This window comes from Dromiciops gliroides, chromosome 5 (assembly GCF_019393635.1).
Source record: "Dromiciops gliroides isolate mDroGli1 chromosome 5, mDroGli1.pri, whole genome shotgun sequence".
Lineage (NCBI taxonomy): Eukaryota > Metazoa > Chordata > Mammalia > Microbiotheria > Microbiotheriidae > Dromiciops > Dromiciops gliroides.
This window is the reverse complement of record NC_057865.1, coordinates 207474074-207717866: the sequence shown is the minus strand read 5'-3', so window position 1 is coordinate 207717866 and position 243793 is coordinate 207474074. Positions and strand designations below refer to the sequence as shown.

The following is a 243793-nucleotide window of genomic DNA, read 5'->3' as shown; positions in this document are numbered from 1 at the left end:
CATGTGTTTTCTCTTTACTAATATTTAATATACTTTAATAAATGCATATTGTCCCAAAACTGGTGCAGTAGCCTCTAATTTCTAAGTAACAAATATATTAGAAACCCCAGCTAATTTTCCTTACACTAGGGACAGTAATAAGCCACTACATTTAGTTTTACTCATCACAAAATACAAAATTCTCTGTTTGATATTCAATAGCTTCCATAACCTAGATCCCTCCTACCTTTCCAGGATTCTTATAACTTACTCCCTTGTCAGGCATTCTTTAATCTAGTGACAATGGTCTCCTTCCTGCCCCATGAACAAGATACCCCGTGTCTTGTTTCTGGGAATTTTTTTCTGGCTATTCCTCATCCCTTGAATGCTCTCCCTCCTCAACTCTGCTTACTGGCTTTCATGGTTTCCTTTAAGTCTCAATTAAAATCACATCTTCTACAGGAACCCAACCCCTTTCATAGTACCTCCCCCTCTTATTTGCTTCATGTTTGTTTTATATTTAGCTTATTTGTATATATTTGTTTATTGTCTCCCCTATTATACTGTTAATTCATTGAGGACAGAGATTGGTTTTTTGTCACTTCTTGTATTCCTAATGCGTGGCACATAGTAGGTCCCTAATAAATGTTTATTGACTGCCTGACTATTGATCCATAAGACAGTTCACCTTTTGGTCAAGATACTCCAAAATAATCAACTTTACATGTTTAATTCCTTTTCTTGGGAGCTTCATCCTTGTCCAGGGATTATTTGACTTTTTTTTCTATTGTCTCTAATTGAATCTACTTGTTCTGTTATTTGGTGAGTTTGGAATTCCAGAAATCAGAGTGTGTGATTTTCTAGTCCACTGATGAGAAAGAACCACTTAGGGATTCCTTATCTTTTACCTGGTCTCCTCCCACTGCCTCCCATGTCTTTTATTATTAAAGGACTTACCATTTTCAAAGGGTCTGGCTGTGGGGCCTTCTATCTTCCTATTGCTGTTCCAGCATCATCTTCATGAGATAGCAGTCTTCCTGTCAGTGTGGCACATTGAATAAAACACTGGGCCTAGAATCAGGAAGACCTCCATGTAAATCTAGCCTCAGGCATGTATTAGCTGTGTGACCTTGGGTCACTTTGTCTCATTTTCTCCAACTGTAAAATGGGGTGAAAAATGCATGTGCCTCCCATGGTTGCTATGAGAATCAAATGAGATCACATTTATAAAGTGCTTAGCACAGCACCTGGCATAGAGAAGGTGCTATTACCTCCCCAAAACAGAATCCCCAGCTTGGGGCAATATTTGCATTAACAGGAGTCAAGGAAATGTTGGACTCATTCTATAAGAAGCCTAGCTAAGAGAATATACCATGACAAAGGGGAACTACTTGAGCACTGCAGAAATGGAAGAAAAATGGAAGAAACCAGGTTTCTATCCAGAGAACACGTTCTCTGAGTTCTCTTTGCCACATGTACTCTAAACATGAACCCTCTTTCCTCTGGACTCTGCATGTATTTGAGGGAAAGTGTATCTCAGACTTTTAGGGGGATTTTGTATGCCAACTGTTCTTTATCATCTTAGTAAATACCCCTTTATAAAGCTACATAAGGCCTTCAGAGCAAATTGATTCTAATTTATAATCTTGTCAAGAAGCATACTGATTCAGCTAAAGCCAATGGCACTAGCAAATTACCCCTGACTCCTTAGGGTTACTCTTGTTTGTTTTGTTTTTTGTTGTTGTTGGGTGTGGTGTTTTTTGTTTTTTTGTTTTTTGCAGGGCAATGAGGGTTAAGTGACTTGCCCAGGGTCACACAGCTAGTTAAGTGTCAAGTGTCTGAGGCCGGATTTGAACTCAGGCCCTCCTGAATCCAAGGCCAGTGCTTTATCCACTGTGCCACCTAGCTGCCCCCAGGGTTACTCTTAAAACCATGAAGGAGAGATATAGCCAAGCTAACTTTGAGAACACAGCTATGAGAGGAAATGGGAGTTGGACTAAGTATGTCTCAGAGCTTTCATGGGCTACTAATGCTTCAGATGTTCTGTTAGTAGATTAGTTTGTCTTTGTATGCAGTCCTCAGTATTAGAAAGTGAAGTGCTAGAGATTATTTATAAAAGAAAGTAAATTCCTCCCCCTCATTGTAAAACTCTCAGTTCTTCAGTCTTCAAGTGGGGCTGTTAGAAGAAAGATTTATTCTGCAGAGGGCAGATATGAGAACAATGGGTATGAATCGCAAAGAGATGAATTTAAGCTTGTTAGACTTTCTAACAATTAGTGTTACCTAAAAATGGAATAAGTGCTGACATGATGAAAATACATATGTCATTGAGATGAAAAGGATCTCAGAAGTGAAAGGGTCATAAATTAAGGGCTAGAAAAGACCTTTAAAGATGACATAATTTACCTCCTTCATTTTATAGTTGAGAATAGGTACAAAGAGGTTAATTAAGAAAATGTGTAATCTCTGACCCAAATTAATCTCAAATACTTTTTTATAATAAATGTTAATGAAACATAAGTTTCAAGAAGTTTATAAATCAACATGAAAACATACTGGCAGATTTCTTCCAATGAATTTTCCTTAACATAAATTTATACTTAAGATAAATCTCCAATTTGCCCTGTATATATTTTGTTTGCACATAGTTGTTTGTGTGCTGTCTCCTCCAGTGACTTTCAATTGCCTTTCTTTGTATCCCCAGTGCTTAGCATAGTGCCTGGAATATTTATTGACTTGACTTGTTTCTCTAGGCCCAATTATTTTATTTCTTTTCTTCCACTTTCTTCTTCCTGTTACTTAGTAGGTTTAAATACCTATAGATAGCCTTATAGGTTTAATGGTCAGACAGGGCAAGGTAAGGGAGGGAATAAGCATTTATATAGCTCTTACTATGTGCCAGACACTGTGCCATGTGCTTTGTAAGTATTATCTCATTTGAGCCCCACTACAACTCTACAAGGTAAGTGCTATTATTATCTCTATTTTGCCATTGATAAAACTGAGGCAGAGATTAATTGATTGCCCTAATACAGCTAGTCAATATCTGATGCTGGATTTGAACACAGTTCTTCCTGTCTACATGCTAGCTGTCTTCATTGATGGATACTCGCCAAGTAGTTACACACACACACATACACACACACGAGAGATTTGGGCATGTCTCCTTGGGGGAAAAGTACTGACTAAATGGCATGCTTTCTATACTTACCAGAGAAGCTGGGGTCTTCTCTCCATCAGTTCTGGCTTTCATTATGGAGTAGTGCTATTCCTTGTATAGAGATGTATAATTTTATGGATCTACAAATGAAAACTTAGTTCTAAAACTCACAATCTCATACTCCCTTCCCAATAGCTAACCCCATTTCCTTTTCAATGTACTTTTTTCTATTGAGCATTAGTTATGTGACCCTAGCAAAATGGAATTGACTTCTTTCAGAATCTCAGAATGAAGCCTGTATATGCTGCATACAGTATTTGAACTCAGCCTAGAGAAAAAATTTAAATAAACAATACTTTAAAACAATTGGATAATGCATAGTAAAAAATTTATTGCAAGCTGCAAACACCCTGTTTTCCTAAGTTTCAGAAGTCTCTCATATGAAGGCTTGATCTGTACCCAAGAACATTAGTCTTCCTTTAACCAGGCAAAGGGATGCAATAACACTGTTACCACAAGATGTTAAACACATTTCATATAGAAATGGACATCATCTGAGCAGGATGCTCTCAGAAAAGTCTGAAAAGACTTATGTGAGCTGATGTAAAATGAAATGTACTGTGCACAATGTAACACCAATATTGTAAGATGATCAGCTGTGAATGAGTTGGCTATTCTCAGGGACACAATGATCCAAGACAACTCTGAAGAACTTAGGCTGAAAAATACTATCCATCCCCAGAGAAAAAACTGATGGTGTCTGAATACAGATTGAAGCATAATTTTTAGTTTATTTTTCTTGAGGTTTTTTTGTCTGTTTTCTTTCACAACCTTACTAATATGGAAGTGTTTTGCATGACTACAAACGTATAACTTATATTGAATTGCTTGCCTTCCTTTTTTTTTTGGCGGGGCAGTGAGGGTTAAGTGACTTTAGTTTGAGGCTGGATTTGAATCCTGAATCCAGGGCTGGTGCTTTATCCACTGTGCTACCTAGCTGCCCCACTTGCCTTCTTTTTTAAAGGGAAGGGGGAGGAAGGAAGAGGATTTGGAACACAAAGTTTTTTAAATGGATGTTAAAAATTGTTTTTAAATGTAATTGGGGAAAAATAAAATTATAAATAAGAACTGAACATCATCAATCAGCAACTCTGGAATTGGGATCTTAGCTTACTCATGGCACGAGAGCATAGAAAGTATTATCTGGTATAATCTGGTAGTCCCAGTGTTGGACTAGTCACAAGCATGGTCCTCTGACCTTATCTGACCACAGATGCATCATGGAGAAGGGTAACTGGATTCAGCAACAAGCCCAAGCAAGGAGCTATGCTCTACATATTCCTACACCCCATTCAATCTGATTGTGACTGCCATTCTTCACTTGCTGCATTATATCATTTCCCTTTTGACTCCCCAAATTCAAAGGCACGATTGCTTCTTGCAGCAGAGAGTAGGAGTAGCAGCAGAATAAAGGGCATCAAGGAAAACCTAGCTTCTCTCCTATACCCCAAATCCTCTTTGTGGTCATTTTAAAGTAAAGTTTTTTTTCTTTGTGAAATATATGTGTGTGTGTGTGTGTGTATATACATATATATTAGAAAAGGAAAAACATTCTTACCTTGCACAACCCAAAGAATTCTATTAGATAATGACAAAAATAATATAAGATAATATTACCTATTACTTGCCACTCTTCTTTATAATCCTAATAATGTCAGGATTCAAGTAATATCCCTCCATTCCTACTCTTATGATATTTACTCTAGTTTTGAGTTGAACCACGCTAAATCCCCACCCTGGGATCTTGCCTTGTAAAAGAACCTAGCTTGAGCCCTGTTCCTAACTCATGTCCTTGTCCTTTTTGTTGAAATTTATAGCAAGTTAGATCATGAAGGGTAAATTAACCAGGTTATTCTTGCCTGGCTTGCCAAGGGGTGAATGGGGTCTCTTGACTAGGCCTTGCTACCTCATACTACCTCCTTCCCCTTTTCTCCTAAAAGTATAAAAACCTTTCCTGTGAGTCTCTTGGTGGGATATCCCCCAGTGTGGTAGGTTTGATACCCTGTTATCTTGATTAAAGATGCTTTATTCCTCCACTTATGAGTTTGATTTATTTCAGGACTTGACACTAAATGATAATGGATTTCTCTCACCTCTTTACAAAGTGTTTGTTGCCCTGTCTTGAAGTCTAGTGCCTTTTTTTTTCTTTTTTAGTGAGGCAATTGGGGTTAAGTGACTTGCCCAGGGTCACACAGCTAGTAAGTGTTAAGTGTCTGAGGCCGGATTTGAACTCAGGTACTCCTGACTTCAGGGCCGGTGCTCTATCCACTGCGCCATCTAGCTGCCCCTCTAGTGCCTTTTTATTCCTGCTATTGTCAAGATTCCTTCCCTTTGCTTCTTTAAGTTCTTTTGACAAAACACATTGCTGAGTCCTTCCAAGAACCTCCATTTTGGTGAAAGGCCCAGATCAATCATTCTTTATTCTCTACACTTTCTCCATCCTCAAAAGTGTTTTGCTTGTGACTACTATCTTCCTCAAATACTCCGTCTCACCTATCAGCACCCCTCCTTTTATCCCCTTCCCCTCCTACTTTCCTGTAGGATAAGATAGATTTCTATACCAAACTGAGGGTGTTTCTTATTTCCTCTTTGAGCCAGTTCAGATGATAGTACAGTTCAAGCTCATTTCCCCACCTCTCCCATCTTCCCCTCCACTGTAAAAGCTCTTTCATAACTTTTATGTGGAATAATTTACCCCATTCTACCTCTCCCTTCCCCCTTCTCCCAGTGCTTTTTCTTTATCACCCCTTAATTTTATTGTTTTAGATATCATTCCATCATGTTCAACTTACTCCCATACCGTCTATCTATGTATACTACTTCTAACTACCCAAATAATAAGAAAGTTCTTAGAAGTTACACTTATATTCCCAGGGAGGGATGCAAACAGTTTAACAATACTGAATTCCTTATGATTCCTCTTTCTTGTTTACCTTTTAATGCTTCTCTTTAGTCTTGTATTTGAAAGTCAATTTTTTTTTCATTCAGCTCTTGTCTTTTCATCAAGAATGCTTGAAAGTCCACTATTTCATTAAATATCCATTTTTCCCCTGAAGGATTATACTTAGTTTTGCATGGTAGGCGAGTCCTAGTTGTAACCCTAGCTCCTTTGCCCTGCAGAATATCATATTCCAAGTCCTCAGATCCTTTAATGTGCAAGTGCTAAATCTTGTGTAATCCTGACTGGGGCTCCATGATATTTGATTTGTTTCTTCCTGACTGCTTGCAACATTTTCTCCTTGATCTAAGAGCTCTGTAATTTGACTATAAAACTTCTGAGAGTTTTTATTTTGGCATTTTTTTCAGGAGATGATCAGTGGATTCTTACAATTTCTATTTTAGCTCCTGATTCTAGAATATCAGGGTAGTTTTCCTTGATAATTTCTCAAAAGATGATGTCTAGGTTCTTTTTTGGATCATAGCTTTCAGGTATTCCAATAATTCTTAAATTATCTCTCCTTGATCTATTTTCCAGGTCAGTTGTTTTTCCAAAGAGATCATTTGCATTTTCTTCAATTTTTTTCATTTTGTAAATTTTGTTTTATTGTTTTTTGATGTCTCAAAATCATTAGCTTGCCCAATTCCAATTTTTAAGACATTATTTTCTTCAGTGAGCTTTTATGTCTCCTTTTCCATTTAGCCAGTTGTACTTTTTAAGGAGTTCTTTTCTTCAGTCAAAACTGATACATCCAAAGCCTTAAAGAAAAGTGTGAATTGCTCTCAGATCCTCTGGATCTGAGTTTGTGTTTTGATCTTTCCTGTTACCATAATTTTCTATGGTCAGTGTCTTTTAGTGTTGTTTGTCCATTTTCCAGCCTATTTCTTGACTTTTAACTTTATATTAAAGTTGGGCTTTGCTCTGAAAATGGAAAGGGCACTATTACAGGCTTCAGGGTTTTGTTTTGTTTTGTTTTGGTGCAGGTGTTTCAGAGCTAGTTCTGGGGACCTATAAGTTTTCAGTTCCTTTTAGGTGGAGAGGTGTGTCTACTACTCTCCTGGTCTGTGCTCTGGTCTGTGAGCAAATTCTAGCACTCTTCCTCCATGGAATTATGACCAAGGTTTCTTCTCCCCTGTGGCCATAAGTTCTGGTGAGCTACAGCTACTCCTTGTCCTGGGACCATAACCAGGACTGCAACCCAGATCTATGTATAGGCAATGCAACAGATTCCTGCACATATTGTCAGCAAAGGGACCCCTGTAATTTCCTCATGAATAGTTGTCCAACTCCCTTACCATTTGTGGACTGAGAGCTCCTGAAACTCTTGCCACAGATAGTTTTCCCTAAGGCAGACTGCTGACTTGCTGAGCTATTGCCTGTGCTGGTCTGTGTTCCATTCTCATCCCAGGGCAACAGACCTTTCCTAAGGACCTGTTGTTTTGGTCTGGATTATTGTCTCACCCTGTCATCTTGTTGGTTTTGCCTCTCCTGAATTAATTTTGAGGCACTATTTTAAAGCTGTTTGGAGGGGAATCTGGGAAAGTTCAGGTGAGTCCCTGCCTTTTTTCTGCCATCTTGGCTCTGGTCCCCTTTTTAAGGAGGGATTTTTTTTTCCTTCAGTGAATTTTTGTGCCTCTTTAACCAGGCTTTTATTTTTTTTCATAATTTTCTTCTATCACTCTCATTTCTTTTCCTAATTTTTCCTCTACCACTATCATCTGCTTCTTTAACTGTTCCAGGAATCCTCATTGAGCTTGTGTCCAAATAACATTTTTCTTTGAGGCATTTCTTGTAGCTATTTTCACTCCAGTCTTCTTCTGAGTTTGTCTTGGTCTTCCTTGCCACCTTCATTTTTATGCCACCAGCTTTTTATGGTCAAGTTCTGTTTTTGTTGTTTGCTCATTTTTTCCAGCCTATTTCTTTCTCTCTTTTTTTGGACTTTAAAAAAAATACATAGACAGCAGGAACATCCAGGACATATCAAGAGTCCTGTGGGGAGACCAGCGGTGGTTAGAGGGGGCTAGAGGCAGTCTTGAGTGTCAGCAACGCCCTGAGCTGGTACTGGTGGAACCTAGATGGGTAGATGTCCCCCTCATGCCCACCCCACCTCCCAGGGGAGAATTTCTATTGCCTTGAAGCCCAAGGGTAGAATTGGGGGAGCTACAGCTGGGAGAGGTCAGCTGCTTAGACGTGGGCCAGAACTGGGGCCATGGTCCCTGATGCTAAGGGGGTTGAGAGGGGGGTGTCCAGTCATTTGAAGCTTCTGGCTCACTTGTTCTCTTCACTTATTCTTCTGTAGGTGAGTCATGCCTGCCTTGGTTACTTCCTGGGTCAAACCAGCTGCCTTGGGCAGTGCTCATTCACTCAGGTCAGTCACCAGACTGTCCATGGAAACCTGGTGCCTCAGGAAGATGGGCAGATCAGGTGGTGATAAAGGATCTTCGAGCTGTTACAGGTCACTAGAAGCATGAACCACAGCAAGAAAGCACACTTCCCTGCATAGTAGAAGAGGAACCAGAAAAGAAAGATGTCAGAGAAAAACTCAGCCAGACCAAAAATGCTATCTACCATACAGTAGGTTAGCCAGATGGTATCATCTTTGTTGTGACTCTCAATAGCCTTGATAGAGGCATATGTTGGGTAGACGAATCCAATGAGATTGCAGATCAGGGAGGCACCATAGCCAAATATGAGATAAAGAGCCAGGAAGGCAATGGTACCTGTAGCCAGGTAGTACTTTTTGATACCAGAGATTTCTTCCAGCTTCCCCAGGACATCGGTAACAATGCTCCAGGAACCTCTGGAAATGTTGCCTCAAGCTACCCATGGCTCCCAGGACCGGGGGGAGGGGAGGGAATGGAGGAAGACTGGACCTGGGTTGAGGGGCAACCTCCAGGGCTCCTCCACTGCTCTTCAGCAGTGCTGGTGGTGTCTCTCCAGACTATTTTTTGATGTTAAACTTTATGTTAAAGTAGGGCTCTACTCATGTGGAGGCACTGTCCAAAACTTCAGGCTCTTTCATGCTGCTGTTTTCTTTTCTTTTTATTCATTTATTATTTTATCTATCCCCAATTACATGTAAAAATGATATTTAACACCTTTTTTTAAAACTTTGAGTTCCAAATTCTCTTTCTTCCTTCCTCCCCAACCTTTTCGAGAAGTAGTCAAGCAAAAAAAACATGCTAGAACTAGGGGTCTGAAGCTTTTCAGAGCTTCCAACATGGTGCAATCTAGGCAGAGTGGTTATTGCTTTCCTGGTCAATGATCTGGTCTTTTAGATAAAGGGAGGGCCCCTCTTTATAGATACACTGGCACTGCTTTTATTCCTGGAATTGCGACCAGGTCCCCTGCTCTCTTGCAGACAGACTTGCTGATGCTCCTGTCTGCCTTGGAACTGAGACCAGGAACCTTGATCCCTTGTAACTAACTGACTGCAAGTCCTCTATGCCCTGTAACTAACACAGAGTTGTATATGGGCAATAGAGTTGCAAATCAGCACCAGCTGCACCCAGTACCCTCAAAGGATCTGTTCTGACCACTTGTCTGACACTGCCCTCCCCCCTTACTGTCTCTGGGCTGAGAGCTCTTGAAGCTGTTGTTACTTCTGTCATGGCCTCCTCTAAGGCCTGCTGTGGCATGCATCCTATGTGAGGCTCCCACCCCAGTTTCAGAGAGCTCTCCTGCCAATCTCCTAAGTTGTCATAGGCTAGAAAATGTCTTAGCATAACTTTTTCTTGGTTTTGCTGCTCCAAAATTTGATTTGAGGAATCATTTTAAAGTAGTTTGGAGGGCGATATTGGAAGAAATCAGCTGTATTGCTTCTTTTCCTTCACCAGACATTCTTTCATTCTTATCCATCTTATCCTGGCTGAGCCTGAAAATGAGCTAGATCCAATGAATGACCTGCTTGGCTCTCCAGCAGTGGATCAGATTGGCAGTCCATAAACCATTTTATGAAAGCAAGGGAGCAACTCATTCATCTGTGGTGAAAAGAATGATTGTAGTTTGAATTCACTCTCCTCAGAGACCAAAGTAGTAGAGAGAAAATTGCACTCCAGTATAGAGGGGATGTTATTGTACTTTTATTCTTGTTATATTTTCTCAGTAAATATACTTTTATAAAAGCTAATTGATGTTAATGGCTTTTCAACAATATCAAGAAGCTGCCAAATGATTAATACTGAGGAGATACTAACTAGCACTGGCAAATGATATTGGGACAGAAGTCACTGGTGGTTGATATTGAAAATACACCAGAATAGGTGCTTGAGATGATAGTATTAGAAACACTCCACTGGGGGGCATCTAGGTAGCACAGTGGATAAAGCACCGGCCCTGGATTCAGGAGGACCTGAGTTCAAATCCGGCCTCAGACACTTGACACTTACTAGCTGTGTGACCCTGGGCAAGTCACTTAACTCATTGCCCTGCAAAAAAAAAAGAAAGAAAGAAAGAAAAAAGAAACACCCCACTGCCCCTCAGGAGTTCCCCTAGAAAGCTGAGAAGGAGATGTAGTTATCCACAGTCAGGGGAATTGATTTGCCAGTGTATGTGCAGGTTGATTAAGTCCAGAGTCTCATTATGTGCAAAGAAAAAACAATGTATACATAGTGAAAAGTAAACAAATCATTCGTAATAAAAGTTTACAATTTCAGGCACAATCCTCTGCTTGGTGATCTTTATAAACTGAAAAGTTCATAAATGGGAGACCACCCAGATGGTAAAGTTGAAAGAAACAATACAGCCTTGCTCTCTAAGTGTTTAGCACAGAGCCTGGTATATAGTAGGTATGTCACAAATACTTGTTGACACTCCAAGGGCAATCTCAAATGAATCTCAGAACAAGTAGTCATCAGCATGTGAAGAAAAAATCAAAATGAGAGGTTCTCTATGGTCTAGAAGGAACTTATCAAGAGTTCTCTAAAAACATCTAATAGAACTTACCAATCAGAAAAAGGGGCCTGTAGGGGACAAATGTTCTTTCAGGGTGAGAAGTCCACAGGGTCAGGGTGAAGTTTCAAAGTGACAAGTCTATGGAATTGCAGAGAGAGAAGTCTGAAAAATCAGAAGGTGCCCAGAAAGATATGAAGGAGTAAAAGGAAATATTCACAAAACATCTGTGCATGCTCTGAAACAAGACGGGGTCCTACCATTATGCTTCATCATGTATTTCCAAAAGCATGTTCACCAATTTCCTCCCCTGCAAAATAAGTTGGCAAGAAACAGAGGTACAAGCATATGCTTCCAGGACTGCACCTTCACTGGCCACTTTTCCCCACTCCACCATGTAAAATTCACAATTAAAAGGGTAGTCCTGATATTACCCAGCTAATTTAGGGGTTTTTGTTTTTTGTTTTTTTAAAGGATATTAACACTTAGCTGAGCAAAAATAAAAACAAAACCCATCTACAGTGCCATGCCAAGACAATGTTCTTCAGACCCTTTCCACCCCAGGACACCTGGCCAGGAAGGTATAGGGAGATTTGAGGTTTTCTTCCACCAGACTATGAACAAAGTAACCAGATTTTCTTAAACCTGCTCCATTGAATTACAGATGGGGCCCTAGATGGCACCAAAAACAATTCACAATCCCAAATCAAAAGTCGGGTTGTCCCAAAAAGGTTTGGTTTAGCATGCTTGAAAGGAGCTGAGCACAGAGAAGTTTCTTTTTATTCACCAGCCCAACAGGCTATTGCTAGTCTCCCAGAGGGGTCAGTCTAATGTAGATCTAAATTTATATCATCTGTTCCTTGGGCAATCTCGAAGGGAAATCCCAGCAGCCCTACGACTTACCATAGTAAGATTTGGGGGCTCCCACCAGGAAGGCAGCTATTTAGCAGAGGCAGAACAGCTCAAATATTCCCAACTCTTGCCACTGCCACATGTGACCAGTGGGGCTCCGCCTCCCGTTTCAGCCCAGCTGCGCCAGATCCCTAGCTTGGGGCGGGAGGGAGTCTCTTTTAGAGTGTGAGACCAGCTCAGATTCCAACTCCTCTTGTACTGTAGCTCCTTGGCTGACATCAATTTCCCTCCCTAAGTGTCAGCTGCAGTAGGGAAATCGAAGAAGAAGGAAGGCGGGAACAGCATCGAGTACCACAAGTTCCTCCTGAGCTCCTGGAAGAAAAAGGAAAAAGAGGGAAGGAGGCAGCCGCAGAGGCGGCAGCAGAATCAGCTGAGGTGGCGGCGGCAGCAGCTGAGGCTCCACATTGCTCAAGGCTCCTATACCTGCTGTGCGTACCCGGCTCTGGAGGTTCCTTTTTTCTCTCACGGGGGAAGGCAAAGACTCCCCTATGAACCGCAAGGCAAGCGAGAATGTGGAGTACACCCTGCGGAGCCTGAGCAGCCTCATGGGCGAGAGGCGGAGGAAGCAACAGGATCCAGACTTGGCCAGCGCCTCTGGGGAGCAGAGCCTTATTGCTGCCACCGAGTCATTCTGCAGCCTGCAGGGGAGTGGTGGTCCTGGCCCGGGCTCGAGCACCTACCTTGGCAATACCGGGGATTTGGAGCGAGCGGCACGGCGACAATTCCAGCAAGACGAGACCCCATCCTTCGTCTACGTAGTGTCGGTCTTCTCAGCCCTGGGCGGCTTCCTGTTTGGCTATGACACGGGAGTGGTGTCAGGGGCTATGCTGCTGCTGAAGCGGCAGCTCAGCCTGGATACGCTATGGCAGGAATTGCTGGTGTCTGGAACAGTGGGGGCGGCTGCCGTCTCTGCGCTGGCCGGAGGGGCCCTCAACGGCGTCTTTGGCCGCCGCGCCGCCATCCTGCTGGCCAGTGCCCTCTTCACTGCTGGCTCCGTGGTGCTGTCAGTGGCGCAGAATAAGGAAACGCTGTTGTCCGGCCGAGTTGTCGTGGGATTCGGGATCGGTAAGTTTAGTAATGGAGAAACTCCTTGGAACAAGCACTATTTAAGGTTCTCTGTTAAACATTTTGTCCCTTGTATTTCTCCTGTCTCTCCATCTTAGCTCATCCCATGGACACTGGGCTGCCTTTATCTCATTCGGATCTTCTCCACAACGTCATGACTATTAACCAAGTGAGGGCGCAGCCTGGATCTTCCTTCCAGGCCTGTCTCTTGTATCCCCTTTAGTAAGCTTGCCTGATTTCCTGGCTTCTCCTTATAATCAAGCCCATTTTGACGTTTCTGTCGCTCCCTCCCTTTCCTCTCATTACCAACCCACTTTGGCCCTTATGCTTTTCTTGAACCATTTCCCGAAGTCTCTGGCCTGGGGCCTATTTCCACTTTACCATCTTGCCCTGATCTTCTAAATGGCTTTTCTGGTTCTAAATTATTTTCCCTATCTTACCTTTTTTCACTCATCCCCACCTTCATTTTTAGTTGCCTTTCCTATTTTCTGTATTTTCACCCTTCAACTTTACCCCAGAAACTTAGAACTATGTTTAGTTGTTTCTAACATTCTCTATGCACATGGATACTTTCTTTTTTCCATTCTTTCTTTTTTCTTTTCCATAAAGGACATGTTTTCTCCTTAATTTATGTAAGGCAGACTTTCCAAACCAATAAGTGAATATTTTCACATTCATCTACTATAGTTCAGTCATTACTAAGTTAATGGACATCCTCTGAGCTATCAATTCTTTGCCATGTCAAAAACCCCCAAAAAACTGGGGCAGCTAGGTGATGCAGTGGATAGAGCACTGGCCCTAGAGTCTGGAGGACCTGAGTTCAAATGTGGCCTCACACACTTAACACTTACTAGCTGTGTAACCCTGGGCAAGTCACTTAACCCCAATTGCCTCACCAAAAAAAAAAAAAACTATGAAAATTTTTGTACATTTTTAGAGTTTTGCCTGGGCCCAGTTCCTCCCTTAATCTATCATCCCTTTCATTTCCCTTTCTCCCTTCTCTTCTTATTTCCCTGTTGAGTGAAATGTCTTCATATACTCAACTACATGTAGAGTGTATGTATGTGTATGTGTATTTTTTCTTCCTTTGACCAACCAGTTCAGATGAGAGTGAGATTAAAATGTCAGTTCCTACCCCCACTTCCTCCTTGTTTATGTAGACTTTTACTTGTGCACCCTGATTATGTGAGATAATTTCTCCTAACCTTTATTTCCTTTTCCCTAGGTAAGGCCTAACAGAACCAGTCTTAGATCCTCTGTCTAATTAGACTCCTTCTGTGACCCCTGATGATGATAGAGTTAAGAGGGAACACATGTATCATATCCCTTTATTAGAGTGTATTGAGTTGATCCTTGTTTAAAAGTTCCTTATGATTGTTCACTCATGTCTACCTTTTTGTTTCTCTTGATTCCTGTGTTGGCATTTCAGAGTTTCTATGCAGCTCTTGTCTTTTTATCAGAAATGCTTCAAAATTCTCTATTGCATTAAAGGTCTATTTTTTCCTAATGTAGGACTATATTCAGTTTTGTTGGGTAAATTATTCTTGGTTGCATTCTTTTGCCTTTAAAATATCATTTTCCAAGCTCTCCTCGATTTTATAATAGTGGAGGCTGACTCCATCATGAATTACAACACAGCAATATTGCATTACATTCATGTACCACAATTTATTTAGTTCTCCAATCATAGGGTATGTATTTTGTTTCCAATTTTTGATCACAGAAAGTGCTGCTATAAATATTTTGGTGTATATTAAGACTCTCTTCTTATGAGTAGACTCCTTGGAGTATAAGCCCAGTAATGGAATTCCTGAGTCAAAGGGCAAAGACCTTTTAGTCACTTCATTGGCAATATGATTTTAATCAATTCACACCTCCACCAATGTGCCTATTTTTCTACAACTATTCCAACACAGACTACTCCTGTCTTCTTTCATCTTTGGCAATTTGTATGGTGTAAAGTAAAATGTTAGGGTTTATTTGAGTTGCATTTCTCTAATATTATTGGTGATTCAGAGTATTTTTTCCATGTGGTTGTTAATAGTTTTCAACTCTTCTTTTGAGAATTGTTTATTCCTATCCTTTGACCACTTATCTATTTAGGAAATAGCTGTTGGTTATATATGTACATATATATGTACTATGCATATATATACACATAGCTGTTCATTTTTATGTGTTTTGGATATCAAGCCCTTAGAGAATTTCATACAGATTCTTTTTCTAATTTGATGGTTTCTGTTCTGTGTACATTAATTTTTTTCTGTGCAGAAGTTTTTTAGTTTCATGTATTTCTTCTTTTGTAATAGTGTTTATTCCTTGTTTGTTTAAGAATGTTTCCTGTGTAAAGCTATGAGAGTTATTTGATCTCTTTTATTTTATTTTATTTTATTGTGGGGTAAGGAGGGTTAAGTGACTTACCCAGGGTCACACAGCTAGTAAGTGTCAAGTGTTTGAGGCCGGCTTTGAACTCAGGTCCTCCTGATCCAGGGCCAGTGCTTTATCCATTGCACCATCTAGCTGCCCCCTCTTTTAATGTTTTTATTGTATTCTCTCTAATATTAAGGTCATTTATCTATTTAGAACATTTTCTGGAAGAATTTTTTGCCTTCTTTTTCTAAGAGTTCTAGGCAGTTTTCTTATGATTTGAAATGTTTAAGCTTTTTTTTTGTCTGGCTTTTAGGTAATTCTTTTAGTCTTTGGTCCTTTTTCTAGGTCATATGTTTTTGCCATAAGATGTTTTATTTTCTTCTAGTTTTTTTGGACTTTTGGCTTTATTTTAATATTTTTTTATGTCTCAGAGAATCATTAAGTTCTTCTTCCTTTTCCTCTTCCTTCTCCTTCTTCCCTCCTCCTCCTTTTCCTGCTGCTACTCATTTTATTTTGCATCAGTTCAGGTAAGTCATTCCAGATCATCTAGCTCATCATTTCTTACAGCACCATAATATTCCATCACGACAACTTATTCAGCCATTCCCCAATTGATGGATGTCCCCTCAGTTTCCCATTCTTTACCATGAGAAAAGAGCTGCTATAAATGTTTGGACATAGTTCCAAATTGCCCTACATAATGGTTGAATCATTTTACAACTCACCAACAGAGCATTTGTGTCTGAATTTTCCCACGTCCCCTCCAACATTTGTCATTTTTCTTTTCTGTCCTGTTAGCCTAATAGGTGTGAGGTAGTGTGTCAGAATTTGTTTAATTTGAATTTCTCCAATCAATAGTGATTTAGAGCATTTTTTCATATGGCTACAGGTAGTTTTGGTTACCTTCATCCAAAACCTGACTGCTCATATTTTTTAATCATTTGTCAATTGGGGAATGGCTCTTATTTTTATAAATTTTATCCATTTCTCTATGTATTTGAGACATGAAGCCTTTATTAAAGAAATTTGCTTTAAAAATATTTTCCTAGTTATGATTGATAACTGTATTTCCCTCCATCCTGTTCACCCATTTATTCTATACTCTCTCTCTCTCCTTTCACCATATCCCTCCTGAAAAGTGTTTTGCTTCTGATTATTGCTTCCCCCAATCCCCTCTCCCTTCTATGACTACTCTCCCCTTCTCTTATCCCCTTCTCCTCCTAATTTCCTGTAGAGTAAGATAGTTTTTTATACCCAATTGAGCGTGTATGTTATTCCCTCTTAGAGCAAATTCCTATGAGAGTAAAATTCAAGCATTCCCCACCAATCTCCCATCTTCCCTTCCACTGTAAAAGATTTGTTTCCTTTTTTATGTGAGATAATTTATCCCATTCTACCTCTCTTCTTTCTCCCAGTACATTTCTCTTTCTCACCACTTAATTTTATTTTTTTAGATATCATCTAAATCATATTCAACTCACATCTGTGACCTCTGTCTACATATACTCCTACCTGCCCTAATAATGAGAAAGTTCTTATGAGTTACAAATATCAGCTTCTATGTAGGAATGTAAACAGTTTAAACATACTGAATCTCTTATGATTTCCCTTACCTTGTTTGCCTTTTTATGCTTCTCTTAAGTCTTGTATTTGGGATTCAGATTTTCTATTCAACTCTGGTCTTTTCAACAGGAATGCTTGAAAGTGCTCTAGTTCATTAAAAGTCCATTTTTTTGGTAATAAAGTATTTTATTTTTTTCCTGTTACATATAAAGATAGTTCTCAACTTTTGTTTATACAAGCTTTCCAATTTCAGATTTTTCTCCCTCCCTCCTCTCCCTCCCCCCTCCCCTAGACAACAGGTAATCTGATATAGGTTATACACACACACACACACACACACACACACACACACACACACAATAACATTAAACATATTTCTGCATTAGTCATGTTATAAGAGAAAAATCAGAGCAATGAGAAAAAACCTCAAAATAGAAAAACAACAGCACCAAAGACAAAAGAAATAGTATGGTTAATTCAGCATCTATACTCCACAGTTCTTTTTTTTTTTCCTTGGATTTGGAGATCCTCTTCTATCATGAGTTCCCTGGAACTCTTCTGTATCATTGCATTGGTGAGAAGAATATAGTCCATCACAGTAGATCAGCACACAATGTTGATACTGTGTACAATGTTATTCTGGTTCTGGTCATCTCACTCATCATCAGCTCACACAAGACCCTCCAGGTTTCTCTGAACTCCTCCTGCTCATCGTTTCTTACAGCACAATAGTATTCCATTACATTCATATACCACAACTTGTCCAGCCATTCCCCAATTGATGGGCATCCCCTCAACTTCCAATTCCTTGCCACCTAAAAGTCAATTTTTACCCTTGAAAAACTCATTTTTGCTAGGTAGGTGATTCTTGGTTATAATCCTAGCTCTTTTGCCCTCCACCATATCATATCCCATGCCCTTAGATCCTTTTATGTAGAAGCTGGTAAATCTTATGTTATCCTAACTGTGGCTCCACAGTACTTGAATTGTTTCTTTCTGGATGCTTGCAGTATTTTCTCCTTGACCTGGGAGCTCTGGAATTTGGCTGTAATATTCCTAGGAGTTTTCATTTTGGAATCTCTTTGAGGAGGTGAGTGGTGAATTTTGTCAATTTCTATTTTACCCTCTAGTTCTAGAATATCAGGGAAGTTTTCCTTGATAATTTCTTGAAAGATGAAGTCTAGGTTCTTTTTTTGATCATTGTATTCAGGAATTTCAATAATTTTTAAATTATATCTCCTGGGTCCATTTTCCAGGTCATTAATTTTTCTAATGAGATATTTCCACTTGTTTTCTATTTTTTTCATGCTTTTGATTTTGTTTTATTGTTTCTTGGTGTCCTATATAGTCATTAGCTTCCACTTGCTTGGTTCTAATTTTTAAGGAATTGTTTTCTTCAGTGAGGATTTGTACCTCTTTTTCCATTCAGCCAATTCTGCTTTTAAAGGAGTTATAATTTTGAATTGTATCTCATTTTTTCAAATTACATGAAAAGATATTTTAAGACAATAAGAAATTTGGTATAGGTTATATGTATATATACATGTAAAACATATTTCTATATTAGTCATGTTATAAAAGAAGAAATAGAGCAAATGGAAAAAAGAAAAAAATAATAAAGTGAAAATAGTATGCTTTGATCTGCATTCAGACTCCATCAGTTCTTTCTCTGTATGTGGATAGAATTTTCCATCTTGAGTCTTTTGGATTGTCTTCATTCATTGTATTGCTCAGAAGAACTAAATCAATCGTAGTTGATCTCATACAATGTTGTTGTTGTGGCCAGTATTCTCCTGGTTTTGCTCACTTCACTTTAGATCAGTTTGTGTCAGTCTTTCCAGGTCTTCTGAAATCTATCTGCTCATTATTTAGTATTATTACATTCATATAACATAAATAATTCAGCCATTCCCCAATTGATGGGCATTCCCTCAATTTCCAATTCTTCATGATCACAAAAAGAACTGCTTAAATTTTTCTTATGAAAAGGATTCTGAGATTCATTAGTGGAATCCCCAGATGGGAGATGGAATAATGCCAAGTATAAAAATTGGGTTCTCATTTTCTGCTTGTATCTGAGTTTCCTGTATATATCAACATAACAACTGCTATATACAAGCAACTGAGTTTCCTGTATATATTAACGTAACAAAAAATTGTAAAAGCCTGTAGTCTAAAAGGTTCCAAATTCCATTTTCTAATAATAAATAAGAATTGAGTTAACTTTCATTATCTGACCTGGTTATTGGCAAAGTAATTTAAAATCATGCTAAGATCGATTTTATAGATTTTTAACTGAGGAAGAGGAGCTTTACAAGTGACCTGAATCTAAGAAGATAGTCAGCTGAGAAGAACTGCTCTGAGATCACACCTGAAATAGAGAGCTGCATCAGATGGCATCCTGAAAATTAGAGAGCTGTATGACATGAGACTTCTGAGACTTTAATGGACAGTTTTTCAATGTTTACTTTTCACCTTCGTGTACATTATTTGTACAGTCTGCTTACTAAAGTGGACTGCCCCCTTTGGTTTTGTTAATGTCACTCAATTTCTCCCCTTTTTTTCCTTCACATTGTTACCTATCATAAGCCCCATAGTTTAAGAACTCTTGATAGTATTTTTAATATCATTGAGGAGACTTTATCTCTCAATAGAATAAAATGAGGGATTTTGAGAAATAATTATTAATGATCAATATCTTGGGGAACCTAGTGATCTCCCCTTCTTTCTTAGTCCTTATTCCCCCTTTCTATTCCAAAGGCCAGTTCTCCTTGAAACAAAGATTCATCCAGGTCAAAGGAATCTTGGGTAGAGACAGATTCCTTTGTCTAGATAGCTAAAGCTTGGATGGGCTCTACATTCTTTCTCTGATGTCATTCTTACCAAGATTTGAGTGACCTAAGCCATGTAGACTTCACCCAAACTTCATTATAATAGAACATACCTCCAAATTATATCAACCAATTAGATTTTATTGCTATGTGATGGACCTCCTACAGTTAGAAGGGTATATAAACTGTGACCCAACTGCCACTGGGGATCTTTGGTCTGAGAGACAGCCAAGAACCATCATTTTATTAATAACCTGCTTGTCTATTAATAAAATGATTAAATTACTCAGTAACTATATCTCTCATATCTTTAATTATCACAAAATATTTGTTAGAATTCACTTTGGGGGGGGGCAGGGCAATGAGCATTAAGTGACTTGCCCTGGGTCACACAGCTAGTAAGCGTCAAGTGTCTGAGGCCATATTTGAACTCAGGTCCTCCTGAATCCAGGGCCAGTGCTTTATCCACTGTGCCACCTAGCTGCCCCAAGAATTAACTTTTAATTTCATGTGGCCCTGGAGATTTTTTCTTAGGGAGTTTATTGATGACTTGTCCAGTTTCTTTTTCTAAAATGAGGTTAAGTATTCTATTTCCTTTTCTGTTAATCTGGGCAATTTATATTTTTGTAAATATTATTCCATTTCACTTAGATTGTCTGATTTATTGGCATACAATTGAGCAAAATAGCTCCTAATTATTGCTTTAATATCTTTTTCATTGGTGATGAATAACCCTTTTCATTTTTGATACTGGTAGTTTGATTTTTTTAAATCAAATTTTATCTGTCTTACTTGGTTTATATAGTTTATTGGTTTTTCATCAAACCAGTTCAGTTTTATTTATTAGCTCAATAGTTTCCTCACTTTTAATTTTATTGATCTCTTCTTTGATTTTCAGGATTTCTAATTTGGCAGTTAATTAGGGACTTTCAATTTGGTCTTTTTATAGCTTTTTTAGTTGCATGACCAATTCATTGATCTTTTCTTTCTCCATTTTATTGATTGTCATTGTTATAAAATTGATATAAAATTTTCCCTAAGTACTGCTTTGACTACATCCCATAAATTTTGGTATGTTGTCTCTTTATTTTCATTCTCTTTGATGAAAATTTTTTATTGTTTCTAAGACTTGTTTGAGCTACTCTTTCTTTAGGATTAGATGATATAGTTTCCAATTAATTTTTAATCTATCTTTCCGTGGCCCTTTGTTGAATGTAATATTTCTTGCATTATGGTCTGAAATGCATGCATTTAATATTTTAGCTTTTTTTGCATTTGATTTTTTTATGCCCTGATACATCATCAGCTTTTTTTCATAGGTGCCATGTACAGTGGAGAAAAACACATACTCCCTTCTGTTTCCATTAAATTTTCTCCAAAGTTGTATCATATTTAACTTTTCTAAAATTCTGTTCACCTCCTTACCTTCTTTCAAAGTCAGATTATAGCCACACCTTCTACTTATGTATATCCCTTCTATGAGCTTTGGTAGAGATACACTTCTTAAGAGCATGTAGGAATTATAAACGTTTTATTCATATTAAATCCCTTATGATTTCTTTTTCTTGTTTACCTTGTAGGCTTTCTTGAGTCTTGTCTTTGAAAGTCACATTTTCCATTCAGCTCTGGTCCTTTCATTAGGAATGCTTGAAAGTCCTACATTTCATTAACTATCCTTTTTTTTTTTTTTAACCTGAAGGGTTATACTCAGTTTTGCTGGGTAGATGATTCCTAGTGGTAATCCTAGCTCCTTTGCCCTTCAGAATATCGTATTCTAAAGCCTTGGATCCTTGAATGTGGAAGCTACTAACTCTTGTGTGATCCTGACCAGGGCTCTGTGATATTTGAATTGTTTCTTTCTGGCTGCTTATAGTATTTTCTCCTTATCTTGGGAGCTCTGAAATTTTGCCATAATATTCCTGGGAATTTTCATTCTGGGATCTCTTTTAGGAGATGACTGGTAGATTTTTACAATATCTATTTTATTCTCTGATTCTAGGATATCAGGGCAACTTTCCTTGATAATTTCTTGAAAGATGCTGTCCAGGCTCTTTTTTTTTTTTATCATGGCTTTAAGGTAGTCCAATAACTCATCTCTCATCAATCTATTTTTCAGGTCAGTTGTTTTTCCAATGAGGTATTTTATATTTTCTACTATTTTTTTTTCATTCTTTTGCTTGGTTGATTTTTGACTTCTTATAGTCAATGGTTTCTACTTTCCCAATTTTAATTATTAAGGAATTATTTTCTTCATTTAGCTTTTGTATCCCCTTTTCCATTTAGCTAGTTCTACTTTTTAAAGAGTTGGGCAGCTAGGTGACACATTGGATGAAGCACCGGCCCTGGATTCAGGAGGACCTGAGTTCAATTCGGTCCTCAGACACTTGATGCTTACTAGGTGTGTGACCCTAGCCAAGTCACTTAACCCTCATTGCCCCATCAAAAAAAAAAAACCCAAAACCAAACCCAAAACCCCGAAAATAAACAAACAAACAAACAAAACCTCTTTTTAAAGAGTTGTTTTCTTCAGTGAAGTTTTATACCCTTTTTTCCCCAATTTTTTGCTGCCTTTTATTAAGTTGTCATCTCTTTTTTCATGAATCTTTTATGTTACTCATTTTTTTTTCCAATTTTTCTCCTACCTCTCATATTTGATTTTCAAAATCCTTTTTGAGTTCTTCCAGGCAGAGATTTTGGGCCTGAGATGAATTCATATTTCTCTTTGAGTCTTCAACGTATAAGTATTTTGACATTGTTGTCCTTTTCTGAGTTTGTGTTTTAATCTTCCCTGTGGCAAGAGTACCTGTTTCTGGTCAGGGCTTGTTGTTGTTATTTTTCCTTTTTTTCCAACCAATTTCATGACTATTAAAGTTGAGCTCTGCTTCCTGCTCTAGGGAACAGGAGCCTGGTCACTGGCTCCTGGGGCTTCTGGAACTGTTTGGCTTGCCTGTTGCACAGGGAGTTGCGGAGCTGGTGGCTTGCCTATTGAATGGAAGAATCTGGGGCTGGCTGCTCACCTGTTTTGGAGCTGTGGGGCTGTTTGTTCACTTGCTGTACTGGGGCAGAAGACCTCAAAGATGGCTTGCTATGTTGCTGCCCTGCTGAGCCAAGAGTGAGGAGCCTCATTTGCTGATTTGTTCTGGGCCTAGGGGCCTCCCTCTGGTTTTCCTGGACTATACTGTGCTCCCCTTTTACCCCACTGAGACTGCAGTCCTTCAAAGTTTGGTTTATCCCAGTCCTTTTGTGGGTTCTGTTGCTCTAGAATTGGTTTTGAGGGTTGATTTAAATTTGTTTTGAGGGAAATTGTGGAGAGCTCAGGCAACTTCCTGCCTTTTCTCTTCCATCTTGGCTCTGCCTCACCATAATAAATTTTCTGTTGTCAGGGTTTGTTGTTGTTGTTGTTGCTGTTGTTGTTGTTTGCTCATTTTTTTCATCCTATTTATTGACTTTGAACTTTATGGGGTTTTTTGTTGTTTTGTTTTTGTTTGTTTTTGATGGGCATTGAGAGTTAAGTGACTTCCCCAGAGTCACACAGCTAATAACTGTCAAGTGTCTGAGGCTGGATTTGAACTCAGGTCCTCCTGAATTCAGGGCCTTTGCTTTATCCACTGTGCCACCAGCTACCTCCCTGAACTTTATGTTAAAGTTGGGTTCTGCTTCCAGGTGGAGTGTTCCAAACTTTAGGTTTTTCATGTTGCTGTTTTCCTAGCTAGTTTTGGGGGTTCTGTAAGTTTTCTGTTATCCCAAGGTATGATCTCAGGAGAAGTGTGTTCACTGTTCTTCTAGCCTATGCTCTGGTCTTTGAGTGACTCCAAGCACTGTGGCCAGGGTTCTTGCTCTTGCTAGTGGTCTTCCTTGTCCTGGAACTGGGGCTCTAAATTCCATATGAATAATGCAACAGAGTCTTGCTCCCAAAACAAGCAAAGGGTCCCCTGTAATCTCCTTCTGTCCAATTGTCTGAGCTATTTGCCATCTGTGGGCTGAGGACTCTGGAATATGCCTCAACTGTTGTAAATTCAGTTGCTTCCAAGGATTGCTGCTGGCTTGCCCAGCTTGGCTTCCGCTGGCTTAGCCTGTGCTAGACTGTGCTGTACTCTCACTCCAGTGAGATGGGCCTTTCCTGCTGATGTTTTAAGTTGTCTTGGGCTAGAAAATTGTTTCACTCCATCCTTTTTTTTGGTTCAGCCATTCCAGAATTCATTTTGAGGTGTTATTTTAACATTGTTTGGAGGGATATTTAGGAGAATTCAGGTGAGCCCATGCCTTTACTCTGCCATCTTATTTCTACCATCTGAAATCAAAATTTTATAGCATTATTGTATACTAGAAGAAAGTAAACCCAAAATCATCATTAGACTATTTTGAAAATTTGAATTTGTTCCACAATGTTTGATATAATAGGGAACAAATCAAGCATAATGTGAATTTTGTGTTTGCCTATGTGCAATTTCATCCATCTCTAGAATGTAGAATAACTGACAAGCTTCAACCTTTCTAATACCTATTTTCACAAGCAAACTTCAGATCTTTTTCAAGATAAAGTGTCACATTTATTATATAGCTTTTGCAGCAGTAGGAGCTCTGGTTGAAGGAGAATTGGTCTATACTTATAAAATCCAACCCTACTTTCATCTTCTGCTATGATCAAAACCCATGATTCACTTGAGTTCTGAAGTTGCAACCTTCTTGCCTATACCTATTAATTTTGCAGGCCAAGGACCTTTGGGACCAAGGCAGCTGGCTGAAAAGCAGACCAAGTCTGGAGTCACCACTACTGTTTACTGTAGTACAGTCAATCCTCAATTTTCATGGGGGTAATCCTTCTAGAAAACCACACAAAAGTAGAAAATGTGAATGTTGATTCACTGAACATATAGGAAATAGGTGGTGAGATTCCCATGACCACTGTAAGGATTGAAATGACACCACCTGCTTGAGACTTATTGTAGGAAAGCTCCACCATGCTTAAAAGTCTAACTCTTGCTAAAGCTTATAATTTATTGGCGACCACTCATTAGATATTTTAGACAGAGTAGCTAGAATTTTAGCCCCTTACACTACCAAAACCTGTAATATTTTTTGAGGGTGGGGATATATGTCAGTTTATTTTCTTTCAGTCTCTAGTCTAGGAATTCTTAACCTAGAGTCTGTGAACTGGTTTTTGTTTTTTATTTTTTAAATATTTTGATAATTCTATTACAATATAATTGGTTTTCTTTGCAAATCCTGTGATACCTCGCATATATAAGAACATTTTTTTCTTAAAAGGGGTTAATAGGAAACCTGTAATATTTTGCTAGAGATTGCTAAAATACACTTTTTGCATATAATTCTTTATAACAAAATATTAATTCTGATAATGTATACTTTTCCTAACACATTAACCATGAAATATCCCATAAAATGTAGAGGAGGGGTAGGGACAGCAATAGAGATCTCCCCAGTTTCCTCTGAAACTGTCCATTTCATCATTTCTTATGACATAATAATATTCTATTATATTCATATACCACATGTTTTCAGAAAATACTTTAATATAAAGTACTTTAATAAATATTTAATTAAAAATAATATAAAATATTTGTAAACTATTAACAACATCTTGCTTGGAGAATTGTTCACACAATTCCACTGGACACTACATAATGTCTGTTGCTGATGTGGCAAGAAAAACCTTGTCAAGTCTTTGGATCCTCTTCTCTTATTAAAAATGAGTTTCATGTTATTCTTTAATGAAAAGTTCACTGGAGACTAAAGGTATTCTCTTCTCTACAGAAGTTTCCTGACTCTGAGTTTTCCTGCTTCCCAAATAGAAAAATTATATTCAGAAGTAACATAATGCATATCCCTCTCAGTCTTGTGCTGGCTCTTAAAGATGCAATGGGGAATAGCAGTATTTCCAATCATCAGACAATTCACTAGTCTCAAAGGGACAGAATGGTCAGAATGTAGTAGATTTTTTATCACCATGTTGATCCCTCAGATAATTCTAAACCCAAAATAATCACAGATTGGATTGTCTGTAAGAAAAACTGGTCCATCAGCTTTCTGTCTGAGATTATCCACTATTGTACAAATACCGATCCAGTTGGCATTTACCGTGAGTGCTAGCAACATAAGTGTGAATACCCTGGAGATCAACAGAACTGAAAGGGATATGAGAAGAGACTAGACATGGTAGAGGAAGAAATGTTTTTTTGACTGTGCTTGCTGTAGCAGGGGAGGGTAAACTAACAGTGCCATATCATGAAGTCTAAGCCATTTTGCTAGTTGGGCAGTTCCAGCATCTGCAAACTCAGATTGCATAAGCAGCAGTTTGTGTCCTGCTGAGTGGATCTGGCTCCCTTTCTCATCATCTAGATCCCCTGAACTATAATTCATCATAGTCCAAGTGCCTATTTTTTACTTCGGTATTGCCTTTTGTCAGTAGACCTGCCATCCTCGTTTACTCTGGGGTGAGCAGGGGCATATTTTAACACTGTTAAGAACTGAGCTGAACAGCTTGAGTAGGAACAAGCATTCAAATATGGTCAATGAGGAACAAAAGTCCATCACCTTTCACCAAGGTCATCACGTTAATGAGGTGTTTCTCTGATAGGCACTGAATACATACTTTAATATCACAACGTATATCTTTCAGAATCACCACCTTATGGTGATTAAATTATTAAAATACTTTTTAAAGGCTTTCTTTAAAGGGTAAATAGTGGGGGGCAGAGCTAAGATAGTGGAGGAAAAGCTGCGACTCCCCCAAGCTTTCAATAAACCCATTCACACACTCCCAAAATAATACCATAAGACAATTCCCAGAGAAACCTAACCCACATAAGAACAGAACGAGACTATATTCCAGTCAAAGACAGCAACTGGGATCACCTTCTGTTCAGGCTGTTAGAGGAGCTCAGCTTGTGGCCCGGACCCAGCCCAGAACAGACCATGCCTCCAGGGCCTTGGAGTCTTCAGCACTAGCAGGTTCTTCTGAGGCTCAGCTCATGGACCAGTGAGGGGTTTTGGTGGTTGGCCAGGGTGAAGTGGCTACAGTCTCTGCTGAAGTTGGGGTGAAAGTGCCCTGGTTCTGAACCAGTAGGCTCACTCAAGTGGTGGGGACCTAGTGGGGGAGGGGCACAGGCACACCAAGCTTCTGACCATAGAGAATCAGATTTCAATCAAACATCTGCTTCTGGGTTGAGATGAGTAGGCAAAGAAAACAGCAGACCATAGAAAACTTCTTAGGGGGAAAGATAGACCAGAATACACCCCCAGAAGAAGATAGTAACAAAGTAAAAATTCCAACATCCAAACCATCAACAGAGGAAGAACTCATGGTATCTAAATATAGATTGAAGTATAATTTTGTTTGTTAGCTACTCTTTCTACTCTTTCTAAAGTTATTTTGTCTGTTTTCTTTTACAACCTGACTAATGAGATGATGTTTTGCATAACTACACATGTATGACTTTTATTGAATTGCTTGATTTCATAGGGAGGGATGAGGAAGGAGGGAGGAAGAAAAATTTAGAATACAGAATTAGCTCAGGGACCTTGATCTCATCAGAGTGGGCTCATGGAGGGAATAGCATTCATACCCAATTGGGAGGAGTAATCTATTTAACCCTGTAGGAAAGTAAGAGGGGAGGAGGATAAGGAAGGAAGGGTGAAAAGGGGGAGTGCTGAGTGGGGGAGAGGATAGTCAGAAGTAAAACACTTTTGAGGAGGAATAGGTAAAAAGAAGATAGAGTAAATGTCATGGGAAGGGAGTGGGATGGAGGGAAATAGTTATGATGATTGATTATAATGGCAAAACATATGGTACCTACTTTGCTGGGCTATTTATTATGAATAAAATTCTCTATCAAGCTTAAGGTACTCTATACAGGTTATGATGAGCAGGATACTATCAGAAAAACCTGGAAAGACCTACATGAACTGAAGCAGAGTGAAATGTACTGTATACAAAATAACAGTAATAGTGGGAGATGATCTGCTGGGAAGCATGTGGTTATTTTCAGCAAGGTAATGATCCAATATAACCCTGAAGGATTTATGAAGATTGCAGCCCATCTGCAGAGAAAGAACTGATTGTATCTGAAAACAGATGGAAACACATTGTTTTAAATTCTTTTTTTCTTTTCCGCTTTGACAATTCCTTAATCTGAAGTTTTGGGGTTTTTTGACTGTTTTCTCTCACAACTAGCTAATATGGGAATTTTCCCATGACTACTTATTTTGAATTGCTTGAGTTCTTGTGGGTGGGGGGTGAGAATGGAGGGAGGAAGAGAAGTTGGAACACAAAGTTTTTAAAAATTGATGTTAAAATTTGTTTTTACATATATTTTGGAAAATAAAATTCTATTCAAAGCAAAAAGAAAAAAGTGAGGCAGGCCCTCCTCTCAAGGACTCACACTAACTGAGAGAGACAACACAGAAAATAAAGCAATTGAATAAAAGTATTAGGAGTGTAAGCTCATCTTCTGCAGGAAGTCTTCCCCAAGCCCTTTTCATTTCAGTGCTTTCCCTCTGTGAATTGTTTCCTATTGATCCTGTATATGGCTTCTTTTGTATCTATTTCTTTGTGTGTTGTCTCCTTAGGATCCTGTTAGATTGTAAGCTCCTTGAGGGCAGGAATTGTCTTTTGCCTCTTTTTGTGTCCTGAGCACATAGTAGGTGCTTAATAAAGTTGATTGATTGAAAAAACAAAACAAAATTAATTTCTATTGTACCCATTTAGGTAGTAAGCATTTATTAAATCATATTAATGTTAGGAGAGCATTGACCGCATTTAACACAAGCTGAAAAACCCTCAGTACCATATTGTCTCTGAGAGAGAGCACGTGGCTCCAAACAGAGTTAAGAAATCCTACATTACCTAGAAAGAGAGCTACTGGACAGCCTTCCTCCCTTATTGTGCCACCCAGAATAGTGTTCACCTTGAGATATCAGTTTTACACAGTCTTAAGCACTGCTCAAAGCTAATTGGCGAGAATTGTTTAGTTCCATTGGTTGATGTGACCTGAGGGTGGTCCATATTAAAATGAGCTCTACCTGATGAGGTCAGGGTCTAGTGAAAGACAGACCCCCACCCCGAGGGCAAAGGTACTTTCAGATTGGTGTGGGGTTTTTTGTTTTTGTTTATTTAGAACGTTATGTTTCCAAATTACATGTAAAAACAAATTTTGACATCAGTTTTTTAAAACTTTGTATTCCAACTTCTCTTCCTCACTCCTTCCCCCCTTTCCCCTTCCCCCTAAGAACTCAAGTATTTCAATATAAGTAATACATGAGTAGTCATACAAAACATCTCCAGATTAGCAAGGTTGTGAAAGAAAACAGACAAAAACAAAACTTCAGATTAAGGAACTATCAAAAAAAAATTATGCTTCAATCTGTTTTCAGATACTTTCTCTGTAGATGGATTGCATTTTTCATAAGACCTTCAGAGTTGTCTTGGATCATTGCATTGCTGAAAATAACCAAGTCATTCACAGCAGATCATCTCACAATACTACTGTTATTTTGTACATATTATATTTCACTCTGCATCAGTTCATGTAGGTCTTTCCAGGTTTTTCTGATAGCATCCTGCTCATGATTTTTTTTTGTTTCCAATAAAGTAACTAAAAAAAAATTATGTTTCAATCTGTATTCAAATACCATCAGATGGTATTTGGATTGCATTTTTCATAAGACCTTCGGAGTTGTCTTGGATCATTGGATTGCTGAAAATTACCAAGTCATTTACATCAGATAATCTCACAATATTACTGTTATTTTGTATACAGTAGATTTCACTTTGTATCAGCTCATGCAGCTCCCCCCAGGTCTTTCTGATAGCATCTTGCTCATTATTATTTTTGTAGTAAACTGCATTTATATAGTACTTTAAAGAGAGATTTCCTTACAATGAACCCATGAGGTTGATTATTGCAACAACAGTAATAGATAACTTTTATGTAGTACCTTAGACTTGACAAAGAATTTTCTTCACAATAACCCAGCAAAGTAAGTACCATATGTTTTGCCATCATCATCCATCAATCCTCATCCTCATCCTCAGTCAATCCTCATCATTGTCAATCAATCCCCATCTTCTTCATTCAATCCTCCTCATTATCAGTCCTCACCATCAGTCAGTCCTCATAAATCAATCCTCATCTTCCTTCAATCATCAGTCTACCAATCAATCAATCAATCCATCATCATCATCATCCATTACTCTTTTGTCCCTGCTTCAAAAGTTTTTTCATAATTACTGTTGTTAACAGTTTCCCTCCATCCTATTCCCTTCCCATAATATTTACTGTTTTCTATCTTCTTTTACCCTATACCTCCTCAAAAGTGATTTGCTTCTGACTTCCCTCTTCCCCTAATCTGCTCTCCCTTCTCTCACCCCTCCTTCTTTATCCCCTTCCCCTCCTACTTGCCTGCAGGGTTTGATAGATTAGTCCACCCAATTGAGTGTATGTTATCCCCTCCTTGAGCCAACTCTGATGAGATTGAGGTCTTTGAGCTAATTCTGATAAATGTAAGGCTCATTCACTTCCCCTCTCCTCTCTCATGTCTCCCCCCACTCCATAAGCCCTTTCCTGCTTCTTTCACGTGAGATTTCATCCCATTATACTCTCCCCTTTCCCTCTCTTCCAGTGCATTCTTCTACCCCATCACTTTTACCCTAAAGAAGTCATCATGGAGCAGCTTGGGTGTCACAGTGGACAAAGCACCCACCCTGGACCAAAAGTCAAAATTTCAAAAAGCCCAAATCCAGCCTCAGACATAAGACACTTACCAGTCCTAAAAAAAGAAGATGAAGAAAAAATAAATTATTTTACAGATATCATCCTTTCATAATCAATTCCCACTTGTGCCCTCTGTCTAAATGTATTCCTTTCAGCTGCCCTAATACTAAGAAAGTTCTTATGAGTCAGAAGTATTATCTTCCCATGTAGAAATGTAAACAGTTTAATCTTTTAATATCCCTTATGATTTCTCTTTCCTGTTTACCTTTTATGCTTCTCTGGGGTCTTATATTTGAAAGTCAAGTTTGCTATTCAGTTCAGTTCTTTTCATTACAAATGCCTAAAAGCCCTCTTTTTCATTGAAGTCCCATTTTTTTCTCTGAAAGATTATACTCAGTTTTGCTGGGCAAATGATTCTTCTCTGTAGTCCCATTCCTTTGCCTTCTGGAATATCATATTCCATTCTCTCCAGTCCTTTAATGTAGAAGCTACTAGATCCTGTGCTATCCTTACCACGGCTCCACAGTATTTGAATTGTTTATTTCTGGCTGCTTTCAGTATTTTCTCCTTGACCTGGGAGCTCTGGAATTTGGCTATAATATTCCTGGGAGTTTTCATTTTGGGATCTCTTTCAGGAGTTGATTGGTGGATTCTTTCCATTTCTATTTTACCTTCTGCTTCTAGAATATCAGGGCAATTTTCCCTGACAATGTCTTGGAAGATGATGTCCAAGCTCTTATTTTGATCATTGTTTTCAGGTAGTCCATCCAATAATTTTCAAATGATCTCTCCTGGATCTATTTTCCAGGTCAGCTGTTTTTCCAAGGAGGTATTTCATATTGCCCTCTATTTTTTTATTCATTTGGATTTTCTTTATTGTGTCCTGGTTTCTCATAAATTCACTATCTTCCATTTGTTCAATCCTAATTCTTAGGCAATTATTGTCTTCAGAGAGCTTTTGTATCTCCTTTTCCATTTGGCTTTGCAAGCTGTTGACGTTTTTCTCATGACTTTCCTGCATCACTCTCATTTCTCTTTCCATTTTTTCCTCTACCTCTCTTAATTTATCTTCAAAGTCCTTTTTGGGTGCCTCTATGGCCTGAGACCAATTCATATTTTACTTGGAAGCCTTTGACGTAGGAACCCTGACATTGCTATCCTCCCCTGAGTGTGCACTTCAATCCTACCTGTTGCCAAAGAAACTTTCTCTGGTTTGCAACTTTCTCTGTTGGCTCATCTTGCCAATCTTTTACTTGACTCCCAACTCCTTCCTAACATGGGGCCCCGCTTCCAGGATATACTGTCCCAAGCCTCAAGGGGTCCCAGGTGATAGAACTCAAGGAGGGGCAGGTTCTTTAATTGCCTGGCCTGTTCTCTGGTCCATAGATAACCCCAGGCCAACTTGCTAATTAACCAGCAGCAAAATTGTGTGCTGTGGTTGTTAGCTCTGATGAACCTGTGCCCTTCCCCAACCTGGGCCTCCACCATTCAAGATTTCTTCCTGGCTTCTGCTGGGTTAGGACAACTAAAATTCTTCCTCAGCTCCCACAGATACCCCTGAATCCTCCCCCAGACATTCAGCCCTCTCACCAGACCGTGAGCTTAGTTCCAGAAGATGCTGATGCTGCATCTGATTCAGAGGCTTTGGGGGTAAGTTTCTCTGGTGTAGCCTGCCTGGGGCTGGATCTGTGTCACACAACCAGTGGGGTAGGACTCCACTCCCAGCCCAGTACAGGAGGCCCCTCCTGCCGAACTTCTAAAATAATCTCAGCATGTCTTTTTGTGGGTTCTGCTGAAAAAAGGAATTGTCTTATCACTGTGTTTCATTTTTAGGAGTAATTGTGTCAGGAGCTCTGAGCATTTAATCAAATAGGTGTGGTTTTAATCTCTACTTTACTGAGTTAGTCTGATTTCTATTGTACCTTTGGTCTGACTCTGGAAGAGATCAGCTAAGGTTCTGTGGGGGTTTGGGGGGTCTCCCCAAAAACATTATTAATAATTATTTTCTCACAACAATTTTAAAGAACTGACAGGCTGAGAAAAGAAAGTATAGAAACAATAGAAAATTTTATGAAAATGAAAAAAGCAAGACAACATACTAAAATTTATGTTATGCAGTAAAAGTTCTCCTTAGGGGGGAAATGTATATCTTTTATAAATTTATAAATTTATTTTATAAATTCAGTTGGAAATCTATATAGTCCTGGAGTTATTTTCTTTTAGAGTTATGGGGGCAGCCAAGGTGGTGCAGTGGATAAAGCACCGGCCCAGTATTCAGGAGTACCTGAGTTCAAATCTGGCCTCAGACACTTGACACTTAATAACTGTGTGACCCTGGGCAAGTCAGTTAACCCCCATTGCCCCGCAAAAAAAAAAAAAAAAGGAAAAGAAAAAAGAAAAAAATAGAGTTCATTTATGGATTGTTCCATTATTTTTTTCTGATGTTGAGTGATTTCAACAATTTATTTCTTCCTTGCTTAATTTGAGTATTTTAATATTTTTGTTTGCATTCATCCATTTCCTCTAAATTATCATAATTGGACAAAATAATTTCTGGAAATTTCTTTTATTTCTTTAATTATTGTGAATTTTCATTTTATATGAACAACTTGATTTTCCTTTAAAAGTAATTAGAGGGATGGTACGGAAGAGTTCCAGGAAACTCATGATAGAAGAGGATCTCCAAATCCAAGAAAAAAAAAAAAGAACTGTGGAGTATAGATGCTGATTGAACCATACTATTTCTTTTGTTTTGGGTGCTGTTGTTTTTTTTTTTTCTATTTTGAGGTTTTGCATTACTGCCCTGATTTTTTCTCTTATAACAGGATTAATGCAGAAATAAGATTAATGTTATTATGTATATATATATATATGTGTGTGTGTGTGTGTGTATATATATATATATATATGTATATGTATATAGATATATAGATATAACCTATATCAGATTACCTGCTGTCTAGGGGAGGGGGGGAGGGAGGGGAGGGAGGGAGAAAAATCTGAAATTGTAAAGCTCATATAAACAAAAGTTGAGAACTATCTTTACATATAACGGAAAAAATAAAATACCTTATATGTAAAAAAAAAAATGTAATTAGAGGGGGCAGCTAGGTGGTGCAGTGGATAGAGCATCGGCCCTGGAGTCAGGAGGACCTGAGTTCAGATCCGGCCTCAGACACTTGACACTTACTGGCTGTGTGACCTTAGGCAAGTCACTTGACCCCAATTGCCTCACTAAAAAATAAATAAATAAATAGATTACCTAACTTTTTATTTATTTAAAGTTTGTAACTTTATTGATTGACCTTTTCTTTCATATTTCTTTCTTTGATTTTCACAATTTCTACTTAATTGTTCAGTTGGGGATTTTCATTTATTCTAGATGTTTTTAGTTGTTTTTTGGGGCATTTACTTGATTTTTTCCTTTCTTTTGTTAATGAAGCCATTTAAAGATAAACATTTTCTCCCAAACACTACTTTCACCTCCTCAAATAAGTTTTGGTATATTGTCTCACTATTTTCATTTTTTGGAAAAATTTTTCTATTGTTTCTATACTTTGTTCTTTGACCTATTCGTTTTTTAGAATTGTTATTTGAACTTCAATTAATTTCTTCTTTTCTTTCTTAAAAGAAAGTGAAAAATAGCAAGCTTCAGTCTATGTTAAACCAATATCAGTTCTTTCTTTGGATTTGGAGAGTATGCTTTATCATTGGTCCTTTGGGATTGTCTTGATTCATTGTATTGTTGAGTATAGTTAAATCATTCACAGTTCTTCATCAAACAATATTGCTGTCTCTGTGCACAATGTTCTTTTGGTTCTGCTCACTTCACTATACTTCCAGGCCTTTCTGAAATCATCCTGCATGTTATTTCTTTCTTTTTTTTTTTTTTTTTTTTGCTGGGCAATGAGGGTTAAGTGACTTGCCCAGGGTCATGCAGCTAGTAAGTGTCAAGTGTCTGAGGCCGGATTTGAACTCAGGTACTCCTGAATCCAGGGTCGGTGCTTTATCCACTGCGCCACCTAGTTGCCCCCATGTTATTTCTTAAAGCATAATAATATTCCATAACCATCATATACCACAGCTTGTTTAGCCATTCCCCAATGGATGGATAATCCTTTGATTTCAAATTCTTAACCACCACAAAAAGAGCTGCTATAAATATTTTTGTATAAATAGGTCTTTTTCTCTTTTGGGGGATTTCTTTGGAATATAAACCTAGCAATGATATTTCTGGATCAAAATGTATGCACAGTTCTGTAGTCCTTTGGGCACAGTTCCAAATTGTCTTAGCTTCTTTCTGCTTATCCTTTGGTTAGATTCATTTAGATACCCCACTCTTTTGGTTTTATTATTTATTTTGCCATCCAATTTCATTAATTTTTCTTTAAAGTATTTAGGTGCTACACTATTTCTTGCATAAATATTAAGTATTCATATTGATTTGTTACCTTTGGTGCATTTAGACATGCTACAATTTTGTTGCTTATCTCTTGATCATGTCTGTATTTACTATAGCTTTATCTGAAATCACGATTGCCATCCTTTTTATAAAGTTCAGCTGAAGTGTAATAATTTTGCTTCAGTTCCTCATTTAAATTTTATAGAAATCTTTATGTTTCAAGTGTGTCTCATGATCATCATATTATTGGATTCTGTTTTCTAAATCAGTTTGTTGTCTTCTGTTTTATGCATGAATTCATCCTATTAATATTAATGGTATTTTTGTTAATCGCATATTTCTGTCCATCCTGACTTATACTTTTTTCCCCTTTCTTTACTCTCACATCCTTTACAAATAAGCAGGTGATGCTTATTAGTGAATTTCCCAAACATATATGATCTATATATGAAATGGCCTATTTTTATTCTGTTGCAGCTCTTCTCTTTTCCTTTCTTCATTCCCAACTCCAGGTTTTTACTCCTATTCCTTTACTTTCTTTTACTTCCCTTTACTTTCTCTTCTGCACTATGGTAGTTTGTTTTGCTCATGACTCTTTCTTTACCTGTAATGCCCTCTTTTTTAAACTCCCCCTTCCACTCTCTTTTTTCTGCCCCATCCTATTTCCCTTTTGGGGTCAATTTACCATGATGTGTGTGAGTGTGTGTGTGTGTGTGTGCACGCACATGTGTGCAAGCATGTGTGTATGTGTAATTGTACTCAATCTTCCTTTGTCTGGTTCAGGTACAAGTGAGGTTCATAGGATGCCCTATCCCCCCATCTCTTCACCCAAGTTTAAATATTCTTCATCTTATTTATCTCTAATATGTTTCTAAGCCTTTCTTAAATCATCCTGCTTGTCATTTCTCTTTCCCTATAATCCCCTATCCATTCTGTTTTCTTCTTGTTGTAAGAACATCAAAACAAAACAATTCAGATTCTCTTTCATATTTACCTCTCTCTATGATCCCAAAGATATTCGAGTTCTGAGAATACCATTTTTTTTCATATTCCCACATTAACATGTAAACAACTCATCCCCACAAAGTTTCTTCCAGTTAAACAAATGTGTACACCGTTTTTCCCCTTGGCTCCTGCATTTCTATTTCTGAATGTTTACTCAATTTTGATCACTTCATCAGGAATATTTGGAAATCTGTTTCATTAAAGGTCTATTTCCCCCAAGTAGGATTATCTTTAGTTTTCCAGAATTTATTTTTGGGTGAAAGCCTTTATCATCATTTTTGTCCAGATAAAATATAATAACAATTGTCAAGTCTTATGTGATCTGATCTATGGCTCCTTAGTACTTAAATGCTTTCTTTCTGGCTTCATAAAGTATTTTTTCTTTGACCTGAATGCTCTGGATTTTGGCTATGATATTTCTTAGAGTGTTTCTTTCAAGAGATGACCAATGGGTTCTTTCTGTTTTATTTAGCTATGGTTCCAAGATATCTCGCAATTTTCACCTAAGATTTATTTTTTTGAAACATGGTATCCTTGGCTATTTTTTATCACGATTTTCAGATAATTTGATAATTCTTAGATTATGTTTTGTTTACTTGTTTTTCCAGGTAATTTGCTTTTGATATTGTATTTCTTTGTATTGTATTCTGTTTTCTTCTGTCCTTAAATGTTTTGATTAAAAATATTTCTTTTTGCCTCTGAGTCATTTTCCCAATGGCCCATTTTAATTTTCAGGATATTCAGTGCTTGGGCAAAGGTTTGTATTATTTTTTCCAACGTTTCAATTTTCCTTGCCTTTCCTTACTCCCTACCCATTTCATTTTGTACCTCTTATTTCTTTTCTTTCAGGTACTCTTATAATCCTTATAGCCAGAACACTTTTCTCTGAGTTTCTACTTGGACTTGTGGTGTAGCTATTTGGGATTTGCCCTTTGTACTTTTTTTCATTCCAAGATATTTTTTCATTATATTATTTTCTTTGACTTGCACATATCAGCAATCTCAGCATCTGGCTTGTGGTGGTGGTGGTTGGTTCTGCTCTTTATTCCAACTTTGCTTTTATGTACCTGTTTGTTATGGACCGAGTTGGTCCAGAGTATGGTGGCTAAGACTATGCTTCATCGCAAAGAATTATTTAGTTTTGTCTTCTGTTGTGGTTCAAGTCCAAACTATCTGGATGCTGGTTATGACAGGCCTTCTTGGGTGCAGCTCTGGAACTTTTCTTCTGATGTGGGCAAAAGTCTTGGTAGCCCTGCTACTGAGGCCTTTTTATTCTACTGCTTCAGAGACTCCTTGCCCCCCAGTCTCCACCCCAAGTCTAAGTTCTTCCTAGGGCCTTCCTCTTGAAAGTTCTTTTCAGTTTCTGTGGGGCTTAATTGTCTGTTTTAAGGTTTCCACCAGATTTTGTCTATCATTTATGTTGCTACAGATTAGGTAGAGGTGTCTATAGTTGATTCCCTTTCTTTTTATACAACTCCATTTAAAAATTTTACTGATGTTATGTTTGAAAATTAAGGTAAACTGATAGTGGTCTGAGCATGATCAATTTATTAGTTAGGCTAGCAGTAACCAATAAATTGGGTCAGTGACCTCTCTCAATGACCAAAAAACTACAAAGTAGGACTTACTAGCCTTCATATAGTTTTGGGAAGTACAAGAAAACAAAGAACAGAGTTGAACAGATAGGGAAAACAATGCAGGTCTGGTAGCTTCATGGGAGTGAGGACAGCATGATTGGTTACAAGTAGAGTAGGCTAGTATTCATATGGGAGTTAGCAATCACCCCTTTTTGTCTTAGAGGAATGCTTGATTGATTTATGGGACCCATCTGCCTGCTGAGGCTATTGATGGTGCACCAGGAATAGCAGACTCTCTGGCTCCTAAGAGGAAACTCCTGTGTCTAAGAAATGTTCATTGTTTGAGTCCACCTACAATGTTAGAGATAGTGGACCAGACTCCCTGGTGTCTCCCTGCATCCTTCAAGGATAACAGATTTCCTTGAGGTAAGAGTACAACAGTGATTAGTGGGAGAACTGGATGTCTAAAATTATAGGCAAAGAGCCAAAGAAATGTGGCTTGAGCAACCATATAAAATGGGACAGTAATATAGAATAGAATCAATTACAGAATAAAATAAAGTATAAAATGATACAGAATCAATTTAATTTTTTCACTGGGTTATTTGTGGGGGAATCTGGGTTCTTCTTGTTCCTTACAGATTGCTATCTCCCCTCAGTCCCCTGTTTTAATATTTCTTAAAGAAGGAACCAGAAGTGCAGGGATAGAGGAGTTAGTATGTTTCAAAAAAAAAAAAAAGGCAACAATGAAGAAAACACAACCTATATTTCCATGGTCTTTAGTTTCTTTTCAAAGCTTCACAAACTTGGTAATACTGTTTAACTTCTTTTTGGCATTGCTATTCATGCCTATGTTATTCATCAGGAATAAGTGACCTACTTAGGGTCATACAAGCTGAATCTGAATTTAGATTTCCTGACTCAAGGATTGACACTTTATCCACTATGCCACCTAGCTACTTATAAAAATAAATCCACCCACTACCACCTAGCTACTCATAAAAATAAAATATAATGAATATAGTGAAAAATTTAAAAATAGTGAAATTGACTTCTAATTATAATGACCAAGTTTATCCCTTCAGAAAAAAAAAGAAAATAATTACTCCCTTCTTTACACTTGTAGACCCTAAAATGCAGTCAAAACTACTTTGCTAGTGACAGAGGGGGAAAAAAGGAGACAATTCATATGGTTTAAAAAACACACCTAATAATTCGGATAAAATGGCTACTTCCCCCACCTCCACATTCACCATGGCAACAGAGCATGCATTCCTTCAGGGAATTGTAAACTAATACAAATGGTTTTCCTGTTTCCTAAAGTATCAGACTAGTATACAGGTGAGGTGTATTCCAACCACATTTTTCTTCAATACCTTTTATTTGCTAGCATAGTTAATTTCCAATATTGTATAGCTTGCAAATTCTAATCTGGCACCTTGCTTTATGCACAGTTTGTTTTGATGAAGGCCTTGAAGTGGTTTTGAATTTCTTGCAAAAATTTAAGTATGTGGATTTTAGCTCAGAGAAGTTTTTCATTAACTTTCTAGATTAAGACTATGTTTGGCTTGCAAGGCAATTAAGATATCCATTTATTGATGTTATTTTTATTATTTCAGATAGGTTAGAACAAATCAATATTGAAAAATTCTAAAACTGTTCAGATATTTTATGTAATTACCAAATAAAATTCTAGAAGTAGTAATATGGCAACTTACAGCCATGGAAGCAATAGTGTAGGAATGGAAACAATGGATTTTTACCCCTCTGTCAGTCTATAATGATATAATTTTTGGAAAACTCCTAAAATCACAAGACTATTTTCATCTTTCATAATAATAGGTTACATAGTTTTATTGAGTTCCTAATTTAGAAATTAGGAGGAATGCAATCTGACATTGACTGACACTATCAGTCTTTTACCTGCATATAAGCAATGAACAATTCTGTAAGCATTATAAAAAGAAATTATTTTGCATTGTCACCACTGTGACTGTATTTCCACATGGATTTAATAAAGTTAGTTACTATATTGTCAGTAAATTTTCATATGTTTAGACTTGTTAAAGTAAAACATTTATATGTGAATGGTAAATTTTGGGGAGGCATTTTCTGTTGTCTGCTTTTAATTATGCACATGGTAAATTTGATTAATAATTTTGTGTGTTGCATGGATTTTGCAGGGCCAAAATTCACATACCTTTCTCCTCTCTTTATATACCCCTAAATTATTATTTTAAAAGATTTTAAATGTGGAAAATCAGTTCTAGTATCATATTGCACACACAAATATTAACAAAAGCTTAGAACAGATTGTGCATTTATACAAACATATGTAGTCATCTAATTTTAATATTTTTAACAAAAGATAATATAAGGTGAATGTCATGTTTATTTTTCATCACTTCCTTTGTAGGTATTGCTTCCATGACAGTACCAGTGTATATTGCAGAGGTTTCTCCACCCAATTTAAGAGGCAGATTAGTTACAGTTAACACATTATTCATCACAGGAGGGCAGTTCTTTGCAAGTGTTGTTGATGGTGCCTTCAGTTATCTTCCAAAAGATGGATGGAGGTATGTACACTATTCTTTTATTTAAATTATCAAATATTCAAATATGTATATTATCAAGTTTTTAGTACATCTAGAAGAAGCTTCAGTGGTTTAAAAAGTATATAAGCAGCTTACGGTTGCTTATGATTAGTCACTTCCTAATTTATGTGATGATACCTGACTGCAGGGTTTGTGTACTCTTCAACAAAAAATATAGTCTGAAAGTGGACAAGTGCTAATATTTGATTTAATAATAAAAAGATTATCAATGGGATGGTATTTTAATAGCATTTCAATAACAGCTAACTGTATGCAGCCTTTTAGAAAATTATTTTTATAAAATAAGTGTGGTAATACTTATTCTTGAATAATATTGACATGCTTTTGATGAATTATAAATAAGTAATTTTGGATTTAGTCAGGTAAATATTAACCCAAGGAACTTTGGATTTCAAATAAATATGTAATACTACAAAGAAAAATGTAGAGTACATTTATACTTAATTTGTCCATCTTTTGGCTCATCCAAAGTTAGATTGGACAAAAAGAAATAATGCGAAGCTTTGTATTCAAGTGAGTTTTTAGTAATCATATATAGGCAATACGAATTAATTAAAATTAAAAGATATGGAACTATGGTTGGCTGTATATGCCCAAGACTTTGTGACTTTACTCATGACAGCTATGCTTTTGCATTCCTCTGCCTAGGTTCAATGTCTATCAGTTAATCAATAAGCATATATTAAGCACCTACTATTTGCTAGGCCCTTGGGATACAAACAAACAAACAAAAGGAAGTGAGTCCCTACTCTCAACAAGTTTATATATTTTTTATTAACAAGTTTATATTTTAATGGGAAACAGTACACACACACAAACACACCTACATAGGTATACGTCTGCATATACATGGAAAGATGATGAAAGCTAACATCAAGGTGGGGAAGAGGTAGCACTAATACCTGAGGTGACCCATATCATAAGGGTTTATGTGTGAATTCTAAAGTAAACAGGGATTCCAAGTGGCACATGAGAGGTGAGAGCATTCTCAGCACTCAGTTCAGTAAGTTAAAAAATCAGAGGCAGGAGTTGAGTGTCATATATGAAGAGCCTCAAGAAAGCCAGCATAAGGATAGGCAGAGCTAATATAGTAAAAATGACAATACTGCCTAAATTAATTTACTTATTCAGTGCCATACCAATCAGACTACCTAAAAATTATTTTATACAGCTAGAAAAAATAATAACAAAATTCATCTGGAAAAACAAAAAATCAAGAATGTCCAGGGAAATGATGAAAAAAAATTCACAGGCAGGTGGGAGAGCGGTACCAAACCTGGAGCTTTACTATAAAGCGGCAGGCATCAAAACCATCTGGTACTGGCTAAAAAATAGAGGGGTGGATCAATGGAATAGGCTAGGCTCAGGAAATGCAGTAGTAAATGACACTAGTAATGTAGTGTTTGATAAACCCAAAGACTCCAGCTTCTGGAATAGGAACTCAGTATTTGACAAAAACTGCTGGGAAAACTGGAAGATAGTATGGCAGAAATTAGGCATAGACCAACATCTTACACCTTATACTAAAATAAGGTCAAAATGGATACACGATTTAGACATAAGAGGTGATACCATAGGTAGATTAGGAGAGAAAGGGATAGTCTACCTATCAGATCTTTGGAAAGGAAAACAGTCTTTGACCAAACAAGAGATAGAGTATATTATAAAATGCAAAATGGATGATTTTGATTATATTAAATTAAAAATTTTTTGTACAAACAGAAGCAATGCATCCAAAATTATAAGGGAGGCAGAAAGCTGGGAAACAATTTTTGAGGCCAGTACTTCTGATAAAGGCCTCATCTCTAAAATATATAGGGAACTAAATCAAATTTATAAGAACCCAAGTCATTCCCCAATTGAGAAATGGTCAAAGGATATGAACAGGCAGTTTTCTGATGAAGAAACCAAAGCTATCTATTCCCATATGAAAAAATGCTCTAAATCTCTAATGATTAGAGAGATGCAAATTAAAACAACTCTGAGGTGCCACCTGACACCTATCAGAATGGCTAAAATGACAAAAAAAGAAGATAATAAATGTTGGAGAAGCTGTGGGAAAATTGGAACACTAATTCATTGTTGGTGGAGCTGTGAACTGATCCAACCATTCTGGAGAGCAATTTGGAATTATGCCCAAAGGGCGATAAAGCTGTGCATACCCTTTGACCCAGCAATACCACTTTTGGGTCTTTTTCCCAAAGAAATCATGGAAGGGGGAAAGGGACCCACATGTACAAAAATATTTATAGCTGCTCTTTACGTGGTGGCAAGGAATTGGAAGTTGAGGGGGTGCCCATCAATTGGGGAATGGCTGGACAAGTTGTGGTATATGAATACAATGGAATACTATTGTGCTGTAAGAAATGATGAGCAGGAGGAGTTCAGAGAAACCTGGAGGGTCTTACGTGAGCTGATGATGAGTGAGATGAGCAGAACCAGAAGAACATTGTACACAGTATCATCAACATTGAGTGTTGACCTACTGTGATGGACTATATTCTTCTCACCAATGCAATGGTACAGAAGAGTTCCAGGGAACTCATGATAGAAGAGGATCTCCAAATCCAAGGAAAAAAAAAAGAACTGTGGAGTATAGATGCTGATTGAACCATACTATTTCTTTTGTTTTGGGTGCTGTTGGTTTTTTTTTTCTATTTTGAGGTTTTGCATTACTGCTCTGATTTTTTCTCTTATAACAGGATTAATGCAGAAATAGGATTAATGTTATTATGGGTATATATATATGTGTGTGTATATATATATATATCTATATGTATATGTATATAGATATATAGATATAACCTATATCAGATTACGTGCTGTCTAGGGGAGGGGGGAGGGAGGGGAGGGAGGGAGAAAAATCTGACATTGTAAAGCTTGTATAAACAAAAGTTGAGAACTATCTTAAAAAAATACCTTATATGTAAAAATTAATTAATTAATTAATTAATTAAATTTTTAAAAAAGTCAGCATAAGCAAAGAAAAATAATATAACATAGGACTGGAAAGGGAGAATGGTGTCATACCGTGAAGCTCTTTAACTGCCAGAGGAATTTATATTTGGCCTTAAGCAACTAGGGAGCCATTGGAATATATTGAATAAGAGATGACATGGTCAAACATGTACTTTAGGAAAAATCATTTTGGCATCTGTGTAAGTGGGATGGAATAGAGTCAAGAGAGACTTGAGGCAAGAAGATCAATTTGGAGGCTATTGTTATAGTTTAGGCAGGGGATGATGAGAGTCTATATGTGGTACCTAAGAGATTGGTGAGATAATAAGGGAAAGGGACATATGCAAGGAACTCCTTTAAAAAACAGAATGGACTAAATGGAAAAAGAGGTACAAAAGTTATATATCAATTGAAATATTGAAATATGAATTGGTCTCAGGCCCAAAAACTCTGCCTGGAAGAGCTCAAAAAGAATTTTAAAAACCAAATAAAAGAGGTAGAAGAAAAATTGGAAAAAGAAATGAGACTTATACAAGAAATTAATGAAAAAAGATTGACAGCTCGATAAAGGAAACATTATAATGGAAATATACATATGTATATATTTCACTGAATTTACTGAAGGGAACAACTCTCTAAAAAGTCAAGTGGGCAAAATGGAAAGGAAGTACAACATCTAACTGAAGTAAATAATTCCTTAAAAATTAAAATTGGGCAAGTGGAAACTAATGACTTTGAGACATCAAGAAAACAATATCAAATGAAACAAAATCAAGAGAATGTAAAATACTTCATTGGAAAAATATTGACCTGGAAAATAAATTGAGGAGAGATAAGTTAAGAATTACTGGAATACCTGAAAGCTACAATCAAAAAAAGAGCTTAGATTTCATCTTTCAAGAAATCATCAAGGAAAACTGCCCCAATATTCTAGAGCAAGAGGCTAAAATAGAAATTAAAAGAATCCACCAATCACCTCCTGAAAGAGATCAGTCAAGATTTGGCGATTTCTACAATAATGGATTAGAGGGCTTGGAATATGATATTCCAGAGGTTAAAAAAGCTAGGATTACAAGCAATAATCACCTACCCAGAAAAACTGAGTCATCCTTCAGGGGGAAAAATGGGCACAAATAAAGTCAGTTCTAAACAATTGCTTATGGATAGGCCAAGCCAATATAATAAAAATGATAATTTTGCATAAATAAATTTACTTTTTCAGTGCCGGTAGTAATCAAACTACCAAAAATTATTTAATAGAACTAGAAAAATAATAGCAAAGTTCATCTCAAAGAACAAAAGGTCAAGAATATGAAGTGAATTAACAGGAAAAAAATACAAAGGTAGGTGGCCTAGCAGTGCCAAATATCACATGATGTTATAAAGCAGTAATCATCACAACTATCTGGTACTGGGTAAGAAATAGAATGGTGTATCAATGGAATAGATTAGGTACACTAGACAATAATAAGCTAGTGTTTGATAAACCCAAAGACCGCAGCCTTTGGGATAAGAATTCACTTTGACAAAAAATGCTGGGAAAACTGGAATACAATGAGGCATAAATTAGGTATAGACCAACATCTCATACCATATACCAAGATAAGGTTAAAATGAATATACAATTTAGACATAAAGAGTGATACCATAAGCAAATTAAAACAGCATGGAATAGTCAACCTGTCAGATCTATGGAGAAGAGAAGAATACATGACCAAAAAAGTGATAGAGAGAGAGCATCACAAGATATAAAATAGATAATTTTGGTTCTATTAAATTATAAAAGGAATTTTACAACCAAATTTAAAGTTTCAAATGCAACTAAAATAGAAGGAAAGCAAAAAGCTGGGAAGCAATTTTTATATATTGTCTCTGATAAAGGCCTCATTTTTCAAATATATAGAGAATTGAGTCAAATTTATAAGAATACAAGCCATTTCCCAATTGATAAATGGTTAAAGGATATGAACAGGCTGTTTTCAGACAAAGAAATCAAAGCTATCTACAGGTATATGAAAAACAGCTCCAAATAATGTTTTATTAAAATATTCAAAATATGACATTTAAAATCTAATGTATGGTCGCCCTTTTTTTGCCCCCAGTGTTCGGGGGGGGGGGGAAACTAGCTAGGGTTTACTTATAAGTTAGAAATGTCAGCACCAGTTTTTGGCATTAAGCATTTATTAAAGAGTAAAGAGAGAATGTGTGGAGTGCAGAAAGTTAAGAAAGAAACCTGTCTACCCTAGAGTTGAGACTGGCCTCCTTCGTCTCCTTCTCTTTCTGCCACCAACATGAGGTTCTGGGAATGCAAGAGTGAGAGAGAGAAAGAGAGAGAGAGAGAGAGAGAGAAAGCCTGCTGCACTTCTTACTTCCTGCCTCCCTGTGGGACAGGAAGAGGAACGGTCTCCACACAAAGCTCCAAGGGAATTGGCTGATAGCATTCAAGTCCATTGATTTGACATGACTTAAAGGCGGTTCATGAATTGTGATGTGACTTCCAGACACTGATTTGACCTCAGAAAGGTCATTTCATGCTTTTGCGGCAGGTGGCCCTGGTAATAATAGTCTCACACTCCCCCCTGTGCTTCATGAAGAAACATGGTTTCCTTACATGAAGCAATAACATTACAGATACTTATGTAATAAGTAATAAGTAAAGGGAATGAAAAGAGAGAAAAGAAATTGAGCGACACATTGACAGAAGCTAAAGGGGGCACTCCCCTTTAGCAAGTGGACATTACAAACAAAGAAAAACTAAAGGGGGCACTCCCCTTTAGCAAGTGGACATTATCAATAGTGTATGCAATGGGGAAAAGAAAAACAGGAAAATGTCCATTTAAGTCTTTGAAAGTATTATCTCAGATGGTTCCTGGGATGTCATCTGTGTATAGCTCTAGATTCTGGGCACATGGTCTTGGGTATGGTTGTAGAGTTTAAGTCCTTCAGATGTAGATGCTGATGATCAGCTAGAAAATCCCCTCAGCTGGAAAGTTTCTTACAAAATTTATCTTAAAACAATTTTAAATAGCTTTGCCAATAACCAAATCAAACAATGAGAGTTCTCAAAAACATACGTCTAAGGAAATTTAGAATCTTTTAGAGATTTTATAATTATTGTCCAGTTGTTACACATGAAACATATGATAAAAACAAAAATTGAAACAGTCTCTAAAACTTAATATTACTACACTCCCCCTGTGTAGAATAAATTGAGAAGACAATTGTGATATTAATTTAGAAAATAATTTTTATCTTTGTTTCATCATTTTTTGTATCATCTGACTAATTATCCTTATGCCATTACGAGAAATTAAAGAATTTAATATAACTGGTAAAAGATGTCAAGGCCAAATCCAACATTGTATTTATCATGACACCTGAGATAATTATGGGGTTAACATTAAAGAACAGAGGGGAAACTAAGTGAAGCTTAATCAGATGCATAGGATTGAGATGTCCATGACATCAGGCATATAGGAGGGGGAATCGAAGTCAGGCTTAGAATCAACCTAGACGTCCAGTGCTATGTGGGGGGAAAATTAAACCAAGAGAATGCAACTTCAGCTCTGGACAATGGCTGTTCTCTCAGACTTTCCCAAGGCAGTGCACTGCCTGGACTTTGTGTCTCCCCTTCTGTGACAGTTCAGTGCCTGCTCTTGTATGTATCCCTCTCATGGATGGCTGGCATTATGGCTGCTGAGTATCTGATAACTCAGAATAAAGGCAATTAATGTCTCATATGGTAAGTTCCCATAATCCAAGTCTCATATGGATTTAACAACTGAGGATAATGATGACAGCAAAAAAGTGTAATTTTGCTTTGACTCAGAATATAATATACACTGTGCAATAATTCCAAATAATATCTTTTTTTAGCTTGGTAAAAATAATACTTGTAGAATTAATTTACATATGTCATGGCAATCAATTTACCAAGGAAATACTTTATATAATTTGATCAAATAATCAGTTGGAAAAACAAACAATTTAGAATATGGGAGAATAATACTCCCAGACTTAATATTGTATTATGAAATCAAGACCATCTTGCATTGGTTCAAAAATAGAGAGACAGATGAATAGAACAAAATACATATGGAAGAATAAAAGACAATAAAATTCAAACTGGCTTAAAGCATAATCTTAAAATAATGAAAATCTCTATGAAAATAAACTCATACTATTAATTTCAAAATGTAGATGCAATAGCATAAAAAAAACCCTATGTAACATTTGCACTGACATTATTATTCATTATTATGTAGCAATTGGAATGATGCCACATGCTGGAAAGTTACTGTAGGAAAGCTCCCCCATGAGGAGAAGGTGTCTGAGGGCAAGCCATGCAGCTTTCTTTGGTGTCAGGAAGTGACATTTGCTCATGGGTGCTATCAATCAAGGCTACCAGACAATTAGCTTGGAGATGTGTGTGCAAGTGGATGGCATGTTGCCAGTTTCACAGTAGGCTTGTGGGATGAAGGAGGTGTGGCTCACACTCTTTCGTGAGGACTCTCACGAAGAGTGGAGCTAAAATGTGTTCTCCCTTTGATAGATAGATGAATCTAGGCTTTTCTCTCTCTCTCTCTCTCTCTCTCTCTCTCTCTCTCTCTCTCTCTCTCTCTCTCCACCAAATTCTTAAAAGTCTAACTCTTGCTAAAGCTTATAATTTATTGGCGACCACTCATTAGATATATTAGACAGTATAGTTAGAATTTTAGCCCTTACAATTACATAATTTCCATGAATTCATTATTCATGGTACTGATTATATGTGGGAGCAAATAATCAGAGTCCTTCTCTCTGATTTTGATGGCAGTTAGAGTTGGCAGCAATACCTGGAAAGGACCTGCCCAAGCTAGCAGAGTCCCCCTAGTCTGCTGAAAATTTTTGATATATACAGTCTCCTGGTCTCAAATCATGTAAGGAGAAGTCCAAGGGGCCAACTTGTATGTACTGCTGCTCCTGCCTCATGGAGTTCACATAATCTGGCTTCTAATTCCTGTATATAGGAAGTAACAGAGGTATCTCCCCCCCCCCCAACCAATGATGTATATACTGGGGAAAAAGGTATTGCTTGGATAGGAGGATGGCCAAAAAGCATCTCAAAAGGTCTTGGCCTGCTGCACAGACAGAACAGTGCCAAGAGTAGAACATCAGGCCAATACAAATGAGTTTCTGTGCACAATTTGCCAATCATGCTCTTAAACTCTTTATTCATACATTCCACCTGGCCTGAGCTTTGTGGGTGGTAGGGTGTATGGAACTTTGGAGTTACTCCTAGGAAAGAGTAAATTTGGGATAGAACAGAGTCAGTAAAATGTTTGCCTTTGTCATCATCAATGTGGGCTGGTGGGCCAAAGCAAGGAACTATTTCTTTGAGAAGAATGTTGGCAGCAAATGTAGACGCGGCTCGGGGACATGGAAAAGCTTCTACCCACTGAGTGAGTTGATCAACTATAATAAGACAAAAGTTATAACATCCTGCCTTAGGCATTGTGATATAATCAATTTGTAGATGCTCAAAAGGTGTATATGCTATAGGATGTCCTCCATAAGCTTTAGCCCGGAAGGCATGTTGATTATAAGTCTGACAGACAGGACAAGAGGCACACACCATAGAGGCCACATTAGTAATTCCAGGGGCAATCCAAGCTCTTTTTACTAAGCTTACAATTCCTTGTGTTCCAAAATGGCCTTTTCTTTGAATAGATAGGCATACTTAGTGGTAGAAACTCCGGAGGAGAAGCGGCTATCCCTCTAAAGTCACCCAGACCCCATTGATCTCTTTAGCCTTGAATTTATTTTTCTACTTCTCTACTTCAGAATTATCATAAGTCAGAGAAATGGAAACATTATCAGAAGATGAGAGGTTAAATACATGTTCAGGAGCTTCCAAAGCAGCAAGCTTAGCAGCAAGCAACAGCAGCTCATTCATTCCATTCCATTTTGAGATAGGGTCGCTTTTTTCCCCATATGAGCAGGACAATGAACAATAATAGATAAGGCAGATAGGAGATCTTCATAAATTCTCCGTTAGCAATGACTTTGCCAGCAGAGGTTTAAAATCCTCTCTGCAGCCACAGCATCCTACAACATGGCAACTAAATCCGTATCTGGAATCAGTGTAAACAGCAGCACTTTTTACTCTGGCTAGAGAACAGGCTTGTGTGAGAGCCACAAGTTCAGCAGCCTGTGCACTAAGATAGGAAGGCAGAGAACCTGCCCAGATAGTATTATGATCAGAAACTACAGCAGAACCTGTATGGTGTATTCCCTCACATATAAATGAGGATCCATCAGTATAAAAAATTAAATCCGGGTTCTCTAAGGGTGTGGCAAAAAGATCATCATGAGGTTTCTCAGCTATGTCAACTAGGGAGGTGCAGTCATGCAAAGGCTCTCTTGAGAATGACAGGTCAGGAAGTAGTGTTGCTGGGTTAAAGACTGTACAACACTTTAAAGTGATTCTCTCATTTCCTAGCAGGGTTACTTCATATCTGGTGAGCCTTTGATCTGAAAAAACTTGTGTCCTGTGATGCAGTAAGAGAGCCTCAACTTCATGAGGGCACTATCCAATTAGAGAGTTACCTAAGACCAGATCAGAAGCTTTTTCTACAAAAAGTGCAGTGGCTACCATGGCCCGAAGGCAAGGTGTTGTTCCAGCAGCTACAGAGTCAAGTTGAGTAGAATAATAAGCTATTGGGTGCTGGACAGGTCCTAATTTTTGAGTCAGGACTCCAGAAGCTACTCCTCTCTGGTAATGTACAAAAAGAATAAAAGAATTACTGTAGTCTGGGAGTCCTAGTGCAGGTGCTGGTAACAAGGCCCATTTTAATTCTGTTATAGCTGAAAAATGCTGGGAAATCTGGCTGTAAATGTTCTGGGACAGAATTTTTGGTTAGAGTTGTAGGAGGCTTAGTAATTTCACCAAAAGAGGGTGTCCATTGTCTGCAATACCTAGCTGCTCCCAGAATAGCCCTTAGCTGCTTCTTAGTAGAGGGGCAGAGAGTTGTTGAATAGTCTGGACATGCTTAGGAGAGATGGCTCGAGTGCCAGTAGCCAAAACAAAACCCAAGTATTCCACCTAAGGTAAACACCATTGTACCTTCAACTTAGAGACCTTATAGCCTCTTTTGTGCAACTCTAGTAACAAATGGTGACTGTCTTCCTGGCAAATCTCAGCATTAGGTATAACCAGGAGTAAGTCATCTACATATTGGACTAAAGTGGAAACTTTAAAGGTAAAGGAGACTAAATCTTGTTGTGAAATTTGAGAGAATAGTGTGGGACTGTCAATAAACCCCTGGGGGAGTCTGGTCCAAGTCTACTATGTATTTTTCCAGGTGAAGGCAAACAGGTATTGGGAATCATGATGTACTGGTATTGAAAAGAAGGCAGAACAGAGATCTACCACTGAAACATGTTGCTTCACATGGGATTGAGGAAATTATAGTAGCAATATTGGGCACTATTGGATGTCTAGGTATAACATAGGAGTTAATTGATTGCAGATCTTGTACAAAACAGGAAACAGGTTTGCCATTTCGCTCAGGATTGGGCTTCTCAGTGGGCAAAATAGGAGTATTACATGGGGAATGATGGCATGGGACAATGAGGCTTGTCAAAGCCTCAATTATAGGAGCAATTTCCTCAATGGCTTTCCTAGATAAGGGATATTGTGGTGGTGGGCCATCTTTGGTCTTAATGGTAACAAGCACAGCAGATTTAAGGAGACCTACATCAAAAGAGGAAGAAGCCCAGAGGGACTCAGGAATAGCAGAAGGGGTTTCAAATGTATCCCTCACTGTTTCTTGAGTGTCGAGATCAAAGTTGGCAGCAAATGGACAGTATCCTCTGGCAATTCCAGGGAGATGCCACCATTTGGAGAACAAGATATGGTTGCTCTAAGTTTACAAAGGAGGTCATGACCTAATAGATTTGCAGGAGAGTCAGGCATAAGTAGAAATGAATGTTCTACTGTTAATGGGCCCATAGATACCATGTGAGGGATTAATTTTGCAACTGTTAGAGTTTTCCCTGAAACTCCAATTACATTTAGAGATCCAATAGATGTACATTCAGGGCCAGGTTTGCTCACTGGGACTGATCTTGAGGCTCCTGTATCTAATAAACAATCATAATAAGTGTCCCCAACCCTAAGGGTTACATGGGGTTCATTACTTTGGGGAGGTGAATGGACTGGCACAAGGGGACTAAAAATCTCGGGGTCTGGAAAGGTAAAGTCTTCAGATTCCACTGTCCTTTCCCCTCTCCTACACCATCAATCCTCTGTATCTCTCTGAGATGATCTATTACTGTTTTGATTCTGCCTTTCTGTACCTCTCTGAGAGGGTCTATAATGGTTTGATTCTGCCACTCCATGCCTCTCTATAGGATCTATAATTGTTGTGATTCTTCCCCCTGAAGGGATTTCTAAATTCACCAGTCATCATCTGTTGGAGTTCTCTTTACATAATCCTACAGTACTGCATTGTGTGTCCCTGTCTACTGCAGTAATAACAAAATCTAGGGTGTTGATAGCAATTCTCAACTCCCTGACCTTGCTGCCTCATGGTTTCCTGTATTAGAGCTAAAATGCCCTGTCTGTTCCTTTCTTCCCTCTCATTTCCTTTATAAATATATGTTGCTATTTCCTTGATTCAGGGTATTCCAGCCTGGACATTGCCTTTCAAAATATTTCTGTATTTCTGTCAGGGATCAGTGCATAAAATAGCTAATGATAAAGTGTGCATCTCTAGAATCTAATGGGTTTAATTTAGTATATTGTTTGGCACACTTACACAGTCTCCATGTGTATTAGATCTTTCATTAGATTCTTGAACTGTATCTATAAATTTTTGCCAATAATCAGTCTTGCTAGGACAGGATTGCCTTTAACTATGTTTCCCTTGCTTCCTGCATCTTATTAAAATGTTTAGGGATATTGGTGTCCCAGTTAGGGTTTTCTAAAGGCCATCGAATAGCAACTTTTCCTGGTGTTTCTAAGGAGTTTGCTGCAGCTATTATATCATCTCTTTCCCCTGGAGATAATATTGTTTCCATGAGATCAGTAACATCATTCCAGGTGGGCTGATATCCTCTGAAAATTGGCCTACAGTGGCTGATAACTGCTATGGGATCCTCATCAAATTTAGCAATATCTCGTTTCCACGAACTCAAATCTTTGGGCCCAAAAGGCATGTATTGTCTGAGTCTTAGTACAGCACCATTCTTACTACAGCACCATTTTGACCATGGGTGAGGATCTCTTGAAGGGGAAGAATTTTGATCTCTGTCTCCTCTACATGTGAATCTTCTCCTTTTTTCTTTTTTCTTTTTTTTTTGGTTGGCATAGAGGATATAGAGGGAGAGGGAATAGGAATTGGGTCCTTTAAAGGTGAATTTTTTCTTCTTTTCTTTTTTTTCTTTTTCTGTGTATGTGTTGGGTCATTTGGCATTTCAGCCTGAGAAACAGGCTTACATTCAAACTCAGGCTTAGATTCCCCTTCTCTTGCATCCCCTTGGGTCAGTTCCTTGCTCACTATATTCTGGAGATCCCAATAAGTAAAATCTATGGGGGAATTAAAATGCAGGAGTAATTGCAAATTTTTCAATGTTAGGGAATCAAAAGATCTGTTTTCTGACCATTGGTTCTCTAATAAGCTAAAATATTTTTCATGCTACTTAAAACACAGTTTGATAAACTTTGCTTTTTTCCTGCCTGGCTGAATTGGTAGCTTATAAGAATCCCATGCTGTGAGTATCATTTCTAGGTGAGACCCCTGTATTATATGGTAGGTTTCAATATTTTTAGTCCTCTCATTGTAATTAAAAAATTTCCTCACTATAACACAAAGAAAAGTAAAAATAAAAATAAAAATAGGAATAGAATATTCAAATTCAAACAGACCGATTGTAAACATGATCTTAACCTCCATTTATGTGAATAGCCAGACTAAGGTACTTAGGAGATTGAGGAGACCCATTTGAAAATTTAAAGGGATAGACATATGGAAATAGGAGAAAATTTCTTACCCAATATGAAGATCAGAAGATTGAGGGGTTCAGCACTCCACTTTATGGCTCACCAACTATGACGTTTAAATTCTAATGTGTGGTCATCTTTTTTCTGCCCCCAGTGTGACCGAAAACTAGCGAGGGTTTACTTATAAGTTAGAAGCATCAGCACCAGTTTTTGGCATTAAGCATTTATTAAAGAGTCAAGAGACAATGCGTGGAGTACAGAAAGTTAAGAAAGAAACCTATCTACCCTAGGTTCAGACTGGCCTCCTTCTTCTTCTCTTTCTGCCACCAACACGAGGTTCGGGAACAAAAGAGTGAGAGAGAGAGAGAGCTCGCCTCACTTCTTAACTTCCTGACACCCTGTGGGACAGGAAGAGGGGCAGTCCCCACACACAGCTCCAAGCTAATGGGCTGGTAGCATTCAAATCCATTGATTGACATGACTTAAAAGTGGTCCATAAATCCATAAATTTTGAGGTAACTTCTGGATATTGACTTGACCTCATGCTTTCTTGGCAGGGGGCTCTTGTTATAATATTCTCACAAAAATCAAACAACTCTGAGGTACCACCTCACACCTATCAGATTGGCTAATATGACAAAAAGGGAAAATGAAAAATGTTGGAGAAGATGTGGGGAAATAGGGACACTAATACACTGATCCATCCATTCTGGAGAGTAATTTGAAACTATGCCCAGAGGGCAACCAAACTATGCATACCCTTTGATCCAGCAATACCACTATGAGCCAGACTACTACTAGATCTGTATACCAAAGTGATCACAAAAAAGTGAAAAGGACCTATGTGTACAAAAATATTTATAGCAATCCAATTTTGTGGTGGTAAAATATAGAAATTGAAGGGATATCCATTAATTAGGGAATGAGTGAATAAGTTGTGGTATGTGAATGTAATGGGATACTATTGTGCAATAAGAAATAATAAGCAGGGCAACTAGGTGGCGCAGTGGATAGAGCACTGACCCTGGAGTCAGGAGGACCTGAGTTCAAAGCCAGACTCAGACACTTAACACTTAGTAGCTGTGTGACCCTGGGCAAGTCACTTAACCCCAATTGCCTCACCAAAAAAAAAAAAAGAAGAAGAAATAATTTCAGAATTTCAGAAAAACCTGGAAAGACTTATATGAACTGAAGCAAAATGAAATGAACAGAACTAAGAAAACGTTGCATACAATTGCAGCAACATTGTATGATGGTCAGCTATGAATGACTTAACTCTTCTAAGCGGCACAATGATCCAAGAGAAGTACAAAGAACTCATGAAGGAAAATGCTACCCACATCCCGATAAAGACGTGATGGACTCTTAATGTAGATCAAAGCATACTTTTTTCATTTACTTTATTTTGTTTTTTTTCTTTTGATCTCTTTCTTCTTTCATAACTGTGACTAAAATGGAAATGTTTCACAAGATATTACATATGTGACATATCAAATTACCCATATAATTGGGAAAATAAAATACTATTAAAATATTATTCTGAGAATGGTTCCATAGCCTTCCCCAGATTGCCCAAGAGGTTCATGACATGCAAAAAAAGTTTTAAAACCCTGGTTTAAAGAGTGGTTTGTCTCTACTCACTGCCTCAAACAGCGTCATTCACCAAACTGCTAAATCCATTGTTGCCTCTTGAGCAAGTACCTTAAGTTGCAAAGTGCTGTGGTGGATTAAGTTCTCATAGGAAGTAGATGATTTCCTTTGAGGGTTTGAGCTCTTCTTCAACTCCTGTCCCTTGTCTGGACTGACTGCAAAGCTATCAATCTAGATTTTTAGTGACCACTAGATATGAGCTGTCATCAGTCAGTCAATAAAAGTTGCCTCTTTTCTCAATCTTGTAATAATTTCATACATTTAAAATAACTACCCTGGGGGCAGCTAGGTGGCACAGTGGATAGAGCACCAGCCCTGGAGTCAGGAGTACCTGAGTTCAAATCCAGCCTCAGACACTTAACACTTACTAGTTATGTGACCCTTGGCAAGTCACTTAACCCCAATTGCCTCACTAAAAAAAAACCAAACAAAAAAAAAAACCCCACACTACCCTGGACAGTGTGTCAGGATAATGGAATGTGGTAGATAAGGGGATTTAGCAGATACTCAAAGGCCTACCTGGAGATTAAACTGATTGAATTAAGTGAGTGTGATTGACTGCTGATTAGCCTACTTCAGTTAACTAGATTGTAAGCACATCTGGCTAGCCCTTAAGAAGGTATTGTTCTCAGAAGCTAAAAACTTTGAACTTAACTCTAGACCACCTTCAAGTCCAGTGAACCAATGGATTTGAATGACGCTATCCAATCCACTTGAAGAAGCTCCCATTTCTGGGAGGAGAACATGAAGTAGGAAGTGGAAGCTGGCTGAGGGTTGATTCTTTCTTTTGGTTTGAGACATTGGTTTGGTGGCAGGACTTCAAGTGGAAGGTTTGGGAAGGCTAGGAATTCCATGCTATAAGAAATCTGTTCTCAATCTTTCTCTCTCTTTACTATCTTAAATCTTTTAATAAACCCTTAAAAAAAAACTAAACTCATTTATCAGTGATTTTAGCCAGTTTCTCCCCAAAGCTGGGGGGACAGATTAGAACCCACATTTAGAATTTTAACACAACAGAAAGGTCTTTACACTTGTTTTATCTCTTATTATTGGGCTAAGAGGAAAGAGATTGGATCAATTCTTCTAACCTGCTTCCTTACACATGCCATAAAACATGTGGAAAGGGAGGGAGAAAGAGAATTTGGAACACAAAGTTTTAAAAATCGATGTGAAAATTTCTTTACACATGTAACTTGGGGAAAATTCTAAATAAAAATTAAATTGAACTCATAGTGAGAACAAAAACAAAATTTATAAAAAAACAAAACGTGGAGAAGCAATGTATTACCTTGGGGAAATTATCAGATTTAGAATTAATTATACCTGGGTTCAATCTTGGCTCTCCTACTTATTGCCCTAAAACAAGTCATTTAAATTCTCTAAGCCTCAGTTCCTCTACATAAAGTGTATATGATAGTTGTACTAATCATTTTATACCATATTGTATCATATGAGATAATATAAATAACATAAAATGCTTTATAAATCATAAAGCCCTGTATAAATGTATACTTGAAGATAGTGGAGTATAGGCAATAATTCAGGGGAATGCTTCCAACCTCCCTCTCCAACCAACTTTAAAATATCTACTCAAATTGAATCTAGAGGGGCAGAGCCAACAAAAGGTCAGAGTGAAACATTTTTCCAGGAAAACACAAGCTAAGAGGTCAACAGGAGAAGTCTATGACACCAGAATGGGGGTCAGCCTGGAGAGAAGTACAAACCATGGCAGGCCTTTAAAGCAGCTGCAACAGTAGTAGCAGCAGGTGAGGGGGTTAGACAACTGGTCAGAAAGAGATTAAAGGGGAAACCTTTGGTGGCACTGGGCCTAGGACCCTAATAAAATTGCCTATGTGTAGTTCCAGGTCATAGTTCCAGGATGAAAAGGAGCACTAGCTCTTGTGACCATAGGGGAGGAGGGGTCCTGGTCACACTTCCAAGGCAGAAAAGAACACTAGCAATTAAGGCCACAAGAAATCAGAGTACCATGTTGGCACTTGTGCCTTCCAGGGGAAAAGGTCCCTTCCTAGGTAAAGACCAGAGCACAGGCCAAGAGAACAGTGACCACTCCTTTCCTTGTATCATCTACTTTGGAAGCACCCACAACTCACAGATCTTTAGGACTACTTCTGAGAATAGCAACCCTCTAACCTGGTAGCACAGTATAGCTTTAACATGAAGTTAAAAGTCAAGAAATAGGCTGGAAAAATGAGCACACAACAACAAATAAAGAACTTCACCATGAAACTCTACTATGGTGACCAGGAAGATCAGAATGCAAACTCAATTTTTTAAAATGATGTCCAGGGGCAGCTAGGTGGCGCAGTGGATAGAGCACCAGCCCTGGAGTCAGGAGTACCTGAGTTCAAATCCGGCCTCAGACCCTTAACACTTACTAGCTGTGTGACCCTGGTGTGACCCAAGTCACTTAACCCCAATTGCCTCACTTAAAAAAAAAAATGATGTCCAAAAAACTAAAAGCAAAGCCTCAAAGAAAAACATGAATTATTATCAGGCCCAAAAAGAATTTCTGGGAGCACTTAAAAAAGATTTTAAAAAATCAAATAGGAGAGAAGGAAAAAAAATTAGAAAAGAAATGAAAGTGCTGTAAGAAAATTATGAAAAGAGTTAACAGTATGGTAATAGAGGTACAAAAATACCAAAGAAAATGACTTAAAAACCAAAATTGGTCAGGAAAAAGAGGCACAAAAATCCACTTACAGGAAGAATGCTTTAAACAGAATTGGCCAAATGTGTGTGTGTGTGTGTGTGTGTGTGTGTGTGGTGGGGGGAATGGTAGAAAAGCTCACTGGAGAAAGTAATTGCTTAAAAATTAGATTTGGGCAAATAACAGCTCCATGGGACATTAAAAGAAAACAACAAAAAAAGTCAAAAGAATGAAAAAATAAAATATAAAACATTGGAAAAAACAAGACATGGAAAATACATCAAGGAAATATAATTTCATAATTATTGGGCTACCTAAAAACCTTGATGAAAAAAAGAGCCTAGACAACATCTTTCAAGAGGTGACGCAATTGGGGTTAAGTGACTTGCCCAAGGTCACACAGCTAGTAAGTGTCAAGTGTCTTATGCTGGATTTGAACTCAGATCCTCCTGACTCCAGGGCTGGTGCTCTATCCACTGTGCCACCTAGCTGCCCCCTTTCAAGAAATTATCAAGGAAAACTACCCCCAGACCTTAGAAATTGAAGGAATTCCTCAATTACCTCCTGAAAGAGATCCCAAAATGAAAACTCCCAGTGATATTATAACCAAATTCCAGAGCTCCAAGGTCAAGGAGAAAATATTGCAAGCAGCCAGAAAGAAATCATTCAGATATTGTGGAGCCGCAGTCAGGATCATACAAAATTTAGAGGTTTCCAAGTTAAAGGAGTGGAGGGTTTAGAATATGATGTTGTGGAAAGCAGAGTAACCAGAATTACAACTGTGAGATTTAAAATTGGATATTAGATCATAAATCTCCCCTCTTTAACCTTTCCCTTAATTTATCTCCCAGACTAGTAAATGGAAGAAGCTTCTGGTTTTCTAGTTAGAGCTTTTATTGTATGGTAGTTACCAGGTGATGTTGATTAGAGGGATAGGAAAGTAGAAATACAAAACAAATAGTCTTAAGTCTAAGCTTAGTCTATATTCCATATAAAACTCACCAAAAGCCCAAGGCCACCTTTGGGGAGAGAGAGAGACCGAGTCAAGCGCATGCTGCTGCTAACCGTGAGCTGGGCCGAGTCGAACTCCAGTCAGCGTCTGTCTGTGCAGTGCAGTCAGGAGACCAGCAGAGCAGGAAAAAGCTCCCACTTCCATTCTCTCCTTGCCTTTTAAGCTCGCACCCCGGAAGTCGAGTGCTTAGCAGGCAATCTGGCGTGCATAGCAGGCGGACTGGCATTCGTAGCTCATGCCGTTGGTCTCCTCCCTGAAAGGGTGGTCCTTAAAAAAACTGGCGTCTCTCCATTATTGCTAGCTGACTGTTAAAACTTTTTACCACACAACCAAGGATCATTTGCCCAGCAAAAGTGAATATAATCCTTTGAGAGAACAGGGGAATGGATATTCAATAAAAAGAGGACTTCCAAGCAGTCTTTTTTCATTGTGAGGCATTTGGGGTTAAGTGACTTGCCCAGGGTCACACAGCTAGTAAGTGTCAAGTGTCTCAGGGCAGATTTGAACTCAGGTCCTCCTGAATCCAGGGCCTATGCTTTATTCACTGTGCCACCTAGCTGCCCCTCCAAGCCGTCTTGATGAAAAGATCAGAATCAAATAGAAAATTTTATATTTAAAAACAGAAGATTCAAAAAAAGCATAAAAAAGTAAACATGAAAGATTATAATTATAAAGATTATGATTATAAGGGACTCAATAAGATGGTTATATTCATACATGAGAAGATAATACATGTTACTCCTAAGAACTTTATCATTAATAGAGCAGTTAAAAAGGGATGGAGCACATGGGGGTGAGGCTATTATGTTGGGATGTTCTAAAAAAAATTACGGGGTTTGAAAGAAGGATACACTGGGAGAAAGAGGAAGGTAGAGGAAGAATGGGAGAAAATATCTCACATATTAGAGGCACACAAGGAAGAACTTTTACAGTGGAAAAGTAAATGGGGGGCAGTGGTGGGCAATACTTGAACCTCACTCTCATTGGAACTGAATCAAGGAGGGAAAAATACATAAACACACACATACACAGTTGAATATAGAAATCTATCTTAGCCAACAGGGAAATAAGATGGAAAGGAAATAAGAGGAGGGAGGGGAAAGGAATGACAAAAGAGATGGCAGATTAAGGGAGACAGTGGACAGAAGCGAACCAGACTTTTGAGGAGGAGCAGGGTAAGAAGAAAGAAGGATAAATAGGAGAAAATAGGTTGGAGATGAGTTCATATTCCACAAGCAATGAATTAGTGTCCCACCTTCCCCCATTCCCTCCAACATTTGTTGCTTTCCACTTCAATCATTTTAGCCAACCATGGTCGCTGTAAATTATATTTCAAGGTCATTTTAATTTGCATTTCTCTAAGCAGTAATGATTTAGAGCATCTTTATATAGCTAAATTGTTTTGATTTCTTCATCAGAAAATTGCCTGTTCATATCCTTTGATTATCAATTGGAGAATGACTCATTCTTATAGATCTGACAAAGTTCTTTATGTATTTGAGATATGAGACCTTCACCTGAGAAACTGTCTATAAAATCCCCCCAAATTTTCTGCTTTCCTTTAGATTTTTGCCTAATTTATTTTATTTGTACAAAAACTTTTAATGTAATCAAAATTATCCATTTTACACCTAACTTACTTCTTGTTTATTCATTAGTTGTTTGAATATCCTCTTTGATAAGTAATATATTCCATGTTCTAATTTTTTTTGTAATATCTTTTTTTTTATATCTAGGTCATGTATCCATTTTTACCTTCTGTGTAATAGATTGGTTTATGCTCAATTTCTGTCATACTGCTTTTTAGTTTTCCCAATAATTTTTTACCAAATAATGAATTCTTATCCCAAAAACTTAAGTCTTTACACTTGTCAAATATAAGGTTATTATGTGTCTTTGCTGCTGTAAATTGTATGTCTACTCTGTTCGATCTATCTATATATCTATTTCTTAGCCAGTACCAGATGATTTTGATAATTACTGCCTTATAATATAGTTTACAATATAGTACTGCTAACCCTCTTTCCTTTACATTTTTTCATTAGTTCCTTTGATATTCTTGACTTTTTGTCTTCCAAATGAATTTTATTGTTATTTTTTTCTAATTGAGTAAAATATTTTGGTAATTTAATTGGGATTGCATTGAATATATAAATTAGTTAGGTAAAATTTTCCTTTTATTATATTGGCCCTTTCTACCCATGAACATTAATATTTCTCCAATTATTTTTACCACTATTAGATCTATCTCCAAAGACCATTAGGGAAAAAGGAAAAGAACCTATATGTTCTAAAATGTTTATAGCAGTTCTCTTTGTGGTGGCAAAGAACTAGAAATTTCATAAATGCTCATCAGCTGGGGAATAGCTAAGTTGTGGCATATGATTGTGTCCACATACTACATGGAAAGACTTGCACAAAATAATGAAAAGGGAAATGAGCAGAACCAAGAGAACATTGTATTTATACAGTAATAACAGTGTTGTTTTTAGAATGATTTTGAGCAAATAGGTAATTTTGACTATTATAAATAGCTCTAATTAACTATAAAGGACATATATATAGAAAGGTGCTATCTACATCCAGAGAAAAAACTGGTAGAGAAATATCTATTGAATAATTTTATATACATGCATATATACATACATACACACACATATATACACATCTATTTGTGTCTAATGGTATCCATCTCTAGGGTGGGGGAAAGGGAAAGGAAAAAAAGAAATTTACATGATAACTTTATTATATATTCAAGAGGAATAGCAAATTGTACATAATAGATTTGCAGTTTTATGTGCAATCACTTTTTATTATAATATGTGTTAGAACTGCTTGTTTTATTCCACATATTAAAAACAAAATAAATTTTAAAAAAGAAAATGGGGTGGAGAGACATATAGTAATCATAACTGTGAATGTGAATGAGATGAGCTTAACAATAAAATGGAAATGGATAGAAGAATAGATTAGAAACTAGAATCCAACAATATGTTGTATCATTATCACCATACCATCATGCTTGTTATCAAGTTAAAAAATATTGAGACTGTGATTTTATTACTGTATGATCGAGACAAATTCTCTTTTCATATGTAGATATGAATAAAGGTTACATATTTGTATATATCAATATGTTTTTATATGTATATGTATGTATGTATGTATGTATGTGTATGTATGCATTTATATCCATAAAGTCAGAATGACTTGGATTCAAGTTCTGCCTTTGACTCATACCAATTCTACCACCAGGGACAAACCACTACATTTCTTTGTGCCCTAATCAATACTCTGTATCTACAATTTGGAAGACACTTGAGGATATGTATTGCTAGATGAAGTTCCTCACCTGCAGTTCTTTATGCCAGTGAAATTATGGGTTTTATAGCCAAAAAACCCCAAACAAACCAGTAATCTGAAGCATGCTTTTTAAAAGAGAAGAATTTAAAATGAGGAAGTTATTTCCCCAGTTGCTTTTAGTGTGTTGTGGTTAGAGAAAGAGGAGAATGGGTTTTTTTCTCATATTTTTCTTTTTTTAATTTTTATTTTTTCAATTAATAAAAATACATTTTCTCTCCCTGCCATCATTTCCTACCCCTCATTGAAAAAGAAAGGAACACAAAACCCTTGTAATAAATATTCAGAGTCAAGTAAATCAAATTTCCTTATTGGCATTATTTTTTAAAAATATCTCAACCTGTAGCCTGAGTCTGTCACTTCTCTATCAAAGTATGTTTCACTACAAATCTTTTGGGAATAATGGTTGGTAGGTGCATTGAACAAAGTTCTTAAATCTTTAACAGTTGTTTGTCTTTGTGATGTTGTTGTTGTTGTTAATATTATTATTGTATAAAATATTCTCCTTTTTCTTTTCACTTCACTCTGTCAATTCATATAGTTCTTACAAAGCTTCTTCCAAACTGTCCCCTTCATTATTTCTCATAGCACAATAGTATTCCATCACATTCATATTCCATAATTTTTATAGTTGTTCCCCAATTGGTGGGTTCCCCTTGCTTTCCAATTCTTTGTCACCACAAAAAGTGCTGCTATAAACATTTGTGTACATATTGACCCTTAAAACCTTCCTTTTGATCTCACTGGAATATAAATTTAATAGTCTAGATTACTTTGGGGACATAGTTTCAAATTGTTAGCCAGAACAACTAGAACAGTTCACAGTTCAACCAACAGTATATTAACGCACCTGTTTTCACACAGCCCCTCCACCATTTTTCATTTTCCTTTCTGGTCTACTTTGCCATATGTATTAGGAGGAGTTTCTTTAATTTGCATTTCTCTATTAATAATCTGGAGCATTTTTTTCATACCTTTTTATGTCCTTTGGTGATTTATCAATTGGAGAATGCTACTAGTTCTTATAAATTTGAATCAGTACCCTATATTGCTTAGAAATGAGACCTTTATCAGAGAAACTTGCTGCAAAGACTTTTTTTATGGTAGTTAACCTGCTTCTGGTTTTGGACCTTGAAGCATGTGGATAGGCCCCAGTAAGATAAAAGTTCTTCCAGACTTCATTCCAGTTTTCCTAGCAGTTTTGACTGAATAGTCAGTTCTTGGGATCTTTGGTTTTATCAAATACTAGGATACTATGCCTAATTACTTTTATTATGTACTTAATCTGTTCCATTGATTGATTGTATTTTTAATTAATCTGTGGAAAATTGTTTTGGTGAGTACTCTTTTGTAGTATTGTTAAAGATCTGGTATTGCTAGGCCTCCTTCCTTTCCATTCCCCTGCACCCTTGCCCATTATTTTTCTTTATATTCTTGACCTTTTTTTCCTTTTAGATACATTTCTTTTTTTTCTCTCTCGAAGTAATCCTATGATAGTTTGATTGATATAGCATTTAGTAAATTATTAAATTTAAATAATTTTGTCATTTTATTACATTGGTATTGTAAGGGGCTAAAATTCTAGCTATACTAATGAGTGGTTGCCAGTAATTATAAGCTTTAGTAAGAGTTAGACTTTTAAGCATTTATTAAGGAGAATAAGACTTTGGTAAGAGAGAGAGAAAGGCCTAGATTCATGTATCTATTAAAGGGAGAGAGCATTTCTCTCTCCACTCTCAACCAGAGTCCTGATGAAAGAGAGCGAGAGTGCCAGCCTCGCCCCCTCTTCCTCCCACAAGCAAACGTCATTTCCTGACACCAAAGAGCTGCATGTCTTGCCCTCAGATTGCTTCTCCTCATGGTGGAGCTTTGCTACAGTAAGTCTCCAGCAGGTGGTGTCATTCCAATCATTATAGTATTGCATATCCATAATTAATATTTCTCTGATTATTTATATCTGTCTTTATTTGCATAAAGAGTGTTTTGTAATTGTGTTCATATGCCTCCCGTGTGTGACATGGCAAGTAGACTCCCTAGTATTAACTTTAGATTCTATACAGTTATTTTAAATGGAATTTCTCTTTTCTTTCTCTTCCTACTGAGCTTTGTTGGTAATTTTTGAAATGTTGATGAAATTGTTAATTTGTGGGGGGTTTTTTGGTTGACTCTGGGCCAATTTAAATATACTAGCATATCATCTGCAAAAAACTTATAATTTTATTTCCTCTTTGCTTATGCTTATTCCTTCAGTTTTTCTTGTCTTTTTGCTGTAGACTTTCTAGTATGATATTGAATAGTAATGGTGGTAATAGACACACCTGTGCTTTACTCCTGATATTGAAAAGGCTTGTTTGTTCAAATTATAGATAATGTTGGCTTTTGATTTTAGATAGATACACTTTATCATATTAATAAAAGATTTGTTTATTCCTATGCTTTCTAGTTTGTTCTTTTTAATAGTAATGGGTGTTATATTTTGTTAAAAACCTTTCCTGAATCTCTTGGTAGTTATGATTTTTTTATTTTGTTATTAATATGGCCACTTATGTTGATAGTTTTCCTGATATTCAACCAGCTCTTCATTCTTGGTATAATTTTGAGCTGGTTATAGTGTATACTTTTTGTGATATATTGCTAATATTTTATTTAAAATTTTTACATCAATGTTCATTATGGATATTGGTCCATAATTTTCCCTTTCTTTTCTAACTCTTGCTAGTTTAGGTATTAAGTCTAAATTTATATCATAGAAGCAATTTGGTAGAGCCACTCCTTTTCCCATTATTTTAAATAGTTTAAGTAATATTGGAATGAATTATTCTTTAAACATTTTGAATGGATTTTTTTCTTTGGAGTAGATTTATAGCTTGTTTACTTTCTTTTTCTGAGATTGGGTTAAATATACTATATTTCTTTTCCATTAAATAAACATTTATATTTTGTCAACATTTATCCATTTAATTTATATTATTGTTTTTATTGCCATATAATTGTGCAAAATAATATTTGATAACTTTTAAAATTCTTCATGGGTTGTATATTCACTTATTTCATTTTGATGTTGGTAATTTAGCTTTCTTTTTGTTAAACCAAGCTAATGGTTTATCTATTTTATTGCTTTTTCTTCAAAATGACATTTTCTTCATTTTTTGAGCATTTGCCTTTTTCATTTTTGATACTAGTAATTTAACAGTGCATAGAGTGCCTGGAGTCAGGTACAACTGAGTTTAAATTTGGCCTCAGATATTTACTGGCTATGTGACCTTGGGCAATCACTTAACCTCCATTTGCCTGTTTCCTCATCTGTAAAATAGTGATAATAATAACACCTACATTACATAGTTATTTGAGCATCGATTGACATAATTTTTCTAAAGTGCTCAGCAGAGTGTCTGGCACATAGTAGATACTATATAAGTGTTAGCTATTATTATTAGGGTGTGGTTTTTTTGGCAGGGCAATGAGGGTTAAGTGACTTGCCCAGGGTCACACAGCTAGTAAGTGTCATATGTCTGTGATCAGATTTGAACTCAGGTCCTCCTCAATCCAGGGCCGGTTCTCTATCCCACTGTGCCACCTAGCTGCCCCTATTATTAGATTTTAAAAATCAAATTGGGTAATTATTTTGTTTTTAAAAATGATTCCTAGTTTTACTAATTTAGTGGGGGGAGGGGTTTCTGTTTCAATTGTGTTCATCTCTTTTATTTTCAAGATTCTATTTTGGTGTCTAATTGAATTGTTAAAATTTGTTTTCTCATTGTTTTAGCTTGGATTCCAAATTTATTGATCTATTCTTTCTTCCTTTATGTGTTTAATATTTCTCCTTTTTTGCTATTGTACATGATGTTTTTATGCTCTAACAGCTGGTCAGTTTTGCAAAGGATATAACATGTATGGTGTGTTGACACACACACATGTATCTATAGCTAAGCTCCTCATTCAGGCTGCATGATTCAAAGTGGGAAGCAATCCTAGCTAGGCCCCATCACCAGTGCCCAGACCTCTTTGGCTAGAATAAATGAGCCACTGCGATTTGTTTTCTGGATTAACTGATTTGAAATTGGACTGGTACTTCTTCTAGATCTTTCTTTGTACAGTAGTTGTAGAGGAGAGCTAGGCTATACTACTTAATCTTATTCTGCCATCTTTACTAGTCCACTTACTTTTCAGAACGATATAACAGCATTAATATATTATTGGTTTCAGTCATACCTTTCTATATTTGAACTCTTTGTGACTTTGTCTGGTACAAGATCACACCACTGTGTCATTCGAATTATGAGCCTTTCTGAAACGAGGCTGGCACTCAAATGGTAGACACATTTTTATACCTCTCCTTGATGCTCATTTATATTTTAGCACCTGCCAGTACTTGTGCTGTATAAATACAATCTTGAAGAACCCAGTAACACCTCTAATACAGGACAGACTATTGTAGTAGACCCATAGTAGAAAGAGGTTCAAGTACATATAATATACAGAAAATAAATCTATTTAGATTCATTTGAAGTTATCTTTAATGTGACCAACATGATTATTTTATGCTTTATTGCTAATAACATTAGATGTCATAAAGCTCTATTTTTTTGATAGGTATATGCTGGGTCTTTCAGCTATCCCAGCAACAATACAGTTCCTTGGATTTCTCTTTCTACCGGAAAGCCCAAGATGGCTCATTCAGAAAGGACAGACTCAGAAAGCTCGGAGAATTTTGTCACAGATACGAGGCAACCAGACAATTGATGAGGAATATGATAGTATCAAAAAACAATATTGAAGAGGAGGAAAAAGAAGTTGGTTCAGGTATGTTGGTTTTACAGTTATATTTTTTGTATAAAAAGTACATAGAGGGGTTTCATTCTTTTTTAAAATTTTTTGTTTTATTTTATTTTCTGTTTAGAATTTTATTTTCCAAATTACATATAAAAACAAATTTTGACATCAATTTTTAAAACTTGTGTGTTCCAACTTCTCTTATTTTCTCCCTTCCCACCCCCCAACCCAAGGAATCAAGCAATTCAATATAAGTTATACATGAGTAGTCATGGAAAACATCTCTACATTAGCTAGTTTGTGAAAGAAAACAGATAGAAACAAAACTTCAGATTAAGGAACTATCAAAAAAATTAAGCTTCAATCTGTTTTCAGATACCATCAGTTCTTTTTCTGTAGATAAATTGCAATTTTCATAAGTCTTTCAGAGTTATATTGAATCATTGCATTGCTGAAGATAACCATGTCCTTCCCAGCAGATCATCTTACACTATTGCTGTTATTTTGTAAACAGTACATTTCACTCTGCTTCAGTTCATGTAGGTCTTTCCAGGTTTTTATGATAGCATCCTGTTCATCATAACTTTATATAGTACCTTAAACTCAACAAAGAATTTTCTTTACAATAGCCCAGCAAAGTAGGTACCATACATTTTGCCATTATAATCAATCACATAACTGTTTCCTTCCATCCTATTCTCTTCCCATGATATTTACTCTATTTTATATCTTCTGTTACCCTATTCCTCCTCAAAAGTGTTTGAAGTCCATCTACTCTAACCTTCTCAATTTATAGATATAGGGTGGGGAGATCAAGGGGAAGGAATAGAAAGTGAGAGAGAAGAGCATATACAGGAGGAAAATGAAGACTTGGCTGGCCTGGATGCTCTCCTTAAAGTGGATGTTCTGGGTGGAATCAGCCAATCAGAGGTGGAGGCCACTTAGTGGCTGGTACTTCCAATGTATAAAGTCCAGGGTGGAGTGAACTTCCAGGATGCAAAGGTTTCTGGGGACTCTGTAGAAAAAGTCTGGAAAATCAAGAATGCAGCCTGGAGAATGTCTCTAAAAAGACACTGGTGTACAAGAGGGTTTTCTCCTTAGTCTACCTCCCAATCCAACTAAAGCTTCAACTATAATGGTGGTAAGAAACAGACAACAAAAGTGGGCCGTGTTCTGGGCTGAACTCAGGACGGTCTCCTGATAGTTTAGGTTTGATTCTGGAACAAAATGAAAAATGTGTAGGTCCATCCAATAGTTAATAAAAGGAGACTGGCTTAGAAATAGCAGAAGGAAACAAAAAATCATAATATCCTGGGAAATAATGAAAAAAAATTTACAGGATGTTTAGCAGTACCAAACCTGGAGCTTTACTATAAAGCGGCAGTCATCAAAACTATCTGGTACTGGCTAAGAAATAGAGTGGAGGATCAATGGAATAGGCTAGGCACAGGAGACGCAGTAGAAAATGACATTAGTAATGTAGTGTTTGATAAACCCAAAGACTCCAGCTTCTAGGATAGGAGCTCAATATTTGACAAAAACTGCTGGGAAAACTGGAAGATAGTATGGCAGAAATTAGGCATAGACCAACATCTTACACCTTATACTAAAATAAGGTCAAAATGGATACACGATTTAGACATAAGAAGTGATACCATAGGTAAATTAGGAGAGATCTACCTATCAGATCTTTGGAAAGGAAAACAGTTTATAACCAAACAAGAGATAGAGTATATTATAAAATGCAAAATGGATGATTTTGATTACATTAAATTTAAAAATCTTTGTACAAACAGAAGCAATGCATCCAAAATTAGAAGGGAGGCAGAAAGCTGGGAAACCATTTTTGTGGCCAGTACTTCTGATAAGGCCTCATCTCTAAAATATATAGGGAACTAAATCAAATGTATAAGAATCCAAGTCATTCCCCAATTGAGAAATGGTCGAAGGATATAAACAGCAGTTTTCTGATGAAGAAACCAAAGCTATCTTTTCCCATATGAAAAAATGCTCTAAATCACTATTGATTAGAGAAATGCAAATTAAAACAACTCGAGGTACCACCTGACACCTATCAGATTGGCTAAAATAACAAAAAAGGAAAATAATCAATGTTGGAGAAGCTGTGGGAAAATTGGAACACTAATGCATTGTTGGTGGAGCTGGAACTGATCCAACCATTCTGGAGAGCAATTTGGAATTATGCCCAAAGAGCTGTGAAGCTGGTGACCCAGCAATTACACAGCTTAAATTACACAGCTGTAAGAAACGATGAGCAGGGAGGAGTTCAGAGAAACCTGGAGGGTCTTGCGCGAGCTGATGATGAGTGAGATGACCAGAACCAGAAGAACATTGTACACAGTATCATCAACATTGAGTGTTGATCTACTGTGATGGACTTCTTCTCACCAAGGCAATGGTACAGAAGAGTTCCAGGCAACTCATGATAGAAGAAGATCTCCAAATCCAAGAAAAAAAAAAAAAGAACTGTGGAGTATAGATGCTGAATGAACCATACTATTTCTTTTGGTTTTGGTGCTGTTGTTTTTCTATTTTGAGGTTTTTTATCATTGCTCTGATTCTTCTCTTAATAACATGACTAATGCAGAAATAGGATTAATGTTATTATGTGTGTATGTGTATATATATATATATAAACTATATCAGATTACCTGCTGTCTAGGGAGGGGGGGAGGGAGGGGAGGGAGGGAGAAAAATCCTGAAATTGGAAAGCCTGTATAAACAAAAGTTGAGAACAATCTTTACATGTAATGGGAAAAAATACTTTATTAATTTAAAAAAAAGAAAGAAATAGAAGGATACACAAAAAGGATAGGCACTGAGAACCCCTTGAGATGATTCAGCAATAGGAACATATTGGCAATATTTTTTTAATGCATTTCCATTAACAGAATTGTTTGCTACTTATATCAAACCACTTGACAGTGTCAAGGACTTTGGTGTCAAGAACTTCTTCTTCCTCAGTAGCTGTGTCTTCTCCAGAAGATGCACTTGCAGAAGCAGTTATAAAGTTGAACCTCAATAAGGGTTGTTTTTCCTCTATAATGTTTTGATGCCTGGGATGGAAAGAGCACTGGTGGTCTGGGAGGCATGGCTATTCCTAGGACTCTGGCCTGGGAGCATTAAGATGTCTCCGCCTGGCAGGGCAGCCAGCCCTGGATTCAGAAGGACCTGAGTTCAAATCCGACCTCAGATACTTGACACTTAATAGCTGTGTGACCCTGAGCAAGTCACTGAACCCTCATTGCCCCACAAAAAAAAAAAAAAAAAGATGTCTCCACCTGGGCCCCAGCAGATGTTGTAATAAAAGACATGGTGGTGTTTTGACCCATTTGTCACATGCTACCTCCTGTTCAGCCTCAGACACTTACTAGCTGGGTGACCCTCATTTCTTCACCTTTAAAATGGGGTATTAATAGCAACTACATTAGGTTGTTGTGAAGATCAAGTAAAATAAATGTAAAACACTTAACACAGTACCCAGCACATAGTAAGTGCTATATAAGTGTGATGATGATGATGGTGGATGTCCACATGGGTTCTTTAAATGTAGCATGTAAGAGACAAGAATAGATATGATCTAAGGGCTGGCCAGCCTCTGAGAAGAAGAGGAAAGCCTGAGACAGTACCTGCAACCTGAGGGAGGGGGAAATAGATTCGGGGAGAGCCTTGAGACTTGAGACTATTTTATCCATTTTTTAAGAGGGATAGAGCCAACTCCCTCCTTAATATTGTTGGTATATATCTGGTTCCCAATAAAAGTCATTTCCCTGATCATTCTTTTTTTTCTTTCAACAAACATTTATTTTATTTTCTATTACACGTAAGGGTAGTTTTCAACATTCATTTTCATAAGATTTAGAGTCCTAAATTTTTCTCCCTCCCTTTCCTCCCCCCTCCACAAGATCGCAATCAGGTTATATATGTACAATCCACAAGTGGTTTTTTTTTTTATCAGTTCTTTCTATAGGGGGTACATAGTAAGCTTCCTCATTAGTTCCTTGGGATTGTCTTGGAGAATAGTTAAGTCATTCACAATTACTCATTGAACAATACTGCTGTCACTATGCACAATGTCCTCTCAGCTCTGCTCACTTCACTATACATCAATGTTCATTAGTCTTTCAAAGGTTTTCGGGGATTATCCTGTTGGTCATTTCCTGTAGCACAAGTCCATTCCACTACAATCATATAGCACAGCTTTTTCCATCATTCCTCAATTGATGGACATTCCCTTGATTCTCATTCTTAGCCCTCCACCAAGAGATGCTATTAAATATATTTTGTACAATTTTCCCCCCTTTTCTCTTTTTCATGATTACTATTGTTAACTGTTTCCCTTCCATCCTATTCCCTTCCCCATGATATTTATTCTATTATTCATCTTCTTCTATCCTATCACTCTTCAAAAGGGATTTGCTTCTGTCTGTCCCCTCCCCCACTCTGCCCTTCCTTCTTTTGCCCTCCTCTCTTTATCCCTTTCCCCTCTATTTTCCTGCAGGGTTAGAGAGATTACTCCACCAATTGAGTGTGTACAGCATTCCCTCCTTGATCCATTCTAATGAGATCGAGGTCTTTGAGCCAATTTTGATGAGTGTTAGGCTCATTTACTGCCCAGATTAAATAGATTACTCCACCCATTTGGGTGTGTCTATTAGTCCTTCCTTGAGGCAGCTCTGATGAGTTTAAGATCTTTGAGCCTTTTCTGATGAGTGTAAAATTTATTACTGCCCTGCTCCTCTCCCATCTCTCCCCCCACTCTATAAGCTTTTCCTGTTACTTTCATGTAGGATTTTGCTTCTGCCTTCCCCCTTCCCCAATGAATTCCTTTCACCCCTCAGTTTAACCCTAAAGATGTTATCATCTAGCTAAGTGACACAGTGGACAAATCATCACCCCTGGACCCAGGGGGATCCCAGCCAAAACCCAGCCTCAGACACAAGACAGTCACCCACTGTATGACCCAGGTATGTCCCCCAGCTTCAATTTTTTTTTTTTATGGTTCTCTAGGGTCTGTATTTGGAAGTCAAATTTGCCATTCAGTTCAGGTGCTTTTCATCACAAATACCTGAAAGTCTTCTTTTTCATTAAAGTCCCATTTTTTGCGCTGAAAGATAATGCTGAGTTTTTCTGGGTAGGTGATTCTTGGTTGTAATCCCATTTCCTTTGCCCTTTGGAATATCATATTCCATGCCCTCCAGTCCTTTAATGTAGAAGCTGCTAGATCTTGTGCTATCCTGACTGGGGGCTCCACAGTACTTGAATTCTTTCTTTTTGGCAGCTTGCAATATTTCTCCTTGACCTGAGAGCTCTGAATTTGGCAATAATATTCCTAGGAGTTTTCTTTTTGGAATCTCTTTCTGGAGGTGATTGGTGCATTCTTTCAATTTCTATTTTACCTTCTGCTTCTAGAATTTCAGGGCAATTTTCCCTGAGAATATCTTGAAAGATGGTGTCTAAGCTCTTTCCCTTGATCATGGTTTTCAGGTAGACCAATAATTTTCAAAATATCTCTCCTGGACCTATTTCCAGGTCAGCAGTTTTTCCCAGAAGATATTCACATTGCCCTCTATTTTTTTATTCATTTGGATTTGCTTTATTGTGTCTTGGTTTCTCATAAAGTCACTGGCTTCCATTGTTCAATCCTAATTCTTAGGCAATTATTTTCATCAGATAGCTTTTGTACCTCCTTTTCCACTTGACTTTTCAAGCTGTTGAATTTTTTCTCATGTCTTTCCTGCATCGCCCTCATTTCTCTTTCCATTTTTTTCCGTCTACCTCTCTAATTTTATCTTCAAAGTCCTTTTTGAGCACCTTATGTCCTGAGACCAATTCGTATTTTTCTTGGAAGCTTAGATATAGGGGCCCAAATGTTGACATCTTCCTCTGAGGGTTCCCCTTGGGTCTTTCTTGTTACTGAAGAAACTTTCTATGGTCCTCACCTTTCTCTGTCTTGTTCATCTTGCCTTTCTTTTACTAGACTTTTTAGCTCATTAAAGTGGGGGCACTGTTCCAGGCTGCAGTATCCCAAGCTTAAGAAGTCCCAGGTGGTATGATTTAAGGAGGATCAGGTTCTTCACTCACCTGGCCTGTTCCCTGGTCTGTAGATGACCCCAGACCAACTTGCTAATCAACCAGCTTTATGTGTTGTAGTTGTCAGCTCAGACTAGCCTGTGCCCCTCCCCCACCTGGGCCACTGCTACTCAAGCCTACCTCCTGGTTCTTAGCAGGGGTGAAAAATCCAAGTTCTGCCTTAGTACCAGCATAGACCCCTGTAGTCTCGCCCTGCCCAGGCTCAGCCCTCTCACTAGACTGTGAGCTTAGTTCCAGATGACACTGGTGCTTCAGCTGATTCAGAGGCTCTGGGGGTCTCCTTCTCTGGTGAGGCCTTCCTGGGACTGGATCTATGTCAGGGTGACTGTGGGGTTGGGCTCAACTCCTGTATCAGCACAGCAGCTCCCTCCTTCTGATTTTCCAAGCTGTTCTTGTTTAGAAGATGATTTCAGCACATTCTTCTGTGAGTTTTGGCTGCTCTGGGCATTTTCCTATGACCTTATTTGGATGTTTTTTGGAGCAATCGTGTCATGAGTTTGGGAGCTCACTGCCTTTCCTCTGCCATCTTGGCTCTGCCCCCTCCCTGATCATTCTTAAGGAGATGGGTAGCACCTAGCTTTTACCTCCTTGGCTGGCTCTTTCCCCACCAATCCTTGGGGGTTTGGGGGGTCTTTTGATTACTTTGTTATTTTTAATATTTAATTTTTTCCAATTACATGTAAAAAATTTTAATTTATTTTTTCTAAAAATTGAGTTCCAAATTTTCTCCTCCCTCCAATGTCCCCTCAATGCCATATCCATTGACAAGCAATTTGGTATAGATTACATATGGGCAATCATTCAGAATATATTTCCATATTAGTCATGTTTCGAAAGAAAACACAAACAAAAAAAAGAAAGAAGAAAAAGAAAGTAAGTTTTAAAAAATATGCTTTGATCTGCATTTATATCCATCAGTTCTTTCCTCTGGAGGGGGATAGCATTTTCCATGATGACTTCTTGGATCATTGTTGTGCTGAGAATAGCTAAGTCATTCCGATTGATCACCATACAGTATTGCTGTTAACTAAGTATAATGTTCTCCTGGTTCTGCTTCCTTCTCTTTGCATTAGGTCATGTAGGTATCTCCAGGTTTTTTTCTGAAAGCATCCTGCTCATCATTTCTTATAGCACAATAGTATTCCATCACAATCATATACCATAACTTGTTCAGTGATTCCCCGATTGATGGGCATCCCCTCAGTTTACAATTTTTTGCCACCACAAAAAGAGTTGTTATAAATATTTTTATACATATAAGTCCTTTTCTTTTTTATTTAATCTCTTTCAGATACAGATCTAATAGTGGTATTTCTGGATCAAAGGGCATGTATAGTTTCATAGCTCTTTGGGCATAGTTCCAAATTGTTCTCTAGAATGATTGGATAGTGAGTTGGATGGGAAATACACCCACTGACCCGATAATCGAGACTCGAAGAGAAAGGAGGTCAAAGCACATGTTTTATTTCTTTCGAAAGAAAGGTGCACCACACTCACTGGGGCAGCCAGGAGGTGTGACACACAGAGATAAAGAACCAATCAGTTTTTATACCCTTTACAGACATCTATTTTAAGCAGGATGAGGTAATTAGGTTGAAACTATATGTTCAGGCGATAAATCTTTATCCTAGGTCAGAGTGCTCTGACCTTAGGGTTCCAGCCATAGATCATTTTGCAACTTATCCTAAATTTCTGTTCAGCAAACATTCTGTCATGTCTGCATAATGTCTTTGTGAAGACCCTAGTAAGAGGCAACTTTCAAGCTGATATGCCTATATTTAGCAGGGAGATAGTAGCTTCCTGCTTTTTTTTTTTTGAGCTCTAGAGAGAGAGAGACAGAGAGGGGCCTCTAAGACCTTGAGATCTGATCATTAGGCCAAGAGGGGGCATATCCCTATATCCTCTCAATAGGTTCACAACTCTAACACCAGTACATTAGTGTTCCAGTTTTTCCATATCCCCTCTAATATGTATCCTTTTTCCTTTGATATTTTTCTTGTAGCTATTTTTATATCATCGTCTTCTAAGTTTGTGTGTTGGTCTTCCCTGCCACCATAGTAGTTTTTTAATGGTCAAGTCTTTTTTTTGTTGTTTGCTCATTTTTCCAGCTTTATTTTTAACATTGAACTTTTTAGGGGGATGGGGTGAGGCAATTGGGGTTAAGTGACTTGCCCAAGTGGTCTGAGGCCAGATTTGAACTCAGGTCCTCCTGACTCAGGGCCGGTGCTCTATCCACTGTGTCACCTAGCTTCCCCTAACACTGAACTTGATGTTAAAATTGGGCTCTGCTCATCTGAGGTTGGGGAGGCAGTGATGAATGAAATTTTTTGAGAGACAGAGTTTCTGGGGAATTAATCATTTATTAATTATTGCTAGCAAATAATTAATAATTTGTTGTGTTTAATTGTTCCTCTTATCCACAAAAAAGACCCTCCCAGGAGGATATTGAATGCTTAAAAGCCTTTAGAAAAGGGTGTTTCCCTGAGGGTGGAAATCAACTCTGCTTAGCAATCAATGAGGGGGTGAACATATTAATGAGGAGGTGGGGCAAGAAAATGTTCAGCTGCTCCTCCGGAGAATGTGAACTAACCATGAGACTCAGCCACTTCCAGCAATCTGGACAAAAGAATCCTTCTCTACCCAGATCACTCTGGTTTGGTTTTCTCCTTCATAAGCTGGGTCACTCTAATGGAAGGTTCCAGAGGCTTATTTCCCAAGGGCAAGTTATCACCTAGATAGGATTGTTTTTGTAAGGTCTTCTAGTTGGGTTCCACCCAAGATCAAAAAGCATTACCTTGAGGATTTGGATAATCTCATCTATCATCATGTTCTTCAGAGACTGGTTGAATGACCTATAGGGGCTTGTTTCTGAATGAGGAAATATGAATAGGGAAACCTTAATCTTAGTTTAATAATTGATTATTAATATAAGAGAAAATTAAGCATTTCTCTCAGTCATTGTCCAAAGCTTCAGGCTTTTTCATGTGGCTGTTTTCAGAGCTAGTTTCTGGCAGGTCCACAAGTTTTCAGTGCTTCCTGGGTGGTATTATTCTGGTTAAGTTATGGTCACTGCTCTCTTGGTCTATTCTGGTCTTTACCCAGGAGGGGTTCCTCCTCTCCTATAGCCACAAATGCTAGCATTTGACCCTGAAACTTTGACCAAGGTCCCTGTTCCCCTATGACTTACTACAAGCACTCCTCTCTACCCTGGAACTATGACTCAGAGCATTATATGAAGGATAGAATTGCCAAATAGTGCAGGGTCCTGCACTCAGTACCAATAAAGGGTCCCCCATATTCTCTTTCTGATCACTTCTCTGACCCCCTTGCCATTTCTGAAGCCGAGAGCTCCTGAAGCCACTGCTGCCTTCATTGTGCAGTTGCTTTCAAGGCCAACTCCTGGTGCTGCTGCTCTGGCTCCTAGCCTATGTCGCAGAGCTCTCCAAAGGACCTCCTAAGTTGTCTTAGGCTGGAAAAATGTTTCACCCTGACCTTTTGTTGGCTCTTATGCTCCAGAATTTATCTGATTTGTTTTTGTTTTGGTTTTTTTTGGTTTTTGCGGGGCAATGAGGGTTAATGCGACTTGCCCAGGGCCACACAGCTATGAAGTGTCAAGTACCTGAGGCCAGATTGTTTGGAGGGGAATACTGGGAGAGTTCATTTGGTTGCTGCCTCTACCATATTGGCTTATTGGCTTGTGATGTTTAAAATCTAAATGTGGGTTCTAATCGGTTTCCCCCAGTTTTGAGGGGGGAAGCTGGCTAAAAATTACAACCGATTTATTCAGCAAGAGTTTAGGCTTTTAGGTATTTATTAAAGTGTATTAGAAATTAGTAAAGAGAGAGATTGAGAACAGATTCCTTATACCATTGAACATCCTAGTTTAGATCTGTTTAGTATAGCCAGAGAGAAAAAAACTTCCTTTCCTAGTGATATGGTGGGAAAATGGGGTACGGGTTGGTGGGAGTTGGGGTTTCTTGGGAATTCCTCTTTAAAGAATTACACTCTCTTGCACACAAAACTTAGTTAGAATAAGGTGATAGTTTATTTAGGAGGCAAGGGAGGGAAGGGTGGGGGGGGGGGGGAAACCATGAAAGAAATCCTTGGACTTTTCATGGGGAGATTTGGCATAAAGCACATGGCTCAGAGGTACCAAATCTCCTGGAACATGGAGACTGGAAGGTACTTTTATAGAGGACTGATGGGGTGAGGACCATCTGCCTGTGAAAAGTTCCTTTAGTGAGAGAGGACCATCCCCCACTGGTGGTAGCTGGGGGAATTGGGTGAGGAGTGGAGGACCATCCCCCACTGGTAGTGACTAGAGGAATTGGGTGAGGGGTGGCTACGGATCCCTCTTCAGGACACAAAGGCCGCAGGCCACACCCAAACTTATCTCCCCAGGGTAAGGGAGACCAGAATGAAGGGTAGGAATCCCAAGCTAGCTCAGTCTGATTTGTTCAGCTTATCTCTCTAGGCAGGCGTTATCTGTCCTCTGGTTTAGTTTCTCAAGGAGAAGATTCCTCGGTGTGCCCCTATTGGTTGAGAGTGGTCTCCTGTTGATGGCTAGTCCACAGCCTCTGAGAACAACACCCTACTCAGGGTTGGCCACATGTGGTCTCTATTTAATCATTCTTAAGTAGGTACTCTGAAGTTTCTCAGTCTCACCCAATTCAATCAATTCTAAACCAATCTACAGGTGGGGCCCTGGGTGTCTGCCAAATCGCATTATTGTATCACAGGCTCAGCTCCCTAACATGCATTTTTCAAATGTGGGAAAATGATGTTAAGGACAATTCATAAAATCTCCTGTGAGGAAAATAATCAAGAGGGCCCCAAGTACTACCGGGAACATCAAATCCATCAAATCATGATAAATCTAATGTAGTCACCTGTGTCTATCCTGAGACTGGACTATCTGAATTAAAATAAGTAAAGAGGTCACAAGCCTCTTTCATTCAAAATATCTTGGTACTAAAATTTATAGTAGAACTCATCTCATACTGTTACCCATCCTATATTCCTAGGCCTGCCAACCAAAATCTCCCTTCCTTAGGAACCCCATGAAGAGGATATTACCAAATTTTGGCTGCTTTTAAACATATATATTTTATGAAGGAACTTGATTCCTTTTCCTCAAACTCCTTGTCACCATGATGAAAAAAAAGATAAATTTATCTTCCTTCTGTATCTTTAAAAAAGCAAAACCCCTCCCAATTATTCTACCCCTTGGTCCCCCAAATCTTTTCTAGTCAGAGGAAATTTACCAAAAAAAAGGGACCTAAAAAATTTCTTTGGGTTGGTTGGATCATTTTGATCAGAAAAAGAGTCCTGAGTGATCCTGCATAGAAGATAGAATAAGGAAAGCCAGAAAACGATCAAGGGGAACTTGGTGAAGCAAGTCCCCTTGGAAGACAGCTCCAAGAAATTGCTGAAGTAGGGAACCCTCCCCCTTCTTGTGGGGTAGTGCTGGTTTATCATATATATATTCTGGATGATAGGACAACCAACAAGGGTAATCAGGGGTGTGATAAAGAAGTGTTTGCTTTGAAAAGAAAATTCAGTGAATATTGTGATAAGTTCAATACCAAACCTCATTTGCAGTAAAATGGGCACCCTATCAGAAGTGGACCAGAAGTGACAAGGGGGTGTACAGGGAAGAAGAATGGGTTCTGTAAGTTTATAGCATTTGCAAATTTAACTAACATTACAAACCTATATTCTGAAAAGGTATTAACTGGAGTAAGGGGAAACCTTTTGTCCTTGCATGGAGGAAGAGGGTTGATGTAATAAAATTTCTAGTGAGAGGCAGGGTAAAAAAATATGTGAGATCATGAAATCATAGTATACTGATTTTTCAAAGGGGGATGCTGGCTCAAAGAGTATTTGTTGTACAGAAGAGGGACCAAGTAGTCCCATGCAATGTAGCATCCTGGTCCCCACTTCCAGATTGATGATGAATACAATCCCTAATCTCTTCTCTTCTTATGAGAGCATCATCTTTGTTATTCAATTAGGCAGAGTAAACATGATGTTTCTGATAGGCAACCCAAGTAGGGGCAGGTTCAAATAATGAAACCAGGCAGAGTGATGGAATAGAATGACATCTGTCACTTTCTCTGGTTGGCAAGCTCAGGTAGGATATCCCTGGAGGGAAAAAAATGGCATTTGTTTCTTTCCCCATCAGGCACGATCAGGTAGCTAGCCCTTGTAGGAAGTGCAATGGAGTGGTATCTCTCCTACTCCAATAGGCAATTCAGGTTAGTCCAGAAGACTGGGCAGAGAGAAAGGAATGGAATTTTTTTTTTCCCCCAGGCAGGCAGGCAGGAAAACAGGCTGGTCAGGTCAAGAATCCACAGAGGGATAAGAATTTTTGTGGAAAAAAGAAATGAAAACAAAATAGATGCCCATCTTTTAGGGAATGAATAAACAAATTGTAGCATCTAACTATATTGGATACTAACTATTTCACCACAAAGAAATGATAAAAATGAATTCATAGAAACCTGGTAAGACTCATATAAATTGATACAGATCAAGGAAATTATATATACATTAACTATAGCAATACAAATGAAAATAATAATAAAGCCAAACTAAAGTCTTTCTAATTAAGGTGATCAAGCTTGAGAAAATTTAACTTCTTTGCTCCATTGTAGTTGTTGAATATCATATAACTTCTCATATATGTAGAGTGTGCTGGTTAGTTTTGCTACACTGATTTTTTTAAGATGATATTACATTAGGTACTGAATGTGGAATGGATATATTCAAAATACAAAAGTAAAAGTCATCTTTAAAAAAAAACATGTTAAATTGAATTAATGATCGTCCAGCCTCCATTAAAGACTTCCAGTGACTGAGAGTTCATTACACACAAATAACCCATTCCATTTTTAGAAACTTTTAATCATTTGTATTTTAGAGCCAAAATTCCTAAAAGTTTGTAAATTATATTGCAGTCATTTTTGCATTTTTATGAACTAGCATAGATACTGTTGTTCACATGGCATATTTAAAGTTTTACCCGTGACTTTGTATTTAGGAATGGAAGTTCTAGTTCCTACACAAAGTGTAGATTTTTAAACATTAAGAAGTAGCAAACTTTAAAGTGAATGTTTGATAAGTGTGCCTCACTAAGAAATTAAAGAGATAAAATTTAGGTCTGTCAAATGGTCTTGACTATGTAATTCTTCAAGGTTTCCATGAAATCCTTTTTCCTAAGTTCTCTCATGTTGATCTCATGTTTATCCCTAAGGATGTTCAATATCAACGATCCTGGAAAAGTACATTTAGATGTTTTGTTCTATTTAGAAGTACCTAAACAAAATTGAGTCATCTGAATTTTATTGAAATTTAGGGGAAATTCTTTCAATGTAGACCATTAATATAAGAATTAATGAATATACTTCTCTTTCTGTTTGTTTCTTTGTTAAGCTGGACCTGTGATCTACAGAATATTGACTTATCCTCCAACTCGCCGAGCTTTAATTGTGGGTTGTGGCCTACAAATGTTCCAACAGTTATCAGGCATTAACACCATCATGTATGTATTCATTTCTGGCTTTATAATGGAATCATTGTTGATTTGGAGTTTTTTCAACATTAAAAATCATTTGAAGGAGTTTTTATGAGTAAATTTTATTGACTACTATGAAATTACTGTTATATGCTAACTGCATTGGTTTATTCAGTTAAACTTTATATTAGATATTATTAGATAAGTGTAGTTTAGAGTAAGGTGATTTATTTTGGCTAAAATAATTATTAATTTAATTTACCTTTATCATTTGCTATATTATGTTTTACCCATTACTGTTTTTGACAGGGTATCCCAAAAGTCTTAATTCAATTTTAAGTTTAATTGCTATTAAATGAGATCATATTATTATCAAGCTATAATAAATATCATTGCTTAAAACTAAAGTAAGACTTTGGAGATATCCTGTATTATTGGGCATAACATTGATTGTTACAGAGTAAAAATTGCAGCCCAGAACTTACAGAGGGAATGGGTATACATAGTTAGTCTACTTCTTGGTGTAGTATTTGTGATCTAGCAAAAAGAGAGAGAGAGAAAGAGAGAGAGAGAGTGAGCAGCGTGTGTGTGTGTATGCATGTGTGTGTGTGTCATCTTACCACATGATGGCTTTGTGACCATACCTTATAAATAGATTCAATTTGTGGTGCAGAGAAAATAATAGAGGCCACAAACCTGGGTTCTAATTCTGACTGCCACTTTATACTAACTTTATAGCTCTAACTAGACAACTTCTCTGAGTCTTTTTAAAATTCAATGTTATTTCATTTTCAGCTCCAAATTCTTTCCCTTTCATCTCTCCTTCCTACCCTTTGAGAAAGTATGCAAAACAAAACTTCTTACAAATAAAGTCAAGCAAAACATATTCTTCTGTCAGTCATGTCCAGGAGAAAAAAAAAAAACTTCATTCTGTACTCTGAATCCCATACTTCTCTATCTAAAGGTAGATAGCATTTCTAAGAAAAAATATGTTTCCAATTATTAAATAATTTTAATAAACAAATAATAAATGGCTTTATTTATGCAAAGAATGTTTTATAATTGTGTTCATAAAATTCATGTGTGGATCTTCTCCAATAAACTCCCAAGTATTTTATACTGTCCATAGTTATTTTATGACATGGAATTTCTCTTTCTTCCTGCTTGATTTTGTTGGTAATATATATAAGCTCTGATGATTTATTTAGATTTATTTTATACCCTGAAACTTTGGCTGAAGTTGTTAATTATTTAAATTAGTTTTTTAGTTTATTTTTAGGTTTCTCAGTGTAAACTATCCCTCTGCAAAAAGTGATAATTAATTTTCTTTTGTCTTTGCATATTCCTTCAATTTCCCTTTAATGTCTTATTGCTATCACTAGCATTTCTAGCACTCTGTTGAATAATAATGGCAGTAATGGCTATTCTTGCTTTATCCCTGATCTTACTGAAAGACTTCTAGCTTATACCTGTTATAGGTTTGTTTAAAGAGATTATCAATTTTTAAAAAGCTAATTTATTCTTATACTTCCAGTTTTGCTTTGTTTTGTTTTATTTTTTTTTTAACAGGAATTCCTGTATCTTGTCAACAGGTTTTTCTACATATGTTGGTATAGTCTTAGGTCATTGTATTGCTGATTCATGCACAACAATAGTGCTGTTACTGTATACAATGTTCTCCTTATTCTGCTCACTGAACTTTGCATCAATTCATGTAAGTTTTTCCTGTTTTTTTAAATTCTTCATCTCATCATTCTTACAACACAATATTATTCCATTACAATCATACCTAATGTACTTGTTTTCCACAACTCTTCCAAAACTTATACTTTTTTTGGTTTACTTTGTCTATTTGATGGTGTACAATAGGACCTCATAGTTGCTTTGGTCTGTATTTATCGAATTATTAATGATTTGGAGCATTTTTCATGTAGTTATTGGTAATTTGTATTTCTTCCTTTGAAAATTGTTTATATCCTTTGACCATTTATCTATTTGAATTGCTTTCTTTTAGCCATTCCCCAATTGAGGGGCATCCTTTTAATTTCCAATTCTTATGTACCACAAAAAGATATGCTATAAATATTTTGTGCAAATAGGTCTTTTTCTCCTTTTTTGGATATTAACCTAGCAGTGGTATTGATGGATCAAAGGGTTTGCACAGTTTTATACCCCTTTGGGCATAATTCCAAATTGCTCTCCAGAATGGTTGTATCAGTTCACAATTCCACCAACAGTGGATTAGCATCCCAGTTTTCCCACATTCCCTCCAAAATTCAACATTTTCCTTTTTTGTTTTATTAGCCACTTTGATAGGTGTGAAGTGGCGCCTCAGAGTTGTTTAACTTGCATTTCTGTAATCAATAGCGATTTAGAGCATTTTTTCACATGAGTATAAATAGCTTTGATTCTTTGTCTGAAAACTGCCTGTTCATATCCTTTGACCATTTAGTGATTAGGGAATGACTTGTATTTTATAAACTTGACATATTTCTCTATATATTTGAGAAATGAGGACTTTATCAGAGATACTTGTTTAAAAAATTCCGGTTTCTCTGATTTTTTTATAATTGGGTTGCATTGGTTTTGTTTGTGCAAAAGCTTTTTAATTTTATATAATCAAAATTATCTATTTAACATTTTGTAATGTTCTATATCTTCTTTGGTCCTAAATTCTTCCCTTATCTTTCCATCTCACAGGTAAACTATTCCATGCTCTCCTAATTTGCTTATGTTATCACCCTTTATGTATGAATTATGTACTCATTTTGACCTTATTTTATTATATTGTGCAAGATGTTGGTCTTTAACCTAGTTTCTGCCATACAATTTTTTCAGTTTCCCCAGGGGTTTTTGTCAAATAGTGAGTTTTTTTTCCAAAAGCTTGATCTTTGGGTTTATCATATGCTAGATTACTATTACCATCATCATTTACTATAGTGTAATTTGTACCTATTCTATACCACTGATCTAGTACTATATTGTTTTTATAATTACCCCTTAATAATACAGTTTGAGATCTGGTATGGCTAGATCACCTGTCTTTCACATTTTTTTTTTCATTGATTCCCTTGATACCCTTGAGCCTTTGTTCTTCCAGAGGAATTTTGTTATAATTTTTTTTCTATATAAAATAATTTTTGATAGTTGATTGTTATGGCACTAAATAAATAGATTAATTTAGGTAATATTGTCATTTTTATTATATTGACTCAGCCTACCCCTGAGCAATTAATATTTTCCAGTTGTTTAGATCTGATTTTATGTGTGTAAGAAGTGTTTTATAGTTGTGGTTCATTTAGTTACTGGGTTTGGTCTTGGCAGGCAGCTATTTTAATGGAATTTCTCTTTCTATCTGTTGCTGGTGGACTTTGTCGGTCATATGTAGAAATGCTGATGATTTGTGTAGGTTTACTTTGTATCCTGCAACTTGATAAAGTTGTTATTAATTTTAAGTAATTTTTTTAGTTTATTCTCTAGGATTTTCTAAGTATAACATCGGTATCATCTGCAAAGAGTGTTAGGTTTCCAGAATTTTATTCACTTCCTTACTTTTTTCTTGTTTATTTTTTGGTTAGATTTATCCAGTTCTGAGAGGGGAAGGTTAAGGTCCTCCACTAGTATTGTTTTATTATCTATTTCCTCCTGTAACTCATTCAACTTCTTCAAAATTTAGATGTTATATCATTCAGTGCATATATGTTGAAGTATGACTTCATTGTCTAGTGTACCTTTCAGCTAGATATAGTTTCCTTCTTTATCTCTTCTAATTAAATCTATTTTTACTTTTACTCTGCTTGAAATCATGATTCCTACCCCTCCTTCCTTTACTTCAGCTGCAACATAATAGATTCTACTCCAGCCCCTTACCTTTACCTTGTGTGTATCTCTCTACTTCGGATGTGTCTCTTGTAAACAACAAATTGTAGGATTTTGGTTTTTAATCCATTCTGCTTCTGCCTCTGTTAATAGGTGAGTTCATCCCATTCACATTTATAGTTATTATGACTATGAATTCCCTCCATGCTATTTTTTGCTTTGTTATCTCTCCCTTACCTCCCATCCTTTCCCTTCTCACAAGTCTTTTACTTTTGATCACCACCTTCCCCAATATACCCTGCCTTTTATCAGTTCCCCCTTCCTCTTCTATTATCCCCATCTCTTTTTTACTTTCTTATAGGTAAGATAGATTTCTGTATCCACTTGAATGTGTATGTTATTCCCTCTTTGAGCCAATTTTGATGAGAGTAAAGTTTAAACTTTGCCTGCCACCCTCCCCATATTTCCCTCCATTATAATAGCTTTTTTTCTCTTTTTTGTGGGATAATTTGATCTCTTCCCCATCTTATACCAGTGCAGTTTCTTTCTCAGCCCTTTATTTTCTTTTTTGGGGAATATCATCCCATCATTGTCACTATATATCCATACCCTCTGTCTACATATACTGTAAGGGCCAATTTAGTATGGCAGAGCTAATTGGGTAGCTTGCCTTAATATTGAAGAAAAGAAACAGCCTCTTTCAAAAATAACACAGGTTTATTAATGGGAATAAGTTTAAAACAGATCTGAAATCACACAAGTGAGATTAATGGGACTGTAAACAATGTCTAAACCTCTGGGGTAAAAAGAAAACCCCAGGGAACCCGAATCTGCCTCCAGCCCCGCTAGCTCAAAAACAAAAACTAAAAACTAGCCTAAAAAACAAAAACTCTCTTAACCACATTCCACAATCTGTAGCTCTAGTCTCTTCTGTTTTGGTCCCAAAGGTCAAACACCTGCAGCTCCTCTAAAATGTCGTTCTTCTTCCCCGTTTACCTCAGAATCCTCCCTAACTCACTTTTTCTTCTAACCCCTCTACCACCAACCCTTAACTGAATCTTAAACTGTATCTTAACCATCCTCCCCTGCCGAAAGGGGGAGGACCAATCTTAGCCCTGCTGTGTCTCCATTCACTCAGCACACTCACATGGTCTGTCCCCAATATAATCTTGCCAGACCCACATGGGCATGGGAAAGCTATTCAAGGAAGGCTTTAGAAACAATGTTTCAATAAATGTTCCCTGTGGTCAGAGCTCCTCTTGTTTTGTTCAATTATCTCTCAAAAACAAAACATCTATCTTTTCTTTTCGTTCTTTTTTTTTTTTTGTGAGGCAATTGGTGTTACAGGGTCACACAGCTAGTAAAGTGTTAAGTGTCTGAGGCCGGATTTGAACTCAGTACTCCTGACTCCAGGGCCCGGTGCTCTATCCACTGTGCCATCTAGCGGTCCCTAACATCTATCTTTTCTTAGGATTTTCTTTTAGTCTGACCATAATAAAGCAAAGATACTATTATGAAAACCCCAAATCACAATTAATTCCTTACAATACTCTCTTTTTTTTTTTTTTTTTTTTTGTCGGGGCAATGGGGGTTAAGTGACTTGCCCAGAGTCACACAGCTAGTAAGTGTTAAGTGTCTGAGGCTGGATTTGAACTCCGGTACTCCTGAATCCAGGGCCAGCGCTTTAACCACTGCGCCATCTAGCTGCCCCCACAATACTCTCTTAAATATATGCTCTTAAAAATAATAAAGTTGTTTAGAGTTACATATATTATCTTGCCATATAGAAATATAAACAGTTTAACCTTACTGAATTTCTTACAGTTTTTCTTTCTTGTTTCTTTTTTACCTTTTTATGTTTCCCTTGAGTTCTGTATTTGGAAGTCATATTTTTATTCAGCTCTGTTCTTTTAGTCAGAAATGCTTGAAAATGCTCTATTTTGTTTAAATGTCCAATTTTTCCCCTGAAAGATTATACTCAGTTTTGCTGGGTAGGTGATTCTTGGTTGTAAACCTAACTCCTTTGCCTTCCAGTATATTATATTCCAAGCCCTCCAGTTCTTTAATATGGAAGCTGCCAAATCTTGTGTAAGATTTGTGGATTGTAACTCCGTAATATTTTAATTGTTTCTTTTGGACTGCTTGCAATACTTCCTGATCTATGAGATCTGGAATTTGGCCATGATGTTCCTGGGGAGTTTTCATTTTGGGAACTCTTTCAGATGTGAATTCTTTTCCAGTTCTATTTTGCCCTCTGGTTCTATATATCAGGGCAGTTTTCTTTGATAATTTCTTGAAAGACATTGTCCAGACTTTTTATTTTAATCATGATTTCAGGTAGTCCAGTAATTCTGATATTATCTCTTCTGCATCTATTTCTAGTCTGTTTTTTCAAATAAGATATTTTCACATTTTCTTATATTTTTTTAGTTTTTTATTTTTGTTTTTATCATATCTTGATGTCTATAGATCGTTAGTTTCCTTTTATTCAATTCTAATTTCTAAAGAATTCTTTTCTTCAGTGATTTTTTTTGTACTACTTTTTCCATTTGGCTAATTCTGTGTTTTAGGAAATTATTCTTCCTCAGTAAATTTTTGTATTTCTTGTCCCATGCTTTTGATTCTTTTTTTTTTTCATGATTCTCGTGCATTACTTTTATTTATTTTCCAAATTTTCGTCATTTCTAGTTTGCTTTTTTGAATCCTTTTTAAGCTCTTGCAGGAATTCTTTTTTTTTTTAACTTTTTTTTTTTTTTATGGCAGGGCAGTGGGGGTTAAGTGACTTGTCCAGGGTCACACAACTACTAAGTGTCAAGTGTCTGAGGCCGGATTTGAACTCAGGTACTCCTGAATCCAGGGGTGGTGCTTTATCCACTGCACCACCTAGCTCCCCCCAGGATTTTCTTTTTGTCCTGAGAACAAATTATATTTTTCTTTGAAGCTTTACCTATAGCTATTGTCCTCCTCTAAGTTTACACCTGATCCTCCCTATCACCATAGTAACTTTCTATCGTCAAGCTTTTTTCATTATTTTTTGCTCATTATATGCATTTTTGGGGTAACTTGGTGTTTTTATGTGACAGCTGGGGCTCTAGTATTGTACTATCCCCAAATTTTGTGCTGGCTTCTGGGTCTTACTTCTGGCTTTCACTGAGCTTCAGGGCTTAGCTTCTTGCTTTCTCTGTAGAGTAATTTTCAATTCTGGCTTATACTAGGGGGGTGGATCCTATCTGTTGGCCTCCCCTAGGTATGAGGTTTAGCTTCTGCCTGCTCCAGGGGTGTAGCCTTGAGTCTTTTTGGTTCTGCCCTGGTCTTGGGATCTTGTTGCTGGTCTGCCCCAGGAGTGGTGCTCTGCTACTGGGTTTGTTATATTAACAATACCTCTCAGCTAGCAGGCCCTGGAGGAATAATTTTTGTTGCAAATCTCCCCAAAGTTGGGGCCCTTTGTTGTTCAGTTGCTATGGAAATAGAGGTCTGTCAGCTGGTAGGCCCAAGGGGCAAGATCTCACTGTTGGGCCAGCTTCCAGGACAGGGGCCTCACTACTGGTCAGCAGTGGGGTCAAGGCTGCCTTAATGGTCTGTGTTGGAAGTGCGTTCTTAGGGGTGGGGCCTTGATATGATGCCCAAATTGCTCACTTGCCTAAGGAGGCTTAGGTTGCAAGAGGGTAGGGCCTCACTGGTGGATTGCCCCATGGCTTAGAGCCCTATTGTAGACCCACTGTTGTGAAGCTGGATGCTGTTGCTGCTCTTGAGCTTTGGTCCCCTCCTACCCAAGTAAGATAGAACTTTCTTGCTGGGCTGGTAAGCTGCTTCCCTGCTCCTGCACAATTCCAAGACAGTTTCTAGTTGTTTGGGGGGGTTCTTTCCCTCATTCCACCATCTTGAAACCAGAAGACTGAGTATGAATATTTTTTTTTTTGGCAGGACAACAGGGGTTAAGTGACTTTGCCCAGGGGCACACAGCTAGTACGTGTCAAATGTCTGAGGCCAGATTTGAACTCAGGTATTTCTGAATCCAGGGCCAATGCTTTATCCACTGTGTCACCTAGCTGCCCCTGAGTATGAATATTTCTAATGAAAGTTTTCTTTCCCTTTTTTATCATTGTTCAGTTGAAGTGAGCAAGAGGTTGATAACAATGTCTCACAAATAAATTTTTGTATTCCTTTATCCTTATGCTTTCTAAGTCTCTTAACAAAAATGTGGTGTCTTGTCAAAATATTTTTCCTTGTCTATTGAGTTTGAAGAAATGTGAAATACCTCATTGGAAAGACAACTGACCTGAAAAACAGATCCAGGAGAGACAATTTGAGAATTATTGGACTACCTGAAAGCCATGATCAGAAAAAGAGTCTAGACAAACCATATTCCAGGAAATTATTAGGGATAACTGCCCTGATATTATGAATCAGAGGATAAAAATCTCATTGAAAGAATCCACCAGCACCTCCTGAAAGAGAAGCCCAAAAGGGAAAACTCCAAGGAATATTTGTAGCAAAATTCCAGAATTATCAGGTGAAGGAGAAAATTCTCCAAGCAATCAGAAAGAAACAACTTAAATATCATGGAGCCACAGTCAGCATTGCTCAGGACCTGGCAGCTTCGCCAGGCTTGGAATATGATATCCGGAAGGCAAAGGAGCTTGGGATTGCCACCAAGAATCTATTACCCAGCAAAAACTAAAACTAAAACTTTCAGAGGAAGATGGACATTCATTGAAATAGGGGATTTTCAAGGTTTCCTGATGAAAAGACCAGAACTGAATAGAAAATCGATCTTAACATATAAGACTCAAAGGAAGTTTAAAAAGGTAAACAGGGGGCAGCTATGTGGCACAGTGGATAAAGCACTGGCCCTGGATTCAGGAGGACCTGAGTTCAAATCCGACCTGAGACACTTGACACTTACTAGCTGTGTGACCCTGGGTAAGTCACTTAACCCTAATTGCCCCACCAAAAACAAAAATAAAACAAAAAAGGTAAATGGGGGGGGGTGGGAAGTTACTCAATAAGGTTAAACTGTTTACATCCCTACTCAGGAAAATAATACGATGTAAGATAAATTGGAGAGAACAGAGAGAAGGCACTAATATAAAGGGAGGATGGTAAAGCCTTATAGGAAGTTAGATTTAACCTGGGAGGGCTAAGGAAGGAAGGAAGCCAAGAGATGGAGATGAAGAGGGGAGACCTGCAGGCATGGGAGACAGAAAGTGAAAGGGCTCAGAATCAAGACATGATCATCATGTGCAAGAACCAGCAAGGAGGGCAGCATCCCTGGGCCACAGAGTATATGAAGGGGCAACCAACCACCAGGCATAACGTGATGAGGGCCTGTCAGAAGAGAGAAGGAAGGGAGTATTGGGAAGGTAGAAATGACAGGACTTGACCACTGATTAGAGTTTAAGTTTTAAACATGTTGAGTTTAAGAAATCTGTAATGATAAGGTTATAATAACTTTAATTTGTTAATGAATTTCATACTAATATATTTTATCACACTTGATCTTAATAATAAACCTATAAGTATAATTACTATATCGAGTTTTACGATGAGGTTAACTGAGATCTTAACAGGGTAATAATAATAATAAAAGCTAAGATTTATATAGTGCTTACTATATGCTCCGGCTAAGTGCTTTACAATTATTATATCATGTGATTCTCACAACAACCCTATTATTATCCCCATTTTACAGATGAAGAAATTGAGGTAAACAGAGCCTATAAGTGACTTACCTAGAGTCACACAGCTAAAAAATGTCTGAGGCTGAATTTGAACTCAGGACTTCCTGACTGTGGGCCCAACACTCTATCTACTATGCCACCCACCCGCCCCAAGATTCTATAGCTAGTAAGTGTCAGAGGTGGGATTTAGATCCTATTTTTTCTAGTTCTAAAACCTGACATATTTTTCCATGAGCTCATGACATTGATTTCATCATTGTGTATTAAATCAGATCAAAGCCATTAGTGCTAAAGGAGAGGTAGGAGGAAGGATAGAATCCATCACCTCTTCAAATTTAGATTTCTTCTTTTTTAGACACAAAGGCCACACTCAAACCCTTTTAAATTTGGTAATATATTTGCTAGAATGTGTGCTTCATTTTCATAGAGGCTGTTTAAGAAGCTAGAATCAGCAAGACTTGCAACTGATTGGATACAAGAGTGAGAAAGTGAAGAGTCCAGGATAACACCTAGGTTGCAAGCCTGGGTGACTGGAAGAACGAGGGTTCCCTTATAAAAATTAGGAAGAGGGAAGATATTGAGGGAAAAGATAAAAAGTTAGTTTGAGGCATGTTGAATTTTAGATGTTTGTGAAACTGCCAGTTTTGAAATGTATAATAGGCAGTTAGAGATGTGAAGACTGGAGGTTGGAAGAGAGATTAGGCATGGATAAGCAGATCTGAGAGTATCTGAGAGTATAGAGACAATCATTAAAACCATCTTACCTTTAACTAAGGCTGAAGAGCCGTTTAATGAATTGTATACTAAATGTCATTTTTTAAAAGTAAGGCTGGGTTTTTTCTGTTTCTGTTTTTTGTTTTTTTTGCAGGGCAGTGGGGGGTTAAGTAACTTGTCCAGGGTCATACAGCTAGTAAGTGTCAAGTTTTCTGAGTCCAGATTTGAACTCAGGTCCTTCTCAATCCAGGTCTGGTGCTCTATCCACTGCACCACCTAGCTGCCCCCAAGTAAGGCTGTCTTTTGCAGGGAGTATTTTCCTTGTCAAAAAGCAGACACCCTGAAATATATTTATGGTAATATAGTATTAATAAATTGTAATGTAAAGTTTAATATAAACTGTAATATAAATATAGTGACAGAAATTTTTGACAATGAATAGGAATGTAAGAAGAAGAGAATTAGAAGTTAAGAATCATCAGTATTTATAAGACAATGTCCAGTAGATACTGAATCTGGGGATATAAATACTCTGTCCATTAGGAAGTTGCCAGGATAATTCAATAAGTTCTATCATAGCATTGGTTTAAATATCCCCAATTGTACATACTATATAATTTTCGTAGGTAGGCTGTTTAAAAAAATCTCCTTAGGACTATGCCCAAATGGCTATGGGACTGTTCATACCCTTTGACCCAGTGGTACCACTGCTAGGTCTGTATCCCAGAGACCACAGAAAAGGGAAAAGGACCCACATTTGTAGTGGCAAAGAATTAGAAATCAAGGCAATGCCCATCAATAGGGAATGGCTAAACAAGTTGTGGTATATGAATGTAATGGAATACTATTGTGCTGTAAGAAACGATGAGCAGGAGTTCAGAGAACCTGGAGGGACTTACATGAACTGATGCTAACTGAGAGGAGCAGAACCAGGAGAACATTGTACACAGTGACAGCAACATTGTGTGATGAACAATGAGGATAGACTTGGCTCTTCTCAGCAGTGCAACAATCCTAAACAATTTCAAAGAACTTGTGATAGAAAGTGTTCTCAACATCCAGAAAAAAGAACTGTGAATTATGAATGCAGATTGAATCATACTGTTTCTACTTTGGACTGTTTTTTTTTTCCTTCTTGTTTGAGGTTTATCCTTTGTGCTCTGATTCTTCTTTCACAAGATGACTAATGTAGAAATATGTTTGATGTGATTGTACATATACAACCTATATCAGACAGCTTTTCTGTCGTGGGGAGGAGGGAGGGAAGGGAGGGGGGAAGAAAAGAAAAATTTGGAACTAAAAATCCAGTGAAAACAAATGTTGAAAACTATCCTTATATGTAATATGTAACTGGAAAATAATAACATTAAATTAAAAAAAAATTTTACTCTTATGGGGTATTTACAATTAATACTTTCCATTTTTATGGAATGTAATTTATTTCTAGATTATGCCTAGATGGTCCTTAGATTAATATATATCTCACTTTGGGGGTTCTATAGCCTCTATCAATTTTTTCTCTGATAGAAATAGTAGATACTGTCCCTCTTCCCCAAACCCCACATTGACAGTGCCAGACTCAGGTTGGTACCCTGTTACTGTAGGTTTGCGTTGGAACAATATGATACACCCATAGATCATTCAATAGTTAACAAAAGGACATTTACTTAACTATAGCACTTGAGAGAAATAAAAACAGAATGCAATTATCTCAACTAAAACAGAATGCTGTTGTCTCAACCAGAGACAAAAGGATGTAATCTCCAGGGCAAGAAGGGCATGGGGGGCCTCAAGGCCAATAGTCTGGTTGTCAAAGGTTATGTGCCCATTCTTCCCCATCTCCATTTGGCAATGCATCTGGTTAGCTGATCTTTTGTACTGTGTGGTCTTTTTACCTAATTTACAATCTCCCTCAGGAAGAGGAAAAGGTGCCATTCCACTGTACTCCTGCTGCTTTGGTCACGGAAATCATCATTAGGCTGGTCTCCTGCCTTGGGGGGAAAAGAGTGACACCATTGCTTCTGATACAAGTCTTCACTACTTCACCTGAAACTATCTGGGCTCTGAAATGACTCCAGCCTAAGGCCAAAATCGATGGGCATTGAAAATATATCTAAATACTTTCCTTAACAGCTAAAAAACTCCCACTGGTCATACCCTCTGAATCCCTGGCTGTTATCATTCAACCTCATTCATTCCTGTCCCCCACAGCCTCCCTAGTATATTATGGGGAAATTGTTAGGAATTCCTCTTTAAATGAATTACACTCTTTTGCACACATATCCAATTAGAATAAAATAATAGTTTATTTAAGTGCTAAGGAAAGGAAACCAAGAGAAGAAGTCCTTGGACTTCTTGTGACGAAAAGGCATGGCACAGAGGCGTGGCTCTCTGAGATACCTTTCTCCTCAAGCAGGAGACAGGCAGATACTTTTATAGAGAACTGATGCTTGCTCTGATGGATGGGGGTGATCATCTGACTGGGGAAAGTTCCCTTACTGGGGGAGGACTATCCCCCAGTGGTGGGGAAGTCTGGGTGAGGGGGCAGCTCCAGATCTCTCAAACCATCTCTCTCCCCATCACACCACAAAGGCAGCAGGCCACATCTAATCTTATCTCCTCAAGAAGTGGGGGAAATTAGAATGAAGGATGGTGGTCCTGGAGCTAGCTCAGTCCAGATCAGGTGCCACTTATCTCTTTAGATGTGTCTGTCCTTTGGATTAGTTTCTCAAGGAGAAGATTTCTTTGATTTACCCCAGAAAACTTCTGAGGTACCCAGGACCAATAACACTCCCATTCCTCTAAATCTCACCCCTTCACCTCATCCCACCCCAAAGATACCCACAATGTATTTTTCAGAATGCCTGCTCCATAGGCATCTAACTTACTTTCATCTTAAATATTTTCCTCTCCTTTTCTTTTCATCTTTTGGCTCCCATTGAGACCTGGCTCCCTCTTGATAACATAGCCTCCCTGGCTGTTCTTTGCACTTACATTCATTCTTTCCTCCTGACTCACTGGTCAAAGTAGAGGAGCTGAAATACTCCTTGCTCCCTACTGCTACATCTAGTTTTCTCCCTCTATCACCATCACTTAGTACCCTCTCTTTTTTTTTTGGACTCACTCAGTCTTATAGCTACCATTCAATCAAAATTCTGGTAGCTGTTGTCTACATATTTGCAGATACTTCCCTTTTTTCCTTAATGAATTCAGTTTCTGGCTCACAGTCCAGTGCCTGGCTTAATCTTCTCTTTGACTCCTGTCCTCCTACTAGGGGACATCAACATCAACAAACATATTAGTACTCCCTCGAACTCACTAATTTCCCAGTTCCTTTATCTTACTCATATCACATGTTCTACTCCTCCACCCCCATCACACATGAACAAGATGTAATTTGATGGCCTGTTCCCTAGATTATGTCCTTGATCTAACCATCACCCACTAATGTACAACTTCTGTGTTCATGAACTCTGAAGTTCACTCATCTGATCACAATCTATTGTCATTCCACCTCTCCCTTTGCCTTTCAGCCCCAAACCTGTTCTTTGTCAATACCACATCTTTCAATTCTTTGCTCCCACAGTTCTCTCCCAAGCTATCACCCTTGAAAGAGTCACCGTCTTCTCTTTTCTTCATCTTGACTTCTTGGGGAATCAGTTCAACTCTATACTGTCCTTATTTTTTGAGTCCCTTGCCCCTTTTATATATCAATCATCAAACCCTGACAAATTGCCTCAGCCTTAGATCCCTCCTACCATTTACTACTTCACTCCTATATATGTGCTGCTGAATAAAGATGGAGAAAATCATGAAAATGTCCTGATTGGGTCCACTACAAATTTGTTTATTCAACTGGAACCTCACTGCTGCCAGGCAATTCTTTTATACCACCACAATTAACTCACCAGTTAAGGTGGTATACTGGGCTTGGAATCAGGAAAACTCATGTTTTTTAGCTTTAAATCCAGTCTTAGACCAACTGTGTGACCCTGGGCAAGTCACTTAACCCTTTTTGCCTCAGTTCCTTCATCTGTAAAATGAGCTGGAGAAGGAAATGGCAAACCACTTTAGTATCTTTGCCAACCAAAGTTGGTTAAGTTCAATCAAAACTGCTCTCTCCAAAGTTAATAACACTCTTTTGATAGATAAATCTAATGACCTGTTGTCAGTCTTGCATGCTTGTTGACCTTTCCTGAAACCTTTGTTGCCTGTCACAAGTTTCTCCCCATTCCAATCTATCCTTCACTCAGCTGGGAAAGCAATCTGTCTAAAAGATAGGTTTGACCATGTCACCATCCATACTCAGTAAACTCTAGTTGCTCCCTGCCACCTCCAGAATAAATGATGAAATCCTCTATTTGGCATTCAAATCCCCTCATACCTCTGCATTCATCTTGGAAAATAATAGTTAACATTTATATAGCACTACTGTGTCCCAGACACTGCCCTTTAAGCACTTTCCAATTATTATTTTATTTGATCCTCACAACAATCCTGGGCAGATAGGTGCTATTATTATCTCCATTTTACAGATGAGGAAACTGAGGTGGAGCAGAGATTAAGTGAGTTGTCCAAGAGTCACAAAACTAGTAAGTGCCTGAGGCTAGATTTGAACTGTCTTCCTAACTCTAGTTTTAGCAATCCATCCATTGTGCCACCTGCCAGGCCTAGGTGATGAATTTCCCTGCACAATTTCACTAATACCTCTATGGGCTAGCCATATATTACTTTCTTTTCATTCAGGTTTCAGGAGTCACACCCAAATCTCCCTTGTTGACTAAACCAATTGTTGAAGATAGGGCCTGAAGGCTCTCTTGGTTCAGGCTCCATTTTGGGATGAAGTTGAGGCACTCACAAGTCATTAAATGCTTTACTTGACTCTACCCACAGCAAAGATGCTTTAGCAATTAGCAATCTCTCAATGGGGATTCTTATTTCCATAATGCATCTGGTCAGTAGAGCAGGGGAGTTACTTGCATGGGAGTAATGTGAATCCACCAACTTCAAGAAGCCTAGATTCTTGTGCCTGGGACTATTTTTGTCCTTTTTGATTACCAGGAAGCTGCATTGATGAAGCCTAGGCCAATTAAACTCCAGGGAAAGCTATATCCTTGGCTTACCCCAAATTGGCTAGCGGGTGGAGGGGAATAGTAGAAAATGAAGTTATATCTGGAAAGCTGGGGCCAATCACATAAGTCAACTCAATCCTGAGGACAGTTGTTTGTCTTCTATTTAGGTAAAGCTTCCGCATGTTGGTGGGTAGGAAGAAAGAAGTATCATCAAGGAAACGCTGATGCAATCACACCAACTGGCAGGGAGAACCCCTGCTTGATCATGATCCTTTTTATACCATGCAAATATAAACACTCAACTTATAAAAAATGTATCCTTATGAAATGTTTCATTTAAGTCTTATAACAAAATTTCCAAGCATATAATATTTTTCACAGTTCAGTGGCAAGATAAATAGACCTTTTAAAATGACATTTTCTGGAACACTAATCCATTGTTGGTGGAGCTGTGAACTGATCCAACCATTCTGGAGAGCAATTTGGAATTATGCCCAAAGGGCGATAAAGCTGTGCATACCCTTTGACCCAGCAATACCACTTTTGGGTCTTTTTCCCAAAGAAATCATGGAAGGGGGAAAGGGACCCACATGTACAAAAATATTTATAGCTGCTCTTTACGTGGTGGCAAGGAATTGGAAGTTTGAGGGGGTGCCCATTAGTTGGGGAATGGCTGGACAAGTTGTGGTATATGAATACAATGGAATACTATTGTGCTGTAAGAAATGATGAGCAGGAGGAGTTCAGAGAAACCTGGAGGGTCTTGTGTGGGCTGATGATGAGTGAGATGAGCAGAACCAGAAGAACATTGTACACAGTATCATCAACATTGAGTGTTGATCTACTGTGATGGACTATATTCTTCTCACCAATGCAATGGTACAGAAGAGTTCCAGGGAACTCATGATGGAAGAGGATCTCCAAATCCAAGAAAAAAAAAGAACTGTGGAGTATAGATGCTGAATGAACCATATTATTTCTTTTGTTTTTGGTGCTGTTGTTTTTTTCTATTTTGAGGTTTTCATCAGTGCTCTGACTAATGCAGAAATAGGATTCATGTTATTATGTGTATGTATGTATATAGTATATATATATATATGTGTGTGTGTATATGTATGTGTATATATATATATATAACCTATATCAGATTATCTGCTGTCTAGGGGAGGGGGAAAGGGAAGGAGGGAGGGGAGAAAAATCTGAAAATTGTAAAGCTTGTATAAAACAAAAGATGAGAACTATCTTTACATGTAATGGGGAAAAAAATAAAATACTTTATTTTATTAAAAAATGTTGAAAACTATCTTTACATATAACTGGAAAATAATAAAATATTTTTATGATAAAAAAATTAAATGACATTTTCTTTTTATTATGAGCTTAACAATCAACAAATATTTTATCATATAAAGAAAATTAAAAAGCATACAAACTGTCAACCAGGTATATCTAGTTTGTTTTATGGTTAACTTCTCATTATAACTACAGATCTTCATAGGGTTTATGAGGTGAGTTTATATTAAGTTTCATATCTTAATGACTTTGTCTCTTACTAGCATAACTACAAGGCAAAATCCTTGTTTCTGTTCTTACCTTGTAGGTATTACAGTGCAACCATTTTGCAGATGTCAGGAGTTGAAGATGACAGACTTGCAATATGGCTAGCCTCAGTAACAGCTTTCACAAATTTCATCTTCACACTAGTTGGAGTCTGGCTTGTTGAGAAAGTGGGCCGAAGAAAACTTACACTTGGCAGTTTAGCAGGTAAGTTTCTGGTCTGGAAATTCAAATGTAAATTTTCTAATGAATGGGGAGGAATATGAAAAGGAAATATTCCAAGTCTATTAATACTTGACCCTTGTTAGTCTCTTAAATTGGATGTCCTTCTTCACCCCATACATAAAGTATAGTCATTTTTAAAATTATATTGATTTGCACTAGGATAAGTGGAAATAGTTTGTGCCTGGAAACTAACATTGTGAAAACAATTTTGATATCATGAAAGTATTTTTCCCTTTATTACTTTTATTTTATGCTCAAGAGTACTGTTAAATGAGAAGTGTCAATTTTATGTACATTTCATACTTGTTTAAAAGACAGTGCTCATAAAGTAATTTAATTTTAAAATATGTTATGTGTTCATATTTGAAGATTCTGTGGAAGCAAATGTAGGATCATATTACTCCAAATATTCAAGAAAGGAAATTTGAGAAACATTTTCTATACTAAAAAAATACAAATTTTCGTTTTTGAAGTTCTAAATTCTAGTGTAATTTACAACTAGATTACATTTGCTTTCCATGATTAAAATATTGGTTTTGAATTTCTTTCCAGTATACCTTCTGCCTAATCATTTGTGATTTCTGCATAATGTAATAATTTCTTTATTTGCCACAATGTGAACTCATCATCGTTTGTCCATGGATAAAACCTCTTCCTTTTAAATTTCTTTGAGGAGTCCAGAACCATTTATTTTTAAATTTATAGCTAGTCTTCAACTTAAAAACAGATTTCTAGGGGGTGCAGTAGATTGAGCAATGGCCCTGGATTCAGGAGGACCTGAGTTCAAATCTGACCTCAGACACTTGACACTTACTAGCTATGTGACTCTGGTCAAATCACTTAACCCTCATTGCCCCACCAAAAACAACAACAACAACAACAGATTTTGTTACAAAAGTTTATTCTAGAGAAAGTAGTTTGGAATTTAGAACTTATTTTCTGATAGACACAATGTTATGAATGGTCACTAAATTCCTCAGGCAGCCCACAAAAATTATTCAAATGTACTAAAAATATCATATTAAAGGTATACATCATAATTAAAGGTAATTTGACTATACCATACCACCACTTACAAATTTCTTTCTGTGGGCAATGATTTCTTAGTTAGAATTTGGATCAGTAGGAACACAAGTTCAACTACCTCAACAACTTCCCTAGGTTTTCCTTCCAGTCCTGCCTAGGGAGTGGGAACTCCCTCAGCTAAAAGGAGGTTATGTATTAATAGTAGTACCTGATGCTCTAGCAAGAGGATAAAAGGGGGGGCACAGCTAGGTGGTACAGTGGATAGAGCACTGGCCCTGGATTCAGGAGGATCTGAGTTCAAATCTGGCCTCAGACACTTAACACTTACTAGCTGTGTGCCCCTGGGCAAGTCACTTAACCCCAATTGCCTAACCCCCCCCAAAAAAAGAGGATAAAAGGGTCAGTACTCCTAGATACAAAGAACTTGCTGAATTTCAATATTTCCATGTAATGAGTATGATCACTGGTGATTTGATAAAGTAGAGGAATACTCCAGTTAAATTTATGAGATTACAGGGTTTGTAGAAGAGGGGCCAGCCCTCTCTCATAGTGCCCTAGACCTTTGCTAAGAAAACAATATCGAACTTTTTTCAGTTTGCCATGATTCTTTAGAAATTATAATGTAGAAAACAGAAATATTATAGACTTTCAATAGTTTGCTTTTCAAAAATTGCTCTACTACCAGCACCAAAATCTTTAAAAAGTTGGCAGTGGGACCTGAAAATCTCATGGAGATAAGGTGATTTTATTTAGAAAAAATTTTTTAAAAATCATTTTAAGTTTGAAACAGGAAATGTAGGGGATAGGCAGAGTCAGGATGAAGTATTAGACTTGGAATTAGGAAGAAATTAGTCAGGGGTTTCTTAACTGGAGTTTATGAACTTTTAAAAAACATTTGATACTTGTATTTCTTTTTTTTTTTTTTTTTTTTTGGAGGCAGTTGGGGTTAAGTAACTTGCCCAGGGTCACACAGCTAGTTAAGTGTTAAGTGTTTGAGGCCGGATTTGAACTCAGGTCCTCCTGACTCCAGGGCTGGTGCTCTATCCACTTGCGCCACCTAGCTGCCCCGATACCTGTATTTCAATCAATCAATCGATATTTATTAAGTACCTACTATGTATTTGGCACTGTTTTAAGAGCTTTGCCACAAGAAGTGGCAAAAGACAGGCCATATTCCTTTTTGTTGTTGTTTATTTAGAATTTTTATTTTCCCAAAACACATGTAAAACAAATTTTGACATCAGTTTTTAAAAACTTTTTGTTCCAAATTCTCTTCCTTCCTCCATCCCTACCCCCTGCCCCAAGAACCTAAGCAATTCAATATAGGTTATACACAAGTAGTCATGCAAAACATTCCCACATTAGCCAGGTTGTGAAGGAAAATAGACAAAAACAAAACTTCAGATAAAGGAACTAACAAAAAAATATTCTTCAATCTGTATTCAAATACCTTCAGTTCTTTCTCTGTAGATGGATTGCATTTTTTAGAAGTCCTTCAGAGTTGTCTTGGATCATTGCATTGCCGAAAATAACCAAGTCATTCACAGCAGATCATCTTACAATATTGCTGTTATTTTGTATACTGTACATTTCACTTTGTATCAGCTCATGTAGGTCTTTCCAGGTTTTTATGATAGCATCCTGTTCATTTTTTAATAGTAAACTACATTTATATAGTACTTTAAAGAGAGATTTCCTTACAAGAAACCCATAAGGTTGATTATTGCAACAATAGTAATAGATAACACTTATATAGTACCTTATACCTGACAAAGAATTTTCTTCATAATAGCCCAGCAAAGTAAGCACCACAACATTTTATCATCATCATCAATCAGTCCCTCGTCAATCAATCCTCATCTTCATCCAATTATCCATCAATCATCATCATCTTACATTGCTCTTGCCTTTGCTTCAAATCTTTTTCAGTTACTATTGCTAATTGTATTTCCCTCCATCCTATTCCCTCCCCATGATATTTACTCTATTTTCTATCTTCTTTCATCCTATCCTTCCTCAAAAGTATTTTGTTTCTGACTGCCCCGTCCCTCATCTGCTCTCCCTTTCACTCCTCCCCCCTTTTCCCCTTCCCCTTCTGCTTTCCTGCAGGGTTAAATAGATTACTCTACTCAACTGAGTGTGTATGTTATTCCCTCTTTGAGCCAATTCTGATGAGAGTAAGTCTCACTCACTCCTCCACACCTCCCCCATCTTCCCCTCCACTCCATAAGCTTTTTCTTGCTTCTTCTATGTGAGATATTTTACCCTATTCCACCTCTCCCTTTTCTTTTCTCCCAGTGCATTCCTCTCTCACCCCTTAATTTTAATTTTTAAAGATATCATTCCTTTATATTTAACTCACACCTGTGCCCTCTGTCTATATATACTCCATCTACATACCCTAATAATGAGAAAGTTCTTATGAGTTACAAGTATCATCTTCTCATGTAGAGATTCTCATGTGCATGAGAATGTTTAACCTTTTAACATTATGATTTCTTTTTCCTGTTTATATTTTTATGCTTCTTTAGGGTCTTGTACTTCAAAGTCGAATTTTCTTTTCAGCTCAGGTCTTTTTAATCACAAATGCCTAAAAGTACTCTCTTTCATTGAATTCCCATTTTTCCCCCTGAAAGATCGGCGGTAGGTGATTCTTGGTTGTAATCCCAGTTTCTTTGCCCTCTGGAATATCATTTTCCAAGTCCTCTGATCCTTTAATGTAGAAGCTGCTAGATCTTGGGTTATCCTGACTGTGACCCCACCATACTTGAATTGTTTCTTTCTGTCTGCTTGCGATATTTACTCCTTGACCTGGGAGTTCTAGAATTTGGCTATAATATTCCTGGAGGTTTTCATTATGGAATCTCTTTCAGGAGGTGATTGGTGGATTCTTTCAATTTCTATTTTACCTTCTGTTTCTAGAATTGTCAGGGCAATTTTCCCTGACATTTTTTTTTCTTAATAAAATATTTTATTTTTTTTCCCCATTACATGTAAAGATAGTTCTCAACTTTTGTTTATACAAACTTTCCAATTTCAGATTTCTCCCTCCCTCCCTTCCCTCCCTCCCCCCTCTCCTAGACAGCAGGTAATCTGATATAGATTATATATATATATATAATAAAATTAAACATATTTCTGCATTAGTCATATTATAAGAGAAAAATCAGAGCAATGAGGAAAAACCTCAAAATAGAAAAACAGCACCAAAAACAAAAGAAATAGTATGGTCCATTCAGCATCTATACTCTGCAGTTCTTTTTTTTTTTTTCATGGATTTGTATATCCTCCTCCATCATGAGTTCCCTGGAACACTTCTGTACTATTGCATTGGTGAGAAGAATATAGTCCATCACAGTAGATCAACACACAATGTTGATGATACTGTATACAATGTTCTTCTCGTTCTGCTCATCTCACTCATCATCAGCCCACCCAAGACCCTCCAGGTTTCTCTGAACTTCTCCTGTTCATCGTTTCTTACAGCACAATAGTATTCCATTACATTCATATACCACAACTTGTCCAGCCATTCCCCAGTTGATGGGCATCCCCTCAACTTCCAATTCCTTGCCACCACATAAACAGCAGCTATAAATATTTTTGTACATGGGGTTCCTTTTCCCCTTTCCATGATCTCTTTGGGGAAAAGACCCCAAAGTGGTATTGCTGGGTCAAAGGGTATGCACAGCTTTATCGCCCTTTGGGCATAATTCCAAATTGCTCTCCAGAATGGTTGGATCAGTCACAGCTCCACCAACAATGCATTAGTGTTCCAATTTTTCCACAGCTTCTCCAACATTTATTATTTTCCTTTTTTGTCATTTTAGCCAATCTGATAGGTGTCAGGTGGTACCTCAGAGTTGTTTTAATTTGCATCTCTCTAATCATTAGTGATTTAGAGCATTTTTTCATATAGGAATAGATAGCTTTGATTTCTTCCCTGACATTTTTTTTGAAGATGATGTCTATGTTCTTTTTTTGATCATGGCTTTCAGGTAGTCCAATCATTTCCAAATTATCTCTCCTGGATCTATTTTTCCAGGTCAGCTGTTTTTCCAAGGAGATATTTCACATTGCCTTCTTTTTCATTCTTTTGGTTTTGCTTTATTGTGTCTTGATTTCTCATAAAGTTATTAGCTTCCATTTGCTCAAACCGAATTCTTTTCTTTTCTTTTTTTTTTTTTTGGTGAGGCAATTGGGGTTAAGTGACTTGCCCATGGTCACACAGCTAGTAATTGTTAAGTGTCTGAGGCCGGATTTGAACTCAGGTCCTCCTGAATCCAAGGCTGGTGCTCTATCCACTGTGCCACCTAGCTGCCCCTCAATCCTAATTCTTAAGCAATTATTTTCTTCAGAGGGCTTTTGCATCACCTTATCCATTTGGCTTTTCAAGCTGGGACCTGGATTCTCCTTGTCCTATATCTTCAGTATGATAATCCCTGCTTACTCTGGCCCAGATTTTCCAATAAAATGAATGTTCAGGTGGGCATTGGCATAGGGTTCTTTGCAAATGCCTCAATGTTTGGGGGTTAAATGACCCATGTTTGGGCCATTCTTCCTGTAATACCTCATGCCACATAAAACACAGTTCAATAAGCTTTCCCCTGGTCATGGTTGTATTTGCTATAAGTTTTCCCTTATTCTAATCCATGAGTAGCTTTCCTAATGGGGAATCCTGGGGAATAATCCTCATTCTAATATCCTCCATGACATGCCAAACTTTCCATACCACATAACAAAGCCCGACAAAACTAAGAATAGGAATAAAAAAAAATATTCATTAAATTCAAACTGTCCAAGTATCAACTTGATCTTTTCCACTTCTCTGATTAGCAAAGCTAAAGTTAGAAAAGGAGTACTTAGGAAGTTTAAAAAATCCATTTGAAAATTTAAGGGGAAAACAGCTGATACTTAGCAGTACTTTTGAATTTAAAGGGACAGGGGAGGGGAAATCTTACCCAACCGCAAGATCAGAAGATGGAGGTTCAGCTTTCCTATTCACAGTCACCAAACTGTGTTGTTTAAAAATCTAAATTTGGGAGAGGCAGCTAGGTGGCTCAGTGGATAAAGCACTGGCCTTGGATTCAGGAGGACCTGAGTTCAAATTCAGCCTCATACACTTGACACTGACCTGGGGCAAGTCACTTAGCCCTCATTGCCCCACAAAAATTTTTTTAAAAATCTAAATATGGGTTCTAATCTCCCCCCCCCCAGTGTTGGGGAAAAACTGGCTAAAATCACTGATAAATTCACTAAGAGTTTAGGCTTTTAAGGGTTTATTAAAAGATATAAGATAGTAAAGAGAGAGAAAGATTGAGGACAGATTCCTGATAGCATGGAAATCCTAGCCTTCCTAACAGCCCACGTGAAGTTCTGCCACAAAGCCAATGTCTTGAACCAAAAGAGAAAGTTCCCATCTGCCAGCCTCCACTTCCTACTTCCTGTCTTCCTTCTAGAAATTGAAGGTCCTTCAAGCTGACTGGCTGAGAGTGGTCTCCTGTTGATGTCACAGTCCATAGCCTCTGAGAATACTCCTTCTCAGGGTTGGCTAAATTTAAATTCAAGATCTAATCACCTTTAAGTGGGTGCTTAGTAGTTCCTCATTCACAACCAATTCAAACACAACTAAGTCAATCAAGTCGGACCCCCGGATGTCTACCAAATTCCATATTTTACCACACTAGTAAGTGTCAAGTATCTGAGACCAGATTTGAACTCAGGTCCTCCTGAATCCAGGGCCAGTGCTTTATTTGCTGCAACACCTAGCTGCTCCACCTTTAACCTTCCTCACATGATGAAGTGGTCTTACCCCTGACCAAGGCAAACTTGTGTAAGTGATCCCATTACATCCTGTCTCTTCCAAAAGATTGCCCCCATTCTCTGTTATTATCACCACTCTCACTTATTTTCTTTTTTTTTTTAAAGAATGGTTTTATTTTGTTTTTCCAAATTACACAAAGAAATGATTTTTAATATTCATTTTTTGTAATTTTTAAATTCTAAATTCTCTCCCTTGTTTACTACCCTCCCATCCTCTTGAGCAGGCAAGCACTTTATACGTGAGCAGTCATGCAAAACATTTCCATATTGGTCATGTTGCAAGATAAGACTTTTTTCCTTTAAAATAAATCTCTTTGAGATACAAACCTAGCTTTGGTATTCCTTTTTTTTGGAGACCATCCCAACATAATCGACTCACTCCCATTCCCTCTCTGCCTTAATAATGAAAAAGATCTTGAGGTATGTGTATTATCGTGCCATATAGGAATGTAAAAACTTTAACTTTATTAGTTCCTTATGATCATTCTTTCATGTTTACCTTTTTATGCTTCTCTTGAATCTTCTGTTTTAATGCCAAGTTTTTTATTCAACTGTGGTCTTCTCATCAGGAATGCTTGAAAGTCCTCTATTTCATTTAATATCTATTTTCCCCTAATTGGTTACACTCAGTTTTGCTAAGTAGGTGATTTTTGGTTATAATACTCCTTTGTTTTCCTGGATATCCTATTTCAGGATTTTCACTCATTTAATGTGGAAGTTGCTAAATTTTTTTGTGATCCTGAATGTGGCCCCATAATATTTGAACAGTTTCTTATTGGCTCCTTGAAGTATTTTATCTTTGAGCTGTGATCTCTGGAACTTGACTTTTATATTCCTGGGAGTTTTCATTTTGGAATCTCTTTCATCAAGTGATTGGTGAATTCCTTCGATTTTTATTTTACCCTTTTGATCTAAAATACTAGGGAAGTTTTTTGTTGATAATTTCTTGAAATATGATGTCCAGACTCTTCTTTCCTTGATCATGACTTTCATGTAGTATAATAATTCTTAAAATATCTCTTCTTTATCTGTTTTCCAGGTCAGTTTTTTCCATGAGATAGTTTACATTTTCTTCTATTTTTCACTTTATTTTTACTATGTTTTACTGTTTCCTGATATCTCTTGGAGTCATTAGCTTCTATTTGTCCAATTCTAATTTTTAAGGAATTATTTTCTTCAGTGAATTTTTATATCTCTTTTCACATTTGGATAATTCTTCTTTCCTTTAGTAAATTTTACATATCTTTTACCATTAAGCCAATTCAGTTTTAAGGTATTATTTTTCTTTAGGTTTCTGTTTTTTATGTGTGTGCCTATTTTACCAAGCTGTTAATTCTCTTTTCATAATTTTCTTGCATCATTAATTTTTCTCCCAATTTTTCTTCTGTAACTCTCATCTCTTTCCATTAGGCTTAGTGGAGTGGTGCACAATTCCCCATTCCAGCTGTTGCACTGATGCTACAGGGTTGATTTCTGTACTTTGGATCTCTGAAGCTCTGAGAATAGGGGTTGTGGTATGGTGTTGATCTCTTTTTCAATCCCAGGAATTTGTCCTTTCCCTTTCCCTCTTTTCCTAGCTTTCCTGAAGAGATATTTTGCAGTAAAAAACCTCTGCCCTCTGCATACGACTTTCAGAATCCAAGCAAGCTTCTGCCCCTGGAGTGCCATTCATTGGCTACCTGTGGCAACCTGACAACCTTCTGTACCTTGGAGTGGGGATCTTCACAGTACTGGAGAGTAGGATAAAATAAGAGTGTAGGGTTGGATTTTTGTCATGAACCTGTGTGGCTTCACCAGTATAGCCTTCCTGTTTGTAGTGGGAGATGTGGGGAATGGATACTAGAGAAGTCAGACTAGGCATCATTTCATTTTTTTAAAACCTTGTGGTACCTAGTTTTCCAAAATCACGAACACAGTTGGAGTTGCTTTATCTTTGGCATATAATTTCTGTTCTGGAGAGAATTGAGAAGCTAAAGTGATTTTAAAAAGGTCTAGTTCTCCAATTTGTTTATTACATGACCCGTGCTCATTCTTTTCTATCAGAAAAGAGGAGATTTAGGCTATTAGATAGATTGTAAACTACTTGAATGGCAGCAGCTTAAGAGTAGCCTTTTTCATTTTTATTTAAACTTCAGGGGAGTATGTTGGCCCAGGAAACTGTTCTCAGCGTACTGAATAAGTCCCTTGTTAAGTGTTTTTAAAAGAAATGGATAAGATTTTTTCAGGATGTGAAAGTATATGATCTTCACTGTTGGATTTATAAGATCACAAATCCATCAGAATATTAACTATGCAACTAGAAGTTTGAGGGAATTTAGTATACTTAAAACTCAGCCTGTCAGCTGTGTGAAATAGACACACAATGAGAAGTTAAAATCTTAGGTTTCATGGAGAGGCACAGAGACCACAACTAGTGAAGAGCACAACTATTGTGCTCTGTACTGCTTTCTTAAACCATACCTATTGTAATATTTTTTTTTGTCCTGGGAACCACATTTTAGGAAGCCATCTTGTAGCATTTAGATAATGGTAACAAGGAGAATAAAGGTGAGACAGGGCTTGATGTAGTTCCTTTTCCCCACCTACAACATGGGGAGGCTTTACCTAATAGAAGACAAAGCTTCCTCTGAGACCTGATTAACTCAACATTCCTTCATAGGACTTAAGCAGTCCCAGACATGTTGAGTCTGGTCCTTTCAGACTTGGGGATATCTAAGATCATCTCATGATCCCCTATGATATACTTATTAGAAGCATTTCCACACATCTCTGTATGAGATAGACCATATCAGAGAATAAGTGCCATTGTATTCTTGCTGCATATACTTGTATTAGGGCAAAGTATTTTTCTTCAATATTCTTCATTTTATTCCCAGACTGAACCAGAACCAAGAGAGTCATGGCATTAGAGCTGTACCTGTAACAAAAGGGACAATGCCATAAATGGATCTATTAAAGAACCTGGGGATATTTTAGCCTACAGAAGCATGGTAACTGTCTTCAGCTATTTGAAAGGTTGTTGTGTGGAAGAGGGATTTGATTTTTTTTTTTCAGCTTAGAACCCGAGGGAAAAACTAGGAGCAGTGAGTAGAAATTGTGTGAGGGGATTTTGTTGTCCCCCCCTACTCACCTCCACCCTCTACCTCAGCTGACATGTTTATAGATGTAATCACAAATGAAGAGGTGCTGAAATGTTATGTATTTATAAAATATAAAGACCTATTCTTTGATTATATAAGAAGGGGAAATGTTGGGAAAACAGTGACTAACATATGCACCAGCTAACTCTTTTTGTTTTGTTTTGTTTTTGTTTGCTTGTTTGTTTTTTTTTGCGGGGCTACGAGGGTTAAGTGACTTGCCCAGGGTCACACAGCTAGTGTCAAGTGTCTGAGGCTGGATTTGAACTCAGGTCCTCCTGAATCTTAGGCCAGTGCTTTATCCACTGTGCCACCTAGCTGCCCCTCACCAGCTAACTCTTAAAAGATTCAATTCAAGAGTTCAAGGTAGTGCAGAGTAGGAGCCAGCACCAATGGAAGATCCTGACCCCTGTAAAGAAATCACTTTTATGGAAGAAGATAGAGATTTCTCTTTCATCTCTCTTCCCACATTGGCCATGGTATCTAGCAATTATTCCCAGAAGGAGATATCTCATCCAATAGTTGGAAAGTCAGTTCGAGAGAGTTCAAAGCCCAGTTTAAGGAGCCTAAGACAGATAGACACAGGGGCAGTCATTTGAAGGAGAAAATATCTTCTCATGAACTCATGGAAGCAGAGATGCCTACCAAATATAGATTCAAGAGAGAGTTGGCACTACCAACTGAGAGGTAAGCTGGGAACTCAGGAAAGCAACCTGCCCAATAGATATACTACATTAATGAACAAGTAGTGTGAGGACTCCAAAAGGGAGAAAGAAGTTTGGGGTTGAAGCATTAGAACTCTAAGCTGCCATGGCCACATACATGTTCTCTACGTGTCCACTTCACTACTACTATTAAGTTTGAGCCCATTCTTCCTACAAACGTTGTGTATTTTATGGAGAGTATACCCCAGGTTAATGATGGCAATGTATTTTAGCTGGGTAGGTGATTCTTGGTTGTAATCCTAGCTCTTTGGCCCTCCAGAATATTATATTCCAAACTCTCAGATCCTTTAATGTAGAAGCTAGTAAATCCTGTGTTATCCTGACATTGGGTGCTTGCAGTATTTTCTCCTTGATCTGGGAGCTCTGGAATTTGGTTATAATATTCCTGTGAGTTTTCATTTTGGGATCTCTTTCAGGAGGTGAATGGTAAATTCTGTCAATTTCTATTTTACCCTCTGGTTCCAGAATATCAGGGTGGTTTTCCTTAATAATTTCTTGAAAGATGATATCTAGGCTCTTTTGCTTATTATGGCTTTCAAGTAGCTTGGTAATTCTTAAATTTTCTCTCCTGGATCTACTTACCAGGTCTGTTTTTCCAATGAGATGTTTCACATTTTTTTCTATTCTTTTCATTATTTTTATTTGATTTTATTATTTCTTGATGTCTCATAAAGTCATTAGCTTTCACTTGCTCATTTTTAAGGAATTATTTTCGGGGCAGCTAGGTGGTGCAGTGGATAGAGCACTGGCCCTGGAGTTAGGAGTACCTGAGTTCAAATCCAGCCTCAGACACTTAACACTTACTAGCTGTGTGACCCTGGGCAAGTCACTTAACCCCAATTGCCTCACTAAAAAAAAAAAAGGAATTATTTTCTTCGGTGAGCTTTTGTACCTCCTTTTCCATTTGGCCCATTCTGCTTAAGGAATTCTCTTCAGTGAATTTTTGTATATTTTTGTTTCCATTTGGCCAATTCTGCTTTTCAAGGTATTCTTCTCACTGGATTTTTGTACCTTTTTTTACTGTCCTCTAGAGCCTTCCCATGTGGGTACAAGTATGAACTGAGGACTAGAAGGGGATTATAAAATGTAAAGAGGGGCAGCTAGGTGGCACAGTGGATAAAGCACCAGCCCTGGATTCAGGAGTACCTGAGTTCAAATCCGGCCTCAGACACTTGACACTTACTAGCTGTGTGACCCTAGGCAAGTCACTTAACCCCCATTGCCCCATTCAAAAAAATTTTTTTTAAATAAAATGTAAAGAGGCAAATTCTAGGCTTGATGTAAGTAAAAAGTTACCAAAAATTTACAACTATCAAAACGTAATAAGCTGCCTTGAGATGTAGCAGGATGTTTTCCCTTGCTAGAAGATTTAAGCAAAGGTTAGAAGACCACTTGTTGGTGATATTTTAGAGAGCACTGTTGTTTAGGTTGCCTCTGAAGTCTCTTGCAAATCTAAGATCATGTAGCATTATCATTTTCTCTATAAGACTTAGGACAAGAAAAATATATAGATATAGGTATGAAGATATTTCAAGTGCTTTCATGTGGAAAGAGGGCTTATACTTGTTCTGCTTGGGCCCAGAAAATAGATATAGAAATAGTAGGCAGAAGTTGTAGGGTTGAAGATTTAGGAAAAACTTCCTAACAAAACTTTCTTAAATAGGAATGGACTACATAGGGCAAGAATGAACCATTCCTTGTGTCAGATCTTTAAATGAATGCTGTATGACCACTTGTTGAATATGCTGTGGATGGAAATGATGGTTAGTTAAAAGTTAGACTAGATAACTTTTTATATGTCTTTCAACTCTTAAATTCTGTGACTCTGTGAATAGGCAAAGGGAGAAGGGAGGGAGCACATTTTAGGCACAGAAAATAGCCTGAGCAAGGACAGAAAAGTATTAAGACTACAATGATCATTCATCAATAAAGGGTGATCCAATTTTCTGGTCAGAGAATTCTTGGAGGGGAGTAATATAAGCACACAAATGAAAGATGGGGTATCATCAGATTTTAGAGGATCTTGAATGAGAAGCAAATATGTTTTAAAATATCTCAACACATGTTGCATATCTTCAACCTATTAAAGATATCCATAAAAAACATTTCATATGTATTGAAGAAATCTGTGGGTAAAAGAAACCCAAGAAGTAAACCCAGAAGAAAACAGTACAAGTAGAGTCTATGAAGAATAAAGATAAGTAAAAGGAGGAAGAGGAGAAGGAAAAAGAGGAGGAGTTCCAAAGGAAATCACAGATTTTTTGTAATAGTTTCTACTATATTTCATGAAATTCAGTAAATGAAAAATAGATGAGAGGAGTGGTGGTCAATGCTTGAACCTCACTCTCATCAGAACTGGTTCAAAAAAAGAATATATACATACACACTCAGTTGTGTATAGAAATATGTCTTACCAATAGGGAAATAGAAAGGGAAGAAGATAAGAGAAAAAGTGAGGGATGATAAAAGAGAGAATTAAATTAAAATTCATTAAAAGAGAAAGTGATTAGAAGCAAAACAGGCTTTTGATGAGGGACAGGATAGAAAAAAGGAGAATAAACTGAAGAAAATGGGATGGAGAGAAGTACACAGTAATTATAACTGTGAATGTGAATGGGATGAGCTTGTTCATAAAATGGAAGCAGATAGCAGAATGGATTAGAAACAAGAATCCAACAATATGTTGTTTACAAGAGATATACTTGAAATGGAAAGATTCACATGCCGAATTAAAATAAAGGGTTGGTAATGTGCTTCAGCTGAAGTACAAAAGGCAGCGGTAGCAATCATGATCTTACACAAAGCAAAAGCAAAAATGAACCTAAATAAAAGATAAACTACATTTTACTATAAGGTATCATAGACAATGAAGTAAATATCAGAAACATTTTCAGCAGGTTTCTCTGATAAAGGCCTCATTTCTCAAATACATATTGATTATAGAAATGAGTCAAATTTATAAGATCCATTCCCCAGTTGATAAATGGTCAAAGGATTAAATGAGCAGTTTCCAGAAGATGAATTTAAAGCTATCTATAGTCAATATGAGAAGTGCTCTAAATCACTATTGATTAGAACAGGGCTTCTTAAACTTTTCCCACTTGTGACCCTTTTTCACCCAAGAAATTTTGCAACCCCCGTATTCAGTTACATGACCCTTTATGGGGTTGTGACTCATAGTTTAAAATGCTAGGAATTGGAGAAATGCAAATTAAAATAACTCTGAGGTGCCACCTCACATCTATCAGAAATGACAAATGCTGGAGGGGAGGAGAGCAAGGTAGATTCACTAATAAATTGTTAGTGGAGTAGTGAGCTGGTCCAACCATTCTGGAGAACAATTTAAAATTATACCCAAAGAACTATAAACTTTAGATACTCTTAGGTCTGTATCCCAAAGAAATCAAAGGAAAAGGAAAAGGACCTATATGTACAAAAATACTTATAGCAGCTCTTTTTGTGGTGGCAAAGAGTTGAAAATCAAAGGGATATTCATCAGTTAGGGAATGGCTGAACGAGTTTTGGCATATGATGTGTGGGAACACGTGCTGTAAGAAACAAGGTGGGTAGCTTCAGAAAAATATAGCAAAACCTATATAAAGTGATGCAAAGTGAAGCAAGAAGAACTAAGAGATCATTGTGCACAATAATAGCAGTTATAATAATGATCAAGACTTGGCTAATCTGATCAACAACAGTGATCCAAGACAATTCCAAAGGACTTGTGATCAAGAAATGGTATCCATATCTAGAGAGAGAACTGATTAATTCTGAGTGCAAATTGAAATATAATTTTCTCACTTTTTTTGCTTTTTTTGAAATATGGCTAATATATTTTGATGATTTCACACATGTAATGGATATATTTCTTGACTTCTGAATGGATGGGAAAGGATGTGGGAGGGAGAGAGAGTATTTGGAACTCAAAATTTAAAAAGAAAAGAATGTTTAAATAATGAGTTTAAAATAAAATCATGAAAAATATTGAGGGGGAAAAGGAGGCTTTTGCAGTGGTCTAGGTGAGATGAGATAGAAATCATAAATTAGCATGACATATTCAAGCCAGATTCAAGAGATGTCAGAGATAGGCTAGGATTTGGTTTTTCATTGGATGTAGAATGGGTGGCAAGAGTGAGGAATTATCTCTTGGATACTGAGTTGTGAATTTGGATGCCTGGAAAGATGATATACCCTCAACAGACATAGAGAGGTTCACAAGAGAATGGATTTGGGAGAAAAATTATGTAATGAGATCTCATTGCAACCCATTCATTCATGCCTGCTTATACTGTGTGAATCATTCTTTCCCACTGAAATATTCACCTGCCACTGACCCTGAGCAGAGAGTCTACCATACTGAGGGGATCTACCACATCCATGAAGTGAATTAAGGGATATGGCTTGTTAGCTGTGGGGTGAGTAATTTTTCCTGTACAAAATTGCTGACCAGCTTGGGGTTTGTTTATAACCACCCTGAGAGGCCAGTGGAGGTGTAGGATGAATAGTAATGAGTGGTGTGGAGTGGGTTTGTTGGAAACAAGCCCCATTATTGGTGCTTACATTGAGGGTGGAATGGGACCTATCTTCCTTCCCTCTGATTGGATGATCATTCACCCTTTTAGGGCTTATCATATGGGGCCACTACATTGGAAAACATGGGTCTCTAGTTGCAAGTCCAACAAAATAAAAATTCAAATTAAATCAAATGAGAAACAGAGTGCTTTCACATTTTTAACATAATGAATGATAAAGCACTTACATCAAGGGTTGAAACTGAAACTCTAGCCTCTTTGGAAACTTGGAAAATGGTTTAGATAAGATTAGATAAGATCCATGATTCTTCACTCAAATTGTTTATATTGATTTATGAATTACTAGCAAGACACATTATCAGCATTTTTTTCAAACATGAACCTAATTCCTTAATAGACATTACATATCTATTATCAAATCATCAGAACACCAATGATCCTTCCAAATATAGGTCAATTGTGTGTTTTTGCATTTTTTAAAAAAATCATTCACAGCTTATATCATTAAAAATACTTTAAAAGTTCCAAGAAAAAAATAACAACCAGCATTCTTCAGTAATAACTGAACAAACTACCAGAAAGTATCATAACATAAATACAACATTGGTTTATTATCACATAATTTCTGACATCCATATACTAGAAATGTACAAAATATACCTAGGTACATGATGAGAACATCTTTGATTCTCCATTGGAAATGATTATTCAATGACAAGCAAAAGACAGAGTCTATCCTGTATTAGACTCCTGAAGCCAATAACAGATAAGCATTTAAGGAACTCCAACCCCTTCCCTGGGACATAATAAACTGCTCCACTGGCTGATGGCATGTACACTCAGTATAACTTTGTTTTCTGTGTACTATAAATACCTAGGAGAAATGTGTATTCAGAAACCCAGTGGAAACTTCCCTTCTCAATAGGCAACCAATACTTCTCCTTGGCTTAGCTCATATCTATAGACCCAACCAAAAACTGAAAAAAAAAAACAAAAAAACCCAACCCTTTTCTTATAGACTTATACCCTAAATTGTAAGCAGTCAGTTTTCTTTACAATGGTTTTAGTGGCCCAGATGGGGATTGTTCTGCTTCTCCTAGTGTCAGAAATGAAGTAAGATTCCTTCTAAAATGGGTCTTGAGAAGGTTGGACTTCCCATATTTGTTATTTTGGGTCAGTAAAAAGTTATATTCTTGTTATTCTATTTCTGATCTAAGTCTGGCTGAGTTGAGTAATTTTCTGTTTGGTTTGTGCTGGCATGAATTTGAAATACTATAAGAGGGGATCTTGTATTTATCTCCATTAACTGCTATGAGAAGGTTGATATGTTTAAGAATTTATCTCTACAGTCAATCAATCAATCAGTAAACATTTATTAAGCACCAATTCTGTGCCAGGTGCTAAGCACTCATGATACAAAAAGAGGCAAAGGACAGTCTATGCCCTCAAAGAGTTTATAATCTAATGGGGAAGATAATGTGCAAACAAATATATAGAAAGCAAGCTCTCTACACACACACACACACACACACACACACATATACATATATACATACATATACATATACATATACATATGATAAATGGGAAATAATTAACAGAAAGAAGACACTGGAATTAGGAGGGGCTGGGGAAGGCTTCCTGAAGAAGATAGGATTTTAGCTGGGACTTAAAGAAAGCCAGGGAGGTCAGTAGTTAGAGCAGAGAAGGGAGAGCATTCCGCATATGACAACAGCCAGAGAAAGTGTGGGGAGCCTGGAGATAGAGTGCCTTGTTTGTGGAATAGCCAGGAGACCATTCTCCAGAGAGAACACATGTTTATTTTAGGTTTGAGAGCTTTCCAGTGAGAATGTATTGATTTTCTTATTCATATTGCTCTTCCCCCCTCACCCTCTATGTGACTTTGGCTTTTCAGTCTTCTGAAAGTAGGTTGTTCCTCCTCAACCCCTGCCCAGCTCAGCTGAGTCTTTTTGACTCCAGGAGGGAGGAGGGAGTAAGAGGGAGAGAGAAAGGAAAGGCTGAACACCCTTCTCCTCCTGTTCCCTGTCTCCCCTAACACCTGTCTGCATAACTTATATTCTCATAATTTACCTCAAATTTTACCTTAAAATTTACCACTTTAGGAAAAAAAGAACATCTAGATTTGAATATTGTTTTTCCCCCATAATATGTATGTCAGAAGCTGGGAAAGTGTTTTTATATTATTTTACCTGTCTACATATGATGATGACCCTTTATTGCATTAAAACCATATCTGAACAGAAACCTTTCTTATGGCCTGATAAACTTAAATGGCAATGTTTTTCTTCTCTCTGGCTAAGTGTAATATATGTACTTGCTCATTTCTAAATATCATTTTTTGCTGTAGCAAAGGAGTTTTTGTTGTTGTTATTTGTTTAAAAGTAAGATGTCTAATAACACCAAGCAAATTAAAATAGTTCAAGTTAGGTTTACAAAATACATGATATTTAATAAATGCACATATGTATATATTTAACAAATCAGTCAAGTCCCTACCCAACTTTGGCAGAGAAGGGAGATATGGAGGAATATCTACATGAACCTCAGAGCAGAATATGGTGCTTTGAGGCAGCCAGGTGGTTCAGTGGATACAGTGCTAAGTTCAAAGTCCTGAGTTCAAATCTAGCCTCCCATACTGATTAGGTATGTGACCCTGGGCAAGTTACTTCATCTCTGCCTCAGTTTCCTCAGCTGTAAAATGGGAATAGATTTTTAAAAACTCTTCAAAGAATTTTTGTTGGGTTTATGTCCAATCTACATTTCTTTTTAAGGTTTGACTTGGTATATTTTCATATCATTGTTTTCTTCTGAGTTTGTGTCTTAACCTGCCTTTTGTCACCATGGTAGTTTTTTATGGTCACAGATTCTTTTGTTGTTGTTGTTGTTTTCTTTTTTCCAGCCTATTTCTTGACTTTGAACTTTATGTTAGAGTTGGAATCTGCTCACTTGGTTGAGTCCTTAGTGTCACTGTCCCATGCTTCAGGTTTTTTCACTATGCTGTTTTCACACTGAGTTTTGTGAGTACATAAGCGTTCAATGCTTACAAGGTAGTGTGATACAAGAAGAGGTGGACCACTGCTCTCCTGATTTGTGCTCTGGTTCTTGCCCAAGTAACCTGTTCTCTAGCAACTCCTCTACTCTGTAAATGTGACTCATACCCCAGAAGGGTCCTTGCTCCTTTGCAACCAACTTCATTTGCTCCTCTCTGTCGTGGAATTATGACTCAGATCTTGCTAATGGGCAGTGGAGTTTCCAAATGCCACCTGGTCCTGTGCCCACTGCTAGCATAGGAGTCCCCTGTAATCTCTTTCTGACCAGATGTTCAGTCTACTTACAACTTCTAATCAGTGAATACTCCTCCTAAAGATGCTGCTGTTGCTGCTTTCACTGTCTCCAAGACCCACAGCTAATGTCACCACTGATCTCTTCTCCTGGTTGGTCCCTACACCAATGCCACAGACTTCTTTTGACCTCCTAAGTTGTCCTTGGCTAGGAAAAATGTCTCATCTTTTAAATAACGAATCTCTTTTTAGTTATGCTGCTTTAGAATATTATTTGATGGATTATTTCAGCAATCCCCTTTACTCTGCAATGTTGGCTCCACCTCCTATAGATATTTTTATGATAGGAACAATGAATGCTTTGCATAAAGTACAGAAATATATAAATTGGCTCATATTTGGAAGTATCACTAATGTTGTCATCTTTTGGTGATAAAGATAGATAGACATGTTTTTTCTATTAAGAAGGGTGAGATGCTTGTGTCTGCAAGGAAACCAGTAAGGTACTTTGTCAGTAATTCATGTGACACAGTGAAACATTTAAACCAATAATTATGCATTATCTGTGCCCCTTCCACTTTTCAGTTGTACAAGGAAATATTTCTACACTTTATTATATTAATGGTACATTAATTATATTAATGGTTGACTTTTTCCTCATCTGATTTCAACTTTCATTTTTGTCATGTTGGATTTTTTGAGTCAACCAAAAATTTTCCACATCTTTCTTCAAGGGGTCTCTTGTCATTTCTGATTTCTTTGCTTCTCAAACCTCTGTAGTAAAGTTTTGGTTTATTTTAATTGTTTATTTTCTTCTTAATTTTTCATATTTTATTTTGATTTTTAAGGGAATATAGAATTTCTATATTGGGGAAACAAATATAAGCAAAAAGAAAGACATCCCCTATGCTCAAGGAGCTTACATTCTAATCGGGCAAACTGAAAGCAATGCTGGGGGGAGGTGGGATGTGATAAGTACTAAAGGTCCCGTGCATAGGCATGGTTTTAAAGCTCAGAAAATCAAAAGCACAGGAGGAGAATGAGGAATCGGCATCTAAGGAACTCTGAGAAAGCTGTAGGGACAGATGGATATTCTAAGGTCAGAAGGCCCCAGATTCTAAGAGAGGTTTCAGGGTGAAAAGTACAAATGAGGCATGGTATTGAAATCCATAGAAGCACAACTACTAGAGAAATTCTGACAAAAATAGGGACATCAAAGGAGGGACAAGTTTGAGGTAAAAGATAAGTTCAGTTTGAGGTACCAGTAGAGGTCATAAGCATAGAGATGTTAGTGATATGGGAGTGAATGAAGTAACTAATTGGGATAGTATAAAGAAAGGAGGGGACAGTGGTACAGCGGATACCATGTCAGGCTTGAAGTCATGAAGACTCATCTTCATGAATTCAAATCTAGCCTCTAACACTAGCAGTGTGATCCTGGTCAAGCCACCTAATCCTATTTGTCTCACTTCTTCATCTATAAAATAAGCTGGAGAAGGAAATAGCAAGCCATTCCAGTATCTTTGCCAAGAAAACCCTGAATGGGGTCACAGAGTCAGATCTGACTGAAATGACTGAAAAGCAATAAAGAGAGAAGAATGCTATGGACCAGCATTAAGCAATCAGAGGAAAGAGCCATTGAAGAAGACAGAAAAGGAATGGTTAGTGAGAGGAGAATCAAGAGACAATCTGAAATCGAGGGAATAAAGTGTATCTAGAAAGAGAACTTGTTTCAAAATCAGCAGAGTGATTAAAGAAGAAAATATATTATTGTTACCATTTTGGAAATCAGGAAATTGAGACTCAAAGAAATGTGTTGACTTTATTATGGTCACATAGCTAATAAATGGTAGAACTGGTATAAATAAATCAGATCTCCAACATTCTTCCACTACAGCCTGCTACAATTTATGCCAAGGTATTTGATTTTAAAATATACTGAACTGAAAATAGTTTAAGTATGTATGTTTGGTAAAATTACTTTTAATGTATTTTAAAAGGAAATAGAATTGGAGAGATAGTCAGTTTACCAGCCATATAGGAATCAAGGTGAGAGCAACCATGTGAGGCACAAAAAGGACTATGAGAATTTTCCTGAGAGACTGAGTAACTTAACTGTTTTGAGGAAGTCTAAAGAAAATTTTGAGAGAACTGAGTTTACATCAGCCTGTGAAGATATCCTGAGGAGAATTTTTGAGACACTGACATCTGGAGACAGTTGACTGGTGGATAATTTTTGAGAGACTTTTGATAACTGGAGAGCATTGTTTCCATGATTTTGAAAAAAACAACTCAACAGCTTCCATTAATGACTAGGGGTGAATTTATCCAGAATCTTTACCATCGCAGATAACTTATTGAAATACTTCTTTGTCTAATTTATTATACTCTTAATAAAATGTGTGGTCATTAGAAAAAAATGTATGTTTGGGGCAGCTATGTGGCATAGTGGAGAAAGCACTGGCCCTGGAGTCAGGAGAACCTGAGTTCAAATCCAGCCTCAGACACTTACTAGCTGTGTAACCTGATCTGGTCACTTAACCCTGATTGCCCTGCCACTCCCCACCCAAAAAAAAAAAAAAGTAGGTGAGAATACTTTGTTGATAGATTTAATCATGTGAAAAGGACAAGAAGTTAAGAAAGAAAGACTGTAGTAGCTGAACTGTTTACTTCTCTTTGTGAATTTTTTCAAATTTCTTTTTGTTCATTACTTTTGGGTGCTTCAGATTGTTTTGAGAACACCCCAAATACTTTAAATTATGGTTTGAATTCAAGGGGGAAATAACCCATAGCTTCAGGATCAAGGCTTTTGTAATATCAACTGATTTAATGCAAAGAGGGCTTAGTTTAGAGGAGAAGATGTAGTTTCAGATTGTGGCTCTGCCATCTTCCTGCTGGTGTGACTTTAAGCAAGTCACTTAACTTCTCCAGGCCTCAGTTTTCCAGTGGAATATAATCCCCGTGGATAATAGCTAAGATCCCTTACAGCTCTAAAGTCCATGGTCTTCTGACACAGAGTATCAACCTATTGTCTCATTTTGGAGACCAGCATCGACCTGTTCTTACAAACACTTTCTCTAAGGATCATTTTAGTCTCTCATTCTTCTTATTTAAAAAATTGTTTCCTCCAAATATTGCTTCAGCAAAAATTTATGCAAGTATACTCATTATCTGATTAAAAAATACCTTCTTCTTTACTCATATATTTTTCACAGGATCCAAGTGATTAGTCCTGACATATACAAATAATCTCTATAAGCCCTTTCTATTCTTTCTGGGGTTTTCTCACTGACTCTCCATTCATTTAAAAAGAAAACATAATTATAAACAATATTCTTCATTTACTTTTCCTATTTCCTATCTTTTTCTATCCTCCACACAATTTCTATATTTGCAACTACCATGCAATTGTTATGTAACAAACCACTTACTTCATTTAGGACTTTTGTTCACAGAAACTGATAGGAACACCTTAGTTGGAGTGAATAGCTGCCATTGCTCATATTCCCAAATACAAGATATACCCAAAATATAGACGTGAAAGATAAATATATGTTCATCTAAATGTGTTTATTTTGTCATTTTGATGTGTTCCCCTATTTAAAATTATGATAATAGCTAACATTTATACAGCACCTTAAAACTTGCAATGTTTTTCTCATTTGATCTCATTTTATTTGCTATAGACCTTTTTATAGAACCACTATCATGGCTCACAGGTTAATTCTTTAATAGAGTCTACTGGTAAAAAAAATTTAGCATTTTGTGGGTTGTATTTTTGTTTTTTATATTTGCTGTTTCACATTTCAAGTGTTCAAATACTTCTGATGCCCTAGATCACAGGTCCTGTGAATCTCTACCTGTGTAAATCTTTATCTTCTTTTAAGGCTCTACTCTGGTGCAATTGTCAGTTGTAATGGTGTCTCCCTTCCCAAACTTGTGCACGTTGCCTGAATATTTCCTTTCTTCTGTCACATTTCTATATAATATCATACTGTTTTGTGTTCTTGCGTTAGATTTTAAGTCCTGTACTGTCAAACTGCCATTTTTATTTCTGCATCTGTAATGCCTAGCATATTGCCTAGTACAAGCAAATTCACTTGCTTCAGTGTTTGTTGAAATTAATTATCTTTGAAACAAACCCCTTTTGTTCATCTGTACTATATGTCTGTCTTCAGTCTATGGTTTTAAGTTTTCACTTGCAATTTACTATTTAGAATAATGAATATGGTTGAATGTAGTACTTGCCATAGTTCAAAGTATGATACCAGGTTATTGTCTGATTATCATACTATGGACATCTTTAGGGATCATACTTTTTGTTGTATTGTCAGTTTGCTATATTTTCTAATAGTTACATTATAGCAAATTGGATATAGTATTGTAGGGCATTATTTACCCTTCTCTAAAGTATAACTTATTTTTATCATTGTTTTAGGTACTTCTGTAGCACTCATTATCCTTGCTTTGGGATTTTTGCTGTCAGCTCAGGTCTCACCACAAATCTCTCTTAAGCCAACAGTTCCTTCAGATCAGAACTCTTCTTGCACAAAATACAGGTGAGACTTTTTTTTCACCTTCTGAAATATTTTGCTTCATTTCTCAGTTTTTAAAATGCCTTTAAAATTACCATTTTAGATGTAGATTTTATGCAAAACAGTCTATGTCATGGGACACTTATAGATAGTATAGTATATTTTATTTACATGTTATGTTACTTATTGAATCATGGAATTTTACTTTAAGGTAGTGTTTATCATGTTTACCATGGAGCATTCAAAGTGAGACTAAATGGCCAATTATTGGGAATGTTATTTTTTCTAAAATAATTAGAAATAATAAAATAATTCTTTGGTACTTTAGTATGGCACTGAGTAAGTAAATTAATTTAGGTAGTATTGTCATTTTGAATATATTGACTTGGCTTCCCACGAGAAATTCCAGGTGTTTATCTCTCTCCTTATTTGTATGAAAAGTATTTTGTAATTGGGTTGATAGAGTTCCTGGATGTGTCTTCACAAGTAGACTCCCAAGTATTTTATACTGTTTGCAGTTATTTAAAATGGAATCTTTCTATCTCATCCTGCTGGGTTTGTTAGTAATATACACAAATCCTGATGATTTATGTGGATTTAATTTATATCCTACAACTTTAGATAAAGCACCGGCCCTGGATTCAGGAGTACCTGAGTTCAAGTCTGGCCTCAGACATTTGACACTTACTAGCTGTGTGACCCTGGGCAAGTCACTTAACCCCCATAGCCCCACCAAAAAAAAATAAAATAAATAAAAAATAATATATCCTACAACTTTGCTAAAGTTGTTGTTTCAACTACTTTTTTTAGTTGATTCTTTATTCTCTAAGCATACCATCATGTCATCTACAAAAAGTGATCCTATTTTTCCTCATTTCCTATCCTTAGTCCTTTAATTTCCTTTTCTTGTCTTACTGATATAGCAGTATTGAATGATAATGGTGGACATCCCTGCTTTACCCTGATCTTATTGGGACGCTTCTAGTTTATCCCCATTACTGATAATGCTTGCTCTTGGTTTTAGATACATGCTACTAATTTTAAGAAAAGTGCCATTTATTCTTATACTTCCTAGTGTTTTCTTGTGTCAAAAGCTTTTTCTTAATCAACTGATATAATCTTGTTATTTTTATTGTTTTTTTATTGATATGGTCATTTATGATAATGGTTTTCCTAATATGGAACCAGCCCTGCAATCCTGGTATAAATTCCACCTGGTCATTGTGAATGATCTTTGTGGTATATTACTATAATCTCCTAGCTAGAATTTTATTTAAAAATTTTTCATCTGTATTTATTAGGGAAGTTGGTATATGGTTATCTTTTTCTTGTGTCATAGAAGGAATTTGGTTGGACTCCTTTAACCTTGTTTCAAATATAGTATTGATGTTAATTGTTCTTTAAATGGTAGAATTTGCTTGTAAATCTATTTGTTCTTGGGTTTTGTTTTTTTTCCAACAGATAAGGAGATTGAGGTCCATCACAGTTAATAGGCTTGTCCAAATTACATGACAAGTTAAAAAGTTAGGACTAAGATATAGATCTCTTGACTCCAATCTTGATCCCTTTTAACTACATAGCTTCACCTATATATCTTATGTTCACCAAATCTCTGTCACTTTGCAGTAACTCACTTAGGGTCTTAAACTTATTGAATGCTAGATTCTAATGATCTGATGATGGAGATATTAGTGGAGAGGAAATGGAAAAAGGTTGTGACCCAGGACGGGGAAGTATATCTCTCCTTATACTTAAGTGGTAGTAGCTAGCTAACCCTAAATCTGCCAGGAACAGGAAAGATTGCTACATCTTATTTTATCATGCTATCTTACTCTAGTGCTAATATTTAAATAAGAGTAAACTATAATATAAATAAGTAAAGGAATAGAGCTAGAATTTCTTTGGTATAGTGAATTTCTAGGTGAAGAAACTCCTTACCAATACAGGCCAGCACTTTTCTTGTAATTTATAGTCTTTAAAGAGTTACCTAGAGCATTAAGAAGTTAAGTGATTTAATAATGGTTACATATCTGGTATATATTAGAGTCAGGACTTGAATTCCTGGTTTTAAAGCTTTAAATGATTTGCCTTATAATCAGAGAAGGCCTGTATGTCTTAGGAATTTAAACTTTAATTTAAGTTATCAAACTTCCCTGGAACAAGTGAAGGGAAGGGAATGGAAGAAAGGAAGGAAACAAGTATTTCAACTTAATTCAATTCAATAAACATATGTTAAATGCCTACCATGTGCCTGTGCTAAGCACTGGGGATACAAAAAAAGAAAAAAGGCAAAAGGCTGTCCCTACCTTCAAAGGCTTACAATCTAATGGGGATGGGAGACACATTATAAAGCATTCAAACAAAGGAACAAGGAAATAACAACTGATTAACCAGCATAGAGATACATGGGTTGCTTGAGACATATAGTGGGGAGAAAAATCCTTACATTAATCTTCAGAGCTGGTTTTCCTAAAAGGTTTTTTTTTTAAGTCAGCATAACCTGTATGTACTGAGTTAACATTAAACAAATCTGGTTTCTAAGCAACATGTCAGGTCATGGCTACTAGTTTCAAACAATGAAATAAAATTTTCCCACAATCCCCGCCACCCTTTCTGGGCTTTAAAGCCCAATTTCAGAAGCAGATAGCTAGCTTAAGGCTCAAAAAAAAATTCATTAAAATAACCAAAGTCAGAGGGAGGCATTCTCTTTACTGCCCATCTTGTCTAGAACATCTTGAAATTCCTTCAGTGAGGAATAGGGGCTAGACTTGTGGCAACTCATAAGGGATCAAAATGAGTGAGCATTAGGGTCTGTAAATTAGGGGGACTTTGACTTGCACCAGGAAACAAGTAAACTACATAAGACAAGGAAAGTCTTCAGTCATTGAAAGAACACATATTGTCATGAGTATTACAAAAAGGTTGGTTTTTTTTTTTAATAATACTTATTCTGACTTTTTTTTTTGCTCACAACAAAGTCTGTATTTTAATTTTACTAGGATTTGGTATTGTTTCCTATTTGTTGAGTCATTTTAGCCATATGCAAATCTTCATGACCCTTTTTGGGGATTTTCTTGGTAAAGATACTGGAGTATCATTTATGCATATTTTTCCAAGAATTTTTTTTCTTTTCTCTCTTTTTTTTCCCAATGAGGTGGAGGATGAGAGAGATGTAAAAGAGTTTTCTCTTTTCACATAATGGAAAGGGAATACTACAGATACAAGATATATGCAGCATAAATAGGGAATAACAGTCAAGACACTGGAATTAAGAGGGAGTAAGGATGGCACTTTCAGGTTGTCACTGTATTGTTAGTTTTATGTAACTTTTACTTTTTTACAAGCAAAACATCAATGAAACTTTCAAAAAGAAGTGAATTAAGCCAATAAATTTCTATCTTCTCTGATGTCAGCCAGTTGTTTTTACAAATTAATTGGAATTTTTTGCATTTTTATTTCATTAACAAATGTGTTCTAAAGCCATAGGAAGTCTTTCGCTGGATAATGTTGCCTCCAAGTTCCCTGAATAAAACTAGTAAAGCTTGAATAAATAGACAAGTAGAACAACAGAATAGCAAGTGACAAAATACAGCTAAATTCGCTGATCCTTTTTATCTGTGGTTTTCTTTGCACAGGTTTCCTAAATGCAGAGAAACATTTAGGGCCATTGTAACCATTAGTCTTTTTGTCTTTTACTTCAGCTGAACAATACAAATGTATTAGTACTCCCAAATATAAACACATCAATGCTAAAGAGGATGACAGAGTAAAAAGTGCTGTATTTTTAAGTCAGAGGACATGGCTTCAAATCCTTGTAGGATCGTGGGCAAATCACTTATGCTCTAAGGATGTCACTTTCCTCATATGTAAAATGATAAAGTTGGACTAGATTACTGGTAAAGTGCCTTCCAATTCCAAATCTTTGAACAATTTAGGGGAATTAGCTCCAGCATTATATCTAATAGCTAGCATTTTATATAGCACTTTTTTTATTGCAAAAGGCTATAAATGTTAACTCTTTTGACCCCCATAACTACCAGCTGCCCCAAAATAATGAAATAAATTTGTACTTCTGGCAAAAACTGTACCTCTTCTAATAGTATGACTTCAAAGATGTATATTACATACTTACCTGCATCCCTTAGTTTTGTGCAACTGAGACAAATGTAACAGATTAATTTTAATTCTATCTTCCCCTATTTTTCTAATTTACCTAAAACAAGTTCTTAGTGCCTTAAATTAAAGTTCAAATGCAAGTAAGTAACATGTGTGTCATAGGAGGTGATGTAAAAAAGATTTCCTTAGAAGAGGAGGAAGGAAAGGTAAGGTTTCAGACTGACACTCAGTATATGCACATTTAGGTGATTGTTTCCTGTTATTTACCTATAGGCAGGAACACCTGACCTATGCTCTCCTTTTCTTCTACAGTTCCTGTGATGGATGCATGCTTGATCCAGGCTGTGGATTCTGCTATAAAATGAACAAATCAGATGTGGTCGATTCCTCGTGTGTTCCAGTCAGTAAAGCATCATCAAATGAAGCTGCCTGGGGAAGGTATGTAAGTCAGAATTTTGTTTATGGTTATATTCACTTTGGTTCTTGAATATGCATTAAGTTGACATTTGATAAAATACAACACTAAATTTAGTTTTTCTATAGTACTTTCTATCCATAAGTACTCAGGAGACACAGTCAGGATCATACAAGATTTCACAGACTCCTTTATAGATGAGCAGAGAGCACTTTAAAAAGTTGACAACCAAGAATAACAGGTAGCAAAGCTGAATAACCTTATATAAGGGGCTTGGGGTAGAAGAGGGCTCTTTATAAAACTAAAGAACTTCTAGGCATTCCTGATGAAAAGGCCAGATCTGAGTAAAAACTTTGAAACACAAACCCTGAAGTCAAGAGGAACATTAAAAGTTTACTATGATTGAGTAATGAGTACCATACCATTTTAATACATTTTAATATGGAGAGGAGCAAATGAGGAACTATAGTTTCATTAAGGGCCATAGAGGGAGTTAAGTAAGACAGAGTGGTGTTTTTATGTTTTGATGCTTTTTTAAAGAGAAAGAAAAGGGAAGAGAGGAAAGAATACAGTAGAAAAGAAAGAGGAAGAATGGTGGAGGGTTTTTAACAACCTCACATAATGGGGGGGTGGACAAGTACAAGGCTATACAAAAATGGATAAAGGTAAAGAACTGAGTATCACTTGAACCTCACATCTCAACGTCTCAGAGATGGGCAGAACACTTATACTAACATTTGATATAGAAATATATTGAACTGAATCAGGAGAGATGAGGGAATGGGAAGAGAGGGGGATAAGAGGGATGGTAGATAAGGAAGTACAGTCATAATCAAAACATACAAAACTTGAAGGGTGATTTGTCAAGTAGAGTTTAAAGTGAAAAAAGAATGGGTAAGAATCCATGACTAGGTTTTTTGAAAGCAGAAGAAAAAAAGGGCAGAGGAGTGAAGCACATTGCAGCAAGCATAGAGTATTCTTGGGGCAGGGCGGGGCAGGGAATGAAGGTTGACTGGCTTGTCCAGGTTCACACAGCTAGATTTTTTTTTCTTTTTTGGTGAGGCAATTGGGGTTAAGTCACTTTCCCAGGGTCACACAGCTAGTAAGTATGACGTGTCTGAGGCCAGATTAGAACTCAGGTCCTCCTGAATCCAGGGCCACTGTTCTATCCACTGTGCCACCTAGCTGCCCTAGCAAGCATAGAGGACTCATACTGAGCATCCTCTTTTTCTCACCACTTCTTCATGAATGGGGACACAGGGGGAGAAGAGATGAAAATTATAAACAGGATACACAATTAATGATCATAACTTTGGGTGTGAATAGGATTAACATATCTATAAAATGAACAAGAATGACAATGGATTAGAAATCAAAATCCTGTTTTACCATAAAAGTATTTTGTTATTTTCTAGTTACATGTAGAAATATTTTTTAACATTTTTAATAAGATTTCTAATTCCACATTTTTCTCCCTCCCTCCTTTCCCTCCCCCTTCCCCAAGAGAGCAAGCAATCTGATATGGGTTATATATGTACAATCACATTAAATATATTTCTGGATTAGTTATGTTGTGAAAGAAGAATCAGAACAAAAGGGAAAAATCTCAAAAACAAAAAGAAAAAAGAAACAGTATGGTTCAATCTGCATTTTTCTAGATGTGGAGAGCCTTTTCCATCATGAGTCCTTTGGAATTATCTTTGACCATTGTATTGCTGAAAAGAGTTCAGTCTATCACAGTTGATCATCACACAATGTTGTTGATACTGTGTACATTGTTCTCCTGGTTCTGCTCATCTTACTCAGCATCAATTCATGTAAATCCTTCCAGGTTTCCCTGAAATCCGCCTGTTCATTGTTTCTTACAGCACAATAGTATTTCATTACATTCATATACCACAGCTTATTTAGCCTTTCCCCAATTGATGGACATCCCCTCAATTTCCAATTCTTTGCCACCATAAAAAGAGCAGCTATAAATATTTTTGTACACGTGTGTCCTTTTCCCTTTTTTATGATCTCTTTGGGATAAAGACCTAATAGTGGTGTTGCTGGGTCAAAGGGTATGCACAGCTTTATAACCCTTTGGGCATCATTCCAAATTGCTCTCCAGAATGGTTAGATCAGTTCACATCTCCACCAGCAATGCATTCCACTAATATACTGTTTACACAGAACACACTAAAAACATGTAGTCACAACATGAAGCAAAGGTCTGGAGCTATCATGCTTCAGTTGAACTAAAAAAAAAAGCAGGAATCACAATCATGATCTCAAATAAGTCAATATCAGAAACAGAACTGAATCAAAGAAACAAACCAGGAAAATGCATTATACAGTCTAAGGAATTAATTGTGATTTGGGGTTTCCATGACCACATCTTTGCTTCATTATGGTCAGACTGAAAAGATGTAATCTTGAAAAGCCTAAGAGAAGATGGGTGTGTACTTGAAGAGATTATAGAAAAGAACATTTATTGAGTCAAAGTATCAAACTAAGTATCTAAAAAGATTGAAACACATTTTTTTTGACAATTCTTTAATCTGAAGTTTTGTTTTTATCTGTTTTCTCTCACAACCTAGCTAATGTGGGAATGTTTTCCATGACTATTCATGTATAACTTATATTGAATTGCTTGAGTTCTTGGTGGGAAGGGAGTAAGGAAGAGAGGTTGGAACACAAAGTTTTAAAAAATTGATGTCGGGGCAGCTAGGTGGCACAGTGGATAAAGCACCAGCCCTGGATTCAGAAGGACCTGAGTTCAAATCTGGCCTCAGATACTTAACAATTACTAGCTGTGTGACCCTGGGTCACTTAACCCCAATTGCCTCACAAAAAAAAAAAAAGGTTAAAAAAAATTGATGTCAAAATTCATTTTTACATGTAATTTGGAAAATAAAATTCTAAACAGAGAAAAAAGAGTAAATAAAAAAGAAAACTTAAAGACAGTTTGGCAGAAACTCGGTACAGAAAACATAAACAAATCATAGGAGCAAGGAATAAATTACCTTTCATATCTTTAAGATAGGATAAGAGTTCATGAGCAAACAATGGAGAAGAGGAGGGAAATGAAGGACAACTTTCAATATGTAAACATAAAAGTTTTTGCCCAAACAAAACCATCATTGCTTTCAAAAATCTAAAACTAGGAACTGGGAAACAATCTTTACATCAAATTCCTCACATGAAAGTCTCATTTTCATTTGCTCAGAATCAAAATTTGATAGAAATTCATTATCTATGGTGTCTGTGGTAAATTTTAGCTTCTTTGTTTCTCTCTTTTAATTACCTATTTTTCTTTTGCTTTATCTGAAATCATGATGCCTTTTTTTTTTTACTTCAGCTGAAGAATTCTGCTTAGGCCCATTATTTTAATTCTATGTCACTGCCAGCTCCCATTTGGTCTGGGTCTCCTGCCCTGGTTATTCCTTTGCTGGTATGCATACTGGGCTAAATTCCAGAATTACTACTCTCTTCCTGAGTTCAAAGCCACATTGCTATATTTCTGGAACTTGTCCTTTGTTCAGTATTCCAGTAGGGACCACCTAACAACAGTTCCTCTTCATCCTGGATCTGTTAGCCAGAAATGGGGAATAAGTGACTTCCTATAGTTCTTAATTTTTCCTTTAAGTATTGGGATATACTATTCAGTGCATTTATGTTAAGTACATGTTATTCATTGTGCAAGGTATATTTGCTTTCTTTTGTATTATAATATTTGTTAAGAAATTGTATTCTTTCTGAGGGTTTAGTACTTATGATTTCTTTTGGTTTAGGGTTTTGTTGATGTATCTACCTTTTCTCTGGACTCATGTTAAAGCTTTTTTTTCCTTGAAATCTTTTGGTGTTTCCACCTATTTTCTGTATTCCTCTGTCACTCAATTTCTGGCCCATTCATTTTGCTAGTGACTATACCCCCCAAGACTAAAAGGCTGCCTCTTTCTTCTCAAGTTGGGGGATTTAGGATTTTTTGGCTTGGGTTCCTACCCTGAGAGACCTGCTGGAACCTTCTGTCCCCTAAACTCCTTGGGGAAAGAATTGGCACAGAATTAGCTTCTCTCTTTGTTTTCCTCTTTTCTTTATTGGTCATGTTTAAATCACCATCTGGCTTTTTGTGGAATGAGTAGGTATGTTATGGATAGAATCCCTTACCTAGGGTTTAGCAACATATTTTCATCCCCTTTCAGCTTCACATGGATGGGCAGAATGACTGTCACTCGGATTGGCAAAAAATGTTTTGGCAGAGCCTAAGGGACACCCCAAAATAATTTTCAGGCATGAGCCTGCAAAGTTTCTTGTGCTTCTGCTACAGATATGTGCAGATTGTTGGGGTAGTAGTCCTGAGTGAATACTTTAAAGACTAGATTTCTACAGTGTTAATTCATAAGGATTTTACCTTATCAGAGTTTGTCTTCTTTCTCCTATGTATTTAGTTACCTCTAGTGCTTAATTTATTTTGAAGTAGTTTTAAGAAACTGGCCATTCCTCTATTTTGCTGGTCAGGCCATCCAGAAGTTCTGTTTAACATGTTTATAAATGACTTAGATAAAGTTTTAGTGGATTGTAAATTCAATGTGATTCAGCAATGTAATTAAGTAGTAAAAAAATCATTAACATTAAGAGAGGAATAGCTTCCAGGAATAAGGAGGTCCCTCTATATTCTTCCATTGTCAGAAGTTATCTAGAGTATTGTGTTCCATTCTGACCACCATAGTTTAAGAAGAATATTGATAAACTAGAGAGGGTCTAGAGGAGACCATCAGTGTGGACTAAATTGAATCTATTTTACATGAGGATAAATTGAAGAATCTGGCTAGATTTAGGCTAAATAAAAATTGCTTCATGGGGACTAAGATAGCTGCCATGTATTTGAAGGGCTATTATGTGGGAAAGGTATTAAACTTTCTCTATTTGGCCCCAGAGAATAGAACTAGGAAAATAGGTAGATGTTGCAAAGAAAAATTTAGGCTCAATGTGAGAAAAATCTTTATGACAATCAAATATGTCCCAAAGTGGAATGGTGTGCCTTGTGAAGTAGATTATCCTTTCTTATAGATCTTCAAGAAAAGGCTTGAAGCTTTTTGAAGAGCACTTTATTGAGCATGTTATAGTGGAATTTCTTTTAGGTATAATTTGGACCTATTGGGAAGTCAAATCTCTTCCAACTTTCGATTTATTCTGATTCAAATCACAAAGTAGGAGCTGTCCTTGGGTCCTCAGTCTCCTTCATCCCACAATCATTTTCAAAGTCTTCTGCCTCCACAAAATCAGGTCTTTATCATCTCTCTTACCTGAACTACAATAATAGTCTCCTAATTGGTGCCCTTGCTTCAATTTGCTCCTTTCGCCAATTCGTTACAACCACCTATGTGACATTCTTAAAGCACAGGCCTGACCATGCCATTACCCTTCTCAAAATCCTCTGATGGCTCCCTGTTACTTCTAGGTTACAATATATTAAAAGCCCTTCACAGTCTAACTCCAAACTCTCTTTTTAGACCTTTTCATGTACTCTACATTTTAGCCAAACTGGCCTACTTAGTATTCCTTCCACAAAGTGTTTCATTTCCCATGGATTCAGAATAGGTCACCCCCTCTCCCCTCCAGCCCTCCGGCCCAGAATGCAGTTCTTTTTCATCTCTCATCTTAGCTTCTCCAGCATCCTTCGAAGATCAGCTCAAATACTACATTCTACATGGAGTCTTTAATTCTCCCATTTTCTAATACCTTCTTCCTTTGTATTTATTTGTCTATTTTATTTCATTTTATCCCAATAGAATGTAAGCTGCTTTAGGGAAGGGTCTGTCTTGTTTTCCATTTTTGTATACTCAAAGTTGTTATTGTTGTTCACTCATTCAATCACATCCAACTCTTTGTTACCCCATGGACACCAGTGGGTCCATGCATATTAGGCCCTTCTATTCTTCACTATCTCTCTTTTTTTTTTTTTCTAGTGAGGCAACTGGGGTTAAGTGACTTGCCCAGGGTCACACAGCTAGTAAGTGTTAAGTGTCTGAGGCCGGATTTGAACTCAGGTACTCCTGACTCCAGGGCCGGTGCTCTATCCACTGCACCATCTAGCTGCCCCTATTCTTCACTATCTCTTAAAGTCTGTCAAAGTTCATGTTCTTTGGGGCAGCTAGGTGGCCCAGTGGATAGAGCACCGGCCCTGGAGTCAGGAGGACCTGAGTTCAAATCCAGCCTCAGACACTTAACACTTACTAGCTGTGTGGCCCTGGGCAAGTCTCTTAACCCCAGTTGCCTCACTAAAAAAAAAAAAAAGTTCATGTTCTTTGTTTCCATGACACTATCTACCTATCTCATCCTCTGCTTCAGTATCCAACCTTCCAGTGAATAGTCTGAATTAATTTATTGAAGTATTGACCAGTTTTGACCTCCTGCCTATCCTTAGAATTCTCCAATGTCTTCTGTACCACAATTCAAAAGTGGCAATTCTGTGGTGCTTAGCTTTCCTTATAGTTCAACTCACAGTCATACATTATTATAGATGCTTAATTAATAGATTGATTTATCTACACTGAAATTCTTCAGTCATGACCTAAAATACTGAATTAACATGTATTTTGCATTTTTTTCAGGTGTACTAATGAAACCAAATTCAAAGTAGAAGAGTTATTTTGGGCTTATAATTTTTGCCCAACTCCATATTCCTGGACTGCACTTTTGGGCCTAATTTTATATCTGGTTTTCTTCGCCCCTGGTAAATAAATGCTTAATTTTTACAAGTGTTTAACTGAAGAAAAGAAAAACAATTTTGAATAGACAAGCTATTACTTTTCAAGGTTTTTTTTTTAACTTCAAATTTATTAAAGTTTCTATTTTGTTTTTTCTGAGGAATGGGACCAATGCCTTGGACAGTGAATTCTGAAATCTATCCACTTTGGGCAAGAAGTACAGGAAATGCATGTTCATCTGGAATAAATTGGATTTTCAATGTTCTGGTTTCACTGACCTTTCTACATACAGCAGAGTATCTTACATATTATGGTAAGAGTTTATTTTCTTCTTCTATAGTGTCATTCTTTTTTTTAATATATTGTGATTCTTTAATTCATTTACATTACAACTGGTAATTAAAGATAATGATAACAATAGCTAACATTTATATAAGGCTTTATAATAATTAAGGTCTTTATTCTCAATATCTCATTTGAACCGTAGCACTATCTTGTGGCACAGGTATTATTAGCCCCATTTTACAGGTGAGAAAACTGTTCAGAGAATTTAAGTGAGTTATCACTTTATACAATGAATAATTACAGACCTAGGATGCAAATCCAGGTTCCCATGTTCTTTCCACTATAGGCCACATCTTTTTTATTATTATAACTAGGGTTTCATGTGCTTTTTGTTTTCAAAAGGTCTTAAAAAGTTGCCTGAATATGAGATTGTAAGAGAACTACTGAGGTCTATAAATTACTCATATAGGGAATGATTCTATGTGTCTAGGGCTGAATTAGATGATCTTAAAAGTTCTTTCCTGGGGCAGCTAGGTGGCACAGTAGATAAAGCACCGGCTTTGGATTCAGGAGGACCTGAGTTCAAATCCGTCCTCAGACACTTGACACTTACTAGCTGTGTCACCCTGGGCAAGTCACTTAACCCTCATTGCCCCACCCCCCCACAAAAAAGTTCTCTCCTATTCTGTTTCTCTGAAATTTTGTAGGAAAATACTTCAAATATGTCTTTTAAAAGGTGGTAAAACTTGATCAAAGAGATTTCAATATATGGAAAAGAGATGTTGCAAATAAAAATATCTTTCATTAATTAGTTTTCCTTACCATATGAGTTTGTGTATGAAGCCAAAAAGAATAAAATATTGCAAAAATTATAGTCATGGGTTCATAGGTATAGACCTGGAAGGGATTTTATAGGCCATTTAATTCAAACCATACCCGAATAAGAATTGCCTTCAGAACAGCAACAACAATAATAACACAACTTCTCTCCTCCTCCTCTTCCTCCTCCTTTTCCTTATTCTTTTCTTTCTCCTCCTTCTCCTTCTCCTTCTCCTTCTCCTTCTCCTACTCTTTTCTTCTTCTCCTTCTTCACCACCATTTGTGGAATTTACACAGTACTTATTATATGCCATATATACCAATATACTTACTATTTAGGCTCTTGAAGACTTCTACTGAGAACGGTTTCTTTGGATAGCTGTGTTGTGAATTTTTTTCCTTATATCAAGCCTAAATTTGCCTCCTTGCAACTTCTCACCAATATTCCTAGTTCTGACCTTTGGTGCCAAGCCAGATATTTCTAATATAGTTCTAAAAGTGTTATCAATAGCCATAAAACAAAAGAAAGAAATCAAAGGTTCAAACATAGGCAGAGGAGATCATTCCCATTTGATGATAATACTGAAATATTAGGGAATCAGCAAAGATAATCATGACAATAACTTCAAGAAAGTTAAAAGCTATAAAATAAATATACAAAATTAAACAGAATTTCTATATAACAAAGGCATCCCATTCGAAATAACTACAAAACATATAAAATATTTGGGGGTCAATCTACCAACGCACAGTTAATATTTGTATAGATTCAAATACAGAACATTCCTTAAAGAAATAAAGAAACAAAGAAACATTTAAATAGTTGAAGTAATATTCAGTGCTAATGACTGAGTTATGCCTATATAATAAAAAAGGTGAAACTACAAGTTAGTTTACAGATTTAATGTTATACCAATCAAACTATCAAAGGGACAATTTGCTGGATTTGGTAAAATAACAACAAAGTGCATTTGCAAGAACAAAAGATCTAGATTATCAGAGACATAACAAATGGAGGATTAGTGCTTCCAACTATTAAACCATGTGATATTGCAGAAGACATAAAATTTAATGTTTATTTTAAAATATAAGATGGAGTTATTGGTGAAATAGAATAGAATTATAATTGACTAGACCGGAATTGTTACTGGGAAGAGACAAGAAAAGTGAGACTCAGAAACAATTGGAACTCAATAACTCAGTGTTTGAGAAATCTAAAAACATAAAGTACTTAGGAAAGAATCCCCTGACAAGAATTACTAGGAAAACTGGAAAGTAATCTGGAAAAAATTATCCTTGGAGCAACATTTTCACTATATTTTACAATATTATAAATGAAACAAATCATGTGTACTTCAGAGCCAAGGATAGGAATTGTATTTTTAAATGAATTTTATCTATAACTTCTGTTTTTACATCTCCTAAATTACCCATCTCCCTCCTCCCAAGGAGCTATCCCCTCTAAGAAAGAATACTTTTTAAAGAAAAAGAAGAGAAAAAACCAACAGAATTGATCAATATATCAAAAAACACCTTTGGTAATAGACTTGTTCATTTTGTTTGTACCCAGAAGGCAGAATGGGTAAACATTCCACTTCTCTTTAATTCAGTTAAATTCATTAAGCATTTATGTATTTATTTTATTTATATCATCTTACACTAATGCTGTTATTTTGTATACAGTACATTTCTCTCTGCTTCAGTTCATGTGTGTCTTTCCAGGTTTTTCTGATAGCATCCTATTCATCACAATTTCTATATGGTACCTTGAACTTGACAGAGAATTTTCTTCACAATAGCCCAACAGAGTAGGTACCATATATTTTGATACTGTAGCCAATCAACGTAACTATTTCCCTCCATCCCATTCCCTTCCAATGATATTTATTCTATTGTCTACCTTATTTTGCCCTAATCCTCCTCATAAGTGTTTTGCTACTGACTCCCCACTCCCCCGCTCTACCCTCCCTTCATTCAACCTTCCTTCCTTACCTTCTTCCCTTCCTACTTTCCTGAAGGCTTAAATAGATTACTCTTCCCTATTGGATGTGTGTGTTATTCCCTCCTTGAGCCTGCTCTGATGAGGTTATGGCCTTTGAGCTAATTCTGTTTTCTAAATTTTTCTTCCTCCCTCCCTCCTCAACTCTCCCTATGATATTAAGCAATTCAATATATGTCATACATGTGGTGTTATGTCAAACATCTTCACCTTCCTCTAAAGTGTTTTGCTTTTTACAGCTCCCTCCCCCAAACTTCCCTTCCCTCCTTCCCCTCTTCTCCCCCCCCCCATGTCCTTCTCCTCCCATTTTTCCTCAGGGCAAAAATATATTACTATATCTGCTTGAGCATGTATGTTATTCCCTCTTTGAGCCAATTCTGATGATAGTGAAGTTCACTCACTCCCCCTCTTCCCCTCCCCTCCATAGGCTTTTTTCATGTTTTCTTTCTATGAGCTACTTCTCCCCATTCCAAATCTCCCCTCCCCCTCCCCCAGTCTATTCCTCCTATCCCTCACCCCTATTTTAAAGATGTCATCATGGGTTAGCTAGATGGCACAGTGGACAAAGCACCAGCCCAGGGTCCAGGAGGCCCAGAGTCCCAAATCTGGCCCCAGACACCAGACAACCCACCTTGTTTGCTCCAAAAAGAACAAGGATATACAAAAAATAAATGCTTTACAAATACCATCCCTTCATATTCATTTCAGACCTGTGTCCTCTGTTTATTCCTTTCTGAAAAAGTTCTTATGAGTTGGAAGTATTATTTTCTCATGTATGACTGTAAACAGTTTAATCTTTTAATGTCCCTCGTGATTTCTTTTTCCTGTTTACCTTTTTATGATTATCCAGGGCCTTGTATTTGAAAGTCAAATTTTCTATTCAGTTCAGGTCTTTTTATCACAAATGCCTGAAAATCCTCTTTGTCATTGAAGTTCCATTTTTTCCTCTGAAAAATTATGTTCAGTTTTGCTGGGTATGTGATTATTGGTTATAGTCCCAGTTCCTTTGCCCTCTGGAATATCCTATTCCCTGTCCTCCGGTCCTTTAATGTAGAAGCTGCTGGATCTTGCTTTATCCTTATTGGAGCTCCACAGTATTTTAATTCCTTTCTTCTAGCTGCTTGCAATATTTTCTTCTTGACCTGGGAGTTCTGGAATTTGGCTATAATATTCCTGGAGGTTTTCCTTTTGGGATCTCTTTCAGGAGGTGATTGGTGGATTCTTTCCATTTCTATTTTAGCATCTGCTTCTAGAATATCAGGGCAATTTTCCCTCACAATCTCTTGGAGGATGGTGTCTAAGCTTTTGTTTTGGTCATGGTTTTCAGGTAGTCCAATGATTTTCAAATTATCTCTCCTGGATTTCTTTTCCAGGTCAGCTGTTTTTCCAAGGAGATATTTCACATTGCCCTCTATTTTTTTCATTCAATTGGATTTGCTTTACTGTGTCTCAGTTTCTCTTAAGGTCACTAGCTTCCATTTTTTCAATCCTAATTCTTAGGCAGTTATTTTCTTCAGACAGTTTTTAATCTCCTTTTCCATTTGGTTTTTCAAGCTGTTGACCTTTTTCTCATGACTCTCCTGCATCTCTCTCATTTCTTTTTCCATTCTTTCTTCCCTCTCTCTATATCTTCCTTCTATCTCTCCTATTTTTTCTTCAAAGTCCCTTTTGAGAGCTTACATGGCCTGAAACCAGTTCATATTTTTCTTAAAAGCTTTGGATGTAGGGACCCTGTGGTTGATTTCCTCATCTGAGGCTGCACCTTGATCTTCCTTGTAGCTGAAAAAGCTTTCTGTAGTTTTGAACTTTCTTTGTTTGCTCATCTTTTAATTCATTTTAAACTCTCCACTGGGATTTGGGGGAGTGGGGCCTGCTTCTCAGCTCCACTCCTGGTCGTCCCCCCCCCCTCCACTTCAGAGGGTCCCAGGTGTTTTGGTTTGAGGGAGGGCCGGTTTTGCTCTCACCTGGCCTGTTCTGTGGTCTGGAGATAACCTCAAGTCTACTTAGTAAACAACCCACCAGCAAATCTTTCTGTGGTGTGGTTCTTAGCTTCAACGAGCTGTGCCCCTCCTCAACCTGAGCCTCCCACTGCTCAGGATTTCTTCCTGGTTCCCTGATGGGATGGGACAGCCGAATTCTTCCCTCTTCCTGCTGGTACCCCTTCAGTTTCTGCTTGCCCCCCATCCAGCTTATCAGCATTCTTACCGACCATATGCTCAGCTCCAGAAGACGCCAGTTCTGTAGCCAATTCAGAGGTTCCGGGGTAAATTCCTCCAGCAGCGTGTCTGGTGTGTCTGTCATGGGGTTAGACTTTACTCGTGGTCCAGCACAGCCCCCTGAAATCTATCTATAGCTGGAGAATAATCTCAGCCCATATTTTTGTGTGTTTTTCTGCTCCAGGAGTTCTTTTATTGCTGTTTTTAGGGTGATTGTATCAGGAGCTCTGTGCATTTAATGTCTTTCCTCCACCATCTTGGTTCTACCCCTCATTAAGCATTTATTAATCTACTTTGTGTCAGAGTTTATGCTAGGCACTAGATTCTCAAAGACAAAAATTAAACAGTTACTGTCTTTCTAGTAATTTACATTCTACCAGGACAAGTATTGTATAAATAGATAATTAAATCCAAAGTTTTGTCTTAAGAATTAAAAGGAAACTTCTTGAGCAAGGGAGTGATGTGATCAGACTTGTGATTGGTAAATCTGTATTTGGCAGCTGAGTGGAAGAACTATTGCAGAAAGGTGAAGCAAGAAGGAGGAGGTGATTATAGGGTGGTGATCATGTGAGTGGAGAGAAGGGAAAGAATTAATGTTTTAAAGGTTAAATTGAAAAGATTTGGCAACTGATTAGATATGCAGATGGAGGCAAGTTCGAAGACTTTTTTGTTGTTGTTTTAGAAAGAAATTTATTAAGTCATTTGGTAGAGGAAGAGAACCAGAAGAAGGCTACATCCTCAGTTTCTTTGAGGTTTACATTATATAGGGTTTCAAGTATGAACTGCAAATAGCAGTTAAGCTATTTTATAGAGAAGGCAGTTCTCTGGCAAAGTCTATCGAGTAAACATAAACATTCAAATTTAGGGAACACAAAACATAGTGATGGAATTCCATCCCACATCAATAGGCCCAAGACCTGGGTGGGATCCAAGTATTCCCTGCACCTATTTGGCTTCACTGGAAGGCTCTCTTGAGTTCAGCCAACTTCTAGCCACATTAGTTTTGGTTCAAACAATATTAATAAACAATATTTTCTGTTAGTCTTGTTAAAGACCAGTACTCTCATAAACAGAGAGCATAATTACAGAAGCAGAAAGCTGGGTTATGGTTTCACAGGGAGTTCATTAAAATAACCAGATTCAGTGGTGTCCTTCTTTACTGCTTGCTTATCTCATCTAGAGCTTGATAGAATTCCTTTAAAAAGAGGAGGTGACTAGATTGGTGACAAACTTTCCAGTGTTTCATAGTCAGGAGGATCAATCTGAGTAAGCTTCAGTCATGGGAATTAAATTTACCCTAGGAAAAACATACACTGTGGCCTTGAGTTTCATAAAAATCACAATTCCATGCTTCTTTCAATGTCATAAAGTTGAACAAACTTAAGCAAAGTCATGATCTCATACATTGTTTTATTTTTACAATCTATTTAGAATTTTACTTTCACAAATTACATGTAAATTTTTTTTTAAACTTTGTGTTCCACAGACACTTGACACTTACTAGCTGTGTGACCCTGGACAAGTCACTTAACCCCCATTGCCCCACAAAAACAAGCAAACAAAAAAAAAAATCTATGTGTTCCAAATTCTCTTCCTCCCTCCCTGCCCCCAAGAACTTAAGCAATTCAATACAAGCTATAAATGAGCTGTCATGCAAAACATTTCCGCATTAGCCAGGTTGTGAAAGAAAACAGACAAAAACAAAATTTCAGATAAAGGAACTAACAAAAACAAAACAAAAATATGCTTCTGTCTATATTCAGACACCATCAGCTCTCTATTGATGGATTGCATTTTTCATAGAACCTTCAGAGTTGTCTTGGATCATTGCATTGCTGAAAATGACCAAGTCATTCACAGCAGATCATCTTGCAGTATTGCTGTTATTTTGTATACAATCCATTTCATGTTGCATCAGCTCATGCAGGTGTTCTGTGGTTTTACTGATAGCATCCTTCTCATCATTTTTTTATAGTAAACTACATTTATATAGTACTTTAAAGAGAGATTTCCTTAAAATAAACCCATGAGGTTGATTCTTGCAACAACAGTAATAGATAACATTTATATAGTACCTTATACCTGACAAAGAATTTCTTCACAGTAGCCCAGCAAAGTAAGTACCACACGTCATCATCAATCGTCATCATCAATCAATCGTCATCATCTATCAGTCCTCATCATCAATTAATCCTCCTCAATCAGTTCTCATATTCATTCAATCATCATCAGTCCATCAATTATCATCCTCCTCCTCTTCTTATATTACTCTTGCCTCTGCTTCAAAATGTTTTTTCACAGTTACTATTGTTAACTCTTTCCCTCCATCTTATTCCTTCCCCTATGATATTTACTCTATTTTCTATCTTATTTCACCCTATACCTCCTCAAAAGTCTTTTGCTTCTGACTTCCCCCTCCCCCAATCTGCCCTCCCTTATTTCATCCCTCCTTCCTTATCTCCTTCCCTTCCTACCCTCCTGCAGGGTTAGATAGATTACTCCACCCAATTGAGTGTGTATGTTATTCCTTCCTTGAGCCAACTCTGATGAGATTAAGGTCTTCGAGCCAATTATAATGAATATAAGGCTCATTCACTGCCCTGCTCCTCCCCTATCTCTCCCTCCACTCCATAAACCCTTTCCTGCTTCTTTCATGTGGGATTTCACCCCATTCTACCTCTTCCTTTCCCCCTCCCACAGTACAATCCTCTCACCCTACAATTTTACCCTAAAGATGTTATCATGGGGCAGCTAGATGATACAGTGGACAAAACACCCACCCCAGACTCAGGAGACCCCAAGCCCAGATCCAACCTCAGACACAAGACCCACTGTTTGACCCCAGGCATGCTGCCCAACCCTGACCACACCACACACAAAAATGATAAACAAAAAATAAATGCTTTACAGATATAATCCCTTCATTACTATTTTCTCATGTCTTTCCTGCATCACTCTCATTTCTCTTTCCATTTTTTCCTCTACCTCTCTTACTTTATCATCAGAATCCTTTTTGAGTGCTTCTATGGCCTGAGATGAATTCATATTTTTCTTGGAAGCTTTGGCTATAGGAGCCTTGACATTGCTATCCTCTTCTGAGGATGCACCTCAATCTTCCTTGTCACTAAAGAAACTTTCTATGGTCTGCATCTTTCTCTATTTTCTCATCTTGCCCATCTTTTACTTCACTTTTAATGATTTCTTAAAGTGGCATACTGTTTCAAAGCTGTACTACCCCAAGCTCCAGGGTAAATTATCTCATATAAAAGAGGCATGAAAGAATTTTGTTTTGTTTTGTTTTCAGGGCAATGGGGGTTAAGTGACTTGCCCAGGGTCACACAGCTAGTAAGTGTCTGAGGCTGGGTTTGAACTCAGGTCTTCCTGAATCCAAGGTTGGTGCCCTATCCACTGTGTCACCTAGCTGCCCCAAAAGAACGTTTAAAGTAGAGGGAAAGATTGGAGGTGGATGGGCAGCACTTGAACCTTATTCTCATTAGAATTGACTCATAGATGGCATAACATACACACAGTTGGGTATAGAAATATATCTTACTTTAGAGAAAAGTAGCTGGAGAAGGGGATAAAAGAAGGGGATGGGGCTGATACAAGGTGGGGGCAGATTGGGAGGAGGAGTAGTTAGAAGCAAAACACTTTTGAGGAGGAACAGAGTAAAAGGAGAGAGAGAGTAGAATTAATGGAAAAATAGTATGGAGGGAAATAGCAATCATAACTGTGAAAAAATTTTTGCAGCAATTTTCTCTGATAAAGGCCTGATTTCTCAAATATGTAGAGAACTGAGTCAAATTTATAAAAATAAGAGCAATTCACTAATAGATAAATAGTCAAAAGATATGAAGAGATCATTTTCAGATGAAATAAAACTCTCTATGGTCATATGAAAAATTGATCTAAATCACTGTTGATTGAAGAAGAGCAAATTAAAACAATTCCAAGGTACTACCCCACACCTGTCAAATATGACAGAAAAGGAAAATTACGAATGTTGGTGGGGATGTGGAAATTGAGACACTGATACACTGTGAACTGATTCAACCATTCTTTAGAGCAATTTAGAAATATGACCAAAAGGTTATAAAACCATGAATTCCCTCTGACCAAGCAATAGCAGTACTAATTCTCTATCCCAAAAAGATTTTGTTTTAAAAGGAAAAGAATCTATTTGTACAAAAATATTTATATTAGCTCTTTTTGTGGTGGCAAAGAATTGGAAATTGAGAGTATACTCATAATTTGGGGAATTGCTGAACAAGCCATGGTATATAATTGTGATAGAATACTATTGTGCGATAAGAAATTATGAGCACGATAATTTCAGAAAAACCTGGAAAGACTTACATGAACTGATATAAAGTGAAATGAGCAGAACCAAGAGAACATTGTACACAGTAACAGGAATATTGTAGGATGATTTACTGTGAATGACTTAACTATTCTTCGCAATACAGTGATCCAAGACATCTCTGAAGGACTTATGATGAAAAATGCTATCTGTCTCCAGAGGAAGAACTCATAGAATCTGAATACAAATAGAAGCAGGTTTTTTTTTTACTTTTTTTTATTCTTTTTTGGTCTATGGGGTTTTATTTTTCACAAAATGGAAATATGTTCTGCATATTTGCATACATATATAACCTGTATCAAATTGTTTGTCTTCTCAGTGAAGGAGGAAAGGAAGAAAGGAAAGAACTTAGAACTCAAAATAAAACAAAAACAAATGTTACAACTTGTTTTTTTCATGTAATTAGGAAAAATAAAATACTAAAAAAAATTTTTTTAAAAGAAAGCAAAAAGGAAGTTTTAGTTAAATCAAGATTGTTCTTTCAAAGGTACAGACTGATCTGACAAGGATAACAGAGGAAAAACTCCCTTAACTCTGATTCTAGGTAAAAGGCATAGTTAACAGCCAATCAAACAGCAGAGTCCCACATTATTTACAGAGTATTTACAGTAGCCAGGCCCACAATTAACTAGGTTGGAAATTTTCCTGTTCAGAAAGGAAATAGCACAATGGGGAAACTGAATCAAGGGATACTACCTCTGCCTCAACTTTCTGATGGCATAGACATCTAACTTTAGCAGTTCTCATACTGTACTCCCTTTGGTAAGCATGTGGCATTTACTTTGATTGATGAATTATTGACTTATTGACAGGTTAGATAATCTTACCTGAAATAAAAACTCAGAACAATACAAATACAAATTTTACTAATTACAGCTTGGGGTTAGGTCAGTATTATTATCCATTTTAAAGAAAATATGCCCAATTAAATACTTGTTTTCAAATGTTGTAACCATATTCTTTAACACTTAAATTCATAAAGCATCCAGATTAAAAAAGAGAACTTAATTTTGTAATGATGCAATTGTATTGCCCTCTGGATATCTATTTTAAAAAAAAAAAATAGCATTTCTTATACAATGATTTCTCAAAAATCACAATACAAGAAAAGTTAAAATCTTAAAACATAAGTATCATTATGGATTTTTAAAAAATTTATACATTACAATCATGTTCAACATCTTTCCACATATTGTAAGAGAAGAATCCGAACAAAAGGAAAAAAAACATAAGAAAGAATAAACAACAACAACAACAACAAAGCAACAACACAAGTGAGAATAGTATGTTTCAATCTGTATTCAAACTCCATATTCCTTTTTCTGAATGTGGAGAGCATTTTGCACCATTAATTTTTTGGCATTGTCTTGTATTGCTGAGAAGAATTGAGTCTATCAGTTGATCATCACACAATGTTGTTGATACTGTGTACAGTGTTCTCTTTGTTTTGCTCATTTCACTCAGCATCAATTCATGCTGAGTCATGTAAGTCCAGGTTTTTCTGAAATCCATCTGCTTATCATTTTTACAGCATAATAGTATTTGCATTAATATACCACAACTTGTTTAACCATCCCCCAATTGATGGGTATCCATCCTCTCTCCAATTCTTTGCCAACGCAAAAAGAGCAGTTATAAATATTTTTGTACATGTGGGTCTGTTTCCCTTTTTTATGATCTCTTTGGGAAACAGACCTAGTTGTGGTATTACTGGATCAAAGGATAGTCACAGTTTTATAGCCCTTTCGGCATAGTTCCAAATTGTTCTCCAGAATGGTTAGATCATTTCACAAATCTACCAACTATTCCTTTGGGCATAGTTCCAAATTGTTCTCCTGAATGGTTAGATCATTTCACAAATCTACCAACAATGCAAATGATTTTAGAAAGTACAGTCTAGCACAATAATTTAAAAAACACAACTGAGAGATTGAGTCTGAAAAAAACATTTTATAGTTTCATAGTTAGAGCTGAAAGACATTTAAGTTCTTACAAATAAGAAAAGTGGGGTGCTTCTTAACCAAGTTATGCTTTTTTATTTTTGCAGGGAAGTGAGGTTTAAATGACTTGCCCAAGGTCACACAGCTAGTAAGTGTCAAGTGTCTGAGGCCGGATTTAAACTCAGGTTCTCCTGAATCCAAGGCCAGTACTTTGTCCACTGTACCACCTAGCTGCCCCCCAAGTTATGCTTTTTAAAAATTCCCTCAGGATTCAGATACTGAAATCTTCAACATCTGTAGATGGTATGAGAAAATATTTTTTTTTTTTTGGTGAGGCAATTGGGGTTAAGTGACTTGCCTAGGGTTACACAGCTAGTAAGTGTTAAGTGTTTGAGTCAGATTTGAACTCAGGTCCTCCTGAATCCAGGCCCAGTGCTCTATCCACTGCGCCACCTAGCTGCCCCGAGAAAATAATTATTAATAATGGATTTCTTGGGGGAACCCAGGGACCAAGTTTTAGTTTGCTTTTTCTCCCCACCACTTCAGCAAGCTCAGTTCTTGAGAAAGTTCTAATCTCTTTTTGGGACCAGCCTAAGGGTATAATAGCTGTAGAGATAGACTCTTATGATTATACTACACCTAAATAATGGACTTTTCCCTGAGCAATTTAGGAGATAGTCTTTTGCATACTTCCCCTTGATGTCATCTGTAGAACTTATTTTAACATCCACCATCCTCAAGTCAAGTCAACCAATGGAATTGAATAATGCTGGCCAATTAGCTTTGATCAGTGTGTAATGACCCACCTCCATCAAAAGAAGATAAAAGCCCAGACCATGCAAGGGTCACGGCTTCTTGGCATTCATGGCTTCCTGGACCTGATACTGGTTGATGAGGAAAATAAGGAGGCTCCTTGAGATGCAATGACTTAATTATCTCTCCGTGATGCCACAGCAAATAAATGTTAGAAAGAGGAAACCATTGCAAACGCTTATGATGATTCAAGAAATATCATCTAAATAGTACAGGTAAATCTACTCTTTAGGATGGCTTAAATTTTCTAGGATGTGACATACTGCAACTTTTGAGGGAAAAAGGAAAAGGAAATGAGAAATGTACATGTTGCTTTTATGGAACTTGGATGATTTATTAACTTTCATTTTTTCCCCCTCATGTCTCACTATGTGACTTGATCAGTCAAACAGGCTACCAGTAGCCATTCTCCCTCCCCACCAGCCAACCTGTCCTCCTTTTATGATGCTGAATCTCATAGTACTACTTACAATATTAAAATGCTAAGGTAATGGCAGTCTTAGCTACTATAAAGAACAAATTATCCCCCACAACAATAAAGAAACTGCCCTTTTATGGGGAAAAATAAGTAAGCCATACTATCATTTCAAAAGGGAAATTAGCCCTTTATTCTAAGATGGACTGTGTCTCCTCTGCAGCAAATAAAGCAATGCTTCTAGTTTGGGGTGACAGTAATTTCATAAAGGAAACTGATTACATGTGTTTCACAATATTTTTTTCTACATCTTGAAATGGCCTGTTTCAGTCAAAATAAATTACTACTCATTTGCTATGAATAGGTCAATGGTTCATCCAATTAAAGATAATGTCCAATTTGTCTTTTAAAAAATAGTAATTTAGAGCATTTTTCATATGACTATGGTGGACAGCTTTAATTTCTTCATCTGAAGACTGTTCATATCCTTTGACCATTTTTCAACTTATATTCTTATAAATTTGATTCAATTCTCTATATAGTTGAGAAATGAGATCTATATAAGGGATACTGTCAAAACTGTTTCCCAGTTTTATGCTTTCATTCTAATCTTGGTTGCATTGATTTTGTTTGTGCAAAATCTTAATAATTTAATGTAATCAAAATTATCCATTTTGCATTTCATTATGTTCTCTATCTCCTATTTGGTTATAAAGTCTTCCCCTTTCCATAGATCTGACAGTTAAACTATTCCTTTCTCTCCTAATTTGCTTATAGTATCACCCTTTATGTTTAAATGATGCACCCATTTTAGCCTTATCTTGGTATATAGTGTGAGATACCTAGTTTCTGCTATATGATTTCCAGTTTTCCCAGCAGTTGTCAAATAATGAGTTCTATAATCATTTACTGCTGTCTTGTGTACTTAACCTACTCCACTGAGGTACCACTCTACTTCTTAGTCAGTACCAAATAGTTTTGATTATTGCTGCTGTATAATATAGTTTTGGATCTGATTCATCTATGACACCTTCCCTTTGCATTTTTTCATTAATTCCCTTGATATTCTTGGCCTTTTATTCTTCCAGATGAATTTTGTTGTTATTTTTTCTAGTTCTATGAAATAAATTTTTGGTAGTTTGATTGGTATATTAAGAATATACCAATAGAATTAATTAATTTAGGTAGAATTGTCATTTATTACATTAGCTTGGCCTGCCCATAAGCAAGTGATATTTTCCTAGTTGTATTTTGTAATTGTGCTCATACAATTCCTGGATTCATCTTGGCAGGTAGATTCTCAAATATTGTCTACTATTATTTTAAATGGAATTTCTCTTTCTATCTCTTGTTTCTAGGCTTTGTTTGAAATATATAGAAATGCTGATGATTTGTGTGAGTTTATTTTATATCCTGCTACTTTGCTAAAGTTCTTAATGGTTTCAAGTAGTTTATTAGTTGATTATGGTTCTCTAAGTATACCATCATTTCATTATCAAAGAGTGAGTTTTGTTTCTTCATTGCCAATTCTAATTTGTTCAATTTCTTTTTCTTCTCTTACTGCTAAAGCTAACATTCTAGTACAATATTAAATGATAGTGGTGATAAGGGGCATCCTTGTTTCACCCCTGATCTTATTGGGAGAGCTTCTAGCTTATTCCTACTACATTTAATACTTGCCAATGGTTTTAGATACATAATACTTATCATTTTAAGGAAAACTCCATTTATTCTTATGCTCGCTAGTGTTTTTAATAGGAATCAGTGCTGTATTTTGTCAAAAGATTTCTCTGCATCTATTGAGATAAGCATATGTTTTCAGTTGGTTTTGTTATTGATGTGGTCAATTATGCTGGTAGTTTTCCTAATATTGAATGAGCACTGCATTCCTGGTATACATCCCACCTGGTCATAGTATATTATGCTGGTGATAAATAATTGTAATCCCTTTGCTAATATTTTATTTAAAATTTTTGCATCGATATTCATTAAGGAAATTGGCCCATAACTTTCTCTGTTTTGACTCTGACTGGTTTAGGTATCAGCACCATATTTGTCTCATAAAAGGAAATTGGTAGGACCACCTATTTTTGACATAGTTTATATAGTATTGGATTTAGTTATTCTTTAAATGTTTGCTAGAATTCACTTGTAATTCCATCTGGCCCTGGAGAGTTTTTCTTAGGGAGTTTATTGATGCTTGTTTAATTTCTTTTTATTAAATGGGATTATTTAAGTATTTTATTTCCTCTTCTGTTAATCTGGGCAGTTCATCCCAATAAATCTTGAAATATGATTGCTCAACTCTTTTATCATGGTTTTCAGGTAGTCTAATAATTCTTAAATAATGTCTCCTCAATCTTTTTTCCAGGTGAAACATTTTTACAGTGATCTATTTCACATTTTCTTCTTTTGGATTTGTTTGATTGTTTCTTGATATTTCATGGATTCATTTGCTTGCCTCATGGAGTCATTAGCTTCCACTTGCCCTATTCTAATTTTTAAGGAATTTTTTAGTGAATTTTTGTACCTCCTTTTTTCTACTTTTTAAAGAAATTAATAAACATTTTTGTTTATAGTTTTGAGTTCCAATATTTATTCTTCCTTCCCTCCCTCCACTTCTCTCCTCCCTGAGGCAGTAAGCAATCAGATATGGATTATGCATGTGCAATTATATAAAACATTGCCATATTAGTCATTTTGTATGAGAAAACTTGAATAAAAGAAAAAAATGAAAGAAAGTGAAAAATAGCAAGCTTTAGTCTGTGTTCAATCAATATCAGTTCTTTCTTTGGAGGTAGATAGTATGTTTCATCATTAGTCCTTTGGGATTGTCTTGGATCATTGTATTGAGAATAGTTAAGTCATTTACAGTTCTTCATCAAATAATATTGCTGTCTTTGTCCACAATGTTTTCTTGGTTCTGCTCACTTTATTATATATCAATTCATACAAGTCTATCCAGGCCTTTCTGAAATCATCCTGCTTGTTATTTCTTATAACATAATGCCAATTCTACTTTTTAAGGAGCTGTTTTCTTCAGTGAATTTTTGTATACCCTTTTCCATTTTGTGTGTGTGTGTGCTTCCTTTAACAAATTATTGACTCTTTTTTTCATGATTTTCTGGTATTACTCTCATTTCTTTTCAATTTTTCTTCTACTTTCTTGATTTTTTAAATCCTTTTTGAGCTCTTCCAAGAGTTATTTTTGGTCTTGAGACCAATTCCCATTTTTCTTTGAACCTTTTCCATTTTGATATCATTATCCTCTTCTGAGTTTGCATTTTGATCTACCTGTCACCATAATAACTTCCTATGATCAGGTACATTTTTGGGCTCATTTTCCAGCGAATTTTGTGACTTTTAACTTTATGTTAAAATTGTGCTCTGCTCCTAGGGTGGATGAACCACTGTCCCAGGCTTCTTGTGCCAAGGCATAGGGCCTCACTGCTATTGTACTGGGGTACTGCCTATTACTGGTTTGCCTAGATGCACAAGACTTTGTTCCCCTTTTACCCCAGTGAGTTTTTGCTAACCTTCTAAGTTGTGTTAAATAAGAAAAAAAAGTGTTTTTCCCTGGACTTCTGTTGGTTCTGCTGCTCCAGAATTCAATTGGAGTTGTTTTTCTATGGTTGTTTGGAGGTGAATTTGAATGAGTTCAGGAGACTTCTTCCTTATTCTGCCATCCAGGCCTTTCCCTCTTTGAGTCAAGTAATTCTTCAGTAATTAGATCTACTTGACCTGTTTTCTAGGCCAGTTACTTATGACATCCGATATCTTAATTTTTTCTTTTTTTTTACCCTCTTTTTCATTTTGTTCTGTTATTTCTGTCTCACGGAGATTTTTATGTTTGATCTAGTTTTCAGGGAGTTCATTTTTTGAATGAGATTTATAACTTTCTCTTCTAAGGTACTTATTCTCCTTCCAATTCTTTCCTCAGGAGCTTTTAAAATTTCCTTTTATCTATTGCTTCATTTCTTCTAGGAATTCATGTAATCCTTGTAGAAAATCCTTTTTTTCTTTGACCTTCTGTGCGCCATCATTAAAGTTATTTTCTCCTTTTGGAGGATCACTAGGTTGTTATTTTTTTATAATGTTTTGTGACTTCTTTTATTTATTTACTCCTCTCTCTGTCTCAAATTCCAGAACAGAGGCATTGTGACAGTAACAGACTACACCACATTCCATGCTTTTAAGTGGACAGGAGAAAAGGCTCTTTGTCTCATACTATGTCTACTGAATTCTTGTGCTAACCTCCACTTTCCAGGGTAGGCTCTCCATGGATCTTTGACATGTAGAGCATTGGATAGCCAAGATACTTTGTACTCTCAGAAGAGAATGTTAGGGGCCTCAGAACCTCTGGACCTGAGCTGTCATAATCTGAGCACTGCAGTTTAAAGTCTAAAGGCTGCCACACCAAGACAATGATGCGCCATTCTACTTTGCTGTGTTGCTGCCTCCTGCAGTTCCTTAGGGCTTCCAAGGTCACTACTCTGGGGCTTTCTGGCTACTTTGGGGATTTCTCAGGTTATCCCTCTACTCTAGGGAAATAGTAAATCTGCCTCCCATTCAGGCAGCCATTTTAGCAGCAGTGATCTCCTTACAGAATGTATCTATCTAGTCCATTCTCTGAAACAAATGTCGGTGTATAAGTCACAGTTTATCTTCAAGGTAGTATATTTACTGAATGGTTATCACGAACATTACCACCTGAGAAGATAAAGTGTGATATGAAATTATATCTCTTGTTGCCTTTGGGTTCATTGTGAAACTGACTCCACCAAATTCACTTCTCTAAGCAGAACTAATAAATAATTCTTCCATTCAGCTCCAACTTCTTTATTTCTTAAGGTTTAATTTTTTAAAAAGAATATCAACGGGCAGCTAGGTGGCACAGTGGATAGAGCACCGGCCCTGGATTCAAGAGGACCTGAGTTCAAATCCAGCCTCAGACACTTGACACTTACTAGCTATGTGACCCTGGGCAAGTCACTTAACCCCAATTGCCTCACCCTGCCCCCCCAAAAAAGAATATCAACACAGATGTTTTTCAGTTCTTCCTAAAGTACGTCAATTCACTGTCTGTTAGACAAAGATTGCATTTTAGAAATACTAACAATTTAATTAAAGGTTATATAGACAGTCTTAGAACTTTGGGATTTAAACACACACACATACACACCCCTTTTCCTGGCATTCCTCCATCTTTACTACAAAACAGAATGGAGCTGAACAGAATTAAAAATTATCTTGTATTTTCATTTGTTATCAAAGCTTCAAAGTTCATCACCTGTTGACTAACTTTCTATATCTCCCTATACTGAAACAAGCTTGATCCTCAGGAAACAATTACCTTCACTAAAAACTTGCTTGAAACCTTCCCATCTTGGTAGAATATACCAGAAATTATATTTCCTGCTATAGCCGTTGTGAAACCAAGGTCACCCTTGAGTCATAATGAGACAATAGAATAGGACTTTTATGGAGATTTATTATACTGCTGAGTAGCTAGGGCAGGCCTGGATCCAGGAAGACCTAAGTTCAAATATAGCCTCAGACATTTACTACCTGAGCTTGGACAAGCCACTTAACCCTGTTTGCCTTATAAAATGAGCTGGAGAAAGAAATGGCAAACCACGCCAGTATCTTTACCAAGAAAATCTCAAATAGGGTCACAAAAAAGTAGGTCATGACTGAAATGACTTAACAACAAAACTGTGTTGCCGGTGAGAAATCTTGGGACGGAGTGCATTCTATTTCTTATGATATTGTGGTTATTCTATGTCTGCATATATAACATGTTTGACCTTAGCTAATTAGTCTTGGCAAAATAACATAGTTCTAGCAAGTACATTGTGATGCCAGGCAAGTCCCTTAATTTCTTTGGATATCATTTTCCCCCTTGTAAACTGACAGTATTAGATTAAATTATAGGTAAGGCCTCCTAATTTAAAATCACATGATTCTATATTAACTTAATTATTTGAGTTGACCAGTTACTTTCCTTTAAAATGTCCCAACATGTGCATGTAGATATAACCTCATCTCTTAGGTTGACTCTGGCAACTCACAATCTTAACACCTATTTGTTTCCAAGTTAAACTTAATTCATAGTACATATTGAAATGCAGGTATGAATTTCCTTTAATCTCAGTTAAATTCCCCTATAAAGAAGTTTCAATTTAGTACTGTTTTAGCTCACCTGAAAACTGCTTCATCAGGGTACCTGGTTTAATTAAAAGTATAGTAATAAATGTGGCATTAAAAATAACCTAAAACAAACAAACAAATAGCCTAAAACAGAATAACTGTATTGTGTCACAGCTTAGCATTCTGGTTTTTTCTTTGTTTTTATCATTGTGGATGGACTTTGAGGTATACACAATCAAGGTCTACATATGAAGAGAAGGTGGACCACTGCTATAAAATATTATTAGCTTGGCTTAATATAGGTGCTTTCATAACATAGTTTCATGGAAAGAATATAGAGGCCATTTACGTATTCACAGCATGACGACAACCCAGATTAAATCAGACACATTTTTTATTTCATAAAATAAGAATCCTAAACTTTAGGTAAATTTCTATGACAGTGACAAATTAATGATAAGTCAAAGTGCTTGGGGATAAGAAGTAGTGGAGATCTCTGTTAGCCTGTTTTCCTCCCTTTTTATGCCTCCTCTTTCTATATATATCTCACTATACAGTCTTCTTTCTACCTCTCTTTGTCAATCTCTCACTTTTTTAACCACTATTTATTGACTACCACATATAAAAGAACTATTAGGTGCTGATTAATAATAATACTATCCTTTTCACTCAAAAATAGCCATAGAAAGGGGTAGCTAGGTGGCGCAGTGGATAGAGCACCGGCCCGGGATTCAGGAGTACCTGAATTCAAATCCAGCCTACTTGACACTTACTAGCTGTGTGACCCTGGGCAAGTCACTTAACTCCAATTGCCTCACCCCCCCCAAAAAAAAAGCCATAGAAAACTGGCTATTTGTTAGAATGAAAAGTTTAATTTATGACTTTGTGTGTTGTTTTCAATTGCAGGAGCCTTCTTTCTCTATGCTGGATTTGCTGGTTTGGGACTCATTTTCATCTATGGTTGTCTTCCTGAGACCAAAGGGAGAAAACTAGAGGAAATTGAATCACTGTTTGAAAACAAATTATGTACATGTGGTACTTTAGATTCTGATGAAGGGAGATACATAGAATATATTCGGGTGAAGGGAAGCAATTATCATCTTTCTGACAATGATGCTTCTGATGTGGAATAAGTTTCAGATGCTGACCTATCTAAACATTAAAAAAAAAAAACTTCTGGGGGAAGAATAAGTTTTTGGTGCCCTTACTGTCTTATTTCTGGCCTGGATTTCCTTTTTACATTCTAGTTTTAAATACCTTCATAATTCTAAAATAATTGGATATGAGATAAATTTTCTTCAGGAGCAAAGATAAGAAAACTGATTCACAAATATCTAAATCTACCAATTCTTGGCTAAAATTTGGTAGTCTCTGCTTAGTGAAAAATACATTTAGTCCCCTGACATTCTTATTTTCTGACTAGCATAATATTTGTAACAATTTAGCAAATAGAAAACAATTTAAAACATTACAATGTGATTTCCTTCTTGCTGAAAAAATTTTGGCTGCTATATGTGGGGTGTTACTCCCCCAAAATGGCATACCTGAAATCAGTTTGATCAGCCATAATTTACCTATTAATGACCATTAATTAACAAAGTGTTTAAAGTTATGTCAAAGTACTAAAAGTCCCTTCTATAAAAGGACACAGTTCTACTTCTCACCATTATAATTTAGTAGAGTTTCTCTTTGATGCCAAATTAGGTTTTAAGAGAAGATGCAATAGATTGACTCTGCATTTAGGATCTTTTGAGGATAATTTTGCTAACCTTAATTGTCACACATAAGCTAATACAGTTTGATGAATGCATTTATTTGCCAGGATAATAATAAAAGGGTTTTGACTGGATTCCCTAATTAAATAGTAATTTAGGTACCGAAATGCAAACAGAAAATAACATCAGATCACCAACTATTTCAAGAAATGCTTTTTATGGTTCTTAAAATACCAATTAATAATGACCTCTAGCTTACTGATATCCATGTCCTGCTAATTTTTCTTTTATTAACACTGTACAAATAACTCCTAAGAGATTCCCTATTAATTTAATCAAAATGACTTCTGAAACAGTAACAAAAAGTTAGTGATACAAATAAGTCTGTTTTAGTTATATTTATTTCCTTAAAAATAGTTTCCCCCCTCTTAATTATTGTTATTATTATTATCAGTTTTAAAGACACAAATCATATACTGCTACCTATTTGGGTTTGTGAAATTTTACCGCTACCCAATTCTCTTTTTTTATTCTTAAAGAATACATTGGTTTGAGGTTCGCACATCCTCCCAATTTTTCTCATGTTAAATTAAGAAAACAGATTTTTATTTTTATGCCTGACTTAGACTTTTCCTTCCCCTAGCTAAAATTGAGATATTAGTTATTGAATAAGTTAGTGAATGAGATGCATTTATATCATCATTTAAAATATATTTGTTTAATATCTTTAAGTAGTTAATTTTTCATTGCCATATTTTACCCTTTATAATTTGAGAAGTTAATGTAACTACAAATTAACAATCTAAAAAGCCTGGAAAATGTTTATCTAACTCAAATAGCATTTGCAGAACCTTTGTTTTAGCAAAGGAAATATATATATTATGAACACCTGAGGGGCTAATGTTCAGTACATTAAAAAGACTAGAAAACTCCCTGTTAGAGATAAGACAATATCATTTCTTTCACAGTTGCTAATTGTGTTAATTTCCCTGTTAATTTATGATAGCTCCACAAGATGGAGATTTTCTTTTTTTTGTTTCATACTGAACTTAAGACAGGACATTAGTCTGCTGTTGAATATTAACCTCAACAGAGATAATCTAATATTTAAACAGACAATGGATAAATATTACTTAGAAGTAAAAGATTGACAAATATCATTATTTGCCCCTAGATTTGTTCATTAATTCCTGAAGTCTTATTTCTGTAATTATGTCAGAGTCAATAGAATATGTAACGAATGCAACTGTATCTCAAATTCAAATGTACTTGCAACTCTTTAGGAGATAGTTATGATTACAAAGCACTGATGCATTTTTAGAAAATATAAACAAAAGTATGTTTTGGAAATAATTCATTTCAATTCAGTAAAAATTTCTTAAGTGCTTACTATGTGCAAGGTACTATGCTAGGAGCTGGAGATACAAAAACAAAAATAAAATTATTGGATAAAATATTAACATGGGGGGAAGCTAGGTGGCACAATGGATAAAGCACCAGCCCTGGATTCAGGAGGACCTGAGTTCAAATCCGGCCTCAGACACTTGACACTTACTAGCTGTGTGACCCTGGGCAAGTCACTTAATCCCCATTGCCCTGCAAAAATTAAAAAAAAAAAATCTTAACATATGTAAATGCAAAAAAAAAAAAATTCCCAATGGAAGGAGTGATAAAAACTGGACCAGGGGGACAAGAAGAGATCAGGAAAGGCCTTATGTAGAACTTGAATTTAGCTAAGAGGAAAAGGTAAGAAAGGATCAGATGATCACTTGTGCAAAGGTAGGAAGTGTGAGATGGAATTAATTTCACATATAAGGAACAGCTAGCAGACCAGTATAAATACAATGCTATGTTTATGCATAGAACTGGTTTCTATACAACTATAAGACAGATTTCTATCCTTTATGTTTTGCAAGTTCTCACTAATGAGAATCTGGCCCATCAAGTCCATTCTCTAAGCTAATTTATATGTAGGATAAGGTCCTGAATCCCAGAAAATAAAGTATATTGCTATGTCATTTTGTATAATAAAAGTAATTAGTATCTTAGGGTATTGTAATACTTTTATATGAACATTTGTTGCAGTGATCATGTTAAAATTTGTTTTGTCTTTTCAGAAAAAAAATTTAATGGAGAATTTTGTCCTCTTGCTAGTTCTTACCCTCTGTCGACACAGGTAAAGTGGAAATTTGGGCAATTATGTTAGACTATACTGGAAATTTGTAGTTATTCAGTGAATTCCACTTATGTAGAAAACTTACAAAGCATTGGACCTGTTTTCTTCCTGATATTTTCTGACATATCTAAATAATCCACTTTTTCCAGTTTGTCTATATTCATGGCCTTAATTATTTGCATCTGGCTTGCTGAATCCTCATTTATTTCATTAAATGCACAAACTGATTTGCCACTTTTCCCCAAAGCAATGTTTGAAACTTTCCACCTAACTTGAAAGAAAATTAATTTTGACCAAATCTATAAATGCAGTTGTTGAAATCAACAATTTTTTTTTATTTGTTACTGTCCCTGTACTATATCCCACCCCCTACTGGTGTTGTATTTGTCTTCCCTTGTTTTCAGCTTATATAAAGGTAAAGAGGATATTCCACATATTTTTAGATACTAGACCAAGGTACAATAGGAGAATTATTTATAGTTTTAAAATATAATAAATACCTGAAATGTGAGCCTTACAAAATTAGAGTTTTACTTTTTGATTCAGTGAAGATTTGTAGTATATGAAGATAATTAAGTTTGTATTTTATAGATTTTTTAAATATTATGTTTTTTAGTTATGAGAGAATGGCTAACACCATATACTTGACAGCATTCCATGTAAAAATGCCAAAAATAATGTTGGTAGCATTTTTTCATGTAATGTAATAATTTTTTGATTTATTAAATTAAAAATAATGTCTAAGCACAAAATCATTTTATTAATTTTTTGAAAGAAGATGTAAATTTCTTTCTAAATATGTTGCATATTTAATTCAGGTGCATTATGCTTCAACTCAAGAAGAGGTAAAATCCCTGCCATTTCAAATTTTATTGCTTTAAAACTAATTAGGAAAGATATAACATTAGATATATTTAATAGAATTATTAGAGTAGAATATAGTGATATTTCAATTTTGCTTCTGACTCAGCTATATTATTCATTTAAAATCATAATCATTTCTTGAATAATCATGCAGGAGACATTGTGTTCTATAGATGGTCTCCTCAAAATTACCTTGAAATATATTCACCAAGTGTTTTTATATCTTTTCCTAGGAGATGATTTGTAAGCTCTATGCACCACAAAATATTTCTCTAACTTTATTTCACTCAATGAACTTTATATGAGTATATTTGATATAACTGTCCCTTTTAAGTTACGAGAAAAGGGAAAATAAATTGAAGTAAAGAATCATAAATTAGGTCTTTTTCATTTTTATCACCATGTAAAATCTTTTATGTAGGGGAAATTGTGATCAAGGAAAAAGAAATAGGTACTTGCGTATAGATTTAGAAAAATGGTGAAACTTCATTGTTGTGAGATTAAAATTGGATATTAGATCATAAAACACAAATAACATGAAAAATAATAACTATTCTATAAAATGTACTCCATATACAATTTGGGAAATGGAAACATTTGTTCATAATTTATGTGTTAGTTTCTTTGTGTTGTAATCAATTTTGTGGAAATATTTAGAGCATTTAAAATTATGAGCACAATATTATGGGATAAAATTGAAAAGATATTTTCCCAAGCCAACATTTTATTATTTTTCAATTTGTAAAATGTATATCAAGACCTAACAAGTACTAAAAAAAAAGACATTTACACAATTGTAACAAATTTCTAATAACCAAATCTCAATTTGCTGTAGCTGTTGTTGTTGCAAAGAGTTTTGTGTATCATACCAGAAGTAAGAATGTAACAATATGTTCTGTAAAGGCAAAATACTTAATGGAAAATGTAATTGCAGGTGACAGTTACAGCTTTATAGCTGCTGCCTATAAAAATGATTCGGAATGTTCTCTGAATTAATTACAAAACATTTTTTGTGTGCAGAAATATCAGTCTTTTAAAAATCAAGTTTCATAGCTTTTTGTACACTACTGTCAAACTTAATTTATTATATAATTTAGGTTGTAGCAGGCCTTTGAATATCAGCAAAATAAGCTCTTCTCTGGTGTTAGCATTCTCTTGTCACTGTCTTCCAAAAGATAGTAAAATGTGTAAAAAGTTAAACAAAAATGTGTAAAACGTTAACTCTAAAGTGAATGATGCTGCTTAGAAAAAAGGAGCACTATATGTGCCAATAATGATCACTGTGGTATTTTGTATCAGTGTTAATGATGTTCTAAATTATATGAGAGTATTTTATCTAAATGACTTATTTGTGTTGAAAAATATAATTGCTACAGATCTTTTACTTTTTATTAAATACACTGTCTGTTGGACTTGAATAACTTGGCTTGTACAATTTACAATGTGGTTAGCTTTCTTTGGTTTTATTTTTTCACACTTTGGTTTTAGATGGTTAGGTTCATGGTTGAAATTGTCACATCAATATAATTAAGAGTAGACTAAATGTACTAACATGACTTTGATATTTTGATGGATCTATGATTTCATCTATATGGATGTTCCTTGTACTGATGCAGAGTGTAATACCAAATAGCATAAAATATTCTTAAAATAGAAAACCAAGGTTTCATTATTTTGAAATATTTACCAGTTTTACATCATGTCTTTTTATGGGAAAGACTGAAGAAAGTTGACAAAATGAAAACAGAAGATAGATTGATATTATAAATGCTCAAACTGTTTTCCTAGAACTTTTTTGATTATTGCTTCTGTTGTTAGAATATCTTTTAGATGTAACATTTATTCAGATTTATATTGTCTGTAATATTCATTTAAAATCAATCGAAAATAGTTTTGTGGTATTCTTAAGATATTTCAAGAAAACTTTAACTCCCAAATGCATGCTCTATCATTGAACACTTACCATATCACGGGAAATCTAATCTGAATATTTACTGCCAGACTTAATATTCTGAATATCTTTTAATAGAGTATGTAGTTTCCATTTCATTTCCATTCATTCATGCCTATATTATATTTAAGTGTTGTATATTTCAAAGAATCTAAGTGATGTAAATTTAATTGTCTCATGTTATTTGTTAAAATTAAATCTTTACATAAAATTTAAATCTTTTTTATAAGTGTCAGTGCCAGAATTATAAATTAAAAAAATAAAAGTCATTACAATTCTTGCTACCATCTACTTTCTTGCATTCTTTCAAGGTCTTATGCATTTTAGAAGTTGGAGAATGTTCAAAATCTGGTAACATTTACATCCACTATTAGAAAATTATCTTTTATTAAATGCAAATCTGGCTCTCTATTATGTGAAATGGAAATGTTTTATAATTCTTTTGTGTGTATTTACATGTGTGTATATACATATATGCTTATATTCAGAGGTATATTGGTAAATGTTTTACAGCTGGCTCTTGGGGGAAATATGGGTACAGCACACTTTTAAAATTTTTAAATTTATTTTATTTTTAGTTTATGGAATAAAAGAAGCATTTCCATAACATAGCATAATAAAGATGATTGCACATGAAACTACAAATCTATTATGTACAACTTGCTATTCTTTTTAAATATATAATAAAGATATCAAGTGAATGCCTTTTTTTCTTCCTTAACCCAGCCCTACCCCAGAGATGGCTACAAATGTGTGTGTGTGTGTGTGTGTGTGTGTGTGTGTGTGTGTATAAAATCATTATACACATACTTCTATTTATCAGTTCTTTCTCTGAATGTAGATAGCTCCTTCTTTCATATGTCCTTTGTAGCTGACTTGGGTAATTATAATGGTCAAAATGACTTATTTGTTCAAAATTGTTCTTAAGACAGTTTTGCTGTTACAGTATACAATGTTCTCTTGATTCTGTTCATTTTGCTCTTCATTATTTCATGCAAGTATCCATGTTTTTCTTAGATCAAAGACCTCATCATTTCTTAGAGCACAGTAGTATTCCATCACAATCATGTACCACAACTTGTTCAGCCATTTCCCAATTGATGGACATTCTTGCAATTTCCAAGGTTACTATGTTTATTCATTGCTGTAAATTGTATGTGTAACTCCATTTCATTTATCTACCTTTCTACTTCTTAGCCAGTACCAGATAGTTTTGATAATTATAGACATAATATAGTTTAAGATCTGGTAGTACTAAGCCTCCTTCATTTACACTTTTTTCATTAATTGTTTTGATATTCTTGACCTTTTGTTCTCCCAAATAAATTTTGTTTTTATTTTTTTAGCTCAAAATAATTTTTGGTAATTTAATTGAGATGACATTGAATATGTTTAGGTAGAATTGTCATTTTTATTAAATTGGTTCTGCCTACCTATGAACACTTAAAATTTCTCTAGTTATTTAAATCTGACTTTTTTTATCAAAAAGTGTTTTATGGGGGCAACTAGGTGGCACAATGAATAAAGCACTGGCCATGGATTCAGGAGGACTTGAGTTCAAATCCAGCCTCAGACACTTGACACTTACTAGCTGTGTGACCCTGGGCAAGTCACTTAACCCTCATTTCCCTGCCCCTCAAAAGTGTTTTATAATTATATTCATATAATTCCTGGGTTTGTTTTGGCAGGTATATTCCCAGGTATTTTATTTTGTCTAGTGTTATTTTAAATGGGGTATTTCTACCACTTCTTACAGGAGATTGTTTGTGACATATAGGAATGCTGATGATTTATGTGGATTTACTTCACATCCTGCTACTTTGCTAAACTTGTTAGTTGTTTTGACTAACTTTTTAGTTGAGTCTTTGAGATTTTTCAAGTATATCATCATATTGTTTGTAAAAAAGGATAGTTTTATTACCTCATTTCCTATTCTGATTCCTTCTATTTCTTTTTCTTCTCTTATTGCTATTGTTAGGATTTCCATTGCAATATTGAATAATATTGGTGACAGTAGGCATCCTTGTTTCATACCTAATCTTACTGGGAAGACTTTTAGCTTATCCCTTACAAATAATGCTTGCTGATGGTTTTAAGTAAATCTTTTTATCAATTTAAGGAACAGTCCATTTATATCTATACTTTCAAGTGTTTTTAATAGAAATGTGTTGTACTTTATCAAAAACTTTTTCTGCATCTGTTCATATAATCATGTGATTTAAAAAAATTTTATTATTGATAAAATCAATTATATTAATATTTTCCTGGTATAAATACCACTTGGTCATATTATATAATCTTGTCATCATTTAGCTAGTATTTTACTTGGAATTTTTGCATCCATATTCATTAATAAATTGGTCTATAATTTTCTTTCTCTGTTCTTGCTCTTCTTGGTTTAGGTATCAGTAACATATTTGTTCATAAAAAGAGTTTGGTAGAATCCTTTCTTTGCCTATTGTTCCATGTAGTTTGTTTAATATTAGAATCTGTTGATCTTTAAATGTTTGATAGAATTCACTAGTAAATCTATCTGGATGTGATGCTTCTTTCTTAGGAAGCTCATTTATGGCCTGTTCAATTTCTTTTTCTAAAATATGTCTATTTCAGTATTCTATTTCATCATCTTCTAAGCTAGGCAATGTATATTTTTGTAAATATTTATTTCACTTAAATTGTTAAATTTATTAGCATATAATTCAGCAAAATAACTCTTTATCATTGTTTGATTTCTTCTTCATTTGTGATTATATTCACCCCTTTTCATTTTTAATACTAGTTATTTGGTTTTGTTCTCTCTTTTTAAAAATGAAATTAACATGGTTTAATGATTTTAATGTTTTTTCCCAAAAAATCAATTCCTAGTTTTATTTATTAATTTGATTTTTTAAATTCAGTTTTACTAATCTCACCTTTAATTCTTAGGATTTCCAATTTAGTGTTTAATAGGGGATTTTTAGTTTGTTCTTTTTCTAGTTTTTTTTTTAATGCATACCCAATTTATTGGTCTGTTCTTTAGTTTATTTATGTAAGCATTGAGAGAAATAAATTTTCCCCTAATCACTGCTTTTGCTGTATTCCATAGGTTTTGATATGTTATCTCATTATTATCATTCTCTTTCATAAATATTTTTTATTATTTCTATGATTTGTTAACCCAGTCATTCTTTAAGACTAGATTGCTTAATCTCCAGTTAGTTTTTAATATATGTTTCTGTGGTCCCATATGAAATATAATGTTATTACATTGTCCCCTCAAAATAATACTTTTAATATTTTTGCTTTTCTGCTTTTAACTATAAAATTTGTATGTCCTGCTATATGGTTAATCTTTTTAAAGGTACCATGAACTGCTGAGGAAATGATGTATTCCTTTCTATTTTCATTCAATTCTCTCCAGATGTCTATCACATCTAGTTAATCTAAAATTCTATTCACTTCCTTGACTTATTTTTTTTATTAGATTTATCTAGTTCTTAGAGTGGAAAGGTAAAGTTCCTCACTATTATAGTACTACCATCTATCTACACCTGTAATTCATTAAACTTTCCTTTTAAATATTTAGATTCTATAGTATATGCTGCATATAAGTTCAGTATTGATAGTACTTCAGTGTCTATGGTACCTTTTATTAAAATGTAACTACTTTGTTAATCTCCTTTAATTAAATCTATTTTAGATTTAACTTTGTCTGAAATAATAACTGCTACCCCTACCTTTTTTGCATCAGCTTAACCCTATGTGTATCTCTCATTAACTGTGTTTCTTGTAAGAAACATGTAAGCGGGGCAGCTAGGTGGCACAGTGGATAGAGCACCGGTCCTGGAATCAGGAGTACCTGAGTTCAAATGTGGCCTCAGACACTTAACACTTACTAGCTGTGTGACCCTGGGCAAGTCACTTAACCCCAATTGCCTCACTAAAAAAAAAAAAAGAAAGAAAGAAAGAAAGAAAAAAGAAACATGTAAGCAACATATTGTTGGATTTTGATTTTTAATCCATTCTGCTTTTCATATCTATTTTATGGGTGATTTTATCCCATTCACATTAAAAATTTTATACCTACTATTTGTGTATATTATTTTACTCACTATTGTCCTTCTCAGCCTCTCTTTTTACCCTATCCCTTTCACCTTATCCTCTCCCCTGACCCTCTTATTCCTTATTCTACCCACCCCTCTGAGTCCCTCCCTTCACCCCCATACCCTCCTAAATCTTAATCTACACACCTGCCCATCTCCCAGTTCTCTCACTTTTCTACAAGTCCTGAAGACTTCTACACCCTACCATATGTGTACGTTGTTTCCTCTTCAACCCAGATCCAATGAGAGTGAGGTTCTAGCCCTCCATACCCACCTTCTTCCGTTGTATCAGTCCTTCCTTTAAAGCCCCATTTTTATGAGATAATTGTTTCTTTTCACCTGTTCCTCTTCAGTTTTGTTTTTTAGAATCACCCCATCATAAACAAATCAACCTTAACCCTTCTTTCAAACTACTCTAGTAAAGAGGACAGTTTTAAGAATGCTGATAACATTTTCATATATAAGAAGTCAAAAGTTTGACCTTAATAATTTGAGCCTTATAATTAGTGTTTAATGTTTTTTCCTTATATTTCTTCTGAATCCTTTATATTGAGTTCTGGTCTTTTTGTCACAAATACCTTAAAGTCGTTCAGTTCATTGAATTATCAGGTTTTTTTTTTTTCATTTTTTATAACACACTTTTTAGTTCAATCTGCATTACTATTTTAATAATAATAATAATAAATATTTTATTTAAAGCTTTGAGTTCCAAATTAGATCCCTCCTTCCCTCCCTCCCCACTCCCCTCCCTGAGACAGTAAGCAAACTTGAATAAAAGAAAAACAATTAGAGAGTGAAAAAATAACATGCTTCAGTTTGTGTTCAATCAATGTCAGTTCTTTCTTTGGAGGTGGATAGTATGCTTTATCATTAGTCCTTGGGATTGTTTTGTATCATTGTATTACTAAGAATAGCCAAGTCATTCACCGTTCTTCATCAAACAATATTACTGTCATTGCACGTTCTGGTTCTGCTCACTTCAGTATACATTAGTTCACCTAAGTCTTCCCAGGCCTTTCTGAAATCATCCTGCTTGTCATTTGTTATAGCACAATAATATTCTATCACCAGCATATGCCACATCTTGTTTAGCTATTCCCCAATTGATGGGCATTCCTTTGATTTCCAATTCTTAGCCACCACAAAAAGAGCTACTACATATATTTTTGTACAAAGAGGTCTTTTTTGCTTTTGGGGGATGTTTTTGGGATATAAACCTAGCTGTGGTATTGCTGGATCAAAAGGTATGCACAGTTCTATAGCCCTTTGGCCATAGTTCCAAATTGCTTTCCAGAATGATTGGATCTTTTGACAACTCAGTATAATCAAAATTATCTATTTTACATTTTGTATTACTCTCTATTTGTTCTTTGGTCCTAAATTCTGCCTCCATCCATAAATCTAACAGATAAATGATTCCAGCTTTGTTAATTTGCCATTTTGTTAATTTACCATTTTGACCTTATTTTAGTTTACAGTATGTTGGTCTATATCTAATTTCTGCCATACTGTTTTCCAGTTTTCCCCACAGTTTTTTTTTTAATGATAATGAGTTTTTGTTCCAAAAGCTTGGATCTTACTATAGTGTAATTTGTACCTTTTCTATTCCACTAATCCACCTCTCTATTTCTTAGCCAGTATCAGATTGTTTTGATCATTACTGGTTTGAGATCTGGTACTGCTAGACTAACCTTATTTTGCATTTTTTTAATTTAATATGTGTTATTAACATTTTATCCATCACTTTGTTATGTCTAAACAATGAACAAAATAACAAATCAAGCCCTGATTTATAGTACATGCGAATTTCCAAAGTGTAAATTCTCCCACTAAATATTTAATAATCAGGACTTTAAAGCCAGTTCAAGCTGGCTTCAGCACGTCTATGTGTGTGTGTGTGTGTGTGTATGTGGGTACACCCTCCACTTATGCCAAGTGTAATACTAAAGAGAATATATATATATATGCTTAAAATAGAAAATCAAGCTTTTAAAACATTTACAGATTTTGAATCATTTAATGGCATATAATTGGGCAAAATAGCTCCTAATTGTTTTTATTTCCTCTTCATTAGTGATGTAAGGGGCTAAAATTCTAGCTAGTCTGTCTAGAATATCTAATGAGTGGTCGCCAATAAAATATAAGCTTTAGCAAGAGTTAGACTTAAAAAAAAAAAAAGAACTGTGGAGTATAGATGCTGAATGAACCATACTATTTCTTTTGTTTTTTGGTGCTGTTGTTTTTCTATTTTGAGGATTTTCATCATTGCTCTGATTTTTCCCTTATAACATGACTAATGCAGAAATATGATTAATGTTATTATGTGTGTGTGTATATATATATATATATATAACCTATATCAGATTACCTGCTGTCTAGGGGAGGGGGGAGGGAGGGGAGGGAGGGAGAAAAATCTGAAATTGGAAAGCTTGTATAAATAAAAGTTGAGAACTATCTTTACATGTAAAAAAAAATAAAATGTGGCACATAAAAAAAAGAGTTAGACTTTTAAGCATTTATTAAGGAGAATAAGAATTTGGTAACGAGAGAGAGAAAGGCCTAGATTCATCTATCTATCAAAGGGAGAGCGCATTTCTAGTTCTGTTCTCTGCCAGAGTCCACATGAAAGAGCGCGAGTCAGAGTGCCAGCCTCCCCCTTCTTCCTCCCACAAGCAAACGTCACTTCCTGATGCCAAAGAAAAGTCACATGGTCTTGCCCTCAGAAACCTTCTCCTCATGGTGGAGCTTTCCTACAGTAAGTCTCCAGCAGGTGGCATCATTCCAGTTACAGTCCCCACTTTGTTTCTTCAAGAAACAGGATGTTTCCTTGATGAAATAGTCAAAAATAACAGAATATAATACCCTATGCTAACAAACAATATGTTAATAACAATATAGAAAAGGGAGAGAGGAAAGTTTTGTTAAGAGGGGCAGTCCCTCATGAACTGGCGCTTTGACATTGGTCTTGCAAAGGGAGGGCCTCTGCAGAGAATACATATTACAAATGGTGTACATAACAACAGAAAGGAATAAAAATCAACCAAACAAAGCTGTTCATTTAAAGTCTTTGAAAGTCTTTTCTCAGATGGTTCTTGGGACATCTTCTGGGTGTAGTTGTGGAATGGAAGTCTTTTCAGGGGTTGATGTGTAGATGCTGGTAATCAGCCAGGAAAATTTCCTACAAAATTGAGCTTAACACAACTTTAAAATAGCTTTGTCAATAATCAAATCAAACAATGAGAGTTTTCAAAAACATGTCTAAGGGAATTCAGAATCTTAGTTGTTACACATGAAACATATAATTAAAACAAAAATTCCCTAAAACTTAATATTACTATAGTCCCCCCTTATGGAGGGTAAATTGAGAAGACAATTGCTGCGATATTAATTTTTTTAAAATAATTTTTATCTTTGTTTCATCACTTTTTGCATCATCTGCCTAATTGTCCTCATGCCATTATAAGAAATTTAAAAATTTAATATAATTCGTAACAGGTGTCAAGGCCAAATCCAACACTGTATTTATCATGATACCTGAGATAATTATGGGGGTTAACATAAAAGAACAGAGCAATGATGGGATATGAGCATTCCCACATGTAAGCAATATATACTGCCCATGCAGTATGCCAGGCTTAAAACAGGTGGATGGAATATATGTCCATGCCACCAAACATATTGGAGGAAAGTGAGTCAGACTTAATCAGATGCATGGGATTAAAATGTCCATGGCATAAGGCATATAGGAGGGGGCATAGAAGCCAGGTGTAGAATGAGAGGGGTGGGATCAAAACTTCCAGCCATTTGTACAATATTGTGGGGGAAAAAATTAAACCAAGAGAAACCAACCTCAACATTTGTCAAAAGCCATTCCCTCGGCCGTAACTTGTCTTCATGCATGTCTCCCTTCATGTGACAGTTCAGTGTCTGCTCTTGCATGTATTCCTCTTTCAGGTGGATGGCATCTTGGCCAACTGGCATCTGATAACTCAGAATGAAGGCAATTAATATCTTAAATGATAAGTTCCCATAATCCAAGTCTCCTATGGATTTAAAAATTGAGGATAATAAATGATCGCAAAAAATGAATACATCTTGACTCAGAATATAATATATAATTATGCAACAATTTCAAATAATACCCCTTTTTATTAAGTATACAATTACTTTTGTGAAAAATCAGAACATATTTAAATACAAGTTAAAACACAACACAATCTTAAAGAAAACTTTTTTTTAAAAAAAGAAAACTTTTATAAATGTTCCCCTCTTTTTGGGGGGGGGGAATATGCTTATCAAAAATGATACTTCTCGAATCAATTTACACTTGCCATGGCAACCAATTTGCCAGAGAAATGCTTTATAGAGTTTGATCAAATAATAAGTTGAGAGAAAAAAATAACAAAAACAAACAACTCAGAATGTGGGAGCACAATACTCCTAGAATTAACATTGTATTACGAAATCAAAACCATCTTGTGTTATTTCAAAATAGAGATAGATGAATGAATACAAGAAAATCCACATGGAAGAATAAAAGACAATGAAATTCAAACTAGAGAAATCTAAATGAATATGAACTTAACATTAATAAGAGTATTACAAAATATAAACTTGATCACATGACTATAAAAAGCTTTTACAAATATTCTCCTTGTTTTAAAAACTAAGTATAAAACACAATCTCAAAAGCATGAAAATCTCTATGAAAATAAACCCATACCATTAATTTCAAAATGTAGATGTAATAGCATAGAAATCCTATGTAACCTCTGAACTGACATTAATACTCTGAGTGAATTTAGAACACTTTTGATTCCAATATCTAAAATCCCCAATACTCATATCAATACCTTGCTGCTTACTTCTATATTTCTGTAAAATATGTACCCTTCCATGGCAAAAGAAGCAGAGTCTTGAACTATGATGATGATTGTCATTTTTATTCAGCTTAAGTTTGTCTTCTTTAACCCCTCTATTTTGTCTGTCAGTCCTTTCATAATACAAATGCTTTACAAGGTTATTAATTAAAGACAAAAGCAGATTAACAAAATTATGAACAAAAGGAGTATATCTGGAATTTAAAGGGTTTTCTAAGGTTGTCTTGGGAAAACCACAGCAGGTCGAGTCAGAATCACAGCCAGGCTGGGGAAGGACTGAGCCTAACTGAGTAGAAGCTGTAAATGTAGATACAGAAAGTTGTGCATGCACAAGATCAGAATCTGAGGAGGGTGGATTAGATCTCCTGACCTCCAAGACAGGAAAATCAAGGGGCTTGGCCATGGCAGGATTAGAAGGTGGGGTCTGGAGAGGAGGGGAGGGACCAGGGCAATTTGAATCAGACTTGATTTTGAACTCAGGACTGGTTTTCCCTTCCCCCACTGCTACAGGATTAAAGGCTTCTAGAGGTTGGGTAGTTGCCTCCAGGCATGCAAAATTAGGGCAACAATTAGTGTTAGAATTTGGAAAAGCTGCAGAAGTCAGAGGTTTCTCTGAAAAAGCATGGCTGGAAGAGGGGGAGATATTTATATTCCCTTGTGTGAGCACCTTGCTGGCTCTTCTAATAAAAATTAAAATCGAAAATCCACAAAAACAAAGCATTAACATGATCTTATCCCCAATTTGTCTGGTTAACAGGGAGTTGGAAAAGCCCATTTGAAAATTTAAAGCTAAAACAGCTTTAAATCCAGTACTTTGGATTTAAAGGGACAGGGTAGGGGAAATTTCTTACCCAACCGGAAGATCAGAAGATGGAGGTTTCAGCTTATCCCTTCCTGGTCACGATCTGTAAGGGGCTAAAATTCTAGGTAGTCTGTCTAGAATATCTAGTGAGTGGTTGCCAATAAATTATAAGCTTTAGTAAGAGTTAGACTTTTAAGCATTTATTAAGGAGAATAAGAATAAAGAGAGAGAGAAAGGCCTAGATTCATCTATCAAAGGGAGAGCGCATTTCTAGTTCTGCTCTCTGCCAGAGTCCACACGAGAGCACCAGCCTCCCCCTTCTTCCTCCCACAAACAAATGTCACTTCCTGAGGCCAAAGAAAAGACGTATGGTCTTGCCCTCAGAGACCTTCTCCTCATGGTGGAGCTTTCCTACAGTAAGTCTCCAGCAGGTGGCATCATTCCAATCGTTACAGTGGTGAACTTATTTTTTATACTGGTAATTTGGTTTCTTTCTTTTTTTAATCAAATTAACCAATGGTTGAGGGGCAGCTAGGTGGTGCAGTGAATAAAGCACCGGCCCTGGGTTCAGGAGGACCTGAGTTCAAATTCAGCCTCAAACACTTGACACTAGCTGTGTGACCCTAGGCAAGTCACTTAACCCTCATTGCCCCGCCCCCCAAAAATTAACCAATGGTTTATCTATTTTATTGTTTTTTATAAAACCAGCACCAAGTTTTATTTTTTAGTTCAATGGTTTTCTTTCAATTTTATTAATCTCTTCTTTGATTTTCAGGATTTCCAATTTGGTGTTTAATTGGGGATATTTAACTTGTTCTTTTTCTAGTTTTCTTAGTTGCATGTCCAATTCATTGATCTCTTCCTTTGAGGTATAGACTTAGTAGCAGTATTACCACTTGTGAATTAGTGAATTTTGGGACTGTAGCCCCAAATGGTTGTCCAGAATTGATGGCTCAATTCACAATCTAGCCCAGTGAAGTGCATCTGAATTTCCATAATACTTTGATAAGTGTAATTTGCTTATTTTTATTCATCTTTGCCAATTTGATAGGTGTGACATAGAACCTCAGATTTATTTTCATTTGTAATTCTCTAATCAATTCTCTAATTATTTTGGCATTCTTTAAAAATGGCTATGGATTCATTGCATTTCTTACTTGATATCCTTTGACTATTTATCAGTTAAAGACTGGCTGCTATTTTTATATCTTTGAATCAGTTTTGTGTAAATCTTGGACATAACACTTTCATTTTTTTTTAGACTTTTATTTTCCAAATTACATGTAAAAGCAAATTTTGACATCAATTTTTTTTTAAACTTCATGTTCCAACTACTCTTCCTCCCTCCCCTCCTCACCCCACCCCAAGGACTCAAACAATTCAACATAAATTATACATGAGTAGTCATGGCAAACAATTCTACCTTATCTAGGTTGTGAGTGGAAACAGATAAAAACAAAACTTCAGATTGAGGAATTGTCAAAAAAAAGAATGTGTTTCAGTCTATTTTCAGATTCCATCAGTTCTCTCTCTGTAGATGTACTGCAATTTTCCTAAGTTCTTCAGAGTTGTATTGGATCATTGCCTTGCTGAAAATAACCACGTGCTTCCCAGCAGATCATCTTACACTAATGCTGTGATTTTGTATACAGTACATTTCTCTCTGCTTCAGTTCATGTGGGTCTTTCCAGGTTTTTCTGATAGCATCCTGTTCATCATAATTTTTATATAGTACCTTGAACTTGACAGAGAATTTTCTTCACAGTAGCCCAGCAGAGTAGGTACCATATGTTTTGACCTTGTAGTCAATCATCATAACTATTTCCCTCCATCCCATTCCCTTCCAATGATATTTACTCTATTTCATATCTTATTTTGCCCTAATCCTCCTCAAAAGTGTTTTGCTACTGACTGCCTCTTCCCCCACTCTACCCTCCCTTCATTCACCCTTCCCTCCTTATCCTCTTCCCTTCCTACTTTCCTGTAGGGCTAAATAGATTATTCTTCCCTATTGGATGTGTGTGTTATTCCCTCCTTGAGCCCACTGTGTCAAGATAATGGAATGTGATAGATGAGATTTAGCAGATACTCAGGGACCCACCTGGAGACTGGTTTAAACTGATTGAATTGGATAAGGTAACTGACTGCTGACTGGATTACTGGTTTACTAGATTGTAAGTACATCTGGCTAGTACTTTAGGGTACTTAAGAAAGTAATTGTTCTCAGAAGCTAACAACTTTGAACTTTAACCACCATTGGTCCAGTGAACCAATGAATTTGAATGACACTAGCCAATCAGCTTGAAGAACCTCCTATTTCTGGGAGGGGAACAGGAAGAAGGAAGCTGATGCTGGTGAGAGAGCTCTGCTTCTTTGGCTGTGAGACATCAGCATGGTGGCAGAGAACTTGAGAAATGGAAGATTAGGAATGTTAGGATTGCCAGGTTATAGGAAATCTGTTCTCAATCTTTCTCTTTCTTTTACTATCTTTCAATAAAACCTTTAAAAAACCTAAACTTGTTTATCAGTGATTTTAGTCAGTTTCCCCTACCCAAACTGGGGGGGACAGATTAGAACCCACATTTAGAATTTTAAATTACACAGTTTGGCTGACCACGAAGAGGAATATTGAACCTCTGTCTTCTGATCTTCCAGTTCAGTAAGATTTCCCCTTGCCTGGTCCCTTAAATTGGAAAGTACTGCCAAGTATTGGCTGTTTTCACTTTAAATTTTTTTTTGTGTGTGAGGCACTTAGGGTTGAGTGACTTGCCCAGGGTAACACAGCTAGTAAGTGTTAAGTGTCTAAGGTCAGAGCTTTAAATTTTCAAATGGATCTTTTAAACTTCAGTTTCACTAATCAGAGAAATAGAAAAGATCATGTGGATACTTGGCCAGTTTGAATTTAATGAATATTTTTTTATTCTTACTCTTGGTTTTGTGGGGCTTTGTTGTGTGGTATGGAAAATTTGGCATGTCATGGATGATATTAGAATGAGGATTATTCCCCAGGATTCCCCATTAGGAAAGCTACTCATGGATTGGAATAAGGGAAAACTTAGGCTAAATTCAACCATGACCAGAGGAGAGCTTATCAAACTGTGTTTTATGTGGCATGAGGAATTACAGGAAGAATGGCCCAAATATGGGTCATTCAATATCCAAACATTGAGGCATTTGCAAGGAACCCTATGCAAATGTCCACCTGAACATTCGCTTTTTTGGAAAATCTGGGCCAGAGTAAGCAGAAATTATCATACTAAAACTATAAGATGAAGAAAATCCAGGCACCAGCTTAAATCTGAGTCTGCTTCCAAACTGAAATAATAAATGATCTGACTCAATCCAGACCCCAATTTAAAAACAAGGGCTCTCAAACTGAAACAATAAATGATCTGAATCATTCCAAGCCTAAGCTCGAAAACATGGCCTCCCAAACCAAAACGCCCAATAATACAACTCAATCCAAACCAGAGATTGAATGCAAGGCCATTCAGACTGAAATTCCAAATGATCCAACTCCTATTCCCTCTCCCTCTATTTCCTCCATGCCAACCAAACAAATAAAGAAATAAATGATTCCCCTGTAGAGGAGACAGAGAAGGTAAAAAAATTTCCCCTTCAAGAGATCCTCACCCATGGTCAAAAAGGCACAATACATACCTTTTGCATCCAAGGATTTGGTTTCATGGAGACAAAGTACTCATAAATTTGATGAGGATCCCACAGTAGTTATCAGCCAGTTAGGACAATTTTTAGAGCATATCAGCCCATTTGGAATGATGTTACTGACCTTATGGAAACAATATTGTCCCCAGGGGAAAGAGCAGATATAATAACTGCAGCAAATGGCCTGGAAGCCACAGGAAAGGTTGATATTGGGTGGCCTATTCAAGACCCTGACTGGGACCCCAATGACCCTGGGCATTTTGATATGTTGAAGGATGAAAGAGAAACATTGCTGAAGGCAATGGAATCCTGTACTAGAAAGACTGATAACTGGCAAAAGTTTATAGATGCAGTTCAGGGACCTGATGAGAGACCTAATAGATTCTATGACAGGTTGTGTAAGCATGCCAGGCAATATGCTGGACTAGACCCATTAGGCCCTAGAGATGCCCATATTATCTGCTCTCATTTGGTATACCAGTCCTTACCAGAAATCCAGAAATATTTTTAAAAGCAATGTCCTGGCTGGAATAGTTTGAGTCCTGACAGACTTAAAGAAATAGCAACATATATTTATGAAGGAAATGAGAGAGAAGAAAGGAATAGACAGGACATTTTAGCTCCAGTTCAGGGTACAAGAAGGCAGTGAAACTGGACAGTTGCAAATCGCTATCAAACCCCCTGATTTTGTGAATACTGCAAGAAACAAGGGCACTGGTTGAAGGAATTTAGGACTGCAAATCAAGAACTTAAGGGGGCAGTGGCCGAGAGCCTTGAGGAATTTTGTGGGGGAAATCTGAATAATTATGGAAACTTTTACCAGAAAAGGAACAACCAAGATAATTATAGGCCTTATTATAGGCAGAATCAAAATGGATATAAATCTTTTCAGGGGGATACAGAGAGACAGTATCAGAATAACCATAGACCCTATCAAGGAGAAACAGAAAGACAGAACCAGAATCAAGGTGACCATGGACTCCCTCAGAAGCGGGCACAGGATTGGCGAGATGAAGGGGAGGGATGGAAAATAGATACTAAAGGCCACATATTCCCTGACCCAGATTTTTTGAATGCCCTTGTACCAGTCCATTCACCTCCCCAGAGTAACGAACCTCATGTGACCCTCAAAGTTGAGGACACGTATTATGATTGTCTGCTAGACACAAGAGCTTCTAAATCAGTATTAGTAAGTAAACCAGATCCTGGATGTAAAGCTCTACAATCTTTGAATGTGGTAGGAGTCTCGGGAAAAGCCCAAAGAGTGGCCAAATTAACCCCTCACATGGTATCTATGGGGCCCTTAACGGTGGAACATTCATTCTTACTTATGCCTGATGCCCCTGTAAATTTATTAGGTCATGATCTCCTTTGCAAGCTTAGAGCAACCAAATCATGTGCTCCAGATGGGGCTGTCTCCCAGAGGATACTGTTCATTTATTGCCACTTTTGATTACAGAAGCTCAAGGAACAATAGGGTATACATCCAAAATCCCCTCCGACATTCCTGAGTCTTTATGGGCCTCATCCCCTACTGAGGTGGGGTTCCTTAAATCTGCTATGCCTATTACATTTAAAGTTAAAGGGGGACCACCCCCATCCATTCCACAATATCCATTGTCTAAAGAAGCCATAGAAGGGATCACCTCTATAATTGAGGCTTTGAAAAGCCAGGGTATGATTGTTCCATGCCGTCATTCTCCATGCAATACTCCCATTTTGCCAGTTAAAAAACCCAAGCCTGGGCCATATGGTAAACCTGTTTATCATTTTGTGCAAGATCTTAGAGTGATTAACAATCATGTTATTCCTAGACACCCTATGGTCCCAAGCCCTGCCACAATAGTGTCTTCCATACCATGTGATGCTACATGCTTCACAGTGGTAGACCTCTGTTCTGCCTTTTTCTCCATACCAGTACATGAGGACTTCCAATATTTATTTGCTTTCACCTGGAAAAATACACAGTGGACCTGAACTAGACTCCCACAGGGATTTGTAGACAGTCCCACATTATTTTCCCAAATTTTACAGCAGGATCTGGCCTCCATTACCTTTAAAGGCTTTACTTTAGTACAATATGTTGATGACTTACTTTTAGCCTCCCCTAATGCTGAAATCTGTCAGGAACATAGCCGTCACTTATTACTAGAGCTACACAAGAGAGGCCACAAGGTGCCCAAGTCAAAGGTACAATGGTATTTGCCCCAGGTAGAATACTTGGGCTTTATTCTGGCTGCTGGAACTTACTCTGTCTCTCCTAAGCGAGTCCAGGCCATTCAACAACTTTCTGCCCCCACTACTAAGAAACAATTAAGAGCCATTGGGGGAGCTATGGGGTTCTGCAGAGAGTGGATCCCTTCTTTCAGGGAGCTCACTAAACCCCTGATAGCCATAACAAAAAAAAACTGTTCCAGAGCCTTTGCAGCTAGAAAGCCAACATCTCTCAGCTCTAAAAGAATTGAAACAGGCCCTATTATCAACACCTGCCCTAGGCCTCCCAGATTACAGTAAGCACTTCACTCTATTTGTGCATGAACAAAGGGGGATGGATTCTGGAGTTCTGACTCAATCACTAGGGCCCAACCGATTCCCCATAGCTTACTATTCAACCCAACTGGACCCTGTAGCCTCTGGGGCTCCACCTTGCCTTAGGGCAGTGGCGGCCACAGCCCTTTTGATAGAAAAAGCCTCTCATTTGGTCCTAGGTAACCCTCTAATCATGCAATGCCCTCATGAAGTAGAGGCTCTCTTGCTACATCATAGGACACAAGCCTTTTCAGATCAAAGGCTGGCTAAGTATGAAGTAGTCCGGTTGGGTAATGAGAATATCACTCTAAAATGCTGTACAGTCCTTAACCCAGCTACACTGCTCCCTAACTTACCACTCTTGGGGGAGCCATTTCATGACTGTGCTTCTTTAGTTGATATGGCTGAGAAACCCCAGGATGATCTTTTGGATATACCTTTAGAGAAGCCTGATATTGTCCTCTATACAGATGGTTCTTCATTTATGAAAGATGGGGCCCGTTTCACTGGGGCTGCTGTAGTTTCTGATTTATGATACTGTCTGGGCAGCTTCTCTGCCTTCACATTTTAGTGCACAAGCTGCTTAACTTGTGGCTCTTACACAAGCCTGTAATATAGCCAAAGGAAAGAGTGCCACCATTTTTACTGACTCAAAAAATATTGTTTTGGAATATGCCACTCAGTGGGCATGCTTTGGCTACAAAGAGATTTTTTTTTTAACATCCTCGGGCAAGGCCATTATCAAGGACCTCCTAGATGCCCTGAAACTGCCCTCTGCTTTAGCCATTGTTCATTGCCCTGCCCACACAGGGAATAATGATCCTGTTTCAAAGGGGAATGCATGAGCTGATTCTGCAGCCAACTCGCTGCTTTAGAAGCTCCTGAAGATGTATTTAACCTCTCACCTTCTAAGGATGTTCCTCTCAAACTAACTTATGACGAGTCATAAGTGGAAAAGTGGAGAAAGAAATTTAGGGCAAAACAGATCAATGGAGTCTGGGTGTCTCTGGAAGGTAAGCCACTTCTTCCCCGGAAATTCTACCACCAGGTATGCCTCTTTGTTCACAAAAAAGGGCCATTTTGGTACACAAGGCATTGTGAACTCTATTAAGAGGACCTGGATATACCCTCCCAAAAAAATAGAGGACCTGGATAGCACCAGGTTTGACTAGCACAGCATCTCAAATCTGCTCGGGCTGCTCCACATGTCAATCTTACAATCAACATGCCTTCCATGCTAAAGCATATGGAGGGTGCCCTTTGGCATATATACCTTTTGAATATCTACAAATTGACTTTATTTCTATGCCCAAAACAGGACAATATAAATTTTGCCTTGTTATTGTTGACCAACTCACTCGATGGGTGGAGGTTTTTCCTGCCCCATGAGCAATTGCTGGCTTTGTGGCCAAAGCTCTCCTTAAAAAGATTGTTCCCCACTTTGGGCCACCAGCATACATTGACTCTGATAGAGGTACACATTTTACAGATTCAATTCTCTCCCAGATTTATTCTTTCTTGGGAGTAACTCCTAGATTTCATACTCCTTACCACCCTCAAAACTCAGGCCAACTTGAACATATGAGTAAAGAGCTCAAGAATGTGATTGGCAAATTATGTACTGAACCCCATTTAAAATGACCTGATGTTCTACCCTTGGCATTATTCTATCTGTACAGTAGACCAAGAGGAGAACTCCACATACCCCCTTATGAGATGCTTTTTGGTCACCCTCCTATCCAAGCTAAAACTTTTCCCCCAGTCTATACATCACTGGTGGGAGGTGATACTTCTGTTGCTTCCTATATACAGGAACTACAAACTAGGCTACGTGAACTCCATGAAGCAGGAGTTGCTGTATAAGCTGGTCCTTTGGATTTTTCCTTGTATGATTTAAGTCCTGGAGAATTTTCAGCAGACCAGTGGGACCCAGCCCGCTTGGGAGGGACCTTTTCAGGTATTATTGACAACTGCTACTGCTATTAAAATTGGAGAAAAAGAATCTTGGATTCATTGTTCCCACATGAAGCTCACACCATTTGTGAGTAAAGTAATTTCAGATAAAACTCAACCAGCTGCTAAAGAGCAAAGAAACTGAATGGACCCCAGGGATAATAGATAGTTCCAATTTGCAAGCATTATCACTCAATTGCAAACCCTGGGACTCAAACTTCATAAGGTATCAGGAGATGGAAATTGTCTTTTTAGAGCCCTAGGAGACCAGTTAGAAGGTCATTTGAGAAACCATCTCAAACACAGACAAGAAACTGCTAATTATATGCTCAGTCATTAAGAAGACTTTGGGTCTTTTATAGAAACAGATATTCCCTTTGAAGAATATGTTGCTGATTTGAAAAAAGCTGGTATGTGTGCTGACAACGAGGTGATTATAGCTTTTGCCAAACATAACCACAAACCACATGGTGCTCCACCCACTGGTTGTAGCCTTCGCCATGGCACTGGCACCTCCCGTCATCACCACTCACTGACACCTACATGGGCCTGGCAAAATTATAATGACTGGAAACCCAGTGAGGACAGTCATGTGACTGTCAGAGAGGCCAGCTAATTCGCTGGGGGCTGTGTGTGGTCAGCCTGGGGTCTGCTGGGAAGAAGGGAGGTTTTTTGCCATTCTAGCTTGAAGCTGGAAGGCAACAGGATGCTGCTGTGTGTTCTCAGCTGATTCCTGGGTGGTGGTATTGTTCAGGTTGTATCATTTTCCCTTTCTCCATTTTATTTCCTTTTCCTTAATACTACTGATCCTGTTTGTGTTTTTTAAAGTTCGTTCTTGTTAAATAAATCCTGCTCTGTTTTGAGGTAGTTTCCTTCCTTGTGGTGAGCCACCTAGCTAACACTCCCCAATTAAAAATTGCTCCCTACAAAAGCCAATTGCACACTTACATAATAATAAGATAATTGGGGGCAGCTGGTGGTGCAGTGGATAAAGCGCCAGCCCTGAATTCAGGATGACCTGAGTTCAAATCTGACCTCAGGCACTTGACACTTACTAGCTTTGTGACCCTGGGCAAAGTCGCTTACCCCTCATTGCCCTGAATAATCATAATAATATAATTAAATAATACTATGAGTAGTTTTATTCAAGAATATTATTATAATTTGTTATGTTAAAGGTGCTGGTATAATATTTCTATTTAGCTACAGGATAATAGCAATGGCAAAAACATTGATGATGCAGTTCTTAATTTGATTCTCCCATCTTACGGTATAGGTTCCATCAGATGTGGTATCCCAAAAACATGAGCTGGCTGTATGTAAACCAGATTCACTCCTCTGCATCACTAGTCAAGTAACTATATATTTATATGTCTTCCCCAACTTTACCAAATGTGTTAAGGATTGCTCCACTATAGCTGCAGTCCATTGGTTGACATTATTCTGATTATAATCCACATCACCCAATATAGCATCTATACACTCTTTCACAATATTGTGTCCTTCATCAGCATTGAAACCAATCTCATCGTGGTGGTAGTCTTCCATGGTATCTGAGTAATAGTGTCTTAATGTAAATTAAGTAAAAGTAAATGTAGTGACAAAGTAGTTACTTTAAAATGTATATATATATATAATATTTAATATTTTCCCCAATTATGTGTAAAAATAATTTTAACATTTATTTAAAAAATTTTTGAGTTTCAAATTCTCTTCCTTCCTCCATCCCCTTTTTAAACCTTAACATTAATGTTAAGTTTTCTACATCCTTGTTCTTCATTCCTCCCTCCTCATTAGGTAATTTAGAAAATGCCTTTGTTTTCTTGGTCCTTATAGGGGAATCTACCATTGGTATCATACTGGCTCTTTGACTCAAATGATACATATGAAATGTAAGTTCAAGCCCTGAGGATATCTGGACTTTTAACTAGAGTTTTGTTTTTTTTTTTTAAGTGAGGCAATTGGGGTTAAGTGACTTGCCCAGGGTCACACAGCTAGTAAGTGTTAAGTGTCTGAGGCCAGATTTGAACTCAGGTCCTCCTGACTCCAGGGCCGGTGCTCTATCCACTGTGCCACCTAGCTGCCCCTTTACTAGAGTTTTGATATACTTCCTTCCCCTTTTTGCTGCCTACTATCTTTATGGAAACCAGACACTGAGACTGTCCCTTCTAGCAGCAGTTTTCCTTCTTCCCTTGTGAATAGCAATAAAATCTGCTATCATTGTATAGTATGAAGCTTTTCATCTAGACTCCTCTGCATTACAATTAGGCAGGGAAATCCTGAATGGGTGGTTTTACTATGGCAATTCTAAGTATCTAACCTAGCAATGGCATAGGTTACGTGCAAGAGAGTACTGACCTCTTAGCTACATTATTATAGATAACTATGATCTGTGATGAAGATCATTGATTTTGTAGAAAGTGTCATCTTTATTATAGTCATGTTTCCCTTTATACGCCTCTAGCATTATAAAGCAGATCACTTCATTGCATCAAAATGTCATTGTCAACTGCAAAGATTTGGCATTACTTATATAGACCAGATTTTTATAATCAAGACTAAGTCTGAAGAGTATAGACAGTTTGTGATTTCTAGTCTTTATTATCCTATATCCAGTTTCCCCCTGGAGTTTTGTTGGTCTCCAAAGGTATAAAAAAGCATTCTTACATGAAGTTGTAGCACTTCAGACTTTGCAAATGTTCCAAGGCTGAGTATAGTATGCTGGTAAAGGGAGGCTATATCTAACCAAGCCAAATTCTATACCTTTGTTGAGTATCTTTTGTATGCTATGGCTAAGTAAGCTTTCTTTGGGTAACTTAAATGCACTACAGTATCATTTTATTCTAATATCGAGTCTAAAGTACCAAGGTTCCAGCTTGAATCCGGTCCAGCCTGTATTATATTTGAAATTCTGTGAAATTTCATAAAACACTTTAAATGTTATAGCATGATATTACAATCACAGTAGAGAAAATTATTGTAAAAGAAACTTTTTAAATTTGAGATTTTTAAAAATATATAACAACTTAGCAGTGAGTACTATAAAATTTGTCAAGCTTTCAGCATGAGGAAACACTTGAAACTCAAAACCCAGGGAGAAATAGCAGCATATGGAAAAACAAATTAGTGTTTTACTCAAGTAAGCATTTATTTTATAGTAACCACAAATATAACACAACCGAAGAACTATATTCACAAAAGCCTTATATTGAGAATGGGAATGTGGTAATGGCTAAGGAATGACAGATCAGTGGAATAGATTGGGTACATAGTACACAGTAGTAAATGACCATAGTAATCCAGTGTTTGATAAACTCAAAGATCTAAGCTACTAGGGCAAGAACTCACCATTTGACAAATATTGTTGGGGAAAATCAAAAGCAGTTTGGCAGAAAAACTAGGTATACATGTATCAAGATAAGGTCAAATTACATAAATGGTTTAGAAATAAAGTGTGATATCAAAAGTAAATTAGGGGAGCATAGAAAAAATTACTTGTCAGATCTATGGATGAGAGAAGTGTTTGTAACCAAAGAAGAGATAAAGAGGATCATGGAAAGTAAAATGGATTCAATGAAATAAAAAGCTTTTATACAAACAAAACCAATGTATGCAAAATAAGAAGGAAAACAGAAAACTGAGTGGGGGGGATTTATAGAAAGTTTCTCCCATAAAGGCCTCATTTCTCTAATATGCAAGGAACTGAGCCAAATTTATTTTAAAAAATTTAATATGGTTTACTTATTTTTTGGTGGCATTTTACATTCTGAACTGTTTCTTTCCCTCTATCCCTTCCCACTCCACACTAGAGAAAGAAGGCTACCATTTGACACAGATTTATAAATATATGTAAAACCATACTATGCATACTTCTATTTATCAATTCTTTCTCTGGAGATGGATAGCATCTTCCTTCATAGGTACTTTGTATTTGATTCTAGTATTTATAATATTCAAAATAACTTGGTTGTTCACAATTATTTTTTGAAAAATATTTCTCTGTGTTCTCCTTGTTCTGCTCATTTCACTTTTCATTATTTCATGCAAATCTTTCCATGTTTTTCTAAAATCAACCAGCTAATCATTTCTTACAGCATAGTAGTATTTCATCTGACTCATATACCACAACTTGTTTAGCCATTCCCCCATGTTATAAATATTTTAGAAGATATAGTTCTTTTCCTTTTTCTTGATCAACTGGGGAAACAGACCTTATAGTGGTATTTCTGGGTTAAAAGGTATAGACAGTTTTATAACTCTTTGGGCATAATTCCTGATTGTTCTCACACCTGTGAATCACTTCACAGTTCTACTAACAATGTATTAATATCCCACTTTTTCCACATCCCCTCCAATATTTATCATTGTCCCTTTCAATCATTTTAGCCAATCTCATAGGTGTGAGATATCTCAAAGTTGTTCTAATGTACATTTCTCTGATCAATACTGATTGAGAGCATTTTTTCATATGACTACATATAGTTTTGATTTCTTCATTGAAAAATTGCTTGTTCATATCTTTTGACCATTTATCAACTGGGGAATGTCCCATATTCTTATAAATTTAAAAAAATTCTCTATATATTTAAAATATGAGACCTTTATCCAAGAAACTGTCTATAAAATATCCCCTCCCCCCAATTTTCTGCTTTCCTTCTAGTCTTGGCTCTATTGGTTTTATTCGTACAAATTTTTTAGCATAATGTAGTCAAAATTATATATTTTACATCTCCCAAAGCTCCCTATCTCTTGTTTATTTACAAGTTATTCTCCTATCCATAAGTCTGATAATGTGTTTATTGTTCTAATTTTTTTTATTATATGTCTCTTTTTATCTTGGTAAATGGTGTAAGGTATTGGTCTCTACCCAGTTTCTGCCTGACTGCTTTCCAGTTTTCCTAATAATTTTTACCAATTAGTGTATTTTATCCCCAAAACTTAAATTTTTACATCTGTAAAATATAACGTTACTATAATAATTTACTACTGTGTATTGTATGTCTACTCTGTTCCACTGATCCACTTTTCTATTTCTTAGCCAGTACCAGATAGTTTTGATAATTATTACCTTATAATATAGCTTAAGATCTGGTACTGCTAACCTCCTTCCTGAACATTTTTTCATTAATTCTTTTGATATTGTTGACTTTTTTCTTCTTCCAAATGAACTTTGTTTTTATTTTTTTAGCTCAACAAAATAAATTTTGGTGATTTAATTTGGATGACATTGAACATGTTTAGGTAGAATTGTCATTTTTATTATATAGGTTCTTCCCACCCATGAATAATGAATATTTCTCCAATTATTTAAATCTGCTTTTATCTTTATTTTTTAAAAAGTTTTTTATGATAATATTCATATTATTCCTGCTTTTATATTGTCAGGTATACTCCCGGGTATTTTGAACAGTCTACAATATCTCCTAGTATCTCTTCTTAGTATTTCTTCTTGAAGAGTTTTGTTGGAGATATATAGAAATGCTAATGATTTATATGGGTTTATTTTATATATCCTACTACTCTACTAAAATTATTAATTATTTCAATTAACTTTTTAGTTGAATTTCTAGGATTTTCCATGTACATCATCATATAATCTGTAATAAAGGATCATTTTATTACCTTACAGCCCATTCTGATTCCTTCAATTTCTTTTTTCTTCTCTTATTGATATTACTAGCATTATAGGTTTTATATATATAGCTTTTTATCATTGTGAGGAAAATCCATTTCTACTTATGCTTTTGAGTGTTTTAATAAGTTTTTAATGTTAAAAACTTTTTCTGAATCTATTGATATATGATTTTTGTTACTTTGGCTATTGATATAATCAATTGTGTTAATAGTTTACCTTATGCTAAACCATCCCTGAATTCCTGGTATACATCCCACTTGGTCACCATTGTGAGAAATAAAAATACTGTATCACTTATTTTAGAAACAGTGAAGCAAACTCTGTCCTAAAGGGAGAAAACAAAAATTGGCTGGACCCAGTTTTTGTCAGTAAGGTTAGGCTAAGTTAACTATAGTCACCTTGACTCCTTTCTGATCATGCTTAATTAGTTTATGAATATTACCTAACAATGCCACAAGGGCAGAGATAGACGCCATTTTTGAACATGGGATGCATGAAGATGTATGTAACGGGGGTGGGAGGGTAGGGATCATGTTAAGGGGAATTTGAGTGGGTGTCTTTGGAAACACTCTACCTTCTGTAAGAACCAGCCAATGGGAGATTGTGGGGAGGATTTTTGGACTTGGACAGAGGATATAAAAGGCTGGTTGTCTGTAGCTAAGGTGTGCCTCTTCTCATAGAGACACCCTTTATTGCAAGATTGATCAATAAATTGCCTTCCTACTTAAGTCCTGAGTTAGGTCAAGTTTGTCAGTGAGGACCCTTGTTTCTCATAACATGTATAATCTTTTAGATATATTGTAGTAGTTCCTGGCTGATGTTTTATTTAGGATTTTTTCAATTAATGAAATTTGTCTATAATTTCCTTTCTCTTTTTGCTCTTCACATTTAAAGTTAAAATTATTAGTTTATTTCCCTCTATCCTATATTTTGTCATTGTTTATCCTTTCCTCCTCTTTTTTCTCTATCCTTCCTCAAGTAGACTTCTAACCACTGCCTCCTCAATCTGCCTCTCTTCTAAGAATCCCTCCCTTATCCTCTCCCCTTACCCTCCTATTCCCTAATATACCCACCCTTCCAAGAACCTGTCTCTTATCTTCTCCCTCTTTTAAGAATTCTTCCCTTATCCTCTCCCTTTACTCTCCTATTTCTTGATCTGCACACCCTCCTAAAAGTGCCTCCCATATCCTCTCCCTTTTCCCTCCTTTTTCTCTGTAAATTAAGAAGACTTTGATACCCTTCTAAATGTGTATGTGATTCACACTTTAAGCCAGTTCTAATGAGAATGAGGTTGTAGCACTACCAGCCCTACCCCCTTCCCACTAAAACCCCACCCACCTAAACCCCACTGCCTCCAGTGCAGCAGTTCTTCCATTCATGCCATTTCCCCCATTGGTAAAATGATATGAACAAGCAGTTTATTTTTTTAAATTCTAAAAGTATTTTATTGTTTTCCAGTTACATGTAGAGATAGTTTTCAACATTTGTTTTTATAAGATTTCTAGTTTCAAATTTTTCTCCATCCCTCCCCTCCCTTTCCCCTCCCCAAGACAGCAAGTAATCTGGTATAGGTTATATATGTACAATAACATTAAACATATTTCTGCATTAGTAATGTTATAAAAGAAGAATCAGAGCAAAAAGCAAAAACCTCAAAAAAGAAAAATAATAGCACCAAAACCAAAAGAAATAGTATGGTTCAATCTGCATCCATATTCCACAGTTCTTTTTTTTTCTTTCTGGATTTGGAGAGCATTTTCCATCATGAGTCCTTTGGAACTATTTTGGACCATTGTATTGCTGAGAAGAATCAAGTCTATCACAGGTGATCAACACATAATGTTGATGATACTGTATACAATGTTCTCCTGGTTCTGCTTATCTCACTGTGATAAAATAATGGGATTTAGCAGATACTCAAAGGCCCACCTGGAGATTAATCTAAACTGATTGAATTAAGGGAAAGTGATTGACTGCTGATTAGCCTACTTCAAGTTAACTAGATTGTAAGCACATCTGGCCAGCCCTCAAGACGTTATTGTTCTCAGAGTGTTGATCTACTGTGATGGACTATATTCTTCTCACCAATGCAATGGTACAGAAGAGTTCCAGGGGACTCATGATAGAAGAGGATCTCCAAATCCAAGAAAAAAAAAAAAAGAACTGCGGAGTATAGATGCTGAATGAACCATACTATTTCTTTTGTTTTTGATGCTGCTGTTTTTTTCTATTTTGAGGTTTTTCATCATTGCTCTGATTTTTTCTCTTATAACATGACTAATGCAGAAATAGGATTGTTATTGTGTATATATATATACATATATATACACATACACACATACATATATATATACACACACATACATACATACATATAATATATAAAACCTATATTAGATTACCTGCTGTCTAGGGGAGGGGGGAGGGAGGGAGAAAAATCTGAAATTGTAAAGCTTGTATAAACAAAAGTTGAGAACTATCTTTACATGTAACGGAAAAAAATAAAATACTTTATTAATTAAAAAAAAATTGTTTCCCAGCTTTTTGCTTCCCTTCTAATTTTGGATACATTGTACAAAAATGTAATCAAAATCATCCATTTTGCATTTCATAATATTCTCTATCTCTTGTTTGGTCATAAACCGTTCTCATTTCCATAAGTCTGAGAGGTAAACTATTCCTTCCTCTTCTAATTTACCTATGGTATCACCATTTATGTCTAAATCATGTACCCATTTTGACTTTATTTTAGTATAAGGTGTAAGATATTGGTCTATACCTAATTTCTTCCATACTCTCTTCCAGTTTTCCCAGTATTTTTGTCAAAAACTGATTCCTGTCCCAGAAGCTGTAGCCTTTTGGTTTATCAAACAGTACATTACTAAAGTCATTTACTACGGTGTCTCCTGTGTCTTCCATTGATCCTCCACTCTATTTCTTACCCAGTACCAAATAGTTTTGATGACTGCCGCTTTATAGTAGAGCTTCAGATTTAGTACAGCTAACCCAACTTCCTGTGCATTTTTTTTCAGTAGTTCCCTTGATATTCTTGACCTTTTGTTTTTCCAGATTAATTTTGTTATTATTTTTTTTAGCTCTATAAAATAATTTTTAGGTAGTCTGATTGGCATGGCACTGAATAAGTAAATTAATTTAGGTAGAATTTTCATTTTTATTATATTAGCTTGACCTATCCATGAGCAATTGATATCTTTCCAATTATTTAGATCTGATTTGATTTGTATGAAAAGTGTTTTGTAATTATGTTCATAGAATTCCTGGGTTTGTCTTGGCAAGTAGACTCTGAAGTATTTTATATTGTTTACTGTTACTCTAAATGAAATTTCTCTTTCTATCTCTTGCTGCTGGACTTTATTAGTCATGTATAGAAATGCTGATGATTTATGTGGATTTATTTTATATCCTGAAACTTTGCTAAGGTTGTTGATTGTTTCAAGTAATTTTTGAGTTTATTCTCTAGGATTTTCTAAGTATACCATCATATCATCTGCAAAGAGTGATAGTTTTGCTTCCTCCTTGACTATTCTAATTCCTTTAATTCCTTTTTCTTCTCTGATTGTTAAAGCTAACATTTCTAGTATGATATTAAATAATACAGGTGATAATGGACATCCCTGTTTCGCCCCTGATCTTATTGGGAAGGCCTCTAACTTCTCTCCATTGCACATAATGCTTGCTGATGGTTTTAGGTAGATACTGCTTTTTTTTTTTTTTTAAGGAAACTCCACCTATTCCTAAGCTCTCTAGTGTTTTTATTAGGAATGGGTGTTGTATTTTGTCAAAAGCTTTCTCTACATCTATTGAGATAATCATATGATTTTGGTTAGTTTTATTATTGATGTGGTTGATTATGTTAATAGTTTTCCTAATGTTGAACCAGCCCTGCATTCCTGGTATAAATCTCACCCGGTCATAGTGTATTATCCTGGTGATCACTTGCTGTAATCTCCTTGCTAATTAATATCTTATTTAAGATTTTAGCATCAATATTCATTAGGGAAATTGGTCTATAATTTTCTTTCTCTGTTTTGGCTATGGCTGGTTTTGGTACCAACACCATATTTGTGTCATAAAAGGAATTTGGTAGAACTCCTTCACCTATTTTTCCAAATAGTTTGTATAATATTGGAATTAATTGTTCTTTAAATGTTTAGTAGAATTCACCTATAAACCCATCTGGCCCTGGAGATTTTTTCTTAGGGAGTTCATTAATGGCATGTTAAATTTCTTTTTCTAATATGGGCTTATTTAAAGATTTTATTTCCTCTTCAGTTAACCGGAACAGTTTATATTTTTGTAAATATTTATCCATTTCATTTATATTGTCAAATTTATTGGCATACAGTTGGGCAAAAGAGTTCCTAATTATTGCTTTAATTTAAACTTCATTGGTGGTAAAACCACCCCTTTCATTTTTTATCCTGGTAATTTTGTTTTCTTCTTTCTTTTTTAAAATAAAATTAACCAATTGTTTTTCTATTTTATTGGTTTTTTCATAAAACCAGCTCTTCATTTTATTGATTAATTCTATAGTTTTCTTGCTTTCAATTTTATTAATTTCTCCTTTAATTTTCAGGATTTCTAATTTAGTATCTAATTGGGGATTACTAATTTGTTCTTTTTCTAGCTTTTTAAGTTGCATGCCCAATTCATTGATCTCCTCTTTCTCTTTTTTATTCATGTAAGCAGTTAGAGATATAAAATTTCCCCTAATTACTGTTTTGACTGCATCCCATAGATTTTGGTATGTTGTCTCATTATTGTTATTCTCTTGGATGAAGTTATTGATTGTTTCTATGATTTGTTGTTTGACCCACTCATTCTTTTTTGTTTGTTTGGGGTCTTTTTGTGTGGGTTTTTTTTTTGTGTGAGGCAATTGGGATTAAGTGACTTGCCCAGGGTCACATAGCTAGTAATTGTTAAGTGTCTGAGGCTGGATTTGAACTCAGGTCCTCCTGAATCCAGGGCTGGTGCTCTATCCACTGCGCCACCTAGCTGCCCCCCCACTCATTCTTTAGAATGAAATTATTTAGTTTCCAATTAATTTTCAGTCTACCTTTCCATGGCTCTTTATTACATGTTTGTTTGGGTTTTTTTTAGTGAGACAGTTGGGGTTAAGTGACTTGCCCAGGGTCACACAGCTAGTAAGTGTTAAGTGTCTGAAGCTGGATTTGAACTCAGGTACTCCTGACTCCAGGGCCGGTGCTTTATCCACTGTGCCACCTAGCTGCCCCTCTTTATTACATGTAATTTTTATTGCATCATGATCTGAAAAGGATGCATTTACTATTTCTGCCTTTCTACATTTGACTGTGACATTTTTGTGCCCTAATACATGGTCAATTTTTGAATATGTGGCATGTACTGCTGAGAAAAAGGTATGTATATTCCTTTCTATCCCCATTCAGTTTTCTCTAGACATCTATCATGTCTAACTTTTCTAAAATTCTATTCACCCTTTTCACTTCTTTCTTATTTTTTTTTTCAGCTAGATTTATCTAATTCTGAGACAGGGAGATTCAGATCCCCCACTAGTATAGTATTACTGTCTAATTCCTCTTGTAACTCATTTAACTTCTCCTCTAAGAATTTGGATGCTATACCACTTGGCACATACATATTTAATATTGATATTACTTCATTATCTATAGTACCTTTTAGCAAGATGTAGTTTCCTTCCTTATCTCTTTTAATGAGATCTATTTTTGACTGTGCTTTGTCTGTGATAAGGATTGCTACCCCTGCTTTTTTTACTTTAGCTGAAGGATAATATATTCTGCTCCAGCCTTTTACCTTTACTCTGTGTGTATCTCTCTGCTTCAAATGTGTTTCTTGTAAACAACATATTGTAGGATTCTGGTTTTTAATCCACTCTGCAATTTGCTTCTGTTTTGTGGCAAAGTTCATCCCATTCACAGTCACAGTTATTATTACTAACTCTCTATTCCCCTCTATTTACCCCCTTTGTACCCCGCCTTCTTTTCACCCTATTCTTCCTCACCAACATTTTGCTTCTTATCCCTGCCTCCTCCAATCTGCCCTCCCTTTTATCCCCCCTCCCTTATTTTTACCCTTTTCTCCCTTGCTTCTGCCCTGCCTTTTATCAGTCCCCCCGCTTTTCCCCTTACCCTTTTACTTCCCTAAATAATAATCTAGGGGCAGCTAGGTGGCATAGTGGATAGAGCACTGGCCCTGGATTCAGTAGGACCTGAGTTCAAATCCGGCCTCAGATACTTGACACTTACTAGCTGTGTGACCCTGGGCAAGTCACTTAACCCCAATTGCCCTGGCCGGGGGGGGGGAGGGGATAAAATACTCTAAGTTTCTTTATCCAAATGAAAATATATTTTATTCCCTCTTTGAATCAAATCTAGTGAGAGTAAGGTTGAAACAATGTTCACCCCTCCCTTCTTTCTCTCTATTGTAATAGGTTTTTTGTACCTCTTCATATGATGTAATTCACCCCATTCCACCTCCCCTTTCCTCTTTTCCCCATAAACTCCCTTTTAACCCCTTAATTTTCTTTATATCATCACATCAAAGACAATTTATATTTATACCCTCTGTGTATAATCCTGTCTGCCCAAATACATATACAGTTCTCCAGAGTTATAAGTATTATTTTCCCATGTAGGGATGTAAACAGTTTAACCTTATTGAGTAACTTTTTTTCCCTGTTTACCTTTTTTAACTTCTCTTGAGTCTTGTATATTAGGATCAAATTTTCTGTTCAGTTTTGATCTTTTCATCAGGAAGCCTTGAAAGTCCCCAATTACATTGAATGTCCATCATTTCCCCTGAAAGAGAATGATCAGTTTTGCTGGGTAATAGATTCTTGACTGAGATTCAAGCTCCTTTGCCTTCCAGGATATCATATTCCAAGCCTTGAGATCCTTTAATGTTGAAGCTGCCAGGTCCTGAGCAATCCTGACTGTGGCTCCATGATATTTAAATTGCTTCTTTCTGGCTGCTTGGAGTATTTTCTCCTTCACCTGATAATTCTGGCATTTGGCTACAATATTCCTTGGTGTTTTCCTTTTGGGGTCTCTTTCAGGAGGTGCTCGGTGGATTATTTCAATGATGATTTTATCCTCTGATTCTATAATACCAGGGCAGTTCTCCTTGATAATTTCCTGGAATATGGTGTCTAGATTCTTTTTCTGGTCATGGCTTTCAGGCAGTCCAATGATTCTCAAATTGTCTCTCCTGGATCTGTTTTCCATGTCAGTTGTCTTTCCAGTGAGATATTTCGCATTTTCTTCTTTTTTCTTCATTCTTTTGATTCTGTTTGACTTATTCCTTGTGTCTCATGGAGTCATTATCTTCCAACTGTCCAATTTTAATTTTTAAGGCATTGTTTTCTTCACTGAGGTTATGCACCTTTTTTTCCATTTGGCCAGATGAAGTTTTTAAGGGATTGTTTTCTTCAGTCAACCTTTGTGCTTCCTTTTCCAAGCTGTTGATTCTTTTTATATATATATATAATTTTCTTGTGTTTCTTTCATTTCTCTCCCCATTTTTCTTCTACCTCTCTCAATTGATTTTGAAAATCCTTTTTGAGCTCTCTACCCGTTTTTTCTTCTACCTCTCTCAATTGATTTTGAACATCCTTTTTGAGCTCTCTTCCCATTTTTCTTCTACCTCTCTTACATGATTTTAAAAATCCTTTTTGAGCTCTTCCAAGAAGGCTTTTTTTTTTTTTTTGGTGAGGCAATTGGGGTTAAGTGACTTGCCCAGGGTCACACATCTAGTAAGTGTTTAGTGTCTGAGGTCACATTTGAACTCAGTTCCTCCTGACTCAATTCACTGTGCCACCTAGGTGCTCCACAAGAAGGCTTTTTGTTCTTGAGACCAATTCATCTTCCCTCTTGAGGCTTCACACATAGGCAATTTGAGAGTATTGTCCTCAACTGAGTTTGTGTTTGCCTCTTCCCTGTTGACACAGAAGCTCTAAATGGTAAGAGCTCTTTTTGTTTCTTACTCATATTGCAGCTTTTTTTTTAAGTTGAGGTCTTCTCTGGGGGCACCAGGATCCCTGTTTCAAGCTTCTTGTGCTGGGGAATAGGGGCTGTGTCACTGGCTTTCTACACTAAGGTTTCTATGGCTTGTGAATTTTTCACCACTCTGGGCTTACTTCCAGCAACAAGCAGTTTTCAGAAGAAGAAATCAGAGCTATAGTCATATGAAAAAATACTCTAAATCACTACTGAATAGAGAAATGCAAATTAACTCTGAAGTACCACCTATCAGATTGGCTAAATGGTAGGAAAGGAAAATTAGAAATGCTGGAGGGAATGTGGAAAAATAGATCCACAAATGCACTTTGATGGAGGTATGAACCAGTCCAATCATTCTGGAGAACAATTTGGAACTATGCCCAAAGGACTCTGAAACTTTGCATATCTTTTGATCTAGAAAGACCACTACAATATCTGTATCCCTAAGAGTTCAAAGAAAAGGGAAATGGACCTATTTATACAAAAATATGTACAGTTGTTCTTTTTGTGGTGGTGAGAGAAATGATTATTTCTTTCTTATATTAAAAGCCAATTGTTGGGGCAGCTAGGTGGCACAGTGGATAGTGGTCCTGGAGTCAGGAGTACCTGAGTTCAAATCTGGCCTCAGACACTTGACACTTACTAGCTTTATGACCTCGGGCAAGTCACTTAACCCCAATTGCCTCACCAAAAAAAAAAAGCCAATTGTTAATTATTATTATTTAAGACTATTAATTATTAATTATTCATTAAGACTAAGGTTTTTCCCTGTCCTTTCCTCATTTAGAAACCATCCCTTATAGGTTACTCAAGCAGCCTTTGAAATGCATGGCTTATAATGAGATGAAAACTGACCCAACTGGAAAACTCAGATCAGATCAAAAGGTAAAAAAATTTTAGTTTAGGTGATGGATTCTGGCCCATTGTGGTTTTTTGGGTTTTTTTGGTTTTTTTGCGGGGCAATTGGGGTTAAGTGACTTGCCCAGGGTCACACAGTTAGTAAGTGTTAAGTGTCTGAGGTCAGATTTGAACTCAGGTACTCCTGACTCCAGGGCCGGTGCTCTATCCACTGCACCATCTAGCTGTCCCTGGCCCATTGTGTTTTACTCAGACAGGTCTGGGTAAAAGTGGATTCCCCTTTTTGTCTAGATTACCCTATGACCAAGACTCAGTGATCAGAGTCATGTCCCCCAGACTCTCATTAGAATAAGCCCACCTCTCATTATAATATTCCTTCTTCATTAGTTGTTAACCAATTTTAACCAAGAATTGATTGACACCCTCAGCAACACCCATTCTTTCAAGGGCATATAAGCATCATGTGGATTCCATGAGGAGTTTTTGGCATTTGAGAGTGCCACTGACCTCTTTTATTAATTATCTGCTAACATGATTAATAAAACAATTAATTACCAGAAACCATATCTTTAGAATTTTAATATGTCATAGTGGCAAAGAATTGGAAACTGAGGGTATGCCTGTCAATTAAGGAATAGTCGAACAAGTTGTGGTATATGATTCTAATGGCATACTATTGTACTTATACAAGAAATGCAGGATGGTCTCATAAATACCTCTGGAAATTTATATGAACTGATGTAAAGTGAAGTGAACAGAACTAGGAGAATATTGTAAATAGTACAATATTGTAAGGATAATTCCAAAGGACCCAGTATGAAAAATACTACCTACCTCCAGAGAGAGAACTGATAAACTCAGTACAGATTGAAGCTTACTTTTTTCTTCTTTCTTTCTTTTCTTTTTCAACAAGTAATATGGAAATATGTTTTGCATGATTTTACATGTATAATTGCTTGTCTTCTCAACAGTGGGGGAAGGGAGAGAATTTGGGACTCAAAATGTAACAATGAATATTTAAAGTAAGTAAAAATGGGGCAGCTAGGTGGCACAGTGGATAGAGCACCGGCCCTGGATTCAGGAGGACCTGAGTTCAAGTCCGACCTCAGACACTTAACACTCACTAGCTGTGTGACCCTGGGCAAGTCACTTAATGTCCATTGCCCTGCAAAAAAATTTAAAATTAAAAAAAATTTAAAATATAAAAAAAAATAAAGTAAGTAAAAATGTTTAAAATTCTTCAGTAGAGCATAATTATAAATATTAAGCTTTGTCATGGCGATGTTAAATCTCTATCCCCTCATTATTGGGGATGGTGTGGTGGTGTTGGGGGAGCTTATGGGTTAGGGATTTATGGATGTAGAATATTGCACATAAGATATGCGAGTTGGTTTTGCTGAACTCTTTTTCTTTTAAAAACAATTATTTTCCGGATGAAGGATTGGTTTGTGTAGACTAGAGGATGGAGGATCTATTCAGAAATGAATATTAAGTGGAAATATAAAGCAGGTAAAAAATAAAAATTTTAAACAAAAATAATTCCTTTATAAGATAATAGCTTTACTGATAGAAAGGGTTTTCAAAGTGACTTAGCCCCAATCCTTCATTTTACAGTTAAGAAAACTGAGATCCAAAGAAGTGAGTCTCCCAAGGTTACACAGGTAACAAGTGGGAGAAGTTGACCCGGAACATAAAGCGACTGCCCCTCCCACTCCGCCCCATTCAGACATTGTTCCGCTCTGGGTTACCCAATGTTCCCTTCTTCCTACCCGTGACAAAAAGGAGGCCCAGCGCAGTGGTTTTCCCAAGTCACGTGAGGTCGTGGCTGGCAGCCCAGCTCCCCGGACTGAAGCAGCACACCCCTCTTCCCTCAGGCTCCCCTCTGCTTTTGCTTTTATTTCTTTTCCCCCTTTCTGCTTGTAATTGGGGGGAAGCCCTGACTTTTGGATACTAGGATATTTAAGGCTCCTTCCCCCATCCCCACCATAGTCTCAGCTCCTCGAAGTCTCAGGGCTGCTTCCACGCAGGTCGAGGCTCACAGGCTCCGAGGCCGCCAAAGCCCAGTGTGGCTGCACGGAGAAAGAACGCAGCTGCCCCACAGCATCCTACACGGGATGAATTGGGTCGGGGGGTTTAGGTAAGTCGTAACCTGCCAGTGGCAGTGGCTTCCTCTCTTCCTTAGGCCCAGGACCTTGAGAATTCACAGTTGAGGGCCCTTTAAGGGCAGAACAATGCAAAGCTACAGTCAGGATACCTTCACCTGCCTTTATCATAATCTCCTCCAATTAAAACAAATAAGCAAATGATGAATTAAATACCCTTGGTCTCACCTTACCCCCATTTCCATGCAGAGCCATTTAATTCAATGTCACACGTAATGGAACAGTCAAACCTTCCCTGCTTTTTACCTATTCTCTATTCTTGCCAATGACAGCAGTTTTAGTTTTAATCCAAATGGTCTTTTTTTCCTTCTTTTTATAGTTGGAACGAGTATAAGAGTATAAATTGTTTTTATTATCCACAGGGAAATTTGTAATTATGTTGGAGATTTGTCCTATTAACAATAAGCAATTTGAATATGTGCAAATATTCCATTTAAATGACCGTATGAAATGAGATAATGGGATGGGAATTCTGTTTTCACGTGGCATTATAAAAAAAGGTCACACAACAGAGGCCTGGAAATAAATACTGTCTCAACTGGCAAATAAACTATATATTTCTTTTAGCTTTTTGTTATCTGTGAAACTTTATAATTTTAATGATTCAGGTAAATAACAGTACCATAAAAATATAACATTGAAATTAAAACTCTGTTTTTTGGATAGTGCTCTATGATTTCATTGGTTCATGATGCTGTGAGTGAGATGAGAAAATTCCCATTACCAATACAGATCTACTCAACAATTGTTAGTCTTAAAGAACTGCCTAGGGCACTGAGAAGTTAAATTATGTGTCTATGGTCATATAGCCAGTATTTGTCAAAGATGGGACTTGATTTCAGGTCTTGGATGACTCCAAGCTGGCTCTCTATACATTTGTTGCCTTTACTAAAATATGGGAAACTATATTTTTTGTTTTATGTTTGTTATATATTTTTAGCATGAACATTTGCATTACTGGAGAACAATAATAGCTTTGGATTTGGAAAATTCACCTTGAATTGTTTCCAGTTGGTAATCCTGACATGGGGGATGGGTTTAATTGATCAAATTGATCATGAGGCATCCCAAAGAATTACAAGACTCAGTGACTCAGTTTCCCAAGTTTTATCAGAAGACTGGTGGCCAGAGGGAGAGCACCCAAAGGAGAAAAGCAAGGTGTCTCAAATAGGGAGAGGAAAAATATTTATAGTGAGAAAAGTAGGTTATCTCCTCATTATCTTAATCTCCTCCTTAGGGAGGTTCATATCCTAATTTGGAATTCTTGGGGTCCTAAGACATCCTCCAAGGTGGGTACCTTTTTCCCTAGGGGTGTGTTTTTGGAGTTTATACATCATAAGGTGAACCTAAGGACACAGTTAGTCTTTCTGCACATGTTCATAAAGACATGTTTAAACTTGTCAGATCCCAAGGGTCTCTCTGTTTAGGATATCTCTTTACTTTAAAATCTGGTTTCTAGGTGCACTTTCTGTTTCCTGTCATCTAGGAATGTTAATGGCTATTAATGGTCCCTGGTTACTGTCTCCTTAGGCTTCTGTTGATACTGTTGGTTGATAGGGACTCAAACCCTCTCTTACTATACTGTTGATAAGAACATAAACCTTAGTTTCTCTGTTAACCCTTTTAGCTACTATTGATCAGTTCTTTTTTTTTTTTTTTTTGGTGAGGCAATTGGGGTTAAGTGACTTGCCCAGGGTCACACAGCTAGTAAGTGTTAAGTGTCTGAAGCCAGATTTGAACTCAGGTCCTCCTGAATCCAGGGCTGGTGCTCTATCCACTGCGCCACCTAGCTGCCCCACTATCGATCAATTCTTAATCCTTTTAGCCTCCTCCATCAATCCTATAACATATACTTGCACTTAAAAAAAAGGTAAAAATGTAATTGTTTCTTATCATTCGACCAATATTTACTTTTTTGTCATTCAATTACATGTAATTGATGTCTGCTGAATAATGTAAATTATAAGGAAAGTCTCTGAAAACTTGTAACTAATAATATAAAATTAGAAATATAAGAAATCACATAATGTAAGACTTTTAAAATGAGTGAATAACATTATATTGGCTCTAGAGCAAAACACAAAAGAAATAGAAGGAAACCTTTTATTTCAAGAAGTTTACAATATGAGTATATAAACAGTCCGTAATTGAAACTTATGGAAGAGTAGAAAGATCATTAAAATGGAAATTCAAGACCATTTATAGATTGGTTGCTATCAGGCAGCTAGGTGGCACAGTGGATAAAGTCAGGATTCAGGAGGACCTGAGTTCAAATCTAGCCTCAAACACTTGACACTTACTAGCTGTGTGACCTTGGGCAAATCACTTAACCTTCATTGCCCTGCAAAAAAAAACCCAAAAAACAGATTGGTTGCTATTTACCTTTGCATCTTTTCTCACAGTGCTTCCCTTCCTATATTTCATGTTCTAGCTAAATGAGTCAATTAACATGCATTTACTTACTATATAACAATGATAATAGGTATTTTACATATGTGTCTGTATGAATATATGTATGTATATGTGTGCATGTGTTTGTATGTGTATATATCTATATATATCTATATATATCTATATATCTGAGGATACAAAGAAAAAGTAAAACCTTTCTGCATTCAAGCAGAAGTAACATACAGAAATCTGTACATAAAAGATGAGTAGATGGAAAGTATCCTTAGAGGGACTGTTGGCAGCTAGGACATCTTGTATAGTAATACTTGAGTGGAGAAAAGAAGCCAGAGATTTTAATAAATCAATCAAGAAGTATTTTTAAATGCCATGTACTTTGCTAGACAGGGAGTTATGTGTACAAAGAACGAAACAGTTCCCAAAAAAAGCTTTGAAAGAAGCTTTCGTTCTAATCGGGGGTGGGGGAGGGCAAGCAACAACATACATATATAAATATACATAGCATAAATATAAAGTTAAAACAAGTATATATAAAATAGTAGAATAGAAAATAGTACACAGTAGTCTGAGAGGGAGAGCTCTAGCAATTGTAGCAGTTATGAAAGGCTTCATGAAAAATGTTGAGATGTTGCTTGAACTGCATTTTAAAGGAGGGACTGAACTATGTCGATTTTTGAAAAGAGGAACTGAACCACATATATATTCATGTGTGATGTGTCAAGATGAGAAATGTACATTGTAATGAGGAGCAGAGAGCAGGCAAATTTGGCTCTATCATAATGAAGGAGGGGGAAGTAATGTCCTGTGAGGATAGAAAGATAACTTGAGGCCAGGTTCTGAAGCCATTGTCAATAAGTCAGTGCAGTTAATTGAGTTAGGGAGTCATATATTCAAGTTTATCCATAAGGAAAAGTATTTTGGTAGCACTGTTTAAGATGGATTAAAGATATGAGGCAGATAACTAATTTAGAGGCTGTTGAAAAATCAAAATGACATGATTTGGCGACTAATAGGTGGGAGGGAGGAAGGCAGGGAGGGAGGGAGAGGGAGAGGGAGAGCGAGAGCGAGAGAGAGAGAGAGAGAGAGAGAGAGAGAGAGAGAGAGAGAAAGAGAGAGAGAGAGAGAATGAATATGAATGCTCCCTCCAAAATCCTTCTTGCTAGGTTTTATTGGTTTTATATAGAAATCGAGATAATTTATGTGGGCTTATTTTATATCCTTCAACTTTGCTGAAATTGTTGTTTCAACTAGTTTTTTTTAAAAATTGATTTTCTAATGTTCTCTAAGGATACCATCATATCATCTTCAAAGAATGATAGTTTTGTTTCCTCATTGCGTATTTTTATTCCTTCAATTTCTTTTTCTTGTCTTATTCCTATAGCTAGCCTTTCTAGTACAATATTGAATGATTCACTCCTGATCTTTTTGGGAACACTTCAAGTTTGTCCTCATTAGACATAAGGTTTGCCCTTTCTTTTAGGTCAATAGTACTTATCATTTTAAGAAAGGCTCTTTTGATTCCTATGCTTTCTAGTGTTTTTAAAAGGAATATATGTTGTATTTTGTCAAAGGCTTTTTCTACATCTATTGATATAATCATATTCTTACTCGTTCTCCATCCTTTGCTCCCCCCCCCCCTTACAGGACAAGTAATTTGATAAAGGTTATATACATGTGCAGTCATGCAAACATATTTCCATAGTAGTTATGTTGTGAAAAGAAACACAAACAAAAAAAACCCCAAGAAAACAAATAAAATAGAGAAAGTAAAAAAAGATATGCTTCTATCTGCATCCAAACTCCATCACTTCTTTCTCTGTAGGTAGATATTTCTTATGATATGTCCTTTGGAATTGTTGTGGGGCAAAGCCAAGATGGCGGAGGAAAGGCAGTAACTTCTTGGAGCTACCCACACAATCATGAAAAAAAAAACCTTTCCAAATAATGCCATATGACAATTCCTGGAGCAACAGAACCCACAAAAGGACAGTGTAAGATCATTTTCCAGCCAAAGACATCTTAGAAGGTTGGCAGGAAAGGTCTGTTGTACTGGGGTGGGAGTGGACCCCAGCTCTGTGGCTGTGTCATGCAGATCCAGCCCCATGGCTGCACCAACATAGATCCAGCCCTAGGCAAGCTGTGCCAGAGAAAGAGACCCCGAGAACCTCTGAATCGGCTGCAGTGGTGGCTTTCTTCTGGAACTAAGCTCACAGTCTGGTGAGAAGGCTGAGTGGCTAACCAGGGGGAGATTACAGGGGTCTTTGCTGGCACTGAGGCTGAATTCAGTTGTTTTGCCTGTGTTGGGAATCAAGAAGCAAACTTGCGTGGGGCCCAGGTGGGGGAGGGGCATAGGCTTGCCAGAGCTAGCAACCACACTGAAATAGATTTGCTTTGTTTCTGGGTTAAAGAGCAAGTGGGCCTGGGGTTATTTACAGACCAGAGCACAGGCCAGGGGAGTGCAGAATGTGCCTCTCCTTATATCATACCACCTGGGACCCCCTGGTGGTAAGCTTGGGACAGTGCACTGTGGAAACAGTGCCCCACTTTAAGAAGGAGTTAAAAGTGAAGATATAGGCTAGCAAAATGAACAGATAGAAAAGGATGCGGACCATAGAAAGTTTCTTTGGTGACAAGGAAGATCAAAATAGACCCTCAGAAGTAGAAAACAAAGTTAAAGCTCCTATATCCAAAGATTCCAAGAAAAATATCAATTGGTCTCAGGCCAAAGAAGTGCTCAAAAAGGACTTTAAAGAGAAAGTAAGAGAGGTAGAGGAAAAAATGGGAAGAGAAATGAGAGTGATGCAAGACAGTCATGAAAAAGAAGTCAACAGCTTGAAAAGCCAAATGGAAAAGTTCTCTGAAGAAAATAATTGCTTAAGAATTAGGATTCAACAAATGGAACCTAATGACTTTATGAGAAATGAAGACACAAATTCAAATGAATAAAAAAATAGAGGGAAATGTGAAATATCTCCTTGAAAAAATAGCTGACCTGGAAAATAAATCTAGGAGAGATAATTTGAAAATTATTGGACTACCTGAAAACCATGATTTAAAAAAAAAAGAGCTTGGGGGTGGAGCCAATATGGCGGAGGAAAGACATTAAACACACAAAGCTCCTGACACAATTACCCCCAAAACAGCAACAAAAGAACCCTTGGAGCAGAAAAACCCACAAAAATATGGACTGAGATTATTTTCCAGCTATAAATAGATTAAAGGGGGCCATGCTGGGCTGCAAGTAAAGTTCAACCCCACGATCCTGAAACAGAGACCCCAGGCATGCTGTACCAGAAAGAACTTAACCCACAAGCCTTTGAATCAGCTGCAGCATCAGCATCTTCTGGAACAGAGCTTGCTGTCAGGTGAGAGGGATAAACAGTTAACTGGGGCCAGGAAAGTGCAGGGGTATCAGCAGGGTCTAGGAGGAATTCGGCTGTCTCACCCCAGCAGGGAACCAGGAAGAAATCCTGAGTGGTGGGAGGGCCAGGTTGGGGAGAGGCGCAGGCTCATTGAAGCTAAAAACCACCACAGCGCTCTGCTGACTGGTTAATTAGCAAGTTGGCTTGAGGTTATCTTCGGACCAGAGAACAGGCCAGGCAAGAGAAAAACCTGCCCTCCCTCAAACCAAAACGCCTGGGACCCTCTGAATCTGGGTACAATAGTGTAGCCAAGAAGCAGGGTCCCCCAGTGGGGAAATAAAAGTCAAGTAAAAGATGAGCAAGGAAAGAAAGTTCAGAATTATAGAAAGTTTCTTCAGTGACAAGGTGCACCCTCAGAAGAGGAAATCAACCTCAGGGCCCTTACATCCAAAGCTTCCAAGAAAAATATGAACTGGTCTTAGGCCGTGGAAGCTCTCAAATGGGACTTTGAAGAGAAAGTAGGAGAGATAAAAGGAAGATGTAGAGAGAGGGAAGAAAGAATGGAAAGAGAAATGAGAGCAATGCAGGAGAGTCATGAGAAAAAAGTCAACAGTTTGAAAAGTAAATGGAAAAAGATAAAAAAGCTGTCTGATGAAAATAATTGCCTAAGAATTAAGATTGAACAAATGGAAGCTAGTGACCTTATGAGAAATCAAGACATGGTAAAACAAATCCAATTGAATGAAAAAATAGAGGGCAATGTGAAATATCTCCTTGGAAAAGCAGCTGACCTGGAAAATAAATCTAGGAGAGATAATTTGAAAATCATTGGACAACCTGAAAACCATGACCAAAACAAGAGCTTAGACACCATCCTCCAAGAGATTGTGAGGGAAAATTGCCCTGATATTCTAGAAGTAGAAGCTAAAATAGAAATTGAAAGAATGCACCAATCACGTCCTGAAAGAGATCCCAAAAGGAAAACCTCCAGGAATATTACAGCAGCTAGAAAAAAGGAATTCAAATACTGTGGAGCCACAGTCAGGATAACACAAAATCTAGCAGCTTCTACATTAAAGGACTGGAGGGCATGGAATATGATATTCCAGAGGGCAAAGGAACTGGGACTACAACCAATAATGACATGCCCAGCAAAACAGAGTATAAACTTTTTTTTTTTTTTTTTTTTAGGGAGGCAGTTGGGGTTAAGTGACTTGCCCAGGGTCACACAGCTAGTTAAGTATTAAGTGTCTGAGGCCGGATTTGAACTCAGGTACTCCTGACTCCAGGGCCAGTGCTCTATCCACTGCGCCACCTAGCTGCCCCCAGAGTATAAACTTTTAGGGTAAAAAATGGCACTTCAGTGAAAAAGAGGACTTTCAGGCATTTGTGATGAAAAGACCTGTGGTAAAAATTATTTGTGGTAAAGATTAATATTGAAAGTTTTAGCTGAATCATTTGAGAGGGGCCACACCTGGCCCACCCTGAAATTACATATGCTACTGAGAAGGAAACGGAATGCGACCAGAAGGGAGGGAACTTCCGGGAGGCAGGGCGTGTTCAAAGAGTTTGCGCTCTTTCAGCCTGGCAGGTGATTCTGGAGGGTCCTGGACCTGGCGGAGGCACGTGTTTTGCTCCTTTTTGGGCAGCTGCATTTCTAACGAGCAACTGTAAACTGACTGGGGTTGGTGAGTTTAACCCTAAATTCCTTTGAACTAGCTTAATTGGGAACACTCTGGGATTGCATAGACTAAGCTTAGAGTTAAGACTATCTGTATTTCTACTTCCTTATTTCCTTAATTGGTTTAATCTTTGTGGTTTAATTAATTCCCAAGTAATAAAACCAGATCCTTTATGAACTAAAGCTCAGAGGCTCCTTTTCTTATTGGCCTGGGAGGAATATATAAAGAGGAAAGTTCAAAGGGGAAATTAAACCTAAAAGAGTCCCTCATATTTCTGGGACCCCAATATTAAGGCGAGTCACCCAAATAATGCTCCATATATCGAATTTTGGCCCTCACAGACCTGAACTGAATAAAAAATTTGCCTTTCAAATACAAGACCCTAGAGAAGCATAAAAAGGTAAACAGGAAAAAGAAATCATGAGAGAGGTTAAAAGGTTAAACTGTTTACGTTCCTACATGGGAAGATAATACTTCTAACTCATAAGAACTTTCTCAGTAATAGGGCAGTTGAAAAGAATATACTTAGATGGAGGGCACAGGTGTGTATTGAATATGAAGGGATGATATCTGTAAAGCATTGATGTGTTGTTTATCCTTGTTTTTTGTGGGGCAGGCAGGGTTGGGTGGCTTATGTCTGGGGCCTGCGTTTTACTTTCTCGCCTGCGCCGTGAAATCTCCTCCCTTTCTCTCGCCTCCTTTCTCCCGACTTCGCCCTTTCACTTTTCTACTCTCCTGTGTCTGCTACTCACCGACCGACTCCCAGCTCTGCTCTTCTTCACTACATCTTCTTTGCATTTACTATCCTCCCTTTCACTTGGTCTTCACTCCTTCTTCACTACCCTCTGCTCCTGAATATAAACCCCTTCTTTCTCAGAAATCACAGGCCAGCTGACACCCTTGCCCCCAAGCTAATTCATTGGCAGCACCCAAGGCTGGCTGGGGCATGAAGCCCTTGTGCAGGGCACACCTGCTGGGCGGAGGAAGCCAGGCATATCCCTGCTGAGTGGGGTGTGATGCCCGAGGCTTCTGAGCAGGGGAGGGGGGGGCAGGGAGCCATTTGAGGCAGGTGCCTGAGGCTTTTTGTGCCCAGAGGGGCAGGTAGCCACACACAGCGTGCCCAAATCTCAATCAGTTCTTACACTAGTCTATCTCTTGGGGCAGCTAGGTGGCTCAGTGAGTAGAGTACTGGGCAGGGAATCAGGAAGACACATCTTTCTGAGTTCAAATCTGGCCTCAGACACTTACTAGCTGTGTGACCCTGGACATGTCACTTAACCCTGTTTGCCTCAGTTTTCTTATCTGTAAAATGAACTGGAGAAGGAAATGGCAAACCACACCCCAAATGGGGTCACAAAGATTTGGACACAACTGAAAAGCAACAAAAGTCTATCTTCTGAGCTCCAGTCCTTTAGGAATTTCAAATTCAACCCTAACCCTACTTCCTCTTATATTGTCAAGGATAACATGTCCTCAGTCTCCAAGGTTTAAAACTTTGGTGTCATGCTTGGCTCCTTTGTCTTATTCCCTCCACCTACATATCCAAATCAGATGCTAGATCTTATAATTTATTTCTGTACAATATCTCTCTTTTTTCTTTTTGCTTACATGGCTGCCACAATACTTCAGGCTCTTACCTGGATTATTACAATTGTCTAATTGATCTCCCTGCATAAAGTCTCTCCCCAGTCCATCCCATCCTCCACAGAGCCAATAAAGTAACTTTTACCCCTCCTATTCAGTAAACTCCAAGACTTCCATTGCTTCCAGGGTCAAATATTCAGGCCTTTGTTTGGTATTTAAATTTCTTCTCCAGGTCCTTTCCTAACTTTCCAGTCTTCTTGCATGTTATTTTCCTTCATGTGCTATATATAGTCCAGTCATACTTGATTACTTTTTGTTCCTCTCCACACTGTACCATTTTCATGCCTTTGCAGTGGCTGCTCCCAATGCCTAGACTTCTCTCCTTCCCAACCTCTGACTCCTAGAACCAATCCCCGGCTTCCTTTAAGACTCAGTTCAAGCTCTGTCTCCTCTTGGAGGCATTTCCTGGTCCTCTAGAAGCTGGTGCCATCCCTTCTCACTACCTTCCATCTACTCTATTTATTTTGTATATCCTGATATATATATAAATATATATACACACATATGTATATATATATATATATACATAATACACACATATATATGTATATACACATATGTGCATACATATCTGTAAATATCTGTATATATATGTGTGTGTATATTATCATTCTCATTACATTCATTTACATTCGTAAATTGAAAGGCAGATATTGTTTTATCTCCAATGCTTATCACAATTATTGGAGCATAACTTAATGCAGGTAATTCTTGCCTTATCTATCAGATTTAACTGTGTGGGAGGCAGGACTCTGAGACAACCTGGGCTCCTGGAGCCCCTGGCAGGCCAGGGCAGCAGCTGTTAAGACTATTGTGGGCAGGTGGGAGGTGTATGTGTGAGAAGGGAGTGGAAGGGGAGATATGGGGGTTCTCAAGGCTCTAAAGCCACTCTGAGCTATTAGAGGAGGGGACAAGGCTATGAGGACCCCTGCTAGGGGAGAGAGAGGTCTGCAGAATCACTTACTTAATGTAAATGAAAACTGGTTGTAAATGCTTAATGATTGATTAATTTATTGGGGCTTCATTATATCGATGGAACCTGGAAAAGGAGGAAACTTTCCCTACCTCCCCTGCAGATCTTAATTATATTTCCAAGTAGTGTAACGATTGGAATAACGCCACCTGCTGGAGGCTTACTGTAGAAGAGTTCCGCCCATGAAGCAAAGGTCTTTGAGGGCAAGACCAGGAGTCTTTTCTTTGGTATCAGGAAGTGACGCGGGCTAGTGGGAGGAGGAAGGAAGAGACTGGCGCTCGGTCTCAGGCTCTCTTTCCTCTGGACTCTGGTGGAGAGCGGAGCTAGAAATGCGCTCTCCCTTTAATAGATAGGAATCTAGGCCTTTCCCTCTCTCTTTACCAAATTCTTATTCTCCTTAATAAACACTTAAAAGTCTAACTCTTGCTAAAGCTTATAATTTATTGGCGACCACTCATTAAATATTTTAGACAGTTTAGTTAGAATTTTAGCCCTTAACAGTAGGCTGGCTACTGATAAAGCCTACTAAAGTTTGCACTCTACTAATAAAACCTTTGTGAGCCCTGAGTTGCTTCCACATCGCATTGAGGCACCAGTCAGACCTAATTGTTACTAGATGATCAAACAAGGAGTAAATCTCAGGGAATAATACAAGCAATATAAAAGATTAGATCAACTAATTAATTAATATTTATTAAGCACCTACAGTACTATATTTGCCAGGCACAAATTGTTAATTCATATAAATGAAAAAAAGATTGTCAAAACAGTATTCTATCCTGGTATGGGTATGAGTTAATATTGCCCGTTTATTATTTTTTTCTGGTATTTGAAGCAAAATTCTCACATGTGCCTAAAAGTCATTTTACAAATCTGATTTCAGTATTGTGAATGCTTGACAAAATTATACTCTTCTGAAGAAATATTTTATTAAACGCTAGTAATATGTTATGATTACTGAATGATGCTCAGTGTAGCACTAGAGCATGGGACTGGCTAAAGACCATGTGTCAAAACTCTATCTTGTTCTGGTTCCTCTGACCACCTGCCCTTCTCCTTTTCTAGTTAGTATAATAAGTAAATTTTTAAGTAGTCAGTAAAAAACAATAACAGGAAGTAAGATCGCAAAGATGAAGCTATAAATCATGTACAGACCAGTTCGAAGATAATAAGGAACAATATTTGTGTGAGGTACAATAACAGATTGATATTACAGAAAAGCATGCCCATATAAGGAACAGCAAAGCAATATTATCTAGTAAATTATGTCAACTCAAAAAAGAAAGAAAAGTAAGTTTTTCAGGGCTAGAGGGAGAACTGATAAAAACCAGTGTGAGCTCACTCTCACCAGTGCTCTAGTAAGAGTAGGTAAAAGATCAACCCTAGTCATTACTGTGCTTGCTTAATAGACTTATTAATATTAACTTCCCCTCCCATGCCTAAAAATTCCACCCCATTTTCAATCACAGGTTGCATGAAGGTGTATGTGGATGGGAGGGGTAACATATCAAGGAGAATTTAGTTAGAACTCTTCCAGGAAGATTATGAACCTGAGCCTAACAACTATAGTAACTCAGGGGAGGGACTTGCCAAGTCAGAGCTTAGGATAAATGTAGGCTGCACACTCTTAGCACTGGTTGGTTTTACTTTGGGTGCCCATTCTCATGAGAATGCTATAAAAAGATTTTGCCATACCAAAGTTGCCTCTGAAAGAACTTATTTTGAGAAGGTGATCAGAACCTGTTTCTCACAATTTGCAAACTATATATTAACCAAAATTTACATCCTGAGAATATGTGCAAAATGAGGAGATGCCATCTAGGCTTTGCTGTCAGGGTCTTTTGGTCCTGTGATATGTGAATCTCTGATAAGCTCCAGACACTGGTTAGTAGGACCAGCAAAACACCAAATAGTGCTGTTAACTTAGAGATGACATGGATATGTTAACTTTAAAGTTTTATTAACAGCTTTGAGGTGATTTGGATATGTTAACGAACTAACTCCAAGGTAGCAGTCTTCCCCCAAAAAAACTGTATAAAATGAAACCTCCCCCAAACTCCTGCTCTTCTTGTCTCTCCCCCTGCCCCAGCATTCTTTCTTTCATTTCCATCTGGGTTCATGCTGCCAGGTGCTCCCAACCCCCTCCCTAACCTCTTCCTTGTACTACCTGCCTTTTTTTTTTTTTACCACCCTATCTCCATCCCTGCACTGTCTGCCCTCCCTCCCTCTTCACTACTTATTTCTGTACTTTCTGTGCCTAGTTACTTTGTGCCTTATCAAAGTGTGATTGAAGCCTTTCTTCAGGCTGCTAATGTACTCCTTGCTGGGACAGTTTCATAATTCAGAAAATTAATTATTATTTCAGACTAGATATGCATGAAAGGCATAAGATTATTGAATTATAGTGAATTAGGAAAAGATACTAGAAGTCATCTATACAATTTTCTTATTTTACCGTTGAGAAAACTGAGGCCCAAAGAAATAGAACTTGTTAGAAGTCACCATATGTGGTTTAGCAGTTAGCCATTGTTGTAGTCATCTTTTCCAGTTATTTTTTCCCCCATTTTGGTTTTACTGACCACAAATATTTATTATATTGGAGCAAATGAATTTTCTGTAACAATTGCTATAATGTTTTCAGGAATACAAGATAGGTTTTTACCTTATTCTCAGAGCAAAGAATGTAGAATGTTGACTAAATTGTTGTTAAGAACTGGTTTCTGTGAAATAATTGTTAACTAGTATAGTAATTTCATTAATTTCTCCTTATTATTTAACCATATAATTCATACTTATGTTTAATTAGGTCATTGTAAATAAGTTTCTTGAATCCAGATTTTTTATTTGAATGAATTTTGTATATATCAAACAATAAATGAAAGTATACTTAGAATATTCCCATTATTTTTTGCATAAATAAATATGTAAATATTTAAGTTTTAGTTTTTTAGATTTTTAAAAAGATTTTTTTCCATATTTGTTTTATGTTCTCCTCTTTCCTCCTCATTCCTAGGACCAGAGTTATGTTTAAGCAGGAAAGAAGAAAGCAAAAGGTAAATTAAATATACTTACATTTTCATATTTAGTTCATCCTTGTTAGATTGGTGTTCTGTATATGAATTTTTTCAGAAATTAGTCCTTGTATAATCATTCTCTCATTCAACAAACATTTTTAAGATCCTCTTCTGTACCAGGAGTAGTGCAGTAGATGATATAAAAATTACATTTCTCTAGATAGTTTTCAGTCTTTTCACGCAGTTTTCAAGTTAAAATATTATTTTCCAGGGCGGCTAGATAGCACAGTGGATAAAGCACCGGCCCTGGATTCAGGAGTACCTGAGTTCAAATCCGGCCTCGGACACTTGACACTTACTAGCTGTGTGACCCTGGGCAAGTCACTTAACCCCTATTGCCCCGCAAAAAAAACAAAAAAAAATATTATTTTCCCCTGGAAGTTTTCTTACTTTTTTCTTCCATAATATCCATGCAGGCCTGGAGAGGCCCTTTTGATTTCTACACAGAGTAATTAGTCTTTTGTGTCAGTTTTGTTGAGTCATCCAAAGAGATCAGGATAGCTTGTATGTATTAAAATAGATTTATCATATATAAGAGGGGAAATATTCTAACTAGTTTTCCTTATAGTCTGTGTAAATGCTTAGCTGTACATAATTAAAAATACTTCTGTATATACTTTATTTGTCACCCTGGCAAAGACTTTGAACTGCTTTCAACAGATGAAGAATGATACAGAGGAAATGTGATGACATCTTATTTGCGAGGTTGGTCAGGCAGCAGTTTGGAGGAGATCTGCTTGGTTTAAAAAATTTACATATATGTTTGTGTGTATACATATATATTTGCATATTTATATTATAAACACATACATACATATGTATGTATTTTCAATTAGCAAAAATTTACCTTCTCTCTCTTACCTCAACACACTTCCCCCTCCCCCCCAAAAAAAAAACCCCAACTTGTTTCAAACATACATAGTCAGGCAAAAGAAATGTATAGCTCATTCTGTACTCTGAATTCTTCATGCCCCTACCAGGGGGTGAATAACATATTGACATATTAATATCAATGGTAACCCTATGGACTGGTGGTTGACCATTGTACTGATCAGTTTTCTTTTTAAATTTTTTTTTATAAAGACATGGACACCATTTTGGGGGGGCAGGGCAATGAGGGTTAAGTGACTTGCCCAAGATCACACAGTTAGTAAGTGTCAAGTGTCTTAGTTTGGATTTGAGCTCAAGTCCTCTTGAATCCAGGGCTCGTGCTTTATCCACTGTGCTACCTAACTGCCCCCAGATTTCCTACGTTTTTAAAAGTTACTTTTCGTACCATATTGATCTGCTCCTACCCCAACACCTCCAGTGATACTCTCCCCTAAACCACCTCATTTACAAAAATTAAATTAAATTCCCACATAGCACAGGTTCCAAGTTGATAGGCCCTGATGGTTATTCAAAAAGTTCACCCCTTGCTCTTCAGAGTGTCAGTGCTATGCTGGTTGCAAAATCCAACCTGGACAATTACTCTCAGATTCCTATGCCTCAGTATCCTGACTCCAGAAGTCAGCATAGGCTCTCAGCCAATACCACAAGCTAAGAAGTAAATCAGTGAATAAGGTTAAAAGATGTGACAAGAAAGAGCAATAATCTCAGTGTCTTGAGTGTTTTACTTTGCTTTGCTAATCATTTATCAGTTACAGTTTTGATAGGACTGGGGTAGATAGTAAGATAATCATCCAAGTGTTCAATTCTTTAAGAAAGGAAGGAGAGGTGAGCCACTCGACTTCTGGGGAGGAACCAAGATGGCGAAGGAAAGGCAGTACTCACTGCCTTTCTCGAACTCATGACACGATCGCTCCAAAAAACATCCAAATAATGTCATAGGACAATGCCTGGAGCAGTAAAACCCACAGAAGAATGTGCCAAAATCATCTTCTAACCAAGAATGGCTTGGAAGGTCAGAAGGAGGGAGCTGCTGTGCTGAGACAGGAGTCCAGCCCAACCCCACAGTCACCTTGACACAGATCCAGTCCCAGGAAGGCCTCACCAGAGAAGGAGACACCCAGAGCCTCTGAATCAGCTGAAGCATCAGTGTAGACTGGAACTAAGCTCACAGTCTGGTGAGAGGGCTGAGCCCTGGGCAGGGTGGAGACTACAGGGGTCTTTGTTGGTGCTGAGACAGAACTTGGGTTTTTCATCCCTGCTGGGAACCATGAGGTAGGCTTGAGTAGCAGTGGCCCAGGTTGGGGAGAGGCACAGGCTAGTCAGAGCTGACAACTACAACACACAAAGCTGGCTGATTAGCAAGTTGGTCTGGGGTCATCTATGGACCAGGGAACAGGCCAGGCAGGTGAAGAACCTGATCCTCCTTAAATCATACCACCTTGGACCTTCTTTTTTTTTTTTTAATTTCACAAGATTTTGTTTATTTTTTTTTCATTTTTAATGTATAAGGTATTTTATTTTTTCCGTTACATGTATAGATAGTTCTCAACTTTTGTTTATACAAGCTTTACAATTTCAGATTTTTCTCCCTCCCTCCCCCCTCCCCTAGACAGCAGGTAATCTGATATAGGTTATGTCTATATATCTCTATACATATACATATAGATATAGATATATACACACACATATATATACACATAATAACATTAATCCTATTTCTGCATTAATCCTGTTACAAGAGAAAAAATCAGAGCAGTGATGCAAAACCTCAAAATAGAAAAAAAAAAAAACAACAGCACCCAAAACAAAAGAAATAATATTGTTCAATCAGCATCTATACTCCACAGTTCTTTCTTTCTTTTTTTTTTCTTGGATTTGGAGATCCTCTTCTATCATGAGTTCCCTGCAACTCTTATGTACCATTGCATTGGTGAGAAGAATATAGTCCATCACAGTAGGTCAACACTCAATGTTGATGATACTGTGTACAATGTTCTTCTGGTTCTGCTCATCTCACTCATCATCAGCCCACGCAAGACCCTCCAGGTTTCTCTGAACTCTTCCTGCTCATCATTTCTTACAGCACAATAGTATTCCATTGTATTCATATACCACAACTTGTCCAGCCATTCCCCAATTGATGGGCACCCCCTCAACTTCCAATTCCTTGCTGTTCCGTCAAGGAAACATTTTGTTTCTTGAGGAACAACAGGGGGGACTGTAACGATTGGAATGACGCCACCTGCTGGATACTTACTGTAGAAGAGTTCTGCCCATGAAGCAAAGGTCTTTGAGGGCAAGACCAGGCTTCAGGAAGTGACGCGGACTAGTGGGAGGAGGAAGGAAGAGACTGGCGCTCGGTCTCACTCTCTTTCCTCTGGACTCTGGCGGAGAAGGGAGCTAGAAATGTGCTCTCCCTTTAATAGATAGGAATCTAGGCCTTTTTCTCTCTCTTTACCAAATTCTTATTCTCCTTAATAAATGCTTAAAAGTCTAACTCTTGCTAAAGCTTATAATTTATTGGCGACCACTCATTAGATATTTTAGACAGTTTAGCTAGAATTTTAGCCTTAACATTGCTACCACGTAAAGAGCAGCTATAAATATTTTTGTACATGTGGGTCCCTTTCCCCCTTCCATGATTTCTTTGGGCAAAAGACCTAAAAGTGGGATTGCTGGGTCAAAGGGTATGCACAGCTTTATTGCCCTTTGGGCATAATTCCAAATTGCTCTCCAGAATGGTTGGATCAGCTCACAGCTCCACCAACAATGCATTAGTGTTCCAATTTTCCCACAGCCTCTCCAACATTTATTATCTTCCTTTTTTGTAATTTTAGCCAATCTGATACTGCAGCCTAGAAACAGTGCCCCACTCTAAGGAGCTAAAAGTCAAGTAAAATAAAGGCAAAATGAGCAGACAGAGAAAGGTGAGGACCAAGGAAGGATCAATGACAAGGAAGATCGAGGTGCACCCTCAGAGGAAGATGTCAACATCAGGGCCCCTATATCTAAAGCTTCCAAGAAAAATATGAATTGGTCTCAGGCCATAGAGGCCCTCAAAAAGAACTTTGAAGATAAAGTTAGAGAGGTAGAGGAAAAAATGGAAAGAGAAATGAGGGCGATGCAGGAAAGACATGAGAAAAAAGTCAACAGCTCGAAAAGCCAAATGGAAAAGCTCTCTGATGAAAATCATGCCTAAGAATTAGGATTGAACAAATGGAAGCTAGTGACCTTATGAGAAACCAAGACACAATAAAGCAAATCCAAATGAATTTTAAAAATAGAGGGCAATGTGAAATATCTTCTGGGAAAAACTGCCGACCTGGAAAATAGGTTCAGGAGAGATAATTTGAAAATTATTGGTCTACCTGAAAACCATGACCAAGGAAAGCACTTAGACATCATCTTCCAAGATATTCTCAGGGGAAATTGCCCTGAAATTCTAGAAGCAGAAGCTAAAATAGAAAATGAAAGAATCCACCGATCACCTCCTGAAAGAGATCCCCAAAGGAAAACTCCTAGGAATATTATAGCCAAATTCCAGAGCTCTCAGGTCAAGAAGAAAATATTGCAAGCTGCCAAAAAGAAAGAATTCAAGTACTATGGAGCCCCAGTCAGGATAGCACAAGATCTACATTAAAGGACCTAAGGGCATAGAATATGATATTCAAGAGAGCAAAGGAATTGGGATTACAACCAAGAATCACCTACCCAGCAAAACTGAGCATAATCTTTTAGAGGAAAAAATGGGATTTTAATTAAAAATGGGACTTTCAGGTATTCATGATGAAAAGACCTGAACTGAATGGCAAATTTGACTTTCAAATACAAGACCATAGAGAACCATAAAAAATAAGAGTTGGGGGACATACCTGGGTCGTGCAGTAGATGACTGTCTTGTGTCTGAGGCTGGGTTTTGGCTGGGATCCTTCTGGTTCCAGGGGTGATGCTTTGTCCACTGTGTCACCTTGCTGCCCCATGATGAAATCTTTGGGGCTGAATTGAGGGGTGAGGGGAATGCACTGGGGTAGGGGGAAGGGCAGAAGTGAAATCCTACAGGAAAGAAACAGGAAAAGGTTTGTGGAGTGGGGGAAGAGATGGGGTAGGAGCAGGGCAGTAAATGAATTTTACTCTCATCAGAAAAGGCTCGAAGGCCTCAAACTCATCAGAGTTGCCTTAAGGAGGGATTAATATACACACCCAACTAGTCCACCCACATAAAAAGAACTGATAAAAAGAGCACTTGTGGATTGTACATATATAACCTGCTTGTGGTTTTTTGGAGGGGGGAGAAAAGGGAGGAAGAAAAATTTGGAACTCTAAATCTTATGAAAATGAATGTTTGAAAACTACTCTTATATGCAACTGGAAAAATAAAATAAATGTTTTTTTTAAAAAAAAGAAAAGAAATATAGTCCTGTGTAAGTGAAGAAGTGTAGCTTAATCATTATCAAGTGTGTATTGGGGCAGCTAGGTGGTGCAGTGGATAAACCACGGGCCCTGAATTCAGGAGGACCTGAGTTCAAATCTGGCCTCAGACACTTATTACTTACTAGCTGTGTGACCCTGGGCAAGTCACTTGACCCCAATTGCCTCACAAAAAAGAAAAAGAAAAGAAATGAACCCAAGTTGGAAAGCAAAAAAAAAAAAAGTGTGTATCTTAAGTATGTGACCATAATAATCATACCTATATATTAATCTTTATTTTTAAATGATGAAGAAAGCCCAGTAAAGGGCCAATTGAGATATCAAGGAAAGAACAAGGTTAAGACATCATAAAGTTAGGATATAGGGGGCAGCTAGATGGTGCAGTGGTTAAAGCATTGGCCCTGGATTCAGGAGGACCTGAGTTCAAATCTGGCCTCAGACACTTGATGCTTACTAGTTGTGTGACCGTGGGCAAGTCACTTAACCCCGATTGCTCCACAAAAAAAAAAACCAAACAAAAAAACAACCAAACAAATAAAGTTAGGATATAAAGACTTACAAAATGCAATCTTGTGCCATACATGAATCAGCTTCTAAAGAACTTTGTTGTACCATACATGAATCAAGAGTCCTACAAATAACTATGAATTTTATATCTCAGGATCTCAGACCATACTGGGTAGGCTGTAGGCCCCCCCAACTTTGTTTCTCTTAATAAAGGTTGGTTTATTTGTCTAGAAAGGTTCCCCAGTTACTTTCTTACAAAAAGAGAATTGGGCAAACGAGGTAACTGAAGCTGACAAGCCTTTTAGAATGCCTCTACAGCCAAAGAAGTTCCTTAGCTGACTACAACATGTTATATAACATCTACATATACTTCCCACTTTTTCCAAGTCTTTCCTCACACATCAAAATCTGTGTATATATGCCAGACCTCCATTAAAAATAGAACTCAATAGCCTAGTGCTTAATAAACCAAAAAATGTAAATTACTTAGGAAAGTATACCCTATTTAATAAGAACTACTTAGCTAGAAAACAATTTAGAAATTAGACTTAGATCATATCACAACAAAATTAGAAAAGAAACAGATAATATATCTTTCACTGCTATGGGTAGGAGATGAATTCTTAACCAAATAAAAGATAGAATCAGTTACAAAATAGAAAGTTTTGGTAAAATAAAACTGAAGTTGTTGCACAAACATAATATAATCTAAGATAAGTAGGGATGAGAGCAGGGGAAAATATTTTTATCAAGCTTCTCTGATATCTCCATCTACATAGCTCTGAAATACAAAGTAGGGGAAAACTGAATTCATCCCCTGAAGGCTCAGTATGATAAATTAATAAACAAACAAAAACCACATGTTTATGATGCCCAAGATGCAAACTCAGAAGAGAATACCTCAAAAACACCTATAACTGAAACCTCAAGATCAGTTACCCACAGGATCAATTAGAATTCCCAGAAGAAATGAGACAATAACTTTAAGAAATTTTCAAGTATTATGAATAAAAAGAGAAGAATTAGAAAATAAATAAAAGTCATGAAGAACAGACTTGGGAAAAATTAATTTGTTACAAGACATAAAAAACCTCACTCTATTCACAGACTCCCTAAAATTCAGAGTTTCAGTTCAAAGAAAAAATAATGTAAGAAGTCAGAAACAAAGAATTCAAAGTCAGTATCATACAAATGTTATCAGCTATGACTATAGGAGCTTTATAAAATAGTCTAGAAAATGGAATGTAATTTCACAAGATAACAGATACAGCCATAGAATTAAGAACAACTTACCCAGTAAAACTTATTATAAACTATATGGAGGGTAGGAGTGGGGGGAGTGACCTTTCATGAGATAGAGGACTTTGAAACATTCCTGTTGAATGGGGTGGTTCCACGATGGCAGAGGAGAGGCTGTGACTCCCACAAGCTCCTGACTAACCCATCCACTCACTCCCAAATAATGTCATTTAAAAAACAAACAAACAAAAAAACCAGAGCAGCCTAACTCACAGAAGAACAGAGTGAGACTATTTTCTAGCCAAAGACGGCAATTGGGGTCACCTGCTGATCAGGCTGAGAGAGGAGCTCAGTGCATGACTCAGACCCAGCCTGGAACAGACCTTGCCTCCAGCGCCTCAGAGTCTTTGGCACCAGCAGCTTCTTCTGAGGCTTGACTCATAGACTGGTGAAGGGGTTTGGTGGTTGGCCAGGGTGAAGTGGTTGCAGTTTCTACTGAAGTTGGGGCAAAGTGCCCAGGTTCTGATCCAGCAGGCTGATTCAAGTGGCAGAGGCCCAGTGGGAGAGGGGCACAGGCTCTCCAAACTTCTGTCCATAAAGAATCATATTTCAATCAGACATCTGCTTCTGGGTTGAAATGCATAGACAAAAAAAAACAGTGGACAATAGACAGGGTCCATCCAGGTCGGTACTTTATCCACTGCACCACCCAGCTGCCCTTCAACTAACAATCTACTGCTAGCATAGTGCCTGACATGTAGTAGATGTTTAATAAATTCTTGTTGAATGACTGATTTCAGATATTTTTCTTAGGAATTATCAGTTTTTCAGAAACTTTCAATATTAACAGTCAAGGAAGCAGGGCAGCTTTATCTGCCATAGCAAGAAGGAAACAGCTGCTTCCAGTATCCCTAATGAGAACAGCCTTTGAGATCTCAAACCTCTATGTTGGTGTTTCTAAATTAGCCTCTTGTTCTGCAGTTGCAGAAATAATTGACTCGACAGGTAATACCTTTTCATGAAAGAACTTACTATATAAAGCCACTTTGGGTCCTGGGGTTCTTGGGTAACTTTCCATGTGTTGTGTACTTCTGTGATATGTATGTGACCCTAAATAAAGTTTGTATGTCTGGTTATGTTACCAGGTGCCTGACATCTTGAGATCAAAGAATGCTAAAAGGTTGGATGAGATCAGAGACACTTTGTGCTTGTTAACATTCCCTAAGGCCTTCTCTCTTTTATGATGTACCTTCCATAAAAGCTGCCTGACCCTCACATTTAACAATCAGCATCACAACTGAAGGAAATTGTCTTAAGTTTGATATTTTTCACACCAGTGTTTTAAACTTTCTGGAGGGATTTTTGAATCCCTATCCATGGGGATTTTCCCATGAAAACGGTTTTTTGTTTTTTTGTTTTTGGGGTTTTTTTTTAGTGAGGTAATTGGGGTTAAGTGACTTGCCCAGGGTCACACAGCTAGTAAGTGTTAAATGTCTGAGGCCGGATTTGAACTCAGGTACTCCTGACTCCAGGGCTGGTGCTCTATCCACTTCGCCATCTAGCTGCCCCACATTAAAACTGTTATTGATAATTTATTTTCTAAAATAAAGCTTATAGCAAGTTGTGAAATTCAAGATCTTCAAATGATTTTCTAGACATTAATATTGATTTATGTTGCTTAAATTAAATAAGTACAAATTTAAAAGGCTAGAGGATGAAAAAATTTATTACCCGAAATTATGTTTATGATTCTTTAATAATATTAAAATAACAATATCATTTATTAACATAAACCCCCATTATCTCACTAACTGCATTAACATATTACTAAATAAATTCTATGACTGCACACTACAACAGATGTTATTTTCCCTTGCCTTGAAATATTTTAGGAATATTTTGAAAGGAAAAAGCTAAAATCAAAGAAGTTTCTGGGAGTTTTATCACCTTCTAAAAATTCTTCAGTCAGTTTAGATCTTCTCAATTTGTATATGGTAAACCAGATCTCTACCAAGAAGGGAGAACCTGGTGAGTATATAGTTGGGCTTCATTCTGAAGACCATATAGTATCTATAGTTTTAGGATTTAAGAGGCAATGGCTAACATATGTAAATTCATCCAAAATCTTGTATTTCTTATTAGGTTTGTTTGTTTTTTTTAAGCAAGGCAATTGGGGTTAAGTGACTTGCCCAGGGTCACACAGCTAGTAAGTGTTAAGTGTCTGAGGCCGAATTTGAACTCAGGTACTCCTGACTCCAGGGCTGGTGCTCTATCCATTGCGCCACCTAGCTGCCCCTTGCTTATTAGTTTTTACTTTAAAGCATATGTATATATGTCTGAGTAAATATATTTCTATCTATCTATATCTGTGGGGATATATATTAGGGGATATAAATATCTTTTTACCAGTTCTTACTAGATTCCTAGAGAAGTTGTTTTGCATTAGCTTTAAATATTTGGGGAAAAGTAAAGGTTTTCCTGAATCATTTTATTTTTAGCTCATTCATTCCACAGATCTTTAAATATTCTTAAGGAGTAAACTTAAATTTGTTATAAGGAATTTTTACTAAAACTGGCAATACTTTTGGGGTTTTTGTAGTGGCAAAAATAATAATTAACTGAAAAATTAAAAATTATTGTAATAACAATATTCTAATTGCCTTTAAAGTAGGCATTGTGATATGCCAAAGAAATAATTTTCATTGGCATTGTTAGGAACAGATAAACTGAGGCATGACTCTTGGCCTGGTGCAAAGAAGGAAGACCATTTTATTATGATCTTGCAAGAAAGGGCACACACTCTAGAAGAGTGGTGTACTTTGCCACAGCAAACTTCTCTTTTTATCCTAGATCTAATGCAAAGTCTCTCCCCCATCCGGATCCACATTCTTTGCAACATTTCTGAACATGTAGACCGCCCCCCTCCTAGATGCGGGGCTACCACTGCCCCCACCCCGTGAGATAACCAAATCCTGAGATTTTACGATTCTTTGTTATCTAACTTCAGAAAACCTCTGCTAACTCAGCAGGGAAAGGAAGGAATGGTGGAGATGGGGGAGAAGAAGCCCCCAGGACTTGAATAACGTATCCTGCCTACTGAGGAGGACACGTTATTCCTCTCTGCGTTAAGTACAGAGTAAATTAAGTTTGCATTCATCATCCTTCTACCTTCTACTTGTGTCCCTTGGCCTTCCAACCTGGTATGCCCTTTATATTTTCTCATGCTACCTTCTGAGTAGTCAAAGGTTCCCATTTTTGTATCTGGTCTGCCCTTCTTCACTGTAGCCCATGCTAAGAAAGTATTCACTACTCCAATCTTCAATCATTAGTAAGCATTCTGTCAGGGTATTATCTCAGTTTTAAGAAGAAACTGTTCTGATCATATGAATAATTTAATCATACTGAGGTAGAAGTGGTTGATCAGTTTAATCCCTTCAGTGAATATTTACATTGTAAAAAGAATCTCTAGTTGGTGCCCTATCCTGCCAGGGTATTGTTCTTTTCCTGATAAACAGGATTTCTTGACTGGGCATTTAACTTCTCAGGAGTTGCCAATACCTGTTCCAGATTATTTTTTTAAAGTTTGGAAAAATAATTTGTCCCATATTCTTGAGTATCATGGGATGGATTCTATAACATTTTCACCTTTTGTTTTACTATTTTCCTGTCTAGCTTCTTTCCCAGAAAGGAAATATTGTAGGTAGATATTGTGTTAAGTTTAGAGGTCTCTAATAACTTTATATACTTAAACACAATTAAATTAGCAATAGCAACAGATTTTGACAAATGTTATTAATTCCTGGTTCATCTTTTGAGGCTTCTTTAATTCCTCAAACCTTTCAAGACTCTCAGTTTTGTATATTTTGCAGGGTAATGCATATATATGCATATATCACACACATGCATGTGTATATGTGTGTTTAAATATATATGACAGAATGAAACCTACATGGGAAAGGAGGGTCATATCCATGTGTGTTGCAAGAGGGGAGGGAGGATGGTAGGCATAAAGGGTACTGCCTTGGGATTGAACCGCACCTTCTTTAAAGGCATGGGAGTGTGTATGTATGTATAATGTATTTGTGTGTAGATATGTAGATATATACATACTATATATGAAGAAAACTGTATACTTTCCATTTTAGCTAGTATGTGTGAGATGCACTTTATTAGTTACATAAGCATTGCTGTTTAGAGAGAAATCCAAATGGGCAGTATCTTCATGCTTATTGAAAATTTCTCTGATACAAGCCATGTCCACTTACATTTTTATAGTAATAAACAATATATAGTAAAATAAACAAAATATAGTAAACAAACTTCCAGAAAAATAAAATGAAGATAAAAAATTTAGGTTAGGGCTTTTGATTTACCAAATAGAACTATAGAAATGTTAATATTGGGCACATCTATGGGCAAAAATCTTGCCAAAACCAGTTACTTGCACATAGTAGGCAATTAATAAATGCTTGTTGAATTGAATTTAATGTGTGCAAAATAAAAGGTTAGTAAAGATGCATTGTTTCATATTATTAAAATTCTGAACTTTTTCATTACAGCTACTGTGAGAAATCCAACATTTGTGAATGTAAGTAGGAACACAAAAATACCCATAAGAAGGCACAAATTAGAATTTTCAATGCCTTCTCATTATAAAGCATCTAACCTCTGGCTTGATGACAAGGAAAAAAGGTAATTAAAACTGGATATTGTACTGAAAGTTGTTGATTTTTTTTAATTTAGAAGCTTTAAATTGATTCCTATTAGCTGTCAGTATATCTGATTATATATTCAATAGTGGGATATAGTGTTACTCTGTTATTCTCATTCCTACCATTCTTCAACTCTCAACAATACTAGTTTGCTTTTGTAAAACACTGGTTTGGGGTTTTTTTTTTTTTTTTGGCTCTAGAATTTGTCAAGTGACAAAGCCTATAAAGCTCTCTTTATCTACACTTTAAAACTTTGGGATTAACTAGATTTTGTGCAATCACTTAACCCTTCTGGGTTTGTTTCTTTGTCTTAAAATAGTTTCTTTGAGTCAGTGATTCCTAATTTGGTAAAAATTTTGGAAAGAGCCCTGGATTTAGAGTCAAAGGATCAAGGCTTTTCTAGTATGTGATTCTTGCTATCTCAGGGAACTTGGGCAAAGTTATTTCCCTTTGACCAAAGGGTCCTCAGCTTCCTCATTTTCAATGAAAAGGTTGAACCTTCAAAGTCATTTTCAGCCTTAAATCCTATGATTCTATGAATCCATGATTCCAGCATCCAGCTTCCTAGAAACCAGAGCTATATGCAAAATCTTTCTAATGCAGTGCAATAAATTAAATTATAAGTAGACGAAACTACTAATTACCCTCTCTCTTTTAACCTAAATCCTTGAATGACTAAATTGTCTTTCTTGATCAGGCCATCCAGTAATAATTAACAGTCCCTAGTTGACCTGATTACTGATTGGCAGCCTAGACTATTGGTGACAGGAGATGTAGGAATGCTGAGAGATGGTATTATTTCTTTATTTGTCTTCATTAATCCCCTTAATTAATAAAATACAAAGAGATAGTGCTTGGAGGGAGCCTAGGTGTCACAGAATTTCTATTAAGTTCTTAGGATATTACTTTGTATTTCCCTGTTGTGGTTGTGGGGGGTTGGGCATCTGAAAATGGTTCATTACTCTAAAATGCTTCAGTGTTATCTATAATCTTAACATTTAAAAAGTTTGAGAGATATAATTTCTGAGTAATTTAATGCTTTTATTAATAATGCCAGCATTTTTAATAAAAGGCTAGTGGCACTCTCAAATGCCAAAGGCCCTCATGGCCTTGGAGACGAGATGTTCTTGAGGGTGGCAATTAACTCTGATTGGTTAACAATTAATGAGAGGTGGACTTTACAAAGAAAAGTGACCTCACTCTAGTGAGGGGCTGAGAGTGACATCTTTTAACTTTTGGCCAGAGAGATTATCCTTATACCCAGACCACTCCCAGCCTTGGACAAAGAATCTATATCCTCAACTTAAGCCTGAGCTAGATCTTCCTCAGCTCTGTCCTTGAGAAATTGGACAAGGAGATAGGACAAAAAAAAGTTTCTCTCACTACTCGGTTCAGTTAATATGTTTAAAAATTAGGAGATGATATATCATAGAGCTTGAACATTTTAGGAATACTCTTTTTGATTTTATAAGTTCCCACAGTCTTATGTATAACAGTATACATTTCACATATATTACAGAGATAAAATAAATTGTATTGAAGTCAAGTTTGTGTTTGTAACATAAATTTTTCTTGTAAATTTTTAGTAGTAGATATCGTCAAAGTATATATATGAAGAAAGAATATGGCTCAGTTGAGGTGAGGTTGTTTTAAAAATAATTGGAAGAACATTTTTAAACTAACAAAACCTACATTTAAAGATGGAGGATTTATTTATTAATATCACTTTTGGATTCATATGTTAGTGGTACATGTTATATGGGATTGACTTGCATGACCTTTGATTTTAGTTCTGTTGTAATAAAGCTCAGAAGGTCCCTTTACTTATTGATAGCTAATTTGGTTTCATACTATTAATGAGCAATCCAGATGTGAAAACATACTGACCAGATCGCTTTATGTTATATCAAATTATGGTGTACACTGTTCATATTCCTCTCAGACTTTCTTTTTCCCTGTAATATGAAATCTTAAGTGCATATGATAGTTTATTGTGCTGATTAACATCAGCCCATAGAAAACAATCCCCCAACATGTCTTTTGAGACATTATTTTTAAACCGGTCCTCTATGTGGTAAGGCAGGCACTATGTAGGCACTAAATAAAAGCCTATTGACTTGTTGATCTGGCTCATGGTAGTCTAATGACCATGGTGGCTTCGCCTTGAGAATAAGCTGGTGCAATGATTTATATTTAAGGCTAATAGGGGGTTTATGGCCCAATATATATATGAAATACACTTAATAGAGGTCTTATGGCATATATGGCAATGATGATGCTTGGTCATCAAGGTCATTGTCCTTGACACCTCCCGAGTCCTTTCCTCTTAGGTCTACCTCTGACAGAATTTAAAACCCTGGCATTTAGAGGTCAGAATCCTGGCTTCCTTTTCATTTGAATTACAATCAGGGTTCATCAAACTAAGATCCCTTGTATTAGGGGATATGGTTAGAGAGGTGATTATCTAATGATTAAGTCATTAAAAGCATATCACAAAATCACATAATTGATAGAGATTCCTAAATAAACTATAATTCCTTATGATTAATCACAACTACTCTCATTCCTTAATGTTCTTGATGTTTAAGAATTTCCTTGTGGTATTTTTTTACTTACAGCACATGACCTTTTATTTAATGGGTTTGTTTTCCACAATTATTAATTTTATAGTAATTAAAATGTATTTTTTCTTATAGTTGTCAGGAGTCATGGATTCATATGTTAGACCAGAAAATCAATTTAAAAATATAGAAAACAACAATTTTCTCTCTTTTTCAACTTCATGGACTTCAAATACTGAATATTGTCTAAAACAAAATTTTAGTGCCAGTGTGATACCCAGTCCTTGGAAATTTGCATGTAAAGAAAAGCAGATTGAACAGGTAATCTCAAACTTAAATTTTTCACAAACATTTCATCCCATTAGATTTTTGTAAAATATATTTCAATTTTTGTTTTGATAGACATTAAGAAAATATTTTAGTCTCTGAATTTCCAAAAAATTTGGACCACATTAAATTACTCGCTTTTAGTTTTTTTTAATTCTAACATTTAGTTTTTATGTTTCCTTCTAATTTTGTTCTAGCTTCTTGTGTGTATGTGTCTCTTTGCTTTTTATATGTGTTTTTTATAAACTGTATAGATTGTAGTTGTTTTTTTTTTAGTTGTTTGTCACTCATTGTTTTCCACTATTCATGCCTGTAAAGCTGCTTCCCTGCCTCGCCCCCCCCCTCCCTCCCAGAACTTTGTCCTTTTTCTTTTCTTTTCTTTTTTTTTAGGGGCAATGAGGGTTAAGTGACTTTGCCCAGGGTCACACAGCTAGTAAGTGTTCATGAAGTGTCTGAGGCCGGATTTGAACTTCTGAATCCAGGGTCGGTGCTTAATCCACTGCACCACCTAGCTGCCCCCTGTCCTTTTTCTGAGAAAACTTCAGTCTGCTTTAAAGCAACCCTGTTCCCACTGGCTCTCTTTCCCTCACCCTAAACCCCACTCCTGATGGTTACTCCTCATAATTTTAGAGTTTGGATCGTCACTTCCTTTTCCTAGTTTTAGAGTTTTACTTAGTTTATTGATTCCTTTTTCTTTCTTCCTGCTATTTAGTTATCTGATTCTTCCCGGCTTTTTTCACTAATGATTCAGCTTCAATGTACAGGGCATGCCACTTTGGGTTGTATCTTAAGATCCATTGTTTTTCAGAACATATTATTTCATTGCCTTTAGAGTGTTATGGGCCCAGAGCACCCCAGAAGCTCTCTGGAGTACATCAAGGAACCTTATCCTTGAGAAGTTAAAGCAAAGGACAGACACACCTAAAGAGATCAGTGGAACCAGATCAGACTGAGCTAGCTTCAGGACCTCCACCCTTCATTCTAGTCTCCCTCAACCCTGGGGAGATAAGATTAGGTGTGGCTGCTTCCATTGTGTTCTGAGGAGATGGCTTGAGAGATCTGCAGCCACCCCTCACCCAACTCCTCCAGCTACCACCAGTGGGGGATGGTCCTCCCTCACTAAGGGCACTTTCCACAGTCACCTCCATCAGTCCTCTCTATAAAAGTACCTGCCTGTCTCCTGCTCTAGGAGATTGGTATCTCAGAGCCACGCTCTGTGTGATGCCTTTCTCCCCATGAGAAGAAGTCCAATGATTTCTCTCTTGGCTTTACTTCCCTTGCCCCAAATAAACTACTATCTTATTCTATTGGTTTTGTATGCAAGAGGGTGTAATTCTTTAAAGAGAAATTCTTATGGGCCCCAAACCCCTACTCCAATCCCAAACCCCCTAACCCCTATCCTGAACCCCCTACCCCATTTTCCCCACAACAAGAGTTTCTGGTCAGGGCAAAATATTCTTATGTTATTGGGATTTCCTATATGTTAGACATTCTTTCTCTTGATGATCCCTTCTAAAATTTGTCATTTGTCATTAGAATTTTAAAATGTAATGTAACTAATGCTCTTGCCCCAGTTCCATCTATTCCAGAACCCACGGCAACAGAAGAAACGCAGAGTTGGCTCACATCCCCTAAAAAGTCTCATGGTGGACAAATATCCTATGAGCAGGCTGACTCAATCTCTCCCTATCCCCATACCCCCATACTCAGCAGTTCTTTGGCTGAAAACAATAATTCCAATCAGAACTTTCTCTTTTTTCCCCTCTCTATTTATTTTTGTTGCATTTTAAGTTCCAAACTAGCTGGAAGAGTGAGATGGAGGAAGGGGGAGGAGGTGGGAATTCTTGAACTGTCCTAGCAACAGACCTGAGGAAGGAGGAGTTTGCTTGAGAAGAAATGGCTCTGGGTTACGGCCCTTTCCCTCCAACCCCAGACCCCAATTGCTCCCATCTGTGTTTGGGGAAAGAGAGTTGATCCACTCTCACATCCAAGATGCCCAGAGGTAGGTCAGCTCTGCAGAAGGGGAGGGGCCCAAGAAGAGATCAACTAGATTGTCTAAACCAGTCCTTGCAAAGGTTGAACCTAAGCCTAAAAAGACAGATGGGAAGGATAAATCTGAGGACAAAAAAGTTCATACAGAAGAAAAAAAAAAGCAAAAGGAAAACATGCAGAAACTATTAACCCCAAAGAGAATAAAGATGACTTGCCTGCAGAAAATGGAGAAACTAAAAATGAAGAGGTTCCAGTCTCTGATTCAGCAGGAGAGAAAGAAATGAAATCTGAATAATATCTTATACCAAGTCTTTTGACAGTTGTCCCTGGTTTTTACCAACTATTTTGTAAATGCTAGTGTTTTTTTTAGCAGCTCTAGAAATACATTTTTAAGGAGGAAATTCCATCTCATCACATTTGGGGGGGGGGGTTAAGTGACTTGCCCAGAGTCACACAGCTAGTGTCAAGCATCTGAGGTAACATTTGAACTCAGGTCCTCCTGAATCCAGGGCCAGTGTTTTATCTACTGCGCCACCTAGCTGCCCCCACATTAATTTTTAAAAACATCTAGATAAGTGTAAGCCAATCTAAAGTGGCTTTATTTAGAGTCCTATTTTATTTATTTGTTTGTTTATTTGTTTATTTATCTGGTTTTTTTTTAAGGCAATTGGGGTTAAGTGACTTGCCCATGGTCACACAGCTAGTAAGTGTTAAGTGTCTGAGGCTAGATTTGAACTCAGGTCCTCCTGACTCCAGGGCTAGTGCTCTATCCACTGCATCACCTAGCTGCCCTAGAGTCCTATTTAAAGAGATGAAATCATGTGCTGGTTGTCTGTTTGGGTTTTTTTGTTTGTTTTAATACAATCAGAAATTAATAGAATGTTGATTAAGAAGTGTCGCATGTCTTGTTGCATAGGATTAACACTCCATAGGCAGGTTTTACATCATACTATGGAGTTGTGACCATGAATTTTAAAGATCTTATCTTAATTAATCTCTATCCATTTTGTCTTTTAGTACAATTGTTTTCTAAATAAAACTGCCCTCTAAAAAAAAAAGAAAGAAAGAAAAACAAACAAAACCCCCAAAAAACAAACTGCCCCCTGGTGTTGGATCTCCCTTTCAAAAAATAAAATTCCAAACTTTTTTTTCCTTCCCTCTTTCCCCACCCTGCACTAGAGAAGGCCACCATTTGACACAGATTTATAAATATATGTAAAACCATACTATGCATACATCTATTTATTAGTTCTTTCTCTGGAGGTATACAAGCATCTTCCTTTATGGGCCCTATATAGTTGATTTCAGTATTTATAATACTCCCAATAATTTGGCTGTTCACAATTATTCTTCAAATAATATTGCTGTTACTTGTAAAACCGAGGTAAACCTCTCTTAAATGGAATTTAGAGCTCTCATTCCCCAAAGGGGAGACTGGAGGACACAAAGGCCAGTTCTTCAGGTAACAGAGAGGCTAGTTCTTGAGATTTAAATCTCCTTCCTAAAAGGGAAGGAAAACCAAAGAAAGACGGTGCCTGTAAAACTAAAAAGAAAAGTTTTATTAAGCAGGGAAGAAAATCTAGCATGATCATGGGTGCTATTCAGCCTATTGTCAGATAGGACAATATGCAATAGATTGCAAGGGTTTTTATACAGTTTAAACAAATGCAAGCAAGAAATCTGGAAGAAAGATGGGCCCACTCCCAAAGGGTGGGGAAGTGTATGATAAATTCCAGGGGTGCATGATGTGGCCACAATCTGAAGGCATTCTTGGTCATAGGCAATTCAATTCAAGGCTTGATTATGCAGATTTCTTTGAAAAGCAAAGGATTGTTCCAACTTTAGAGCTGAAGAGCTGAAGATAAGGTCTATATCCACAGTCACATAGCCTGCAGTTTTTAATGCCCATCTTTGATGCATATCCTGCAGTGAGATAAGTCTGGTTGATTTTATGGTTACTGATTCCCTGCATTTCCAGCCAGGTTTATTTTTGGTCATTCCAAGGGCAAAGGATTGTTAGTGAATACAGTTGTTCTGGTTACCTGGATAACTGGGGGGCTTAAGCAAATCAACATACCCATTTTCACAATAAAAAACATTCTCTTGGTTCTGGTCACTTTTCATTTCATGCATAGCTTTCCATGTTTTTCTAAAATCAAGCAGATCATTTCACACAGCACAGTAGTATTCTGTCCCAATCACGTAACACAACTTGTTTAGCCATTCCCTAATTGATGGGCATCCCCACAATTTCCAATTCTTTGCCACTACAAAGAGAGCTGCTATTTTAGAACATATACGTTCTTTTCCTTTTTTCCTGATCACCTTAGGAAATAGATCTAATAGTGGTATTGCTGGGTAAAAGGTTTTATAACTATAACTGTTTGGGCATAATTCCTGATTGCTCTCCAAAATGGTTGAATCACTTCACAGTTCCACCAACAGTGTATATTAATACACTTTCTCCACATCCCCTCCAACATTTGTCATTTTCCATTTCTATCACTTTAGCCAATCTGATAGGTGTGAGGTGATATCTCAAAGTTGTTTTAATTTGCATTTCTCTAATCAGTGATTTAGAGCATTTTTATATGATTTCTTCTTTGGTAAACTGCCTATTCCTATCCTTTGACCATTTATCAATTGAGGAATGGCTCATATTCTTATAAATTTGATAAAGCTCTATATGTTTGAAATATGAGACCTTTATCTGAGAAACTATAAAACTTTCCCAATTTTCTGCTTTCTTTGTAATTTTGCCTATATTCATTTTATTTGTACAAAACCTTTTTAATCATTATTGATTAGAGAAAAGCAAATTAAAACAACTTTGAGATATCATCTCACATCTATTAGATTGGCTAAAATGTGTAACGATTGGAATGACGCCACCTGCTGGATACTTACTGTAGAAGAGTTCTGCCCATGAAGCAAAGGTCTTTGAGGGCAAGACCAGGCTTCAGGAAGTGACGCGGACTAGTGGGAGGAGGAAGGAAGAGACTGGCGCTCGGTCTCACTCTCTTTCCTCTGGACTCTGGCGGAGAAGGGAGCTAGAAATGTGCTCTCCCTTTAATAGATAGGAATCTAGGCCTTTTTCTCTCTCTTTACCAAATTCTTATTCTCCTTAATAAATGCTTAAAAGTCTAACTCTTGCTAAAGCTTATAATTTATTGGCAACCACTCATTAGATATTTTAGACAGTTTAGCTAGAATTTTAGCCTTAACAAATGATAAATGTTGGAGGGGATGTGGAAAATAATTTTTTTCATCAGCTGAAGCATAATAAATTCTACTCAAGTTCTTTATTTTTATTCTGTATATAACCTTCATTTTAAAATGTCTTTCTTGTAGACAATATATTGTCAGATTCTGGTTTTTAATCCACTCTGCTGTTTCCATTTTATTGGCGATTTTATTCCATTCACATTTAAAGTTATAATTATTAGTTGTGCATTTGCCTCCATCCTATCTTTCTCTCCTTTTTACTCTATCCCTACTTAAATAGCTGTTTGACTTCTAACCGCTGCCTCCCTAATTTGCAAATCCCTCCATTATCCTGTTCCCTTACCCTCCTATTCTTTAAACTACCACCCCTCACTTATCATTTTCCCCATTTAGATTCCTTCCCTTAGCCTCTCCCCTTACCCTTCTATATCTGGATCTTCACACCCTTCTAAGAATCCCTCAATTATCTTATGCCTTTGCCCTCCTATTTCTCTGTAAGTTTATTGACAGTTCTTTTTGGGGTGAGGCAATTGGGGTCAAGTGACTTGCCCAGGGTCACACAGCTAGTAAGTGTTAAGTGTCTGAGGCTGGATTTGAACTCAGGTTCTCCTGAATCCAGGGCCAGTGCTCTATCCACTGCACCACTTAGCTGTCCCTATTTCTCTGTAAGTTAAGAAGGCTTTGATACCCTTTTACATGTATTTGTTATATCCTCTTTAAGCCTGTTCTGATGAGAATAAGATTCTAGCACTACTGGCCTCTAATTCCTGCCACTACTGTAGGAGTTTTATTCATGCCTCATTTGTATGATATAATTGCTCCATTTTACCTTTCCCTAACCAATTTTATTTTTTAGGATCATCCCATCATACTCAACTCATGCTCTTTTACACTATCCAAGTAATAATAACATTCTTAAGAGTTATAGATAATAATTTCCTCTATAAGAAGTAAATATTTTGACCCTATTAAGTCCTTTATAATTGTTTTGTTTTTGTTTTTTTAAGTGAGGCAATTGGGGTTAAGTGACTTGCCCAGGGTCACACAGCTAGTAAGTGTCAAGGGTCTGAGGCCGGATTTGAACTCAGGTACTCCTGACTCCAGGGCCAGTCGGTGCTCTATCCACTGCGCCACCTAGCTGCCCCCTATAATTGGTTTTTAATGTTTACCTTCTTATATTTTTCCTGGCTTTAGTAGGTCCAATTTTCCATTTAGTTCTAGGCTTTTCTTCACAAATACCTTAAAGTACTTCAGTTCATTAAATGTCTATTTTTTCCATTCAGGTTAAGTTATTCTTGGTTGCAAGCCCAGCTCCTTTGCTGTGTAATATATTGTTCTATGACCTTTGGTCTTTTAAATGTAGAAGCTGCTAAATCCTGTGTTATCCTGCCTATAGCTCCACAGTTTTGAAGCTCCCAGGTTAAAGAAAAACTACTTTAAGCAAGTAGAATATAATAATTCTTATATTGTCTCCCATTAATCTGTTTTCCAGGTCAGTTGTTTGTCTAATGAGACATTTCACATTTTCTTCTGTTTTCATTGTTTTGATTTTGATTTATTATTTCTTGGCGTCTTATGAAATTATTAGTTTCTGTTGCCCAACTCTAATTTTTAAGGAGTTATTTTCTTCCATAAGTTTTTGGATCTCTTTTTCCCAACTGATAGAATTTCTTTTCATAATTTTCTTGATTTTCCTAATTACTATTATTTTTTCCTAATTGTTTTTTTCCCTCGGCTTCTCTTACTTGATTTTAAAAGTCCTTTTTATGCTGTTGGAAAAAGTCTTTTGGGGCTTTTGACCATTTTGTTGGTTTTTTTTTTCCTTTGAGATAGAAGTAGCTTTTTTAAAGTAATATTTTATTTTTTCTAATAACATATAAAGACACATTCTAACTTTCATTTAAAAATTTTGAGTTTCAAATTTTCTCCCTTCCTTCCTCACATTCCTCCCTCCCTAAAACAGTAAGCAATTTGATATGTTTTGTATGTGACATCATGTTAGTCATGTTATGAAAGAAGAAACAGACCAAAAGAAAGAAAATGAAAAAAATAAAGAACATGAAAATAGTATTCTTCTATCTGCAGTGAGATTCTATCAGTTCTTTCTCTGGGTGTGAATAGTATTTTTTCTCATGAGACATTTCAAATTCTCATGGATTGTTTTATTGTCGAGAATAGCTAAGTCATTCACAATTCTTCATTGAACAGTATGCTGTCACTATGTACAATGGTCTCTCGGTTCTGTTCACTTTACATCAGTTCATGTAAATCTTTCCAGCTTTTTCTGAAATCCACGTAATCATTTCTTATACCACAAAACCATCACATTATACCATTACATTCATATATCACAACCTGTTCAGCCATTCTCCAGTTCTTTCTAATTGTTTGACACCACAAAAAAAGGTGCTATAAATATTTGTGTATAAGTAGGTCCTTCCACACACACCGCGCCCCCCCACCCCCCACCCCCAATAGATTCCATAGTGTTGTTTTTTTCTGGATTTGGAGAGCATTTTCCATCATGAGTCCTTTGGAACTATCTTGGACCATTGCATTGCTGAGAAGAGTCAAGTCTATCACAGTTGATCAACACATAATGTTGTTGATACTGTGTTTATTTTCCTTTTCTGTAATACTAGCCAACCTGATAGGTATGAGGTAGTACCTCAAAGTTGTTTTAATTTGCATTTCTTTAATCAAGAGTGATTTAGAGAATTCTTTCATATAACTAGATAGCTTTGATTTCTTCATCTGAAAACTGTCTGTTTTTGATCATTTATCAATTTGACAGTTCTCTCTATATATTAGAAATGTAGCCTTTATTAGAGACATTTGCTATAAAAAGTTTTTTAGCTTTCTGCTTGCCTTCTAATCTCACTTGCATTGCTTTTTTTGTGTAAAACCTTTTTAATTTCTGATGGTTTTGTTATTGATATGATCATTAAGGTGATAGTTTTTTCCCTTTTTTATTTTAAACATTTTTATTTAAAGTTTTGAGTTCCCCTCCTCCCTCCCCGATGCAGTCACATACATGTGTAATTATGTAAAAATTTCCATTTTGTATAATGTGAGAAAAAATTATTAATAATGAATTTCTAAGAAAAATCCCAGAAACCAGCCTGGGATGAGCTTTCAGCTAAACAAATGAAATGAAGATTTTTCCTTCTGATTAGCTAGAGGAAGAAGCACACCTAGATGGTTGGAATTTGATCTTTAGACCACCTCCCAGGTCATGTCAATCAATGAAGCTGAATGATGCTAACCAATTAACTTAGATCAATGTACCAAAAAGAGGATAACAATCCCTGGGCACATGACTATCCCTCTCTTGTCTCTTGGCTCTTCTTCCTGGGACTCTTTTATTCTCCACGATGGGCATGTAATTGTTTAGCCCCATAAGCCTGTGACTGATAGGAAAGTCAGAGAGACAAGTGGTCAATATTTTATTATTATGTGATATTAGTTAATAATAAGTGCTTATTGCCAAACTGGTGCAATAGCCATTAATTTATAAGTAGCAATATTTTAGAAACCCCAGCCTCATCCCCAATATTTTAAATAACTCAATAAGAAGACCTGAATAATAGAGAAAAAAAGTGAAAAATAGCATTCATCAGTCTGTATTCAATCAATATCAGTTCTTTCTCTGGAGGTAGATAGTAAGCTTTATCATGCATTATTCCTTTAGGATTGTCTTAGATCATTGTATTGCTAAGAATAGCTAAGTCATTCACAGTTCTTCATTGAACAGTATTACTGTTAATGTGTACAACATTCTTGTGGTTCTGTTCACTATGCATCAGTTCATATAAATTTTTTTCAGGTTTTTCTGAAATCATTCTGCTTGTTATAGCACAATAATATTCCATTACAATCATATACCACAAATATTGATGGTTTTCCTAATATTGAACCAGCCCTGAACTCCTGGTATAAATCTTATCTGGTCACAATGTATTATCCCTATGATATATTGCTGTGATCTCCTGACAGCATATTTGCCTTTCTAAATTTGATTGTGAAATGTTTTATGCCCTAATACATGGTCAACTTTTGTTGTAGGTGCCATGTACTACTGAGAAAAAGGTATATTCCTTTCTATCTGCATTCAGTTTGTTTCAGAGACCTATCATATCTAATTTTTCTAACATTCCATTTATCTCCTTAACTTCTTTCTTGTTTATTTTGTGGTTAGATTTATCCAGTTCTGAGAGGAGAAAGTTGAGGTCCCTCACTAGTATAGTTTTACTGTCTATTTCCTCCTGTAACTCATTCAACTTTTACTTTAAAAATGTGGATGCTATACCATTTAGTACATATATTAATATATAGTACATATCAATATATAATTAAGGTTACTTCATTTTCTGTAATACCTTTTAGGATGATGTTGTTTCCTTCCATATCTCTTTTAATTAGATCTATTTTTACTTTTGCTTTGCTTGAGATCATGATTGCTATCCTTGCTTTTTTTTTACCTCAGCTGAAGCATAATAGCCCCTTATTTTTACTCTGTGTGTCTCTGCTTTAAATGTGTTTCTTGTAAAGAACATATTGTAAGATTCTTTTTTTTAATTCACAAGTTACACTTCCATTTTATGTGTGAGTTCACCCAATTCACATTCAAAGCATTACCAACTGTGTATTTTCCTCCATCTAATTTTTCCTCCAGTTTCTCTTTCTCTCCTTTCACTTTTACCTCCTCACCCATGTTTTGCTTCTGACCACCTCCTCTCCCCATCTGCCATCCATTCTGTCATTCCCCTGCCACCCCCAAACATACCTTTCACTTATCCCTTTCCCCTCCTGCTTCCCTATAAGATAAGATAGATTTCTGTACCCAATTGATTGAATATGTGTATACCCTCTGAGCCAATTCTGTTGAGAGTAAGTTTCAAGAGATACCCACGGCCCCTCTCTTGTCTTTCCCTCCACTGTAATTGGTCATTTGTACTTCTTCATGTGAGATAATTTACTCCATTTCAACCCTCCTTTTCTTCTGCTCCCAGTGTAATCCTCTTTCTCACCCCTTAATTTTTTTTATATCATCCCTTCAAAGTCACCTTATATCTACTCCCTCCATCTATATATATTCCTTCCAACTGCACTGATAATGATATAGTTCTTAAGAGTTACAAGTATCATCTTTCCATGTAGGGATTCAAATACTTTAGCCTTATTGAATCTCTTATGTTTTCTCTTTTCTTTTTACATTTATATGCCTTTATTGAGTCTTGTGTTTGAAAATCGGATTTTTTGTTCCACTCTGGCCTTTTCATCAAGGAAGCTTGAAAGTCCTCTATTTCACTGAATTACTATTTCTTCCCCTGAAGTATTATGCTCAGTTTTGCTAAGTAGGTGATTCTTGGTTATGCAGGGTGGGCCAAAAGTCACTTTTTATAAAGCTTTTTGAAAATTATTTTTCTTTTATTTCCTATATACACATATATTTCCTATATATACTATATGTGATGCTATGGTATTGTAAATTAAAAGCAAAAAAGTAAAGGAGTTATTAAATATTGAAAACCTTTTGTGACTTTATGATTTTTGGACTACCCTGTACTACCAGTTCCTTTGCCTTCCAGAATATTATATTTCATGACTTCTGATCTTTTGATGTAGAAGTTGCTTAATCCTGTGTAATCCACAACATTGTCATTGTTTCTTTATGGGTGAATACATTATTTCTCCTTGAACTGGAAGTTCTGGATGGGTTTAATGTTCCTGGGAGTTTTCATTTTGGATCTTTTTCAGGTGATCAGTGGATTCTTTCAATGTCTATTTTACCCTCTGGTTCTAGGATTTCAGGGCACTTTTCTTTAATAATTTCTTGAGGTATGATGTACAGGTCCTTATTTTTGTTCATGGCTTTCATGTAATCAAATGATTCTTCTTTTTTTTTTTTTGTGGGGCAGTGAGGGTTAAGTGACTTGCCCATGGTCACACACAGACAGTGTCAAGTGTCTGAAGCCAGATTTGAACTCAGGTCCTCCTGAATCCAGGGCTAGTGCTCTAGCCACTGCACCATCTAGCTGCCCCCCTAACCCAATGATTCTTAAATTATTTCTCCTGGATCTATTTCTCAGGTCATTTGTTTTTCTAATGAGATCTTTTACATTTTTTTTCTATTTTTTTCATTCTTTTGATTTTGTTTGATTGACTCTTTATGTCTCATGGAGTCATTAGTTTCCAATTCCAATTTTTAAGGAATTATTTTCTTCAGTGAACTTTTGTACCTGTTTTCCCATTTGATGAATTCTACTTTTTTTTTTTCAGGGCAATGGGGGTTAAGTGACTTGCCCAGGGTCACACAGCTAGTAAGTGTCAAGTGTCTGAGGCCAGATTTGAACTCAGGTCCTCCTGAATCCAGGGCTGGTGCTTTATCCATTGTGCCACCTAGCTGCCCCGAATTCTACTTTTTTTTTTTTGTTTGTTTTTTGTTTTTTTTTTGGTGAGGCAATTGGGGTCAAGTGACTTGCCCAGGGTCACACAGCCAGCAAGTGTTAAGTGTCTCAGGCCGGATTCGAACTCAGGTATTCCTGACTCCAAGGCCGGTGCTCTATCCACTACGCTACCTAGCTGCCCCCCGAATTCTACTTTAAAAAGTAGAATTAAATAACTCCTTAAAAGGAGTTATTTTCTTCTGTATTTTTTGTACATCATTTTCCTTTGTGTGTGTGTGTGTGTGTGTGTGTGTGTATGCTTCCTTTATCAAGCTTTTAGTTTTTTTAGATGATTCTTTTGCATCATTCTCATTTTCCCCCAGTTTTTCTTCTGTTAGATTTTTAAAGTCCCTTTTGAGCTCTTCCAGTTCTTTTTCAGCCCACGACCAATTCTTTCTTTTCTTTCAGGCTTTGAATGTAGGCATCTTAACATTGTCCTCTTCTGAGTTTGTGTTTTGATCTTCCCTGTCCCCATAATAACTTTCTAGAGTGTTAAAATGATATTAACTGCTGGGCCTAATCTGTGAACTCCTTGCTGGCTATCTGACTGATTTTAATTTAGTATGGACTGTTTATAAATTCCTCCACTGCTTCTCCCAAATTGATAAGCAAAAGATTAGGAAGCCTCTGACAATTTAACTAAATGCTAGGGTTTATTTATGAGAATAAATGTAAGAGATAAGGGTAAAGAAATGCAAAGTATAAAACCGGAAACCTTGGCCAAAATGGACTTGCTCTCTCTTTTAACTTTCTCTCCTTCCACCTGAAATCTCCTCCCTCTGTGTGGGTCTGGCTGACTGGCTGCTGCCACCACCACCCCCCTTTTGCTGCTTGCTGCTTGTGCTTTCTCATCTCCTCTTCACCATCAGCCGCCCCTTTCACTGTCAGCCATGCCTGCAACTTTCTTAGTGTCCCCCTGCATCTCCTTTTTCCGTAGCATCTCTGTAGGCCCTGTCTCCTCTTCTTCTCTCTCTCTGTAGTGACCCCCGCTTCACTGTAAGGACCCCTCCTTCTAACTGAAAGCCCCCTGCACCACTTGCGCTTCTGCATAAAAAACCCTTTCTTTCATGGAAAACATGGGCTGGCCAACACCCCCAAGCTAATTTGTTGGCAGTGTCCAAGGCCAGCTGGGGCCTGAAGCCTTTGTGCCCTGCGCAGAGCTGAGGGCTGGGTGGAGGAAGCTAGCGCATCTCTGAGGTTTTTGTGCACATCCCTGCTGAGCATGGCCTGGGCTCATGAAACTTACATGCCCTGAGTGGTTTTGGGTAGAGCAGTTAGGCTGGGGGAGGGGCAGCCCATTTAGGGCACCCAAGGCTAATTTTAGAGCTTACAGTAGTCAGGTTCTTTGGGGGTTTTTGCCCATTTTCCAGCCTCTTTTGTTATTTTTAAAGTTGAGCTCTACTCTTGGGGTTGAGGTGTTACTGTCACAAGCTTCTTGTGTTGGGTACTGCAGGTCCCCACTGCTAGCTTGGTGTTAGGTTGGGGCCACAGGCAACCTGGTACTGTGTTGGGGCCATAGAGGAGGTGGTGCTGCTCTGGGGCCCACAGCAGGGCCTGGTGTTGCTCCAGGGCTGTAGGGTGGGGGAGTAGAAAGATGTTGTGCCAGGGCTTGTGGGGACCTGGCTGTTTGCTTCGTGCTATGCTGAAGGTTCAGGGACTTGGTCACTGACCTGTACTAGGCCTTAGGGTACCCTGCTGGCTTCCTAGGATACTGCCTGCCCTGGACTGTACTACTCTTTTACTCGAGTGAGACAGACCTTTACTGCTGACCTTCCAAGTTGTCTTGGGCTGGAAAATTGTTTCACCTCGTTTTTTTTTTTGGCTGGTTCTGCCTTTCCAGAATTCATTTTGAAAAACTGTTTTATAGTTAGCCGTCTTAACTTCACTATCTTCATATTTTGAACCCAGATCTTCTCTATTATCATAGTAGTTATCTATGGTTGAGTTCTTTCTCTTGCTTTATCATTATTTTATTTTTTTATTATTGTTATTTTAGCTGCTTCTTGTCTGTTAAATTTGTGTTAAAGTTGGGCTCTCTTTCTGAGGTGTGGGAGGATAATATCCCAGGCTTCAGGTTTTTTGTGGTATTGTTTTCTGAGCTCTCTCTGGGGGCCTGGCTTTAGTTATTCCTCTCTTCCCCTGAGCCACATCTAGGGCCCCCTGTAATGCTGTCACCACAAATATTCTTGTTCCTTGCAATCCCTCCCACAGCTGCAAACTTTAGCTCACCACTCTGCCCTGGAACCAAAAGTGGGGATTCTGCAAATGCCCACAAGGTTGCTGCTCTATGTGACTGCACTCAACTGGAGTATGCTTGTTCCTCCTCATCCACAGCCACATTCTGGACTACTATGGTCCCAGCATCTGGCACCAGTGGAGGACCCTGATCAGCTGTCACCTGACATAGCTTTGAATCTGTGGTATTTGCCAGGAGCTATTTGCACTTCAGTCAGGTCAGACAATCACCCTGGAAGGTCAGGTCTTTCCTAACATTGTCCAAAGCTGTGGTAGGTGAACAACTGCTTTTCCCCAACTTTAAATTTTTTTTCTGCCACTCAGAGTTTGCTCTGAGATTTTATATTGTTTGTGGGGGAATTTAGGAAAGCTATATAATTTCCTGCCTTAATTTATCATCTTCATAAAATCCTCTGCAGAGCTCTCTCTTGCCTTCCTATACCTACCCCATCTCTGCATGTGGTTGGACAGGACTGAAGTCTGATGCTGAGTCTTGTGTGCTAGCAGAGACTACAGCAACAACAGGGAAATTTTGCTGGTTAAAAGTAGAGACTAGGGAATTGGGATGCTTAATTAGCAAATTAGGGATTCTCTGCTGTTAATTCATAAGACTTACCGTGTTAGGCTTCTTGGTGTCTTATCCCCTGAAGATCTTTGCTTTACTTCCTCTTTGAGGGAGTTTTGGAGAGTTAGGACTGGAAAAAAGTCTAGTTTTCCATCTTGTTGGTCATGTTATTATGTATGTTTAATATGATATTAGTTAATTATCTGTGGTTCCTTTAAAATTTATAGTTTCCTTGGTTTTGTCTCTGATACTATGGATTTTTTTTCTTGCTTAATAGCAAAATTGTAACTTCAGTTTTTTAAATTTACCTGATGCATAGCAAAATTGTTTCAGCCTTCCATTTTAGGTTAAGAGAACTAAAAAATATCTCCAATGTTTTTTGCAATAAAAATCTGAAATAAAGAGAAATTTTAAACATGATCAAATTCTTAGCAAGATTAACAGTTGCCACTAAATGGGATCTAAGGCTCCTCAGTAGCCAGGGAACCCTCTGATAGGCAGAGCAACTGTTTTATGCAGTTAGTTATATAAGGTCCAGTGATACAAACAAAACTAACACTGTGTCTAACACAATGATAGGGAGTGGATTTCGTTGGCTTGACTCAGAGAGATTTCCAGAACCCATAACAATGGGAAAAACATAAAGTTGGCTGGAAAGTGTCATGGTGGACAAACATCCTATTATTAGGTTGACTCATCCTACCATGGTCAGCAAAAGCTCACAGATTTTGAAGCTGTGGTTGGGTTGTGGCCTAAAGGAATAGGGAAGTTAAACTCTTACAAACTCTTAACACTGAAACCTAGACAATCAAGTCCAAATCTGATCCAGAAATATTGATTCAAGTGATTAGATACAATTCTTAATCAACACTTTAATTGATAATAAATAGTACAAAATAAAGTGGGGTGTCAGTTTTCAATTTCACAGGTTTTCATTTTAGATGACTATTTTTCATATGTGTTTCTTGCATATAGCAATTTGCTGGGTTTAATCCATTCTATTTATGAGTTTAGAGCTTTTTTCTCTATTTTGAGAAATTCCTTGAATTAAAATCCTATTCTTTTAAGTATTTGTGTGTATGTATGATTAATGCTGCTTACACTATTAATGTGGTAGTTAATTTCAGTAGGCCTTTTCTCAGTCCCAAATTCCCATTTGCCTACCCTGTTTTTGGTTCTTTAAATCATTAATTTAATAATTATATTTCTCCTCCCATTTTTGTCTCTTCTCTTTCCCTACCCTGTGAAGTGAGTCTCCCACTTCTGTTACCTTTTCTTCATAATCCTGTGGCTCTTCCATGGGATGCCCTCTGTTCTCTTAGTCTTTTCCCTCTGCTTCCTTCATCCCATTCTTTTGTAGTCTTTTCCCCCATCTTGCCAAGAGTCTGTAGAAACCATTATCTTTTCATTGTTCACACTGCATCAACATCCCTCCAAACCCCCATTCAAGCAGCTTCCCTCTCTGGTATCTCCTCGAAAAGACATTGATTCACTTGAAATAAAGGGTCAGGGTATTTAGTTCATTCTATATCAAATAAATTCTTCCACCTTTGTTTTTGATTTTTTTAGGTTTCCTTTAAACATTTAAATATAATTTTATTTCTAAATATTTAAATTTAAATTTAAATATTTAAATCTTCACCTGGATTCCATGAACTTGTTTGTAAAATTTTGATAATTCTATTTCAGTATAATTAGTTTCCTTCGTAATCCTTTTTATTTTATGAATTTAAAAACATTATTCTTAAAAAAGAACAACACATTATTCTGAGAGTCCGTTGGCTTCATGATCCATGACCCAAAAAAGTTAAGAATCCAAGCTTTAAACCCTCTTATACCTTGGTAGTTTCTTTGTATTCTTTTACCTCATAAATCTATCTTTCCCTTAAAAATATGATAATTAATTTCATTACTTAGCCTTTTCTTGATAATTATACCTTGTAAATCAAATAATGTGTACCTCTACCTTTTTCAAGAATGCCTCCTCTCTTTTGTTGAAAGTTGAGCCTTTTTCCATTAATAATTAGGCTTAGGTTTGCATTATATGTTATTTTTGATTGAAGTTTGAAATTTTCTTTTTAGAATGAATTTATTATTCCACCCCCTCTTATGATTTTTCTTGAATGTGAAATAAATTTACATTACTCAAATTGTCTTTCCTTCATATTTGAAGGTCTTTATCCTGGCTGCTTGAAATCTTCTTTGTTCATTGAAATTATTAAATTTGGAGTTTGAATGGCAGGTTTTGATATTTTCCCTAGTGGTGATTTGTTGTCTCTATTTGAGAATTCTTTTTTTTTTTTTTTTTTTTGCAGGGCAATGAGGGTTAAGTGACTTGCCCAGGGTCACACAGCCAGTAAGTGTCAAGTGTCTGAGGCCGGATTTGAACTCAGGTACTCCTGAATCCAGGGCCGATGCTTCACCACTGTGCCATCTAGCTGCCCCCTCTATTTGAGAATTCTGAAAAGTTTTCTTGTATTTTTTCCTGCATCATGGTATTTAGGTTTTAATGAAAATGCTCAGCCATTCCCCACTTAATGGCAACCCCTCAGGTTCCCATTCTTTGCCATTTAAAAAAAGAGCTTTACATTTTTTTTTTTGTACATTAGAGTTGTGGTTTGTTTGTTTTTGCTTAGGAATAATTCTTCCCACAATCCTTCCTATAATTCCCCCTTCTTCCTTCTATACAATGGGTGAGTAATCATATTATTATATGATTACTAACCTCACAGGGCTTTGAGTAAAGTGACTTATAAACCATATATAACACCATGTATAGGAGTTATCTTCTAAATCACACATATCCTCAATAAATATCTTTATATAGCTTCTCTCATACTATCAAATGCTCCAGCATGTTTATGTCTGCCATGTGTCTTTCCACTGTCCTGTGAGTTATTTGCAATTTTAAAAGTTCTGAGCTGATAGTACCATCTAGATAATGTTAGTATTAAAAAGATGGGCCTTTGCAGTTACAAAACATTTGGACCCACTTAAAGAACTGGATTTACCCAATTTGCAGAGGACAAGAAGCTCAGGCAACAGTACTGGTATCTAAAAGCATCTTTGTAGCCTAGGGTCATATATTTAGGGCTAGAAGAGATATTAGAGGTCACCTCAGTACAGCTCTTTCATACTACAGTTAGGGCTCAGAAGAGTTATGTAATTTTCCCACAGTAACAACATAGCTAACAAGTGACAGAGCTAGGATTTCCAAGCAGGTCCTTTTATCTGAAACCCAACCTTCTTCTCACAGTGCCACATTATCTAGAATATGGCACAATTCTCACTCATTGCTTAATAGAGACAAATCTGTGATCTGGAACTAACTAGGTAGTAGACAAGAATGTTCTCAGTTGGCACCTGTTCCCATCACAATAAGCCAGTGTGGGTCTAGAACTTCCTCTTGCCCTGCTGCACACACTCCACAAGATATACTCCTAACCAGACTTTTTTTTCCAGTGTCTTTGTCTTGTCTTCCTATGCCAAATTGGCTGGGAAAATGACTATAACTTTTTCTTGGATTTACTCATTATGATTCAATGTGTTGTATTCTCTTTGTCTTTTTGGAGGTATTTGGGGGAGTACAGGGGAGCTTGCTGTACTCTGCCATTTTGGCTTTATAATCTAATTTTTCAAAGAAATTCTCGATTAGAGCACTAATAACTGATATATAATTCTTTGCTAACTTCTTTTTTTTTTTTTAAAAGCCCCACAAACTAAGTGGAACAATTAAATATGAAAAAGCGAGGAATATATAGGAAAAACAGGGAGAAAAAAGAATAAGGTTTTAAAGAGTATTTTGGTTATATTCTTCCCTCAGTTTTTAGGTTGTTATCTGTTGGTTTATGAGTTTTTGTGCTGAACTCAGTCCTCCTTATTGTAGCAGAGTAATGACTGCCAGTTTTTTCTGTGGAATAGGGTAAGGGGTACAATGTCTGGGCAGAATCATGACAGATACAGGAAATAGCTATATCTAGACACCCCCCACCCCAACCGCAGTCATAATCATTCTAGTTTGTTTGTGATCAGGCCTTGGAGTCTGTGAGGGAATGGTAGTCAGGGAGTGCTCTACATTTTTCTAGTATTAATTGATGGAGTTTTTACCTTGTACAAGAAGATTATATCATCTTATCTTATGGAATAAGCTGAAATTACTTTATACTTGAAGCATAATTCCTTACTTTTAGGTATAGGGGTAAAAGAAGTTTACAGAAAGTGGTTATTTCAGTCTTGCTGGTCACTTGATTCCATTTCATTCTGTTTATTTTGTGTGTCTTGTCCACCTTTGCTAAATTCTATAGAATTGGTAAAAATTTTCTCTTTGAAAGTTTGGAAGAAGAATAATTTTTGCCTTTTGGTTTTCTATTTATTTCAGATCATCATCTCATTTAAGAAAATATTTCTTTAGCATTTGTTCTTCCTATAACACTCCTGTTTTATTAGAATTTGGCAATAGTTTGGAGTTTAATTTATGTATTGTGTTCCCACAACAAATGAAATATTTTATTGTAGATAATTATAGATATTGTAAGCATATAGATGTTATGAGTACTTACTTTTTAAATATAACTTTGTAAAGAATTTTAATTTCTGTAGAAGCCCATATATTTCTAATTGTGTTTTATTACTTGTCAGAGGATAATTTTTCTTCATAAATTTAAAATTAACTTCTTGAATTAAAACCATAAATTGAAGATTGCTATTAAAGGAGCATAGTGGTAAAATTTAACTATCTTTTTGACTTATGATAATGAACATTTAAATAAAGCAAATTAACATTTGTAAACATTTTTATGCAAAATGTAAAATGGATAATATTGAGCAAATAGTAAAATTGTTGAATTTTTTTCCCTTTAGATTCTGGGTGAAGAAGACATGATTTGGAAGCAAGCTCCACATTTAGAATAAATGCCAATCAAAATGACCTAATAATTTTGCTAAATAAAATAAATCTAGCATTTGAATGTGGGGAGGGGAAAATAATAGACCATAAATTTAGAGCTGGAAGGAATCTTAGTGTCCATCCTTGCCCAATCTCAATTTATAGATGAAGAAACTAAGGCCTAGGAAACTGTTGCCTGGGTCACACAAGCAGTAAGCATTGAAGGTAGGAATTAAACCCAGTATGTCTTATTACACTGTATCACGCTAGTGCAAGTCCAAGTGTTTTTTATTGACATTAATATTAGAAAATAAAAACAGGCATTACTTTAGAAATATTTATATGCTTCTCATTGAGATTACATTCTGTCCATTTTTTCCTTGCATCTTTATTCAAACCATAAGCACAGAGAGAGCCTAGAATTCAGACTATTTTTTGGCCAGATCCGTGAATGGATTTTGGTCTAGAATGGATTTAAAGTTAGTAGTTGAACAAGTTTAAGCCTAGATAGAAATTCATTAATGTGGTGTTTAAAGCCCTAGACAACCTGGCTCCAAACTACCTTTCCAGGTTTTTTGGTTTTTTGGGTTTTTTTATATATGTCTTTGAAATATTACAGGATTAAAAAGAAAACAAAAGAAAGAAAAGTCAAAAGCAAAACAAAAACAAAAACAAAAAAGCAATAGGTTTGCCAAGTATCCTTTTGTGCTCATGAGGAAACTTAAGTATGTGGTGAATTCCAGGCCTTTTCAATGCCTTTCAAAAAACAAAACAAAACAAAAAAAGGCGGTTTTTGAGGAACAAAGGTTAAGTAGGGGGAGGGGAAAAGGGGGGAAATTGAGGTAGGCCAGAAAACAAGGCCATGTGCTTCAATGGTTTACCTGCAGAAAGAAAAGCTTGTTAAAGTTAAGTTATTATGCTGCTAGAGTTTTGGGGTATACCATATCATTTTAACTGGTTCTTCAATTCTCTGCATGCCAAAGTGGCAGGGGTTTCCAAATTGTAATTGATTTTTCTAATGCAGTCACATCGACTTTGTCTGTGTCATGGATTTGCCATAGGGGCTTATTCAACTGATGAATGATTTCATTCAGCTGGTTATGTTTAGCAAAAGCTACAATCATATTATTGTCACCCCACGTACCCGGTTGTCTCAATTCAGCAACATATTCTTCAAAAGGGGGGTCATTCACCCTAAAAGACTCAAAATCAATCCTATGTTTAAACATATAAGCAGCAGTTTCTTGTCTGTGTCTGAGATGATTTCTAAGGGGGGCCTTCCAGCTGATCCCCCAGGGCCCTAAAAAGGTAATTTCCATCTCCCAATACTTTATGAAGACTGAGTCCCAAAGGACGTAACTGATTAGTAGGATTCTCAAATGGGAACTGTCTATTGTCCCTGGGCTCTGTTAGGGTTCTTTGTTCTTTAACAGCTGCTATTCTTAGGGTTTTTTAATCCAAGATTCTTTTTTTCCAATTTTAATAGCAGTAGGAGTTGTCAATAATACCTGAAAAGGTCCCTTCCAAGCGGGCTGGGTCCCACTGGATTGTTGAAAGTTCTTAATATATATATACATTGTCTCCAGGATTTAAATTATGCAAGGGAAAATCTAAAGGACCAGCTTGTACAGCAACTCTTGCCTCATGGGGTTCATGTTGCCTAGTTTGTAATTCCTGTATATAGGAGGCAACAGAAGTATCACCTCCCACCAGCGATGTATAAACTGGGGGAAAAGTTTTAGCTTGGATAGGAGGGTGACCAAAAAGCATTTCATAAGGAGATATGTGAAGTTTGCCTCTTGATCTACTGTGTAGATAGAATAATGCCAATGGTAGAACATCAGGCCATTTCAAATGGGTTTCAGTACATAATTTGCCAATCATACTCTTAAGCTCTTTATTCATATGTTTAACCTGGCCTGAATTTTGTGGGTGGTAGGGTGTATGGAATTTTGGAGTTACTCCCGACAGAGTAGATTTGGGATAAAACAGAATCAGTAAAATATGTGCCTTTGTCTGAATCAATTCGGGCTGGTGGACCAAAGCGAGGAACCATCTCTTTAAGAAGAATCTTGGCGGGGTAGCTAGATGGTGCAGTGGATAGAGCACCAGCCCTGGAGTCAGGAGTACCTGGGTTCAAATCCGGCCTCAGACACTTAACACTTACTAGCTGTGTGACCTTGGGCAAGTCACTTAACCCCAATTGCCTCACTAAAGAAGAAGAAGAAGAATCTTGGCAATAAAGGCAGCTGTGGCTTGGGGGCTGAGAAATGCAAATGAGTTGATCAACTATAACAAGGCAAAATTTATAATGTCCTGCCTTTGGCATTGTAATATAGTCAATTTGCAAGTGCTCAAAGAGTGTATATGCTAGAGGACATCCTCCATAAACTTTGGCCTTGAAAGCATGCTGATTATAAAATTGACATAAAATGGGGAAAGGGAAGTAATAAAACCTGAATCACACCACCACACAGGAATCAGCTGAGAACACACAGCAGCATCCTGTCTCCTTCCAGTTTCAAGCTAGAAAAACCTCCCTTCTTCCCAGCAGACCCCAGGCTGACCACACACAGCCCCCAGCCAATTGGCTGGCCACTCCGACAGTCACATGACTGCCCTCACTGGGCTTCCAATCAGTATAATTTTGCCAGGCCCATGTAGGCATCAGTGAGTGGTAATGACATGAGGTGCCAGTGCCATGGCGACGGCTACAACCAGTGGGTGGAGCACTGTGTGGTTTATGGAGCCACAGACCAGTGCACGTGCTGAGGTTTTAAAAAAAATTCTAGCCAAAAGATGGGGTCATAAAAACCTCAAATAACAACTAATTCTTTACATTCCCCCTTTGTTTCATCAAGAAACGGGGTGTTTCCTTGATGGAACAATAAATAATAAACAATAAATAAAAATTTTAAAAATAACAGAATATCATAACCAATCCTGACAAACAATATACTAATAACAATATAGGAAAGGGAAAATACATATTATAGATGATGTATATAGTAACAGAAGGAAAAACAAAAAACAAAAATGTCCATTTAAAGTCCTTAAAATCTTGTCTTCAAAGAAGGGTTGAGATGTCATCAGGGGAACTGGACTCTGGTCTGGATTCTGGCTGTCTCTAGATTCTAGTTGTCTCTGGAACTGCTGGATTTTCATTGAGCATAGCATTGTCCAAAATGTTCAATGTCCAAAAATGTTCAAATTAAATAATGAGAGTTCTTCAAAATATACAAAACAAATTTAAACTTGATATATACAGCATATTGGAATCCCCCCTTTGGAGGATACTCATATCCATACACAATATAAAACTGAGACAGTTATGACATTACTAACACTTTTTACCACTATATATCTGGATCAAGGCCAAATATAGTTATGTGTCCATGATGACACCTGAAAATGTTATGGAACATCTCCTGCTGCACAGACATTTAATAATTGTGCTGGTCCTCAGGTGGATGGATTCTTACCATGCCAACAGAAGGAGTGAAAAAGACAAGTTAAGTTAAACCAGGTGCATGTGTTAGGGCTAACATGAAACCAGACCATTTTTGGAGTGAGAGAGGAAGAAACTGGACTATGTCCAGCAATTGTGCTCTACATAGCTGCTCTCATAAGGAAACTATGGAATCTTACATGTACCTGTCTCTCCTCCTGTTGTACATATATTCTCTCCAGGGCCTACATCATGGAGTTGAATCATCTTCATCAAGCTCATTGTAATAGCAATTATTCTCTGAAATGCTAAGTTTCCATAAATCATAAATCTCGTATTAATTTCACCAAAGACAATAAGATGGTAAAAATGTGTGCTACACTGCATAACTTAGGATATACTTGAAATATATATATATATAAAATTCCAAACCATACCCAGAGTATACATAGTCACAATGACATACAAATGATAAATGAATGTAAATGGCTGATATTATTAAACATTATTACAGAATCTTCATTAAGCAAGTAAACCACATCATCTTGTCCATGAATTCTCTATCTAGTAAATGACAATAACAGATACTTGAAATGATCAACAGTTTGTCAAAAGGAAATAAAACATAAGCCAGACTCAATATGTTCATTCAATTGTCTTATAAATCAAGCAATAAGGTTCAGTAACCCTTTCTAGAAGACAGAGCCATGTGCTCTTGGTGGAGAAGTTCTTCACCTATAGGAGGAAAAGCTTGTTTAAGGTAAGAGCATATAATGCTAGAATTTGGGGTATACCACATTTTTTAACTGGTTCCCCAATTCTCTGCATGCCAAAGTGGCAGGGGTTTCTGGATCATCATTGATTCTTCTAATGCTGTCATAATGACCATTATGGTAGAAAATATGGAGTTCTTTAGCATCGGCTATGTCTGTGCCACAAATTTGCCTTAGAGGTTCATTCAACTGGTGAATGATTGCATTCAGTTGGTTATGTTTGGCAAAGGCTACAATGCCATCGTTCCCAGCATAAGTACCAGCTTTTTTCAAATCAGCAACATATTCTTCAAAGGGAATATCTGTTTCTATAAAAGACCTAAAGTCTTCTTTATGACTGAGCATATAATTAGCAGTTTCTTGTCTGTGTTTGAGATGGTTTTTGGAATGACCTTCTAACTGGTGTCTGAGGGCTCTGAAAAGACAATTTCCATCTCCTGATACCTTACGGAGTTTGAGTCCCAGGGTTTGCAGTTCAGTAATAATGCTTGCAAACTGGAACTATTACCCCTGTGCTCTGTTCAGTTTCTTTGCTCTTTAGCAGCTGGTTGAGTTTTATCTGAAATTACTTTACTCACAAATGGTGCGGGCTTCACATGGGAACAATGAATCCA

The 243793-nt window shown here is 36.8% G+C and overlaps 1 protein-coding gene and 2 pseudogenes across 1 annotated transcript; 1 reads left to right on the top strand and 2 right to left on the bottom strand.

Annotated features, from left to right (window-relative positions):
* Nucleotides 1-6828: 6828 nt before the first annotated feature.
* LOC122729678 lies at nucleotides 6829-8964 on the bottom strand (annotated as a pseudogene).
* Nucleotides 8965-11952: 2988 nt separating this feature from the next.
* Nucleotides 11953-153663, top strand: SLC2A13 (solute carrier family 2 member 13). Its single transcript, XM_043968651.1, is given in 11 exon segments — nucleotides 11953-13004; nucleotides 39902-40061; nucleotides 66327-66495; nucleotides 66497-66536; nucleotides 80055-80163; nucleotides 97023-97186; nucleotides 120188-120308; nucleotides 124713-124838; nucleotides 131415-131536; nucleotides 131671-131823; nucleotides 151414-153663. Coding segments are annotated over 11 exon segments (1968 nt in total). The 5' UTR covers nucleotides 11953-12427; the 3' UTR covers nucleotides 151641-153663.
* Nucleotides 153664-176328: 22665 nt separating this feature from the next.
* On the bottom strand, nucleotides 176329-176673 carry LOC122729933 (annotated as a pseudogene).
* Between the last annotated feature and the right edge of the window lie 67120 nt (nucleotides 176674-243793).